At 44.2% G+C, this 288,358-nt stretch overlaps 1 protein-coding gene across 3 annotated transcripts; it reads left to right on the top strand.

The window, feature by feature from the left end:
* The first annotated feature begins 125,434 nt into the window (after positions 1 to 125,434).
* LOC115076385 (ephrin type-A receptor 6-like) lies at positions 125,435 to 274,087 on the top strand. 3 transcript variants are annotated; one of them, XM_029577737.1, is made up of 3 exons: positions 125,435 to 126,298; positions 181,653 to 181,717; positions 273,249 to 274,069. In XM_029577737.1, exons 1-3 carry the CDS (start codon positions 126,196 to 126,198, stop codon positions 273,930 to 273,932), a joined length of 852 nt encoding a protein of 283 aa, XP_029433597.1. In that variant the 5' UTR covers positions 125,435 to 126,195; the 3' UTR covers positions 273,933 to 274,069. The 3 variants fall into 3 exon arrangements, 2 of the variants coding, with proteins under 2 accessions (XP_029433597.1, XP_029433598.1); XR_003852742.1 differs by lacking the exons at positions 181,653 to 181,717; positions 273,249 to 274,069 and adding an exon at positions 150,800 to 151,223 and having other exon boundaries at positions 126,167 to 126,298; XM_029577738.1 differs by lacking the exons at positions 125,435 to 126,298; positions 181,653 to 181,717 and adding an exon at positions 224,664 to 224,761 and having other exon boundaries at positions 273,249 to 274,087.
* The last annotated feature ends 14,271 nt before the right edge of the window (positions 274,088 to 288,358 follow it).

Here is a 288,358-nt window from a genome sequence, read left to right as displayed (position 1 = left end):
TAGGATTGTCAACTCTCATCGTATGGTGATAGATTATTGTGATTTTAGTTTGAATGTGTTTGGTATGAGTGATGTGAATTGGGATGTTTGTTAAAAAGTGAATTTTAAAAGTCCGATGCATGCCAAAACCAGGAGATAATCGAATATGTCAGGCCAGCGCGCACTGAGTGGATTTTAATAGGCACCCAGTACACGCGTATCTCCTGCTACATGCACAAAAGAAAAATTTTAAAAAGGGGCATGGGTGTGGTCTGGGCATTCCAGGATTACAACTTAAAATCTGTGCATAAATACTTACGTACATGTGCACACTTCAGGGTACCCAGCCACATAACTTTACTTCTACTGTGGAGGACGTGTAAGTAATAAAATAAAGAAAAACAGATCGGTGGGGTTTTAAAGGTAGGGACTAACAGGAAAAACGGGAGGCTGTTAAAGTAGGGGGGATTTGGAAGTCTTATTGTTTACCTCGATGAACTGGGAAAACTGGAAATGGCGTTGGCGCGAGTGTGTACTGAAATCCCCCCACTTACGTGGTAGAAGTGACATTCGCGTGCATAGGCAAGCGCCCACTTAAAATTGTGCGCACATATACATGAGGTCGGTCTGTTTTATAACATGTGTGCATCTATGTGTGTATGTTATAAAATAACCCCGTACCTGGATGTGGGCGATGAACGCAAGCATATGTGCACATGCACACATGTTTAAAAGTTACCATCTAAGCGTATATCTGAGGATGAATACATGTTGATATTTATTGGGGTTGTAGTATGTTATATAAATAAATATTGGTTCTTTTGTCCTCATTTGGAAACAGGATGCTGGGCTTAATTTATTTTATTTATTTAAAAACTTTTCTATACCGTCATTGTTAGGTACCATCATAACGGTTTACAAGAAGGCACCAATATTACTATTGGAAAACAGATAAAATCTATCACTAAACAAGTGCCAAGACTTTACGGTAACATAGCTCATTTATAATTACTCATAATTGTGTTATATCATGTTATATCATGTCCATTCTTTATTGTATCCTATTTTAAAATTGAGAGCAAACATATTTAAAAATAAAAGTAGAATATATACCCGTGTAGGTTGGGATAGTGTGCATGAGTGTTCTGTAGATCGGTTTTTTTTTCTTTATCCCTGTATACTACTCTCCTTTCTCATTGTTGTAAGCTTGTTTAAATAACCATGTTTTCAAGTGTTTTCTGAAGGTTTGATGTCTGTTTGTAAGTGGATCTCGACAGGCATGGCATTCCATAGCATAGGACCTGCTAAGGAAAGCGCTCTTTCCCTTACTTGGGTTAGTTTAGCTGTTTTAATTGAGGGGATGGTCAGTAAGGCTTTATTTGCTGATCTCAGGTTTCTGTTAGGGTCATGTAGGCGGAGGGCTGTATTCAGCCAATCGGCTTTTTCATTATGTATTAATTTATGTATGGTACATAGGGTTTTGTAATGTATTCTTTGCTCGATGGGTAACCAGTGTAATTCTATTAGGGTTTCAGTGATGTGGTCTCTCTTATTTTTACCAGTCAGAATTCTGGCAGCCGTGTTCTGCATTATTTGGAGTGGTCTAATCGTTGTGTGTGGTAATCCAAGTAGGAGGGAATTACAGTAGTCAGTGCTAGCGAAAATTAGAGCCTGTAGCACTGATCGGAAGTTATTTGTTGTAAGTAGGGGTTTTAGTCTTCTAAGGGTCATGAGTTTGGCGTATCCTTCCCTTACTTTCAGCGATATGTGTTGTTTTAGGTTAAGTTCAGTGTCAATTATTACTCCGAGGTTTCTCACTTTTTCTGAGAGTTTAATTGTTTGGTTGTTTTTGAGTATGATGGGGTTTTGGATGAATTCAATGTTTTTGCGTTCCAGTAGTAGGAATTCTGTTTTCTCTATGTTAATCACTAATTCCATCTGGTTTAGTAATTGTTTGATATCCAGATACATGTTTGCTATGTTCAGTTAATGAACCCTTGGTCTGAACCAGCATGGCAATTTCTTATGTTCTTATGACCTGTATCATTTGTATATGATATTTGTATATGATGTATGTTTTTAGATATATTTTTGAATAGTATTAAAATTCATATAAGACATTCAGTTTATTCATCTATAAAGATATATTTGTGATTAACTTGTGGGTTCTTGCATTTTTGGTCTTGTAAATTGTTATACATATTGGGCCTGATTTTAAAAAGCATTTACTCACTTAAAACTGGATTTTATTCGAGTAAATGCACTTTACTCGTGTAAGTGGGCTTTTGAAAATTGCTACAATATATGCCATGAATTGTCCATAGGATTTGCTCACGTAAGTGTCCTTTACTCAAGTAAATGGCTTTTGAAAATTGCTACAATAGCAGTTACATTTACACGTGTAAATCCTTATGAAAATTACCCCCATTGAGTAGATTGATTGGCACTTTCTCTGTGCATGCTGAGGCAGGCCACACCTGTGGCAGCAGGGTTCACACCAGCAGAGGCAGGCTGCATCAGTTTTCCTGCTTGTGGTAGTGATGAACTGGGTGCTGTGGTAGCAATGGCATTTTGGTGTCATGGTGGTGGCAGTGATCTGCAATATTGTTCCCACTTGTTACGGGTTCAGACAATGCACACTGGTATCCTGCCCAGGGGCTCTGACCTGGGGGGCTAATCTCATAGAAATACACACAATTATATCTGGGGGCTTGAACCCAGGAGCTTATCCCCTACACAAATAATCACACACAATTACTGGGATTATACCTGGGGGCTTGAACCCAGGAGCTTACCCCCAAAATAAAGAGCCACACACAAACTTTGATTCAGTACATCACGGTTCCAGGTATGAAAGCAGGTTTATTTGAGCAATAGGAGAATAGAACAAATAAAATCAGATCGTATAGAAGAAGTAATGGTAGATAATAACAATTGCTATATAGATATAAAAAGCTTATATTTCCAAAGGATCAGCAGTACCATCACGTCCAAGGCTCTCTCTCCCCTCTCTTTCTTGCTGTCTCCTTATACTCTACAAATGCTTGTGAAAGCAATGGCGTTCCCTCCCCATAAGTTCTTATCAGTTTTCAGACTGTGTGGCCTTGATTCTCTCTCAGGCTTTAGTATAAGTTAATTGCTAGTTTTCTCATAAACAGACTCTTGCCTGTTTGTAAACATTTCACAATGTAAGACAGTAAACAGGAGTTCACTCAGAGGTTAGTCTGTGGCTTTCAAACTAGTTTGTGTCTGGGTGAAAACTCTGAATCCATACGGCCTATCTTCTATATATTTCCTCAGCAAAAGTAACGAAAAATGACTCCAACAACACTGTGCTTCAGGGGCAGTGTAGAGCCACAGCCAGGGTACTGCAGGTATGGTGCCAGGTGTCCTGGGAGCTACATGGACTGCAGATGAAAGGCAGGTGAGAGAAGGGATTGGTAATGGTGGTGGTTGGAGGAGTGTGAGAAGATGCATCAGTTGGCTGGATGTTAGAGATCCAGTGAGGGCTTATAATTGAGTTAGAGGGAATTGACTTGGGTGAGGATTAACTGGGAATCTTAATCTTCAGCATATATATATGTATGTGTGTGAGAGAGAGAGAGGCAGAGGATTAGCGCCAGGGATGGGTGTGTATTTGAGAAGTCAGCAGGGAGGGGAGTTGGAAGGGAGAGAAGGAGGACTGGGCATAGGCAGGGGGCGCAGAACTGGAGCCAAAAGAGGTAGCCTTCCCTCACCAATCCTGATCCTCATTCCCCTCCAAATCTAGATCTTCCTCTGAAGTTTAGATTCTGTTAAAGCCTTCGGTAGAAGAATAACTAGAAATCCTGTATTTACAGAAGTATTACAAAGATACTAATTTGACTGCAAATGTTTTGCGAGTTTCATCTAATTAGTTAAATATTCTTCCTCAATCAAAACATATTTGCTAATGAGGGCAAAAATGTACCTCTGAAAGCAAATACATAAAACTGAATACATTTTTTCTGATGCAAGCTTTGTAGAACATGGCTTCTAGGGCACAGCTTGTGCCAGCAAAGAATTCAGTAGGAAGGAACGAATAGAAATGGTATTGCTTTGGAGACTGAGGGGTCCATATTCAGCCACTGAGTGGCTAGTAAAGTTAACCAGATACACTGGTGCAGCAGCACCGCTGAATATACCCGCATATCTTAAAGCTAGCCGGATATGTGTATCTGGCTAATTTTAGGCCAGCCCTATGGTGTGGCTGGATATTGGAATTATCTGGTTAACCTAACCTGCTAACTCTGCTCCTCCCGGGAATGCCTATTGCCTTCCCTCCCGGAACACCCTCAATTTAACCGGCTATATTCTCTCTATATAACTCTCCAGCTAGAATATAGCCAGTTAAGACATTTAAAATAGCAGCTTAGCTATTTACATGGATAACTTTTTATCCATCTAATTGGCTTTTGGATATCTATCTCTGAATGTCTTCTATTTTCAAAACTGTCCTAACACACCCAGTGAAGAAACGCTGACTTTCCAGACAAGATTTGGAATAATCTTTAGAATTTCTAATATAATCTCCTTCCCTCGTGGCCTTTGCTCTTTCACACATACAGGGGTGCAGGGATGACAAACTACAATCCTTGGGGCAGGGTTGCACAGCGATCAGAATTTCAGGGTATCCCTAATGAATATGCATGAGAGAGATTTCCATGCACTGTCTTATTTGTGCAAATTAGGGATATCTTGAAAATGTGACCCTTGTGGTCCTTGTGAGTCGCAGTTTGACACCCCTGCATTAGTGGATTTTACCTCTGGAATTAATGGCGTGCATGTTTCAGCTGTATTAGAGACAGAGGGAGGAGAATGATGGATTTCCATTAATACTCTGCATCCTTCCAGCAGAACTCTGTCACAGCCTTCAACAATGTCACTATCAGCTTGCCTATTAATAACTTACTTTGTAATTATGATAAAAATAACTGCCACTACTAAATCAGCAAAACGTTAATGACTGTTGCTGATAGAGACAAAAAGTGGAAATGAACAAGAGTCAGGTCACCTCTATGCTTGTCATCCACATCTATCAAGTACTGTGTGTGATCAATGCAAGCAAGAGAGACAGACAGACGAGAAGAAGAAAGAAAAGGGAGAGAAGGGGAAGTAAAAGAGGGAGAGCGGGAGGAAAAGGAGGGGGAGAGAGTGGGAGAGGAATAGGGAGAAAGAGATTGAGTGGGAAAGTGCTGCTGCTGGGGCTGATACAGACGATGCGTTTAGGGTTTGCTTTAACACTGCATTCATAGTGGGAGTAATTTTCAAAAGATATGCACATGTGAAACCCAGATTTCTGAGTGGAAATGGGCTTTTTTGAAAAGTTCCTGGGGTGTCCAACGGGTAAAAGCAGACATGGAAGCAAGCTTGAAAGAGACGCCCCCAGAGGTAGAATTGGGGTAGGGAAACCATTTCTATACATTCTTTAGATTTTACGAAACGTGTGAGTATATAGGCCGGGACTTTAAAACACATTCGAACGCCGGGCCTATTTTAGAAAGGCCCGGCCACTCGCGTAAAGCCCCAGGACGCACGTATGTCCCGGGGCTTCAAAAAAGGGGCGGGGCAGTCTGGGGTAGGGTGGGGTCAGAGGCTCCCGGCACATTTGCCGCTGTGCCGGGGATCACGTGCCGGCAGACTGCTGGCGAGCGGAACAGGTAAGATAAAGGTTGGAGGGGGGGGGGGGTATAGGTGAGGGCTAGGGGGCTGGAGGGTTAGGGGAAGGGGGAGGTTAGGTTAGGGGCTGGGAAGTTCCCTCCCAGGCCGCTCTGAAATCGGAGCGGCCTGGGAGGGAACGGGGGAAGGCCAGAGGTGTCGGCGCGCACAAGTTGCACAATTGTGCACCCGCTTGCATGTGCCGACCCCCGATTTTATAACATGCGCGCAGATTTGTTCGCGCCAAGTTGCGTGAACATTTACCCATTCTCATGATTCTCATGATTTTAATCACCTCTATCATATCCCCCTTTCAGTACTCACACGACCTGGAGTGCGGAAAACATGAGGTCCGTGCAACCTACAAGTTATTTATTTATTTGTTTGTTTTATATATCATCAATCGGTAGACTATCTTGATGGTGTACAATAAATAAATACAAAATCGCGCGCGCAGGTATTAAAATCTACCCCATATTTTGCAGGGTTCCATGTACCCCCGCTAAATTTCAAAGCAGACTACAATCATAAGTGCATGCAGACTTCAGCCCTACCTAGGCAGCTCTTATAAAATTACCTTGTGGCCATCTGGGTTATTTCCACCATTTATAACTGCTCCTCCCTTAGCCCAGCAGCAGCAGTCCTAGCTGAGGACATCTACTATCGATCTCTTTGTGACCTGCTGCAAGTGCACCCTTCAGGGGCCGATGCACTAAGCCACGTTGTAGTGCTCACAAAACCACATTCTATAACAAAGATTTTAGCACTGAAAAAAGTCACAGCAAGATTAGCGTCTCTCAGTGTAATAAGCTTATAAGCTATTACCCTCAATGCAAGGTGGTGCACTAAAGGACAGACATCATAGCACAGATGGTTTTATTATGGGAAATTTAACTCCTGGGTCAGAGCAGTAGTAAAACATTCCACGGTAGAGTAGAAGGTATCAGCTGCCTCACCAGTCAGTGCTGGTCGAATCCACTTTCAAGAGGGCCAAGCACTCTCAGACCCATTCCTCGGTGCCCCCGGGGAAGGACCACAGAGTGATAAGAACACTCAAGAATATGCAATACTGGGTCAGACCAAGGGTCCATCAAGCCCAGCATCCTGTTTCCAACAGTGGCCAATCCAGGCCATAAGAACGTGGCAAGTACCCAAAAACTAAGTCTATCCCATGCTACTGATGATAGTAATAGCAGTGGCTATTTTCTAAGTCAACTTAATTAATAGCAGGTAATGGACTTCTCCTCCAAGAACGTATCCAAACCTTTTTTAAACCCAGCTACACTAACTGCCCTAACCACATCCTCTGGCAACAAATTCCAGAGTTTAATTGTGCGTTGAGTAAAAAAGAACTTCCTCCGATTAGTTTTAAATGTGCCCCATGCTAACTTCATGGAATGCCCCCTAGTCTTTCTATTATCTGAAAGAGTAAATAACCGATTCACATCTACCCATTCTAGACCTCTCATGATTTTAATCACCTCTATCATATCCCCCTTCAGCTGTCTCTTGGGAGAAAGGTATTCCAAAGCGCCATGCTTATTGCTCGCATCTCTGCCTACCAGCTCTACATGAGCCAGTACTCACAGGACATCTGGAAGCAGGTGCAGGAGGTGGCTGAACAGATGCCTCAATAGCAGCAAGACACGTTCATTTCATTGGTGCACACGACCTGGAGTGCGGAAAACATGAGGTCCATGCAACGTACGAGTTATTTATTTATTTTATATATCGTCAATCTGTAGACTATCTTGACGGTGTACAATAAATAAATACAAAAATTTAAAATACATTGTATGTCATATAAAATTAATGTAAAACAGGTACAAAACAATTAAACTAAATTCATTAAAATATAATTAAAATAAAAACTAAAATTGTATATGCTTAAATATAAGAATACAGACAATTTAAAGCTAGCATGTTTTCGAGACAGCATCGAGAGTCTCTGCAGTGGGAATCAGCGCCCACAGAATGGCAGGGCTGCAGGCCTCGAATCTCTGACCAGAGGTACAGGAACAATGTATGGAAAGCTCTTCAGAGATAGGGTGAGGGATGCTGTGGCCCAACTTCAGGACCATCATGAAACACTCTCCTCCATCTGTCCACCAAAGAAAGTACTATCTTCTGCCTCCTCGTTCCTGTCAATACCCTCAGGGATGCAGCAGCTGTCACAGGCAGCAGAGAGCCCCAAGCCCCAGCCAGCTCCTCAGTTACCTCTGGGAATGGAGTTTGGACTGGGCCGCAGTGAGTGTAAGCCAGTCAACCGTACCTGGGATGATGGACACTCTGGTCGGAGGCAGGCTGCGGTTCTTTGCAAACCAGTGGCCCAATGTAACCTTGGACCAATGGGTTCTGTCCAAAGTCCACCAAGGGTACCAATTGAATTGTTCTCCATGCCTGTACTGGGGGCCGGTGATTCCCACAGGCCTGAGACATGAACTAGTCAGACTCCAGCCTTTCTTTATTCACAGCTTCAGTCATATACATCACACCTTTACCTTCAGACAGTGTATTCTCTCCTCACTGTTTGTACTGCTTCACCTCAGCTCAGTGTTTGGACAGTGTTAAATTATGCAAGCTGCCTTCCTCCCAGAGACTTGGGCCTGGTCTGGTTATCCCCACCTGTATCCCAGCTCTTATTCCCCAGTCTCTGATTACACCCTCTGAACCCCACCTGCCCCCTGGATCCCGCCCATAGACCATACTCTCCTTAACCTTCCTGCTTACTTCCCAGTGACTGCTCACCCGATGCAGTGATTCCCCACACGATGTGGGTGTCCATCAGGATGTTCTGGAGTGGCCACAGAGGAAGCCCTCTCATTAGCTCTCCTCTTCTGACCGGTGTGAAGCATATCCAAAGGTAATCAGGAAGATTAAACTGGAATCAAACAGAACCTCTGTAACAGCTAAAATGCCATCTTGAATTCTCAAATGTGATCCTGTCTGCTTTATTTTGTATAATTCTGCTAATGGGTAATGTACATGCAACTGAGTCAGCAAGCTTCAACAGCCAAAATGGTAGCTCAGGCACTGTGTTATTAGTAAAGTATATGTAATTTCAGGTACCGAGATTGCATCTTAATTAATAAAGCAGAGCACTGTATGTAGTGGAAGCAGCTCAGCATGCAGTGTGACTGGTGGTGCTATAATATGAAAAGCCTTTGTGGCCTAGAATCCAGTTACACCATCAGAATTACATCTCTGGATCAGCAGACTGCGCACTTTAATTTGCATAATGTGTAACACTCCCGGACTAACGTATGCAGCACAGCAGTTTATGCCTCTGATTGGTAAACGACTCCATGCAGCTTGATCAGTAAAGTATAAAGATGCAGTTCCTAAAGTACTGAATTTAAGTAAGTGAATCAGGGAGAGTGCGTTGCTTGATTAGTAGAGTATGCAAACATTTCCTAGAGCAGCAGAATATGCTAAACTAGTTACTTTTTCTCTGTAGTAAGCACCAATTGACTGAGTTTCTAGTTTCTCTGCATCTTAAAATGTTCATACTCAGAAAATTGTACCTTTTTAAACATGAGGTTAGTTTGTTTCTGCATCTCTCTCTGAGTCCTAGCTCATTTTACTCAATGGCCTGCATCTGAGCTCTGCCTGGATTCCCTGTCCATTACCCCATGGGATCAAGCACTGTTCATTGCAGCACCGAACTGACATGGGAGCCTCCGGCTTAGTAACTTGGGCTTCATTTGGGTTCTGAGCCCTTACCAAGTGATCCACAAAACCCCTTTTATGACTTGGGATTCATTTTGTGAGGATATTTGCACGGCTAATTAACTGAGCTGCAATCAGGGCCGGCGCGTCCATTAGGCGAACTTCGGCGGTCACCTAGGGCGCCGAGCCATAGGGGGCACCGAAGAGCAGCCATGTGGTGCCGCAAGCGGGGCCTATCCCGCTCACGGCAAACAGAAATAGAGACTGTGTGCTTCTCAGGGCCGCGAGGAGTGCGCTGCTCGCGGTCCTGAGAAGCACCTAATGTCGCACCCCCCCCCCCCCACCTCCTGTTTCAGTGCCGTTTCTCTCTTTGCCGCGAGCAGGATAGGCCCCGCTTGCGGCACCACATGGCTGCTCTTCGGCGCCCCCTATGGCTCGGCGCCCTTAGAAGCACAAAGTCGGCGCCAAAACAGGTGGGGGGGGGGGGGGGGGCGACGTGACCGGTGGAGGGGCGGCAGCGCAAGGGTCGCCTAGGGCGCCCAAAACCCTTGCACCAGCCCTGGCTGCAGTCATTTTTTAATTATTTAAAGCAAATACATGGAGGTCAATATTCGAAGGCTTTGTCCAGCTAAATTTGAAGTTCGCTGGAGAAAAGGCCTAAATATTTTCCCCTGCCGAGCAGATAAGATCTAACATGTACACCTTGGAGGAAAGGCGAGATAGTGGAGATACTGTATGATAGACATTCAAATATCTCAAAGGTGAGCCTTTTTCAACAGAATGGAGGTTCTAGAATGGGGGGGAGGGGTTATGTGATGAGGGTGAAAGGGGGTAGACTCAGGGGTAATCTTAGGAAATATTTCTTTACAGAGAGATGGTGGATGTGTGCAACAGCCTCCAGCAGAAGTGGTAAAGGCAAAAGCAGCATATGAATTCAAGAAAGCATGGGATAAATACAAGGGATCTCTAAGGAAATGATGAGAATTATAATGATAAATTAATAAGACAGCTGGCCAGACTGGATTGACCATACGGTCTTTTTCTGCTGTCATGTTTCTGTACATTTTGTGTGTATAACTCCTTGTTTGAACAGAATGTATCTGCATAAAAGGAGGAAGCACTGGAGTCATTGCAAGGGCAGAGCTAAACTTCAGCGAGTGAGTACAAATATTAAGCAATGTCTGGATAAAGTCTGGTCAGGAAAGTAAGTGTCCTGTAGGGATGTGCAGAGGGACGCCATACGTTGAATTCAGTATTCGTATTCGTCGGAGGGCAGATGCGTTGCATTCGGCAAGGGGGACCCCCGATACATTCATGCGTTAATTCTTATTTGTTTCCCAGCTAAAATTGAATTAACTACAACCCCCCACCCTCCTGACCCCCCCCCAAGACTTACCAAAACTCCCTGGTGGTCCAGTGGGGGGTCCGGGAACCATCTCCTGCATTCATACCTTCGGCTGCCGGTATTCAAAATGGCGCCGATAGCCTTTGACCTTACTATGTCACAGGGGCTACCGGTACCATTGGTCGGCCCCTGTCACATGGTAGGAGCAATGGATAGCCGGCACCATCTTGTGCTCCTACCATGTGACGAGGCTGACCAATGGCACCGGTAGCCCCTGTGACATAGTGAGGGCAAAGGCTATCGGCGCCATTTTGAATACTGGCAGCCAATGGCCTGAGTGCAGGAGGTCACTCCCAGACCCCCGCTGGACCACCAGGGACTTTTGGCAAGTCTTATGTCCGGGGGTGATCTCCTGGACGCGTGACGTCGGGAACCAGGAACCAAAATGGCGCCGGCGCTACCTTTGCCCTGTCACATGATAAGGGCAAAGGGCCACCGGCACCATTTCTCTCAACGCAGCCGTGGCCAGAGAGAGGGAGATCGCGTCGGGACCCCCCCACTGGACCCCAGGTAATTTAAAACATTTTGGGGGGGTTCGGGAGGGTGGGGGATTTGTTTTAAAGGTTCGGGGTGGGTTTTAGGGTTTTTTGGTGTGCCGGTTTTCCCGTGCCCTATTTAACGATACAATACAAATGCCCCTGACGATAAATCGGGGGCATTTGTATTGTATCATGCACTCTAACGATTTTGGACGATTTTAAAATTATCTGACGATAATTTTAATCGTTCAAAAACGATTCACATCCCTAATATGCATAAGAACTAATAAAAGTGATTACCTTGCTTTAGTCTTCCCATGCGTGAGTGAATTTCTAGTTATTTATTTATTAGAACCATAATAAGCTGCATTATCCATGTTACGCTTGGGCTGAGTTCAGGGTTAGTGAACACCACCCAAAAGGGTGGCTCCAGGTGGAGAGAGACAGGGATGGCTGGAAACCGTGTCTGGGTCCCGGCTGGGTCAGGGCAGACAGCAAGTAGCAGTGTCTGGGTCTAGGCTGAGTCAGGGCAGGCGGCAGTTAGCAGGGTCTGGGTCCAGGCTGGGTCAGGGCAGGAGGCAGATAGCAGTGTCTAGGTTCAGGCTGGGTCAGGGCAGGAGGCAGAGCAAGGCAGGTCAGAAGGCCCGTAGGCCACACACACACACAGAAGGCCCGTAGGCCAGACACCGTAAGTGGGGCAAGGCAGGTCAGAAGGCCCGTAGGCCACACACCGTAAGCAGGGCAAGGCAGGTCAGAAGGCCCGTAGGCCACACACACACAGAAGGCCCGTAGGCCACACACCGTAAGCGGGGCAAGGCAGGTCAGAAGGCCCGTAGGCCACACACACACACACACAGAAGGCCCGTAGGCCACACACCGTAAGCGGGGCAAGGCAGGTCAGAAGGCCCGTAGGCCACACACACACAGAAGGCCCGTAGGCCACACACCGTAAGCAGGGCAAGGCAGGTCAGAAGGCCCGTAGGCCACACCCACACAGAAGGCCCGTAGGCCACACACAGTAAGCAGGGCAGAGCCCGTAGGCCAAACACACACAGACAGTAGAGCAGAGGGCCCGTAGGACCGCACGCACAGTAAGCAAGGCAGGGCAGGGCAGAAGGTCCGAAGACCATACACAGCACAAGGTAGAAGGCCCGAAGGCCGCGCAAGGCAAGACAAGGCAAGACAGAAGGCCCGAAGGCCGCGCAAGGCAAGGCAAGGCAAGACAGAAGGCCCGAAGGCCACGCAAGGCAAGGCAAGACAGAAGGCCCGAAGGCCGCGCAAGGCAAGGCAAGACAGAAGGCCCGAAGGCCACGCAAGGCAGGGCAAGGCAAGACAAGGTAGAAGACCCGAAGGCCACGCAAGGCAAGGCAAGACAGAAGGCCCGAAGGCCACACAAGGCAGGGCAAGGCAAGACAAGGTAGAAGGCCCGAAGGCCACGCAAGGCAAGGCAAGACAAGGTAGAAGGCCCGAAGGCAAGGCAAGACAAGGTAGAAGGCCCGAAGGCTAGGCAAAGCAAGGTCAAAGGACCACACGCACAACAAGCAAGGAAGGCTAGAGCAGGGAGCCCAGGCGAGCTCGATGCCGAAGCACTGAGGGAACTGTCAGGCAGGGTTATAAGGGAAAGCCCAGAACATAGAGAGGAGAAGGGAGATAGACTGGGCCTGTCAGGAGAGCCAGCTCCAGAGGGACCCCTGGTGGTGAGGCGGTTGCACAGCAGCCATAGCCGTAACAATCCACAATTCTAAGCAGCTTACAGTAAAGCATCAATAGGTCCAATAAAGAAATAAAGGTCCATGCAACTCAGAAATCTTTCCTCAACTTACTGAATGGCTTGACCAAAGAAGGCTCGTTTTAATATTCTGTTTACAAGTTTTGAAATAAAGCCTCTCTGTGCAAACTCTTAAGGAAATTGTTCCATAGCCTGGGCCCTGAAACGGCGAGCAATTGATGCTTGGACTCTGTCAGCCTCACTCATTGAAGTGCAGGGACATCTGGTAGACGTTGTCCAGAAGCAACATGAAGGAGCCTCACCATTCAAGGTCTTCCACATCAGAATTAATATTTTAAACCTTACTCTCCAAGTGGCACATCCTGCAACTGAACTTTATTATTATTTGTGTCATTTTACTATGCACTAAATAGATTTAACACATACCAAATAGTTTTAGCACACAGTGAAAAATTTAGCGAGCACAGAAAATGATTTAGCATGTGCTAAAATGGCAAACGAAATGACATTTCAACTTTTTGTTTCATTTTGGATAGGAAGCATCACATAATGAAAGAACAACTGTTGTTATTTCCCTGTTTTAAAATGACAGCTTATCCCTAATGAAGTTATACAGTGAAACTTAGGCATGTGAAAGAGATGCCAGAAAAGTGTAATACACTCACCAGAAAAAAACAAAAGAAACAGGAATTCACTCCAGCCTCACCTGGTCTCCAGTCCAAACTCACCCGTCTGCCAGCAGTGATCCCATTGTCTCTGATGCAGTGGACTAGACAGGAATCAGACAGCTCCAGAAAGGCCCGTGCCTGCTCTAGATCCTAGTGCATCTTCACATTATGAACGAGAGCACATCTCAAAATAAACAGCAGGTCTGTGAGCACCATATGCCTAAAATCTGACGTCACACACTCCCTATCTGTTTTAGAGTAATCTATCATCATTGTCAGACTTGCAGGCTCGTCTTTGTGCCCAAATAAGAGGAACAGAGAACCAGGAATCTTTTAATCTATCATCTTGCTTCATTGCTTATGCAAATTAGGTAGGAAACATTTTAAAAGCAATGTGAGAATGGAGAGGTCAGTGCTCTAAATCAGCCCCCTGAGGTACATGTTCTATTTTAGGTATTATAGAGGATTTTCTTCACTTTATGCTAATTCTGAAAGCAAGTGTTTAAAAGAGTTTGAAACTTAAGTGACTTGGCTTATTTTCCTTTCACTGTGGCATCTCTTCCCACAGAGGAGTAAATCGCCCAGCTTCCTGAAGGAGAAGGTTAACAGTTATGAGGGCGGTGCGTCCCTGATAGCTTGTTTGTCTGCTATCCTCTCCATGTCATGCAGGCCCTGAGCGTTCTGACACGGGTGCTTTTATCTCCACATCTACGGATATTTATTTATTTAACACTTTTTTATACCGACCTTCATAGTGATAACCATATCGGATCGGTTTACTTTTAACAAGGATAACTGAAGCAATAAATAAAGTGATTAACAATAGAGGAGAAAAAGGTAAAGTTACATTCAACAAGGTGTAGAAACTTGGAAGCTAAAAATAGCTGGAAAAAATAAAGGCAGGAAGTATTGTAACATAATAGTATAGGATGTGGGTTAAAGCTTAAGGTGCTTTAACCTGGAAGTCCATCTTTCGAGAGGATAGCAAACCATTCGTCTGGGAGGGGATAAATTCATCCAGGAGAGAATAATGGTGACTAGAGATTGTCTGGAGGGTCAGCAAAGGCTTGATTAAATAGCCACGTTTTGAGTTTTTTTCTGAACGTTAAGAGGCAGGGTTCTAATCTGAGGCCTGAGGGAATGTTATTCCAGATAGAAGGTCCTGCTATTGAAAACGCTCGGACTTTGGTCGAGGAAAGGCGTGTGGCTTTAGTTGGGGGAAAATTCAGAGTACCTTTGAGAATATCTCTAATTGGTCTGTTGGAGGAGTGTAATTTGAAAGGGATTTCGAGGTCGAGTTGGAGTTGATGATGAATGAATTTGTGAATTAGGGTGATTGATTTATAAAGTATTCTAAAATTCACTGGTAGCCAATGTAAAGATTTAAGGATGGGAGAAATGTGATCTCCACGGCTGGTGTTGGTCAATAATCTCGCCGCAGCATTTTGAATCATCTGCAGTGGTTAGGTAGTAGATTTGGGGAGGCCAAGGAAAAGGGCACTGCAGTAGTCTATCTTGGCAAATAGCAACGCTTGGAGAACTGTTCTGAAATCTTGGAAAAATAGTAGAGGTTTCAGACATTTTAGAACTTGAAGTCTATAAAAGCAGTCTTTGGAAGTGTTGTTAACCATTTTCTTTAGGTTTAGCCGATTATCCAGAAGAACCCCCAAGTCTCTCACATGCTTATGGATGAAGAATGAGTTGTTAGAGAATAATGGAAGAAAATTTTCCTCGTTTGAAGAGATGAGGAGGAGCTCCGTCTTTGAGGCATTTAGGACAAGGTTTAATCTATTGAGGAGGCTAGTGATAGATAAAAGGCAGCTATTCCAGTGGGAGAGCGCTTTTGAAATAGATTCTGTAATGGGGATTAGGATTTGCACGTCATCTGCGTAAAGATATGCGCAGGTCGTGCATGCACATATGTGTCCCAGAAGGTGGGCTGTTTACTTCTCAGCAGAACTTGTTGCAGCCTGAAATAAAGTTGCCGTGGCCTTGGAATCTCCAGATATTTGATCTTTTGCATGACTCGGGAATTTTGTAGGACAGAAATGATTATTATAACTCATTTGTATTGGTTGTTTTGGAAAATCTAGTTTTATTCTTATTTATCTGTTACACCCATGAAAGTGTTGATTAGCCTTTTATATCTTCCTTTTATTACCTTTAGTGAATATTGTCCTCTGGTTTACTTCCACTGTATTACACTTGACTGGATGATTTGAGTTGTAAAGTCATTGATCTGTTCTCTGTAACCTTATAAATGGGGTCAGCAGAGCAGAGGGTTGGATTACTTCACCATTCACCATTCTCTTTCACACCGTGATGGCTATTGATTATTTTAAAAAATGGCATGTGGGGGTTACTGGGAAGGATTTTAATTTTTCCAATAGTCCATTCCTATATTTGTAGCTCTGCCAGTTTTCCTCTAGTACTGAATCAGAATAGCCATTCTGGGATTTACTGGGAATGAGGCGCCTCCTGTATACCTCTCATAACCCTAACCCAGCTTTGGGTAAAGGTGGTTGGGATATAAGAGAGAATAAAAGCGTCTTAATGTAAGGCAGGGTTATGGCATTAACTTCCCTCAAAATTTCACTTTCAGATGGGCATTTCCTCCATTAATTTATATTTTGTTTTCTTTTCAAGTATGGTTTTAGAGCAGGCATGTTTGGTGAACCCAATACTGTCACCTGAATCTACTATTTACAGATTTGAATTCAGTAGCTAGCCCATTAGGTCAGTGGTGATACAAAGCAAAATACTGTGAAAACTAAATGGTTTCAGCACATTGGTTCTTCAATGTTTTCCATAGTTTACTAGATTGAAATTTCATACACGAAGAATATCTCCAGCAGCTTTGTGACTCCCTAATCCCATGCTTTGGTGATAACTTCCTTTCTCCAGAAAACAAAATGCAAACTTAATTGCTTAAACTCAGAAAAATGCTTTTCTTTGAACTCAATAAAGTGCAAAGATGAATAGGGTATTACTAAAGGGAATTTAACTCTATTTACCATTGCTTGTACTGTGAAATTGGTTGTTTGTGATCTCAGAAGGCTTGCAATATTTTCCGTGCATTTGTAACTCAAAAACAAAAGCTGGGGATAGAAGCCATAAAAAATTTAGTTATGGCTGTAATTTTGTCACAGTAAATTCTGGAATAAACCATGGCAATAATATCAAAAGATATAGAAAGCAGACTAAGATGCCTGAAGTTACAGAAAGTCCTTTTGATAACAAATCTCACTATACTGTTATATCTAACAAACCTATTAGGGATGTGCATTCATTTTCAATGAAATAGACAACAGCAACAAAATTGTCTATTTTGTCTTGTTTCGGGAGCACCACAAAATAAAAAAAAAATTATGAAATTTTGTGAAAATTCATATTTCATGTTAGAGAGCACTAACGGAACTTAGTGCACGCTAACATGTAGTTAACTAGATGTTAGTGCGCATTAAGTCCCTTTAGTGCAGACTACCTAGTTTTCTTAATTTCGGAGTTACTGCGCACTAATAGGACTTAGATACCAGGGGAATTAAAAGTATGCATATCCTAAAATGCCAGGGCCCCTTTCCTAAAATATAAAGGGATTGGCAAATTGTAAATATGCATTTGCATTACAGGTTTTGCTGACTAGAACTTGCTGCAATTATTACATCACTTGTTGTTTACACTTGTTACCAGGCACTGGCCATCCCCCCACAAACACCACCGTGCAACCTTGGCACAAACAAGTAACTAAGGAGACAGCCAATGGGAATGTAGAACCATACCTCTAGGTAACAAACTGCTTCCCAAAATGTTAGCAGTTTTAACATATTGGTAACATCTTGAGTTAGTGCATGCTGATATCCAGTTAGTATACACTAAGTCCCGTAAGTGCGCACTAACTAGATTTCCTACTTTCGGAGTTAGTGCGCATTAATGGGACATTAATGCACACTTCCAGTTAGAGCATGCTAAATCATTTTAGCGTGCACTAAATCCGAAATTATGAAAAACCAGTTAGTGTGCACTAATGGGACTTAGTGCGCACTACTATGTAGTTAGTGCATACTAAGTCCCATTAGTGTTCACTAACTCCGAAATTAGGGAAACCCAAAATAAATACCTCCTGAACCGTATTAAAAATGAAATTTAACAGATAATGACCAGAAACAAAAATGACAAAAAAAGAAATCGGTGCACATCCCTAACTGTTATATCTTAATTCAAAGCATTTTTGTAAAGTTGGAAAAAGTAACATACAAAAAACCCAACATCTTAAAATAAAAAAAACAATCAAATCTATGAAAAAAGTATAAAATGATAAAAAGGTGTGAACAATCAACAATTGCTTCAGTTTTTGAAGAATCATGGTATGGTCCCAAGGACTTTTCTGATTCTCATGACTGGCAGAATCCCTGCATCCGGTCTTTGAGATCAGTTCTTTGGCAGCACGTGAAGTATTTATGAGATTGTCTGAATTTCAGTCAAGTGACATTGGTCTGATGGTCATGCTAACTTTACTCTGAAGCACCAGACAGGCGACAGCAATGCATACAGTATGAATAAAACACAAACCACTACAGAAAGACTTAAAGAGCAGGACTGTTGCTGAACAGAATGGTACTTCGGCCAAGAGTTGTTTTTTGTGGCACCTTCTCTTTTGGTCTTGTGTGCTTACAAAAGAGCAGCATGGTTAGAGCCTTTCCTTCCCCTCCCCATCTTTCTGCCTTGGGTGGTCACCCTTCTTGCCCACCCCTGGTAACAGCTCTGTTCAAGAGAGGAGACCAGAACTCAGATAAACTCAAATATGAATACACCATAAATAGCTGAAAAGAGACCTTTAGGCGGTGAAATATATAGTATTTTGTTCCAAATTAATATAAAAACATATAGGGGTAGATTTTCAAACCGCTCGATTTGGCGTACTTTTGCTGGCGCATCAGGCGCGGGATTTTAGTAGATATGCGCGTAGCCGCTAAAATCCTGGATCGGCGCGCGCAAGGCTATCAATTCCGTATAGCCGGCGCGCGCCGAGCCGCGCAGCCTACCCCCATTCCCTCCGAGGCCGCTCCGAAATCGGAGCGGCCTCGGAGGGAACTTTCTTTTGCCCTCCCCTCACCTTCCCCTCCCTTCCCCTACCTAACCCACCCGCCCGGCCCTGTCTAAACCCCCCCCCTTACCTTTGTCGGGGGATTTACGCCAGTGGGGCGGGTCCGGAGGGCGGGTCCGGAGGGTGCGGCCACGCTCCCGGACCGCCCTGGGCCGTAGCCACGCCCCCGGGCCCGCTCCCGACATGTTCCGATAACGCCGCGCGGTTCGGGCACGCCCCCGACACGCCCCCCTCAGAAAACCCCGGGACTTACGCGAGTCCCGGGGCTCTGCGCGCGCCGGTAGGCCTATGTAAAATAGGCTCACCGGCGCGCATGGCCCTGCTCGCCTAAATCCGCCCGGATTTGGGCGGATTTAGGCGAGCAGGGCTCTTAAAATCCGCCCCATAAGAAATAGAGAAGACAGTTTTGTAAAAGCCCGCATAGGGCTGAATGCATGTGCAGAAAGTAATCACTGACTTAAGCCCTATTTTCAAAGCTCAACTTATGCACATAAATGCTTGTGAAAATTAACCCCAAAATATTTTTGAACAAAAAAGGCTAATAGAATAGGGAATAAAGCTGAATAACAGACCTGTTTGTATGTTGAGTGCTGTATATACAGTATTCCTTCTTTAAATAGTAAAGGAAATATAATAGATGCAAGCTCATTAGTAGGAGCATATAAATATTCCAGTCCTTATATCCACATAGTAAGCTTTTGTTTAGGTCCCTTGAATGTTTCTATAACTTTGCTATAAAAAAAAAATTCTACCTTAATTATTCTGGAGCAAAGTCCGATGAAGAAATTACTTAGCACCTATTCAGAATTAATTGGTATTTAAGTTTATAATTACTGACTCTGTTGAACAGATCTATTCTGATTATTTTCCTTTTATTAGTCCTGCCACTCCTTTTAGATCTCAACACTGTGTTTAAATAAGCTTGTCTTTGCTAATTCCAAAAGTGGTAATTAGAACAGCTAAAACAGCAAACAAAACTGGTAGGAGAAAAGGAAGCGGGTCCTAGGCACTCTGACAGTGTGACCAGCGAATTCACGGTATTTAGAAATGAGATGCCAGATTCGTAAATACCCTGCAGTGTATTTTTCTTGTACAACATCTCGTTAGCACAGACTGGTGTAAGGTTTTGGATGAAAAATTATCAAGTTAACTCATGCAACTGAAATTCCAGTGTGCTAAAGATGTTTTGCATTTTATACATACAGCAACTGTATTCAGTCATGTGTGTACAACACACTGTCTGCTTTTCTAATATTCTGTTAGTGTAATGTATTAGTTTGTATGTGAGATCCCGTGATTTATAATAGACATGAGAAATATACAGGGCTGTTTGACAGCTTTATTAGTCTGGGAATGAGGCATTTTGGTTTGTGCTTGTAATATATTGGTTTGCTTGAATGTTATACTGGTTTTTAATGAGGAGTGTATTGCTTTATTTAAACCACATTGTGAACTGCATTGAATTATGTTCCAGATATATGAGTTGGCGCATGAGCTTATACGATGTATACTGCTGATATCCTCGCTGCATAGTGCTAGCCAGAACATTTTAGTGGTTCAGGGGAAGAACATATTGATTTTTCATATTTGATATATTAGTTGAAGCTCAGAATGCCCTGTAGATCTTATATGAGTGGGGTTTATGTAAATACACGAATTCCATAAAGCAGAGAAATGCCTCGAAAGCAGATTGGTTCTAACTCTTAACTCCATCACTTTGTTCTGTACATTCATATGAAGGGTTATTGGTATCTAATGCAGTGTGCAGGGTTGCATGCACTGAAATAAATATACCATTTCTGCTATAGAATACTAGCAGGATTCTAATAGAAAAAAGATAGAAAGAACATCTTTGCGACCCATTTCAGAATTATTCTTTGGCTGGAAAAATATTCTGTTGCATAGCTTATTTCTCTGAGTGATGAATGTTTGGTTTACAGCTATAGACTGCGTTGGCAAATCACCATCCCAGCGCCCATGCTGAGCAGGAGAAGTTGTTAAGGGTGAATTCTGGATTTTCTTATAACTTTCTCACAGCTTTCAAACCATTGCTAGATGCCTGTTAATGCCTTGACAGCAAGCAAAACTCAAGAAGGGAACTAAGCTATTTCAATAGCAATTTGATGCAGCAGTATAGGAAAAGAATAAACAAAATACAAAATTTAAAAAATATTTTGAGAAGCTCCTGGAGGATATAGTCCAACGAGTTTTAGCCAGGCAGATGTGAGAATTGCCACCTCCTTTGGATGTATGGCCAGCGTTCATTGTTTACATCCTCTACGCAGTGCCAGCAGAAAGTTTGCCTATGGGTCAAATTATTTCTTAGTTTTCTAATGACTTTACTGGATTCTTCCTTCATTCAGATCAAAATTCCCATGCGCGTCACAGTATCCAAGGCTGTCTGTCTATCCTGCTGCTTGTTTTGCACAAATTTAATGTCTGTTTGTAAGATAGCTATTTAACATGAGTTCATGCTTAAAACAACATCATGAGAAATATTCTGCTTAATACTGTATTTATATTGAGGGGTAATTTTGAGTCGCCTTAGCTGAAGCTACTTTTACCATAAGTGCGCTTATTTGCAAAAAGAACCTTCCCAGGTATTTTCTCTGCCAAAATTAGAAATATTAAATATGTGGGCTAAAAGCTTCTGCTTGCTCTGCTCCTGCTGTTTACATGCGTGGCTTACGGAGGTGGGGGAGGGGGTAAGTCAAATAGCATGTGTACTTTTAGAAACACAGATATTTACACACTGGCCTAGATTCATCAAAATGCTTTAAATTTCTCATGATTAACGGGTACCATCAAGCTAGGGCACGAGAACATTGTAGAAATCTCATCTTTGAGAGACTTTCCTCAATCCAAATGATGTCAAATCTTCACTGAGGTGTACTGTGCTGTTAATTCGTCTCACTCTGCATGTCAAACTGACCCCTAAACCCTAAACCACCACCAACACTTCACCTTGAGCTATTAGCTGGCCCTCCTATAGTGATATAAATAGATGAATACTGTAAAGGTCTCCTCAGAGGCGCTCTCTCTGTGCGGTACCGTGATTAGCGCGTACGTTATGGCGTTCACGCATACGTTATGCCCATAATACATTTTGATGAATGACCCTGTTAGCTGGATATGACTAATCTGGCTAAGTTACCATGTGTATTCAGTGGCACGGCAAAGCCATTGAATATATGCGTATATATGCACACTTAGCCAGATAAAGCAACCCAATTAAGTTTAGACCTGCTCTATGGGGCATCTAAATTTAGACGTACACTTATACGGATAACTCCAAATATCAATAGTTAGGCATATAAATTATACATCCAACTCACTCTGCCCAGTATATGCCTACTTTTTATGTGTGTACATGGGCGCATATTCAGTGGCCCCTATTTAGCACCATGTCCCGCTTATCCAGCTAAATAACACTGAACGCACTTTGAATATTGACTTCACTATGTTCCTCCTCCATCCTAAACACACCGGGAACACCTTTCCCTACACCCACTAAAAGTGCACGTATCCTCTAATGTGTTATATTAATCTTTACTTCTGTCATTATAATAACTGATATAATATTGTCCTCATGGCTCCTTTTGTGAAACCTTAATAAGGTTAAATGGCTTTGTCCTAAAAAAAATTAATTGCACTGGATAATAAAATGTCACTAGCTTTTGCTTTTAGATGTAAACAACTTTATAATGAATGAGGAAAGTGAATAAGCGACTGTCTCAGGCAGCACAATAAACAATGCCGCGATCATATTCTCGCCGACCGTGCCGGGATAGAATTCTGAAATGTTTATGTAAATCTATTACTTTCTGCAGCATTTGAGCAATGAGGTATTGAGGTCTCAATCAGTCAGAATATCTAGTCTGCCAGCATCTTTTGATTAATACTGCATATTTCAACTTGCTTTTTGTTGTCATCAGACCAGTACAAGATCTTTCTTCTTCCAAGAAAGGGCATTTTTATTCCAGATACTGTCAAGGTATTTTGGTGCAGTATCTGCTCTTTCTGACAGACTAAAGCAGTAAGAAGCCTTTTCATACTTAGTCATGCAGTATTTAATAATTTTCTCCTTGAATTTACTGTTTCTTAAAATGAGCTAGAATCCAAAAATATTCCTTGCAGAAACAGTTATTTTAGACATCTTAATTATTATGTTTCCCAGGGAATGACAGCTTGTGTAAGGGGAGCTGACATGTCCCTGCAGCTATGTGCTTTTTATATTGGGACTTTAGGCTATTATAAATTACCTAGGACTCAGACTGGCATGAGCACAATACATCAGATTTAAACCAGCTGCCACATAATGAAGGGAGAATGTTAACTCTTTCCTCCTTGTTAAGCCTCAGATTGTGACTCCTTTGGTTGAGATTGCTGTGTCTTTGCTCATCAAGGCCTTATGCATTTGATATTCAAAGAATAGATCCAATGCTTGGTACCCTAGGGGGTTCTTTTTGACACAAACTGTTTGATTTTAGGTTATGTTGTTGAGCTCTCCTAATCTGGAAACCTGGTGTCATTGCCACCTACATACTAGGAAGAAAATAAGGGGGCAGTAATTGAGTAATCACTGTCCGTGAAGCCCAACAAAATTCTAATGACCAGGTCTTTCTACTGTGTACTATTGAATTTAGTAATTCCAGCAGATGATACCCAAATGCTCTATATTTATGCTGGCCTTGATTTCAAGTATGGGTTTTACAAGGTCATAAAGTAATATTTTGGAAAACAAAAGTTAATATAAGACGTTGCAGAAGGTTAAATATTTATTTCATGAAAATTGGGTGAAAAGTGTATATTTTTTTACCCTGTGAAATAGAATAAGAGATCATCTTAGAAGAATAGGCATACCAGTAGTGAGCTGTCATCATGGTTTGAACATTTTATGATTATCTTCAGAAAGAGATTTAAATTCACATTTGTGAAAAATCTGCATCTTATTTTGTTTGTAAAAATTTCAGATGATTGTAACCTTATAAGATTTTATTATGTGGCTATATTTTATAGGGTCATTTGGCAATGTAGGCAAATTTTCATAACTTATCTGCAACATTCAAAATAATTTTGATCAGTGCGGAGAACAATTAACACACATATTCATAAAAATAAACCAACAGTTAAAACATACACAACTTATTTCTTATATGTTTTCCTAAAACCATCTGTCTTTAATTTTTTCCTAAAATATTTATACTCCTCTTCCTTCCTAAGAACAATACTCAGTGCTGTTGAAAGTGCCTTATTCCGTCTATCCTCAGCATGAAAATTCTTATAACTTGGGACATTCAACGACCTTTGGCCTGCGGAAAGGAGCCCACAGTTACAAACACTTGGTTGGAACAACTTGGCCAATGAATGCTCACCCATTATAACAGCTTTTAATATCTTTTAGAAACTGGAAGCGAATACAATGCCTCCAGGACTGAACTAATATATTCATGACATCTAGTTCCAGTTGTAAAACCTGCACAAAATTGAAACATAACTGAGCACATGAGGCCAATCACCTGCTGGAAAATTGATCTTAAAGGAAAGATGAAATTAAGTTTATTCAAATTTGTAGGATAAAATGAACAAAAGAACTAAACAGCAAAGGTATTGCCATATTAGCCTTCAAGTCTCCCAATTTTCATCTGATGATAGATTTTATTAATAACAACAGGGTTTCTCCTCTCGTGCAGGACTTTTATTTGTTTTAGTGTGACGGTTTAAGAAGTTGCTAGTGGAGGAGTAGCCTTTGTCCATGCTTACTTGCAGGCCGATACAGTACAGGGCGCTCTGGTGGAGCGCACTGTTAGCCTGCGTTTGGACGCACATTTTCGACTCGCTAGCTTTACCCCTTATTCAGTAAGGGGTCAAAAACGCACGTCCAACCCCCCCCCCCCCCCCCCCCCCCCCCGAAACTAATAGTGCCCGCAACATGCAAATGCATGCTGATGGCCCTATCAGTTATTCCCGTGCAATTCAGTAAGTAAAATGTGCAGCCAAGCCGCACATTTTACTTTCAGAAATTAGCACCTACCCAAAGATAGGCGTTAATTTCTGCCAGTACTGGGAAAGTGCACAGAAAAGCAGTAAAAACTGCTTTTCTGTACACCCTCCGACTTAATATCATGGCGATATTGTCAGAGGTCCCAAAAGTTAAAAATAATTAAAAATAAAAAAAATAGGAGGGGAAGGAGAGGAAAAGATCTTATTACCTACATGTTATATTGGAACAGCTGAAAATCATTGCAACCGGGGGCAGGGAGGACCTTGCCCCAACGGAGGAATCTCATCCCGGAAGTGACGTCATTTTATGACCCTTTAAAATTTGACTTTTTACGGTGTGCAGTCGACGTCGGCGCATGCATCGCCCAAGCCACACGCGCCTAAGGGGCACGCGGCTTTGACCAAGAACATCTGGATTACTATTTTGCTTCGATAATTCAAGTAAGTTAAGTTAATTTTAAATAAAACCCTCCTTTCCCCTCCAGTTTACAGTATACATTGTAAAGAACAGAATTGAAAGTATTGAGTAGCTCTAAATATTTCTTGTGGATTATATTTCTTCGGCATAAATATGCCACATACAAAAAGGAAGGGGGAATTGAGAGAGGCTGCAATGGCATCCTCTCCAGCTGACCCTTCTCAGGGTAAAATTGAGAGCTTTTTCAGTCCCACACGTGAAAAATCTCCTGAGGGAGGCGCTATGATTCCGGAAATTGAGCTAAGTATGAAATTATCAGCCTCACCAGTGTCACTTAGCCTGGGAGCATCAGCAACCCCTTCTCCCCCTCTCCAAACATTAACACAAGGAATAAATCTTGTTGAAGGAAAAATAACTGATTTAAGTAAAAAAAATCCTCCTTGATGGTTGAGAAAGATGATGAAAAAAAACATTCTAAGATACAAACGGAGTTGATGGATAAGGAGGGGAAAGAATTGGCAATTATTCCCCCAATGAAGAAATTCGAGAAGCCATCTAAAATAACTCTGGACTCTGGTCTAACTTTAGAGAAAGCTATTTCTAAATCGACTAATGTTACATTGGAAATGAACAACAGAGTGCTTAAAACAGAAGAAAATTTGGATAAACAAAAATTACAGTTGGTAGAATTGGAAAATAAAATTTTTCAAGTACAGAAAGTACAATCAAATATGATACAAGGGGAGTTGATACATGTTAGAAATCTAGAAAGATTAGAGAATGAAAATAGATATCTAAATTTAAGGGTAATTAATTTTCCTTTGTTAAAATTCTCTAATTTACAAGATCATTTTAAGAGATATTTAAAGGAAATATTAAAGATTCCTACAGAAGCCCTTCCTGTTATTGCTAAGATTTACTATATAGTATCTACCTCGGTAAATGAGGAACAAACCTCTGCTCTGAACTTCTCAGAACTATTAGTCTTCTACCGATATTAATATTGTTGAAAAGAAAGGAACTGTCTTAGTTAAATTAGTTTTTCCAACAGATAGGGATACAGTTCTGAGATTATTCTTACGTAATAGGTCAGCAAAATTCTGTGCTTATCAAATTTGGATTTATCCAGATATTGCAAAAACAACTCAGCGTAAAAGAAAAGAATTTCTAACCTTGAGAAATTTAGCAGAGCAAGTAGGTGCACAAATGCTTGTACGTTATCCAGCTAAATGTATAATGCGGTTTGAAAATCAGAGATATATTTACTACAAGCCAGGAGACTTAAAGAAATTTTTAGAATCTAAAAGATTAATTGGAGGAAATATAAACCAACCAAATACTGGTTAGAATAGAATATACGTGTGTGAAACTTTCATATGTTATTTGACTTATTTCTTATTAATGCTCATTTAATTCAGATGTATACTGTAAAATTTCATGGTAACATGATTTTCATTATTTAAAGTGAATAAGGTATTAATTACCTTTATGTTTTCTTGAAAAATATTTTCTTTATTGATGTATTGTTAATGATGGAAAATCACATTGGTATTGACAGTTTTTTTGTCATAATTATTTAAAAAAACTAAAAGAAAAAAAAGAAAAAATTTAAAATCAGCCTGTGGCCCGCGGGTTGGAAGACGGACGTCCAGTTTCCGAACCCATGGCTGTCAGCGGGTTTGAGAACCGACGCCGGCAAAATTGAGTGTTGGTTGTCAAACTCGCTGACAGCCGCCGCTCTTGTCAAAAAAGAGGCACTCGGGCCGCGCTAGTGTCCCTAGCACCTCTTTTTACCGCGTGCCCTCATTTAAATACTGAATCGCACGCACAGGAGAGTGGCCTTTGTGTGTGCCGGGAGAGCAGGCGCTCGCCCGCTCTCCCGTGACTTTTCACTGAATCGGCCTGAAGGTTATGGGAGTATTTCATGAGGCTTGGAAATAAATATAAATCTTTTACCAGTCAAGGTGATCAACAAAATGGTGAACCTATAAACAGAATTAACCTTTAGAGTAGACAATAACATATAACTTAACCTTATTTTGGAGAGAGGGTTTAACAAAAAGGGATTTAGTGACTGATGCCAGGAAGGGAAGAGGTGAATAGGAAATGGGGATGGGCCATGGAAGATTGTGAAAAAGAGGGGATCTCAGAGAAGGATTTTCAGGAGAACGGAAAAAGTAAAAGGAGAGGAGGAAGACTCTTGGGGATTGAGAAGGGGATCTAAACACTGAAGCGGGAGGAACGGGAGAATGAGGTAGCAGAGGGAGAGAAAATCATGAGGAGAGGGATGGGAGATTGGGAGGAAGAAAGAGGGAGGATCCTGACCTGGATTGGTCAGAGGGAGAGGCAGGATAAAGAGAGGAGGGGAAGGAAGAGGATCCACTCTTACACATCTCCTGATGCCAGTTCCTTGCATCCTTCATTCATTCACTCCCACACCCCTCAAATCCCCTCTCTCTCCCCCCCCCCCCCCCCCCCCCCCCCATTCCCTTTATCACTTCCCCCTCCCACACCCTCTCTGGGCCTTCACTCATCCCTTCACCCTGGCCTGGGGCTAGGAGGAGGATATTGGTGCAGTGCCTCAGGCAACTCATCCCTCTTCTGCTACTCAGGGCCAAAGTATGGTGTCCTGTCCCCAGCGTGGGGCAGTGCTCCACCATTATCCTCCTCCTTGCACCAAGCTGACATTGGCTTGTGACAGAAGGGGAGAAATGGATTGCTCCTTTTTTACTTTCATTCTGTGGGAACCAGCTAATTTTGCAGCAAGGGCTGAACTATGCAGCCCTTACTGCACCCATGGGAGACTGGGGACCCTGTGGACTTACAAAGATGATCAAAGCAGTTCATGTTAAAGCTGCCTACTCTCCTCATGTAGTTTTACATTGTCTTACTCCTTCTCCTCCCCCTCCTCAGCTTCATCATGCAGGCCCAAAAGAGGAAGGTTTTTGGTATGAAAACTAAAATCTGACCTTTATTGTGTTTTGAATCTTAATGTAAATCTGTGAGATGCAACCAATTTTGAGATTTGTATGTTGTCATTGTTTCCCCTAGGTATGATCACTGACCTGGCCTCTTTTCATGGAGAGACTGCAGATTACATAGAATGATAGTAGGAAAGGACCAAATGATCCATCCAGTCTGCCCAGCAAGTTTATGGTAATATCTGCCATGCCGTGCAGGTTACCCCCATATTTATCAGCTTCCCAGACCATAAAAGTCAGGGCATCATTGATTGCTGTTTGAATCCAATTTCCCTTTACTCCTTGCCATGGAGGCAGTCAGCAATGTTGGTTGCTTCAAAAGTTTCAGGCTTACTGGTTAAGGGCAGTAAAACCACATCAGCAAGTTACTCCTATGCATATTTGTTCTCCAGACCATAAAAGTGGGGGCCCTTGTTGGTCGCTGTCAATCCAATTCCCCTTTTCCCCTGCTGTTGAAGCAGAGCAGAGCAATAATGGAGTTGCATCAACAATATCAAGGCTTATTGGTTAAGGGTCATAACAGTGCAAATTATGAATAGCGCAGATTCTCTGGGGATATGTCAGCAGCTTGCAGCCCTGCAGTAAGATGTCAGCCTACCTGAGATTCAAGGACAGGAGTCTAACACAGCTTATGTAAGCCAGTACGCTCAATTACATGTCTGGAAACGACCAATAATTGCTAACAATTCATTAATGGTACTATAATTAACTCACAAAAGTTACTTTAAAAAATTGTTTCCTCTAGTCAACATAGCCACATAAATTTCCATGCATTATCTAAAAGAGTGTTCACTTAATAGACAGTAAAAGTCTACCTTATCCTTTCATCAGAGCAATGGGTGGTCTATTAGTGTGAAGGCTTTATAATAGAGAAATGGCCACACTTTTTATTTCATAGCATCTCATTTGCACTTGTAATTTATTGCAACAGTTGCAAATAGATCCACATGAACACTCACAAGGGAAACATTATGCAGGTAATTTTAGGATCGTCCCTAAGTGTAAAGTCCACAGGTACTTTTTACCTATGGACCTTGCATTTATATTTAAAAGGAAAGTATGCACATACTTTAACTCTGAAAATTAATCCCAGGAATCTCCCTGCACACACTTGCACCTGCTAATTTGTATGGGATGCTTTTCATGCCAACTAATTATGTGCATGCTTCTGAAAATGTAAAAGCAGCATCGAGTTCCAAGGAATGAACGCCTCTCCCTGCTGCGGAGGAAAAGTATGTGCATGGAGGCTCTAGCCATATATAAGGAGAAAGGTCTTCAAAAAGCCCATTTCATCACTTTTTTACACATGCAAAATGGCTTTCAACATTGCCCTGCCACCCCCCCCCCCCCCCCCCCGGTGTTTATTTATTTATTTAGTTTATTTATGCAATTTCAAATAACTTTACAAGAATAATTTTGACACAACGTGGTTAAGAGGGAGTAAGAAAACCACATAAGCAAAATTAACAGGGTAAGTATATAACTCCTTCTCCCCCCCAGGCCACTATACCAGATCCACATCACAACCCCTATAATTTTATTTATTTTATTTATTTAAAAATGTTTATATACCGCCTTTACAATTCAAAGAATTAATCAAAACGGTTTACAACCAAATATACATAATGGGTAAAAATAAAGATAAAAAGCGGTATCCAACCGAACATACATAATAAACCAAAATAAAAACAAATTAAAAATTATCATTAAAATAAATAATTCAATGGACATTTGTGCCCTACATCATTAGACAGTAAGTGGATTGAATCTGTGGTATTATATCTTATGAGTGTAGCTATTTAAATAAAATAATGTGTGTAGGAGATGTAAATGAATGTTAATTTTGCAAGTTGGAGAGTAAACTGTAAGCTTTCTGAAATAAGTAAGTTTTTAATGATTTTTTAAATTGTTGTGTTGAGGAAATGAGGCGGAGAGAATCTGGGAGTGAATTCCATAAAACAGGGCCGGCTACAGAAAAAGCCCTTTTTCTAGTTAATTCGTGTTTGGCCAGTTTAACTGTGGGTACATCTAAAAGAATTTTGGAGAGAGATCTGAGTTGTCTGGGAGGTTTGTATATGCGAAGATTAGTGCATAGCCAGGTAGATGAAGTATTATAGATAAGCGAGTGAATAATTGATAACACTTTGAACTGAATTCGGTATTTAATTGGCAGCCAATAAAGCCAATAGGGATGTGAATCGTTTTTTGACGATTTAAAATATCGTCCGATATATTTTAAATCGTCAAAAATCGTTAGAGCCGCGATACAATAACAATTCCCCCGATTTATCGTCAAAAAATCGTAAATCAGGGGAAGGGGGAGGGGAAGGGGGAGGGGAAGGGGAAGGGGGAGGGTGGGAAAACCGGCACACTAAAACAACCCTAAAACCCACCCCGACCCTTTAAAATAAATCCCCCACCCTCCCGAACCCCCCCCAAATGCCTTAAATTACCTGGGGTCCAGTGGGGGGGGAGGGCGGGAAAACTGGCACACTAAAACAACCCTAAAACCCACCCCGACCCTTTAAAATAAATCCCCCACCCTCCCGAACCCCCCCAAAATGCCTTAAATTACCTGGGGTCCAGAGGAAGGGTCCTGGTGTGATCTTTTTTTTTTTTTTTTTTTTTTGAATAAACAATTTTATTGAGTTTTCAGTAGATAACAACAATTAAAGCCAAAAAGAACTTCCCAATACAGACAGGTTTTGCCTTAACAATAAAACCCCCGACCCTTCCCTGACCCCCTCTGCCCCCCCCCCTCTCCAATGTCTCTTTGCCATCCGGAAACCAGGTCTTTATTCAGGTCGTTGATGTTAAGTGTGGGAATCACCGAAGTTCAGTCACCAATTTACAATTAAGCTACGCACTCGGTGTGGAAGTCTTTGTAAGTATGGCTCCCATATTTCCAAGAAGTGTTTCCTCCGCCGTAGATCTAGGCGTGTTATAGAGGATTCCATCTGCATCATATGATGTAAATTATTGCGCCACGCCCAATAAGATGGCCTCGCAGGCTCCCTCCAATATAGAAGGATCGTCTTCTTGGCTACTAGGCACGCTTTTTGTATAAACAGACGGGCTCCCAGAGCTTTCACCTTCAAATGCGAAATGCAGCCAAAAAGTAGCCAATAATAGGAGAAATGAATATGGAACCCCAGTACTGACTCCAAGTACTGCACCACCTTCTGCCAAAATTGTTGGACCTGCGGGCAAGCCCAAAATGCATGGGATAACGAGCCCCGCGCTGAGCCACAACGCAGACATTGAGACGAAGGCGCTATTTTACAATAAAATGCCTCTTGGGCAGCCACATAGCTGCGGCGGAGAAATTTGTACTGCATTTCGCGGTAGTACATGTTAGTGGAGAGCTGCGGGATTCGTCTAAAACACATTTCAAGAATAGCAGCATTTAACACAAATACCCCATCCCTATTCTATCTTTCCACCAATATGGCCCTGTTATCTTTTAGCTGTAATTGCTTAAGCAATCGATAATGCTGAGACAATGACGACGGCTTTTCCTGCTCTAATAGCAAGTGGGTTTTAATCTTCTCAAGGGATGTCACCTGTTCCCCTCCCAATGACAGAGACGCAATATAATGTTTAAGCTGCAAATATGGGAATACCTCCTTAGTGGAAACTCCATATGTGTCCTGCAATTCTTTCAAAGAAAAGAATGTGCCCTCCGGCTTTACCACGTGTCCCACATAGGTTATTCCCAGCTTGCCCCACCTTTGAAATGGAGCCGTATGTAATCCCGGAAGAAATTCTGGATTCCCTTGAACAGGTAACAGCAAGGGGTTCACCTTGTCCACCTTTAGCAAGCGCATAAATTTAACCCAGGTTTGACGAAGAGGCTTAACCAGCACACTAGAAACTAAGTAAGTATTTAAGCTTGCAGGAGAGGCTTGTAACACAGCTAGTAGCCCATACGGGTGAGCCCAGGCCTGATCCACCCGCAGCGGGGAATATGTGGATGTGCCCATGATCCAGTCTTTAACTAAGCGGAGATTCCCGGCCAAATTATATGATGCCAGATCTGGAACTCCCAGTCCTCCCTTCCCCCAGGGGCTGCGCATCCACTCCAGCGGGATGCGCGCTTTCCCCCCCTTCCAGTAAAACCGCCTCTGTAACTTGTCCAACTGGGCCAGGTCTGCCCGACGCAAGATAAGAGGCAGATTTTGGAACAGATAAAGCCATTTAGGCAAAATCACCATCTTAAACAACTGCACTCTGCCTCCTAAGGAAAGGGGTAGGTCCATCCAGGCTTTCAATCGTTCACTGGTGTGTTGCATCAATGGAGGCACATTTAAATTATACAACTTTGTGAGATCCCTGGGAATATGTATTCCGAGGTATTTAAAAGAGTCCAATGCCCATTGCAGAGGAAAGTCTCCCATCCACTGTTGTTGCAACGAAACTTCGCCGGCCAAGGCCTTAGATTTACTCATATTCAGCCGCAACCCGGAAAATGCCCCAAAAGTCTGAATAAGTTGTAAGAGCCTCCGCAAGGACTCACGCGGTTCCGTTAAAAAAACCAGCATATCATCAGCAAACGCTGCATACTTAAAAAGGGACGAGTTAAACCGCACCCCTCTTATCTCCTTTGTGAGCTGTATTGCTAACAATAACGGCTCTAATTGCAATATGAATAATAACGGGGACAGCGGACATCCCTGTCGTGTGCCTCGAGAGACGGAAAATACTTCCGATTGTGACCCATTCGCCAAAATGATCGCCTCCGGACTGTTATATAATAACTGTATCGCCTGGACAAAGAAACCTTCAAATCCCATCAACTCCAGTACATGAAATAAATAAGGCCACTCCACCCTATCAAAGGCTTTCTCTGCGTCAAAGCTTATTGCCAAAAAGGGTGTGCCCGAGCATTGACACATGGACATAGCTGCTAGGATTTTTCGAATATTAGCAAGCGCATAACGTCGCCGCACAAAACCTACTTGATCTTCCCCAATCAAAAAAGGAATCACGGTTGCCAACCTATCTGCCATGACCTTGGCAAATATCTTTTGATCGAAATTTAACAAGGAGATCGGCCGATAAGATTCAGGATCGAATGGGTCTTTCCCCTGTTTGGGAATAAGCGTGATATGCGCGCGATTTTCATTTTTTGGAAAAGAACTCGTTGCCAACATGGCTTCATAAGCACGTGTCAGCGGTCCAGTTACCTGTTCTATTAAACATTTATAAAATTCCGCCCCATAGCCATCTGGCCCCGGTGCCTTGAGCTTTTTCGCGAACCGAATGGCCCCTCGTACTTCGTCCTCTGAAACAGGCCTGTTTAAAAAAATTTTTTGTTCCACTGTTAACCGCGGGAACTGAAATTGAGAGCAAAATTTTTCACACGCCTCTCCACTCCAGCTCTCGGCTGTATACAAGTCCCTAAAAAAATCCCGAAAACGTTGCAGTATGTCTTTACGCTCTGTGAGCAAGAGCCCCGTCCGTGATCGTATAGCAGGTATATGTCGCGAGCCCCGTGCCGACTTTACTAGATTAGCCATTAACCGCCCAGCTTTATTGCTGTGCTGATACAGCTTATGTTGATAGAACAGAATGCTTTTACGTGCTTTTTGATGTAATAAGGTATTTAGTTCTCCCTGAGTTGTGTGATAGTACGCTCTGTTTTCTGCAGTATTATAGCGAAGTAAACGAATGCGTGCCCGCTTAAGCTGTGCGGTCAAAGACAGGAGTTGATGTGCCATGACTTTTTTCCTGTGCGACATATAGGAGATGATATTCCCTCTTAATACTGCCTTAGCCGTATACCAGTAGAGAGCCGGGGAGGTAGTCTGTTCCTCATTAAATTCCGCATAATCTGCCCAACTATTTAGCAAAAGCTCTCGGAACTTCTCATCGGCCTCCAAAAAAAAGGGAAACTTCCAGTGAGTAGAATTTGGCACAAAAGGATTTAATTCGACCTCTAACTTCACCAGGGCATGGTCCGAAATCACAATATCAGCTATTTCAATACCCCGAATCTTCGCACAGCCATGCACACTTGTCAGAAAATAGTCAATCCTGGTTAGAGTCCCGTGCGCTCTCGATATGTGGGTGAAGTCTTTTTCGCCCGGGTGAAAGACTCTCCATGTATCCATCAATTGTAAAGAGGATTCTAAAAATGATGGGCCTCTGCCTGGATCCAGGCGTTGTTTTAGTGGCGGGGACCTATCCAAGATGGGGTCCCGGATTGCATTAAAATCTCCGCCTACTATCAGAAAATCCCCCAAATAGGGGATCATGTGCTTATGCAACTCTTTGTAAAAGCTGGGCTTATAATTATTGTGCGCATACACATTACAAAAAATTACTTTTGTATTCGCAATTTCCACTACCAAAATGAGGTACCGTCCCAACGGATCTTTAATTTCATTACATAAAGTATATGCTAGCGAGCGCTGAATAAGAATGGCCACCCCCGCCGATTTCGTGGAAGCGGATGCATAATAAATGTCTCCCCCCCATAAACGCCCCAATTTAGCATGCTCCAGATCAGTCAGGTGTGTCTCTTGCAGGAAAGCCACTTGAGCCCTCCTTCTTTTCAACAATGATAAAATCTTCCTCCTCTTAACCGGTGAATTAATACCACAGACATTCCAGGTTATCACATTAGTGGCTGAATTAGAGATTTACTAAAAGTTTAAACACAGTGAAAAACCAGCATTTTAATAGACCACAGTGGAGACCCTCCCAGCCAAAATCTCCAACTGTTTGCCAAAGGATTCCCAAATCCCTCATCCCCCTGGCCTCTTTTAACAAAACCAAACTACCAAAGATGGCAAAGAGAACAGTCCCCTTAAAGCCCCTTCTCCTCCCCTCTCCCACCCCCCCATTCCCGTTAACACCAGCTCCTTGCATATCCTACTGATCTTAACACAGATCAAGATCACTGACCTCTAAACAACCCCAACCCCACCTCTGGACCCCATCCAGCCCTCCTTAAACTACTGAATATGTCCCTCCAGCACCCTTTTAACACTTATTCAACTTAGCTGCGACTACTATTCCAGCCCAGCCTAGGCAGGATACACAGCTCTCTGCTATAAACCACTCATAACACCCTACCCTTCCCCCCCCCCCCCCTTCCATTCCCGCTGCGTTACGAAGTATAAAACAAATAGCTTGTATCCCAGTACACCTTACATTCTAAACCAGCCCTGCTCCCCCGCCCCCGCACGGCTCCCCACAGTGAATTAGCGCTCTAGAAGTCCCTAAATCCATAACCCTAGTTCCTAAAAAACTGCACCATCGGACCCCAAATACTATTAAACTAGGGAAATTGCGGTTCTGACGAATCCGTGTTCATTTCAATGCAAAGGGGTTACCTCTTATTTTCCAGCTCCCCACTGCCTCGCTTTACATCAAATGCATGCAATCAAAATCCATGTACAGTAGGGGAACCATAGCAAAAAATATGCATCAGCAATGTGGTACAATAACATAGCCCCACCAGTCATTATAAGAAAATCCCAACCCTGAAACATCAATCTGTTTAATTTATATTCGTCACAACCTCCCCCATGCTAACCACTTCCCTACTTCCCCACCCCCCTCCCTCTGCTTAACTCGAAGCTTAGCCGCTACACCCACTATCAACAATTAAACGATTATAATGTTTTTCTACTCAACTTCCCCCAGTCCGGGTACACTACCAGCTGTGTATAGCTACCAAGTCCTCCTCCAGGCTTGTAACGGAGTAAATCTCTAGTCCCGTGCAGTGCTGCTTTAAGGGTGTCGGCCATAAACCACGTGATCAATTAACTTTAATTGAAGCTCCGTCCAATTAATCTGCTGTCGCCGGCCCTTCCTTCTCCACTAGCAACCGGCGTGCCTCCTCAGCAGTATCGCACCACTTCACCCCCGAATTCAGGACTGCTCTCAATCGTGCCGGGTATACCAAAGTTGCTCGAATTCCCTGCGAGATAAGCTGTGTGCAAACCGGCGCCATTAGCCTTCGCTGTGCAGACACCGCTGCAGAAAAATCTTGAAACACCATAATCTTTGAATCGTCGAAGGTAAGCTCTTTCTTTCCCCGCGCTGCCTGCAGTATTTCTTGCTTATGAGCATAATTTAATATTTTTGCTATCACAACCCGGGGCCTTGTTGTATTTGCATTCTTCTGGCCCAGCCGGTGGGCCCTCTCAATATGGAGCCTGCCATGCGTTGTCGAAATCCCCAAGTCTTTTTCTAGCCATGCCTCCAACCTCGGGGCCAGCGCTCTTTCCTCAATAGACTCTGGTATTCCAATAAACCGCAGGTTCGATCTTCTCGATCTATTTTCCAGGTCTTCCAGCCGTGCTGCCTGAGTTGTCACAAGTTTTTTCAGGTCACCAAGTTCAGATTGGGCCACGTGGAGGCCATCTTGTGTTTCCGAAACGCGAGCCTCAATCTCCTCAAATCTGGCTTCAAATTTCCCCAGATTAGCAGACAACTCTGTAATTTTGGAAGAGAGATTTTGCAACTCTGGACCCAAAGCTTCCAGCACTGCACATTTTATATCTGCAATGGGTGCCACCGGGGGTGCTGAGTTCTCACCAGCTGAGGCCATGGCAGGAGAGAAAGCAGGCTTCAGTTTTTCTTTTCCCTTGTCTTTATCCTTACGGATCACTCGACTTGACATACCAGCAAAGATTCTCTCAGCGTTAGCAAACTGATTCTGTATAGTTGGGACTTATTTTTCCGCCAATCCGAGGTTGGATGGGGTCCGATTTAGAGGCCTGGCGCGGAGAGAGAAGGAATCACATCTTCTCCCTACAATGCCCCCTAGTGATCTCTGGTGTGATCTTTTACTCTCGGACCTCCGTGCGTTGTAGAAATGGCGCCGGCGCTACCTTTGACCTGTCATGACAGGTCAAAGGTAGCGCCGGCGCCATTTTGTTTTTTTGTCCCCCCGACGTCAGGAGCGTAGGAGATCGCTCCCGGACCCCCGCTGGACCCCCAGGGACTTTTGGCCAGCTTGGGGGGGCCTCCTGACCCCCACAAGACTTGCCAAAAGTCCAGCGGGGGTCCGGGAGCAATCTCCTGCAGTCGAATCGTTTTTCCATACGGACAATGGCGCCGGCCATACGGCATATGACAGGTCAAAGGTAGCGCCGGCGCCATTTCTACAACGCACGGAGGTCCGAGAGTAAAAGATCACACCGGGACCCTTCCTCTGGACCCCAGGTAATTTAAGGCATTTTGGGGGGGTTCGGGAGGGTGGGGGATTTATTTTAAAGGGTCGGGGTGGGTTTTAGGGTTGTTTTAGCCAGTTTTCCCACCCTCCCCCCCCACTGGACCCCAGGTAATTTAAGGCATTGGGGGGGGGGTTCGGGAGGGTGGGGGATTTATTTTAAAGGGTCGGGGTGGGTTTTAGGGATGTTTTAGTGTGCCGGTTTTCGATTTACACGATTTACACGATATTTAAAAAACCCAAACTGCGACGATCCGATTCCCTCCCCCTCCCAGCCGAAATCGATCGTTAAGACGATCGATCACACGATTCACATCTCTAAAAGCCAATTGGCAGCAGCAAATAAAGCACAAAAAGCATAGGAATCTTTACATAAAGATCTGACAGCATCCATTATGGAATCAAGCAGAATCAGGAGTCACAACTGGGGCACTTTGGACCACCTTGTCATTCAGAAACATAGATAATTGAGAAGGTATAAAGAAAATATAGGACAGACCCTTATACTTGCATTGAAACTTTAAAGAAAAAAAAAGCCTCAATCTGGAGTACTCTGGGTCCTAGAAGCAGGAATTATTTTCTCTTCTTTTAAGTCTGTCTCGATACACCTGGAAAGACCTGGACATTCAAATATTAAAAAGTATCAGAACGATGCCTTGAAAACCAAACCGAAAATCCAATTACGGTCAGGTCCCACCAAGTCAGTATCTGAAGTCTCCAGAACTTTGGAAATGTTCAGCCTAGATGGTTCCAACAATTCCAGTTTGGAGCTCCAACCCCCTTCTTGTATGGGGATAGATAAAGAATGATTTAGACAATGGAGGAGCTGCTTAATCCAACGTTTTAAGAACCTCAACTAAATACCTTTTAAACATTTCTTTAACTGAAATGTGAGGTACTTTAGGAAAATGTTATAAAGCGCAGGTTTCTACCCCAAATAGAATTTTCCAGGTTCTCCAATTTAATATTTATAGCCGGATTTTTTTTTTATTAAGAATTCTTGGGAGTTTTTAATATGTCCAATTTCTTTTTTAATCCCGTCAATCTGTTATAACATAGTAGCATTGGAATTTTCTAAGACTTGTATCCTGCTTTCATTTTCATTAGTTTTAGACTGAATAGAATTTACCTGCATAAAAATCGAGGCTTAAGACCTTCTATTGCTTCGGAAATTGAATCCAGGGTTATCCAAGGGGGCCTTGCCAGCATGAATTGTCTTACAGTGGTCAAGGCATCCACAGCCATTGAAAAATGTGGAAATCTTCCCAACTTTGAAACGACTTCCCATAGGCAATAAACCAGCCAACTCACTGGAGAAGAGAAGAGTCCCGCCTCTTGCCTCCGAATTGCATTCCCTGCAAGGGACTCACCAGCAGCCTGTACCTGGTCCAATGATATTCGGGGTCTTGGGTAGCCGTGAGGTTAGCTGGAGCAGACCTTTCAATCAGAAAAAGTGAAATGGAAGAGCCTAGGAGAAAGGCCTCTACAACTTCCTCGGTTTCAACCCCCAACAGCTCAATTCCTGATCGCTCTCCTACACACACAATGTGGGCATCCATGGGGCCAACAGACGAGTGCTCTAAAGTGACTGCAGGGCTTGCCTTCTCTTTTGCCCTTCGTTTGTGGCCAGTATGAGGTATATTGAATAAAAAAGGGTTAGGAAGAAAAGCCTATGTTCATCCTGCAAGTGCAGTGGCAGCCATCTTGGATCTGGACTCCTCCCCCCTGGTTTATTCTTTCCTGGCCTAGAACTCAACAGTGATCGGAAATTTTTTTATTTTGATTTAAGGCTCTGACCTACTTCTTTTCATAATGATGCAGCCTGCTCTGAACTTATTCAGTATTCAAAAAGCATAGAAGGAGATGTGACTTTTCATGTCGCCTCTCCATGTAGTGCCTGAAATTCCTGCACAAGATCCAAGAAAAGGCCAAGTTTACAACTCTTCAATAACAAAGACGTACCGCACTTCTCCAAGTTACGCCTTACCATGCATATATTTAGTTTTTCCTTTTTTTAAATCTTTTTATTTGCAAATGAAATTAGAACTGAGAATGTACCTATAGGCTTCAAAGAAATATGTAGAAAAAGCAGATTATTAAAGTAAGCACAGATTCATCCAGGTAGAAAATTAAATCCTGACAGACTGAACTCAAATGACATTAGAAAGGCGATAAACTAAGATGCTTACACAGTAATTTTGTTTCTTAAAGGAATAGTCTTTATTTAAAGTCTACAGAAGAAATATTTCTGGCATTGTCTTTATGGGAACCATCTTTACAAGAAGTCTGATTCTTTCAGTTAATTGATTTATATTATCTGTTATAGCAAAATGAGTTCTGCTATAGTAAAGTGGCTTGAGAAGAAAGTGGTCTGGAGGCTGTCTGCTTCTTTGCTCTAGAATGGGATTCTTGCATCACATTTAGAGATAGTTGTTCCCATAGAGAAAGTGATTAATTGAATCAATAAGCACTTTATTGCCCACGACGCATTTATCATGTGCTTGATTCTCTAAACTTTTTTTCCCATAGACACTAGTGATGTGCAAGCGTTTTTTGGGGTTGGTTTTTTTTCATTTTGTCTCGCTAATTCGGGGATTTTATTTTTTTTTCTGCTTTTTTCCAATAATCTTGGAACCAGAAACAAGTGATCAGGTGCAGACATAATAAACCGCAACCACATCACAATAGAAACGGAATGTGGACAAAGGTCAATCGAGTCTACAAACATAGGGAAGGCCCAAAACCGAGCAACAGGAAGATATTTATCAACACATGAACCGTGAACGGCAATTGTAACCTGCTTAACCACTTCAAAGCTGAGGATATTATTAGCAAGGCTTGAACAGGGACAAAACATTAAGCAGCTGCTCAGAAACAGAAAATAAGTGTGTAAGGCACTGATATGGACATACATGGGAGGGATATATTAGGGTGATAGTTACTTTTCCACTGGGTTTTGATTGTAGAACGGTGTTACTATTTGGCATATATTTTATCCTACGTAGACATATATATGCAGTGAGTTATTGGGCTTATTAGTAGATTTAAACTTTTGACATTTAAGGATAGACCAGAGCTACTAGTGTTTCCCTTGGAGAGGAGCTGATCAATAAGTGATAGGACTGTTATTGGTCGGATGATTGTATATGTGAAAGATCAAGATGGATTGATTAGAAAATATGCAGATGAGCAATATGTACAGTGGGTAATATGGAAAATGTCATGTTAACAAAGGAGAAATATTATTTGGCTCATGGCTGTATTTAAGATTATGGTGCCAGCCCATAGGAAGAAAGGTGAGGGTGCGTGATTTTTGCCCCAGAAATCAGAGAGCAGCAGGGCGAATCCCAGTTTTTAGGCACCTCAGAATTTGGCACCCTAGCACATGTCCCTGTTGCCTATGCCTAAATCTGAACCAGACTTGGTGTAAAGGTGCAGTTTTATGGCTGACCCACTTGGATTGGAGGGTAGCATTCAAAAAGAGATGGAACATAATTACCCAGTCCTGTCCAAGGCATGTTAGGTAGTCAACAGTGTGGAGAATCTGATTTGTAATTTAGTTGTTTGATAAAACTTTGGAGGGAAAGGGGGTCTGTGCAACTCATTGGCAAACCAGCTGAAAATGAATCAATGACAGCCACAGAACTGCCTCACATCCTAGAAATCAAGCCGGAAATAAAAGCTAAATCCCTAGAATATGAGATCTGCAATACATTGTATATTCAGGTACTATTGCCTTTTGCTTTCATCTGATGAAGGGAATGTAACTCCTGAAAGTCAAGAAATTGATTGCTGGTCCAGTAAAAAGCAATCCCCTTAATTCTTTTTTGGTTGTTAACTTTTTAGTCTTTGACAGAGCACCCACATTCGGCTGATTGTAGTTGTGACGCGTTTCCTGTACATTGCTCTGTCAGGGACTCTGCCTGAATCTAACTTCTTAGACCTCTTGAATTATCTTAGTGTTAGCTGCACTCTGCTGTAACACAAACAGAATTTGGGTAATAAGCTTCATAATTTGAATCTTATAATGTATTAAGGAATCGTTACTTAGTATAAAGGTTGATTTCTTTTATCGTAAATGATTTTCTTTCTATTTGTGCTTAGCAGACCCCATATTTGTGTAACTTAATTATTTCTCATGCTCCATCACACTTCTCAATTTCTGCCTCTATTCTTTCATATCACATGATGTTCTGGTTGTTTTGTCACTAGGTTTCCCCAGAGTACTTGGTAAGGATTGATGAGACAGACCCAGGCACACTATGCTGTCTGTAGTGTTGGGTGAGATGTGTTAGTTCCTATACTGGAAGATCCAGCTAAGAATAAAGATAACTTTTCATGTGTGTAACAGTTTCTCTCTATTTCTGCATGCATTATTGGATAGTTACAATGAGTGACTCTAAGAAACAAATTCTATTCAATTAAATCTTCATATAATTTTGACTAGGGCCCAGTATGCATGTGTACATTGTGGTGTACATCCCCTGAGCCTTAGCTCTATGGAATCAGGAAACTAAAAATCTTCTGTTCTTATCCCAGGCTTTCTTGAATTCTAATACTGTATTTTTCTCCACCATATCCTCCAGAAGGCTCTTCCATGTATCCACCACTATGTCTGTGAATAAATACATTCTAATGTAATTTCTGTGTTTACCCTACTTTGATCCTTGTATCATAACCTCTAGCACAAAGGTAGACCCCACTTCTCTCTGGTTCAGCTCAGCCGGGTAGACTTGGGCCTCTGCAGCTTACTTTGGAAGGCAGTAGGGACATTGGAGGGCCTTGGAAAGGCTCCATTTTGATTTTTTTGTTTTTGCAATTTTTTTCCTATTTTTTTTTTTTGGTTTAGGAAATGAGCTGATGCTAAATAAATATTAATAAAACTGAGAAACAAAAAAAACAAAAATGAATTGCTTTGGCTGTACATCCCTATATTAATTTCTAGGGATGTACAGCCAAAGCAATTCATTTTGGTTTGGTTTTTTTGTTTCTCAGTTTTATTAATATTTATTTAGGATCAGCTCATTTCCTAAACAAAAAAAAACATTTAAAAAAAAGTAAGCTGCAGAGGCCCAAGTCTACCCGACTGAGCTGAACCAGAGAGAAGTGGGGTCTACCTTTGCGCTCCGGACGTAGCAGAGGTGCAACCCACCTCCTCCAACTCGGTTTTTATGGAAAATTTTTGTTTTTTGGAAATAAAAATTGAATACTGGGAAAACATCGATACTCCTCCTCATATGACCTACAAGAAATGGGCTATAGCTGGCCCTCAGACCGGCACCATTTAGATGTCACACAGCGGCAGTCTGAGGGCTGCCTGGCAGCATTTTTACAAGGATTTGCAGCAGGCAGGAGCAAATGGACATTACTCCTGCCCCTTTCTTTAGCATTGACCACTATAGAAATGCTAAATGGGAGCTGTTCCAATTTGGATCCTGAAGTTAAATTTTAAAGTACAGTTCTTTTGGATGGGCAACTTTTGTTATGTAATAATGGCTCAGTGGCAGGTGAATGCTAATTTAGATTTGTTGCTAATTTCCGCTCTACCTTTCTTCCTGGCTACTTTAGCCTCCAAGTTCTATGCCCTTGTTTTATGTAACTTTGCTTGATTCAGCCTTCTTGTTTTTTGGTTACTCTTGTTTTTTTCCCCTAAGTTCCATGTAAACCGGCCTGATGTGAATTCTATTCGTGAAGTCCGGTATAGAAATATATATTAAATAAATAAATAAATAAATAAATGCACGGCCCTGCTTTTTACTTTGACTTTCACTGCTTTCCTCTTACACCTCAGTTTCTCTGTGTTTCTGAGCACGTAATTCAGTCTCTGCATGTTGTTAAGAACATAAGAAAATGCCATACTGGGTCAGACCAAGGGTCCATCAAGCCCAGCATCCTGTTTCCAACAGTGGCCAATCCAGGCAATAAGAAACTGGCAAGTACCCAAAAACTAAGTCTATTCCATGTTCATGCACAGCATCGTTACAATGATGGCTGAAGCAACATACCACATTGTGCTACTTCCTGCCCAATTGCTTTGGTTATATTTAGAAGCTGCTTTCTTATGTCAGTGTTGATTTTGTAGGTTAGGCTTCTTGGGCTGCCCTTACATTATTGATTGTAGCCAGAGAAGAGCCTCTGGCATGCCGGGTCTGCTATTTCTTCTGCCAAGTTGTTATTGCTTTAAAAACTGTTGTACTATTTAACTTCATCAAAGTATCAAATTCCTTGTTCCTTTCTCTCTTGGTGCTCTTCCAAAGTTACCTTTCTTTTTATCCCATCCTGTTATTCCTTATGAGGTCCATATTCAGCCGCCATGTGGCATTGCTAGTTAGCCAGCTCTACATGACCAACTAACTTGCACTGTATATTCAGTGGCACAGCCACACCATTGAATATATTACCCAGCTATCTTAGCCAGTTATGTATATCCAGCTAACTTTAGGACAGCCCTTTGGCCCAACCAGAGTTGGCCGAGTAAATCAGCTGGCTAACTCTGAATATCAAGTTAACCGGTTAATTTGTCAAATCTTCCCCAGTCTACCCATTCATTACCTTAGTGGTGCCCACTGACCATAGCCAGATATTCAGCAGTGCCACTTAGGCCTGGATTTTCTAAGGTCACAGACCTTAGAAAATCTAGCGGTAACGGGGGGCGGGCCTGAAAAAGCCGGCAGCGATTGCACCTCCGCAGTGCAATAGCTGCTGGCTTTCGCACCCAGTAGCGCCATCGTAAAAGATGGCGCTATTGGGTGCGAAACTGGCGGCGAAAAGGGCACTTACCTTTTCGCCGTCAGTGACGTCTTTGCGGTATCCACCCCGGTGCCGCCCCAACTCCTCCCCTTCTGGTGTGGATGCCACCCAGAACCTATGATCCCTTTTGAAAATCACCCCATTAGCTGGCTAAGTGCTGCTTTGAATATTGGGCTCTATATTTTTATATTCTGTTATAACCACAGCTCTTGTTCCTTATTGCCAAACTCCAGTCTGTAAGTCTCTGCCCCGCTTTGTAGGTCATAGTGTAATGCCTGCCTGCATGGGATTCTGTCACGGATCAGCACAGCAGAGTCCCGATTTATTTAAATTCATAAAGGCAAGAGTAGACTAAGTGGAAAGAGCTTGAAAAAAAAAAAACCCCACTGATAACTCCTTAATGACAGAATAAAAAAAAAACAGACGAATAAAGGAAAATGGGGCTTAATGATTTTAATGACCAACTGAATTATCTTTAAAACATTTGCTACAGTATTACTGCTGTTTTATGTTTGCTTGTCTTTGCTGGTTCATTTTCTTGCACTAATGATATTGATTCAGGAGAACAGCCATAATAGGCCTTCTAATTTGGCCAAAATCATGATTAGATTTTATTTCCGCCTACAGAAGTCCAAGAGGAATCTCTACAATAGGAGCTCTAAGTGTGGTGCTTTATTGTGTAAGGTTGCTGTGCCTGTATGTCATGGTGGTTGCTATGTTAGTCCACTTGCATATGTGGAAATAAACATCAATACCACACATTAAGTGAGATCTTTTTATTGGACTAGCTTGCTTATAGAGTTTGGCACCTATACTCCAGAGTGTAACTCCTAAAAGCTAGAAATATGTGGTTAATCCAATAAAAAGGTATCTCCTAATTTTTTGCTGCTGCTGATTTTATCCCCATGCATGGTAGCTTTGGGAAAGATGCAAAGGGAAGCATGCACCATGGAAGGAGTGCGAGAGTCCTATTAAATAGGAAAAATAGGATTTGGCTATGTAAATTGCAATAACTCGTGATAATTCTTTGGTTTTATTTTTGAAAGGGATGATAATGTGACCTTTTAAAAGAAGATTTTTACAACTCAGTGAATCTAAGATATTCCTCAGGTTGGCTCAGTTTAATGTCAGTGACTACAGAAATGATCCCAGCTATTGGTGGTTGGCTAAAATTCTGCACCTTTGACGTGTACACAGAAGATCTTTGAAGGCTGAGCTGGTGACATGATTAAAAAGAGTGCTCCCAGGAATGGGCCAAGCAGCCAACTAGGGTGCTTCATTAAGTCTCACCACCCTTCAAGCTCTATTTAGTCTTTCATTTGCACAAGATAAAGGAGGAAACAGCTTTCTAAGTGTAACTAATACATTCTCTCCTGGTCTATTCTATTTCTGAAGCATGACTTTGTGAACATCATTGAAGAAAAGTATTTAAAATGTTTTTCCTCATTGCATTTTTTAAAAATTATTTTATCTCAGAGTGTAAACCTTAGTGAGATCAAACGTAAGGTTTCTGTAGTATTTTTTGTTCATATTCTGGTTATTTGAAGTAAAATCTGTTTTTTTGAGCATACTTTTCAAAATCCATTCATCCTGAAGCAATCTCTCTCTCACGCAAGCCTTGTCCTTATTAATAATCATGATAAACCATTAGTAGATTGCCATGAAGCCCCCTGATCATTTTGGAAGTCTGCTGAGTATGTCTTTGACCCAGGAGGCTTGTGAGACATCCCAGATTGTCATAAGATTGTCTATGAAACATCAGAACAGCATGGTATTGATTGCTACTATAGTGACATAATGATGTTGGTTCACATTTTGCAATAGTTTCTCCTAAGGAAGCTGTACATGATGAACAATTATTGAGTTATGCATCTGAATATATTATAATCATGTAGTGTAGGAGCAGGTATGCAGGATAAACGCATGGGAAGAGCACAAAAGCATGAAAATAGGAAAATGCATTTTCCTCTATTTATAAACAAGAATTATATGAGTCTCATAGTCTCAAAATCTATTACAGAACAGAAGGTACCAATTAGAGTGTTTTCATAATTTAGAACCGGGATATTATGAGGCATACTCTGATGTTCAGTGGTACCCATACGCATTGCCCTCTTACGTGGTTGCTATTTATATGAACAGGGAGATGTAAGCATGACAGCTCAGCCATGCCAGAAGCCTTCTTGATGGCTCCAAGATGTGCTGCATATGATAAAGAGTTTCTAGTGTAATCTGAGCTGGTGCCATTTGTGGGCAGTGAGCTTAATATTCTGCTTTTGAGCTGAATTCAATCCTGCTTTTGGAGCCACGCTTTTCTTTTGTGGCTAACGGATGCGTTCCAATGTTTCCTGCTGTGGGGGCCACATTACAGATGGGTTAAGGAAGTGCAATGAGCCATGACAAACGTGAGACATTAAAAAGGGATGAACTTATTTTCTTCTGAATAAATTGTTCACAAAAGGCCAGATTTAAAAAACCCAGTGTGTGCCAAAATGGGCAGATACACACGTGGATGGGACAGCGTACACACCGGGGATTTAAAAATGCCTGCAGTCACGTGTGTATCTGCCCATATGCACAGAAGAAAGGATTTATCAAAAAGGGGCGGGCTGGAGGTGGGGTCTGGGCGGGGCATGGGTAGGACATGGGCAGGTCGAGACAGCGCCATTAGGCACTGTCCCGCTGAAGCGCACACCGGGAGATAACTGGCCCACGCAAGTTACTGCTGCTCTAGAGAGCAGGTAAGTTTTAAAACAGAAAACAGTAGGCTAGTTTACAGGATTTTAGGGGTCGGAGCAGATAGGGTAAAAGGGAGGAAGGTTAGGTGGAGGTTTAGAAAGTTCCCTCCCAGTCTGTTCCCTCCCTCCCAGCACGTACATGCGTGCGCCGATATAAAATCGTGTGTGCATGTACGTATAGCTAGTGGATTTTGTAACACACGTGCATCAATGTGCATGTTAGAAAATTGGCGCGTTCATGTGTGCGCTTTGGGAACTGCGCATACATGGATGCTAATGCATAGGTCTCAAAATTTACCTTTAAGTTTTGAAGAAAATGTGATTTACAGATATAAGAAATATTGAAGATTTTATTCTATGGTGTAGATTTTATTTCAAAATAAAAATGAATCATTTTGTTCCAGTATAGGTGTTAGAAGCTGATGTCTTAGTTTATATTTGTTACTGCTTTGAGAGGACAGAATCCTACCTCTAAAACGGGCTGATACAGTAAAGTCCGCGGGAGAGCGGGTGAATGCCCGCTTTCCCGGCGCGTGCACAGGCCACTCGCCTGTGCGTGCGATTCACTATGCAAATTAGGCCCGGCGGTAAAAACAGGCAAAAGGAGGCGCTAGGGACACTAGCGCGTCCCTAGCGCCTCCTTTTGGACCGGAGCGGTGGCTGTCAGCGGGTTTGACAGCCGACGCTCAATTTTTCCGGCATCAGTTCTCGAGCCCGCTGACAGCCAAGGGTTCGGAAACCGGACGCCGGCAAAATTGAGCATCCGGTTTTCGACCCTCGAGCTGTGGGCCGACTTCAAATTTTTTTTATTTTTTTTTTACTTTTGGTAACTTTCGGGACCTTCAACTTAATAGCGCCATGATATTAAGTCGGAGGGTGCACAGAAAAGTAGTTTTTACTGCTTTTCTGTGCACTATCCCGGTGCCCGAAGAAATTAGCGCCTACCTTGGGGTAGGTGCTAATTTCTGAAAGTAAAATGTGTGGCTTGGCTGTACATTTTGTTTTCTGAATCACACGGAAATACCTAATAGGGCCATCAACATGCATTTGCATGTTTTTTTGTTTTTTTTTTTATTTAAGAGTTTTTATATACCGTCATTAAGTTATTCACCATCATAACGGTTTACAGATGGGCAACTATAACAAAGTAAAATATAGTTCATAAATAACATGGGTGGTGCCATTAAAATTCGGTAACATATAAGAGTTTATTTCAAGAGACATTAATTGTGGTTGGGTGTTTAATAGAAATTTGTCTCGCTGGTTGACTACAGTTAAAAATAAGTTGAACTAATTCCATTGAGCGCTGGAATTAGGGCGCTGGGTGCTTTAAGCCACTTAACCTTAATTAATTTGTTCTCTTTAATTGCCTGAGTCGCTCTCCTTCTTGAAGGCTTGTTTGAAGAGCCAGGTTTTGAGTTGTGTTTTGAAAAATTAATGATTGCTCTGAAGTCTGAGGTCAAGGGGCGCTATTAGTTTCGGGGGGTTGGACGCGCGTTTTTGGCCCCTTACTGAATAAGGGGTAACGCTAGCGCTTCGAAAACACGCGTCCAATAGAGGGTTAACAGTGCGCTCCGTTGGAGCACACTGTACTCTATCGGCCCGAAAGTGATTAGCTTTTTCATTTTAGTGATCAGCAGTTATGTCACTTTCTCTGACCTGCAGACAGAGTTTTCCTGGCCAAACATCGATCCAACCCATGCAGTAACATGCAATGTCCTGATCAGATGTGACAAGTGTTTCATCGGAGACTGAAGAAGGAGCCCAGGGCTGTCCCTGCAAAGACTGGTAAAGTGCCATTCGGAAGGTGCTCCACTGCCTGAGTCAGCAGGGGATGCAGGGGCTGTGCTCACGGGAGTGAGTTACCGGGATTCAGGTTCTAGAAGTTGCCCTGGTGCACGACTCCTGGTCCAGGGCTGTCCCTGCAATGACTGGACTGTAACGAGTGGTGGAAAGGGATCTAAGAGAGGGGGGAAAGATCCCCAGGACATTGAGATTAAAAGCTCTTGGAGCTGGGTTCCAGCCCTGGTTCCACTTAACCTGGAAATGCAAAGGAGCAGCAGGAAATGGCCAAAACTAGCAACCAAATCCATTTTAACTTGGTGACCCCACAGCCAGTTGTAGTTTTAGACACCCATTGAATATGCAAGAGATGAATTTGCATATTCATGGTGGATATCCTGTCCCTAGGACAGATTTGGAAAGCTCTGCTTCGCTCATTTCAAGCATGCGATTCTCTGAACACCTTCCCTTCATCCACTGAAGTTTCCAAAGCACAAAATCCTGGCACCAGCCATTGCCGTCATTAAGGGTTATCAAATCCGAGAAATAGAAAACCAAAGCTTTCCAGACCTGGTCCTGCTTGCTGAGAATATTCTGATCCTCTGGTTTCTTGTTTATTACATCTTTCAACCACATCAGCCCAGCTGCTTTTTTCTTAAATTGAGAAAATGGAACTACTTCCTATACTATCCCACAAATCATCAAGAAAAAAGTTGAGAGAGATTTTGGCTGGGTGAGTTAATCTAATGCGATGGCAAATGCTCCTTTGCTGCCTGAGACAGCAGCTTGTGTCACTACCTTGGTCTACCTCAATCAACAATTCATCCACTTCAACTAATTCAAAATGCGACTGCTCGTATGTTATACAATATCCGTCGAAGCGAACATATTTCTCCGATTTTACAACAATTACATTGGCTTCCAATATATCGCATAACATATAAAATCTTATCCACTATACACAATCTGATCTATAACAATGATTCAATCTGGTTATGTTCATTGCTACGAATTTATAAGCCTTCCAGACAATTACGCTCCTTTGATAAATGTTTATTAGAAATTCCCAATGTAAAATCTGTAAGCTTATCTCTGATCCGTAAACGCGCCTTTTCAGTTGCAGGTCCAACATTATGGAACGCTTTACCAGACTATATCCAATTAACTTCTAACCGTAGAGATTTTAAAAAAATCTCTGAAAACTCATTTATTTACCCAAGCTTTTCACCTGCAATAATTTGTATGATTCCATGTACTTTATTTAACTTTTTAACATCTGTTTGTTTCTTTTAAACAAGCCGTAAAGCCCGTTAAAACGGGCTACATCCCTCTGTCTCTCACCTCCCCCTCATTCTCTCTCCCCTCACTCTTCACCACCCCCCTCCCCCACCCACTCCTCCCCCCCCTCCCTCTCCTCTCACTCAGTCCCCCCTCTCCCTCCCTCCCACTCACTCAGTCCCCCTCTCCCTCCCTCCCACTCAGTCCCTCCCTTCACCCACCTCCATTTCCTCCCGGCGCTGTAAGCGCGACTTCCCGCAACCCTCACCCGGCTCCATTAACTCCTCCCGCTCCGGCCGGCAGATCTCGGGGGGGGGGGGGGGGGTGGCACTCCCGCGCGCGCGGCAGTGACCCCCCCGAGATCTGCCGGCAGATCTGGGGAGGAGAAGCAGCGGCGCCGCGCGCGCGCGGTGCCGCTGCTTCTCCTCCCGCTCCTGCCGGCAGATCTGGGGAGGAGAAGCAGCGGCACCGCGCGCGCGGCGCCGCTGCTTCTCCTCCCGCTCCTGCGGCCCCACCGCTATTTTTTTTTTCTGACCGACGTCCTTGCCCGCACATGCGCAGTAGAGCTGCGCTCTACTGCGCATTTGCGGGCCGTCGGTCACAGGCCATTTATAAGGTAGATTATGTATGTTTCTGACCACGTGTAAACCGCCTAGACGGATATATATTTATCCATTGTGTGGTATATAAAAACTTTTAAATAAATAAATAAATAAATAAATAAATAAATAAAATAAGAAATCACAGGAGTTTTAACGTGGCCAGGTAGGCTCCCAGTGCTGTGGTGATATCTCTTCGGATTTTATAATATGATGCTTCTTCTGTTGTGTCTCCTTCTCTGGACACTGTGGTTCTCACTCTTCACTCTTTCTTCATTACAAATTTTGAAGCATGGACCAGAACTGTCTTGCTGGTTCTAGCTCCAATTGCTTTAAATGAGTTGTTCTCAAGCGTACCCTGGAGGGACCTCCAGCCAGTCAGGTTTTCAGGATATCCACAGTGAATATGCAGGAGATAACATTTGCATGTTATGGAGGCTGGGGGTTCCCCAGGACAGGCTTGGGAACTTCTGCTTTAAATGTTTTCATGCCAAGGGATATTTTTTATTTACTGTGTTTTTTCTCTTCCCCATTCCTATTCATAAGATCACTTTCAACAAACCTGAGAAATGTTTCTCCATAGGAAACTGAGCAGCTCTGGTTGTAGGAGATTTTCTGTAGATTTCAAAGTACAATTCTCTGGTACTGCTTTTAAATATTAAAAATAGGGAATCCACAAAATAAATAAATGTTATAAAATAACTCCTGAAATGCACTTCAATAACAATCGCATGTAAAGATCCCGGAAAGATAACGTCCGTTAACCTGATGCTTTTTGCTATCACCTAGTTATTTCTACAAGAGAGAGAAATAGCGTATATCACAAATAATAGTGATGCTCTGGAAAGCTACACAAGAAACGTATTAAGTATTTTTGTGCATTCACGTGGACTCTTACACAGTGAAAATATGAAATGTTCAAAGCTCTGGTGTTGCGCACATCATGATCTGCCCCTTGGTGGAGCAGCAATGTTATGCAAACAGAAGCGGGGTAGGAGATTCGGCAGCAGCTCATCAGGAAGGAGCAGGCTCCCTGGTGCGGACCATGCCGCACACTGCTTGTAAACACATGCCTACCGTGTTTAGGTTTCTGTATTTACAAAATCTGGCAGATTTCCTGCAGAAAAGAAACTGCAACTAAATTTGACCCAAATATGTCCATTTAAAAAGCCCCTTAATTATATAGCCACACTTTTACTAATCTATCCTATGTTACAGACGATATTATATAAAGACTTTATTTACAGAATTTCAAAAGCTTTTACAACCAATAAGGGAACGCATGCACTGATTCAGACTCGAGGATCCCACAGTATGCTCAGTCAGACCCAGGTAGGGCATTTTCTATCATTTCTCTTGGAATAATTTGTATTATGTGCTACTCATGGGACCGACAGTGAGTGACAGCTAGGATCCTTCATTTTCAGCTTTGATTTTCCCTGGGAATTTCTCAGTATTTATTAAAACGAACAAAAAATTGGAGAAAATAAGTGGAAAAAAGATGACTCATTTTCCACAGATTTTCTCCCATTATAAACATTGAGAAATGCCCCCCAAAAAATAAAATAAAAATAAGGGCTGGATTTTAAAATAGTTACGCGCATAAGTTATGCGCGTAACCCTAAAAAAAAAAACCCTGCGCACGCTGAGCCTATTTTGCATAGGCTCGGCGGCGCACGCAAGCCCCGGGACGCGCATAAGTCCCGGGGCTTGCAAAAAGGGGCGGTCAGGGGTGTGGCCAGGGGGTGTGGTGTCGGCTTGGGGACGTGTTCAGGGGCGTGGGGGCGGTCCGAGGCGTGGCCAAATGCCCCAACACAGCGGCCTGTGTCGGGGCCTGCCCGGAGGCAGGCGTAACTTCGCGGATAAAGGTTAGTAGGGGGATTTAGGTAGGGCTGGGGGGTGGGTTAGATAGGGGAAGGGAGGGGGAGGCGGAGGGAATGGGCAGCACGCGCAGGGCTCAGCACGCGCAAGTTGCACAAATGTGCACCCCCTTGCGCTCGCTGACCCCGGATTTTATAAGATACACGTGGCTACGTGCATATCTTATAAAATCCGGCGTACTTTTGTTTGCGCCTGGTGCGTGAACAAAAGTACGCGCGCGCTGTTTTTTAAAATGTACCCCTAACAGTACAGCATCTTAATTGCAAGAAGTAATGCAAGGAAAAAAAAACCCCTAGATGTAGCCCGAGGACTATGTGCCTGATTTTAAAAAGCATTTACTCGATTACAATTCTGTTTTACTTGAGTAAATGCACTTTATTCGAGTAAGCGGGCTTTTGAAACTTGCATTGAAGTCTCCATAGGATGCACTTTACTCAGGTACATGGCTTTTGGAAATTGCTACATTAGCCTGGTACATTTAAGCACATAACACTTTTGAAAATTACCCCTTTAGGGGTACATTTTTAAAGGCCCCCACGGGCGTCCATGTGCATGTGGCTCCCGGCGCGCGCGCACACGGATGCACCAGATTTATAAAATGAGCGCGTCGCCACGCGCTTGTTATAAAACCTGATACCTGTGCGCACATGCGCACCTGATTTTGTATCTGCGCACGCATCTGCGCGCAGGTGCTCAATCGCGGGGGTGGGGGGGGAATTTTCTTACGTGCAGCGATGTGATCGGGATTTCCTATCCCCCTAACTGACCTTCCTCCCTTTTCCCCTCTCCTCCGCTACCCCGAAACCTACCGTATTTTTTTTTTGTTTTTCAACTTACCTGCTCCTTTGAGCAGAAGTAAGTTGCGCGCGCAAAATGGCGCTGTCCCGACGGCCCCCTGCCCCCACCCCACCCATATCCTACCCCTTTTAAACACCCGTGCTTACCGGGAGATATGCGCCTGGCCTGGCCGTTTTGAAAATGCACCCGGCACGGCCATCCACATATCTCCCGGTGTTTGCGCGTGCCGGGCTTTAAAAATGTAGCCGTTGGAGAGGGGGCAGTAGATCTTTGGGCCACACTGAGGCGCCACAACACAATAGAGCTGGTTGCAATCCTTTGGACTCAGAATGTAGAAAAGTGGAGAAAAGGGATGGCTTTTGGAGATAACATCACTTGGTGAAGGTTGGGCTGGCTTTTAAAGATGTTATTATTTTGCACATTTTTCAGATTTCTTTTTTGGAGGGATTTAAGGGGTTCCCTGCTTTAGGTGCTCTTGAATAGCATGCAGGAAGGCAGTTTATAAAGGAGTGTGGTTGTCCTGCTAGTGCACTGGAATATGCAGAAGGAACGGTCAAGAAACAATAATAAAAGTATATGAGGTGAGAGCTTTATATAGCACAGATTTAAGGGCATTTCTTCACAAGCTTTGGGGATTAACCCTCCCTTCCTCAGGTCCTGTTACCTTTCATACAGAAAAGTTACCAGCAGTTACCTCAATGCTTTATTTTAACTTTAAGCTTCTTCCTTCTGAATGTCCCTTTGCACATCCTGCTCCTAAGGTCATTGATGCAGTGCTCTGGGCCCAGTTTCAGTTTTAAAAAGAAAGTAATAAATCTAACAAGTAAGTCATCTTATTTGATAAAAGAAAAATAGGCAAGGATTTTACAATCATTTCAATAAACAGGAGCTAAGCTTCTGAACATTTGCTGTACAATATTTTGTGAATTATTTAGAGGCTGCTGGAAAAATAATTCTTATTTCACAAGAAATCTGATAGAAGTGCTAAGCACAAGTGATTCCAGCAGCTAGAAGCCCAAGCGCCAGATAACAATACGTGGCCCTGAGTGATCTGTTCTGTTTTATTGTTAATGGCTATCTTTCAGAGTCAGGCCTTTGACTGTTTATCGCACAACAAAACCCCTTTGATTTTCCCAGAATATAAATCCGCCTTTAATCTGTTTCCCTTCTGATCAGACATCTGCAAACTCTCTGCAACATGGCTGACTGTGTTCCCCTAGAGAGCTCAGGTGCTGATAAATTTCCATCACTTAGATCTCTGTTGTTAGTGTCCTGAGGCTTTTCTCAGATGATTGCATTGTGATCCTCTGCCCAACTGTTACATTAGGAGGGTACATTTCAAAGGTGTTTCTGTGGTTAGAGCACTTGCCTAACTTAAGCAAGTAGAGCCTATATGCACATAAATTTACCCACAGTGAGCAGAGCTGCTCCCAGGGCAGGACTGGGGAAGGGTTTCCACTCAAGCACATAGTTTTGCTGTTTCAAAAGTATGCCTGTAAATTTTCCGGAAAAATCTCTGCACGTACATTAACAGCTGTAAATGTGTAAGGGTAATTTTGCTGGGATAATCTTCAAAGGGAAAGTGTGTGTGTGTGTGTGTGTGTGAGAGAGAGAGAGTGTGTGTGCATTCCCTTTGAAAATTGGTGTAATTATATGCATATTTGATTTTAAATATATGCAGGATCTTAGAAAAATACCCCCTCTATATATTGGGTAGTTTAATGATGGAAATAAACATGCTTTAGAAAAGCATGTACAGAGAATATCAGCTAATGCTTAGTAATCAGGATTTATCTGCAACCTTTTGGTGACAGGAACACAGAATGAGTAGCTACTGCAAAAGATGCTTACATAGTAATTGAAATATTCATATCTATCCTACTTTTATTAGAGAAAGGGTGGATAGAATTCCTGGAATTGTGCAGCATTTCATGACAGATACTAATGCACACCCCAGTACCTTTACTATATTGGCCCAAAAATAAAATGGCCTAAAACATAAGCTTAATCCCCCTTATGTTCAAGGCCATATAGCAAAAGCATCTCAGAGGAGCCAATAGATGGGGACAGACATACATTCACAGTGATGGGGGAGATAAAGACAGTATGACACGCAGGCAAGGTGGAGAGAGACACGGAAATAAACCTGCCAGAGTTGGGCTAATATAGGGGGCGCCATTTCCTCTTCCCCTGCTACCTCCTTCTCTGCTGAGGTAATGCTGAACTGCAGCAATCTCCCAGCCTTCGGTGGGGTGACTTGCTTTATTCCCTATTCAGAAAAGAACAAAATAGGTCAGTAATATTTATGTTTCTTGAAGATATCCACTAATCAAATGCTGGACCCAACCTTTTCCTGCAAGCAGACCCCCAGCTCCATGCCCTGCTGTGCAATGTGTGTACTGCGGCTCTACTATTCCCATGAGACCATGCAGGGAAGTTCATTCTTCCTGGACACTTTTTTCTCCTTTAAAGAGGGTCTTTTTTCCAGCTCTATTACTATTCTGTAATTTTTTTAAATGAATATATCTGTAAGGAGCCTATTCACAAATAACTAAAATAATGTCCAGCTGGGGAAACAGCAAATTACAATGGAGCCTTTAAGAGAAGGAAAATACGAGCCAAAAGAATAGTGTTTCTGAAAAAATCAAGGGAACAAATTAGAACATAAAGGGGCAGATTTTCAAAAAGTTACACAAGCTGGGCCTATTTTCAAAAGGCTTGGCAATGAACGTAAAGCCCCGAGAAGGGTGTAAGTCCCGGGGCTTGCAAAAAGGGGCGGGGAGGGGCAGTCTGGTGGGGGTGGTGCGGGGCAGGGCCAGAGGCTTCCAGCACAGCAGCCATTTGTTGCTGTGCCAGGGATTGCGTGCCGGCAGTTAGCAGGCACGAGCAACTTACTTCAGCCCCAGGGCTGAAGTAAGTTTTGAAAAAGTAGGGGGGAAAGGGCAGGGGAGGTAGGGGAAGGGAAGAGAAGTTGGGGTGGGGGGTAGGGAATGGGGGAAGGCAGTGCGGCTCGACCCCCGATTTTATAACATGTGCTGGATACATTTTTGTATCCATACGCTTGCCAGATGAAGTTCAATGTCCAAGATACCACCCAGCTACTCCAGGAGTTGCATGATTTACCCCACCTGATTCTCTGTTGGTTCACCAGATCTGCTCTACTCTCACTGATTTCAAATCACAGGCATATTTGTTAGCTATGTGATTTTTTGAAAGAGGGTATCCTTTCACTATTGTAAAAAATGCATATTGTAGGGGTCTGTATTCAGATCGGGGTTTCCTTTTACAAATCAATGAAAAACACAAGGACAGTCCCATTGTATGTGCTATGCTTTTTCCTAATAAAGCGTTGTGTTTTGAGGATTGCATTAAACGACATTGGCATGTTCTTTCTTTTCACCATATTTTTCAAGATCCTCCTCTTATACCCATGGGACTAATATCAAGAACTCTTGTCTGTGCTGCTCTTTCTGATGTTAAGAATCCCTCAATGGAAATTTTGAACTTTGGACATTATCGTTGTAGACACAGTGATTTATGTATATCATCGATTTCGGGTAACACTTGGATACATCCTTCTTCAAAAATTGTTATTCATCTGATATTTCACTATACATGTGAATCTAGTAATGTCATCTACATTATCCAGTGTCGGGGTCTTCTTGCCTATGTTGGAAGAACCAAGCGCTTAATTCAAACTCACATCCATGAACACTGTAGTTGTCTTAAGACCAAGAAACTACAGGCACCTATTGTATCTCTTTGTATTGCTCAGAATCATGCTTTTGAAGATCTGCAGTGGGGAATCATTGATATGGTTCATCCTTTTAAGCATTGTGGGGATACTTCCTATTTGCTTAATCATAAAGAACAGCATTGGATTTTTTTTCTTGAATACTGTTTCTCCATTTGGGCTGAATAAATTGGTTGGCTTTCCCTTTTTTAACCCTCCTTTTTATGAATGTTTTTTTTTATTTATGACTATTATTTATGGATGCATTTGATCCATGATGTATTTTGATCATGGGATTCAGCTGAAGGATTTTTAAACTGACGTGTGTGTGTGTTTTGCGTCATTAATGAGGCATGAGATGACGCTTTGATTAAGATGTGAGCAGTTGGTTTTAAGGTAATCTGTGTGCAAGCATGTTTTAAGTTTTTTATAAAAATGTTATGTCTGATTTGCTCTGGATTTTTTCAGAAACACTATTCTTTTGGCTCATATTTTCCTGGCCCTCGAAAAAGCACACGAGACACGAGCTGCATCGAGCTGGATTATTTCTTTAATTTTGGATATAGCGTTTTAAACAAATCTCCAAGTTAAGATAAGTTATCACATTTTTATATTCACTGATTGGATGTTGTGACTTGCACTTGCATATAAAAATTTTCAAAAAAAATGGTTACATTTTCTTTTGAGACCTATGATTAAAGTTATCATAGCATTTGAGCACCAACAGTGACTTTCCATGTGAAAGTTTATGCCATTTTGGGTATTCTCAGCTATGACTTTATGAAGGTCTTGTTACACGTGCCGGCCGCGGCAGACTCGCGGCTGGGCCCACTCACCTTTTCTTAAGGACTCCAGCCTCTGGTTCCTCCTTGCTGGTGGTGGTGGGCCACCAGCTCCGTCCTTGGGCATCCCCTGGTGCCTCCGCCCCGCTGTAGCTTCCAGCGTTCTCGGACCTGATGCCACTACTCATTGAGCCTCTCCACGTGGCCCGTGGAGAGCGCCACCACTCGTGCCGTGCCCCTCCCTAGGCGAGTGCATGCGCATCGCTGATCCTTATGAAGGGACCGCGGCGGGAACCTGGCCGCGGCCCCAGATAATGTCAACCTCCGCATAGTACTTAAGCTCAGGCCCTACTCCATAGCTTTGCCTTTGCAACAGGTCTCCTCACTACTCGAGTAATCGTTGCTGCTAGAGATTCATCTCTATTCCTCATCATTCCTGGTTCCTGTTCTCCTTGTTCCTGTCCTGCTTAAGCTTCGGATTGATTACACGGACTTTGACTTCGTTTTGTCTGACTATGCTACTGCCTATCTCCAGACCCAGACCTCCGCTTTGCCTGATTATGCTACTGCCTATCTCCAGACCCAGACCTCCGCTTCGTCCGAGTACACTATTGTCTTCTCCATGATTTGACTACAGCCTTGATTGACTACGCTACTATCTCTGTGATCAGACCTCAGCATTGCTTGCCACAGCCCCTGGATTGCTGCCGGCCCTGACTCAAGTCTACCATTGGACGCCTCTTCTACCTACTGCCTGGACGTGGAACTACTTGGCTTCAGCCTATCTTTGCTTGAGCGCCCCCAGTCTGCCTTTGTCTCATTGGCGCCCGAGTTTCCAGAACCTTACCCAGTCCAGAGTAGGATTACTCCATCCCTCGCCTGCTGTCTGTGGGCTGAACCAGCTTCTCTTACTATCCTACCTCGAGGCCCACCTAAGTCCTGCCAGCCCCGGCACCCAAAGGTTCTACCCGCGGGGAAAGGGTTGGTATAGGTGAAGCTCCAGTGGCCTCTGGCTATCAGCCCACTCCACCTGCCAACAGTGGGGACCCATAGGCCCTTGCCTACGAGTTGCGTCAACCCCACCTCGGTCCAAGGGTCCACCTCTGATGCAACAGGTCTCTAGTTATCTCAATTGATAATTAGCTCTTGGTGATTTATTTTTGGTTAGTATGTTAAGCTATAATTATAAGTTGCATAGTGACTATTTATCCATGCCCTGCAATGTATCCATTTATGTGTTTTATATACCGTCATTCCGTGTGAAAATCACTAGTTCATAACAATGTACAGGTTTGACACTCATAAATAAATAATGAAAGCAGAGGTAGACAGATAGTGAACTAGGTAAACATTTAGAGACAAAGGGTGCATTTCAGATAGGAATGGGAATGTCCAGATATTTTATTTTACAAATCTGACTGAGTTTTGGGGGGGGGTTTTTAGCATTCACTCAGTCCTGAAGACTGCAAATCTTTTTCAGTATGCTGAAATTGAAACCAGTTGTTCTTATGCTGGGGTAAATTGAGTATAGATTTGGAAAATTATTTCAACAAAATTTTGTGTCCAAGGAGATCACATCTTACAACTAACCTGGCAGGGAAATGGCTCGCAACATGCCAATCGTTCATCCACTTTAGTAACGCATTGCTATTTCCTTTATTCTAAAGTCTAAATGCATTTATTTTCCTTCTGCAACCACTGTGTAGCCAGTATCCATAATTTGTAGCAATTACACATTGCACGAGCTATCACAACCACAGGGACTCTGAGCTGTCTTGTTCAGGCCTTCAAAAGCATTTGACCGGTGAAAGCATTTTTGCTCTTGGTGGAACCTGTGACTATCCCACTACCTCAGTCCCTGAGGACAAGGACTTGACCTTTGTGAGAATCATATCATCGCAAGAATTAAAAAAAAATAGTCTTTTATAAGATGTGTCATTGCACACCCAGCCTTCTCTACCTGCAACTGAGCATGAGACCCACAAGAATACAGTATTACTGAATAGAAAAGTACAGTATTAACCCTGTGAAATGTCAGCATGATGAAATATGATTGGAAATTCTGTAGTGGAAAATTACTCTTCATTTGTGATTCTACCGATGACTAGATTTTTCAATCAAATACCAGGAGAAGGATAATAAAGTCAATTTTATCTTTGACGCCTGCAACATTTTCACACGCCTAATATTCTTGATCACTGCCTACCTGGCAATTTACTATGGCAGAAGCAATAATAGGCCATTTGGTTCACAGAAATCCAGTGCCTTTCCATAGCAGATGCGAAATAGGACAGAGAGCTCTAGACACTCCTAAAGCCCAATTACAATCATTGAAGGAAACAAGAACCAGACAAAATTGCCCTATTCTGTTTTTCCATATGACAGACTGAAAGCTGCCAAAAGAATTCATAATCCCAAATTATTCCATTTGGTTGAAATGTAAGCAGTTCATAATTGATAGACTGATATATGTATTTCTGACTGGCCCAGTGATATATTCAGTTGAGGAACAGAAAAAGAATGGGAAGAAAAAATAGCAGAAAAGAGATAGAAAGATGAAATATGGAAAAGAGAATAATTTAAAAAAAGAATGAACCAGGGAGGATGCACAGCAGAGTTGGAGCATATATTTTATTTTCAAAATGGAAATATTTAATTGAAAATTTGCCAGTGAAAAACAACTCTCTCTGCATATTAAGTAGAAAGAAGATATATTTTATTTATTTATTTAGTGTTTTTCTATACCGGCATTCGCCATCATGCTGGTTTACATTTAACAGGGGGTGTAAAGTGAAGATACAATAAAAACTTTAACAGGTGAGGAGAAACACTGAAGTTACAATAAAACAGGGATGTTCAAAACTGGGAGCAGAAGGAAAGGCGAGAGGAATTTAACGGAAAGAGCAATTGTTTACAGAGTTCTAGTAATGTCTGACTATGGTTGTCTGTGAATTAAGGATCAGTTGGGGTCTGGAAAGGCTTGATTAAACAACCACGTCTTGAGCCTTTTTCTGAATGTTGGAAGGCACGGTTCCTGTCGAAGATCCAGTGGGATGGAGTTCCATAGCGGTGGTCCTGCTGTAGAGAAGGCCCGGTCTCTAAAGGTTATATGTTGAGAGGTGTTGGCTTGTGGTACATGTAGAGATTCTCTGTCTGCCTCTCTGATGGGTCTGGAGGAGGAATGTTTTCTGAGTGGGATTTGTAGGTTGAGTGGAGCCTGGTGATGGATGGCTAAAAACGATGATAATGAATCACAGAATCGCCCCAGCATCATGAAAATTGCCAAAGAATTTTCCAACTCTTGTCCCAGAATCTGCCTTTGAGCTGCCGAAAGTAATGTGAGTGCCAGGATCATGAGGTTTTTCAACAGCACTAAATTTTCACCACTATGTTTGCTCTCCTGCAGCACAGCTGGACCAGTGCATTGCATTAGACCGTGATTATCACAGGCCAGGCCTTAGGTTTTAGTGTGTATGAAGTACTTGCCATGACTTCTTACAGACGCTAAGAATAAGAAGGGAGACAATCCTAGCAGTAACACAGACTCTGATTAGAGCCAGAATCTGGGTATACAGTGCTCCATGCAGCACAGGGCCCTTCACACCAGCTCTGTACCCCAGTATAACAGATTTGTCTTCTCCGAATAATACCATCCACATACTCCAAGGAAACCAGGCCAGAGTTCTTTGAATTGGCATCATAGTGAAGTGACATTTATGCAGCCGTGCCAGTCATGCTGCTCACTAACACAGTAAAAATTTCAGTGAGCTACTTGATGTGGATGCAAAGCAGCTCATTTAAATGTAGCATGGACCATGTTAACTCGCGCATCCCTTTGAACCGCACATTAACGGCGCTGCTGTAACCCGTGTTAAAAATTAGCATTATTACACTTTAGTAAATAGGCCTTTAAATCAAGGTGCATGTCACATGCCATCCATTGCCCAGCACACCATAGTTGGTGTGATTATCCAAACCGTCTTAGCTAGACGTATACAGCTGGTAACGGTTTCCACTGCCGTGATCCAGTGTAAAAGTCGCTGGTGTTTACTGTTTTCAGACCCCAGATAAGATGTTTACATCATTGCTCAGGAAAAATGACCTAGTTTGAATGCTTTGGACATCAGTTTTATGCAAAAGGTAATTTAAGAGCTGCAGTCAGTGAGAAAATTACTCTGACAGTGTGCCAAAAATATCAGGGAAAGTAATGCGTACATATTTTTCATGTCGCTCTTCCTTGAGACGACATACCCAGCCTGGGTTGTCTGTTCTTGTATTGCCAGATGTAGACTCAACATAGCCAGACAGTGCAGAAAATTAATGTTAATCTGGAGTGAAAACATTATCTTTCAAAATAATAATAGTGTGCAATTAGACTGTGTTATGATAAACTGCTGGCTTCCTTTGGTTTATGAGGCGCTTTGACCTTTCACATTCAATGAAGAAATGACAAAGGTACAGTTCATGCAAGAGGATATTAATACATAAGAATTAACCAGTCGCCAGCTGCTCCAACATCATTAATATTAAAGTGAAATTCATACTGCTCATCTGGTAAAATGAGATTATACTCCTGAGGGCATGTTTAATCTCAGTAGGACACGGTGACATAATTATGGCAATGAAGTGAAAAATGAGTGTAAAACCAAGAATGGTACCAAGGGATGAGCAAAGCCCATGCCCAGAATCCCTGGGTCCCCGTCTGTCTTGGCACCTTCTTGTTTTATAAGCGAATGCTCAGCTACAGTCAGATCGCTATACACCTTTCTCCCACAGAAAAAACATTGGAAAAGTAAGACAGGGCAGAGCTGGGGATGGATGTAGCTCCAAGAGACTGGGGAAACTTGCAAAAGGCAAGCTGCAGCTTTGTTTAAAGAAGAGCTAGCCTATTGCCATCTCATATCAGAATCGGTATTTTGTCATCTGAGAACATGGATTCCTTTGTGTTGCTCTATTTTATTATTGAAAATATGTGAAAGTCTTTGTAAATAATGAGATGGTAACTTTCAAACTGGTGTGCGGGCACGCGTGTGCATGTTCATCGACTGGCACCCAGGGACACGGCTATTTATAACTTGCATGCATTTGTATGTGCATGATATAAAATCGCCTGGTCGCACACATGTGTGCCGAATCTTAAGTGAGCACATGCAAGTGCACACAAATGCTGCTTCTACTGCATAAATCGGGAGATTTTAAAAGAGACGTGCGTCATCGCCATTCCCAGTTTTAACCAGTTCATCCCACAGTTCACCCAGTAAAGAGCTAGGTCTTCCAAACCCCCCCTAGTTAATAGCCTTCACTCCCACCAGTTAGCCCCATCCCCTTAAAACCCTGCAGATCTGCCTAGTTTTGTTTATTTTTTAACTTGCACGATATCCATAGTAGAAGTAAAGTTACACGGCAGGGGGTCTCGGTAAGCACCACATCGCGTGAGTATTTGCACACATCGAAATGCCCATGCCCTGCCCAAACCACATCCCACCCCTTTTGGAAAACGTCCGGGACGTGCGTGCCCCGGAAATTCATGTGTATGCAGGCGGCTTTTAAAATCCAGTCGGCGCGCGCAAAGCCGATATATGAAGCATGTATTGGGTTTTTAAAATCCACCTGTGAGTGAAATCATTTTATTGTGTGCTTGAAGACTTCCGTCCCTTGTGATCCATGTAGCTGCTTCTGAACATTCATGATTTGGACATGATAAAACGGTGCTGCTTTACATTTCTGATGACACAGAAAACAGTGGCACCATCATTAACGCGTTGTACTCCCTCATGGTAGAAAATAAAGAGAAAATGCTCTGAAACCAGGAATATGCAACCTGCGTAGGGGATAGAGTGTAAAACCGAAATAGAGAGGGGCAGAGGAGCATCTTGGTTTCCACAGTAACATAAGAGGTGCCATGCTGGGTTAGACCATTGGTCCATCGAGCCCAGCAGTGGCCAAGCCGGCTCGTAATGGGGAGATCCCTTCCTTGATGTTCACTCTCCCAGGTATGTGGTGATGACCTCCATCATTCTTAATGGCCCTATTCTCCGGAAACCGGTCCAAATCATTTTAAGAGCTAAAAAAGCAAAAATTATCAAATCTTTTTAAGCCTTGACCTCAGCCTTCAGCAACAAATTCCACAGCTGAATTGTGCATTGACTGAAACAGAAAGAGCCCTCTCTTCAATTTGTTTAAACCTGCCAGCGGATCATTTCATGGACTGCGTCCTATTTCTGATACTGAGTGACAGAGTAAATAGCTGTTCCCTATTAACCTGTTCTCCCCTGCTCATGATTTTCTGAGCCTCGGTGCTGGTACTTTAAGGAAAGCAAATGGGACGACGTTGTGGCTTCATGCTAAGTGCAAAAGTTTTTAAAAAGCACAAGAGCAGTCAAGCTCTATATCTCGTATTATAAAATTTTAATGAGGAATTTCCGCTAGCAGAACTGATAGATCTCAGCAATTGGCATGGTTCAGCACTGCTGTATTTTAATTGTTAAACTTTTTTTTTTGTTATATTCCATGTTGGAAATGCTGAGCTTTGCCAATGTTTTTATTTTTTTGTTTTGTTTTGGTTTAAATCCTTCTCCAAGGGCGAGCAGCAGAATAACCTCTGAAGTTTGATCCAGTATGTTAGGATTGATGTCTTCAGCTGCAACAGCAGCAGCAAGCGAAAGCAGAGAGCAGGGTATTCTGTGTCTCATCAGCCCCATGTGTCAGGGCAGCACACCCGGCACCCTCCTGAGAAGCAGAGGCAAATAATGACAGTGAAATACAATGAGTGGCCCATTTCAGAAGGGATGCAAATTCTAAAACACTGTCAGTCTCGCTGCCTTCCACATTCTCCATCTTACCATGCCAATGAATGTAGAACATAAGAAAATGCCATACTGGGTCAGACCAAGGGTCCATCAAGCCCAGCATCCTGTTTCCAACAGAGGCCAAACCAGGCCACAAGAACCTGGCAATTACCCAAACACTAAGTCTATTCCATGTTACCATTGCTAATGGCAGTGGCTATTCTCTAGGTGAACTAAATAGCAGGTAATGGACTTCTCCTCCAAGAACTTATCCAATCCTTTTTTAAACACAGCTATACTAACTGCACCAACCACATCCTCTGGCAACAAATTCCAGAGTTTAATTGTGCGTTGAGTAAAAAAGAACTTTCTCCGATTAGTTTTAAATGTGCCCCATGCTAACTTCATGGAGTGCCCCCTAGTCTTTCTACTATCCGAAAGAGTAAATAACCGATTCACATCTACCCGTTCTAGACCTCTCGTGATTTTAAACACCTCTATCATATCCCCCCTCAGCCGTTTCTTCTCCAAGCTGAAAAGTCCTAACCTCTTTAGTCTTTCCTCATAGGGGAGTTGTTCCATTCCCCTTATCATTTTGGTAGCCCTTCTCTGTACCTTCTCCATCGCAATTATATCTTTTTTGAGATGCTGCGCCCAGAATTGTACAAGGTGCGGTCTCACCATGGAGCGATACAGAGGCATTATGACATTTTCCGTTTTATTCACCATTCCCTTTCTAATAATTCCCAACATTCTGTTTGCTTTTTTGACTGCCGCAGCACACTGAACCAACGATTTCAATGTGTTATCCACTATGACACCTAGATCTCTTTCTTGGGTTGTAGCACCTAGTATGGGTTATTTTTCTCTATATGCATCACCTTGCACTTATCCACATTAAATTTCATCTGCCATTTGGATGCCCAATTTTCCAGTCTCACAAGGTCTTCCTGCAATTTATCACAATCTGCTTGTGATTTAACTACTCTGAACAATTTTGTGTCATCTGCAAATTTGATTATCTCACTCGTCTTATTTCTTTCCAGATCATTTATAAATATATTGAAAAGTAAGGGTCCCAATACAGATCCCTGAGGCAATCCACTGTCAACCCCCTTCCACTGAGAAAACCATCCATTTAATCCTACTCTCTGTTTCCTGTCTTTTAGCCAGTTTGTAATCCATGAAAGGACATCGCCACCTATCCCATGACTTTTTACTTTTCCTAGAAGCCTCTCATGAGGAACTTTGTCAAACGCCTTCTGAAAATCCAAGTATACTATATCTACTGGTTCACCTTTATCCACATGTTTATTAACTCCTTCAAAAAAGTGAAGCAGATTTGTGAGGCAAGACTTGCCCTGGGTAAAGCCATGCTGACTTTGTTCCATTAAACCATGTCTTTCTATATGTTCTGTGATTTTGATGTTTAGAACACTTTCCACTATTTTTCCTGGCACTGAAGTCAAGCTAACCGGTCTGTAGTTTCCCGGATCGCCCCTGGAGCCCTTTTTAAATATTGGGGTTACATTTGCTATCCTCCAGTCTTCAGGTACAATGGTTGATTTTAATGATAAGTTACAAATTTTTACTAATAGGTCTGAAATTTCATTTTTTAGTTCCTTCAGGACTCTGGGGTGTATACCATCCGGTCCGGGTGATTTACTACTCTTCAGTTTGTCAATCAGGCCTACCACATCTTCTAGGTTCACCATGATTTGATTCAGATCGGCTGGGATTCAACCTCTTGGCATCTTCAAACTTGGGTTTCCTGCTTTTTCCAGGCTGCATTCACATAACTAATAAAAAGGGGCTTATTCACAATTTTGAATCTCTGGGATGACAAAAAGCTTTAATATTTATTTATTTATTTTTTATTTATTTAAAATTTTTATATACCGACATTCATCAGGGATATCACATCGGAAATATGAATTTTCAAAACATTACCGCCCAAATTTTCAAAACCCTATGCGTGTAAAAATCGATAAATACTTGCATGGCCGGGCAAGCACACCGAGTACATTTTTAAAATGGCCTGGCCACACGCGGGGTTCACAAAAGGGGCAGGCTGGGCTGGCTGCTGTCCTGGTGACTAGCACACCGGCAGCCAGCTGGTGCTCGCAACTTACTTCTACTCGGAGGAGGAAGTAAGTTATAAAAAAACACCAAATGGATAGCTAGGATAGATTTAGGAGTCGGGGTGGAGAGGGGAAAAGGGAGGGAGGGTAGGTAGGGGTAGAGAACTGGGGAAGGTCCTGTAGCTTCGCCACACATTGTTTTCTAAAACCTACTCCTATTGCAGGTGGAAGAGGTCACCCACTCGCACATGCATGCACAGACATTAAAATCTGTCTTGCATGTGCCCACAGTAATCGTATTTTATAACATGCGTGCACCAACGTGTGCATGTTATAAAATAGCTGCATCCATGTGCGTGCGTCGGAAACTGTGCGCACATGGACACACACGCGGGTTTTAAAATCGATCCTTATATGTATAAAACAGCATATGTGAGCACAGGTAGCCTCTACTCTTGTACTTTGTATTTTATAAACATCAAAAATACATGCAAATGTTCACTTTTGGGCACACATTCACATAAAGGGGTGATCTAGAGGCAGGGCTGAAACTTATGAGTGTAAGTTGCTATTTTAAAAGACTTACATACATCTTCCAACTTACTCGCATATTTTCACACCTGCTAATTACCTGGCATAAGTGACATTAAACATGTTTAGTGCATAATGCTGACTGGGTGAACTGGGGACAGTTCAAGCTGAAGAACTAGGAAGTTCTTGATGACCTAGAGAAGGACTGAGTAAACTGTTAATTTCCTCAAAACCCACAGGTTTTAAAATGTAAATTGGGACCTATATGAATAAGTCCTAGTTTCCTTTTATGCATAAAATACATACACATTTTTAAAATAGTTTTCGTAAAATATGCACATTCAATGCATTCCATGTATTTGCGTATTGGCCCACATCCACATATTTTATAATATGCGCATAAGTTAATGTAAATCAGTTATTTACTCTCTCAAATGATAGAAGGATTAGGGGGCACTCTATGAAGTATACAAGTAGCTCATTTAAAACAAATCAAAGAAATTCTTTTTCACTAAGGGCCAAATTTTAATACCTATGCGTGGGCGTAGATTTGTGCGCGCACAAATCTATGCCTGATTTTATAACATGCGTGTGCAGCTGCGCGCATGTTATAAAATCCAGGGTCAGGGCGCGCAAGGGGGTGCATACTTGTGCACCTTGTGCTTCGAGCCCTAGGGGAGCCCCAGTGGCTTTGCCTGTTCCCTCCGAGGCCGCTCCGAAATCGGACATAGGCTCAGTGTGCATAACCCCCCTGCACATGTAAATCTAGCTGGATTTACGTGGGTAGGGCTTTTAAAATCTGCCCCTAAGTGTATAGTTAAGCACTGGAATTCATTGCCAGAGGATGTGGTTACAGCAGTTAGTATAACTGGGTTTAAAAAAGCTTTGGATAAGTTTCTAGAAGAAAAATGTACAGACTGCTATTAATAAGCAATAGTAGCTTGAGATTTATTTAATGTTTGGATACTTGCCAGGTACTTATGGCCTGGATTGGCCACTGTTGGAAACAGGATGCTGGGCTTGATGGACCCTTGGTCTGACTCAGTATGGCAACTTATTATGTTCTTATATGTGACATGCACATTGTATAAAATACTGTAGTAAAACTACATATAGCCACAAACATGTGACTATGCCACACACACACTTGTTTGAAAGTTATCCTCCATGTGACTCAGGCCAAGACTGACACTTCTATAGCAAAATATATTGTTCCTCGTGGGATGTGGCAAGTCCCAGAGAAATCTGCCCTTTAGATTTTGCTCAAGGCAAGATCCTGTGGACTGATCTGACTTCAGTACAAGGCAGCATTATTGCCAGCAGCAGCTTTATGCTCAGTCTATCTGCCATGTTGCATGCACATTCTCTTCCCTAACGTTATTGAAGACTAGTAAGAAATATTAGCTCTTGAGAAGGGAGGAAGCATAAACATGCAAAATGCTATACTGAGCATTTTTCCCATAGTCAGAGAATGGGAAAGCTCTAGTATATTGCACCCACATGTAAATTTGCGAGACTAACTAGAATAAGAACATGCACATACTTACAGAAAATGCTATCGTTTTACACTTTCACAAATAAAAAAAGGTAAACAAATGCTATGACTTTACAGTGCAGATTACTATTTCCCTTAACATTTTCTCTCTAGTTAAAAATGAGGTAGAGAACATTACTTTCTACAAAGGATTAGAGCAGCGCAGCTCTTTATTTACATTCAGGCCGATTCAGTAAAAGTTGTGGGAGAGCCGGCAAGCGCCCGCTCTCCCGACACGTGCATAGGCCACTCTCCTGTGTGCACGATTCAGGAGGAAACAACATGCAAATGAGGGCCCACGGTAAAGGAGGCGCTAGGGACCCTAGCGCGTCCCTGGCGCCTCCTTTTTGACAGAAGCGGCGGCTGTCAGTGGGTTTGACAGCTGACGCTCAATTTTACCGGCGTCGGTTCTCAAACCCGCTGACAGCTACGGGTTCGTAAAACGGACGCCGGCAAAATTGAGTGTTTGTCTTCTGACCCGCGGGCCGCGGGCAGATTTTTAATTTATTTTTTTACTTTTTTTTTACTTTTGGGGCCTTCGACTTAATATCGCTATGATATTAAGTTGGAGGGTAAATAGAAAAGCAGTTTTTACTGCTTTTCTGTGCACTTTCCTGGTGCCGGCCGATTTAACGCCATCCTTTGTGCAGGCATTAATTTCTGAAAGTAAAATTTGCGGCGTGGCTGCACATTTTACTTTCTGTATCGCGCGGGAATAACTAATAGTTATGTTCATTGTATCAGACAACGGAATTATATTTCCTGCTTTTACTGTTTTATGTAAACCGGTTTGATTTACATTGAATGTAAGAATATCGGTATATAAAAATTAAAAATAAATAAATAATAAATAATAGGGCCATCAACATGCATTTACATGTTGCGGGCGGTATTAGTTTTGGGGGGGGGGGGGGGGGGGTTGGCCTTCTGTTTTCGACGCGCTATTACCCCTTACTGTACAAGGGGTAAAAATAGCGCAGCCAAACGCAGGCTAACAGTGCACTCCGCCAAAAATCTCCTTCCTCTGTTCCAGTAAAAGTGCATACCGATTTTCACAGCCAAGTTCAAAAGAGGAGTTACCAGGAGAGGCATGCTTAGGTGGGGGAGGTAACCAGCACACCTACATTCAGTTTTCCAAGGCGTGCCTGCACAAATTGGAGGTGCAACGTACATAGACAATTTTAGGATGTGATTTTCCTTTGAGAATGAGATGCAGTGGACCCTGTATGAAAGTGTACATTGCAGCCACCACCAGACATTCAAAATTGCCCCCATAATGTGTACAATTGGTCAGCGAGGTTAAACTGTTCTCTGACACTTACATAAGAACATAAAAGATGCCATACTGGTTCAGACTAAGAGTCCATTAAGCCCAACATCCTGTGTCCAACAGTGGCCAATCCAAGTACCTGGCAAGTACCCAAACATTAAATAACTCTCAAGCTACTATTCCTTATTGATTAATAGCAGTTTATGAACTTCTGCTCTGGAACTTATCCAAACCTTTTCTTAAACCCAGTTGCACTAACTGCTGTAACTACATCCTCTGTGTTGGGTTTGTGACATATTGTGGACTCTTGGTCGAAGTGGCGATGACTCCTCCCACGGGGAGGGGCCCCGTGGGGAACCACAACGATAGGCTAGACCAGGGGTCAGGAACCTTTTTGGCTGAGAGAGCCATAAACGCCACATATTTTAAAATGTAATTCCATGAGAGCCATACAATATGTTTAAAACTAAATACAAGTAAATGTGTGCATTTTATGTAAGATCACACTTTTAAAGTACAATAAGTCTCTGAAAATATTACACCAGGCCTTAAGACACCAATACATCTCCTATTAGGAAAACGGACCAAGTCAGGCTGCTATAGAGTCCTACACAGAAACTACACGCCAGCAGAAAACCTCACCTGAATCACGTGCTGTCCCTCACCTAACATAGAATAAAGAGACCAAAACGCATAACAAGAAGCATGCAGACAAAAACTGAATTGGAACTGCAACAAGCCAGAGTCTCTGTATGCAGTGTAACAAAGGAAAAAAGAAACATCACACATCCTTATAAAACAAATCAAGAAATATAAAATCATCAGCAGTAAAACTGTACTAACAAAAAGAACATATTTCGAAACAGCTGATGAGTGGAATATCCAATAATTAAAAACTCATATAAAACATTTCCAGATACCAACAAAATATTTCAAAATAGCAGACACAAAGATCCAGTAATGAAAAATAATAAGGATACAAAAATTTTTTTGCTCTGCATACCTGGGAACGTTTGATATCCAGGTGTCCTGAGATTGTTCTGAATTAGCAGGAGGTGGGGTGGTTTGCTTGGAACTTTCTCCTCTCTCAGTCACATACCAGCGCTCTCTCTCACACTGGCTCTCAATGACACACCTATACACACATGCTCTCAGTCACTCACATATACAAATGTTTTTTCTCTCTCACTTATATAGGCTCTTAATTACACATTTACACACATGCTGTCTATCTTTTCACGCTTACACACACACAGGCTTTCAATCACATAAATACATGCTGTCTTTTTCTCTCACACACAGACTCTCATTCACATGCTTACAAACATGTCCTCTCTTTCTCTCATTTACACACAGGCTCTCAATCACATACTCACATGCTCCCTCACCTAAATCAGCTCTCAATCACACACATACACACATGGTCTCTCTCTCTCATTTAAACACAGGCTCTCAATCACATACTCACATGCTCCATCACCTAAACCAGCTGTCAATCAGACACAGACACACATGATCTCTCTCTTACTTATACACACAGGCTCTTAATCATACATACACATGATCTCTCTCACACACAAAGGATCTCAATCATACACACATACTCTTTCAAACAAACAGGTTTTCAATTACAAACTTACACATACAGGTTCCCAATGGTAAACTTACATTCATGCTCTCTCTCTCACAGGCAGGATCTCAATCACAGACATACTCCTCTTTCACATATACAGGCTCTCAATCATTCACATACATGCAATCTCTCACTCACACACACAGGATCTCAAACACACATGCTTGCTCGCTCATTCATTCACTCTCTCTCTCCCCCTTCCCCCCCCCCCCCCCCGGGAACTCGCGGCAGCAGCAGCCACCTCCCAACGCTAACCTCCTTCATTTTCAGCCCTCGCGGAGGCGAAGGCGGAGTCCCATCGGCCGCGGTTGAAGATTTTCATTTTCCTCCGAGCCGCGCTGCAGTCTTCTTCCCGTCGGACACTAGCGTGCCTGCGCGGGTCTTCCCGCGCAGGCACCCGATGCTCTCCACTTCCTCTTCCAGGCCGCGGGAAGAAGAGAGCACCGGCGTGCTCTCTTCTTCTTCCCGCGGCCCGGAAGAGGAAGTGGAGAGCATCGGGTGCCTGCGGGGGAAGACCCGCGCAGGCACCCGATGACTCCAGCGCTGGCACCCGGCTGACACCCGATGACTCCCGCGCAGGCACCCGGATGACTCCAGTCGGCGTGCTCTCTTCTCCTCCCCCCCGCGGCCCGGAAGAGGAAGTGGTGAGCATCGGGTGTCTGCGCGGAAGAAGAGACCACGCTAGTGTGGTCTCTTCTTCCCGCGCAGGCACCCGATGCTCTCCACTTCCTCTTCCGGGCCGCGGGGGGGGGGGGGGGAGAAGAGAGCACGCCGGTGCCGCTGACTCCAGCTGTCCTGCCGCGTTCCGCCCGGGCTGACAGCATTTTAAGCCCGGGCGGCGGAGGACAGGGGAGCAGCTGGGTCAGCGGGGAACCGCGAAGTATGGCGACACTTGTCTGCGAGCCAGATGCAGCCCTCAAAAGAGCCATATCTGGCTCGCGAGCCATGGGTTCCCGACCCCTGGGCTAGACTCTATTAAGCAGACACTGAGGAAAGAAAGCTTTATTGTACTGCTGATGTAATCTTGCTTCAAGGAAGGGATAGCACTCTAGACCAGCGATATCACCGTAAGCTTCGACAGTCTCTATAGATAATGGTCTCACTAGGATGTAACAAGATTAGGTAGTGTTCCGCAGCGCGGGATAAGCCGAACCTGAAGGGTGGAAAGAGGAGAGCTGGAGCGTAGCGATACTCACAGAGGCAGGGCTGGTAACTTCCTTGGTAGAAGAATGGAGAGAGGGACCCGAGGTCCGAGGTGCAGGATACCCTGAGCAGGATAGGCCCTCGAGGAGCGAGTACCTAGAAGCGCCGAAGGATCCTGGAAGAAAATAGATAGAACCCCTGATGAGCGGGTGTCCTTAGGTTAGGTAGTTGAACCCCGAAGGGCAGGTAGAAGTGAGAGGCCCCCAAGGAGCAGGTACCCAGAGCTTCAGCAGGAGCGAGTTACCCCAGAGAGTAGAGAGGAATCCAAGCCAGCAGCATAGAAGTGGTCAGAGTAGCAAAACCGAAGTCCTTGCTAACTCATTGGGCTATAGCGGAGCGGAGGTTTAAATACCCGGAGGTACTGACAGCATGCAGTGGGGACGCCCCCGAGGTTCCCGCCATGATGTATTCAAAAGCGTAGGTGGCATGGGCACACGTACCTAGGAGACCTCAGGAAGAAGCATGGCGGACGGGGATGCCCATGCTGTGTCGGAGACACAGAGGGTTTCAGCAGTTAGCACCAGAGGCAGCCATCCTTCCCAAGGAGGAGGAAAAGGGTAGAAGAGAGGTGTGGCAGAGTGGTCGCAGCCGTCTGCGACAGACGGACTCAACAGTACCCCCCTTCAAAGGGCCCCCTCCAGGACCTCTTCCTGGTGGTCTGGATTTTTGAGGATGTGCGAGATGAAATTGATGTACCATGTCTTTATCCATGATGTTGGCCAGAGGTTCCCATGAGTTTTCTTCTGGTCCATAGCCCTCCCAAGAGATGAGGTATTCCCATGTCTTGCCTCTTTATGGATATCCAAGATGTCATCTACGGCATATTCAATGTCGTCCTCTGTGTCCAGATTTGTGGGTTCTGGGGTCTTCTTGGAGAATTCTGAGAGCATCAAGGATTTTAACAGAGAGACATGAAAGGCGTTGTGTATTCTCATAGTGCCGAAGGATTGCAAAAGGTCCTACATAGTGAGGCGCAAAGCACACTGAATGTAGTTTAAGATGGAGGAACTTGATACTCAGTCAGACTTTGTCTCCAGGCTGAAACTGAGGTGCCTCTCAATGGTGAGCATCGTAGATCTTTTTTGCTTTCTGTCATGCTTTGAGGAGCAGGTCCTTTGTTTGCTTCCAAAGCTGAGATAGCTCTGCTGCAGTAGCCTGTGCGGCAGGAGAAGCCACTGATAAGGGAATTGGCAGAAGAGGAAGCAGTTGTCGACCATAGATAAGTTGGAAGGGAGAAGACCCTGTAGATGTAGCAGGATGCGAATTGATAGCAAATTCTGCCCAAGGCAGCAGTTCTGCCCAGTCACTCTGTCTTAAGTTAACGTAGGACCGTAGAAACTGTTTAAGTGTTCTGTTCATTCTTTCAGTCTGACCATTAGACTGAGGGTGGTAAGCGGAGGTCAAGTCCAAGGAGATGTCAAATTTTTGACATAAGGCTCTCTATAATTTGGCAGTGAATTGTACTCCTCTGTCGGACAGAATATGCCTAGGCATTCCATGAAGGCGAAAGATATGTTTGATGATGAGTTTCGCTAACTCCACAGCAGAAGGTAAGCCTTTCAAATTTTCCATCTTGGAGAAGCGGTCAACGGTGACCCAAATGCCATTGTTTCAGTTGGAGAGTGGTAAGTCTACCACAAAATCGGTTGCTATATGTGTCCAGGGTTCATCCGGCGCTGGCAGGGGTTGTAGCAGACCCCACAGACGTCTGGCTGGCGGCTTTTGCTTGTCGCAGACAGCGCAGGAACCCACATAAGCTTGTACATCCTTTTTCATGGTTGGCCACTAGTAATACCGCTGTAACCTAGCCAAAGTGTGACTCTGTCCAGGATGGCCGGCTAGGCGGGAATCATGTGCTCATTTTAACAGTTTGTTCCTTTGATTTCTAGCCACAACCATCTTCTCGGCAGGTACGACAGGAATGGCTGCAAGAATCACTCTCCCGGAGTCAATGATATGACGGGGTTCGTCAGGCACATCCTGAGGTGAGAAGGATCATGACAGAGCATCAGCCCGAATGTTCTTGTCTCCCAGACAGTATTTCAAGAGGAAATAGAATCTGTTAAAGAAGAGTGACCATCTTCCTTGACGGTGATTGAGTCGTTGAGCATTAAGATACTCCAAGTTCTTGTGAGTGGTGTACACTACTATCTGGTGTTGTGCGCCTTCCAGCCAAGGACGCCACTCCTCAAAGGCCAGCTTGATTGTGAGTAACTCTTTGTCTCTGATTCCGTACTTTCTTTTGGTAGGCGCCTTGAGAAGAAGGAGCAGGAATGGAGCATATTGGATTCACTATACTGGCTCAAAACCGCTCCTACGCCAACGTCCGATGAATGGGCGATACGGGTCTGCATGACGGAGGCATGGCTTCTTTTGAAAAGCCTCTTTGAGAGTCAGAAAGGCTGATATGGCTTCAGGCGACCAGTTGGCGGGATTGGCTTCCTTTCTGGTCATAGCAGTGAGAGGAACTGTCAATGATGAGTAGTTCTTAATAAAGGAACAGGAGTAGTTCGTGAAGCCCAAGAAGTGGCGCAGTGCCTTCAGGCTTGTAGGTTGGGACCAATCCCAGATGCTTTCTAATTTCTTAGGGTCCATCTGAAACCCGTTTTTCGAAACAATGTAGCCCAGGAAGGGTTCAGACTCCTTGTGGAACTCGCACTTCTCTAGTTTTGCATATAAGTGGTATTCCCGCAGGCGTCTTAGAACCTTCATGACATCCTCTTGATGTGTTTGTAGATCTTGTGAGATCTACAAACACTGCTTGTTAGATTCCACTTGCTTCAATAAAATCATGGAGGAGTAGCCTAGTGCTTAGTGTACCAGACTATGAACCAAGGAGACCAGCATTCAAACACCTGCCACTCCTTGTGACCTTGGGAACTTTTCACCTCTGGCACAGAAAGTGGCAGCAAGATGTGCTCTGACCTGTCACTTGCAGCCCAGAAAGTGATGACCAAGATTTCGGCTCTCAGTCCCAGCCATTATGAGCTAAAGACTGTTGATTAAAAAGAGTGTTTTGTCTCTGGGGACTGCTGGTGCTAATGTGTTTTTTTTTCTCTCAGCACCACCCACCAGCAGGGGGGGAAGAGGAAAAGGGGAATTAGATTCAAACAGCAACCCGCTACCAGCCGCCGGACCCCTTCGAACACCATCGGAAGCCGCGGCCAGCCAACCCCTGCAGGCCCAGAGCCGCCTCCACCACATTAGGCACTGGACAGCCAAACCGGCCCACCAGCTACCTCCTCAACACTGCGCCACTCACCTGCCATCGCCGCCTGACTGCACCAGCCTCATCGAGGCCGCGATCCCCCCGCAGGCCCAATCGGAAGCCGCCGCTGAGCCCTCCCAGCACCGGCCCTCCTATGACTCCGCCCACCCATGCTCCCGAGTTGGCGATGTGGGACATCAGGACCCCTTAAAAGAGGTGACCGAGCGCCTCCGGACCCCCTTTTGGACGCTGCTACCAGTCGCCGGACCCCTTCGGACACCATCGGAAGCTGCGGCCAGCCAACCCCTGCAGGTCCGGAGCCGCCTCCACCACGGTAGGCACTGGACAGCCAAACCGGCCCACCGGCTACCTCAACACCACGCCACTCAGCTGCCATCGCCGCCCAACCGCACCAGCCTGATCGAGGCTGAGGTCCCCCTGCAGGCCCAACCGGAAGCTGCCGCCGAGCCCTCCCAGTGCCAGCCCTCCTACGACTCCGCCCACTCACGCTCCCGAGGAGGAGACGTGGGACATCAGGACCCCTTAAAAGAGGCGACCGAGCGCCTCTGGTGCCGCGAGCCTGCATCGCGTGCCTAAGGAGTGCAACAAAGGGGCCCGCCCCTTTGTGTGCCCCTTCGTGCAGCCACTGAAGGGCACCATGACCCCCCCCCCCCATACCTCTCTTACCACTCCCATCCTATTTTGTTCCCCCCTATCTCTATACCAACCCACCCCCAACCTACAGAAACAGATTAAAAGGGTGGACTACCTCCCCTTCCTCGAGGGCCTCAGGGCGCACCGCACCACCACCCCCCTCCGATGCGCCAACCTACTTCAATGTGCATTTTATAATTGACACAATTCAATATATAAACAGCCTTCATCCCACTGAACCCTTCCCCAATCCAGCCCCCCACTCCTTCCTCTCCCCCACACCTACCGCCCCTCCATCGCCACTCCAAAACCACAGCCGCAGTCGCCAAACCGTTCAGCTCGGACCTTTCTGAACCAGCAGCATCCAACCCACTCAGAACACCCCACCTCGTTCCCACCATCCACCTACACCATGGACAGGAGAGACACCCACCCCTTTCTAGGCCTCAACATCCCCCGCCAACACTACCCACACAAAACCTCTCCAGGAAGCATCCACAGAAGACTCCTCCAGATCACCCTATTCCATGCCCCTCATATGGCCGCCCTATCAGTCCTTACCCTCTTCTACTAAACGCACAATCCATTACAAAAATCCCCATCCTAAACAACCTCCTCTTCGATCTAAGGCCAGACCTATTATGTATCACCGAATCATGGCTCAAGAACTCGGATACCCCACTCATCAATCAACTACCAACAAGCTATTACATTTTCTCCATACCAAGACCTGGCAGCCAAAAAACTTAAATTCAGCACTCTTCCCATCAACTCCCCAATACCCATTGAAACCAGTCTCTTCAAGTCCAAAACTCTGCAAATTCTGCTGATCTAAGCCCCCCCACCCCCCCCCCCCCCCCCCAGGCGCTCTCAACAAAGATCCTTGCTTGCTCATCAAATCCATCTCATCTAGCATTAACACCAATCACCCCACCATCATCCTAGGAGACTTCAACCTCCACCTCGACAAATCATAGAAATGACGGCAGAAGAAGACCAAACGGCCCATCCAGTCTGCCCAGCAAGCTACGCACTTTATCCTTTTTTTTTTTCTTTTTCTCTCTCCCGCCTGTTACTATTGGCTTCCAGTACCCTCCAGCCCTAATTCCCCTCCACTCCACCACCAATGTAGAGAGCAGCGCCGGATCTGCATCCAAGTGAACATCCAGCTCAATTAGGGGTAGCAACCGCTGCAAATAAGCAGGCCACACCCCTTCCCCATACTCTTACCCACCCCTGTTTTGTTTTGTTTTTTTGGAGATGGCAGCCCTCCATCCTTCCGCTCCGTGAAGGTGGAACACCAACCACTGGCATCCCGCTCCGTGAATGCCTCTGTGGCTACTGCCGCTCCGTGCAGTGTTTTGCTGCCTCCTCTTTATTCACGTCCTCTAGACTTGATGGATCCACAGTGTTTATCCCACGCCCCTTTGAAGTCCTTCACAGTTTTAGATTTCACCACTTCCTCCGGAAGGGCATTCCAGGCATCCACCACCCTTTCCATGAAGAAATACTTCCTGACATTGGTTCTTAGTCTTCCTCCTTGGAGCCTCAGCTCGTGACCTCTGGTTCTGCTGATTTTTTTCTGACGGAAAAGGTTTGTCGTCTTTGGATCATTAAAGTTTTTCAAGTATCTGAAAGTCTGAATCATATCACCCCTGCTCCTCCTTTCCTCCAGGGAGTACATATTTAGATTCTTCAATCTCTCCTCGTATGTCATCCGATGAAGACCCTCCACCTTCCTGGTCGCCCTTCTCTGTACCGCTTCCATCTTGTCTTTGTCTCTTTGTAGATACGGTCTCCAGAACTGAACACAGTACTCCAGGTGAGGCCTCACCAAGGACCTGTACAAGGGGATAATCACTTCCCTTTTCTTACTCAATATTCCTCTCTCTATGCAGCCCAGCATTCTTCTGGCTTTTGCTATCGCCTTGTCGCATTGTTTTGCAGACTTCATATCATTAGACATTATCACCCCAAGTCTCTCTCCTGCTCCGTACACATCAGCCTTCCCCTCTGCCCCCCCCCCCCCCCATTGAATACAGTTCATTCGAATTTCCACTCCCCATATGCATGACTTGCACTTCTTGGCATTGAATCTCAGCTGCCATATCTTCGACCACTCTTCCAGTTTCCTTAAATCCCGTCTCATTCCCTCCACTCCTTCCGGCGTGTCCACGCTGTTGCAGATCTTAGTGTCATCTGCAAAAAGACAAACCTTACCTTCTATCCCGTCCGCAATGTCGCTCACAAAGATATTGAACAGGACCGGTCCCAACACAGATCCTTGCGGTACACCACTTAAAACCGCTCTCTCTTCAGAGAAAGTTCCATTTACCATCACACATTGTCTTCTGTCCGTCAACCAGTTTGCAATCCAGGTCACCACCTCGGCACTCACTCCTAAGCTTCTCGTTTTATTAACCAGTCTCCTGTGCGGAACCGTATCAAAAGCTTTGCTGAAATCCAAGTAGATGACATCAAGCGCTCTTCCTCGATCCAATTCCTTGGTTACCCAGTCAAAAAAGTCAATCAGATTTGTCTGACAGGATCTTCCCTGGTGATTCCATGCTGCCTCAGGTCCAGTAATTGTCCGGACTGTAGATAGTTCACTATTCCCTCTTTCAACAGTGACTCCATTACTTTTCCCACCACCGAAGTGAGGCTAACCGGTCTGTAGTTACAAGCCTCCTCTCTGTTCCCACTCTTGTGAAGCGGGACCACCACCGCTCTTCTCCAATCACTCGGCACCACTCCCGTTTCTAGGGATCTATTGAATAGGTCACACAGCGGGCCCGCCAGCACATCTCTGAGCTCCCTCAGTATCCTTGGATGAATCCCATCAGGCCCCATGGCTTTGTCCACTTTCAGATTATTTAGCTCTTCCCATACATTTTCTACTGTAAAAGGATTTTCATCTATTCCACTTCCCTCCAGTTTCTTGTTGTGTAGAGATGGTCCTTCTCCAGGGTCTTCTTTAGTGAACACAGAGCTGATGTATTCATTTAATATTTCTTCCATTTCTTTGTCTCTCTCCACACATTGATCATTTCCACCTTTCAATTTCACTATACCACTTTGGACTTTTCTCTTTTCGCTGATGTATCTGAAAAATGTTTTGTCACCATTTTTTATCTCCTTGGCAATCCTCTCTTCTGCTTGACTTTTTGCCGACTTGATTAATTTCTTTGTCTCCCTCAGTTGAATCAAATATTCTTCTTTGTGCTCCTCCCTTTGGGTTCTTTTATATTTCTTGAATGCTGTTCTTTTAGCATTAATTTTGTCAGCCACCTCCTTTGAGAACCAGATTTCAATTTTCTTTTGCTTTTCTTTACATTTCTAACATATACAGGTAGATTTTCAAAGGGGTACGCGCGTAGGATATGCGTGTACCCCCCGAAAACCTACCCCAAACCCCCCCTGCACGCGCCGAGCCTATTTTGCATAGGCTCGGCGGCGCGCGCAAGCGCCAGGACGCAAGTAAATCCTGGGGCTTGCATGGAGGGGCGTGTCGGCAGTGACGCGGCGTTTTTAGGGCGGCACCGTGGGCTTGGTTTCGGCCCGGGGGCATTCCGAGGGCGAGGCCGCGCCTCTGGACCAGTCTTCGGGACCGGAGCGGGGCAGCCGGCCGGCGCGTGCAAAGGTAGGGGGGGGGTTAGATAGGGCTGGGGGGGTGGGTTAGGTAGGGGAAGGGAAGGGAAGGTGCGGGGGGGTGGAAGGAAAGTTCTGGTGCGCGAACAAAAGTACGCGATCGCCCTAATGTATAAAATCCGGCCCATAGCGTAGTTGCCTTGGTGATTGCTCCTTTTAGATTGGTCCACTGCTGATCCACATCTGTCTCGTACTCCCATCCTTTTAGTTCTTCCTTTAGGTACTTCCCCATTTCCTCAAAGTCCGTGTTTTTGAACTGTAAAACTTGGGTCTTTGTGCTTCTTTTCCATATTCTTTTAGTGATATTAAACTATACCGTTTGATGATCACTGATGATAATCTCCCGACTCCCCATCATGTGAGCTCCTCCTGAACTCACTAACTGCCATGGGCTTCAAACAAATAATAAACTCCCCCACACAAAAATCAGGTCACATACTGGATCTGATTTTCATCAACAACAAAGTAATGCCCAACTCCCCCCATACCACTACCACTGTATCCTGGTCAGACCACATGTTAATAAAATCCAAACTCCAAGTGGACCATACACACATCCACACTCTCAAAGACAAAAAACGCATAGGAGCGGATTTTCAGAGCCCTGCTCGCCTAAATCCGCCCAAATCCGGGCGGATTTAGGCGAGCAGGGCCCTGCGCGCCGGTGAGCCTATTTTACGCGGGGATTTACGCCTCCCTCTGGGAGGCGTAAATCCCCCGACAAAGGTAAGGGGGGGGGCTTAGACAGGGCCAGGTGGGTGGGTTAGGTAGGGGAAGGGAGGGGAAGGTGAGGGGAGGGCAAAAGGAAGTTCCCTCCGAGGCCGCTCCGAAATCGGAGCGGCCTTGGAGGGAACGGGGGTAGGCTGCACGGCTCGGCGCGCGCCGGCTATACAGAATTGATAGCCTTGCGCGCGCCGATCCAGGATTTTAGTGGATACGCGCGGCTCCGCGCGTATCTACTAAAATCCAGCGTACTTTTGCTTGCGCCTGATGCGCCAGAAAAAGTAGGCCTATTCACATAGTTGAAAATCTACCCCATAGTGTTCACCAAACCAAGCGAGACCCTAGAAAAAACCTTACCTGATGCCCTAAAGCAACTGGACACATGAAGCACCATAAATGCAGTCAACTCATGGACCACAATCAACACGGAGACGGCGAAAAAGATATGTCCAATCATCAAAAAATAAATTGGAGCCACATCAAGACAGAAAGCACCCTGGTATAATCAGGAGTTAAAAAACATAAAATGCCGGTTAAGGCAAGCAGAAAAAGCCCGTATGACATAGTGAGGGCAAAGGTAGTGCTGGCGCCATTTTGAAGATTGGCAATACGGCCCGCGTGCAGGAGGTCGCTCCCGGACCCCCGCTGGACTTTTGGCAAGTCTTGTGGGGGTCAGGAGGCTCCCCCAAGCTGGCCAAAAGTCCCTGGGGGTCCAGCGGGGGTCCGGGGGCGATCTCCAGCAGGCGTGACGTCAGGAGCCAGGAAACAAAATGGCACCGGCGCTACCTTTGCCCTGTCACATGATAAGGGCAAAGGGCCACCGGCGCTTTTTCTCAACGCAGTCGTGGCTAGAGAGAGAGGGAGATCGCATTGGAACCCCCCCACTGAACCCCAGGTAATTTAAAACATTTTAGGTGGGTTCGGGAGGGTGGGGGATTTCTTTTAAAGGTTCGGGGTGGGTTTTAGGGTTTTTTTGGTGTGCCGGTTTTTCCGCCCTCCCCCGATTTACGATTTTTAACGATATTTTTTAAAAAGCAAGGTTGAGGGAGAGATTAATATTTGTAACCACTGTTTTATAGCTGACAAACAAATTCCAATACTGCTTGCCATCTCAGAGCAGATGGAACTCATTTTGACAAAAAATTGTTATATCGTCAGCGTAGATTCTATATCCGTCACATAAACTCGATTTTGCAGGATTGTGCATTTAGGGGTAAATTTTAAAAAGCTATGCCCCCCCCTCCTCCCCACCCCTTTTTTGAAGCCCCGGGACATATGCGCATCCAAGGGCTTTACGCGCATTGCCGGGCCTTTCTAAAATAGGCCCGGCGCGCATAACCCCACCTACAAGCGTAAATCTGCCCCTTAGTCTCTTGCAGGATCTTTATCCTGTTGGATTCTATGCCATCCTGGACATAAAGCACAACCCTGCCAAAAAGTTGCTTCTTTCTATTAATGCAAAATAATTTGTACCCTAGTATAGTACTATCCCATTGGTTATCCTCTTTTCAACAGGTCCCTGAGATACCAATTAAGTCTATGTCATTATTCAGTGTTGTACACTAACTCTCCCATCTTCCTTCTTAGACTTCTGGCATTAGCAAACATTTCAAAGTGTGTTTTTTGTTTGTATTAACATTCTGCTTTTTAATTGATAGGGATAAATTTGAATCTTTTAGCTCAGGTGACTTTTTAATTATAGGCACTTGGACAACTTTTCTTATTATTGGAATCTCTCTGTTGGGATGTCCTAACCCCATGCTTCATTAATATCCTTCGAAGATACCTCCCTCAGAACCATGCGCTGCTGAGTGACTGTCAGCTTCCCCCTTTGATTTAGTTTAAAAGCTGCTCTAGCTCCTTTTTAAAGGTTAGTGCCAGCAGCCTGGTTCTACCCTGGTTAAGGAGGAGCCCATCCCTTAGGAAAAGACTCCCCCTTCCCCAAAAGGTTCACCAGATCCTTACAAAACTGAATCCCTCGTCCTTGCACCATTGTCTCATCCACACATTGGAGCTCTGCCTGCCTCTGGGCACCTGCACATGATACAGAGAGTATTTCAGATAATTGTACCCTGGAGGTTCTGGATTTCAGCTTTCTACGTAAGAGCCTAAATTTGGCTTCCAGAACTTTCCTCTCACATCTTCTTATGGTGGTGCCCACATGTACCATGTCAGCTAGCTCCTCCCCAACAATGTCTAAAATCCTATCTAGGTGATGCCTAAGGTCTGCCAACTTTGCACCAGGTAGACATGTTATTAGGTTATCCTCACACCCACTAGCCACCCAGCTGTCTACATTCCTAATAATCAAATCACCAACAATGGCAGCTGACCTAACCCTTCCCTCCTGGCAAACACATCTTCAGAGCAAGATGACAGTGCATCACCTGGAGAGTAGGTCCTTGCTGCAAGATCATTTTTTGCTACACCAGGTTGATGCTCTCCAACCAGGAGACCTTCTTCCTACAAGGCAGCACCAGGGCTGCCAGACTGGAGTTGGGACTTGGCTACTGTGTTCCTCTGCCACTCTAGCCTCCAGAGATGGAATTCATTCTCTGAGAGACAGGAGCTCTTTGCATTGAGTGCACACATTCAACCTCTCACTGGCAGGTTAAAAATATCATATATCTGACATTCAATGCAAAAGACTGGAAGGCCCTCCTCTTGCCGTTGGACAGCTGCCTTTATCTTAATTTGTTCAGTTCCTAGTTAAGTTTGTTTTGCTCTGGAAGTAAAAATGTGTACAATTAGGGTCCTTTAAATTTATTTGAGTATGATTAAACTCTTGCTAAGGCTTGGGGCAATCCTGAGATTAAGTTAAAAGGCTGTTTATTTTTTCTTTTTATTATTATTTGAAAGTGTCACCTGCCTATAAATCATAGGGGTGGGAAGGAGGGAAAGACAAACATGCAAACTCCTGGCTATTGCGTGCCTTCTGACTAGCTATTTAAGACCAACACACAAATTCCTGGTTTTTGCTTACCTTCTGATGAGCTATTTAATACAAACACATAAACTCCTGCCTTTTGCCTGCCCTTTGTCTAGCTATTGATACAAACACACAAGCTCCTGTTTTGTTTTCCTGCCTTCTGACTAGCTATTTAAGGCAAACACACAAATTCCTGTTTTTTGCTTACCTTCTAACTAGCTATTTAATACAAACACAAAAATTCCAGGGTTTTTTTTTGCCTGCCCTCTGACTAGCTATTTAATATAGACACACAAACACACTAAATAATATACCCCAATAGTTTACTTCTCCCCAAAATGTTTTAAGTTCTAAAATTTTCCCAAGCACTACTTGATTCTCTTCAATCACCAGCAAGGTGATCCTCTCCTCAGTGCTACTACTCCCATGCATTCTTTTCTCAGTCTCTGGGAGCCTACGGTACACTGCATGTAGTAAAATTGTTCAGCTTAGTTCTACCAATTACTTTGTTGCTTGTAATATTTATTCTAATTTGAAATTTGAGTTACTAACAATATTAACATGTTCCACTTGCTCACTCTGTATGCACACTGCTTTGTGACAGATTTTCTTTATAATAGCTGTTCTTGTCTTTCTCATGAAGAATTCAAAAAAGAACAAAGTAATTTTTCCATTTATGGTGCCGTATCTAAATGTGACAGTTATGTGCACCAGAAAAGTAGTTTTCAGATAGCAAAAGCATTTCTCAGTGCTGAGATCACTCAGTACTAGAGTGGACTTTTACCAGGGAGTAGCACACCTGGCTTCAGAGGCCTGTTACGTCTGGAGATGACCTTTACAGTCTGCCAGGTAAGAAGGCATGCTGGCAAGTTAATGGATTGTGTAATGATTTGGTCTCCCAGGTTGAAACTGAAAGCAAAATAGCTATGCAAAACCTGCTTATAGGAGTCATGTATCACTTTTAAAACAATTCTATTTTTGGTTCTAAAATAAAAACTGATTAGAAAATTGTTTATATATAAAAATACAATTATTAAATATGAGATTTTATTTTAAAAAGCTATTTGGTCCAGAGTTAATGAATACATTAGATGCAGAGTCAATAGCAGTATTTACAGGCTTTATCTATAAATTCTTGCAAAGTTATCCATAAGGAAAGAAAATAGTTTTTTTCCTTTCTTTGCCTCTTGGGGATTTTTAGCCTTTTTAAAAATGTTAAATATTCAAGAACTCAAAATGCAGCTCTGAATCACATTTGAAAGAGAGAGAATTTGCAGGAGGTTTTAGCATACCAAGAGGATGATAAGTGGAGAGTCTTACTAAATACATTATTGATCCTGGGGGAATATTAGCAGGGTGTGCGTTTTCACTGGACCAGCAAAGTGGTGAAAGTAAATGAGCTTTTCAGATGTCCAGATTCCTTCTGAGGTCTATGAAGCTCAGGTCCTATGGTCTGCACTGATATACTAGTTGGGGCGAGCTGTGCTTCATTGTTAATTCCTCATGAATTTAGAGTGAGTGGGTTGTCATGATGCTTGACCTTTATTGTAGTATGACTTTTTTTGTAACCCACCAGGAACAAGGCGTTTAGACTGAAGGGATATAAATTGTCAAAATTCAGACCCCATGATAAATGACTAAAATAGAAGAAGTATGCAATGGGAAGTTATTGGCTTAGGTGCGGCCCTTCAGATGGGACCTGAGGAAATTAATTAATCTCAAATCAGTTTTTGAGTTTCTCTTTTTTTATTATTAATTTTGTCAACATGAAAAACAATCAATATGTGCAACATTGTCTTCATATTTGTCTCCCACTACACTCCAGGGACTTAATTTACAACATCATAATCATTTATTACATGCTTTTCCAACAAAAGAGCCCAAAGCAACTTACAGCAGCCGTACAAAGAAAAGCAGGAGTAATTCAAGACAATAAGTTAAGAAGTACTTCTGTGCATTACCTCAATACAATGGCAAGCATAAGAGATGAGAATCGGAACCGGAATCGGTTCGGATTCCGGTTCCGATTCACATGTGGGGTTTTTTCAATCGGGCCTGATCGCGGTTTTGTTTATCGGCTGCGCCCGAGCTGATAAACAAAAAACCCACCCCGACCCTTTAAAAGTAACCCCTTAGCTTCCCCCACCCTCCCGACCCCCCAAAAAACTTTTTACAGGTACCTGGTGGTCCAGTGGGGGTCCCGGGAGTGATCTCCCGTGATCTCCTGCTCCAGGCCATCCTCCCGCTCCCGGGCCGTCGGCTGCCACTAATCAAAATGGCGCCGATGGCCCTTTGCCCTTACCATGTGACAGGGTATCCATGCCATTGGCCAGATCCTGTCACATGGTAGGAGCACTGGATGGCCGGCGCCATCTTGTGCTCCTACCATGTGACAGGGGCTGACCAATGGCACCGGTAGCCCCTGTGACATAGTAAGGGCAAAGGCTACCAGCGCCATTTTGAATACTGGCAGCCGACGGTCCGAGTGCAGGAGGTCGCTCCCGGACCCCCGCTGGACTTTTTGGCAAGTCTTGTGGGGGTCAGGAGGGTCCCCCAAGACTTGCCAAAAGCCCTGGTGGTCCAGCGGGGGTCCAGGAGCGATCTCCTGCACTCGGGCCATCGGCTGCCAGTAATCAAAATGGCGCCGATAGCCTTTGCCCTTACTATGTCACAGGGACTACCGGTGCCATTGGTCAGCCCCTGTCACATGGTAGGAGCACAAGATGGCGCCGGCCATCCAGTGCTCCTACCATGTGACAGGATCCGGCCAATGGCACGGATACCCTCTCACATGGTAGGAGGAGGAGGAGGAGGACGGCCCAGAGCGGGAGATCGCGGGAGATCGCTCCCGGGACCCCCACTGGACCACCAGGTACCTGTAAAATATTTTTGGGGGGTCGGAAGGGTAGGGGAAGTTTTTTGGGGGGTTGGGAGGGTGGGGGAAGCTAAGGGGTTACTTTTAAAGGGTCAGGGTGGGTTTAGGGGTTATTTTTGTGTGCCGTTTTTCCCGCCCTCCCCCAAAACGATAAGGGAACCCCCACGATCAATATCGTGGGGTTTTCCTATCGTTTTTGGGAGCCCCTGATTTCTGACAATTTTGAAAATATCGACAATATTTTCAATCGTCCGAAGCCCGATTCACATCCTTAAGCATGTGTAAGCCTATAACATCCTAAAGCAAATCTAGTTGTTGGGTATTAAATCAAATACGTACTCGGTGAGAAAGTGAATATATATATATATATAGCTAGCCCTCATTTTAAGCAATTTTGCGTATTCCAATTTATCTAATAGTTTCATAGATCCAACCACTTTTAATCCATTTAATATCACCTTTGCAGGTTTCAAGTCTGAGAACCTTTATTTTAGGTCATCAGATATCTACTAACACCCCCTTAATATGACTCTGAATGCATTTTTATCCAATACTCTTCAATGTAGTCATGTTGATATATTTTATACATAGAATGGCAGCTTATAAATATATTTTGTATAGAGAACAAGAATCATCTTTCTGGCTCTGGTTTCTTCATTATAGTTTCCAAAAAAATGAGATGTGCATTTGTGATTCCTGATTGACCCCCAACTAATATATGAAGGAGAAATTAAGTGCAAAAAAAAAAGGCTTGGCTCCTTGACAGTTTTCAAATGCATTAACATTACATTAACACTTTACTCTAGTTTGGGGAAACTGAAAAATTAAAGGCCTCCTTTGCTTTGACTGCTTTCTTTAAAATTCTGTTAAGATTCATGGCTGGATAAATGCAGAGGAGATGAGCCCATAACATGCAGGCAACCTAACATCACATTTAACGCTTAGATTAAGTGATGGCATGCTGATTGGTCCCTAGAGTAATTATACTCATGGATTAAGTGTCAAGACTGAGAAACGGCACTTTAAATCAAGCCAGAACCCTGGAGAGAAGGTATAACCCACAGTTTAGCTTTTGCATTATCAACTTTAACACCATATAGAGGCAGCAAGGATGGCAGCAAAGGTGAAGGTTGAATACAGGATTCTTCTTCTCATGTGAGCTTCATTCTATATTATTTAGCATTTCTAGAGAGCTACAAGATGTATTTAGAAATGTTAAAATGAAGCAGAATTGGTCTGGTAAATTCTAAAAAAAAAATAGCTTAGCTTTTCATTTAGCAAGATGAAGGGGGTTATTTTCTAAAGCTATCGCACGCTTGCGCTACCAGCACAAACGTGCAATAGGTAGAAAGCTTATCGCACGCGTTCGAAAGCAACATCGGGGCGGAGTTGGCCCCGGAAGAGAAGGAGTCGGGGCGGCACCGGGGCTGACTCTGTGAACACAGCGCAGACAGCGAAACGGTAAGCTTCCATATCGCTGCCTATTGCGCACCGAATAACTACACCCTGCTTCTCCCCGCTCCCCGTTACTGCCGGGATTCACTATACCTTGCGGCATTAGTGAATCCAGGCCGAAGTTTAATATAATTAGCACATTTTTAAACTGGCATAGTTCTACTCCTGTCCAGAGCGGAAGGTCTGATTAGCACCAGTTTGCTTTTTTGATCACAAGTCCTGCTGCCTGCAGACAATTCATGGTGGGAATATTGGATTGAGATAGACCTCTGTTGCATTCTTGAACTTGGAATGTTTCTTATTCTCCTGATTCTATACAACCCCATGGTGGCTATCATTTATTTAGAAATCTTTTAGGTTGCAAACTTCCATACAAAATAGTGTTTAGAGAGGTTTAAATTAGTCACATGCATAAAATTATAAAACAGTACTAAAAAACCATAAAATCACAGATTTAAAAGCATATAACTAAAACAGCAAAAAAATGCAACTCATGCCAGAGCAGGCTGCATGAAGACACCACATTGAAGGCCTACTTGGCAATCTCCAAGAAATGGTAGCAGTCCTTGCCAGAACATTTCCTTATTCAATCAATATTGTATTATGCTACTGTGGCATAAAGTACATGTGCAGAAACTGTCTACTAGAAGATTAGGCAGTCCTGGGCTGCTAGTATGTCTGTAAATATGAATATTAAGTATTAAGAGGTAGATTTAAAAAAAATATATATATATATATTAGGGATGTGAATCGTTTTAGGACGATTAAAATTATCGTCCGATAATTTTAATATCGTCTTAAACCGTTATGGAACACAATACAATAGAGATTCTAACGATTTATCGTTATAAATCGTTAGAATCGTGAGCCGGCACACTAAAACCCCCTAAAACCCACCCCCGACCCTTTAAATTAAATCCCCCCCCCTCCCGACCCCCCCCCCCCAAATGAGTTAAATAACCTGCGGGTCCAGCGGCGGTCCGGAACGGCAGCGGTCCGGAACGGGCTCCTGCTCCTGAATCTTGTTGTCTTCAGCCGGCGCCATTTTCCAAAATGGCGCCGAAAAATGGCGGCGGCCATAGACGAACACGATTGGACGGCAGGAGGTCCTTCCGGACCCCCGCTGGACTTTTGGCAAGTCTCGTGGGGGTCAGGAGGCCTCCCACAAGCTGGCCAAAAGTTCCTGGAGGTCCAGCGGGGGTCAGGGAGCGATTTCCCGCCGCGAATCGTTTTCGTACGGAAAATGGCGCCGGCAGGAGATCGACTGCAGGAGGTCGTTCAGCGAGGCGCCGGAACCCTCGCTGAACGACCTCCTGCAGTCGATCTCCTGCCGGCGCCATTTTCCGTACGAAAACGATTCGCGGCGGGAAATCGCTCCCTGACCCCCGCTGGACCTCCAGGAACTTTGGGCAGCTTGTGGGAGGCCTCCTGACCCCCACGAGACTTGCCAAAAGTCCAGCGGGGGTCCGGAAGGACCTCCTGCCGTCCAATCGTGTTCGTCTATGGCCGCCGCCATTTTTCGGCGCCATTTTGGAAAATGGCGCCGGCTGAAGACAACAAGATTCAGGAGCAGGAGCCCGTTCCGGACCGCTGCCGTTCCGGACCGCCGCTGGACCCGCAGGTTATTTAACTCATTTGGGGGGGGTTCGGGTGGGTGGGGGATTTAATTTAAAGGGTCGGGGGTGGGTTTTAGGGGGTTTTAATGTGCCGGTTTTGCGATTTTTAGATTTTTAGATTTTTCACGATTTTTCACGATATTTTACCCCCCCAAACGGCAACAATACGATTCCCTCCCCCTCCCAGCCGAAATCGATCGTTAAGACGATCGAGGACACGATTCACATCCCTAATATATATGCGCGCGTGTCCATGTGCGCGCATGTTATAAAATCGGCAGTGATGCATCGGGGCCTACCCCGGTTCTCTCCCAGTCTGCTCTAATTAAGGAGCAGACTGGGAGGGAACTTTCCTACCCCCTATCCTATCCTCCCTTCCCTTTCCCCCTCTCCTCCCCACCCTCTAAAAATCATTTTTAAATTTATTTACCTTTTATTTTTCAAGTTACTTCAGGGCCCGCCCCGCTCCTCCCCTCCCAAAACACGCCCTCTGGGACGCCCCTTCCAAGAGGCCCAGCAGTTGAGCATGTCCCTGCCTTTAAGCGTGGCTGGGCTTCTTCGAAGATTTGCCCGGCGTGCATAAGGCCCGCCAACGCATGTAAAGGCCAGGATTTACGCACTCCGGGCATTTAAAATCTGCCCTTAAGTATGCAATTTCCAACATATTCCTTCCTGTGGCCATGCATATTAATTGCTATAGGTATGTACTTTGAAATTTAGTATATGGCCACACAGAGATCTACTACAGTATAATCTGCGTATGTCAGGTATGTGTACATTTAAAAATTCACGTCTGCTTATACGTAAATATTTGCAATACATTGAAAGCATGTACTTTTCCTGCCGATTTTAAATACATACATATGTATGTTTTATATGCAAAAAAAAATGGGGCTTATGTATATTTTAACACATAATAATAGAAGGACTAGGGGGCATTCCATGAAGTTAGCAAGTAGCACATTTAAGACTAATCGGAGAAAATTCTTTTTCACACAAGGCACAATAAAGCTCTGGAATTTGTTGCCAGAGGATGAGGTTAGTGCAGTTAGGGGCGGATTTTAAAAGGCCCGCACGTGCGCCGGCGCGCCTATTTTGCATAGGCCGCCGGCGCGCGTAAAGCCCCGGGACACGCGTAAGTCCCGGGGCTTTCGAAATGGGGCGGGAGGGGACGTGTCCGGGGGCGTGCCCTGGCGTTTCGGGGGCAGGCCCGGGGGCGTGGCGCCAGCCCAGGGGCGTGGTCGAGGCCTCCGGACCAGCCCCCGGGACCGGAGGACGGAGCAGGGCTGCCGGCGACGCGCGCAAAGTTACGTAACTTTGCCGACAAAGGTAAGGGGGGGTTTTAGATAGGGCCGGGGGGGTGGGTTAGGTAGGGGAAGGCAGGGGAAGGTGAGGGGAGGGCGAAGAAAAGTTCCCTCCGAGGCCGCTCCGAAATCGGAGCGGCCTCGGAGGGAACATGCAGCTCGCACTGGGCTCGGCGTGCGCAGGTTGCACAAATGTGCACCCCCTTGTGCGCGCCGACCCCAGATTTTATAAGATACGCGCGGCTACGCGCGTATCTTATAAAATTCAGCGTACTTTTGTTCGTGCCTGGTGCGCGAACAAAAGTACACGCTCGCGTATTTTTTAAAAATCTGCCCCTTAGTGTAGCTGGGTTCAAAAAAGGTTTGGATAAGTTCTTGGAGGAGAAGTCCATTAATGGCTATTAATCAAGTTTACTTAGGGAATAGCCACTGCTATTAATTGCATCAGTAGCATGGGATCTTCTTAGTGTTTGGGTAATTGCCAGGTTCTTGTGGCCTGATTTGGTCTCTGTTGGAAACAGGATGCTGGGCTTGATGGAGCCTTGATCTGACCCAGCATGGCAATTTCTTATGTTCTTATGCTCTTAATTAAAATCAGTTTGCCAAACCCTCCACCACTTTACCCAGTCCTCTCCAGGTCATCAAGAGCTTAGTTCTTCACTTAGACCACCTACCCACCCAACAGTAAATAGATATCAACTGTGTAGGATAATTAGCAGGTGTAAAGTCACACACACATAAGTTGACAAATGGCATACATTAAAGGGCAGATTTTAAAAGCCCTACGCATGCAAATTCCAGCATTTACGCGCATGGTTGGGCTTTGCTGCGCCAGGCGAATTTTCAAAGAGGCCCAGCCACGAGCGTAAACTCTGGTATGCGAATAAGTGTTGGGCCTCTGAAGGGCTGGCCGGGGGGCATTCTGGGTGGGGAGGGGTGGGAGCGGGCCAGGACAGCGCCATTCATTGCTGACCCAAAGACTCAGCTGCCGGCACGTTTAATTTACTTCAGTTCAGGCCCTGAAGAAGTAAGAAAATAAACAAAAACAAGAACAGGTAGGGTTTGGGGGTGGGGAGGAGAAGGAAGGGGAAGGGGATGGGAGGTTAGGTAGGGGGAGTAGGGAAGTTCCCTCCCAGTCCGCTCCTTAATTGGAGCGAACTGGGAGGGAACTGGGGAAGGCCGGAATGCATCGCCGCACGGAAATTGCAGAAGTTCCCCCCTTGCACGCGCATCCATGTGTACACGCGCACAGTGGAAAATCTACCCCTATGTCTTTTATAAAATAGCAACATGCACGTATACTTCTTAGGGCCCACCCTGGAACACTCCTAGACCATCCTTTTTCATGCATGACCAAGGTGTCCCTCAAGGATTCTCACTTTCACCAACCCTCTTCAATATCTTCCTCCTCCCCCTCTGCCACCTACTCACAAACCTTAAGCTTACCCATTACCTCTATGCAGATGACTTACAAATCCTTATCCCGATTACAGAATCCCTTCAAAAAACTATTTCATATTGGAATGACTGCCTTCAGCCAATTAAAGACCTACTCTCTAGCCTCAACTTAGTTTTGAACACCAATAAAACGGAAATTCTCATTATCTCCCATGACCCCACCATCATCTCATCAAGCTCCTCTCAACCAACAAGCTCAAACATCAATTTCTCACCTGACGTCAGGAATCTAGGAGCCTGGCTAGACACCAATCTAAACCTAAAAACGTTTATAAACATTACCACAAAGGACTTCTTTTACAAACTGCAAGTCCTCAGAAAGCTAAAATCCCTCCTTCACTTCAATGATTTCCGGCTAGTACTTCAATCCATCATATTATCGAAGATCGATTATTGCAACTCTCTTTTACTCGGACTCCCCTCTAACTCTATCAAACCCTTACAGATGGTTCAGAACGCTGCCGCCAGAATTCTCACAAACTCCAACAAAAGAGAACATATCACTCCAATCCTCCGTGACCTTCACTGGCTTCCTATCAAACACAGAATCCTCTAAAGTTCTTTCAATCATCCGCAAAGCGACACAAAACCTCGCCCCCATCATGTTAAGCACACAACTTCAACTTCATACATCCTCCAGACCCATAAGAAGCGCATACAAAGGCACACTGTATGCCCCGCCTGCTAATACATCACTAAGGAAACGAGCACTATCCTCAGCAGGCCCCCACCAATGGAACGCGCTCCCCCCAGATCTGCGACTGGAATCAAGTCATCAGGAATTCAAAAAAAAGCTAAAAACCTGGCTCTTCCGTCAAGCTTTCCCAGACACTTAATACCGCCCAGATGCCTTGATAAACTCAATCATGAACTTCCTCGTTGAGTTATCTTATTCGGGCTCTCTCTATCGTTCGCTGCTCTGGCCAGTCCTCCACTTAATCCATCGATTTATTCTCTTTCATGTTACAAGACTACATTGCATCACTTTTATAACTTGAAAACTCTTTTAGGCATTTTCCCGGACCTAATGCCCACAACAAATTTCAGCACAGAGCGATTTACTCAAGTGCTAGTACTCGCAATCCCTATATTCCATAGTACCTCTTGTTTTCATTTCCCTTGTCCCCTTTTTAAGCTACTTTACTCAATTGTTTTTTGTTATCTGTACCATTGTCCCGACCTCAAATCTGTACCATTATCCCAAGTTCAAATGTCCTTTGCAACCTTTAATACTACACCGAGTTCAAATGTTCCCTATAACTATGCTATGTTCAATTTTGTACTTTGTTATAGTGTTCAATATAAAGCCCCCCCCCCCCTCCTTTTCTCCTTTGGTGTTCTCATTCTGAGTCTGTAACTGTACCATTATACCTAGTTCAAATGTTCCCTGTAACTATACTACGTTCAACTTGTACTTTATTCTACTGTTCTATGTTCTATTGTTCTCTGTAAAGCTTCTATCCCTGTTTTAAGTAAACCGGAGTGATTTGTATTTCATACAAGAACCTCGGTATATAAAAATTAAAAATAAATAAATGTGCACACAAGACCAATATGTGTGTACTTTCAATATTTATGCACAGAAGTAGCATGTACTCATGTACACTATTTTATAAATGTTTTGAAAATTCACTGCATACTGCATATCTGGTTTTATGCTCACCCTTTAATATGCATGTTGCACTTCTAATAGATATTGGTAGTGCTGTAATATTCATGCTACAGATGGACAATCCCATTTATAAAGTTAAATGGGATTTTCATCAAAACATTACCACTGGTGGATACTGTAGTTCTGTGAGTTTATAGCACTGATCTAGCAGCAAAATGGAAAGAGATTTCTGTTTGCTTGTGGGAAGCTTCTGAACAGATCAGTGATGTAACTCTTGATGGTTAGTATAGCACCTGCTACTATTTTTGCCCTGGTTTTTCCAGCATTAGAGTTCATGATGCTTGAGGTCTTCCCTTTCCTTTACCCCACCTTTTTGTGGGTTGGGTCTCAGGGATGTAAATTTTCCCCCTGAGCGTGTAGAGGTCTTTCCTCTGTCTGCTCAGAGAACTGATTAGGGTCTTTCTGCTTCCCTCATCTGACCCAGGCTTTGAAGAACTGAAGAGTATTAGGAGTAGTGAGGACATCTGAGAAGGGAAGAGTTATGTTGCTATCTAATGTGGACCAGTTCCTGATAGGACAACCCCCCCCCCCCCCCTAATCACTGGAAGTTCTTGGGGTTCTTCCCCTTTTGTGCCCAATTAAACAGAAGTCCTTGAGGATTTCTGTTTGTGAAAAAAAATTTTAAGGAAACATTTTTGAACCAGCAGAGTGTTGCACTACAATGGAAGGGAGCACTAGGGGGCGCTCCCCATTGCGGGTCGAGGTGTATGTGCCCTTGTGGTGAGATGGGCCTCATCTGGGAATGGAGCAAGACCGAGCCACTGCCGATCTGCACAGCCTCAGTGAGACCAACCATGCAAGGTTGGCCTCTGAGTAGTCCCCCGACCACTCCAAGCTCTTTCAGACCTGCCACTGGGTAATGGCAATGGCGGCAGGCCAGACAGGAGGCAAGGGTGGACTGGAACTGAAGTTGAAGATTCTGATGCTGATGAAGACGGACTCAGACGAAGATCAGACTCAGATGAAGTGAGGATGAGACAAGTTAAAATCAGGATAAAACTCAAGATGGAGAAGACTCCAGATAAGACTCTAACACCCACAGCCAGGGAGGGGTCTGCAGTGGCCAGAATGGCCCTCAGACTATCCACTGGAGCACTGCCCGCTGGAGGCTAGGTGTAGCTGGAGTCCAGAGCATCGGAGGAATGAATAAGAGACAAGCCTCCAAGGCGAGGATCCAGGACATCAGAGACGGTCTCTCCGGACACTCAGTGAATGGCAGCCGGGATGGACAAAGCAGACATCCAGAAGACTCCAGACCCAGGAGGTGTCGGAACGGAACAAGGAGATCCTCAGCTCCAAAGATGGAGATGACTCACCAGTGCCCTACACAGCCCAGTGGGGGTGGTCGCAGACCACTGGGAAGCAGCGCGCCCTACCAACGCAGCCGAGCTGGTCATGGACCACGCTAGGATGGATCAAGCGAAGCCTTGGACACCTGGACAGGACAAACATCAGGACATCAAGACTAGACCAAGGTACATCAGGACTGGGACAATGGAGACATCAGGATAGACGAGACGAGACATCAGCAGAGACCAGGATAGACGACGACGAGGGATCCCACGAAACCGAGCAGGAACACAGAGAAGTCCAAAAATGAACTAGCTCCTTGCGAAGGCGACACTGGGATGCCAAGCAGGAGCAGAAGACTAGGAGTCCTGGAGAGAACTTGCTCCTTGTGAAGGCAAAGCATGAATGACTGCAGGACCCTTTTATAGGGCTGAAGAAGGAAGATGCCCAGGGAGGAGTTCCAGGAGGGACCAGAGGGATCACTCCCTTGCTGGCCCTTTAAAATAAGCAGAGAGGCATGGCCCCACGCCTAAGGGAGCAGGAACAGGAAGTGCAGGACCCTGGACAGTGGCCATGCTGCCGCTGAGACACTGAAGCAGGAAGAACGGGCCACCGGTAGGCCCCGATGAGGGAGGCGGCTTCCTGCAATGAAGAGGAGGTCTGGGGATGGCTCCAGCCACCAGGAAACACTGGTGGTGGCCTCGGGACATGAAGAGGAGGCATGTGACGTCAGCGGCTCCATGCCGCGGAAAGCAGGACACTTCGAAACGGCCTCCAGGCCGAGGAGGGGTGGAGTCAGCGGATGCTCCAGGCCGTGGCAGTGGCAGCAAGATGGCGGCCTCTGGCTGCAAAGAAAGCTGAGGCATCTGGCTGGCCGTTGGAGCGGTGAAGACGGCAGTCTCTGGGCCGCGGGGAAGAGCTCAAGCAGCACTCGGCCACGGCGCAGCCTCCGAGCTGTGTGAGAAGTCCGGGGCCGGCACCAGCCGTATGGAGCAACGTCAGAGACAAGCAGGCAGGAGGTAAGGGGCTGCTAGCGGCTAGGCCCATGAGCAGAACAGCAACACAGAGTAAGTGTGTTTAGTCCTTGTATTCTGACTGTTGATGAGGACAAATAGGGAAGGGATAGTGGAGACCGTGGTTTGGAAGAAGGAGAGTAGCTAGAAGATGAATCATGGATAAGGAAACCACTGCTTTTCTGGTGAGGATTTATTTTACTATGTATGAATCTTGCCATATTAGCTTGAATTATCTTGTTTAAGTTGAAGCCCTGCAACAGGACTAGAAGAAAAACTTTTTTCTTCTAGTCCTGTTGCAGGGGCCCAGGCGTTGTGAGCCTCTGCACCCCTGGAGGAACCCCAGCATCCCAGGGCTTTGAAATTTAATTTGGGAGAGAAAAAGATAGGCCCTGAGAACTACGTAGCACCATGGAATCCAACCTCTCCCCAGTGAGCTGGGAATCCCCCACCTATTAGTAAGAAAATGCTGACCACTTGCTAGTCAGAGAAAATTGCCCTGGCCACTTAGTACAGTAGTCAATGTCCGCCACTTCTACCTGACTCTGTTATTTTCATTGGAAATTGGGTTTATTTAATGCTTATCTTTCTATACTGTGTGCGCACATCTGTAGCTTTCTGGGTACACAGAAGGTGCTTTATAAATAAGCCAGATGCCAAAAGTGTTCTTCCTGTATGTTGAGCATTCGGTTCCAAGAGGTTAGGAAGATGATTGTTGTCAGCCATTTGGCAATGGCAGCTTGGCTCTGGCACAATAAGGACTCCCATTTTCTCTGTCAAAAAAAAAAAAGTATAATAAAATTCAGGCTCTGCTCTTTATCATCACCTCAGCTGCTAAGAGGTTTACCAGACTTCATGACTCAATCTCTGTATCAATCATGCAGAATGAAAACTGATAGGCACTTGGGGAGACACTAATGAAAAGGTAAGTGAAACTTTTTTTTGCCATGCAATGGGCAAAATGCAGCCATAGATCATGACAGAGGCAGAGGCTGCATACAAATGCCAAAATGCAGCTCCTCTGAAAAACATGCCAAGTCTGTAAAGTGAATTATTTTGATCTAAGCTGCATTTGTTTCCCAGATGCTTTCTCTTCTGTATCTGTGTGCAATCACAGAACTATATTTTCCAGAAAAGGCTTATTTTTTGCATTGGAAAACTCATAACTTAAGAGACTCCAGCACCGTTCTCACTAATGTTTGATAGGCTGGATGCACAAAATTCTTTTGTATGACTTTCTATAAGCTGAATTCATATCTTTGCACTATAATCCAGTATAATGCAAGTATCAGGATTTCTTGTGTGCATTACGATGGTAACTTTCAAACCGGCGTGTGAGCACATGTGTCTGCTATTTTATAGCATATGCATATATGCGCTCATAGAAACATAGAAATGACGGCAGAAGAAGACCAAATGGCCCATCCAGTCTGCCCAGCAAGCTTCACACATTTTTTCTCATACTTATCTGTTTCTCTTAGCTCTTGGTTCTATTTCCCTTCCTCCCCCACCATTAATGTAGAGAGCAGTGATGGAGCTGCATCCAAGTGAAATATCAAGCTTGATTAGTTAGGGGTAATAGGGGTAGTAACCGCCGCAATAAGCAAGCTACACCCATGCTTATTTGTTTTACCCAGACTATGTTATTCAGCCCTTATTGGTTGTTTTTCTTCTCCCCTGCCGTTGAAGCAGGGAGCTATGCTGGATATGCGTGAAGTATCAGTTTTTCTTCTCCCCCGCCATTGAAGCAGAGAGCTATGCTGGATATGCGTGAAGTATCAGTTTTTCTTCTCCCCTGCCGTTAAAGCAGGGGAGAAGAAATGTTATAAAATAGCCTGGCTGTGCGCACATGTGCAGGAAAATGCCATTCCTACCATGTAAACTGGGAGATTTTAAAAGGGGTGCATGCCAACAATAGCTGTCACTGCCTTAGTTGACCCTGCTTCTTAAAACCCACATATCTACCTATTTCTTTATTTTTTAGCATGCCTCATCCATAGCAGAAGGCCTCAGCCCATACCAGACTGTGCAAGTATTTATGTGCCATCTCAGGTTCACACCCCTGCCCTGCCCACACCCCACTTTGAAAACTTGAGATGTGCCCCCCTCCGGGCGATACTTGCATCTCTCAGCAGCTTTGAAAATCCACTCTCCGCACGCCCGGCATTCATGCATCCCCAGGGGGCTTTTAAAATTCACCTTTATGTTTGCTGTGCGCAGAGTTCACTACCTGTGTGCATGCACATGGCTTACAGGGTCATTCCCTGGGTCATTCTGCTCCCTTCAGGATCAGGGCTCTTGAACTGCTCAAGTCTGATTCTGCACCTGAGACAAAGCATAAAAATGATTTGCGAGGTGTTTGTTTAAAGGTAATGTCATACCAGAACCCACTGGCAGAACTCAAACTGCCTTATACCATCAATTTTCATACAGCAAAATACACAAAGTGCAATCAGCAAGGAATGGCTTCCTTTTGACTGAGACTTAAAGGTGGAACTCCAGTGCTGCTTTCTGCTTACCTAACCCAATACCTCATTTACTAAGCATTTGCCCGTAGACACAGGATGATGGAAATCAGGCCCCCGAGGAGGGAAGTAGTTAAGACATACAGATTCTATGTTATACTACACTTAAATGATGCCTTCCTTAACAAATATTTTACCTAAAGTGATTTACCTTAAAACAAAATGCACTAATACAGCAACATAATCCATAAATTACATCCCAAAACCAAATCATGAATACATACAATCCATCAGCAATTTAAAACTGCCTCAGACCACCCTACTCATTAGGTAGGGATGAACCACAAAGCATCTAGTAAAATAATTCATCAAACTAACAGCCCAACATAGCAAACCTTTATACAGCCCAAGCCTGCCCAACATCCCCAGATAACCAGAAAAAAGGCACATTTTATATTCCTCCAGCATTATTGGATAGAGGGTGCCAAGAAGCATGCACAGCACTTCCCATGCAAATAGAAAATCCTATTAGAGCCTTCTTACCTGTACATATTTCAAACCAAAGCAAAACAGGGGAAATATTTATGCTTTATTTGAATGACATGTCTTTTGTTCAAATAAAAGCTTTAACTTTGACAGTGATAAAATAAGAATTGGAAATATAGTTTTATAATAGGCAGAAAGTTAATGTACAAAACGTTTTTACAATAGGCACAAAATGAGGAAAACCTTTTAGTATATCAGGCCATGATCTGGCACACTAATTATTCAAAGTTTATATTTTTATAATATTTCCCTGATGCACTAAAACTCACTCTAATGTCTGTAATGTACATATTGCTAAAAACATAAAATGCACACTAACACATTTAACAGATAATATACTAAATTTTAGCATGGATGCACAAAAACTAGCCATCATGGAGATGGTAAAGAGCTTGTGAATGGCCCTTGTGAATAAATCAGCAAAAATAATCCCAAAAAAATAAGAGTGGGAATTAAATCAAAAACAGACAAAACTCAAACTCTTAAAATGTTATGAACTGAGAGAAGCACAAAACTAAATACAACCAGAAATGATTCATTAAAGGACCATCATAGCACTGGAGCTTTATTTGATTGTGATTTTTGAGCATAAGTAATGCACTTTATTCTTTGGACTGTTCAAAAACGTTTTGATAACTTGTCGTTCTTTATAAATTGCACAAGCACGTTTAATAAGCAAAAAATAAGTAAAAAAAAAAAAAAAGACCTTCGGAGGGATGATGATATATGACCGTTCTTGCGGAGAAAGGTTTTTTACCAAGTAACTGCTCTGGTGTTATGATGGTCCTTTCATGAATCATTTTTGGTTGTATTTAGTTTTGCACTTTGATCAGTTCATAAAATTTTAAGAGTTTGAGTTTTATCTGTCCTTGTGAAATTATAGCTTTGTACCTTACACATTGTTAAATAGAGAAACCATTGGCCTCTTACTCTATTGCTTGGAAAGACATTTGTGTTCTGTAAAAAAAAAAAAAAATTAAAATATTAGAAATGCGTTTGACGCACGTCTATCAAAACCACACCCCCCCCCCCTCCCGAAACCTAATAGCAGGTGTCACATGCAAATGCATGTTGATGAAGCTATTAGTTAATCCCCGGGATACTGAAAGTAAGGGGGCAGATTTTCAAAGCCCTACGCACGCCGGGCCTATTTTCAAAAGACCCGGCGGCACGCATAAAGCCCCTGGATGCGCATATGTCCCGGGGCTTTACTGAATGGGCAGGCAGAAGGCAGTTCGGGGCAGGGCAGACGGTCTGGGGGCGTGGCGGGGTGGTCCGGAGGCAGACAGGAGGCATGGCTAAGGACTCCAGCACAGCAGCCCTTTTGCTGCTGTGCTGGGGGATCGCGCACCAGCACTTGGCCGGCGCAACTTCAACAACAAAAATAGAGGGGGGGGGTCAGGCTGGGGGGTGGGACAGGTAGGGGAAGGGAGGGGGAAGTTAGGGGGGAAAGGAACGGGGAAAGCCAGCTGGTCTCCCTGAGGAGTCAGCACGCGCAAGGTGCACTAGTGCGCGCGCATGTTATAAAATCGGGCGTACATGTGTGCGCGCCGGGTAGCGTGCACAAATGTACGCCGCACGCGTAACTTTTAAAGTCTACCCCAAAATGTGCAGCCAACCCAGTACAGTGTAGAGAAAAGCAGAAAATACTGTGCACCCTCTGACTTATTATCCCAGCGATATTGTCGGAGGAACCAAAGCTTAAAAAAATACATTAAAAAAGTTTTAAGAAATCTGCCCGCCAGTCAGTGGGTTAGAAAACCGGATGCTCAATTTTACTGGCGTCTGTTTTCCTAACCGGTGGCTTCAGCGAGTTTGATAACTGACGCCGGTAAAATAGTGTCAATTGTCGGACCTGCTGACAGCTACCTCTACCACTTATAAGGAGGCACTAGGGATGCACTATTGTCCCTAGCGCCTCCTTATTAGTGCACCATCTCATTTAAATATAGAATCACACATTGGGAATGCGGGCACTGAACAAGGAGCTCTCCCGCATTTTTTACTGTATCAGTCCGTGTGTGTGAGAGACCCTGTGTGCCTGTGAATGTGCCCTTGAGAGCCTATGTGCTTGTGTATGTTTGTGTGCCTGGGAGAGCCTATGTGTCACATATAGGCTCTCCCAGGCACACACACACACTTTCAGGCCGATACTGTAAGGTGCGCTCAGCCAAGCGCACTGTTTAACACGCATCCATTACCCCTTATACTTAGGGGTTTAGTGTGTCAAAAACGCACGTCCAGCTCTTATTGTATTGGCCTGAATGTGTGTGTGAGGGAGAAGAAGAGCGTGTGGGAGAATGAATGTGTTATTATGCGTGTATGTGAGAGGGAAGATAACATTTGTATGGGCCCTTCTTCCCCTATTCCATGATTATCTCAGGGTAACTGGAAATCAAAAGATCCCAGGTATGGAGAGCAGGAAATGTTTAAATCCTTATTAGTTTTAATTATTGGGTGTAATTTGATGATTCTGCTCTTTTGAAATATTTAATTTTTTGGGGCGGAATAGAACATTTTTTAATTATTGGACTTTTTATTCATCAGATGTTTTGAAATATTTCATTGGTGTTTGGGAAATTATGGATATTCTTATTCATTAACTGGTATGAAATATTAATTCTTTTTATGATTATGATTTTACTATTATGATTGATGTTTTATATTTCTTGATTTTATTATTTAATGTTTTATGAAGAATGGTAATGCTCCTGTTTTTCCATTGTTGCTCTGCATATTAGAGGCTGCTTGTTGTGGGTTCCAGTTCAGATCTTCTCAGCTCGTTTCTGTTTATACTTTCTGATCTCTTCATTCTATATTTGGTGAGGGTCTCTCTGTGTTCTGCGTATGTGATGGAGGTGAGGGGGCAAGGGCAGGGCAGTTTTTGAAAAATTGCAGGCGGGAGCTTGGTTTTATTTGATGGGCCAGGACAGAGACTGAATAAATCATGGGGGGGGGGGGGGGGGGGGTAATTGTTCACACAGGACACCAAAAAACCTAGCACCAGCCCCTTGCTAATATAACACAATATAGCATGCATGGTAAGCTTTGAGTGTGCACAACACACATTAATGTGACTGTTAGGGCTCCTCAGCAAATATGGATGTGCATTCTGAATGCCCTGGCACCTTCATCCCTGACATGAGAACATCCATCAAGAAGTCACGAAAGCCTTTTTCAACAGGCTGCTGGAGCATAAAACCCCTTCATATTCCATTTAATCCAAAGACAAAACACTCACCAATAGATGTCAGAAAGGTGGCCTACCTGAATACTCCAGCAATCCATCAGTGCTTTCAGGAGTGATGCAGAGGATGAAGAACAGACCTCTCGCTGGTGTCTGCAGACAGAGGAACACGTTTCAGGAAGTTTGCTGGATGATTTGCACTTTTGACATGCAAACTTGCTTCTAGCAAAAGATTTGCTTGTTCATGCAGTTCTGGATTTCAGGCTTCTGTTTGAACGATGCCTTTCTATCATCCAGGATATTAAGGCACCTTTCCTGGCACTCAAAATGGTGAAAGGTAAAACCTTCAAATGTGTTGCTGTTCAAAAGAAAAAAATTTGCAGGGAATTATAGTTCTGGCTGAGACTGGCAGGAAGAGAATATCAAACATGCAATGGCATTCACAGGCTGAAATATTCCCTTGGCATGTTTCAAACGGAATAGCTGTAAAGTAGGACAATAGATTATTGACTGTTACATTAAAGGATGAAGTTCCCCATAAATTCTCTTCTACTCAAATAATTGATTTTAGCTGCACATCAATGGAGGAACGTCCAGGTGCTTTGGGATTGTGTTTAGACACATTGTATTAGCGTCTGCTGCGTTGCACTGCTGAGAGAGGGATCTTCTTCCAACCAGCTTACAGCCTTGCTAACCCACCAGAAACAGAGCTTCTCATTTCTACCCAACTACTTTGTTAGTTTTCTTATGAGGAATTTTGTTTCTGGTGGATTAGCAACAAAAATGACAGCAGAAAAGGACCAAATGGTCCATCCAGTCTCCCCAGCAAGTTTCTTATGGTAGTATCTGCCGCACCGTGCGGGTTACCCCAAGTTTATCTTAAGGGTAGCAACTTCCACTCCATGCAGTTATTCAATGAGCCTTCTTGAAAATTCAGACAGTGCTGACGTATTTTGCTTAAGCGCTTGGCCTTAGAAGCAGTCCTGTTTTGTTTCACATGTCTGATATCAGTACCTTAGACCATAAAAGTCAGGGCCTGTGTTTTCTGAATCCAATTCCTGTTCTCTGCCCCCGCCATCGAAGCGGAGCATGATGGAGTTGCATCAAAAGCATCAAGGCTTACTGGTTAAGAGTAGTAATCCCTTGCCTTCTGTTAAGGGGAGTAATTGCTGCTCCATGCAGGTTACCCCCATACTTAGTTCCCCAGACCATAAAGTCAGGGCCCTCATTAGTTTTCTCTGAATCCAACTCCCCGTTTCCCCCTTCATGGTACTTACACAACCTTTTGCCTAATGGAATCACAAGAAAAGTGTGTGCACCTCCATTTACTATAAGTGTAAATGTCTCAGACGAACTGAATGATGCATATTGCTTCACGTACCAAGTTATGTTATATTTATATACCACCTTCCTTAGAGTCCATCCTAAAGCACTTCACAAAGCATGGAAATATGTAACTTCCAAGTGGAAATTGAAAACTCTAGCATTCAAGCCTATCCCTCTGTCTTGATCCTCTCTCTGGTTTCACATAGAAGTACTAGGCCCTTGCAATCTCTGAAGATTGAAGTGGTTTTATCATCTCATCCAGTATTCAGAATTAGACCCTACTTTAGGATGTTTTACGTGGAAGAATAAAATTTAACGTTTCATGGGCAAACATATTATGCATTGCCACATGTTCAGACCTGGCTCTGAATTCTCAGCTTAGGAGAAGAGATGGCTGAGGGGGATATGATAGAGGTGTTTAAAATCATGAGAGGTCTAGAATGGGTAAATGTAAATCAGTTATTTACTCTTTCAGATAATAGAAGGACTAGGGGGCACTTCATGAAGTTAGCAAGTAGCACATTTAAAACTAATCGGAGAAAGTTCTTTTTCACTCTGTACACAATTAAACTCTGGAATTTGTTGCCAGAGGATGTGATTAGTGCAGTTAGTATAGCTTAGATAAGATAAGTTCTTGGAGGAGACGTCATTACCTGCTATTAATTAAGTTGACTTAGAAAATAGCCACTGCTATTACTAGCAACAGTATCATGGAATAGACTTAGTTTTTGGATACTTGCCAGGTTCTTGTGGCCTGGATTGGCCACTGTTGGAAACAGGATGCTGGGCTTGATGGACCCTTGGTCTGACCCAGTATGGCATGTTCTTATGTCCTGGGCAAACCAGGGCTGGGAATGCTGCAGAGGAAGTGTTCAGTCCCTGAGGAGGGGGGGGGGGCGAGGGGGTGTCCCACCTTGTCAGCAGGGTCCATGATTGCAGGGTTCCTTAAGGGAGCTTGGGCCACCTCCTTCTCCCCCAATCAAGAATACTCACTGATGACTGGGCGAGGTGAGATATAGAATAGGGAAAGTTACAGGATAGTTGGAAGGTTCACTGCACCAGGTCCCAAATCTGGTTCCAAGCAGACTTAAAGCCTAAAGGAACAAGAGAAAACTGCTGCGTCCCAAGAAATTAATTTGAGCTTTCACACCTGCAGCATCTCTGGTAACTGCTGCATGACTGAGACGTGGCAAACAGATATCAAAGCAGAAGTCTTAAGTGGCTAAAGAAAGCTTCTCTGCCTCTTATTTCATCACAGTTAAGTGAGCAGTACATGACATTTTTCATAAATGTATTCTTTAACTTTTTATGACAGGAATAGAAAGTAAAAATTCTTGAACAATGCTGATGGCATGGACAATCCATCCTGTAGTCAATAGCCGGATATGTGGCTGCATTTTTCGGAAACTATAAAACTCAAAAGGTTTTGTCAGAGCCCCTTCTGATCCCTGTTGGCTGGCTGGCTCCTCTCAGGAAATCATCGCAGGGAAACCTTCTTGTGCATTTTCTTTGCCTAAGCCTCAGGAAATTCCATATTCAAACCGTGCAGCTCATTAAGAGCAGAGGGAGGAGCGGCATGCCTGGGAAATCTTGCAGCCTGTCAGGATTGCTTTGTCCCAGAGTAAAACCTGCAGACAGTTACTTTTTAATGATTTCACATTGCCTCATTAGCAGAGTTCTAAGTGTAATCATGCAGATGTACCCCGATACAGGGTGGGTTTATCTTGCAGAGGCAAACCTATTTTCTGGCCTTGCATGCGGTATTATAGAAGGTGGAAAGGAAAACAAAACCTGTAGTCCTAATTGGGTTTTGCATAATATCTATAGCTTGCAGGAAAATGGTAAAATATCCGACTGGGTGGCCAAACTGATGACCAGTTTCTTAGTATGTGCGCCTAATAGTGACAGGAAATGATGGCAGACAGCAACCCAAATGCTCCCTCCAGGCTGCTCAGCAATTTGCTTAGGGTAGTAACTTCCATTCTGTGCAGGTTACCCCCAGTGCAGCTAATGTCCAAAATAACCAGCCACACACACACAAAGGATTTACCCTGCTACAGTCCTGTCCAGGCCGCTCATCACCCAGACATGTCTTCACACTCCGGTTTAACATTTAGGGTCAGCATAAAGATATTTAATTTAGATGTTTTCCCTTACGGTACTTACTGTGCATCTTCCTGTTGTAACATTCCTACTCCGGAGTTTGCAGGTGAGAGACCATGGGCTTGACCACTAAATTGTTTTCCCCCATTTTGTCTCTGGGGAAATGCTTAGTACATGGGGCCCAGTCTTTCAATGTTTAATCACACAACACTCAATGGGAGTATCCATGCTGACTGAGATTCCCAATGTACCCGGATTTTGGAATGAGGTTTGTTCCTATCGTGGCAGGCACAAAAGCCCTTCTGGACATGCTATGGGGAGATAATGGGTGCCCTAATGGTTAGAATCATGGAACTGGAAGATCTAGGTTCAAATCTTCCTTCTGCCACTGAGACCTTAGGACCATGGGCATTCCACTTTGGGCCCAATTTTCTAAGCTTCCCCCCCCCCCCCCCCATAAACATAGAACGGAAGGAACATTATCAAATCTGACTGTCTCCCATTGTCTTAGTAACCCACTTGTATGTTAAGCTCTGAGGGAGGCACTCATTGTATTTGCCTGCAATGTGGAAACCTTAATGTCAGATTAAATTTAAAAACACACTGAGGGCTCTGCATTATGATGACAGTCAAATTCCATATTCTTGGTGACTGCAGTAAAGGATGTAACCCTCCTCACCTACAATACAGCCCACAGACAGATGGTGGCAGGAAGAGGATCCCATGACCAGCCCCAGTGAAACGGGTCCATGACCAGCTGCTGGACTGGACATGCAGATCCACCATAGATCCCTAACTTGTGGGCAGGTTGGGGTCAAATGTTTAATAAAATGGGAATTTCCATACCATCTCAGGTTACATAAAGGAGGTATTTGAAACAACTATACTTTCTGATCTAAATGGTTTTTGTGTACTTCATGGGAAAATGTTGCAAATATGACAACATGTAACCAATCTCAATTCTAACACATTTGATTTTATAAAACAAACTGTAGATTTTGACAGGATAGCATAATTTATAGTTTTGTGGTAAATAAATTATTCAGAACTCAATGTTCAACTGGCTTAAATAATTCAGTCTGGAAATGGTGCAATAAGCAAGTTCATAATAGAAACTATAAAATAGCAGGGTGCAACGTACACCGAATACTAAATCACCCAGCCTTTAAGAGCATCAAAGCCACTGTTACATTCTCCTCCTACATTTGTTTTACAGAGAATGCTATCCGCGCTGCAAAGTGAAGGCTCTCCTTATGCTATGAGCACTCCTTGTGGGGGTGGAGAGAGAAGTGTTAACACACCCAGAGTCCAGTACTGTACTTTGCTCTGCAATGTGAGTTACATATTTATTCCAGTCTCAGTTTGAGTAAAGCAAGGCAGTAGGATAGATCAGCCCACATCCAGTATTAAAGCTGAGTAACCAGGGCTGGATTTAACATCGTCACCCATAGGCAGAGAGTCACAGGCTGTGTCCCTTTGAAGCTGTGCCGCACATGAGCCCCCAAAGCAAGTACAGGCAGGTTCCTCTTAGGCCTGCATATTTGACATCCTAGTCAGTTGCTAAGGTCTAAATCTGGGCCTAACAGTGGTTGAATGTACAAAGGTACAAACTCAGCAGATAGAGGAACTAAGTTATTCTATCATTTGGCCCAGAGGAAGATTATAAGGTGCAGTGTCTTAATCTGGCAAAGAATTATGATTAAGGAAGGACACTATGAACTGCAACAAATGGTTGGTTATGCAATAGGATTTTATACTAATTTCACCTTCCTGCTTTCTAGCTCCTCCCCCTCCCCTCCCCATCCAGCCCAGCCTCCATTCCACAAAGCAGCTCCGACTACTGGAGGCCTCCCTTCTCCATCCTTTGCTGTTCCCTCCCTCTTCCCTAAACTCTCTCCCTTCCCTCCACTCTTTCATAAATACCTCCTTTGCTGATCTTCCATCTTCTCCTCTTTCTCTCCTCTGCTGCTGTCCCCCTCCTCTTCCCACTTTCCTAAATACCTTCTCTGCTGCTCTCTGCTCCTCACCTGTTGCTCCCCTTCTCTTTCCCTGCTCTCCTCCTTCCTTGCTGCTGTGCTACTTCCCCCCTTTCTGTTATTCTCCCTCCCGTCTATTTCCTTTACTGCACTCCCCTCTTCTCTGCCAGCCTCAGGAGCAGTAACCACCAGTATATGGCTGCCAGCTGCCTCAGCTGTGGGAGGTACATAGCGACCTGCTCTGCCAGCTGCAGAAAGGACCTCCCGGGCTCCACCCATTTCTATCACCACAACTTGCTGTCCTGTACAAATCTCAAAGCTTTCAACACCCCCCCCCAGATCATATGGGACCTGAGCACTACATACACAAGTGCTGACATTAATTCTTCCTTTCCCCAAACCTCTTCCTCAAGTTGTGGTGATACATTCAGCTGCAATCCCCTCCATCCAGCGCATGGTACTCCCCTACAGCTTGTAGTCTGCCTTCCTCTCCTGCTTCATACGTCTCCACTGGCATCTGTCTCACTCACCCCTTCACTGGGTTGGTAGAAGGCTCATTTTCCCCTTCTTTCATCACTTTTATCTCATGCTCTTACGGATGGGGGGAGAGAGAATAAGTCTGCTTTCTTGTCGGAGAATTCCTACAATAAAGCATTTCAGTGTTTGCCTGGATATAGGAATAGCTTCATTTAAAATTAATATTTCATCAATGCTTATTAGTATTCTGAGAGCACACACACATATGGAATTAGTGACCCGATATTTTGAACATTACTATGACTTAGTACCTTCCGATCAAAATGTGAAAGTTGAAAACAGTCTATCAAAAACTTTTTCAGCAGCAGAAAGAAATTCAGATGCTTAGAATAAAAGAAAATCTGTATATACAGTACAGTAGAGACAGGTCAAGGTCCAGAATATTGCTTAATTTAAAAACATTCTAGGCAAACATGATAAAACAGAACAGCTTTATACTGAAGACAGACACATACAGCATAGCATAATAAAAAAAATCAATCAGTAAAATAAGAAAAAAGCTTGCAGAAAATAAAGTTTTCAACTGTTTTCTGAATTTAAGAGTAATCTCACCCATCTCTTGTAGTACAAGATTCCACTTTCCAGGGCCCTTTACAGAAAAAGCACACCACCAGGTAGTCAGCAAATGAGCCTTACAGAGGATCACAAAGAACCTGATGGAACAGGGTTTTAAGCAACAAGCGCCTTTACCCCATGCAATACCATGCACTCAGGCTAGAGCACAGGTTAACCTGCGGCTGGACGCACGTCCATAACCCCTGATGCAATACCATGCACTCAGGCTAGAGCACAGGTTAACCTGCGGCTGGACGCACGTCCATAACCCCTGATGCAATACCATGCACTCAGGCTAGAGCACAGGTTAACCTGCGGCTGGACGCACGTCCATAACCCCTGATGCAATACCATGCACTCAGGCTAGAGCACAGGTTAACCTGCGGCTGGACGCACGTCCATAACCCCTGATGCAATACCATGCACTCAGGCTAGAGCACAGGTTAACCTGCGGCTGGACGCACGTCCATAACCCCTGATGCAATAAGGGGATCAGTGCTTCCAAAACATGTCCAGACCAGGGCGGAGCTAACAGTGCTCATCACATGTAAATGCCATTATGATGACGCTATTAGCTAACACCGCTCCCATGTGCTTGACATGCACATTTTAACACAATTTAACACCAGCCCCAGAGCTGGCATTACGTTTTGAGGAGCCCCAAAAGTTGATTAGAAAAGCAAAAATACTGCTTTCCTGTGGTTCTTCTCTCAAGATCATGGCAGAAAGCAGCAGCCTGAAAAGAAATGTCTTGATGAAGGTCAGGTTAGGAAAACAGATGCTCAGTTTACATGCGTCCATTTTCCTAACCCATGCACAGTCACTTCTCCTGAGTGCCTGATGCTGATAGGGAAACACAAGTTCCCCTTTTTAACGCAGCAGCGCATTTACCTATTGCATCGCCTGCCCGGGAGAGGTGGATGGGCGCCTGTTTTTCCCGTGCAGATATTGCATCGGCTTGTAAGAGCTTTGTAAAGAAGCATTGCCACTTTGAAGTTGATCCTTGGGCAACAGTTAACCAGTACAACTCACACAGCCAAAGCATAATATTCTCTTAGCATGCTGCCAGTAATTAGCCATGCAGCAGAAGTTTTGCTGCATCTGAAAGTCAATTTTTTGGGAAGCCCACATAACAATAGTCAATGGCACTAAAAGCAATGACTGTAATAGTGTGCAGAAAGCATTAATAGAAAGGATTTATTTCAATCTGGATCAAGCCCCTCACCCCTGACTTTGAGCCATTCAATGTCAGATTCTTATTCCAATATATGTAAAACCTAATGCAGTTGGTAAATTGTTCTGTACATGATTTTGTTCTTTGTATTGTAACCAGAGACAATGAAAATGAAATAAAATAATCCACTTACATTTAGCTGTAATAGCTGTAATGATGCCCTGTTGTGTCTCTTCAGCCTCACTTATTGCCCAGTTATCATTTTATATATGAAACTTCTGTGCCATTTTTGGCCAAGCTGGTTATTTCTTCCTAGCACTTCTTTTGGTGTTCCAGCTGAATCAGAATCTGCCCCTAACTCAACCTATGGCTTCATGAACATCTGATGAATAAAAAACTCCAATTATTAAAAAATGTTCTATCCCCCCCCCCCCCCCCAAAATGAAATATTTCAAAAGAGCAGAAACATCAAATTACACCCAATAATTAAAACTAATAAGAATTTAAAAATCTCCTGCTCTCCATACTTGGGATCTTTTGATTTTCAATCATCCTGAGATCATTGGGGGAGGTAGGGCCATACAAATTTTATCTTCCCTCTCACTCACAATAACACATTCTTTCTCTCATACATTCTCTTTCACACATACACAGGCTCCTTCTCCCTCACAGATACAGAATGTATGTGTGTGTGTGTGTACCTGTGAGAGCCTATATGTGACACATAGGCTCTCACAGACGCACAAACACACCACAAGCACATAGGCTCTCACAGACACATTCACAGTCACATAGGCTCTCACACAGGCACACATACACATAGGATCTCATATAGATACACATACACATAGGCTCTCATATAGATACACACATATATGTGCTCATACACATAGGTTGTTACCCAGGCACACACACACACAAAAGCTTTAACATAGACACACACAAATACACACATAGGTTCACATAAACACACACACTCACACTTATTTATTTAGATTTGTGCTCATACAGACACATAGGCTGTCACACAGACACAAACACATAAGCTCTTATACAGACACACACACACACACACACAGGATTTCACTCACACACACACATACAAGTTCGCACATATACGTACAGGGCCTCCTATTGACATCAGGCCGTGGCGGGATGCATCCCAATGGCCTTCCTGCTTGGATGGAGGAATGGAAGTTGTGAGCTTGTGCGCACACACAAAAACACGGGCCTCTCCTTCAACCGCCAGCGGCCTCCTCCTTCAGGGGCCTCGGTGGCCTGTGGCCTCTTCTGCTGCCACCAGCCCTCCGCCCCCCCAGGTAAATGCACGGTATGCACACCTGGTTGCGTCAGGCCTGGGAGGCACCTAGCCCCACAATCAGTATTTATCTAAATCATGTCTTAGCCTCCTGTATGTGAGGATCAGAGGAAAGGTGTGATGGTTAAACAAAGAATATCTTGAGAGTCGAGGTGATCTGGAGCTGCCATCTTCTGTGTAGGGAAGGACTTTCACTTGAGAGCAGGAATCTGAATGGGCTGAAGACCAGGACAGGAGCAAGAACCAACAGACAAACCAATAGCACTTCCACAGTGCAGATAGCAAGTGAGCTGTTGGACCAGGAAAGGCATGGTAGGCTGCAGCTCCTTATATATAGCTGTCTGTTTGGGTCACACCTAATGCTGGTCCAATAGAGAATGGGGCGGCCTAATTTTGTTTTGCTTGATATTTGCTAAAGGATTAGCACTGACTCACAGTCCCCCTGGCTCTGCTGCAAGATCCCGTTGGGGGTTGGGGGTTTCAGGTTTAATCCTTGTTTCTTTTGACATGATAGGAGCCCTGCCATACAAAGCAGAGTAAAATGAAACATAATATAATAAAAACAATCAATCAATCAATCCCTTCTATTAGCACTAAGTCTGAATTTAGAAATTGTGCACATAAGAAAAAATAAGTGTGCAATAGGACCAAAAGATTAAACTATTTGTTTTGCTCCCTTCCAAAAAGAAATCTTATTCCTATCAGAACCAGGAATTCTAGCCAACAAGGGTTTGGTAATATTTCATCCCAGGTGATAGCTTGAACTGGCTCAGTTGAAATCTGCACTTGCTCACTTATTCTTCAAGCCATTGCACATTTTCTTTACAATTCCTCTTAATGTGTGAGCAAGACAGAGCATCTCCGATTGCAGAAGTCCCTCTAGTGGTATCTTTGCAATGTATACTCAATCTCATCATCCTGGTCTCTCTTTAACTCACGTTGACACACAAACCCGTTTTTCCAGCCTAGAAACACAGAATGCATGCTTCCTTTCTAGACTGTTTTCTTTTCCATCCTTGGACACTGTAACAGGAAGCAAGTGCTCTCCTGTAATCCAGGCCAGATTTTACTACCTTCAAGCTGCAGCTAACTCAGACAAGAAAATGAGTTCAGTCCACATTCCTAGCAGGCTAAGGCTCTCTCTCATATGGGCCGATACAGTAAAGTCCGCAGGAGAGCGCACAGGCCACTCTCCTGTGTGCGTGATTCTGTATTTAAATGAGGCCCGGTGGTAAAAAACAGGCAAAAGGAGGCGCTAGGGACACTAGTGCGTCCCTAGTGCCTCATTTTGGACCGGAGCAGCGGCTGTCAGCGGGTTTGACAGCCGATGCTCAATTTTGCCATCGTCGGTTCTCGAGCCCGCTGACAGCCACCGGCAAAATTGAGTGTCCGGTTTTCGACCCGACAGCCGCGGGCCGACTTCAAATTTTTTTTTTACTTTTTTTTACCCTTCGGGACCTCCGACTTAATATCACCATGATATTAAGTCGGAGGGTGCACAGAAAAGCAGTTTTTACTGCTTTTCTGTGCACTTTCCCGGTGCCTGAAGAAATTAGCACCTACCTTTGGGTAGGCGCTAATTTCTGAAAGCAAAATGTGCGACTTGGCTGCACATTTTGTTTTCTGAATCGCGCGGGAATACCTAATAGGGCCATCAACATGCATTTGCATGTTGTGGGCGCTATTAGGTTCAGGGGATTGGACGCGCGTTTTCGGCCCCTTACTGAATAAGGGGTAACGCTAACGCGTCGAAAACGCACGTCCAATTGCAGGTTAACAGTGTGCTCCATCGGAGCGCACTGTACTGTATTGGCCCGATAATTAGGGAGCAGCTGGGCAGGTCTTGCTGTCTGCTGAGAGAGGCTGAAGGTGCAACACCCTCTGCAAAGGACCAGCTAGAGAAGCCAGGGCTGCTTGCCTACACGTACAGGCCTAGAAAACCTCTCCTCAGAAAATACATGCCAGGGGGTCTGTAGGTAGAGAACTGGACTAAAGGATTGCCAGATGAGCACAGCTCATTATCCTGATAGAGCTATGGACTGCGGCTGAAAGCTAAATCCTGCTAAATCTCTTTATCAAAAGCCAGCCTGCTGTGGGTGTGAGCTCCAGAAGAACATTTTCCGGAGTATTTGAGGGTCTATTAATGTAGGTATGCAAGTTGTATGCTCCTCAGTGAAGAACAGAAGGATGCTCCCATTTTCTGTTGCCTTGAAGCTGCTTTCTTTTGCTTTTGGACTCTTCCCTAGTATGGATGAGCCATCCTGCTAGTTCAGGCTCCCACAGACACGTTGATAATTATTTGGTGTTTGTTACAAAAAGAGATTTCTTGTGGCATTGACTTAATGCTGATACATATTTCAGGCAAGTATCCATGTAAAATATTAAGAGAACATCAGAACATAAGAACATGCCATACTGGGTCAGACCAAGGGTACATCAAGCCCAGCATCCTGTTTCCAACAGTGGCCAATCCAAGTCACAAGTACCTGGCAAGTACCCATTGCTTATTAAGTACCATCATAGCAATTTATGGATTTATCCTCTAGGAACTTATCCAAACCTTTTTTTAAACCCAGTTACACTAACTGCTTTAACCACATTCTCTGGCAATGAAGTTCAGAGCTTGACTAGTCTGCTTGCAGTGCAACAATGGAAAACAGAAACATCACCAAAATCAGGAAATAAAAAATATCTAGTAAACTAGTAAAACCATACTAATAGAATGAATAAATATTTCAAAACAACTGATCAACAGAAATTAAAAACTCATACATATTTTTATATATTTCCCAAACACCAAGAAAATATTTCAAAACAGCAGATCAAATAACACCCAGTAATTAGAGCTAAGGATTAAATAATCTCCATACCTGGGAAGTTCTGATTTCCAGTCACCATGCTATTGTAGTGGGTTACTGGGTGGGGGGAGGCCACATACATTTTCTCTTCTCTCTCATATACACACATGTTCAGTTTCTCTCACACAGATGGACACACACTCGCACATCCTCCCTCTCTCACATATGCTCTCTCACTCACACACTCACTCACTCTGCACCAAGCAGACTCTGGCTTCTTGCAGTTTCCAGTTCACTTTTTGTTTGTTTGTATTTCTACTTTCTGATCTCTTTATTCTGTATTTGGTGAGGGTCTGTCTGGGTTCTGATGTATGACTGAGGTGAGGTTTTCTGCATATTTCTGTGTAGGGATCTATAACAGCCTGACTCATTCTGTTTTCCTAATAGGAGGTGTATTGGTGTTTTAGGGCCTGATGGGTAGGGTTGTTGCCGTTTGAGTCTGGCAGTTAGGGTGTTATGGTATGGCAGGTTTCTTATAGGTTCTGAGTACATGTATGCCCAGCACCTTACAACAGTGGTGCAAAATGTTTTTAGTGGTGCCTCTTGCTTTATGAGCAGGGGTGTTCTGTCTATGCGTGCATGGAATTTGGTAAGAGGCAGGTATGGAGAGGGCCACTGGATCCCCATCAAGATCAACCTGACAGGGTGGTTTCCCTATCACAGATGATTTTCTTAAAAAACAAACAAACAAAAACATTGGGTGAAGGGAAAAATGTCCACCAAACCTCACTCCACCTCTCCCTGTTACTGATGTGAGCTGTCTCCCTCCTCCCCCCTTTCCCACTGTTCTCTCATTCTCCCTCTCTGCTCTGCAGTCTATCCCTACCAGTCTCTCTCTCCCTCCCTCCCTCCTCACCCCCTCTCTCTTTCTACCAGTCTTTATCTCTCCCCACAAGTACATTTCCACCAGTCAGTCTGTCTCTCTATCTGCACCAGCCCATATCACCAGTCTCTCAACCTCTCTTCCTCCATCAGTTCATTTCCCATATTTTCTCTCTCTCTCCCTCCACCTTTCCATCTCTCCCTCTCTCTCTCTCCAGATGTCCATCCTTGCCAGTCCTTCTCCCACCCTGCCAGTCTCTGTCTCTCTCTCTCCCCTTCACTAGCTGTATGGCCTCCTGTGGTTACACTATGTATGTTACTGAATATGAGTACATTCTTACACATTTACTGCTGTGCTTTGCAATTATATGTATTCAGTTTATATCAATAACATTATTTAATACGTTTTACATATTATGAATGAGTCTGGTGTGCATATAATTATTTCTTTGTTATTAACCTTGACCCGAACGACCTCAACAATTACCGCCCCATTTCAAATCTGTCATTTGTAGCAAAGATCATGGAGAAAATCATAAATAAGCAACTTTCAAATTACCTAGAAGACCATAACATTCTACACCAGTCACAATACGGTTTCCGTAAAGAACACAATACCGAAACCCTCCTCATCTCACTCCTTGATCAAATATACATTGGCTTTGATAAAGGACAATCGTTCCTCCTAGCCCTTCTCGACATCTCTGCAGCTTTCGATACTGTAAGTCATAATACCCTTCTAAACCGGCTATCAGACATAGGAATTACAGGATCAGCTCTTAGATGGTTCGACTCCTTCCTTAGCAATAGAGGTTATAAGGTTAAAATCAATAAGGAATCCTCCCACACTAACGCCCCATTCGGAGTCCCACAGGGCTCCTCTTTATCGCCCACCCTGTTCAACATCTACATACTCCCTCTCTGCCACGTACGCTCAAATCTAAAACTTAAGTTCTATAAATACGCAGACGATGTCCAAATTTTAATCCCCATATCCAAGTCACTGGACTCAACACTCAAATTATGGAACTCTCACCTGCAAACGATCAACCATCACCTTTCAAGCCTCAACCTGGTTCTCAACACTTCTAAGACAGAACTATTGCTAATTACCCCAGAAGGCAGTCCCTTCCATCACCAACTGCAATCTAACATACAAATATCCCACGCTAGAGATCTTGGAGTCATAATTGACAGTCACTTGAACCTAAAGCAATTTATAAAACACACCACAAAGGAGTGCTTCCACAAACTACAAGTACTTAAAAAACTCAAACCGCTCCTTTTCCATCACGATTTCAGATCTGTCCTTCAAGCCATTCTGTTCGCCAAGATTGACTACTGCAATTCCATCTTGCAAGGTCTCCCAGCTTCTACTACAAAACCTCTCCAGCTCCTCCAAAATGCAGCGGTGAGAATTTTGACGAATACTAATCGGAGAGCGCATATCTCTCCCATTCTAAAAGATCTTCACTGGCTCCCAGTTAACTTCAGGATTCTCCAGAAATCACTGACAATTATCCACAAAAATATTCACCATCAGACCCCACTCGATCTTCTACACCCTCTCAAATTGCACTCGATGACCAGACCCTTAAGGGATGCCTACAAGGGATCCTTACATGTTCCTCCAATCAAAATTGTACACCACTCAAATATCAGAGACAGAACATTCTCTATCACAGGTCCCTCCATCTGGAACGCCATGCCTCCGGACCTCAGGCAGGAAACTTGTCTTCCAACTTTCAAAAAGAAACTAAAGACATGGCTGTTCTGCCGTGCATTCCCCACCACTAGCCCAACAGTCTGACCTAGATCTGTTTCATCACTTATGTAAATAAATAAATAAACGACCTAGAACTATTTCATCACTTATGTAAATAAACAATCGCTAATCACGCTCACAAGTCATCTTGAGGTTGGCCCCTTGCCTCCCTCCCATACTCTATTGTATATAGTACTTTATCTTGTTCCCCCTCTTTTTTTTTCCTACTCCCAGTTAAGACTTCCTTGTTATAATGTAACTTTATGCTCCTTTTAATATATCTTTTGTTGATTGGTTGGTTATAGTTACTGCTTTGTTCAATGTAAACCGAGTTGATTTGATTTGTATCAAGAAAGTAGGTATATAAAAGCCTTTATTAATAATAATAATAATAATAATCATAATTACATTAATAACTTCTATACATGGCACATAACTGCAGGTAAAAATTGTAGAAAAGCATGTAGGGGTCTGTGAAAATTTTGGAGGTTGAAAAGGGGTCCATACTCCCCAAAAGGTTGGGAACCCCTGCTCTGGCACGTAACCCATGTGTCTGGCTAAGCTTTATATGGAGATGGAGCCAAACTCTGTTTAAGAACATAAGAAAATGCCATACTGGGTCAGACCAAGGGTCCATCAAGCCCAGCATCCTGTTTCCAACAGTGGCCAATCCAGGCCATAAGAACCTAGCAAGTACCCAAAAACTAAGTCTATTCCATGTTACCATTGCTAATGGCAGTGGCTATTCTCTAAGTGAACTTAATAGCAGGTAATGGACTTCTCCTCCAAGAACGTATCCAATTCTTTTTTAAACACAGCTATACTAACTGCACTAACCACATCCTCTGGCAACAAATTCCAGAGTTTAATTGTGCATTGAGTAAAAAAGAACTTTCTCCGATTAGTTGTAAATATGCCCCATGCTAACTTCATGGAGTGCCCCCTAGTCTTTCTATTATCCAAAAGAGTAAATAACCGATTCACATCTACCCGTTCTAGACCTCTCATAATTTTAAACATCTCTATCATATCCCCCCTCAGCCGTCTCTTCTCCAAGCTGAAAAGTCCTAACCTCTTTAGTCTTTCCTCATAGGGGAGCTGTTCCATTCCCCTTATCATTTTGGTAGCCCTTCTCTGTACCTTCTCCATCGCAATTATATCTTTTTTGAGATGCGGCGACCAGAATTGTACACAGTATTCAAGGTACGGTCTCACCATGGAGCGATACAGAGGCATTATGACATTTTCCATTTTATTCACCATTCCCTTTCTAATAATTCCCAACATTCTGTTTGCTTTTTTGACTGCCACAGCACACTGAACTGACGATTTCAATGTGTTATCCACTATGACACCTAGATCTCTTTCTTGGGTTGTAGCACCTAATATGGAAACCAACATTGTGTAATTATAGAATGGGTTATTTTTCCCTATATACATCACCTTGCACTTATCCACATTAAATTTCATCTGCCATTTGGATGCCCAATTTTCCAGTCTCACAAGGTCTTCCTGCAATTTATCACAATCTGCTTGTGATTTAACTACTCTGAACAATTTTGTGTCATCTGCAAATATGATTATCTTACTCGTCGTATTTCTTTCCAGATCATTTATAAATATATTGAAAAGTAAGGGTCCCAATACAGATCCCTGAGGCACTCCCTTCCACTGAGAAAATGTTCCATTTAATCCTACTCTCTGTTTCCTGTCTTTTAGCCAGTTTGCAATCACGAAAGGACATTGCCACCTATCCCATGACTTTTTACTTTTCCTAGAAGCCTCTCATGAGGAACTTTGTCAAACACCTTCTGAAAATCCAAGTATACTACATCTACCGGTTCACCTTTATCCACATGTTTATTAACTCCTTCAAAAAAGTGAAGCAGATTTGTGAGGCAAGACTTGCCCTGGGTAAAGCCATGCTGACTTTGTTCCATTAAACCATGTCTTTCTTTATGTTCTGTGATTTTGATGTTTAGAACACTTTCCACTATTTTTCCTGGCACTGAAGTCAGGCTAACCAGTCTGTAGTTTCCCGGATCACCCCTGGAGCCCTTTTTAAATATTGGGGTTACATTTGCTATCCTCCAGTCTTCACGTATAATTGATGATTTTAATGATAGGTTACAAATTTTTACTAATAGGTCTGAAATTTCATTTTTTAGTTCCTTCAGAACTCTGGGGTGTATACCATCCGGTCCAGGTGATTTACTACTCTTCAGTTTGTCAATCAGGCCTACCACTTCTTCAAGGTTCTCCGTGATTTGATTCAGTCCATCTGAATCATTACCCATGAAAACCTTCTCCATTATGGGTACCTCCCCAACATCCTCTTCAGTAAACACCGAAGCAAAATAATCATTTAATCTTTCCGCGATGGCCTTATCTTCTCTAAGTGCCCTTTTAAACCCTCGATCATCTAACGGTCCAACTGACTCCCTCACAGGCTTTCTGCTTTGGATATATTTAAAAAAGTTTTTACTGTGAGTTTTTGCCTCTACGGCCAAATTCTTTTCAAATTCTCTCTTAGCCTGTCTTATCAATGTCTTACATTTAACTTGCCAACGTTTATGCTTTATCCTATTTTCTTCTGTTGGTTCCTTCTTCCAATTTTTGAATGATGATCTTTTGGCTCAAATAGCTTCTTTCACCTCCCCTTTTAACCATGCCGGTAATCGTTTTGCCTTCTTTCCACCTTTCTTAATGTGTGGAATACATCTGGACTGTGCTTCTAGAATGGTATTTTTTAACAATGACCACGCCTCTTGGACATTTTTTACTTTTGTAGCTGCTCCTGTCAGTTTTTTTCTAACAATTTTTCTCATTTTGGTGCTTGGGCGACTAGAACATGTGCACCCTAGGTTTTTTGGGTTTTGCGTGAATGCTAGTGGGCATGTGCAAGCTATTGACATCCTAAAAATGTAGTGCATTCTCTTTTAAGTGACATTTCAGCATACTCATAAACATTTCTTGTCAGTGCACACTAACACACTTAGAGGTAGATTTTTTTTAAGGTGCGCACGCACATGGAGATGCTGATTTTATAACGCGCGCACCAGTGAGTGCATGTTATAAAATCCAGGGGCTGGACGCAAATGCAACCCCGGATTTTATAATCTGCGCATGCATGTGTGGGTGGCGTGCATAAGAGGGGGAGACTTCCGCAGTTTTCACGTGGCGACACATTCCCGCCTTCCGCAGTTCCCTCCCAGTCCGCTCCAATTAAGGAGCGGACTGGGAGGGAACCTCTCTTCCCCCCTACCTAACCTCCCTTCCCCTTCCCCTCTCCTCCCCATCCCCTAATCCCTTTCTCCAACTTTTTTTTTTTTTTTATTTTGTTGCTTAATGCTCCGTTGGAGCCGTAGCAACTTGTGCACGCCGGCAGTCCCTTCCCTGGCACAGCGGCAAATGGCCACTGTACAGGTTGCCTCCGGACCGCCCCTTTACATTGGCCTGGCACTTCTGTGCGTAACTCCCGTTATGCGCATGGCTGGGACGCTCTGAAAATGTGCGCAGCGCACGCAAGGCTCGGCCACACACGTAACGCCCGTTTTTTACGCGCATGGCCGAATAAAAATTCAGCTGTTAGCCCCTTAGTTGCAGGCTTTCCCCCCAGCTGGGGAAAATCTTTCAAGTGTTCCTTAGTCAGGAAGACCCTTTTCTGCCATTTCATTTTATTATTCATCACTACAAATTGGTCATCAATTGATTTTCAATAACAAATTTCACAAAAAAACAAAAACAACTGCATTAATTGTACTAATTAAAGAAGTCACCTTTTCCATGTTTTACCCACTGCCATAATTATAACCACCAATTGATTGCTCACAGGACAAAAACAATCTGTAATATTCCCAGATTTGACATTTTGGTTAATTTGGTTAATTTTTTGGCAGCAATGATGGGGTTAAATGTTGCAGAGAAGCCCTTGCACAAAGGTTTGCAGCAAGCACCTAAGACACATTCATGCTTTGCTTCTTTTTCTTTTAAGATATTTGAAAGTGCATCTTCTGGCAACTCTGAGAAAATATGCTTTTTGACTTCTCTTTAGATGTCAAAAGTAACTAAACCAAAGTTTAAAAATGTGCTTATGCTGTCATTTCTGTAACTGCTCCTGTTCTCTTATCTCGATTGTACGCTCAGTACAGTGAACAAAAGAAGTTGTCTGTCAAGGATACATCACTCTTAAATATCTCTTTTCAGTTTAAACTTATTCATCCTAGCATGTTATTTTTTCTTCCAAAGGATCTATTTCAGGTTTACACAGTTGTCTGCAAATTGGGCAATTCTTTAATCTTTTTTTTGCTTAAGATGCTAGTGGTCTCTCCTATTTCTGCACCTCGTCACTCCTAAAGTAAGGGGGTCTTCCATTTTCTCTAAGGAATCTGGTGCACCATAAGCCAGACAGTGAGACCTAGGATGAAAGTCCATAAATTGTACATCTAGGCTGGAAAGCCAAGAAGCACGCACGCAAAGTTACTGTGACTGATCATTGCATTTCTGCCAAGAATGTGTCATGGCCATCCCACCTTAACAAGCCAACACTATTACTGTTGGGTGTTGTTTAACAAAAGCATCAAATATTAAAAATAATTGAAAACTAGGTTGTGATATAGTTTCTTTTTCTTAGTTGTTCAGCAAAGCGAGGAGGTAATATTCAACACCTTGGAAGAGAAATTGTACACATCTGTCTTTTCCACGATTATTTACAGAGTGCTACAAGCTGCACACGGTACTGGACTGACAGATGCAAGAGACAGTCTCTGCTCCAAGAGGCTGACATTCTAGTCAAAACGCACAGATAATCAACAAGGCAGTTATTAGAAAGCACCAGAACAAGGTGGATTATTGGGAGCAAAGGAGACTACCTGAGTAAAGCTACAAGACACTAGACCCCCACCTTCTCCAAGCCGATATGAGGAAAGCAGGAGATGATGTTGATGAGAAATATTTCTCCTTTAAGAACAATGAAGGAACTTCAGAGAAACATCTTCTCTCTGAATAATGCTAGGTACTTACACGAACATGTACCTAAGCAAGTTCTTGCCACTAACCTGATAGATAAAGAAATGTCCATTTAGTCACCTCTGAGCCTTTGTTCTTTTTGCAGTACTGAGCTGAAATTTAAAATAGGAAGCATGACCTCCATTAGAAACTCTTAGGAAGCCAAACTTTCCTGTTGGAGAAAACACAAGTTAAATGCAACAGTAATAGGTGCCAATTTGTTTATCACCTTATTAATGTACTAAACTGACTCCATTTTGTATGTGGAAACTGCACAAGGAATGCTCTTCCTGCAGCACCTGTCAAGGTAACCTTGTTAGTTATTAAAGGATAAGGTTTGAACCCAGGCCCTTTAAACCACATGAGAAAACTGTTCCAGACAAGAGCCAGTTACAATTATTTATTTATTATTTATTTATTTGCTTTTTTATACCGACATTCAATTCAAAATATCACACCGGTTTACATTGAAACAAATTGTCAACAAATATTATTGAAGACCTAATACAATATAACAGTTGAAAAACAGCGTGTGGAATAAGGAAAAAAAAACAAAACAAAAAAACCAACTAATAATTATCAATAAATTAAACATAGAACTATATAAGATAATAAGCTAACATTATGAAACCAAAATTCAGTATCTCATCGATAATAAAAGGAACAAAACCATGTATAAGGGGAAGAAATCTATCGAGTTTATTGGGGGAAAGCTTTGATAAAAAGCCATGTTTTAAGGTTTTTTCTAAAGGTGGATGTGGAGGGTTCAGTCCTTAGTGGTGGTGGAAGTGAGTTCCATAGAGTAGGACCAATTATAAGTTCCATGTATTTAATTGTATGCATGATCGTAGTGACCATTCTCCTGGTGCATCCTTCTTCCTTGGACTCTCTGGCTGAAAATTATCAGCCTTAGTACAATCCAAACCTCACAAGGTCAGTGAAAAATAGGAAACTGTTAAATATTGACTGAATACTGGATTCTGTAAAAGCATGTAATTATTGTAAGATGTAGTTAAATTGGTCACCTAAAATAGAATGTCAAATTAAACAGATATTACATAACAAGAAATGGAATTAAAGACAAAAACTGAGTGAACAATTTTTATTTTGTCATGATTTATAGAATTTGTTCTTTATCAAAATTATATATTTTGTGTAACCCAATAAAATCCTTATAAAAATGAGATGTCTTCTATTCCTCTTGAATAGGTAAATCATCAAGTTTTCTGAACTCCAGATAAATTCTGAAGGATGCAGCTCACCCTGTAGCTGATTCCTCCAAGCTCTAAAAACTATGTAAACCTGGAATAAAACACAAACAAGAGAGCAAATGACAGCTTGTAGCAAGGCAGTCCTTGGGCTCCTTGATTCTGACATCCTTTCTTAAAAAAAAAAAAAAAAGATGCAAGCTCTACCAGTCATGGCTAGGATGGTAGTCTTCTGGCTTGGGCTCCAGCCAGGATCTCAGAAGCTGAAACAGCCTGAGTTTAGGAATTAAATTCTACCAAGAAGGTTCTGCGTTCATCAAGCAGCACTAAAGAAGTGATGACAAATTTGTGTTTTCCTTGGCTTGCTGGAATGGCAGCCATCTTGAAGGTGCATGGGATGAAGTGTCCTGCTAGTTGCACATAACATTTTTGGAAATAGAAAAGCTATTCATTTTAATGATGAGCCTCTTTGCATGAGGCATGTCTTTCACACTGTTTTAGCTGGATATGAAAAAAAATGATAATGAAAGTCTTATCTTGTATTCCATAAAAGCTGCATTGAATGATTTTTTTTTTTACCTTTTGTGTGTTTTATTTTCATCTGCAAAGTTTAAAAAGTTGAAAGCAAAATGCAGCCAGAAAGATTCAAAACTTGCAGAGCAGATGCTCCTTGCAGAGTAAGCCCTGACTTAGTGGCAGCACTGTCTCCCAAAGAAGATGAAAGCTGTTCTCATCTCTTACGCCTCCTAAAGCCATCCCCCGAATGTATTAAACTATCTTGCCACACCCCCAGAGGACGCTTTCAGTATTTCTTCAGAATCTGTTTTTATTCCTAGTGTTTGGAACATTTATCTTCCTGTAATTTCTATGCAGGAAACCTGAGGCCCTGCAAACTCGCACCTCATCCTTTCACTAAAGGAGGCATCCACCAAAATTATTGTCATTCAAAATATGAACAAAATTGAGGGAACAGACTAGTATAAAGTTTGTCATCTTAGCAGATATATGGGCTCCAAAAATTTGCATATAGCAACTGCTTTGGCTAAGTCATAATGTTGGGCTGGTAAAAGTTGTCAGCACCTACACAGAACCCAAGTAACATAGCAATGACAGCAAAAAAAAAGACCAAATGGTCCATTCAGTCAGCTTCGCAAATGTCTTATGGTAGTAACTGCTGCTCTGTGCAGGTTACCCCAATGTTTCTCTTAAGGATGCCAATTACCCCAAGCCTTATGTTAAGGGTAATAATATTTACAATCAAAACCAAACTGTCAAACCCCTAAGAAAAGTATTGCTAGCAGCATTTGTATGGGATGAGCAGCCTTCAGGCTACTTGAAGTGCTTTGCTTTTGGACTTGCCCCTCTTGTCTGCTGTCAAAGTCAGTGCCCAGCCTTGGCTGTCATTCACTCACTTACTGCCAATTTATTTCTTATTTTTATATACCCACATTCAGTCTCAATGAGATATCACACCAGTTTACATTCAGGTACTGTAGGTATTTCTCTATCCCCAGAGGGCTTACAGTCTAAGTTTTGTCCATGAGGCAATGGAGGGTAAAGTGACTTGCCCAAGGTCACAAGGAGTGACAGCAGGACTTGAACCCTGGTCTCCTGGTTTCTCCTCCCTGCTCTAACCCCTAGGCTATTCCTCCTCCCGATGTGGCTTGAGACCTGCAGGCCCCTTCTTAGGGCATGGGGCAGGCTGCGGATGAGGCAGGGCAGGGGTCTGGCTTGGCACCACCCCCCTCTAGTGCCGGGGAATCACGGGCTTCCTGGAGCCCTGACTGAATGGGGACCCTGCCTCAGAGGCTTCCACGCCTGAGGGAAAAATGAACGGGCAATGACAAGTCTTAAAGATAAAATATGCAAGAAGAGGAATTGCCGTAAGGGGGAAAGTGTAATTGCAATAGCAAGGTTGCTGCATCCTGGCATTCCTCCGAGAATTAGCTGCATATTAAATGCTCGCAAAAGGAGAGAAAAATATTCTCTCTATTTAAACAGTTTCCTTAACAAAAAGATGCGAGAACTGTGTTCTATCACTTAACTTCAAGAATTGTACAAATTACCCCATGGGTAGGAAATGGTCCTGGGAAACCCTGGCTCGCACCGGGGCTCAGAGAGGGCTGAGGAGAAGCTGCGTCCTCCTTACAAACCTGAAACTGATGCAGCCCGGAGCTGAAACGGAGCTTTTTCTCGGCAGGATTTCTCCAGCCCTCCCCCCTCCAGAGCAGAAATGAGGGGGGATCCCCTGCTCTCCTGCTGAGAGCCCCCTCCCCACCTCCTCGGAGGAGGGCAGCCGGCAGCCCCTCCCTGAAAGGGGAGGGTCCCTGCGCCGGAGCCGCTTCCAGGCTGCAGCGCTGTGAGCAGGGAGGGATGCAGGAGCCGCTGCTGAGCTCCCGAGCCAGGACCGGGGGCTGAGGGGGCTGCACGCGCCCCCTCCCCGGACGTCCAGCTCTCCGCACCGCTGCGCGCCCTGCAGCGGCTGAGGATGCCCAGGATGAACGCGGGGGCGCCGGCAGGGAGCGAGCCACGGCCCCGGGAGCCCAGCAGCGCACCTTCCAGCTCGGGCTCATTCCTTCGCGGCTGCTGCTGCTGCCGCCTTCCTGCTTCCTGCCTTCCGGACACTGCTGCCCAATGCATGCGGGGCTGGCCTCGTGCTGACCCCCTGGGGTGACCCGCACTCTCCCCACCCTCCTTCTTTCTAAGATCCCCCCCAGGGAGCTTTCCACCGCCCCCCCCCCCCGGGACTGCCCCCTCCTCTGCCAGGACTGCCCTCCCCGGGCGAGGAGGACCAGAAGCCCCCTGCCTGCTGCTGGGGCCAGCCATGGGGTGTGAGGATGCAAGGAGGCTGCAGGGCACGTTGGGGCGGCTTTTCCCTCTGTTGGTGGCATTTCTGGTCCAAAGCAGTCACGGCTCCAGCAACCAAGGTAAGGGACTAGGGATATTGTTTTATTTCACTGTTAACCTGTCTTGTATAACGCAGGCTGCACTTTACAGGGAGCCAAACAGAAACATTTTGAATGAGGTGTTTTAAAAGCAAGGCCTGGGAGAAGTGTGAGCAAGAATCCCAACTTTAACTTGCCCATTGCTGCTAAAGCCTTGCCATCGGCTTTCAAAGCACAGCTGGTCAAGGTTCCTCTCACGTCGCTTGCCGAAGCTGCGAGCTCGCGCAGGAATGCGAGTTTAAAGTTCAGCAGATTTTCAGAGGCTTAGCCTTGCACACACATGGTTCTTCGTGTCTGACTTTACGGGACGTGCCTGTAATGCTCTGACCAGTTCCCACAAGATTACGCTTAATACAGTTAAAGCAAAAGGTGGCAGGGATGGTATCTGGGGATATTTACCTAGTGGCAGCAGGTAGGGAGCCAGCGCTGTCTGTCCATCTGCCTGCCCCTGCTGGGGGCTGCTGCTGGAGAAAACGAGCTCTCTAAAAGGAAAGTTGTGCTTATTATTTTAAACTGGACTGGAGAATGCTAGAAAGTTCCCAATCGTTTACCTCTATTAGGGTAGAATCTACAAGGTCCTTAAACCATGTACCCTTCCCAGGCAGCTTGGGCTAGCATACGAACCCTTCCCGGATCGCTCCTTCCGGGAAGGGTTCGCAGAATGAGACAGGGTTCGCAGAATGAGACAGGCTTGATTGATGGGAGCACCCGAAGGGTCTTCTGAGCAAGATGGGAGTATTAATTCCCGAAAGCGAGTCCGGAAATATATACAATCCAGCCAATAAAAAAAACCGGTTCCCTTTTCTCTGTTAACCTTTATTTTGGTGCATTCATGGTGGAAGAGATATAATTGCCTCCCTAACCTGAGCAGCAGATTTGCCTACCCCATGCAAAGACCTCTTTCCCTTCCAGAACAGATCCAGCGGCCTTTGGAAGACTCCTTAGCCAGCGCTGCTTTCCCCTTCAAGATCCCTATTTGGGGGATGGGGGTGCAACATGGTTAATTTTTATAAGTCCTAGACTGAGATAAGCTCAGGACTGAAGGCAGCAGAAGCTGTGTTAAGAGAAATCCTATAAATATGGGGAAGCTAGCAGAGAGAGAAAGCTTGAAGAGCCCCCTTTAGGGGGGTTTGGGAATTTGGATTCATTTTACAAGCCCAGCACTGAGCACCATTTCTGATCGGAATCGAGACTCACATAACCTTAGACTAATTAAGTCTTTTGTTGGATTACAGTTTTTTAACATTAGCATAGATTTTTCCTCTTTATTTACTGTTCATACACTAATATAAAAATATTTTAAATCTTTCTTTGGTATTGATTTAGAATTAACTTACAGTTTTTAGCTTTAATTTGATATATGTATATTCTACTTTTTGTGACTGCAAAGCAGATTACCTTCTGCTCCTGTCGGTATTTGCCTGCTCTATTCTAATAATGGCCCTATTTACTTTTTCTCATGGACACAGTAAATCAAGCCCTAACTTCTTACCCCAGGCAATGGAGGGTGACATTGCCTTGCCCAAGCTCACAAGGGGCAGAGGTGGGATTTGAATCCTGGCTTCTCTGGTTCTCAGCCTAGGTTACTCTTCTGTATACAGGAGTCTTAAATCACTTTAAAGGGGGGGGGGGAGAGTTATTTTAATTCAATTTTTCAGCAACAAAGAAAGACTGGGTTTATATTTTGCTTGATAGTGATTTTTCTTTAGAATATGGTCATTCAACTGATGTCAAGAATTTTGTTTAAAGTAAACGTATTCAAATTATTTTGCTGAAAAAGTTAGGAATTCATCGTTATAGGTCAAACATTTTAATATCTGAAGAGGCTTCTTTCTTATTCTACAGTATGACAGGCTAAAGTATAAATATAGTACTTTTGGGGCAATGGACAGATCAGAATGGTCTATGTGGGAAGAGTGAGAAGTTCCTACCCTCTCTTAATATTAAGATTACATCTTGATCAAGTGTGAGTAACTCCTTAACCTGCCAAAGACTTCATATTAACTTATTTCTCATCCATCTTCCATTGGTGTATGCCTTTTTGATATTACATTGTACAGTTACTGGGCAGGACATCATATAAACACTCATTGGTGAGAGCTCCTTCTCTACAATACTGCTAGCCTCAATTCATTTCTACAATATTTGTTCTCAGTACTGGATTCTTTGTAGGTTGTGGTACAATGTATTGAACCCAAATAAAACTAATCTAAATAAATTGTAGAACATGAAGTTTCAGGGCCATTTAGGGGGGAGGACCTATGTGGTCTCTAAAGCTGATGTAATTACTTTATATTGGAATTATTTTCTTGTTTTTTCAGTTATAAAGGTATTATGGGCCAACACAAAAAAAATCCAATTTTCTCCATGGCCAATATAACCTTCAGAGCTCTGTAATACCAAGTAAAATAGTGGTAATCATGTGTATTCCGTTCCAAGCAAACGTTTATATTGTAGCCTAGTCTTGAAAGCAACTAAAAACCAGTATGTTTTGTTTTAAAGAGAATCTTCTAAAATTTTAATAATTTCACTGAGGAAGCAAGAAACAGATACAGAACCCGCAATATTGTTATCTAAAAAATGAAGGAAACTTACACCTTCTCATGAATGGTTGTTCTATTAGAGGGCTCTATCAAGGCAGAAATGTCCCACCCACTGAAGTAGTCATTGGTCAAAAAGAAAATACCCCAAGATTAGGTCAAGGCAACTTAGATATGATTCTTCTGGTTGTTGTACTGGCTATAATAGTGGGGTCTGCTTTACATTAGTGAGCACTGCTGCGCCATGGTGGTAACCAATGGGATGATTCACTTTTTCTTATGGGGATATGCATGTGTGTGTTGGCAGTAGAGATGGAAGGAGGCAGTGATCATTGCCTTTTGTGTTTGTTGAACAGCACCTAATTTACATAGACAAGAACTAACCTAAGTAATGATTGTATGCCTATGAGCAATTCAATTATTTTATATTTGGCATTTTGAAATTTGGCAGCATTGCCAAGTTGTTTAAGCCTAATGGTTTATGAAACAAACTTTGCAAATAGAGCTTAATAAGGGGAAATATAATCTTTGGGTGCTTCTTCAGATTTCTAATTTTGCTACCACATTGACATGAAAAGCTGCAGGAAGTGTCACTGCATTGTGTTGTGTTGGCCTTTGCTATTTTCAAGTTATCAGCTTCGATGGCACGTGTCGGTAGTATAGCATATTTTCAAGCAGTGAAGGCAGAGATGGATACGTTCTGTAAGAACCACGTGGAAATATGGTTGGGGTTAATTTAGAAACAGATCTGTATCAGCAGGAGGTAATAGCCAAGTTTGCAATATCACCTGTTTGCTATGACTGTTGCAGACAGAGGCATTGACTGCCCTCTATGATACTTTGCAATTAACAGTTTTGTTTTTAGTATATGTTATTTGTATTACTCTTGTGCTGTCTGTACTGATTTTAATTATGCATGTATCCTCTGTTACCCACTCACATTTGCAGATCAGTGGACAGGAAATTGTTTAAATAAATAAACAAATCGTCCCTATTCATAGGAGTTCTTGAAACCAGCATCTATATTCCTAAGTCTGTAGAATAATATTCAAAATGAATCACACCAAGGTGCTCGCAGAGTGTCTGGATGTTGTGTGTTTGTAAAACTGCTCTCCCTGTGTTGGTTGGTTTTCATTCTTTCCCTCCTGTCTGAAGTAGGAAGTGATGACACTGCATGGATGACCAATCTTCACAGAAGTTACTCCTTTTGCTACAGGGCACACCATTAAAATACTAAAGATTCCCCAGGGCACAGGAGCTTCTGCAGCTTTTTAGTGCTTTCCACTCTGGCACTTGTGATCTGAACACCAAGTTTCAGATGAGAACCTGTCAGACATTCTGACCTAATTTCTGAATATTGGCCAAAGGAACAAAATGAAAAGGAGAATGACTTGGACAATAGGACCCTTAATTCTTTACATCTCACTGTGATATATATAGTGCTTTCATCTGAATGTCATCCCAATGCACTTTGCAGTTCAGTATTTTAGAAATATTCGTGCTGCCATTTCTGGGATGCGTGGTTGGCTGGCAGGCAGCACAATCCTGGTATCTGCACTGTTTCAATAAATATCAGAAAATGTTTTAATTTGTTTCCTCTATCCATATGGGAAATCTTTCTGAAGATTTAGCATTGCTCATCTTATCAAATAAAATAGGGAAAACCCTTTTAAGAACATAAGAAGTTGCCATGCTGGGTCAGACCAAGGGTCCATCAAGCCCAGCATCCTGTTTCCAACAGTAGCCAATCCAGGCAATAACAACCTGGCAAGTACCCAAACATTAAATGAAACACATGCTGTACTAATGCCAGTAATAAGCAGTGGCTATTCCCTAAGTCAGCTTGGTTAAAAGCAGTTTATGGGCTTCTCCTCCAAGAACTTATCCAAAGCTTTTTAAACCCAGCTACGCTAACTGCACTAACCACATCCTTTGACAGTGATTTCCAGAGCTTAATTGTGCATTGAGTGAAAAAGAATTTTGCTACTTGCAAATTTCTTGGAGTGCCTCCTAGTCCTAATATTATCTGAAAGAGAAAATAACTGATTCATATTTATCTGCTCTAGTTCTCTCATGATTTTAAAGACTTCTGTTATATCCCCTCAGCTGTCTCTTTTCCAAGCTGAACAGCCTTAAATTCTTTAGCTTTTCCTCATAGAGGAGCCAATCCATCCCCTTTATCATTTTGTTCATCCTTCTATACCTTCTCCAGTGGAACTACATTTTTTAATAACAATGACCCCTCTCAGAAGCGCTTTGCATTGTCATATACCAAAGAACAATGTGCCGAGTACTGATTCGTGCTGAAATATGTGCAGAGGTGGATTTTCAGAAAACAGGATAAAAAAATGAATAAAATAGATTAGATGCTGACATTTGGCACTGAACATCTGTAATGCCAAAGTGTACAGGAAACACATCTAGTAATCTCTTACCCAAGATCTAATGTTATTTATATCCTCAGGTCAAATATTTGGCAGCACACATTTTCTAAAGGTCATCAAACTATTCCATTTTTAATCATATTGACAGTAAACTTTAGAACATGAAATGGCAATAGTGTAGCTCCTGGTTCGGAGTATCAGAAACTCTGAAGAGACAAAGTAACTACACTTATCTTTAAATCTTTAATTGAGCTTTTCCCTTCTAGGGGCTGAGGGCCAGAAGCATCTAGGTTCCCTCCTTGCCTGTGCATCAAGAACCAGTACCAACAGCATATAGGTCCGCTTGTTTAGCGGGCACTGTTACAGTTTTACCATGGATGTCCCTCTGCTAAAGTCTTTTATAGTTAGTTCTCTGACATGCTAGGTTTTGCCTGATGTCGTGCCCTTCCAATGCATCTTAACAGAGAAAATACCCAACAAAACTCTCTTATTTTTGATGTGAATATTTTCAGGGTACAAAAATTTATTCAAAGAGAAATATTGTTATATACGAACTTTCATGTTGTACTCTTCCAGATAAAAACTAAGTCATAAAAAGTGAAATATAGGCAAATGTGTTTCAGTGACCATGAAAGTCATAGTGATGGTATTTTAACATGACCTCTGCCTCTTTTCTTGTTGGAGTAGCTGTTTTTAGCCTTTGGGCTGGGCATGGCACTGCTTGCCTAAAATTGATCCTCTCCTGGTTGCTCATTCTGTGTTTCTGGTTGATTCGGAACACTAGCTAGTTTGAAGGTCAAGAACCTATAGACTGGATTGATATAATCACAGTCCCTAGTTTCTAAATGATGCAAAACCAGCAGTTGATGCTTGCTGAAAGCCAGAGCATCAGCTTTGAATGCAGCAAGAATATCTATCAAATCTCCAGTTCAGATTCCTTTAAACACATTTCACAAATATATAGAAGGTGTTCCCTAGTTCTCTGAGCCAGAAAAGTGCCTCTTGAGATAGTGCAGGTGGTTGGTTTCTTCATTTGGTGCAATAGTCTATACTCAAATATCCGACTTTACTACTGCTGTTAGTAATTTGTAAACTTTCATTAAAATCAGCTACAGTACCTGAAAATTGGAGGGTGTCCAACGTAACACTAATTTTTAAAAAGAGTTCCAGGGTTGATCCAGCAAACATGTCTGACATAAGTGCCGGGCAAAGTAGTTGAAACTATTATAAAGAACAAAATTACTGAAGATTTAGATAGCCATAGTTTAGTTTAATTGGACAAAGCCAACATGAATTTAACCAAGGGAAGTCTTGCCTCACCAATCTGCTACATTTTTGAGGATGTAAATAAACACGTGGATAAAGGTAAGCCAGTTGATACAATGTATCTGGATTTCCAAGAAGCATTTGACAAAGTCCCTCATGAGAGACTTCTTAGGAGATTAAAAAGTCATGGCATAGGGGGCAGTGCCCTATTGTGGATTGCCAACTGGTTAAAAGATAGAAAACAGAGAGTGGAGCTAGATGGCCAGTTTTCCCAATGGATAAAGGTGAACAGTGGAGTGCCCCAGGGATCTGTTCAGGGATCACTGCTTTTTAACATATTTATAAATGACCTATGAAATACTGATGATAAAAAATTATTTAAAGTAGTTAAATCACAAAAGGATTATGATAAATTGCAAGATAACCTTGTGAGACTGGGCATCCAAATAGCAGATGAAATTTTATGGACAAGTGCAAAGTGATGCACTTAGGGAAGGGAAACCCAAATCATAGCTACAGAATGCAAGGTTCCACATTAGGAGTCACCATTCAGGAAAAGGATCCAGGTGTCGTTATTAAAAACACTTTGAAATCTGCTCAGTGTGCAGTATCAGCAGCCAAGAAACCATATAGAATGCTAAAGATTATTAGGAAAGGAATGGAGAATAAAACTGAGAATATCATAATGTCTCTGTATCGCTCCATGGTGCAACATCATCTTGTGTATAGTTTTGGTCACCACATCTCAAAAAAGATATAGCAGAATTAGAAAAGGTACAGAGAAGGGCGACCAAGATGATAAAGGGGATGGAACAAGTCTCCTATGAAGAAAGGCTAAAGAGGATAGGACTCTTCAGCTTCCAGAAGAGATATGATAGAGGTCTATAAAATGATGAGTGGAATGGAAAGAGTAAACATTAATCAGTTGTTTACTCTTTTGAAAAATACAGGGGACACACAATGAAGTAACTAAGGGGCCGATGCAATATTTGTGCGCAGAAAACGGGCTCTGAACAGTCAATGCCTGCTTTCTTAACGCGCCCCCCCGGGGGGCACCATGCAGTATTTAAATTAAGGGTCCCTAGTGCCTCCTTGCTAACGAGAACCTGAGAGCATTGGCCATCCGCCAGTTAGGAAAACCGATGCCAAGTTTAAATGCCGCACTGCCAGGGGTTCAGGAAATGGACGCTTGTCAATTGAGTGTCCGTTTCCTGCACCCGGCTGCTGGCACTTTTTTTTATTTTCCTTTAGTTTTTCCTCCTTCTTAATATCTGTAAAATAGTTTGCAGAAACCTCCTTGACTTTAGAATTCACAGAACACATTCCTATTGCTGACTGCCAGACCCAGATCTGGCAGATCCTCCTTCACTGGTTGGACCTTCCTTCTCCAATGTGCAACTTTTCTCCTAAATTCTCCCATAGGAGAAGACACCAGTTTTTCATTATTTTCTTTTCCATAAGATACACCATACTGGGTCAGACCAAGGGTCCATCAAGCTCAGGATCCTGTGTCCAACAACGGCCAACCAAGTCACAAGTACCCGACAAGTACCCAAACATTAAAGGGTAGATTTAAAAAAAATACGTGCGCACCTCCATATGTGTGCGCGCTACCCAGCACATGCACACGGATGCGGGATTTTATAACATGCATGTGCCAGTGCATGCAGGGGGGGTGAAGATTTGGCCAGATTACGTGCTGCAATGAGATCGGATCTCCACCAGTTCCCTCCCCCCACCACCTTCCTCTTCCCCTCTCCTCCCCAACTCCTTTGAAGGCCCTACCTTCAGTAGACATCTTTATTTCTGAACTTACGCCAGCAGGCGATCCCCCGGCACAGCAGCAAATGGCCGCTGTACTTGCGGCCTCCAGCTCTGCCCCTCCCTGCCTCCCGCACCTCCCCTTGATAGAGGCCTGGCTCTTGTGCGCATAACAGGGGTTATGCACATGGCTGGGCCTCTTCTAAAATGCGTGCAGTGCGCACAAGGCCCAACCACACATGTAACCCCCGTTTTTTACGTGTGGGGGGTTTAAAAATCAGGCCTTAAATGAATAGATCCCAAGCTACTAATCCTAATTGATTAATAGCAATTTATGGACTTCTGCTCTAGGAGCTTTTCCAAACCTTTTCTAAACCCAGTTACACTAATTGCCATAACCACACCCTCTGGCAATGAATTTCAGAGCTTAGTTATGCGTTGAGTGAAAAAGAATTTTCTCCAATTTGTTTTAAATGCTAACTTCATGGAGTGCCCCCTAGTGCTTGTATTATTCGAAAGAATAAATAATACATTTACATGTGATTCACATTTACCCACTTAACTCCTTTCATGATTTTGTAGACTCTATCAAAGCCCCTTCAGCCGTCTCTTCTCCAAGCTGAACAACCCTAACTTCTTTAGCCTTTCTATCCCCTTTATCATTTTGGTTGCCCTTCTCTGTACCTTCTCCATCGCATTTATATCTTTTTTGAGATTCGGCGACCAGAATTGTACACAGTATTCAAGGTGTGGTCTCACCATGGAGCGATACAGAGGCATTATGACTTTTTCCGCTTTATTCACCATTCCCTTTCTAATAATTCCCAACATTCTGTTTGCTTTTTTGACTGCCGCAGCACACTGCACCGACGATTTCAATGTGTTATCCACTATGACACCTAGATCTCTTTCTTGGGTTGTAGCACCTAATATGGAACCTAACATTGTGTAACTACAGCAAGGGTTATTTTTCCCTATATGCAACACCTTGCACTTGTCCACATTAAATTTCATCCACAATTTGGAAGCTGATCTTCCAGTCTTACAAGGTCCTCCTGCAGTTTATCACAATGCGCTTGAGATTTAACTACTCTGCATAATTTTGTGACATCCACAAATTTAAGGACCTCACTTGATGTGCCCCTTTCCAGATCATTTATATATATATTGAAAAGCACTGGTCCAAGTACAGATCCCTGAGGCACTCCACTGTTTACCCTTTTCCACTGAGAAAATTGACCATTTAATCCTACTCTCTGTTTCCTGTCTTTTAAGCAGTTTGTAATCCATAAAAGGATTTCGCCTACTATCCCATGACTTTTTAGTTTTCTTAGAAGCCTCTTGTGAGGGACTTTGTACGTTAAATTGATACAGAATATTTTGGTATGCTTTCAATAGCAGCAGCAGCAGTCACAAACCATTTTCTCAATAAGAGCATTGGAATCTATGAAATTATTTATTTGGCCAATCCAGAATTATGATTCATTGCAAATATCACATGCAGTGCTAGCTCCTTGATTTAGGCTGCAGTGTTGTTTGCTTTGCCACTGTGGTGGAGGGGGCCAGGGACTATCCAGGTTCACAGATCTGGCACCACTGGGGCTGGTGAAGACTAGGAAACAGCCATGTTGCACTTAGACCCTGGAAGAGAAGGAAAGCAGCTGCTGCCATGCGGGTCTGCCCCATGCTGGCCAGCAAGAAGCCAGGGGTGCTCCTCCAGCCCTCGGGTCAGAAAGGGCTGTTTGGGAATTGGAGGCAAAATGGGGAAAAAGCAATTTAAAAAACCTAATAGCCGAAGATGTACTTCCTCTGTCATTGTACTTTAAAGATATATTTTGTATTCATAAGATGAGCATCAGATATGTAAACACTCTAATTTATTAATCTGTTCCTGTGGGATAAAGCATTTTATCTTTTCAGGATTGCCTTGTGAAGCTGGAAAGTCGATGCAATTATGGCTGGAACATAGGAGCCATGGCCTAATAAATAGTGCAGAAGTAAATGTGGGCAAAGCCCAGCATTAGTGTGCACACTGATGGCACAACTCGGCAGGATCATTCCACTTTACAGTACTTTAAGCTATTGTGCTCCGTGGAAATGGCTACCTTTCCATGAATATTGATTATCAATCCTTTTATATCTGCAGTATGAAGCCCTTCCCCACACCACTGGGAATATTGGGGGAATTCTGCTGCTGTTTTGGAAGCAGCGATTGAATATGTGCCATGGGGCTGTTGAGGACAAGAGTTTCTTGTAATTAATTATAGGTTTCCCACAACTAATTTAATTCATAAAAAAGACATTTAGGGAAATGAAAAATGTTTATTTGCTACAGAAGAAATGTATTAAGGGAAATCTCCCTAGTTTATGTAAATAGAATTCACTAGCACCAAATAAAAAATTACTATTAATCATAATACAATTAACTTTTTTTTTTTTTTTGGCATGGCAGCTTCTTCCTGCTGTTTAGGCTTCCAGCATAATCAGACCCAGAACTGAGATCTGGTCCCAGGGGCCTTCATTCACAACCAGGTGTGGTTTTTCCACTCCTTTTTCTATACCCTACCCTCTTAATTCAGCCCAAGCCAGCACAACGACAATCTTCAGATGGGGCCCAAAGCTGGGATTTGCTTCAGACATGTTAAGGTGAATCTGGAGTTAGAACCACTAGGTGTCGCTGTTGTGTGAGAGTCCCTCCTCATCCCTGGGTCTGTGACCCAAGCTGCACTAGCTCCAGCTTTGCATATCCCAAGGAGCCTTGGACTGGGACCTGAAATCAAGAGGTTGGACCACAATAAACAGGGCATTGGAGTGCATTTATTATCGAGCAGCAGTGCCCATTGAAGAATTTAAAACTAATATAAGCAATTAAGTTAGCCCTATTACTGTACCTTTTTTCTAGCATGGTACAGAAAGCTCTGGATGGTGGTCAGCTGGATGAGATGAAACATTTTGGGAGTTCCAAACATGAATGCTTTCAACATGGTCCTCCTTAGATCCTCAAATGGCTGCTTTAGATGATGTAAACGCCCAGGGTTTACATTTCCTTTTATTGCCCATTTGGAATAAGCAGGCATGCCACAAGGCCCCAGATTAAAAAAGCCCGATGACACCACTAGCGACCAGACTGGGAGGGGGAAGGAACTCCTGGCAATGTTCCATGCCAGTGGCGACCCCACACAATCTTCCTCTTGGGTCTCCCTCCTCTGTTTCTGCTCTAGAAGATCAAGAGTCCAAACTTGCATTTGCAGGAATCTGTCTTTGTACTTGTACCTCAGGTTATGGCTCTGCAGACCTCTTCTTTCTTCCAAATTAAGGATAGCCTTGTTCCTCATAATCAGTTGGAAACTTTGGAGAACTCTTTCAGAGTTAAGAATCTTCATGTTGTGAATTTTCCCAAGTCAAGGCTTTTGTCAGCCACAGAATTATTTAAGAAACATTTGTCTGAGATATTATTTATTTCAAACATGCATGATTTATTTTCCAATGATTCTTATAGCATTTAAAAAATGATTAATAAACCCTGCTGGCTAGGTCAGATCTCAGTTCTGTGTATTTAAACTGAGGTTTATAAAATCATGTGTGGGGTGGAATGGGTAAATAAAGGATGGTTATTTATCCTTTCAGATACTAAAGCAAGGGGCACTCCATGAAGCTAACAACTCGCAGACTGTGGCATTTGTTATCAGAGGATGTGATCAAGACAACTAACATAGGCCTAGATTCATCATTTTTCTATGTGTGAGTGAAAGAGAGAGAGAGAGAGAGAGAGAGAGAGAAAGAGACTCTTCATAAGGCTCTCATATAAGTAAACTATTTATACCACTGTAAGAAGGGCAGCTAGTAACGTGGGGTGAGGTTTTGGTGATGGCCTAGGTTTTGGGGGGCAATTTTTGTACATTGTACTTTCGACCTAGCTTGATGCACTCTCTGCCTAACTGCTATATACAAATCTCATTTTTCTGTACCTTTCCTCACTCCAAATCACATCAAATCTTCACCGATGTCTACTGTGCTGTTCATACCTCTGACTGTGCATGGAAAACTGCCCCCCAAAACCTAGGCCACCACCAAAACCCAAAACCTCACTCCGAGTTCAGAATGGCCCCCTTCTTACAGTGGTATTAAAAGTTGACTAATATGTGTGCTCCCTCTCCCTCTCCCTGTCTCCCCCTCCCTCCCTCACCCTACGGGATTTGCAGTACTGTTTCAGGCATATCACAAGGCTTAATGCCAGGAAAAAAGGTGTAGTTAAATCATGTGTTACGCTATCCCACGCAACGTTAAACTCCCCTCATTTTCATAAACTCTGCGCAAACTCCTCCCTTTTGTCTAAATTTTGAAAATTTGCATACGCATCTCGTGATGCACGGGTGTTAGGGTTCTAACCCCCATGATAAGGCCCTAACCACGATTTGCTGAATGACCCCCATAGTGAAATTTAAAAGAGGTTTGGACAAAATCCTGAATGAAAAGTCCATCACATTAGGCAAGTAAACTAAAGAAAGCTATTGCTCTCCCTGGACATGAATAACAGGAATTAAATCTACATTATGGGATCTGATGCATCCTTGCAACTTGGATTGGCCACCGCCTGATGCTGGGGCTTGATGAACCTTGGTCTGATCCAGGATAGTAATTCTTATGTTCTTTCAGTTTTCTCATGTTTCAAAAAGCCAAAATAATAATAATCTATTTATTTACAGCCCCTTTCTCTCCTCAGTGTGGGTGGAGGGGCTGATGCAGTCGGAAGGGGGAAACATTCATGGGGCAGGGGGCCATGGTGCATAGGGACTGGGAGCATGTGCAGTGCTGACGTTCCCTGCCTCCCTCTACTCCCACGCTTTCCGTTTCAAAGCAGAAGGCACATGGCTAGAAGAAGGGAGTCCGGAAGCAGTACGGCATACGCAGGAGGGGGAGAGGAGAGTGATGGACAAATGGAAAGGGGCAGCAGGGAAAGAGTGTGAATTTGGAGGGGAAAAGTAGAGAACAGGAGTAAGGGAGAAGGGAGAGTGACATGAATGGAGGGAAGGGGAAGGAGAGAGATGGGGAAACGAGGTCAGCGAGTAGGGTAAGGACAGTGATCGGGGGAGGGTGGATGAGTGATGAGCGGGCAGGGAAGGGAGATGTGTAGGAATGGGTGGGAGGCGATGAGCAGAAGGAGAGCAGTATGTGAGAGATGAGAAAGGGTGAATGTATGTGGGGAGAAGACGTGAGAGGTTAGAATGGGAAAGAAGGAAATCAGAAGGGGAGATTAGAAAAGCTCAAGAAAAAAATAAAGAAAAGAAGATAAAGCTGAAGAAAGAAGCAGAAAGTAAGAAGATGAAACTATACAAAGGTTTTGACTTGCCCCACCACAGCCACGACTGAATTGAAGCTGGAGAGCCAGGCCTGGGGAGAAAGAGGGGGGCAGAAACATTAAATCTCTTCTGCCTCTCACCTCCCTTCCTGCTATTTCATGCCAAGGGATGAGAAAGTTCCCCGTGCCCGCCAACTAAGCAGGGAATACTGATACCTGATACCTGTGCCGTTCTTGTCTTGGAAAGGAAAGGCTTGATGGAGTTTGTCTGATTCCTGATACCTGTGCCGTCCTTGTCTTGGAAAGAAAAGGCTTGATGGAGTTTGTCTGATACCTGATATCTGTGCCGTCCTTGTCTTGGAAAGGAAAGGCATGATGGAGTTTGTCGGAGACAAGATGATGCTTTTTACGTGGACAGTGAGCTAGCCTGGAAAAGGCCCTGAGCAGATGCCATTCTGAAAGAGGCCATGAATTTGCTTCCTTTCGGGCGGATTTTAAAACAATACGCGCGCCGGTACTTTTGTTCGCGCCACCGGCGCAAACAAAAGTACACCAGATTTTATAAGATGCGTGTATCTTATAAAATCCGGGGTCGGCGCGCGCAAGGGGGTGCACATTTGTGCAACCTGCGCGCGCTGAGCCCAGCGCGGCCTGCCTGTTCCCTCCGAGGCCGCTCCGATTTCAGAGCGGCCTCGGAGGGAACTTTTCTTCACCCTCCCCCCCACCTCCCCCCACCTTCCCCTACCTAACCCACCCCCCCGGCCCTATCTAAACCCCCCCCCTTACCTTTGTCAGCAAAGTTACGCCTGTCGCCGGCAGCCCCGCTCCGTCCTCCAGTCCCGGGGGCGTGGTCCGGAGGCCTCGACCACGCCCCCGGGCCGGCGTCACGCCCCCAAAACGCCCCCGAAACACCGCGGCACGCCCCGGACACATCCCCTCCCTCCCCGTTTCGAAAGCCCCGGGACTTACGCGCGTCCCAGGGCTTTACGCGCGCCGGCGGCCTATGCAAAATAGGCGCGCCAGCGCGCAAGGGCCCTGCACGCATAAATCCTGCTGGATTTACGCGCGCAGGGGTTTTAAAATCCGCCCCTTTGGTTTTACAACATCAGAAGGGAGAAGTGAAGGGGAAAGAAACTTGTTTTTGTAAGATGAGAGATCCAGTAATCTATCTGAAATCAGAAGGCATTTGACAAAGTTCCTCATGAGAGGCTTCTAGGAAAAGTAAAAAGTCATGGGATAGGAGGCGATGTCCTTTCGTGGATTGCAAACTGGCTAAAAGACAGGAAACAGAGTAGGATTAAATGGGCAATTTTCTCAGTGGAAGGGAGTGGACAGTGGAGTGCCTCAGAGATCTGTATTGGGACCCTTACTTTTCAATATATTTATAAATGGTCTGGAAAGAAATACGACGAGTGAGATAATCAAATTTGCAGATGATACAAAATTGTTCAGAGTAGTTAAATCACAAGAGGATTGTGATAAATTGCAGGAAGACCTTGTGAGGCTGGAAAATTGTGCATTAAAATGGCAGATGAAATTTAATGTGGATAAGTGCAAGGTGATGCATATAGGGAAAATTAACCCATGCTACAGTTATACAATGTTAGGTTTCATATTAGGTGCTACTACCCAAGAAAGAGATCTAGGCGTCATAGTGGATAACACATTGAAATCATCAGTTCAGTGTGCTGCGGCAGTCAAAAAAGCAAACAGAATGTTGGGAATTATTAGAAAGGGAATGGTGAATAAAACAGAAAATATCATAATGTCTCTGTATCGCTCCATGGTGAGACCACACCTTGAATACTGTTTACAATTCTAGTCGCCGCATCTCAGAAAAGATATAATTGCGATGGAGAAGGTACAGAGAAGGGCTACCAAAATGATAAAGGGGATGGAACAGCTCCCCTATGAGGAAAGACTAAAGAGATTAGGACTTTTCAGCTTGGAGAAGACACGGCTGAGGGGGGATATGATAGAGGTGTTTAAAATCATGAGAGGTCTAGAACGGGTAGATGTGAATCGGTTATTTACTCTTTCGGATAATAGAAAGACTAGGGGGCACTCCATGAAGTTAGCATGTGGCACATTTAAAACTAATCGGAGAAAGTTCTTTTTTACTCAACGCACAATTAAACTCTGGAATTTGTTGCCAGAGGATGTGGTTAGTGCAGTTAGTATAGCTGTGTTTAAAAAAGGATTGGATAAGTTCTTGGAGGAGAAGTCCATTACCTGCTATTAAGTTCACTTAGAAAATAGTCACTGCTATTACTAGCAATGGTAACATGGAATAGACTTAGTTTTTGGGTACTTGCCAGGTTCTTATGGCCTGGATTGGCCACTGTTGGAGACAGGATGCTGGGCTTGATGGACCCTTGGTCTGACCCAGTATGACATGTTCTTATGTTCTTATGGGCACCGGAGAGAGAAAGAAAGTGTTCAAACAAGTCACATCTCTTAGCAAAGAAAAACTGCTTTAATGTCAATTAAAAAAGAAAGTGAAGCTCATTTTCTTGGCTGGGTTATAGGGGAAAGGCTGAAATAAGGTCAGTATACAAAATGAGGCTTTTTTTAAATATGGAAATGGAAACCTAAGTCTAAGAACTTTTATCAATGCATCAGTCTTAAGTTTTTTTTTATTTACAACATTCTTTGCCCTTTCTCTTGTCAGGTGCAGGCTTTGCAATTCCCTACGTTGCAGCCTGTCTTGTTTGTTAACCCTCGGGTCCGGAGTTCCCCAGCAGAGCGCAATTGCAGGAAATAATTTGTGTAGAAAGTAAAACGCTCACCTTGCTGCACTGGTCCCTTTCTTATGAGCTGCTGTGATTGCAAAAACATGGCTTGAGCCAAGGGTAAAGCAGAGCATTTCACTTTTCATTGCTTGTGGAATTAAGGACGATAATACCTCAGGAGGTCTATCATCATGATTTCTATGTCGCATTGCGTGCTTTGACGTGGGAGTGAAGGGGTTTGCTGTAAAAACTGTGCAGATGAGAATATTTAGCAAAGGCAGCACACGAGGGTTAGGCGAGGACTTTCACTTCTCCGGGTCAGTAGCAGACATCCAGCTTGGGTTTCAGTGTGGCAGTGACCCAGCCAGCACCTGCCGTGAATGCCTTTGACCTGAATCCTGCTGGAAAAAGGTGACAGATTTGCAAAATATTAAAACTGACAAATTAAGTTGGCATTTTATGAAAACCGATATGAGTTACTGTCAGATGTAAGAAGAAGTCCAAAAGCCTGTCAGCCAGTCTGCACACTTTTACACAGCAAACTGCAGGTGCATCTTTCACACAAGGAGGCTGAAATGGTACAAGTTTGAAATTTGCGAGCAGTAGTGCCAAGCATCTATGTTTCAACCTTGGCTACTATTCATTCATGCAGCTATCATAAACATTCATAATGCAATTACTTTAAAGTGCCACAATATCTATCAGGATTATAAGTGAATCTTTTATTCACTTATCCCGTGCTTGGATGAGAAGCTTGGTTTCTGTCTTTTCAATCCACACATGGGGTGAGTAAATAAAAGGTTTACTCTTGCTAGATATTTTTTGGTACTTTAAGATAACTGGATTATGAATGCACATGAAAGATACAGCGATAGGCAGTAACCAGGGTTAAAGCCTTGATCGTTGCTGCTCCTGCTCCCAGGTTTCAAGCACATGGCTTAATTCAACCTCATTGCACAATATTGAAATCCTCCTTGGCTTTAATTTCATGAAACTTCTGGAAGGGAAAAAAATTCCTCAGAAAACAAATTATTCAGCAAGCAATGCAAGAGATTAGTTCCAAAGGGTTAAATTTCAGATTTGGAAACAATCTGGCAGCTCTTTGTGCTGCATACATGATTTTTTTCTTTTTTTTCCCCCTGCTTCTAGAAGTTTCAGGAAATTAAAAGCTTTTGCACTGCTAAGTGCTATGCTGTTTTTTTTTTTAAGTAGTCTTTGAGTGCAGAAAACAGGAATGAAAGCCTTTCATGGCAGCTCTTGTTAAGGATGTGCTGTAGAGTGGAACATTCTCTTGGGGAACAACACCTCCTTATGACATGAATTTGACACTCTCAGGAGAGAGCAGTGCCCCTCTTCTGGGTCAGAAACACAACTCTCTCATACCCTCACTTTCATCTCCTTGCCTTCAAATGTTAGGGACTCAAGTTTCTTGCATTTCTACTTTGGAGTATTGGACAAAAAAAGACTTTAAAGTTTCACCATTCAGCTAAAAATATAAAAAGTGGTCCATGCATAGAGTTCTAAAAATTACAGGTGGACAATTATTTGTTTCTGGTGATTCATGGGAAAACTGAAAGTTTCCATAACCTGTGACTTTTAACTACTGGAGAACACACTTATAATTGAAATGCTTGGCAAGGACAGAGGACCTTGGGTCACATTCATTAAATTGGAAAATCTACTGCAGCAGATATTTCCCAGAAACAAGCCATCGCATTACAGAGGAGTAAAACATTGCTTGCTTAATATACCAGATCATGGCAATGTTCTTATCATCACTTACCTGTCTCACAGAGACTTTCTGACAATAAACAAACTATTCTCAAATGGTAGCTGAGAAGAGAGAATGGAAACAAATCCGACATTAGAACAATTTTTCATCATTTCAAATCACTTAGCATTAAAGGCGATGATAATGGAAGTGTAGTGCAGGAAGACTGAGGCTTGGCAAAGATATAGAGAGAGAGTCGGTGGTAACAAGCCGTCATAGGCATAAATACATTCTAAATATATTCTACATCTCTAATATATAGATAGATAGATAGATACAGATAATATGTAATGATTTAAAGGTGCTCGACAAACAAACCCAAATATACTCCAAAGTACTATTATCGATGGATATGGTAACAATTTAAAAAATATATCTTTATTGACATTACTACAAATCATATAAAATATTAGAACACCTGAACCTTTCCAGACATGTTACATCAAATACCCATGCGCAAATCCTTATGTGGTTGAGTAAGTTTGACCACAAAATGAAATATAAATGTCCCCCTATTATAACCAAATCATATCAAAGACATACATTACAATGCTATTATAGTATGAATGGACACGTCACCATGTTAATACAATGTAATGATCATCAACACACATACAAACCACACAGGTATTAATTGTATTCGAAAGTAGTAACTTGTTTCAGATATTTATCTGAAAGGTGCTGATTTCAGGTCAAGTACAACAAAAAATCTAATATTTATTTATTTATTACATTTCTATACCGTTTCACCATTACATGAATGACCGAAGCGGTTTACAAAATTATTATCTAAAAAAATAAACTAACTAAAAAACTAAATAGATAAAAGAAAAATATAAAGTAAATGATAAAAAGCTAAAAAAAAATACAATAACATTTTGATCAATATAAACAAAATATACTAAAATAGAAAACTTTAACCGCTATTTTAAAAATAAGAGAAGAAACATGTAAAATTAAAATAAAAACCTAGCTTAGTGTGGTTAAGAATGGCAGACCTTCATATCTAGGCCTGTCTGATTTTAAGTTTAAAATCAGAGCTCCCGAAAAGCTTCCTTAAAAAAGTGAGTTTTTAGGGCTTTTTAAAATTCTTTCCTGTTATGTATTTGTCTTATGGCATCGGGCAAACTACATTCGTAGATGTGAACAATGGTACATTGATTAAATAATCAGCAAGAGAGTATCACGTAAGTGTGGTGTTCCTGTTTTAATGCGTGCCTTATTGCATCGACCCGTTAGGATGGGCAAGTCAGTTGTGACCTGAATTAGCTCTGTTGGGTCACTGGTAGATCACACCCAGGAAGAACACCAGGTTTACGTGATACTCTCTTGCTGATTATTTAATAAATGCACCATTGTTCACATTTACGAATGTATTAGGTTTTTTGTTGTACTTGACCTGGAGTCAGTGCCTTTCAGATAGTATCTGTGACAAGTTACTACTTTGGAATACAATTAACACTTGTGTGGTTTGTATGTGAGTTGATGTTCATTACATTGTATTAATAACATGGTGATGTGTCCATTCATAAGGTAATAGCATTGTAATGTATGACTTTGATCTGATTTGGTTGTACTAAGGAGACATTTATATTTCATTTTGTGGTCAAACTTACTCATCCACATAAAGATTTGTGCATGGGTATTTGATGTAATATATTTGGGAAGGTTCAGATCTTCTAATATTTTATCTGATTTGTACTAATGTCAATAAATATGTATTTTTTTAATTGTTACCATTTCCATCCATAATAGTGCTTTTTCTCACTCCTTTGGAGTGTATTTGGGTTTATATAAATATATATTAACCATATTGCCTACAAACTAAGGGGTCGATGTAATAAAGTGCACCCAGCCTAGTGTTGCAACTGTCCCTGTCCAACGGCTTCACTCCGCCTACCTCTCTTTGTTTGCTCCTCCTCATGCTGCGGATGGAAGCTGCGTCTGCCTGCTGTCTTCTCCGGCGTCCCCGGACCGGCTTGGGTGCTGCCTCCCGCCATGCTCCACTTGTACCATAGGGCACGTGCGCCGCAAGGGCCTTCTTCTTATTTCCTACTTGGCGCGAACCTCCGGGTCGTCCCCCCCGTGATGACATCATGATGCCTGGATATTTAAGGCCTACAATGTTTGCTAGCCTTTGAGTTAGCAAGGGGGTTATCCTACAGGAATCCTACGGATGGGATTCGCTCTCCGTACCCAGCTACTCTGCCTCTCCAATCTCTATCGGACTCTCTAACGCTAACGGGGTACCCGCTCCTCGGGGACCTCACTTGGTTTCCACGTCGCTATCAGGAAACCGGTACTCACTCCTCGAGGGGCCCATGTTCCATGACTCGCTGCCTACTCCTACCTTCTAACTCTTCTGCCTGGAAGAATTCGCTAATCTTCTACATCAGTGAGTACTACCATCTTCACCTCCGAGCTGTTCCCTGGAACCAGGCACTCGCTCCTCGAGGGCCTGCCTCCATTCCAGCCCCAGTGCCATCTCCGTGGAACCGCTGCATGAGTACATCATCTGCAAGCCTCCCAGCTCTCAGGGTTCAGATACTCGCTCCTCGAGGGTCTGCTCTCCCTACCCTGGGGATTTCCATACTGGGGTCTTGTATATTCTCCACTGTGCTCATTCTCTCAGTTCTTTCCACTACAGCACTGCTACCGGAGGAGCTGCTGTTCCAGCGCCTGAGGGATACCAGCCCTGCCGGGCTATTCCAGCTGCTCACTACTGCCACCTCTGGTGGCTTCCTTACACAGTCTAATAAAAGATCAAACTCTTGTGTTTGTGTGTCCTGAGCTAAGCCTGACTTGTGGCCCCTCATGGGACTTCCCCCCATGGGCGTGGTCAGCTGCCACAGTGTCCAAGGGTCCACCAAACCTCACAGTTTACAACAGCTAGGGGCGGATTTTAAATGCCCTGCGCGCCGGCGCGCCTATTTTGCATAGGCCGCCGGCGCGCACAGAGCCCCGGGACGCGCGTAAGTCCCGGGGTTTTTTAAAAGGGGCGGGAGGGGGCGTGTCAGGGGCGTGGCTGAATGACGCGGCATGTCGGGGGCGTGATGTGGCGTTTTGGGGGCTGCGACGCGGGCGTGGTTTCGGCCCGGGGGCGTTCCGGGGGCGTGGCCGCGGCCTCCGGACCAGCCCTCCGGACCGGAACACGGACGGGGCAGCCGGCCGCGCGCAGATTTACGTCTGCTTTTCGCAGGCGTAAATCATGCGATAAAGGTAAGGGGGGGGTTTAGATAGGGCCGGGGGGGGGGTGGGTTAGGTAGGGGAAGGTGGGGGAGGGCGGAGGGAACAGGCAGCGCGCTGGGCTCGGCGCGCGCAGGTTGCACAAATGTGCACCCCCTTGCGCGCGCCAACCCCGGATTTTATAAGATACGCGCGGCTACGCGCGTATCTTATAAAATCCAGCGTACTTTTGTTTGCGCCTGGTGCGCAAACAAAAGTACGCGATCGAGCAATTTTTAAAAATCTATCCTCTAGTGCACAGATTTACGTGTTTTTTTGGACGCACTAAATTAGCACCTGATGCAATAAGGAGATAAGCGTGTCTAAAATGTGTGTCTATGCATAGTTGATAGTACACATCACATGTAAATTCCATGTAGATAAGGCTATTAGCTATTACCCCCAATGCAGAAAATCACTAGGCTCCCAACACACAATTTCTTTTTTAATTGAATGTTTATTAAAGTTTGATCAACAGCCATAAGCAATCCTGCACATGAGTATGAAATGAATCAACATGCATAATAATGACCAAACACATTTTCCTTTATCCATATTCCCTTTTCCCTCCCTACCTATCCCTCCTCTCTTTTGATTATTCAACACCTTATAAAAAAATAGAAGTGATTAACTGACCTAATTGATAGTGAAAAAGAGAAAAGTTCACCATCATATGTGTCGTCTACCATTGCCCACAGGTCCATGTATCAATCAGCATTTTTCAATACCCATTCTTCTTAGGGGTGCCAGATTTTGTTAAATTTGTCTGTGGTGTCCAATTTGATCTCTGTCAGTTTATTTAAATAGTAAACAGAGGACAGACTCCATTGGACCTCTATTATTCCTGGGCACGACTCCTATTTCCAGGCTGCTGCAATCACCAAACAAGTTGCTAAAATTATTTGAGTCACTAATATCTGTTGATATTTATTAAAACTCGAAACAGGGTATGTCAGTAGACAGCATTTAAGATCTTTGATTACCTGCTGACCAACCATTTCAGAAAATATTCGAAAAACTGTGTCCCAAAGACTGGAGACGTCCAAACAAGATCATCATATATGAAGCATTGTTCCTTCAGCCAACATTTTCTCCAACGGTATAACAACTGGTAACCATTTTCCATGAGTGCTGAAGATATGGAGCTGTGTTTAATAAAAGCATAACATAAATCCCAGTCCTCTTCCTCCAGCGTTTCACCCATTTCTGTCTCCCAAGCTTTGATGTGAGTTGGTCGAGCATCCTCCTTACCCAGTAGATACGAATAAAGCTTAAAAATCAATTTTTGGCGGATATTTGCCGAGAAGCATAATTCCTCATACAAGGATTTCTCTGCTTGTAATTGTTGCTGGGGAAGTCATGTAATGGGTTAGCTGTATATATGCAAAATTATCTATCTGTGGTAAATTGAATCTATCTTGGAGCTTTTTGAAATGCACTATTGAACCCTGCTCCCACAGCTGTCCCATTACCTGTAATCCCAATTCATACCATTGAGAGAAGGTGCCTAATGTTAAGACTGACTTGAACCCTTGGTTATGGCAAATCGGTGTCCCAGCTGAGTAAATTCATGAACCTATGTCATTTTTTACCCTTATACCAGAGCTTAATGGTAAGTTTAGAGTATGGCGATATATCACCTGTAATGGTTCTGAGGTGACGAGGAAGCCATATCTGGCCACCTATTGAAACATTTGCTATTCTCTGTTCAACTGCCACCCATGGTTTAACATCCTCTATTACATGCCAATCAATTATGGCTTTTAATTGAGCCGCTAGATATTTTCTGATGTCTGGGACTCCCAAACCTTCTTGTGCTTTTGATTGATACAAGATCCACTTTGAAATCCACTGAAGATCCACAGGGGCCTCCTTTTTCCATATGAAATAAAAAATATGTTTTTGGAGTTTTTTCAAGAAATTATCAGATAATTCTATAGGCAGGGTCTGGAAAAGGTATAGCAACTAGATAGAATATTCATGTTTATGGTTGCTATCTTTCCCAACCTTGTGAGATTATGATTCTGCCATATATCTAAATCCAAAGTAATCCTGATTACTAAAGGTTTATAATTTAACTGAAACAGATCAGCCCCAGTCCTACTCAAATTTACTCCCAAGTAATGGATAGCTCTACTTACCCACTTAAAGGGAAATTTATCTTACATTTGTTTTTGAGTTCTATTATGAAGCCATATTGGCATTATCTCTGATTTATCAATATTAATTTTAAAGCCAGAGACCCCACCAAAGGCTTTTAATTCTTCCATTATGAAGGGCAGAGATTGCTGAGACTCACTTAAGGTGAATAAAATATCGTCCGCAAACATGGATATTTTATAAGCAAGTTGTCCCACTTTTATCCCTTTAATCTCCTGGATTGCTCGTACTCTGGTAGCGAATGGTTCCAAGACCAGTGCGAATAATAATGGAGAGAGGGAGCAGCCTGCCTTCTTCCTCTTCTACCCTAAATGTATGGGAATATCCTCCATTAACTTTGATAGTCACCTCTGGGTTGGTGTAGAGTTGCTGAATCCAGCAAATAAAATTAAAGCCTAATTGATATTTTCCAAAACTCGAAATAAAAAATCCCAATGGACCCAGTCGAATGCCTTTTCAGAATCAACCGACATAAGGAGGGAAGATATTTTACGTGCCCCTGTGTACTATATTAAGTTAAAAACCCTGTGCACATTATCCACCCTGTGGCCTGGAATAAATCCAGACTGATCCGCATGTAGTAATTTAGGTAATAAAACACCCAGGCGTCTAGCCAAGATCTTGGCCAGAATCTTGAGATCTATATTTAAAAGAGATATAAGTCGGTACAACCAACACTGGGTGGGGTCTGCCAGGCTTTGGTAAGACAGTGATACCCGCAAAATTTGTATGGGGAGCCAATGGATCTCTTTGCAAAGCATTAAATGCTTTAGTTAATAATGAGGCAATTTGACTAGCAAACAATTTGTAAAATTTACTTGTGACCCCGTCAAGCCCTGGGGCTTTGCCCAGTTTTAGTTCTTTAATGGCCTGTAGTACCTCAGAAAGTGTAATATCTTTATTGAGAGCATCCTTCTGTCCCTCAGCCAGGGCAGGCATCGACATTGTGGTTAAATAATTCTCTACATCTGATAAAGATATTTGAGAATCTGTTTTATTCAATGCTGTGTAGAACTGTAAGAATTGTTCCCTAATCGGATTGGGTTGATATAAGAGGTTCCCAGAGTCCTTCCGGAGTTTTAATATTTGGGCAGATGGCTTCTGTTTTTTAAAGATTGTGCCAGAAGCTTCCCAGCTTCATTTCCCCTCTCAAAGAAGCTTTACTTTACTAGATCTAATTGATAAGAGATTTCATAAAGATTCAAACTCTGTAGTTCCTGCCTAGCTGTGTACAATTGTTGCAGAACTGCTAAATTGTTAGAATTTTTATGTTGGTTTTCCAATTTACTAATTTTCCCTTCGAGTTCTTTTCTTTTTTGACTGTTGATTTTTTTCTTATATGCAGCCCGTGCTGTCAAGTGGCCCCGAATTACCGCCTTAAAGCCCTCCCAGATGAAGATTGCTGACACTTCTCCCGTATCATTCATCTGGATGTAATTGCTCATTTCTGATTGGATCTGATCAATAAATGTTTTATCCTGAAATAAAGACTCATTACAGCGCCAGAAATGTTTACCCATTTCATCTGATAATACCTTTTCACATATTATAGGGGCATGATCAGACATGATATAATTCCTATAGATGCATCCACTACTTGTAAACCATTTTGACTATGAGTATGTATAAAAACAGTATATAAATAATTTAAAATAAATAAATAAATACTTTAGATACCAATGAAGTATCTATAAGGATCATATCAATTCTAGAGTATGATTTGTGTGGTGGTAAAAAATATGTATAATCTCTTGTATTGGTGTGTAAAAAATGCCATATATCCACAAGTCTTAGGTGCTGCATTAAATATTTTAGCCCCTTACGCTGAATTTTAGATATGGAGCTTTTTCCCTGAGGTGTATCTAAATTGGGATTCAGCATTACATTAAAGTCACCCCCTAAAATATAGTAGTCCCATTCCACTGTATCTAATTTCTTCTGTAACCTCTGATAGAATTCAATATGGTTGCTGTTAGGCCCATATATGTTCAATAAGATATATTTTCCTTGGGGAATACTCATTTGTACTATCAAATAATGCCCACCATCATCTTGACATAATATTTGAAAGTTTGCACAGACATGATGGGACACCAATATACCCACTCCTCCATATTAACTAGCTTGAGAGTTAGGGGCTAAGAAAATCCTTGTGTATTGACGATTACCCCTCAACTGACCCCCATCATGATGTCTCAAGTGTGTTTCGTGCACAAACAGTATATCAGCCTTGAGGCACCCTGCTTCCTTAAAAAATAAGCTACGCTTTCTGGGGGAGTTCAACCTTTTAGCATTAATAGAAACTAATCTAAGGGTCCCCATGAGTCATCAATTGTTCCGGGACCGGACCGGGACCCGGTCCCTCCACTCACCTCGGGGCCGGCCCGGCCCGCGCAATGCTCTCTTCGGCCTCCTGGGCCTGTTCTGCTGCCTGCCATGGCGCCTCCAGCGCGAGGGAGACGCCGCCGACTCCTGTTGCTGGCCCCACCCCCTAGGTGGTCACGTGCGTGGGGACTCCCCTCTTAAAGGGGCAGCGCGGGAGACCGAAGACAGCCCAGAAGATGATGTCAAACGCTGCAGGGTATATTACCCTGCAGCTGAAAGAAGATCGTCGCCTTGCAACGAGGTTCCTCAGGTTTCCTGACTGCTAGTTGCTGCGTTCCTTGGATTGCTCTTCATCTTCGACCTGGCTTGACTCCTGACTTGTCCTCCGTCTTGTCCTTCTGATCTCTGGTTCTGACCCGGCTCCGTCCACGACTCTGTCTCCTGTCTCACCCCTGGCTTGGTTTCTCCTCCGACTCCCGGCTTCCGACTCTTGTTCCTGGACCCCGTCTTTGGCCTTCGTTGTGCCTCTGGTTCCTTGTGTTCGCCGGCCCAGAAGATTCAGCCGGGCCCCTACGGGCTCCTCCTGGGGGGGCTCTGGCTTCCAGGGTGAATCTCCAAACGTCCCAGCGGCTGGACTCCTACGGGCTCCTCCCGGGGGAGTACCGGTCTCCAGGGTGAAGACTCTTCAGTCACCAGGGCCCAACGTCGTCCGTCCTCCCTCTTGCTGCCGAGTCCTTGGTCGCATAGGACTCCGCCTTATTCCAGTGCCAAAGCCTTCTCCGAGTCCTCCGAGCCGCCTCCCGGTTGGGATGCTTGCTGTGGTCCTCCTCAGCGCTCCATCCCCTGTCCCAACTGGCCCAAGGGTCCACAACCATAACAGTTTGCAAGGCCATGGACCCGGCGGACCTTGCAGGCTTGAAGGCCATTCCAGGTATAGCCCAGAAGCTACAACAACAGCAAGCGTGCCTCGATACCCTGACGGCAACGGTACAAGCCTTAGCCGACCGCGTTGGTGGAGCCACGGCTGCCAGTTCCACAGCAGCCGGAGCTGGGGCCTCCCCTGCAGCTACAGTTCCTATCCAGATGCCGGCACCTTCACGGTTCTCAGGAGACGCGGGGCGCTGCCGAGGATTCCTGAACCAGTGCTATATTCGGTTCGACCTTCTCCCACTTCAGTTTCCAACCGACCGGGTAAAGACCAGTTTTATTATTTCCCTGCTGGATGGAAAACCTTTGGCCTGGGCCTCCAATCTTCTGGAGCTCCAGGATCCCCGCCTGAACAATCTGGTCCACTTCGTTTCCGCGTTTAGGCAGGTCTTTGACGAGGCCGCTCGCAAACCCACTGCCGCCTCCGAGTTGCTCCAGCTGTGGCAGGGCAACCGGTCCCTAGCGGAACATGCCATGGACTTTCAGACCCTCGCTGCTGAGTTAAACTGGGGAAGTGACAGCTTACATGGTATCTTCCTGGAGAGTCTCTCCCCCGAGATTGCAAGATGAATTGGCAGTCCGAGACCTCCCTGATGATCTGAATGATTTTATTGATTTGGCCGGCAGGGTGGACCGCCGCATCCAGCGTCTCTTCCGAGAGAGGAGGGCGGCTCATAGGCCTGCTACCTCTGGATCCGCTCCGTCCCACCGTGGGAGTTCCCCGCCAGCCTCTTCTGGGACCCAAGATGTTGAACCCATGCAGGTGGGTCGAGGACCCCTCTCCCAAGAGGAAAGAAGGAGACGTCGCTTGCTGGGCCTTTGCCTGTACTGCGGTGGAAGAGGTCACTTCCTTGCCCGTTGTAGTGAGCACCCGGGAAACGCTCAGACCTAGAGATAGTTGGGGAGCTCACCCTAGGTCACACCACTACAGACTCTCCATGCTTTGTTCCAGTAACCTTACTTCTCCCAGAGGGAGAGTTTGAGACCCAGGCCCTGATCAACGCTGGGGCTGGAGAGAACTTCATCCTTCAGGAGCTAGCTCTGCAACTCCGGATTGGGGTGCAACCCCTAAATCCTCCACTCCGCATTTCCTCCATCCAGGGGAGACTTCTTCCAGGCACCATTGCTACACGCACCCAACCGCTCACCTTACGTATTGGCGTTCTGCACCAGGAGGAGATTTCCTTTCTCATTTTAGAGAGATCTATGCATCCAGTCATTTTAGGGCTGCCCTGGCTCCGGAAACACTCGCCTGTCATTGCATGGGATTCCCTCCAGGTGGCTTCCTGGGGGCCTGCCTGCTTTAGCTCCTGCCTGGCTAAGGTGCTTCGAGCCCCGGTGCTGCTCCTGACGACTCCCTTGGCGTTACCTCCACATTATCAGGAGTTCCACGATGTCTTCTCCAAGGAGAAAGCCGAGATTCTCCCCGAACATCACCCATTCGATTGTGTGATTAATCTTCTGTCCGGTACCACACCCCCACGAGGTCGGGTATATCCCTTGTCTCTTCCTGAGACCCAAGCCATGTCTGCATACATCCGGGAGAACCTGGATCGAGGGTTCATTCGGCCATCTAAGTCCCCGGCAGGAGCAGGCTTCTTCTTCGTGGCCAAGAAAGATGGGTCACTCCGCCCCTGATTAGACTACCGTGGCTTGAACAGCATTACCCGCCGTGATCAGTACCCTCTGCCTCTGATACCGGAGCTCCTGGACAGGTTACAAGGGGCCAAGATATTTACTAAATTGGATCTCCAAGGAGCCTACAAACTGGTGCGGATTCGTCCCAGGGATGAATGGAAAACTGCATTCAACACAAGGGACGGTCATTATGAATACTTGGTTATGCCCTTCGGCCTCTGTAACACCCCGGCGGTTTTTCAAAACCTCATGAAAGAGGTCCTCAGAGACATGCTACACTCTTCGGTCATAGTCTACCTAGACTATGTCCTTATCTATTCCAAAGACTTGGAAACGCACTGTCAAGATGTCCAGCGAGACACGTCCTGTGAGAAAATCGGCTTTACGCCAAATTGGAAAAGTGCATCTTCGAACGGAATTCCTTACCCTTCCTGGGGTACATTGTCTCTGCTACTGGCTTCTTGATGGATCCTGAAAAGGTGGCTGCAATTCGAGACTGGCCACAACCCCAGGGGGTGAAGGCACTAATGATTCCTGGGGTTCGCCAATTTTTATCGGCAATTCATTCCCCACTACTCTCAGATGGTGGCTCCTCTGACAGCTCTCACCAAGAAAGGGGCCGATGCCAAGAATTGGCCGACGGCGACCATATGGGCCTTCCAAGACTTAAAAGAGGCGTTCCTTCAGGACACCTGCCTGCGCCATCCTGACCCCCAACGCCAGTTCTTCATGGAAGTAGATGCTTTGGACATAGCCATAGGGGCAGTGCTAAGCCAGTTGTCTGCCGGAAACAAGCTCCTGCCCTGTTCATTCTACTCTCATAAATTCACCCCGGCGGAGAGGAATTATGGTATCGGTGATAAGGAGCCACTGGCTATCAAGCTAGCGTTCGAAGAATGGCGCCAATGCATTGAAGGCACGCTGCACCCGATCGTCGTTTACACCGATCACAAGAACCTTGAGTACTTGTGCCGCGGTCAACGCCTTAACCCCCGGCAGGCTTGCTGGTCACTCTTCTTTAGTCGGTTCGACTTCTCCCTCTGTTATCAACCGGTGGCAAGGAATACCCGAGCAGATGCACTCTCCCGTACATCAGAGCCTGAGGATGCGCTCAACCCACCTCAGTACATCTTGGATCCAGCCAAGGTCCTGCTAGCAGCTTCCGAGGTGGCTCCGGCAGGCAAGACGGTGGTGCCGACCTGTTCCCGCAAGAAAGTTTTAGCCTAGGCCCACGACTCGCTGACAGCCGGGCATCCAGGGTTTGCTAGGACTCTGGAACTCCTGACCGAGTTCTATTGGTGGCCGCGGGTCAAGGAGTACGTACGCCATTATGTCCAATCATGCCCTACTTGTGCCTGACAAAAATCTCTGCATGGATGTCCCTGGGGGCTCCTACAGCCACTGCCCACTCCCACGGAGCCCTGGACTCACCTGGCCATGGATTTTATTGTGGATCTACCAGTTTCCGAAGGAAAAACCGTGATCTGGGTCACAGTCGACCGCTTTTCAAAGATGGCCCATTTTGTGCCTCTCGCCAAGTTACCCTCAGCGCTGGAACTGGCCAACCTTTTCATTCAACATGTATTCCGTCTACATGGCCTGCCTTCGCACATTACCTCAGACCGTGGGCTGCAGTTTACGGCGAAGTACTGGAGGGCCCTCTGCCGGATGTTCGGGGTGCGCCTGGATCTCACTACGGCCTTCCATCCCCAGGCCAACAGCCAGGCCGAACGGACTAATCGTACACTGAAGGCCTTTCTTCGAGCTTTTGTTGGGGATCTGCAGGATGACTGGGTCACCCTTCTACCCTGGGCTGAGTTCTCTTATAATTGACACAAGCACTCCGCTACTGATCAGTCCCCGTTTCAACTCGTCTACGGGAAGAGTCCTAGGCCTCCATTGCCTTTGCCCCTGACAGTCTCCTCTCCGGCGGTTCAGCTTACTGCCCAGCAGCTGCGCTCCCTATGGACGTCTACCCAAGAGAAGCTCCAAGCTGCTTCTGCCAAGGCAAAGAAATTCGCCGACAGGCTACGGCGGCCGGCTCCGGTCTTCCTCCCAGGAAGTAAAGACTAGTTGAGTACCAAAAATATTTGCCTACGGGTTCCGTCTATGCGCCTGGCTCCCAAATATATTGGCCCATTTTCGATAGTGGACCGTGTTGGGGCGGTGTCCTACTGCCTGCGATTACCTTCAACTTAACGGATTCACAATGTATTCCACGTGTCCTTGCTCAAGCCAGTGGTACTCTCCTCCTTTCATGACAAACCTCCAGAACCCACTACTACTGGAGTGGAGGCCCGCGGCACCTATACAGTAAAGGAGGTACTGGACGTCCGGTCCCATCGTCGCAGGTGGGAGTACCTTCTCTCGTGGGAGGGGTACAGCACAGAGGAAAACTCCTGGGAATCCTCTTCCAATATTTTAGATAAGAACCTCCTCCGCCAGTTCCATCTTGACCACCCAGGTAAACCCAGGCCTCCAGGGGGGGTACTGTTACGGGACAGGGCCGGGCCCCGGTCCCTCCACTCACCTCAGGGCCAGCCCGGCCCGCGCAACGCTCTCTTCGGCCTCCTGGGCCTGTTCTGCTGCCTGTCACGGCGTCTCTACCGCGAGGGAGACGCCGCCGACTCCCGTCGCTGGCCCTGCCCCCTAGGCGCGTGCGCGGGGACTCCCCTCTTAAAGGGGCCAGCGCGGGAGACCGAGGACAGCCCAGAAGATGACGTCAGACGCTGCAGGGTATATTACCCTGCAGCTGAGAGAAGATCTTCGCCTTGCAACGAGGTTCCTCAGGTTTCCTGACTGCTAGTTGCTGCGTTCCTTGGATTGCTCTTCGTCTTCGACCTGGCTTGACTCCTGTCTTGTCCTCCGTCTTGTCCTTTGGTTCTGGTATCTGCTTCTGATCTCTGGTTCCAACCCGGCTTCGTCCACGACTTCATCTTCAGCTTCTGTCCCTGGCTTGTCTTCCTCTGACCTCTGGTTCTGACCCGGCTCCGTCCACGACTCTGTCTGCTGTCTCACCCCTGGCTTGGTTTCTCCTCCGATTCCTGGCTTCTGACTCAGCTTCGTTCCTGGACCCCGTCTTTGGCCTTCATTGCTCCTCTGGTTCCAGGTGTTCGCCGGCCCAGAAGATTCACCTAAGTCCCAGCGGCCGGGCCCCTACGGGCTCCTCCTGGGGGGGCTCCAGCTTCCAGGGTGAATCTCCAAAAGTCCCAGCAGCTGGACTCCTACGGGCTCCTCCCGGGGGAGTACCGGTCTCCAGGGTGAAGACTCTTCAGTCACCAGGGCCCAACGTCATCCGTCCTCCCTCCTGCTGCCAAGTCCTTGGTCGCATAGGACTCCGCCTTATTCCAGTGCCAAAGCCTTCTCCGAGTCCTCCGAGCCGCCTCCTGGTTGGGACGCTTTCTGTGGTCCTCCATAGCGCTCCATCCCCTGTCCCAACCGGCCCAAGGGTCCACAACCGTAACATCAATCATGGGGGTGGACATATTTAACCCTAATAAAAATCCCCAGACTTCCTTGCAGGGTAATCTCAAGTTCCAAAAAACCAATGTATCCTTCCATCTGTGCATACTCTTCTCTATCCATACACATAAACCATAAAGGAAGAAACCTATAGGTGTGAATGATCAAAAGTTCCCTTTTAACCCCCCTCCCTCCCTTCCCCTTCCTTACCATGTTTCCAGTTAAACTCTACAGGCTTAAGGCGAGTGATAGAAGCGACATCACCCACCCGGTCCCGCCACACCGCCATCGTGAACTATAGTCTGTAATTATAGCGACATGAACTGTACATTCAGAAAACTCTTCATACAGTTGAATTGCCACAAAATCGTCACATACTGTAGCAATACTTCCATATATAGTCATTAACTTCAACCTTGCTGGCCAAATTAAATTGAGCACCAAAAACAGTAGAACTGAAATCAAATGTTCCTGAGACCAGAGTCACCTCTAGAGCTCATCCCAGAAAGTAAGAGCTTCTGCCTTGTTGTTTAAATCAACACCCTCATATACCACTGAGCACCATCTAAACCGCCATGGAGCCATCAAGTTTTTGGTTATAATCAAGTTTCTGAGGCTTTTGAGGACACAGAGCCACCAGAACTTCTGCGTAATCGCCGTCGTCCTGCTGTTACTCTTTGCCATCTTGGTATATCCTTCATGGGTTCATATGTCGAAGTTTGAGATTCAGTCGGTAGAAATATTTGTAATCCGGCTGCCCTGAGTATTTATTCAGCTTCAGTGGGTGTCTTGACTCATGAGGAAACCCCATGGATAGTAAAAGTTAATCCAAAGGGGAAAAGCCATTTATATTTTATGCTCCCTTTCCATAGTGTTTCAGTTGTCATTTGAAAACGTTTCCTCTTCTGCAGCATTGAGGGGGCCGAGTCTGCACAAATCAGGACTTTATTGCCCTGCCATTGTAGCATGTTCTCTTTCCTTGCAATTTGCAGAATTCTCTCCTTCAGAGAAAAGCTTTGATAACAAGCTATAAAGTTTCTAGGCAGATTATTCCGCTTTGGTCCTAAAGCTCTGTGAGCCCTCTCAATTTGTATATCCTTCATCCTGATATCCTCTTTGTCTTTCAGTAAAATATATTTACCAATTTGCTGAACAACCTGTACCGCATTTCGATAATCTTCTTGTTCAGGGATCCCCCAAAATCTCAAATTATACCGGTGAGATCTATTTGCCAAATCCTCTACTTTATCTTGTAAAGTGGTTTGTGCTGACTCCATATATGAGATTTTTTTCGTTTGTTTATCGCAAGTCACCATTTGCTCCAGCAAATTCTCCATTTCATCCACTCTATGTCCAATTTCCCCGAAGTCCCGCCACAATTAAGCCACTATTTGGGATAGTTCAGCTTTGAGCCCTCCTATGTTATCTTTAACGTCCTCAAACCATTTAATGAAGTCTGTCTTGGAGATAACTTTGTAGACAATTGTCTTCAGGTCGTCAGGCCATTTATCTCCCATTGCTGCTCTCTGTTCCTCCTCGTGGGAATTGGCCATTTTGGTTCCTCCTTCTCCACTAACCTCCGACGCGGTGGTGTCAAAACTGGCTTAGGTCCATGGCTTTCTTTTTAGACATCTCCCGAGATGTTATTGGGTACCTGTTTGAGGGGTTGAGCTGATTTCGGGTGTTTATTTCTCAAAATAGGCGGCGGTAAAGCGGGAGCTCCGTGTTTATGCTCCCATTCGGAATGGTGACATCACTTCCCCCCCCAACATACACTTTTTAATGCAGCAAATTTAACTCCAGCCCTGGACCAGACATTGTCAATCCATGAGTCAAGGGCTCTGGAGAAATTAAAAAATACTGTCCTCTGTGGTTCCTCCTACTTAATTTCATTATGATATTTAAATCTACTACTTATGCTATTTAAGAATCCAGGTATAATCTAATAGTTTGCTGTAAAAAATATTGTGAGAAATTGACCTGAAGCAGGATAAAAACAGATGCTCGTATTGAGCGTCTGTTGCGTCTGTTGCAATTGTGGGCACCTGATGCATTTGAGCACTAGGGATGCGCAATTCTTCCCTAGCGTGTCCTTTTTACCGCAGCAGTTCATTTAAATATTGCATTGGAGACCCAGGAGACATGGTTGTGCATGCTTTAGTAAAACGGTGCTCAATATGAGTGCCAGTTTTAATGCGTGCCTTATTGCATCGACCCGTTAGGATGGGCAAGTCAGCTGTGCCCTGAATTAGTGCTGTTGGACCACTGGTTGAACCAGCTTACTGTATCTGGCTGGAATCTACATTTAACCAGGAAAGAAGTAGGTGTAATGACTCTTTGATAGCTTTTCAGGAGCAAAAGGTCAAATGGCCTTTCCATTTGGAAACACTGCATGTCACAAGCCCTCTGTTCTATTTATGCACTGTAATGATGAGAAGGAAATTCAAGGCTTTTACCTCAACTGTGAAAATCTTGTCTTCACAACACTAGGTGTGAATGCGCATCAGGGTGAGCTAGTGGTAATGTTCATTAAAGAAAAGGGGGTATAATCATGTTTGGGCTCGTGATGGCTACCTTCTATTTCAGCTGCCTTTACAGTTTAGGAACCTTTTTAGGGCAAAACTAAAAGAGAGATTCCCCCATGGCTACCACACAAAAGTTTTCAGAAATCGTTCTGCTACACCAATAATAATTGTATGGTTTTGAGTGAAGGAGAAAAGAATCTTAAAAAAAATTACAACTCCTATTCATGCATTCAGTCCTTCATAAATAGTCAAAAACTATTTCACAGAAAAATATAATTTTGGGACATTACAGTGCTGTCTGAATATTTCAAACAAAAAGCTATAACTCAAAATCCATTTCCAAGTAAAATGTATCCTCACTGAAAACATCCAAAGAGAACCTACTGCAATATAAACAAGGAAAACAGTAGAGCAGGTCCCCCTTACAGTAATGTATGACCCAGAGCTCGAAAACTAAGAAAAATCTCAAAATGCCAACAGGTACTGCTACTGGAAGATGAATCACTGAAAGAAAGATTCCCTGATGCTCCAGTTCCAGCTTTCCACCTGAGGATAAGCAAGCTTGGAAGAAAAGGACAGACAACCCTGCAAGGAAGCAAGGCACAAGATGTGCCAGCACATAGAACGGGACTCTAAAGTTAGCACAGAGGGATCATAATGTGAAGGGAGGTGCTGCCTTGATGGAACGCATCAGTTTACAGACACAAGATAGAACGCAACAGAGAAGAACAAGGCAACACTTTCTAGGCCAGACCATTCTGGCAAAAGCCTTATGCGCTGGAGGATACCCAGTCATGCTAGGCATGTGAAATTTAAATGACAGAGTTTGAAGCAAATACCAAGAGACAATTACCAATCATCCTACAGCTTCAAACTCTGTTTTTTTCTCCCTCACCTTTCTTACCCTCTGTAAATCCTGGACAGACCTTACAGAAACCAAGTAACTTTCAAACATGCAGTGGCTGCAGGGAATGCACAGGCTCATCAATCCCATCATTCTTTTCTTTACCAGTTTGAAAGGTACATGGATATAATATTCTATACTTGTATGGTCAGGAAACATTATCCCTCGCACATTTTCAGCTGATCTGATGAAGGGTGTGTAGCTCTCGAAAGCTCATCACAAGTGTATTTACAGTAGTCCAATAAAAGGTTTCAACTTCAACTTGTGTGATCTATATTTCTATCTAAATGGACTAACAGCAATCACACTGGGTTCTAGCAACATCTAAGGAGTTCAAACTTTTATAGAATTTATAGTGTAAAAAGTGAGAAAAAAACCCTTAAGCATCACCTTGAGATAGTGAATTTTGTATGGCATTCTATGATTTTGTCATGGCTTTTAAGCGGCTCAAAACAGTAGAATGTGTGCCATAAATTCCACCGGCTCTAGCAGCCCTCCTTACTTTAGCATAAGGCACCATACTGGATCCTTGCTGCAGCACAGCCTACCCGTGGTGAGAGTCAGATGAACCTTGACACCTGTGTAATATGTACAGAATATCATTCAGAGTTCCCCTCCTTCCCTTTCTCAAAGCAGTGTATATAGAAAAATGGGTAACCCGCAGACTCATTAAAATCATCCATTGTACCTGAAGACTGGAGGATAGCAAATGTAACCCCAATATTTAAAAAGGGCTCCAGGGGCGATCCGGGAAACTACAGACCGGTTAGCCTGACTTCAGTGCTAGGAAAATAGTGGAAAGTGTTCTAAACATCAAAATCACAGAACATATAGAAAGACATGGTTTAATGGAACAAAGTCAGCATGGCTTTACCCAGGGCAAGCCTTGCCTCACAAATCTGCTTCACTTTTTTGAAGGAGTTAATAAACATGTAGATAAAGGTGAACCGGAAGATGTAGTATACTTGGATTTTCAGAAAGCGTTTGACAAAGTTCCTCATGAGAGGCTTCTAGGAAAAGTAAAAAGTCATGGGGATAGGTGGCGATGTCCTTTCGTGGATTGCAAACTGGCTAAAAGACAGGAAACAGAGAGTAGGATTAAATGGACAATTTTCTCAGTGGAAGTGAGTGGGCAGTGGAGGGCCTCAGGGATCTGTATTGGGACCCTTACTTTTCAATATATTTATAAATGATCTGGAAAGAAATACGACGAGTGAGATAATCAAATTTGCAGATGACACAAAATTGTTCAGAGTAGTTAAATCACAAGCAGAGTGTGATAAATTGCAGGAAGACCTTGTGAGACTGGAAAATTGGGCATCCAAATGGCAGATGAAATTTAATGTGGATAAGTGCAAGGTGATGCATATAGGGAAAAATAACCCATGCTATAATTACACGATGTTGGGTTCCATATTAGGTGCTACAACCCAAGAAAGAGATCTAGGCGTCATAGTGGATAACACATTGAAATCGTCGGTTCAGTGTGCTGCGGCAGTCACAAAAGCAAACAGAATGTTGGGAATTATTAGAAAGGGAATGGTGAATAAAACGGAAAATGTCATAATGCCTCTGTATCGCTCCATGGTGAGACCGCACCTTGAATACTGTGTACAATTCTGGTCGCCACATCTCAAAAAAGATATAATTGCGATGGAGAAGGTACAGAGAAGGGCTACCAAAATTATAAGGGGAATGGAACAGCTCCCCTAGGAGGAAAAACTAAAGAGGTTAGGACTTTTCAGCTTGGAGAAGAGACGGCTGAGGGGGGATATGATAGAGGTGTTTAAAATCATGAAAGGTCTAGAACGGGTAGATGTGAATCGGTTATTTACTCTTTCGGATAGTAGAAAGACTAGGGGGCACTCCATGAAGTTAGCATGGGGCACACTTAAAACTAATCGAAGAAAGTTCTTTTTTACTCAACGCACAATTAAACTCTGGAATTTGTTGCCAGAGGATGTGGTTAGTGCAGTTAGTATAGCTGTGTTTAAAAAAGGATTGGATAAGTTCTTGGAGGAGAAGTCCATTACCTGCTATTAAGTTCACTTAGAGAATAGCCACTGCCGTTAGCAATGGTAACATGGAATAGACTTAGTTTTTGGGTACTTGCCAGGTTCTTATGGCCTGGATTGGCCACTGTTGGAAACAGGATGCTGGGCTTGATGGACCCTTGGTCTGACCCAGTATGGCATGTTCTTATGTTCTTATGTTCTGCTGATACAGTACAATACAGAATGTATTGTACTGTATCAGCAGTACTGTACTGTATCTTGTATAATTACAAGAAAGTAATTGTAGCGTAATACTCATTAAAAGGTAGATTTTAAGAGTTGCGCGTGGATGCACATGTGCACACGTTTGCCGGCGCATGCACATGGATGTGCCGATTTTATAACGTGCACGGCTGTGCACGCATGTTATGAAATCCGCTACCCACGCACATGATTTTATATCGACGTGTGCATGTGCGTTCGAATGCTGTCTCACACGTGTAAGTGGGGGGATTTTAGTAGATGTGCACAGTGATACATTGGGGCCTATTTCCCTGTTCCCTCCCAGTTCGCCCCTGTAAAGGAGAGGACTTCCTAAACCCCCTACCTATCCTACCTCCCTTTTACCCTACTAGCCCCGACCCCTAAAACCACGCTGACTACCCTAGATTTTTTTAGCTTACTACTTACCCACAGTCCACAGCAGCAGCAACTTACACGGTAGTCGGATCCCAGACTTAATGGTGCAGCCCCAGCCCACCCATGCCCTTCCCAGACTCCACCCTTTTTTGTGAAATCCTTTACAATGCACGTACCAGGAGATACACTCGTGGCTGCAGTGTGCGGCCCACACTCGTCCCAGTCACACACATCTCTCCAGGATTTGCTGCTCGTAAGGCTTTTCAAATCCGCCCTTACAAAGAATGACATAATATTATTCAGGTGAGGTGCAGCACAGTCCAGGTGTATCTGTAATGCCTGGAGCAATATACTGTGGGGTCCATATTCAGCTTCTGTGTGGCTGTGCTAGTTATGTATAACTGGTTAACTTTAGGACAGCTCAATGGCCCAACAAGAGGTAAACGGCTCACTCCAAATCTTGAAGTTAGCTGGCTAATTTAGGCAGCTACCTCCACACCTCCTCAGAACGCCTCCTGCCCGCCCTGGAAGCTTTCATCTTATCTAGCTAAATTCTAGCTGCTTAACTAGTTTCTAGTTACCTGGCTAGAATTTAACTGGATAAGGTGTGAATGCAACCGGGTAAGCCACTTAGACAGACAATTATTATGTCATCCATCTAAATGGCTTTTGAATATGGACCTCAGACTTTTTAATGGGGTTTATGTCATCATATAAATAGTGTAAAGCAGTCCAGGTTATAGGTAGTCTTGCATACAAGGTATAAATATTCTCACAGCTGTAGTCAGCAACACCTTGTATAACAAAATGTACAGTTAACAGCTATATATAAAAACACTTGTACAGCATGCAGAAACAGTTTTCTGTCTCTTGCTAAATTGGCTTTCTCTCAGGCGGCTCTACCAATGCTTTTATTTCATCAAAGGACTGCTTACAGTTTGTTTTGATCTTCTCTCAGCAGAGGCACTGGGGCATGATTGGACTGGGGTAACATGGCCCTTGGGGTCAAAGTGTCAACCAAATTGTGGGATAGCGCATCATTCTGTGGTGCCAATGAGCTGTAGCAGATCTTAACTAGATGGGCTTGGTCTTTTTTAATTTTATATCTTTTGAGAGAAATAAAATATGAATATGAATTATCAAGGGGATTTTCCTCACTCTGTATTTGAAAGAAAATTTGAGGTGCAGGTGTCTTAGCAAAGGGCACCTATTCCCAGGCCCAGCACAACCAGGTGTGTAAACCATGGAATTGCATGGGGCAGTACACCTGGCAGGCGGTGGCTGTGATGGAAGAGGGGTCCAGGAAAGGGATCAGTGAAAGGCCTATGTAGCCGCTGGTGGACCTAGTCCCACTGGCAGCTGAAGAATACAGAGGCCCATGCAATTACTGGAGGCAGTAGCAGCAGAAAACAGGAAGCTCGTTCTGCGATTCCTCCTCCCCGCGTACTGAATACTCATGGTGCTACTACTTCCGGTATCGTCATCTCACGATGCACGCGATGAGCACACAGGAAGTGCTAGTACTGCCAGTGCTGAGTACCCGCAGCCCAGCCTGCAGACATAGAAGAGCAGCAGGAAGGACGCTTACAGCTCTGTGACATGATGAATCCTCCCAAGGAATGAGGCATCGGCCGGCAGCAGCGGCAAGAAAGACTGCATAGAGATTGTGTGTGTGAATAGGAACCTGCCCTGGGGAGATGAGTGTGTGTGTATAAATGGGAACCTGCCTCTGAGGATGGGTGTGTGTGTGTATGTGTGTGTGAATGGGAACCTGCCTGGAGGGATGGGTGTGTGTATGTGTATGTGTGTGAATGGGAACCTGCCTGGAGGGATGGGTGTGTGTATGTGTAGGTGTGTGAATGGGAACCTGCCTGGAGGGATGGGTGTGTGTATGTGTATGTGTGTGAATGGGAACCTGCCTGGAGGGATGGGTGTGTGTATGTGTAGGTGTGTGAATGGGAACCTGCCTGGAGGGATGGGTGTGTGTATGTGTAGGTGTGTGAATGGGAACCTGCCTGGAGGGATGGGTGTGTGTATGTGTATGTGTGTGAATGGGAGCCTGCCTGGGATGGGGGAGGGGTAGGGGCTGGTCATGAATGGGAGCCTGCCTGGGATGGATGGGTGGGTGGGTAGCTTAGTTGGTTGGCTGTGAATGGGAGCCTGCCTGAGGTGGGAGGCTGGTTAGGTGTGAATGGGAGCCCATCTGGGATGCTTGGATGTGAATGGGAGTCTGCCTGGGGGGGAGGGGTGACAAAGTTTTGTCAGCTCCACTGATCCACAACAAGTTCAAGGTGACTGAAAATCAAAAGTTTTCTGGTACAGGAAGTGAGGTATTTTTCCCTTCTTGTTTTAGTTATTAGGTGTTTGATGTGTCTGCTATTTTGAAATATTTTATTGCTGTTTGGAAATTTTTAAAACTTTTATATGGGTTCTTAATTATTGGTTGCTATTCTATTTGTTAGTATGGCTTATTATGATTGATTTATATTTCTTGATTTTATTGTTTGATTTATGAGGATTGGTGATGTTTCTGTTTTTCCATTGCTTCGTATTTACAGAGTCTAGCTTGGAGTTTCCAGTCTACTTTCTGTCCTCACACTTCTATTTATATTTATGGTCTCTTTATTCTCTATTTGGTCAGGTTAAGTCTGTATGTGTAAGCGAGGTGAGGTATTTTGCTTGTATGTATAGTTTCTGTGTAGGAATTTAGAGCAGACTGGTTTGATCTGCTTTCTTAATAGGAGGTGTTAAGGCCTGGTGTAATATTTGCCTTTTCATAGAGTTGTTCCTGTTTGAGTGTTTGCAGTTAGTACTGTTTTGGTGTAGGATTTTTACTATATTGTTGGCTGTCCAAGGTGCCAAATCCACACCTATGATGCATTACAATAGGCCTAGTTCTATATGGGCCTATTGTAATGCATCATAGGTGTGGATTTGGCACAGAGGCCCGTGCCAAATCCACACCTTTTTTGCAGGGTTTTCTGGTTGGCACCACATCAGTGCATGCTTTTCTGTACAACAAACTGGTGCCGGCTGCAGGGCCCAGCTGGCATCAATTTTATGTGCGATTTTATGTGCGATTATTAGGAATGTAGACAGCTGGGTGGCTAGTGGGCAAGAGGATCGCCTGGTAACATGCTTACCTGGTGCGAAGGTGGCGGACCTCACACGTCACCTAGATAAGATTTTAGACAGTGTTGGGGAGGAGCCGGCTGTCGTGGTACATGTGGGTACCAACGACATAGGAAAATGTGGGAGGGAGGTTCTGGAAGCCAAATTTAAGCTCTTAGGTAGAAAGCTTAAATCCAGAACCCCCAGGGTGCATTCTCTGAAATGCTCCCTGTTCCACGCGCAGGTCACCAGAGGCAGGCAGAGCTCCGGAATCTCAATGCGTGGATGAGACGATGGTGCAAGGAAGAGGGATTCAGTTTTGATAGGAACTGGGAAACCTTTTGGGGAAGGGGGAGTCTCTTCCGAAGGGATGGGCTCCACCTTAACCAGGGTGGAACCAGACTGCTGGCGCTAACCTTTAAAAAGGAGACAGAGCAGCTTTTAAACTAGAACAAAGGGGAAAGCCGACAGTCGCTCAGCAGCGCATGGTTCGGAGAGAGGTATCCTTAAAGGATACTAATGATGCATTAGAATTAGGGCATCCCGACAGTGAGGTTCCAATAATTAGAAAAATAGTCCAAGTGCCTGTAACTAAAAACTCAGCTGAGCTAAAAAAATTCTAACTTATCCCTATCAATTAAAAAGCAGAATGAAAATACAAACAAAAAACAAACTTTGAAATGTTTGTATGCTAATGCCAGAAGTCTAAGAAGTAAGATGGAAGAATTATAATGTATAGCAGTGAATGATGACATAGACTTAATTGGCATCTCAGAGACATGGTGGAAGGAGGACAACCAATGGGACACTGCTATACCGGGATACAAACTATATTGCAATGACACTGGAAGGCGATGTGGCGCTTTATGTCCAGGATGGCATAGAGTCCAACAGGATAAACATCCTGCATGAGACTAAATGTACAATTGAATCTTTATGGGTAGAAATCCCTTCTGTGTCAGGGAAGACTATAGTGATAGGAGTATACTACCGTCCACCTGGTCAAGATGGTGAGACTGATAGTGAAATGCTAAGAGAAATTAGGGAAGCTAACCAAATTGGTTGTGCGGTAATAATGGGAGACTTCAATTACCCCAATATTGACTGGGTAAATGTATCATCGGTACATACTAGAGATATAACGTTCCTGGATCGAATAAATGACATTTTTATGGAGCAATTGGTCCAGGAACTGACAAGAGAGGGAGCAATTTTAGATCTAATTATCAGTGGAGGACAGGATTTGGTGAGAGAGGTAACGGTGGTGTGGCCGCTTGGCAATAGTAATCATAATATGATCAAATTTGAATTAATGACTGGAAGGGGGGCAGTAAGCAAATCCACGGCTCTCATGATAAACTTTCTAAAGGGAAACTTTGATAAAATGAGAAAATTGTAAGAAAAAACTGAAGGAGCAGCTACAAAGGTAAAAAGTGTGCAAGAGGCATGGTCATTGTTAAAAAATACCATTCTAGAAGCACAGTCCAGATGTATTCCACACATTAAAAAAGGTGGAAAGAAGGCAAAACGATTAGTGGCATGGTTAAAAGGGAAGGTGAAAGAAGCTATTTTAGCCAAAAGATCTTCATTCAAAAATTGGAAGAAGGATCCAACAGAAGAAAATAGGATAATGCATAAGCATTGGCAAGTTAAATATAAGACAGTGATAAGACAGGCTAAGAGAGAATTTGAAAAGAAGTTGGCCATAGAGGCAAAAACTCACAGTAAAAACTTTTAAAAATATATCTGAAGCAGAAAGCCTGTGAGGGAGTCAGTTGGACCGTTAGATGATCGAGGGGTTAAAGGGGCACTTAGCGAAGATAAGGCCATCACGGAAATATTAAATGATTTCTTTGCTTCAGTGTTTCCTAAAGAGTATGTTGGGGAGAAGGTTTTCATGGGTAATGATTCAGATGGACTGAACCAAATCACAGTGAACCTAGAAGATGTGGTAAGCCTGATTGATAAACTGAAAAGTAGTAAATCACCTGGACCGGATGGTATACACCCCAGGGTTCTGAAGGAACTCAAAAATGAAATTTCAGACCTATTAGTAAAAATTTGTAACCTATCATTAAAATCATCCATTGTACCTGAAGACTGGAGGATAGCAAATGTAACCCCAATATTTAAAAAGGGCTCCAGGGGCGATCCAGGAAACTACAGACCGGTTAACCTGACTTCAGTGCCAGGAAAAATAGTGGAAAGTGTTCTAAACATCAAAATCATAGAACATATAGAAAGACATGGTTTAATGGAACAAAGTCAGCATGGCTTTACCCAAGGCAAGTTTTGCCTCACAAATCTGCTTCACTTTTTTGAAGGAGTTAATAAACATGTGGATAAAGGTGAACCGGTAGATGGCGCATAAGCCTTTGAAAATCTACCCCATAGGGAATAATAAGCCATGCTATAGTTACACAATGTTAGGTTCCATATTAGGTGCTATAACCCAAGAAAGAGATCTAGGCATCATAGTGGATAACACATTGAAATCGTCTGTTCAGTGTGCGGCGGCAGTCAAAAAAGCAAACAGAATGTTGGGAATTAATAGAAAGGGAATGGTGAATAAAACGGAAAATGTCATAATGCCTCTGTTTCACTCCATGGTGAGACCCCACCTTGAATACTGTATACAATTCTGGTCACCGCATCTCAAAAAAGATATAATTGCGATGGAGAAGGTACAGAGAAGGGCGACCAAAATGATAAGGGGAATGGAACATCTCCCTGTGAGGAAATACTAAAGAGGTTAGGACTTTTCAGCTTGGAGAAGAGACAGCTGAGGGGGGATATGATAGAGGTGTTTAAAATCATGAGAAGTCTAGAACGAGTAGATGTGAATCGGTTATTTACTCTTTCGGATAATAGAAGGACTAGGGGGCACTCCATGAAGTTAGCATGTGGTACATTTAAAACTAATTGGAGAAAGTTCTTCATTCAACGCACAAACTCTGGAATATGTTGCCAGTGGATGTGGTTAGTGCAGTTAGTATAGCTATGTTTAAAAAAGGATTGGATAAGTTCTTGGAGGAGAAGTCCATTACCTGCTATTAATTAAGTTGACTTAGAAAATAGCCACTGCTATTACCAGCAACGGTAGCATGGAATAGACTTAGATTTTGAGTACTTGCCAGGTCCTTGTAGCCTGGTTTGGCCACTGTTGGAAACAGGATGCTGGGCTTGATGGACCCTTGGTCTGACCCAGTATAGCATGTTCTTATGTTCTTATGTTGGTGGGGAAGGAGCACCTGGGGATCATTCCTTCACAATTTAGAAATTTTGGACCTGTGGATGGGGTAAAATAGGTTCAGATTGCCAGAGGGAGCAGGGACAGAGAGTAAGACTGACAGTTTCTATTGTGTGCTGAAATGACAGGAATCGGATGGCACCTTATAGACTAATCAATTTATTAAAGTAGGAGCTTCAAGGATAGTTCACTTCGTCAGACGCATTGTGTGTTGGTTATTGGGCAAAATAACAAAACCTTTGTGTTAAATAAAAGGAACGGGATGGGGGGAGGGCAGTCCAGCAATTTTTTGCCCAGGGTAACAAAAATGCTAGCCCTAGCCCTACCTACCTATTCCGATAAGTCCAAAGGAGTGTGCGACTGCTCTGCCACGTGCAAGATGAGGCCTGGGTGTGCAGATGGATGGAGCTGTCTGTTTTTATTAGTTCACACACATATGTTTTTTTTTAATGTTTAGAAAGTATGGGGTAGATTTTATAAATGTACGCACGGGCTTACTTTTGTTCGTGCACCAGGCACGAGCAAAAGTACGCTGGATTTTATAAGATAAGCGCGTAGCCGCGCGTATCTTATAAAATCTGGGGTCGGCGCACGCAAGGGGGTGCACATTTGTGCAACCTGCGCGCGCCGAGCCCAGTGCACGCTGCCTGTTCCCTCTGAGGCCGCTCCGAAATCAGAGCGGCCTCGGAGGGAACTTTCCTTCCGCCTCCCCTCACCTTCCCCTCCCTTCCCCTACCTAACCCACCCCCCCCCCCCCCGGCCCTATCTAAACCCCCCTTACCTTTGTTGGCAGATTTACGCCTACGGAAAGCAGGCGTAAATCTGCGCGCGCCAGCGGGCTCCTGGCGCGTCATCACCCGACCCGGGGGCTGGTCCGGAGGCCTCGACCACGCCCCCGGGCCCGCCCCCGAAACGCCGCTTCACTCACGGCACGCCCCCCGACACGCCCTTCCATGCAAGCCCCGGGACTTGTGCATCCCGGGGCTTGCGCGCGCTGCCGAGCCTATGCAAAATAGGCTCGGCGCGCTCAGGGGGGGTTTGGGGTAGGTTTTCAGGGGGTATGCGCGTATCGTACGTGCGTATCCCTTTGAAAATCTACCCCTTTATGTTTCGAATATTAAATGTGTTTATAGAAAACAGAAGACACACACATCCCAATAACATATAAGAGATCTGCCTAACATTGAAAAAGAATGAAATATTTTTCAATGGAATGTTAAAATAGATTAGAATTACCCTATGGAAAAAAATTAAGGCCTGAAACTGTAAATCATAAGTGCTACATAATGTTTTGCTTCATGAAGCATTGCTTTTGGTGCCCAAACTGTAACCTTTATTTTAGTCTTACAGCTGCCATTTTAGGCCTTTGTCTAAGTCTTGTTACTTTACTTAAGAAACGTAAAACATGTGCAGTAGGATGCGGCTTCCAGACACACGCAGTACTGCAGGGGTTGGAACCAACAGGTTTTCTGCACTATTTCATGGCGATAAAGGTCAATGTATGGTGAGACCTTTTTTTGGACTAACAATAGCTTCATGTCTTGATAAGCTTTCAGGAACTGCTCTCCCTTCATCAGGTCAAAATAAAATGGAACTGGACATTTTCCAAATTATTATGGTTACCATTGCTTTGGATTTTGCCCACAAAAAGCACACAATGTTGGCATCTTTGGTAGTGGAGCCCTTTGTGTTGGTGGGAAAACACCTTGGACAAAAGCCAAAGTGGATTAATGTATAGGTCAAAATAGGACCTCATTCTGAGCAGTGCATGAGGATCTTCAACTACAAATGCCGTATTCAAGAGCTCCTGGGGTTTTGTGAAGAACGACTTGGTATATGCTGGTATTTAATGCTGGCACTTGGGTTTGTCATGTAGTTACTTTAATCTCTCTCCAGAAGCTCTTGCAGAAAGAGGGCAACACTTCCACTATCATGTGGGCACCTGCATAAACTCATCATTTGGGCAAATTGCCATGAAAGCAGATGGCCATGTGTGCAGTCAGCCTGCAGACCATCATCTATCAACACCAAGGTGCAGTTATTGGGGTTACTGATGACTCCTGCAGATTTTGCAGAGGTTAGGCCCATTTCCAGTGCTAATCGAGCGCTTGGTAAGAGGACCAATCAGCTGTGCAAATTGTTGTTTTTTCCAATGCAGAACTTGGAGTAGTGCTAGGTAGGGTTTGGAAGAGACTTGCTGGCATCCCCATCTCCTTTGAGCTGTACTGTACGCTGGTCTTCATATTCAGTGACAGACCGAATACAGTGCCTGCATAAGAATCCATCAGCTCTTAAATGAGGAGAAGGCAGACTGGGGTTCTTCAGACTTGTGCAGAATGAAGCAAGTCCTTGTGCATCTAAGAGTATTCCTGCTGAAGAAAGCCCACAATGGCTTTGATCACTCAAATCAAATGATTTGGTTCTGAAAACACAGGGAAGGCATAAAATGAGGCCATGTGAAGGGTTTGTTAAATATTATTACTCCTTGAAAAAGTCTGCTCCAAAAATGTTAACATTTCTAAATTCTGCAAAATTCTGCTCATTTATTTGTCAACGGTATAGTAACACAACGGGTCAAAGTAACGACCTCTTCTTTATCATAATACATATTTGTCAAAGCAGCACAATATTTTTTTCCAAATTATCATTCTGCCTATTCAGTGCAATCCAGTATTTTCATTTAAATAATTGTACAGAAAACAAAGATCCTTCACATTTTTCTCCCTTAGCAAGGGTCTGTTGTGCCTAGGGTGGCCAACTTGTTGCGCTGGAGGTGGACCCTTGGCCTGGTGCAGGATTGGTACGGCCCTCTGGTTGGAGCCAGAGAGTGCCTGCCACCAGGAGACGGAGCACATGAGGAGACAGAGGCTAGCTGGAGCTTCACCAATAACAGTCCGGGGTTTCCGCAGGTTGAGCCCTTGGGTACCCGGACTGCCTAGACTTAGGTGGGCCTCGGATGGTCTCCTGGAGAGGTAGCGGAGGGACGTACCCACCACGAGCAAGGGTGAACGGCTGATGTGGAGGTGATGGACCAGACCTGAACTGGAAGCTCAGAGAGACCTCAGGGAGGTAACAGTTCAGGAAGGTTCTCCGGGCGAGGCAGGCAGCGCCTGCGGGTCTGGTCAGGTGAAGGCCACAGGTGGATTCCAAGCAGGTTGGTCTGGTAGCCTCAGTAGGCCTGAAGAGAGTGTCCGAGTGAAGCACAGGGGTCAGAGCCAGAGTGTCAGTCTAGAAGTGGTCAGCCAAAGCAGGGGTCAATACCAAGGTCAGTCCGAGCATAGTCAAGGCAAGCGAAGGTCAATTCCAGGTGGCAGACAAGAGAATGGTCAGGCAGGCAGAGGTCAGTTCCAGGCAGCAGACAAGAGAATGGTCAGGCAGGCAGAGGTCAATACCAGAGGTCAGTCCAAGGAGGTACTACCTGAGTACAGATACAGGAACACAAGGAGACGCTGGAACAAGGAAACGCTGGCACATAGTGTTAGGCAAACTCAGAACACCATGGTGTCGACCCAATTGCCAAGGTGAGGTCCTGGGGGACAGGGCCTCGCTTATATACTGGAGTTAGGTGACGTCATTGGGCTGCACCGTGGAACTGATTCCTGCCCTTGGCCCTTTAAAGGGCTGAGCAGTCTGCGCGCGCGTGCCTAGAGGCATGGCTAGTGCCGGAGAGGGAGCTGCGCCCCAGCTTGGAGCTAGGCCCGAGGTGGAAGGCCTAGGGGACACCGCTGCAGGACACCATGGACGGGTGGTGCTGGAAGCAGCAGCGGGAGAGGACGACCCGAGACCCTTTAGCGCAGGAGCAAGGTGAGCAGGCCCAGGCGCAGGCCTAGCACAGACGGGACGCGCAACACAACTAACCAGTTTTGAACCGGACAGCCCGATTTTAAAGCTTGCTGTACAGTGTCCGGTTACAATGGTAACAGGGCACTGTAAAGCATGGTCAAGCTAGCCTTGTGCTATCGAGGGAGAGGGCTGGGCATCTTAGGCCCCAGGCATAGCGCCAGTCAGCTGGCTTAAACAAGGCCTGGCGACACAGCTGCAGAATTGAAAATAAAGAAGCATGCTTTGCCTGCCCTGACCGCGTGCTTCTCCTGCCGACTCTCTGCTCTGTACTCCAGCTCCTGCAGTGTCCCTCTCCCTCCCAGTCCATTCCTCTGCTCCTGGCTCTTCCCTTGCTGCAGTTTAGCAGGACTGCTGCAGCCTGTGACTGTTTCTGTCCACTGCTGATGATGACAGAGAGATGCAGAACTGCTTCACTGCCTGCCCTGAGTCCTGACTAAAGGTACACACGCTGCCGCCGAGTCCTCCAAGACCATCTCCGGCCTCTGGCAGTGGTTGTCACTGCGCTCCCTGCTGCTCTGCCGTGTGCTAGCCCTTGGCACTGTTCTGGATTGCCTTCCCGTGCCTCAGCTTGCCACTGTCATCCTTTCCAGCTCCATCCTCTTCCTAGCGAGTAAAATGTTCCCTGCAGACTGTGGTTGCCTGCTATTGTTGCCTGTTATTGTTTTATTTTTTGGAGTGAGGGGGTGTAATATTTCTACAGGGTCTGCAGACTTAGTGTTGCCCTGCAGGCTGATTCAGTCTTGGTTCTGCCCACTGCATGCATAGATTTCTACTTGTTATGGAACTCGATGACACAATCATTGCATGTAATGGGACAAAACCAGAACTGGATCAGCCTGTTGGTCAACCCTGGGTCAGTTGGCAATCCTAGAGCTGCTGCATCCTATGCTTCTCGCCTCCCCAGAATCTCCCATTTCAGGTTTTGGGATGGAGCCCTGAAAATCTGGAGGGTTTGGCTGGCATTGGAGAGTAGGGATGGGGATGGGGCTGGGGCAAAGCCTTGCCTGACATAAGTGGGCCAGAGCCCATGGCCGCATAGGATTTCAGGGGTCCTAGTGCCAATCCCCTTGACAGGCAGGTTGGTACCCTCCCTCCTCTGGACCCTGTGCATCCTGGACAGTTGTCTGCCCCTTCCAACAGCTCTGGCTCCTCTCTGTTCACCCCTCTCTGCCCAGCATCCCTCTGGTCCCCTCCCCTACATCTCCCTCCCAGAATTTACTTCATCCCCTCTTCCTGCCAAAGGGAAATATTATACCGCCCCAGTTATTCCAGAAACACCCCCCCCCCCCCCAATCTGAATGAACACACATGCACACACTCTTGAGCAACTGATGTCTCCCATCCCTCTCTCTCCCCCACACAATTCATACTTGTTCAGACTAGAAACAACCTATCCTTCACCCTCCCCAACTGGAACAATTCATCCCCCCCAGGCTGAGTATGTCAGTCAGTCAGCATAGAATTGTGTGTGTGTGTGTGTGTGTGTGTGTCAGCATGCATGTGCATGAGAGAACATGTGAGAGTCAGTGATAATGTGTCAGTATGCATGTGAATGAGAGTATGTGTGTGTCAGCATGCATGTACATGAGAGAGCATGTGAGAGTCAGTGAGCATGTGTCAGTATGCATGTGAATGAGAGAATGTGTGAGGGTCAGTGTGTGTGAGCATTCCCACTCCTTAATCCAGCCTTGAGTTAGCATGCCTGTGAGAATGATTGTGTGTGTTAGTGTGGGTGCGTGTATATGAGAACGAGAAGAGTGTTTGTGCATACCCTCCACCCCCGACTAATGTAGTTAACTTATTTATTTGATTTGATTTTATATTCCCCCTTTCAGCCATTTCAAAGTGGATTTCATTCTCAGGATGACTGGAAAAAAGTTCCCAGGTATGGGGAGTGGGGGATTATTTTTAATCATTATTAGTTTTAATTATGAGGTATTAATTGATATGACTGTTGTTTTGAAGTACGTAATTGGTGTTTAGGATTTTTTAAGAAATGAGTTGTTAATTATTGGAAGTTCTATTTGTCAGTTGTTTTGAAATATTATTTTTATTAGTATGATTTTACTATTTTGATTGATTTATTTTTCTTGATTTTATGGTTTGATGTTTTTTGAGGAATGGTGATATTTTCATTTTTCCATTGTTGCACCTCATACAGAGTCCGGCTTTTTGTAGTTTCCAGTTCAGTTTTGTCAGTGCAATATCTATTTATACTTCATGGTCTCTTTGATTCTGGTGAAGGTCTGTCTGTGTTGTGCATGTGTGATCAAGGTGATGTATTCTAGTTTAGTTTATTTACTTTTTAAATTGCTTTTCTGATGTAGGACTGTAGTTGCCTAGCTTAGTCAGTTTTCCATATAGGAGGTGTATTGCTGTCTTAGGGTCTGGTTGCAGTGTTGCTTTTTCATAAGTAGGATTGTTAGTACCATTTGAATGCTAGAAGTTAGTCTGGTTTTGGTATGGTAATTCAGTTTACTCATGAATTTCTGAGGGCCAAGTCCACACCCAGTGCATATTACAATAGGCCTAATAGCATATGTGCTGCAAGTTGCATGATATGAATTATATACAAATTTATGCAAAAGAGGAGGAGGGAATAAACACTGCCCTTGGTCCTTAAATATCCAGTCATGGTCTATGGAAAAGTTGGCAACCCTAGTTGCGCCCTAGGCAGACCAATGTAACACCGCCCTCCCCTGAATTGAAAGTGCCCATCTTACAGTGGTAGATATATAGAGAGTCATATTCTCTCTCTCTCTCCCCTCCCCCCCCCCCCCGCTGACAGCTCTCATACACCTTCAGAGGTTCTCCCTGCCTGTCCCAGGGATGGTCTTCAGGCCTATGAGCCTGACCTGTGCTGTGCTGTCTTCCACGTGCTTCCATGATCATGCTCTTCCAGCAAGGCTTGTGGAGCAAGTATTAATTATTGTCACAATCCTGCCTGCAATAGCGCTCAGAGCGGTGGTATGGCCTGGATTCTGCAAGTGAAGGGGAAATTTGCGGGAAAGGGGAATTCTGCATTCCGCAATAGTGCAGAATTCCCCCAGGACTAAAATATGAGGAAGCATCCAAGTGTTCAGGTATGTCCTGCATTGTGTTATCTTATATAATGCAATGTAAACACTGCTAGTTCTAGTGAGCAGGTCATTATGGTTAGGACAGGATATAATATAATTGCTGTAGCGAGTCCAGAATGACTGACTAACTGAGGTGATAACTCTGGTCTTTTAAACTGTGGCCATTGTAATTCACTTACAGAATGCTAGGTATTTTGCCCACATTAGCAAAGACTACATTATCTAAACAATTTTTTCTGTGCTCTATTTTAAAAGTAAATAATCTTTTCCCCCCTTTGAGTGTGCATTATCTATGCTACAGATTTATATCTACTTTATATCTGTAAATAAGACTAGAAAGAATAAAAGTGTTGCGTCCATCGGACTCAGGCTTCGTCCCACATACCTCACCTCAATATTCGCTTGCTCCACCAGCCTCGGGAAAATGGCGACCGCCGCGTCTGCTTGCCACACTCCCCGGCGTCCCCGGAACGACTATGGCAAGACATTCCGCCATGATTCACCTGAGGGCCTCCTAGGGTGCGCGCGCGTGCTACCCACGTCTTTATTCCAGCGTTGGCGCGAACTTCGGGGGCGTCCCCCTCAAGTGACGTCACTGCATCCGGGTATATAGCCTGCCCATTTGCTGACTGACTGAGTTAGCAAGGATTGGATTCATCCGGTCTAAGCTGCTCTGCTGCTTCTTGCTGCTGCTGGAAGCTCTTTCCACCCTCCACGGTTCTACTAACTTGGGTACCCTATGCTTCTTTCCAGGTGCCTATCCAGTATCCAGGTACTCGCTCCTCGAGGGCCTGAGTTGTCTACCTTTGTGACTGCTACCATTACTTCTACCTGCTGGGAACTCGATCATTACAGCTACAAGAGTTGTGAGTAATCTAACATCTCCCAGTCTGTCTCACTTTCAGCTCCTCTTTGGAAACCTGCATCGGAGCTCCCTACACCACCATTGTGGGACGGGTCTCCTCAGCCGAGGACCCAAGACTGCTGCTGCAGGAATCTACTCACTACTGCCACCTCTGGTGAACTCTACCAGCTGTATAATAAAACTATCTCTGTGCTTGTGCATCTGAGTCTAGCCTGGTACTACAGTTCCCCATGGGGCTCTTCCCCGTGGGAGTGGCCATCACTGCAGCACCTAAGAATCCACCAAACACCTCAAAACCATAACAAAAAGCACCAGTCAGTGGCAGTAATTGTTGCATAGGAAATGAAGGAATTGTTTTGTGTATATTCTACCTGTTATAATTACTGTAGCATTTGGATTTTATCAGTTAACAAATTCTTCTCAGGCCCTCAAACTCCTGCCAAACTTGTGCATGCAAGGATCCCGTGAGGATTGCGGGCAGAATGTTCCTCTGCATGCAGCTGACAACTTAGAAGATGTTGCATGGCTTGTGGTCCATTGTCTTGTGCAGTAGATGCAGTGTTGAAACCCAACTCAGCATTGCACATCACTAGCCAACCAATCCCCATGTAAGGTCAATGGTAAATGAAGAAGGCCTCAATAACGCAATGGGCTGCTGGATTGTAGTTCCACGCTTTGGTGAAAACTTTAGAACATGATAAGAAATTCTGTTTCTGTGCTTTGGGTTTTTAGAATTTGTTTTGTGATAGGTATTTCATGTATCAGCTGTACTTTCACTAACACTTCAGGTTATCTTTTTCTGTGACCTACTTATTTGTTTTGATGTCATGAAGGAGTACTAGCTCCCAAAAGCTTCTCAATAAGACAGTCCAATAGAAAGACTTTTATTTCCATGCACCTAACTGGATTAACAAGGGGACAGCCTTCTGCAACCTATCAGATGAAAGTTTCTTCTGAGACGGTTTGGTGCTTCCTAGACTCACAGAAAACAAAAGGAGAAAATGAATTCAATTTATTCTTTCAATTATCACAGTCTTTAGAATCTTAAATAAACTTTCATGTTTATGGCTCGCGGTTGGAATTTTATTGCCCTAAGCCCTGTAGTCACTAATTATCTGGAAGATGCATGTGTATAGCTCTACAATCCACCAATACATGCACCAGTGAGTGCCAGTTACCAATGGGTTTGCTAATTCATACTGAATAAATGGCTTTTATGAAAACTCTGGAATAAAAACGTCCTTGTAGGAGAAAATTTATCATCGAGGTGTTCATTACATTTCTTTCATTGGTAAGCAACATTTTAATTATTCACTTTTCTCTGTGGCAGCCTTGAGTTATAGGTCTTTCAGCATCCATGAAAGATATATAATAGTCATTCTTCATAAACAAGCAATTCTCGTACAGTGTCTTTCTCCTTTGTATAAAATACCTTTGTGAAATATTTCACATTTACTTTATAACACCTTAGCATAAATGTCATGTGAAGCTGTAAAGCCCAGTATGTTTCATGTCTGTTTCATTTGCTGTGTATGCCTGAGCATTATAGCACCTTGGGGCATGACCCCCCATGAACTCCCTGAAGCATAATAACTTTGGGGTACTGCAATTAGTCACTGCCTTACTTCCTATCAGTGCAAGCACAGGCCAAACAGCAGAAGCAAATGATGGCACGGCACCAACTGAATGTTAATGTCTGCATCTATAGGGGGATGATTTTCATTCAGTCAAAGACCAGGGGGCCTGGCACCAATTCCCAAAGGGAAAGTCTGCATGTTCTACTTCTTCTTAATGTGCCTCAGATAGAAAATATTGTTCTTGCTTTTCCTATGGGAATAACTAGGCCGGAAAAGTCTGCATGAAGATTTGAAAATGTAACATGCACCCAAGCTAAGCACTCCCCAGGAGCCCTTCCTTTCACCCTAGCTAAAAGTGTTTATGTTAGGGAAGAGCACGAGAACTTTTAGCCACTTTGAGGGAAGGTCATTTTCAGAGAGTCTATTAATGTGGGAAAAATGCTTTGAAAATGGCCCTCATAAAGTATACACTGGCGCTCATACATGAGCAAATGGAATATTAGCTTCAGACATCCAATGTATCCCCAGCCTTTTGCCTGTCCCCTCACTCATATGTTAAATAAAGCTCTATAATCTTCAATTAACAATCAATAATTAATTAATAATGTTACAAAATGCTGCCGCTAGATTCCTCGCAGAAAATATCATATCACGCCTATCCTTAAAGACCTCCACTGGCTCCCTATCTCTTTCAGAATTCTCTATAAGAGTCTTACAATCATTGACAAGACCCTACACAACCAAAACGTTCACTGGCTAAATGACCCTACAATTCCATACCTTGAATAGACCCACCAGATCTGCCTACAAAGGAACCTTACCACACCGTCGCCTAAACTTACCCACCTTATCTCTATGAAAGAGCATGCACTATCTATTGCATGACCTTCAATCTAGAACTCCTTGCCCCCTGACCTCCGTCAGGAACACTGCACCCAGAAATTTAAAAAAACAAACTAAAAACCTGGCTTTTCAAACAGGTCTTTGCATAATCCCCTCCCCCTTCAATTGTCCTTTCTGTAGTACCTTTTACTTTCCTCCTGCTTAAATCTTTTTCATCACTCATTCCTTCATGTTACATATATCTTTATCCTCTCCCCATTGCATTTACACTCTATATTTATTATCATCCTTGTTTTTAATTGTTGTAATTGACTTGAGATGTTACTCTTTCCTTCTTTCCATGCATTACTTATGTTATTTTACCACCTGTTCCATGTAAACCTTTACGTTATTTTTACCTGTTCCATGTAAACCGATGTGATGTGCAAACGAATGTCGGTATAAAAAAGCTTCAAATAAATAAAATAAATAAATATTTTTCTTCATGGCCAAGGTCAAATGCAAGGTCTAAGGATGGCCCCTTGGCTTTTTGGCCAAGACTGAGAAAGGGAATACTATGGGGAGGAAAGCAGGAGTGGTTAATGCGCTGCCACCCAATCTCATTGGGGATACAGAACTGTTTGCACCCAAACTAGGAATATTAAACCTCCCAAAAATAACATAGATTAATTTTACCATCTTTTCAAACTAAAAATTAAAATATAACCCCAGTACATTCTGCATTAAACAATTTTTGCTGTTGGCTAATCTTGGCTCCTGCACCTGGGTGCTCATGGTCAGAGCCTCACACATCTTCCTGCCATGCTTGGTAAGCGTAAGAGTTCCAATTTCAGATCATCTGAATTAATGAGGACAGTAATTTATTCTCTTTTAATAAGTGCTAGGTCACAAAATGTACAACTTTCTGTACAGAAACAACAATTATTCAAGTATATCATGGCCTGTGCTATATACCAGCTGTTTGCCATGACACAGTGCTGTCGAATTAGAGTTTAATTTGTAAAAGATTAAGTCTGATTCACACACAAGGAGAAACCCCCTTCTGATTAACCAGGCTCTTTGTGATGTTCTTAGCAAGGAACAAGGTATATAGCCTAATTGTATTTGTTCCCTTGAAGAAATGCTGCAAACTCTAGCATGGTATTTTAAGTACTTACAATATTGATTTAACAGATAAACCAAGGCGCTTATGCCATCCATTTTCTTAATTTGCAGTTGTGCTACTCGATACCACAGCTGTACTTGGAGAACTTGGGTGGAAAACCTATCCATTAAATGGGGTAAGTCAGCATAACTTTTTCTCAATTGTTCTTGTATGTTTTGTGAGGCTTGGAGTACGACTGGAGGAAACACTGTTGGGTTAATACTTATTGCAAGAGATGTTGTGCCTCTAAATACTTTGCAGAAGTACATTTTATTTTGCAGCAACAATGCAATGCAATGCAGCAACTTGCGGTGTCAATACAGGCAAACACCAACTTATACTGTCCTTTGGGAGAGTTTCTACTTCGATATCTTTATACACACACACACACACACACATATATATATATATATATATGTGTGTGTGTGTGTGTGTGTGTGAATGTACAGAGCCCTGTGAAAGAGCTTTGAGAAAACGTGCATTTGTGAAAAACATCGGGGTGTGAATTAAGAAATTTACATTTGTGGAAACATTATGAGAAATTTACATTTGTAAAAACATTGGGGTGTGAATCTATGGAACTACATATATGAACGGGAACATCATATGTATCAAAGAACTTATTTTTGGGAAAACATCTGTGAAAAAACGAGTTTTTTCACAGATGGGCTCTTAAAAGAATAGTGCACTGAATGATTTTAGAAGAATATTTGTATGGTGCAGCAAGAAATTGTTCTGCTATTTGGATGTGTGTTTTAGAAAAATGTATGTGGAAAATATGGAGAAATAAAATAAATAAAAAGTTGATAATAAAATTCTATGTATCCTCATATGTGATTATATATATTTGTTCCGTTATTAGTTGGAATTTCACATATGTTCATTTTTAATTGTTTTTTTTATTTTATATGGTGTATGTACCATTGTCCAATTGTTCTCTGTTTGATATAGGCTTTCTGTTTATAATTAGCTTGTAATGTTTATATTTTGCTTGAGACATTATTAATTGCACAGCTACTTGGTTGTCTTTATACAGGGGAGGATTTTATGTTCTAATAAATAAAATATATTTTAGCACCAAAATATTGTAATAAGAACATAAGTACATAAGAAAATGCCATACTGGGACAGATCAAGGGTCCATCAAGCCCAGCATCCTGTTTCTAACAGTGGCCAATCCAAGCCACAAGTACTTGGTAAGTACCCAAACATTAAATAGATCTCAAGCTACTATTTCTTGTTGATTAATAGCAGTTTATGGATTTTTTCTCTAGGGACCTATCCGTAACCACATCCTCTGCAATGAATTCCAGAATTTAACTGCACTGAGTGAAAAAGAGTTTTCTTCGATTTGTTTTAAATAAGCTACTTGCTAACTTAATGGAGTGCCTCCTAGTTTTTCTATTATCTGAGAGAGTAAATAGACTATTTACATTAACCTTTTCAAGACTTTCGTGATTTTGTAGACCTTTATCATATCCCCCCTCAGTCATCTCCTCTCCAAAGTGAATAGGCCTTTAGCCTTTCCTCATAGGGAGCTACCCCTTATTTTGGTCGCCCTTCTGTGCACTTTCTCCAGTTTAACTATATCTTTTTTGAGATGTAGCGACCAGAATTGCACACAGTATTCAAGGTGAGGTCTCACCATGGAATGATACAGAGGCATTATGACATCCTCCATTTCATTTTCCATTCCCTTCCTAATAATTCCTAACATTCTGTTTGCTTTTTTCACTGCCACAGCACACTGAGCCAACAATTTCAATGTCTTATCCACTGTGACATCTAGATCTCTTTCCTGGGTGGTAACTCCTAAGAGAGAACCTAACATTGTGTAACTACAGCAAGGGTTCTTTTTCCCTATATGCATCACTTTGCACTTGTCCACATTAAATTTCATCTGCCATTTGGAAGCCCATTCTTGCAAGGTCCTCCTGTAATTTATCACAATCTACTTGAGATTTAACTACTCTGCATAATTTTGTGTCATCCGCAAATTTGATCACCTCACTTGTTGTACCCCTTTCCAGATCATTTATAAATATATTAAAAAGCACAGGTCCAAGTACAGATCCCTGAGGCACTCCACTGTTTACCTTTTTCCACTGTGAAAACAGACCATTTAATCTTACTCTCTGTTTCCTGTCTTTTAACCAGTTTGTAATCCACAAAAGGACATCGCCTCCTATCCCATGACTTTAGTTTTCTTAGAAGCCTCTCATGAGGAACTTTGTTGAATGTCTTCTGAAAATCCAAATACTCTACATCTACCGGTTCACCTTTGTCTATCTACCCCTTCAAAAACATGTAGATTTGTGAGGCAAGACTTCTCTTGGGTAAATCCATGCTGGCTCTGTCCCATTAAACCATGTCTATCTAAATGTTTTGTGGTTTTATTCCGAAAGGATGGGCTCCACCTTAACCAGAGTGGAACCAAGATGCTGGCACTAACTTTCAAAAAGGAGATAGAGCAACTTTTAAACTAGAACAAGGGGGAAAGCAGACAGTCACTCAGCAGTGCATGGTTCAGAGAAATGTATCCTTGAAGGATACTAATGAAACAGGAGAGTTAGGGCATCCCAATAGAGAGGTTCCATTAAATGCAAATATAGTTCATATGCCTATATGTATAAAACCACCAAAGCTAATGAGTTCCGAATTATCCCAAACAACTGAAAAGCAGGTTGTTAAAACAAGCAAAAACCACACTTTGAAATGTCTGCATGCCAATGCCAAAAGTCTAAGAAGTAAGATGGGAGAGTTAGAGTGTATAGCAGCAAATGATGAGATTGACATAATTGGCATCACAGAGACTTGGTGGAAGGAGGATAACCAATGGGACAATGCTATATCAGGGTACAAATTACATCGCAATGATAGGGAGGATCAACTTGGTGGGGGTGTGGCACTTTATGTCCGGGAGGGTATAGAGTCCAACAGGATAAAAAATCATACAAGAGACTAAATGCTAGGTAGAATCTATATGGGTAGAAATCCCATGTGTGTTGGGTAAGAGTATAGTGATAGGAGTATACTACCGTCCACCTGGACAAAATGGACAGACAGATGATGAAATGCTAAGAGAAATCAGGGAAGCAAACCAATTTGGCAGTGCAATAATAATGGGAGATTTCAATTACCCCAATACTGACTGGGTAAATGTAACATCAGGACTTGCTAGAGACATAAAGTTCCTGGATGTAATAAATGATTGCTTCATGGAGCAATTGGTTCAGGAACCAACAAGAGAGGGAGCTATTTTAGATTTAATTCTTAGTGGAATGCAAGATTTGGTGAGAGAAGTAACGGTGGGGCCACTTGGCAACAGTGATCATAACATGATCAAATTTAAACTAATAACTGGAAGGGGGACAATAAGTAAATCTGCAGCTCTAACACTAAATTTTAAAAAGGGAAACTTTGATAAAATGAGGAAAATAGTTAGAAAAAACTGAAAGGTGCAGCTGCAAAGGTTAAAAGTGTTCAACAGGCATGGACATTGTTTAAAAATACAATCCTAGAGGCGCAGTCCATATGTATTCTACGCATTAAGGAAGGTGGAAGGAAGGCAAAACGATTACGATTAAAAGGTGAGGTGAAAGAGGCTATTTTAGCCAAAAAAAACATCCTTCAAAAATTGGAAGAAGGATCCATCTCAAGGAAAAAAGGATAAAACATAAGCATTGTCAAGCTAAGTGTAAAACATTGATAAGACAGGCGAAGAGAGAATTTGAAATGAAGTTGGCCATAGAGGCAAAAACTCATAATAAAAACTTTTTAAAATATATCCAAAGCAAGAAACCTGTGAGGGAGTCGGTTGGACCATTAGATGACAGAGGGGTTAAAGGGGCTCTTAGGGAAGATAAGGCCATTGCAGAAAGACTAAATGAATTCTTTGCCTCTGTGATAGCTAATGAGGATGTTGGGGAGATACCAGTTCTGGAGATGGTTTTCAGGGGTGATGAGTCAGACAAACTGAACGAAATCACTGTGAACCTGGAAGATATAGTATGGCAGATTGACAAACTAAAGAGTAGCAAATCACCTGGACCGGATGGTATGCATCCTAGGGTTCTGAAGGAACTAAAAAATGAAATTTCTGATCTATTAGTTAACATTTGTAACCTATGATTAAAATCATCCATTGTACCTGAAGACTGGAGGGTGGCCAATGTAACCCCAATATTTAAAAAAGGCTCCAGGGGTGATCCAGGTAACTATAGACCAGTGAGCCTGACTTCAGTGCCAGGAAAAATAGTGGAAACTATTCTCGAGATCAAAATCGTAGAGCATATAGAAAGACATGATTTAATGGAATATAGTCAACATGGATTTACCCAAGGGAAGTCTTGCCTAACAAATCTGCTTTATTTTTTTGAAGGGGTTAATAAACATGTGGATAAAGGTGAACCAGTAGATGGTAGTGTATTTGGATTTTCAGAAGGCGTTTGACAAAGTCCCTCATGAAAGGCTTCTACGAAAACTATAAAGTCATGGGATAGGAGGCGATGTCCTTTTGTGAATTACAAGCTGGTTAAAAGACAGGAAACAGAGAGTAGGATTAAATGGTCAATTTTCTCAATGGAAAAGGGTAAACAGTGGAGTGCCTCAGGGATCTGTACTTGGACCGGTGCTTTTCAATATATATATATAAATGATCTGGAAAGGAATACGACGAGTGAGATAATCAAATTTGCAGATCACACAAAATTGTTCAGAGTAGTTAAATCACAAGCAGATTGTGATAAATTGCAGGAAGACCTTGTGAGACTGGAAAATTGAGCATCCAAATGGCAGATGAAATTTAATGTGGATAAGTGCAAGGTGATGCATATAGGGAAAAATAACCCATGCTATAATTATACAATGTTGGGTTTCATATTAGGTGCTACAACCCAAAAAAGAGATCTAGGTGTCAGAGTGGATAACACATTGAAATCGTCAGTTCAAAATGTTGAGTGTGCTGCGGCAGTCAAAAAAAGCAAACAGAATGTTGGGAATTATTAGAAAGGGAATGGTGAATAAAACGGAAAATGTCATAATGCCTCTGTATCGCTCCATGGTGAGACCGCACCTTGAATACTGTGTACAATTCTGGTCACTGCATCTCAAAAAAGATATAATTGCGATGGAGAAGGTACAGAGAAGGGCTACCAAAATGATAAGGGGAATGGAACAACTCCCCTATGAGGAAAGACTAAAGAGGAAAGGACTTTTCAGCTTGGAGAAGAGACGGCTGAGGGGGGATATGATAGAGATGTTTAAAATCATGAGAGGTCTAGAACAGGTAGATGTGAATCGGTTATTTACTCTTTCGGATAGTAGAAAGACTAGGGGGCATGCCATGAAGTTAGCATTGGGCACATTTAAAACTAATCGGAGAAAGTTCTTTTTTACTCAACGCACAATTAAACTCTGGAATTTGTTGCCAGAGGATGTGGTTAGTGCAGTTAGTATAGCTGTGTTTAAAAAAGGATTGGATACGTTCTTGGAGGAGAAGTCCATTACCTGCTATTAAGTTCACTTAGAGAATAGCCACTGCCGTTAGCAATGGTAACATGGAATAGACTTAGTTTTTGGGTACTTGCCAGGTTCTTATGGCTTGGATTGGCCACTGTTGGAAACAGGATGCTGGGCTTGATGGACCCTTGGTCTGACCCAGTATGGCATTTTCTTATGTTCTTATGTATTCTTTACAACAGTTTCCATGATTTTTCCCAGTGCTGAAGTCAGGCTCACCAATCTATAATTTCCCAGATCTCCTCTGGAGCTCTTTTTAAATATTGGGGTTACATTGGTCATCCTTCAGTCTTCAAGTACAATGGACAATTTTATGATAGGTTACAAATGTTTACCAATAGGTCTGAAATTTCATTTTTGAGTTCTTTCAGAACCCTAGGGTGTATACTATCCAGTCCAGATGATTTACTACTCTTCAGTTTGTCAATCTGGCCTACTAAATCTTCCAGGTTCACCATAATTTGGTTCATTTCATCTGAAACATTACCCTTGAAAGCCGTCTCTGGAACAGATATCTCCCTACATCTTCTTCAGTAAACACCGAAGCAAAGATTTTGTTTAGTCTTTCTGCAATGGCCTTATCTTCTCTGTGCCCCTTTAACTCCTTGACCAACTAACTGTCCAGTCGACTCCCTCTCAGGCTTTCTGCTTTGAATATATTTTTTAAAGTTTTTATTATGAGTTTTTGCCTCTATGGCCAACTTCTTTTCAAATTCTCTCTTAGCCTGTCTTATCAATGTTTTACATTTAACTTGCCAGTGCTTAAGCTTTATCCTATTTTCTTCTGACCTTCTTCCAATTTTTGAATGAAGATCTTTTGGGTAACAATAACCTCTTTCACCTCACTTTTTAGCCATGCTGGCAATCATTTGACCTTCCTTCCACCTTTCTTAATGTGTGGAATACATCTGGACTGCATTTCTGAGATGGTATTTTTTAACAATGTCTACACCTGTTGCACACTCAACCTTTGTAGCTGCACCTTTCACTTTTTTCTTTAACTATTTTTCTCATTTTCTCAAAGTTTCCCTTTTGAATGTTTAGTGCTGGAGTCATGGATTTACTTACTGTCTTGCTTCCAGTCACTAATTCAAATTTGAATATATTATGATCACTATTGCCAGGCAGCCCCACCACCTTTACCTCTCTCACCAAATCTTGTGCTCCACTGAGAATTAGATCTAAAATTGCTCCCTCTCTTGTTGATTTCTGAACTAATTGCTCCATAAAACTTTCATTTATTCTATCCAGAAATTTTATCTTTCTAACATGTCCTGATGTTACACTTACCCAGTCAATATTGGGGTAATTGAAATCGCCCATTATTACTGCACTACCAATTTGTTTAGTTTCCATAATTTCTCAGCCTCAACATTTTGGCCAGGTGGATGCATTAAGGGGTGTTTCCCATGCAAATGAGGCTTTTTACGTGCAGTGGGGAAACATCGCGTGCGGCGACGTTTTCGCATATCGCGGAAACATCTTCGTGGTGCACGATAAACAACCAAAGAATTATCACACTGCTTCCTGAAAGGTTTATTGCAGTGCATGATATGTCCAGACAGCCTGTTTCAGTATCCTGCAGGCTTATGGAGAGGGAGAGGGAGAGGGAGAGTGAGAGTGAGTGAGAGAGAGAGAGAGAGAGAGAGAACCTTGCTATTATGTCTACTCCCTAGACAGGTATTTGTATCCCTATGAGAGGCTCACCTAGTAACTCGAGGTGGGGATTAGGTATGAGTGTAGGGGGTTGGGGGCCACTTTCACATTCAACATGAGACGTACGAACAGAACAGTGGTCACTTGTGAAGATTTGATGGCCTTCGGAGTGAGGAAACTCACTCCAAGATGAGATTTGGCCAACGTTCTCTCAAACTAGCTTGATGGACACTCTACCTGGGCAACAACAAGCTAGGTTGAGAGAACGTTGCCCAAATCTCATCTTGGAGTGAGTTTCCTCACTCCGAAGGCCATCAAATCTTCACAAGTGACCACTGTTCTGTTCGTATGTCTCATGTTGAATGTGAAAGTGGCCCCCAACCCCCTACACTCATACCTAATCCCCACCTCGAGTTACTAGGTGAGCCTCTCATAGGGATACAAATACCTGTCTAGGGAGTAGACATAATAGCAAGGTTCTCTCTCTCTCTCTCTCTCTCTCTCTCTCTCTCTCTCTCTCTCTCTCTCTCCTCTCTCCTCTCTCTCTCTCTCTCTCTCTCAAGCCTGCAGGATACTGAAACAGGCTGTCTGGACATATTGTGCACTGTGATAAACCTTTCAGGAAGCAGTGTGATAATTCTTTGGTTGTTTATCGTGCACCGCGAAGATGTTTCCGTGATATGCAAAAACGTCGCCGCACGCAATGTTTCCCCACTGCACGTAAAAAGCCTCATTTGCATGGGAAACACCCCTTAATGCGTTACCAATGCGATATTGGAAAATGAGGCCCTTAGTCTCTTACAAGATTGTTATCCTGTTGGACTCTATGCCATTCCAGACATAAAGCACCACCCTGCCACTAAGTTGCTCCTCTCTATCATTGTGATATAATGTGTACTCTGGTATAGAACTATCTCATTGATTATCCTCTTTCCACCAAGTCTCTGAGATGCCAATTAAGTCTATGTCATCATTCTCTGCTAAACACTCTCCCATCTGACTTCTGGCATCAGCATACAATCATTTCAAAGTATGTTTTTTGTTTGTATTAACATTCTTCTTTTCAGTTGACAGGGATACATTGGAATCTTTTAGCTCAGGTGAGTCTTTAATTATAGGCACTTGGACAACCTTTCTTATTAATATCCTTTGAATATACCTCCTTCCGAACCATGTGCTGCTGAGCGACTGTCAGCTTTTCCCTTTGATTTAGTTTAAAAGCTGCTCTATCTCCTTTTTAAAGGTTAGCGCCAGCAGTCTGGTTCCACCTTGGTTAAGGTGGAGCCCATCCCTTCGGAAGAGACTCCCCCCTTCCTTAAAAGGTTCCCCAGTTCCTTACAAAACTGAATCCCTCTTCCCTGCACCATCGTCTCATCCATGCATTGAGACTCCGGAGCTCTGCCTGCCTCTGGGGACCTGCGTGTGGAACAGGGAGCATTTCAGAGGTTCTGGACTTCAGCTTTCTATCTAAGAGCCTAAATTTGGCTTTCAGAACCTCCCTCCCACATTTTCCTATATGTAATACATTCAAATCTGCAGCGTGTATAAGAAATCCTTTTAGAAAGCATGTGCTGCAATATACTGATCTCAACCTGTCTCTTGTACGGTCCATTTGGGTCAGATTCACATGAAGGTAGAATTTGTATGCATTTAATTAATGTTTTCTGGGGCATGTCCATGGCGGCGGCATGAGTACACGCTCTTCTCTCAAGCTCCCTAGGGCCCTGCCCGGTTTCCCCATCTAAGCATACCTGCAATTCCCTCCTTTGTTGCTAGGGGGTGCCGACAGACATAGGTTCTTCCTCCACTCGATTCCTTCTTCCTGCTCCGGGATGAGGAGCCGCGCAAAGAGAGCCGGATTTGAGCGAGGTGGCAGCAGGGATGACAAGATGGCATCGGAGGGCACCGGTGCAGAGGGCCTCTCCATAACTGCAATCAAAGAACTGACCCGCGCAGTTTCTGCTGACCTCTCTGATCAGCTCCAGCGGATTCAATCATCTGTAGACGAAATCTGTGAGAAACTGGAAACTATTGGCTCGGCTCTGTCTGCAGTACAGACAATGCTGGACGATCATGAGGTGCGACTAACAAGCCTGGAATTCTATGTGGGTGAGCTGGGAAAGCACTACATGCTGCTAGAGGATAAGATTGATGACCTAGAAAACCAGAGCAGACGAAATAACCTGCGCATTGTTGGAGACCCTGAGGAGATCTATGGTATGGAGCTGACGCAGCTTTACGAGACAACCATTCCAGAACTTCTGCAGCTTGACCTTCGCCCTATTTTAATTGAAAGGGCGCAATGTCTCGGGCCTGGGGGTTAGAATTTGAAACAGCCCTGGCAGGTGAACTACGCTGACAAAGCCAGGGTCCTGCAGGCATACCGCACTACCAAGGAGCTGATGTTCCGAGAAGCGAAGCTGCTTATCTTTCTCGACTTCTCTAGCATGGCGCAAATTCTTACCATATTGCACGCAGCTACATCAGAAAGGCATTTGGTTTTCTCTTCAATACCCAGCTCACTTACCAGTATTCCACCAGGGCACCTCTAAAGTTCTTTCATCAGTCCAGGAAGCTAAGGAATATTTAGATCAGCTCCTGGCTTAAAACGCCCTACCTTCGATTTTGTGCTGGACATTCGGATTACAGTTATTTGCTGGTTTTGGATGCTCCCATAGCCAGGCAGCACCTCCCCTACAATCACTGGTTTGCATATCGCAGAGGTCGTCTTATTTTGATTTGATGATTCTGCTACTATGGTCATTTGGATCCTAAGTTCTTGCAGAACAATGGGTGCTGTTACATCAGTGTACTGTTCCCTTAATATTCGTTGTGCTGCATGTGGCTGTTTTTTGTGGCCTTCCTCCTGCTGCCTTCTTCAAGCGCCTTACATTGTTGCTCTGGACATTTGTTCTACATCCTCTAGCAAGGCCAAGAGTGCTGCTATTGCAATGTACTGACCTCACTTTACCTACTGGCCTGTATGCCCTTGGATCCGATTATCTTTGCTTTGATGGCTTTCCCCTTTCTCCCCCTTCTTTTTTCTCCTTTATTAATTATCGCTAGGTCTCCAGTGCATTATCTGGTTGTGGGGGGTGGGGGGGAGGGGGAGCTTGTTGGGCCTGGAACACCCTATCAGGCGTGGACATCCCCGGCTGGTAAGGGTGGAAGTGACCACTCCTTTGTTGGTGTAGTAGGGGGATGTCCCCACCTGGGTAAGAGAGTATTATGGGTTTTTCATGTTGGGGGTTTTCTGGTTTGCTACATGTTTGTGTGAGTGTGATTGGGGAAGTGTGGTTGTAAGCCTGCTAGAAGATAGCACCACTGTTTTCTCTGCGTGCCTGTAGAGCATGACAGGGGAAGTGGATCTAGGCTGGGGGATCCCACCTTCCAGGTTTTATCATTTATTGTCCTGGTTGTATCTCATAGCAGACTTTTATGTCTAATCTCATATTTTCTTCCATTAATATCTCTGGGCTCCACTCTCCGATAAAATGGGAAAAGCTCCTCACTGACCTTCGCAAGCGGGGAACCCATGTGGCATTTCTTTAGGAGACACATCTGGATGACACAGAGCATAAGAAGTTATAGCTCAAGTGGGTTGGTCACTGTTTTCTCCTCCTTCTCATCACAATAACGAGTGTAACGATCCTCATCCACAAATGTCTTTCCTTCCAGAAAGAGAAATGTTATTCCGACCCTAATGGCCATTTTATTATTGTGCTAGGAGTACTTCAAGGCCTTAAAACAGCTTTGGTAAATCTCTATGTCCCCAGTGTTTACTCTCAAAATTTTCTTTCTATTCTCCTTGCTAAACTCATAGCATGGGATGGTTACTATTTGATTGTGGGTGAGGATTTTCCGGCTTGCAATCGACAACCCTCTTGTCGATTGCAAGCTGGAAAAAACTCCAAGAAAAATCAAGCTGATTTGGGAGTGGGCTTCCTATCCCAGGAATTGCGGCTCATTGATACGTGGCACACGTTACACTTTGAGGATAGGGAGTACACCTTTTACTCTCTTGTGCATAATGTATACTCTTGCTTAGATTATATTCTCATTTCTGAAACTCTTTTTAACAGGTTATTAGCTAGTGAGATTCATGATATTCCCTTTTCAGATCATGCCATAGTTTGTGTCATGCTTGAGTTGGCTTCCCCTTCCTCTGGCACATTGAGCTGATCTATGCACCCCTATCTTTATTGAGATAAGCGCCTTGCTGCTTGTTTGCATGACAAATGGAAGGAAAATATGGAATTTAACTCGACTCCTGGAATTGATCCCATTTTTTTTATGGAATGCAACCAAGGCAGTTATGAGGGGACATATCTTAGCCCACCACACTCACCTCAGGCATGACAGGTTTAACCATTTTAACACACGAAAAAAATCATGGCGCTGCACCGGGCTCACGTTCAAGATCTTGGTCAAATGACTAGAGTTCAATTGGAAGCAGCCCAGAGAGAGCTAAACACTCACTTTGACGCCAAAGCTCGCTAAAATATACAGTTCCTCAAGTACAAATTATACCAATGGGGTGGTAAGTCTGGTAGACTATTGGCTAAGCTGGTGACAGCCACTGGTCACTCTAGAGGTATCATCTCCCGAATTCACTATGACTCCCTGAATCTCACTACTACTCCTACTATTTCAGATGCTTTTATTTATTTCTACAAATCACTTTACAGGACTGCACCCGTGAACAAACAAGCGTATCACTCCTTTTTTCGGGGGTTGCATCTGCTGGAGCTGAGTGAAAAGGTGCAGGAGTTACTTGAGAGGCCTATAACAGTGTGAAATTTGCGATGTTATCCGCAATCTACAACTCTTAAAAATGCCTGGGCCATATGGTCTTGGACCAGAGTTTTATAATTATTAGGCGATCTTACTCTCATTCCCTGAGGGACATGTTTCATGTGGTGTGGGCCCAGGGCGAATTTGAGAAGGGGCAAAACCTTGCCACAATTGTACTACTTCCTAAACCTGGGAAGGATCCCACCGTTGTTTCATCCTACTGACCCATTTCTCTCCTTAATCAGGATCTAAAACTTTTAGCAGCAATTTTAGCACAGCGTGTTAACTCTTGCATCCAGGAAATTGTTGTGTCAGACCAAACCAGGTTCATTAAGGGAAGACTTTCCAATTCCAATCTTCTAAACTCCCTGCTGGCAACCCTTTTTCCCATTACTGTAGACAGCAATAGCCTCTTGGTCAGCTCAGAAACCGAAAAGCATTTAATCGTGTAGAATGGCCCTACTTGTCTCAGGTCATAGAGGGCTTTAATCTTGGGGCTTCATTTTTATCTTGGGTTAAATTGCTGTATAATCAGCCACAAGCGCAACTCTTGGTAAATGGGACTCTCTCAGAAATCTTTGTCCTGGGATGGGGCATGTGCCAGGGGTGCCATTTTTCTCCCCTGTTATTTGTCATGGCCCTGGAGCCTCTTGCCATTAAACTGCAGGCCCTCCAGTCTTTTTCTGGCATCAAATTTCACAGGAAGCAGGTCAAACTGAGTCTCTTTACTGATGATAAGCTACTGTACCTGGGAAACCCTGACCAGTACTTAAATGATATCATTGCCACAATTAATCACTTTGGGGTCTTTTCTGGTCTTTCAATAAATTATGAGGTCAGAGGCATTTCCTATTTCTCCTTCCTTACCAAATGGATTGGTCCATTTCCATTAGCTTGGGCTGGCCCCTCTTTCCACTACTTGGGGATTCAGATTGTGCAATCGGTTGATGAACTTTCTGCCTTAAATTTTGACTCCACTTTGAATAATCTTAAAGCTCTCTTACAGAAATGGAAAGCCCTCCCTCTCTGTTTTTGATCACTGTGCCCTAGTTAAAATGGTTATTCACCCCAAGCTATTATCTCCACTGCAAATTATACCACTTTGGCTCAAGCCCTCCACCATCCATGCCTTCCGATCCATGGTGGGGTCCTTTGTGTGGCGCAACCACCCAGCCCAAGTGAGTTTTGGCATTGTTCAGTTAACACGTGCCCGGGATGGGGTCACTCTCCCTGACTTGCGAATTTACAATGTAGCGTGCCCTCTCTGTTATGTACAAGAATGGGTGTCCCATCGCCCTATCTAGAAGGCCTGCTGGCGGATTGGACTGCACCTTATTCTCTGCTCAACTTGGTTCACCTCAGCTCTGGCAGACTGTGCTCCTTGGGGGTTTCTGGGTTCCAGCTCAGCGCAATGCGCAAGGCTTGGAGGTGGTGGAGAGGGCTGCTGGGCAGAAGTGGAGCTGTCTCCCCCTTTTTGCAATTTGTAGGTAACTCACATTTTTTACCTGGTTTGAACTCCTCTGTGGAGTGGGCGCGCAGGGGGATATATTGTTTGGCTGACCCAGAGTCTAACTGTCTTTATTCCTTCAATCAATTAAGGGAGGAGTGGGAGATACCGAGGCCTCACTTTTTCACCTACCTCCAAGCTCGTCATTACTGCCATTCTTTAAGCCAAAATGACATTTCCCTTGTAATCCCCACAGAGGATGATTTTCTAGATAAATAAAATTGCTATCTGGGGTAAGCAGATTTTCTCCGATCTGCCCGCCCCACATTTGTCCCGCCTGGCTGCTAAGTGGAGTGCGGATCTGAATACTAGGGGTGTGCATTCGGATTGACCGCATTAGTAAAACGCTACTCATATTTTTTTTTAACTTAAAAAATTGATTCGACATAAACGATCGGATTTCCCACATATCCAACATAGATATGTTGGATATGTGGGAAATCGCGATTGTTGAGCCAAAATAAAAATATAAACCCCCTCACCCTCCTTAATCCCCCCCCCCCCCCCCGACTTACCACAACTCCCTGGTGATCGAGCGAGGAGTGAGGACGTCATTTCTGCAATCCTTGGCGAGAAGCATGTGACGTCGGCGGCACGTCGAGTGACGCCGGCGCCACGTGATTCCCGGCGAGTTCGCGCCGGACGGCTCGTTCGGCCCAAAAAGAACTTTTGGCCAGCTTGGGGCCCCCCTCCTGACCCCCCCAAGCTGGCCAAAAGTTCTTTTTGGGCCGAACGAGCCGTCCGGCGCGAACGAGCCGGGAATCACGTGGCGCCGGCGTCACTCGACATGCCGCCGACGTCACATGCTTCTCGCCAAGGATTGCAGAAATGGCGTCCTCACTCCTCGCTCGATCACCAGGGAGTTGTGGTAAGTCTGGGGGGGGGATTAAGGAGGGTGAGGGGGTTTAAATTTTTTTTTTGCACATATGTACATATACCCAACTCATTGGATTTTTTTTATGTCCATATTGGCCGCAAGTGGGACCCCCTTTCGGACATAAGAAATATGAACATAAAATTTTGCTCTGCACATCCCTGCTGAATACTGAGATTTCCTCGCAATTGATGTCTTGTGCTTTCAAATTAATATATCAATATTATCTTGCAGCGTCTATGCGGGAAATCCAATTTAAACTTTTACACAGAACCTATATTACCAGGGTCCGGGGTGCCCTCATGAAGCTCTGGGATTCCGACCTTTGCTTAAAATGCCAAATGTTCCCAGGGCATCTGTGTCATATGTTCACTAGTTTCTCTAAATTACAGCCTTTTTGGCTCCTTGTCACCACCTATCTGGACAGATTACTTGGGTGTTCTACTTTTATGGTTTGTAGGAATTTGTGAACCCTGGACCTAGATAAGAGATGTCTCCGCCTACAGGGAGAAGCCCTGTGTGCCTCACCGTTGGTGGGCATGGTCTCAGCGATGTAGGACACAGCTGTGAGAGAGACTTTATTAAGGAGAAAAGATAATGCAGGACCCGAGGAGCGGGAGATGCAAAACACAGTTCTAAGCAATATGTTAGGGTGATACTGCAGATGAGAATATCTGGTAGTGGTCTGCAGTGCGGGGTACACCAGGAGACTCCTGTAGGCAGATGAAGATACCACTGAGTGCAGATCCGGTAGTGTCCCGCAGTGTGGGGTATGCCGAGGATAGGTGTACTGTACTGTGGATGGTATAGTAGCAGAGAATGGAGATACAGGAACCAAGCGGAGGATCATACGTAGGTGCAGCAATACCCTGTACCTCAGGATAGGTAGAGGTTGTGCACTGAAGAACGATAGTGGCCCGAGGCATGGGGTAAACCGTGGAGGCTTCAATGGAGTAAAAATGTAGAAGTTGCAGAAGGTACTCACACAAGGAAGTTCCAGAGCAGGTACCCAAGGAATGGGAATAGAGAAGTCCAAGGCAGAAAGGCCCTCCGAGGAGTGGATAGCCAAGACGGAGAAGGGCCCCCAAGGAACGGGTATCCAGAGCGTCCGAATGCCACGAGGAGCTGCTGGAACTGAAGATCCCAAAGTGGAGCGGAATTACACAACGAGAAAACTCCTTGCTAACTCGTCTTAGCAGTGGGCCGGTCGGCTTAAGTATACCAGTAGGCTGACGTCATCGGGAGGGGATGCCCCTGAGGTTCCCACCATGACGTACACAAAAGGAGGCCCTGTGCATGCCCCTAGGTGATTCCACAAGTAAGATGGTGGTCGGCAGTGCCCACGCCATCCTGGGGACACCGGGGACACCTGGGGATGCTAGGGACGCCTGGGGACATCGGGGAGGTCGGCATTGGTTGGTGGAGGCTGCCATTCTCCCAATGATTGATGGTGCAGGGAAAAAAAAGAGGTGAGCATGAGAGGTTGCAGCCGTCTGCGACCAATGGGCGCAACATCTATAAGTTGGTCAGGGAAGTCCTGGGAAGTCATGGGATAGGAGACAATGTCCTTTCGTAGATTACAAACTGGTTAAAAGACAGGAAACAGAGAGTAGGATTAAATGGTCAATTTTCTCAGTGGAAAAGGATAAACAGTGGAGTGCCTCATGGATCTGTACTTGGACCGGTGCTTTTCAATAAATATATAAATGTTCTGGAAAGGAATACGACAAGTGAGGTTATCAAATTTGCGGATGATACAAAATTATTCAGAGTAGTTAAATCACAAGCGGACTGTGATACATTACAGGAGGACCTTGCAAGACCAGAAGACTGGGCATCCAAATGGCAGATGAAATTTAAATGTGGACAAGTGCAAGGTGTTGTATATAGGGAAAAAATAACCCTTGCTGTAGTTACACGATGTTAGGTTACATATTAGGAGCTACCCAGGAAAAAGATCTAGGCATCATAGTGGATAATACTTTAAAATCATCGGCTCAGTGTGCTGCAGCAGTCAAAAAAGCAAACAGAATGTTAGGAATTATTAGGAAGGGAATGGTTAATAAAACGGAAAATGTCATAATGCCTCTATATTGCAACTTGAATACTGTGTACAATTCTGGTCCCCGCATCTCAAAAAAGATATAGTTGTGATGGAGAAGGTACAGAGAAGGGCAACCAAAATGATAAAGGGGATGGAACAGCTCCCCTATGAGGAAAGGCTGAAGAGGTTAGGGCTGTTCAGCTTGGAGAAGAGACAGCTGAGGGGGGATATGATAGAGGTCTTTAAGATCATGAGAGGTCTTGACCGAGTAGATGTGAATTGGTTATTTACATTTTCGAATAATAGAAGGACTAGGGGGCATTCCATGAAATTAGCAAGTAGCACATTTAAGACTAATCGGAGAAAATTCTTTTACATTCAACACACAATAAAGCTCTGGAATTTGTTTCCAGAGGATGTGGTTAGTGCAGTTAATGTAGCTGGGTTCAAAAAAGGTTTGGATAAGTTCTTGGAGGAGAAGTCCATTAACGGCTATTAATCAAGTTTACTTAGGGAATAGCCACTGCTATTAATTGCATCAGTAGCATGGGATCTTCTTAGTGTTTGGGTAATTGTCAGGTTCTTGTGGCCTAGTTTGGCCTCTGTTGGAAACAGGATGTTGGGCTTGATGGACCCTTGGTCTGACCCAGCATGGCAATTTCTTATGTTCTTATGTGCTTCAATTTATGGAAGAATCAGGACCTCATCCCACAGAGGGGCAGAAAGTTTCTTGCAGTAGCTATCCTCTTGGCCAAAAAGGTCATCCTTGCCAATTGGAAGTCGGATGAGGCACCCTCTTTCACACAATGGAAAGTATTAATGTCCCACACTGCACGCATGGAAGTATTTCAGAGAAGGGAGCTGACCTCTCATAAAACATTTAGAGCGTTAAAAGGTTATTTTCTCTGTTGGCACAAGGTGCTTCAAGACTACATAATTCTCTACTTGTTCTTTTTATTTTCATTGTACTCGCTTGCTCAGCTTGGTTGCTGGTGAATGCTGTCTTCGACGGGCATGTGACTGAGTGAGAATGCAAGAGTGGATATAGCGTGAATGTTTTTGTTCTCATAGGTTGACCCCGTGTTTTTGGGAGGGGTTATTTTGAAAACTTGGGTCCTTGTGATTTGTTTGCAATCAGTATAATGATATTTTTCTTGTATTTATCTCATGTTTATTACTAGTTCGCTTGTATGTCTCTCTTGTTCTTTTGACCCAATAAAGATGAAGGAAAAAAAAATGTATGTCTTCCAAGGCATTGCTCAGATTTGTGCATTAACAATCAGACTTCTCTCCCCTGCATTAAGGAATGTGAATGTTAGGGTCTGATTCACTAAATACTTTTCCCCATTCTGTGTCTATTGGAAAAGACTGTAATGAATTGGGCCCTTTGCCAAACAACAGAGAGAGGGAGAGACTTGTAGGGATCCTGCATATGTCCTGAGCAGAGAGATAAAGAAGCAAGGCACCCTTGAACATAGTGCAGATGATTCTCAGATCTACCTCTTTACATCAGAAATTTCATCATGTATCCAGTCCCAGATCTCAGCCTGCTTGTCTGACATCTCTGTCTGGATGTCCCATCTCCACCTTGCACTCTCAGTATGGTCTTATCTTTACCCCAAATCCACTTTTCCCCTTTCCCCTTTCTATTTATGGATAACACAGTCATCCTCCTAGTCACCTCAGCCTGTAACTCTGGGGCTATCTTTGACGCCTCTCGCGCCTTTTCTACACATATCTACAACACTGCTAAAATAAAATATACCATTTATTTTCTTTATAACATCAGCAAAATCCATCACTTCCTTTCTAAACCATTATCTTTTATCACCTTCCACTTGGACTACTGCAAGCTGCTTCTCACAGATCTCCCAGCCAACCCTCTTTCTCTACTGCAATCTATCCAAAATTCAGCTGCGTAACTTATCTTTTACCATAGTCAATATACCCATATGACCCTCCCTTCTCAGTTCACTTCATTGTCTCCCTACCACTCCTGCATTCAGTTCAAGCTAATCTTACCTATAATTGCCTTCACTCTGCAGCTCCTCACTACCTCTCCTCTCTTATCTCTCTCTACCCCTCCTTGTGCACTCCACTCATCAGGCAAGTCACTCCTATCTAATATCTATGCCCTTCTCCCATGCTTACTCCTGACTCTATGCTTTCCACCTGGCTGCTCCGTAAGCTTGGAATAGACTTCCTGAGCTGGTGCGTCTTGTTTTATTCAAATCCTGTCTACAAATCCACCTTTCGAGGCCGCCTTTATCCTGTTCACTGCCTCATTGATTTTAACCACTTTTTACTAAATTGAATTTCCAACTTTGCCCTGTATATTTGTCTTGATTAGATTGTAAGCTATACCCAGCAGAAACTGTCTCAAATGATTTTGTACAGTGCTGTGTATGTCAAGTAGCACTTGTAGTGGATCTGGTGATGGTAGACCCTTGGTGCCGAGGAATGGTTGGCACAGCCTAGCAGGCAAACCTGCTAGGCCCCCTCTATCAGCTTGCAGACATGCCCTGTGGCAGGACTGACTGAAGCTTCACCTATCCCAGCCACCTCTCTCCTTTGGATTCTGGCAGCCAGCAAGTCTTAGGTGGATCCTTAGGGCGGCAGCAAGAACAAGAGTCCAAGGCCAGGCAAAAGTGGGCTGTGAGAACCACTAGGTAGGCCAGCAGACAACGAGAACCAGTAGATGGGCCAGAGGTCGGGTCCAAAGCAAAGGTCAGGTCCAGGCAGTAAATAAGAATGGTCAAGGTCTAGAGTCGAAGTCAGTAGCCAGGAAATCAGCCAGAGGGAAGACAAGACAGAGCAAGGGCAGTGGCAGGACCAGGCAGGGCGGGGAGGACAAAGATTGGGCAAGGTGAGGGCATGGCAAGGCAGGGACTCGGGGTCACGGCAGTAACACTGAAGGCGTACAGAAACGAGAATGCAGGAACAAGGCATCATAGGGCTGTTCTGGGGTCACTTAAGTAGAGAGGACTAGTGATGTCATCATAGGGCACTATGGCGCTTTTCCCACTGCGGGTCCTTTAAGAAGCTAGCAATCTGGCACACACGCACCTAGGGGGAACCAAAACCGAGTGCCACATGATGGAGCCGGTGGCATTGGGGTGAGTAATGCCAGTCGCAAGTGGGTCCCACAACTGGCAAGCGTAACAGCACTATAGAAGTGATTAGTACCAGTAGTAAGAAAACTACTTTAAAATGTTGAAAAATGCTAAGGAATTACATGTTGTTTTTTTTCCTTTGGGTGAGAAAAGACATTTTAAAAAGCTGTTGGTGTTTTTGGTTGGTCTCTGAGCCTTGAATCCACTTCAGTTCAGACTTCCTGGAAGCTTGTGATTTGCACAGTCACCAGAAACCCAGAGACTGGAATTCCATTTCTGTGATGGTTCAGACTGTGCAGGCTGTTTTGCTTTCAAATTTGGGCTTATTAATTAATGAGCTCTGTCTTTTGTAGCTCTGTCATTTCCCATAGCCGCATCGTCTTTTGCAACATAAGCAGCTTTGGAAGCCTAATGGGGCTTCTTTCTGTATCCCTTCTCCTTTTAAAATAAAGCTAGTCGCCATATGTCAAGCTTTCTTGCATTGCTTCCTTTATATTTAAAAACAAAAGCAAGACGACTTTAAAGACTGCACCAGTCGTAGCTGGCAGTGAGACAACAGAATGAAGGTTTGGGGTGTGACTTAGGTCTTCATGGTAACTCACTCTAGAAGATCTTTCTGTGACAACTTTTTCCTTCGGTTTCAACTTCTTCCCACCCTACTTCGGGCCCCCCGTGCACAGTATTTTGTTCTCACATCCCATGACCATAAACCCTCTTCTGTTTCTATCCCTTACTATTTAGATGGCATCATATCTATAATGAGCACTGAAAGAGGCAGTTCTTGTATCCTGGCATTGGGAACTAAAGCAGCCACAGCATTCATAAAAAGAGCATCACTGACTCAGAAATCAGAATTGCACATCGAGACAAAAAACAATATTGCAGGTTGCTCAGAGGAAGAAGTGTTGCCAGTTACTAGACATGTCAAGTAGGTTTACCATCTACACTCTCCCACGGATTACATATATTGCAAAATGTAACAGCCAGAGTGGCATTCAGCAGTGTAAGAACGCATCATGCTGTCCTTCTCTAGCAGCTACATTGGCTGCCAGTGGCTGAGGGGTAAATGTAAGCTCTTGATGCTTGTTTTTAGGATATTGCATAATAAGGAACTCCATTGTGACCAGACTGGCATGCTGTACTCCCACAAGAGAAGCCTGAGAACGCCCCCACTGAAACACATGAGTGTCCCCTTACAGAGCCATGGCATTCTCAGTGTGGTGGGGGCTGCTTCTTTGGAGCAATCTGCTTATAGAAATTTATCAGAAGCCATATGTTCTTACGTTTTGTAAAAGGGTTAAGCATTTCTTTTTCCATCCTAAAGTATAGCAGGGTAATTAAATTGGTGACTTGCTGGGTTGTTAGAGATTGCAGTCTGGATTTGTGTTTTGAAAGTTTTTTTATTGTGTTTTATTGATTTTGATTGTATTTTATTGTTGTACACGTCAGTTTGGATTGTGGAGGTGGTATAGAAATTTGTTGAAATAAATATATAGATTTATTTCTACATTGTAGTAATGAGGTTAATCAGAGCAATAATGAACTTCTTGGCACAACAGTAAGTGCAAATAATACTCATCCAGAATCTTGTTCTATAATTTAAATTGGATACAAGGCATGAGAAAAATTGACACATTTATTTTGTGTTTAGCTGTTAAAAGCAGTGATCATTTCTGGAGCTGTGTGTAGAGGAGAAGGAGGAGGAGATTAAACTATCTTGAAGTTATTTTGAAACATTTTGACATTACAATTACTTCTAGTCATTAGGGAAAAGAGGATGCTATAGAAAAAAATGAATTATTTTACAATGACAGCAATAAATCATCACCAACTACCCTCCTATTTCATTGTAAGGAGAGACAAGGTCAAACCCCAAAATACATAGAAAAAAAAAGTACTTAGTAAATATTAGGAGGTACAGAGCATATTCAAAATGGCTTTACCATAAAGCAGAAAGTCAACCGGATCCATTAAATAGCACTGAGGTTAGCGGTGCTTAAATTTATGGACAAATCTGTTTTCACCTTACTTGTCTTTCATTTAAGAAATATCAGTAGCTGATCAGGATCAGGGAAAGCACAATTCATGTCTTTATATCTAATTTTACACTTACAGGGATACTGAGAGAGAAAGACCAAGCAATTCCACCACTTTCTACCTAAAATACAAACATTTTCTTTGCCTATAATGATACGAATGAGAAATGTCTTGGTACAGAATAATCTTTTCCAAGAGGACTGACATTGAAAAAACAGTTTTCAAGATGCAGTTTGTTAGGTTCCTAAAGAAAATGTATAAATAGTGTACCTTTTTCTGGTTCAGAATCAATAGATGTTTCAAATTCCTTAGTTAAATTTAAATTTGAAGCAATCTCAGTTTTTCCTCCTTGTAACAGAGAGTGATTGGTAAGCTTTTGATAATGGTGGTAGGGTCACTTTGGTGATTACTGGTGTTTTCATCATATAGTATTTAAATACAATTCAGAAATATTAGATTATTTAAGGACGTTCACACCTCTTATTCTCGGCAATCTTCAATCTCTACTTTTCTCCTCAGATAGACTGTCCCAAATGGAAGAATCACTATTACTTTGCAACAACCACTTTGCACACCAGGTTCTCCGGGTTACCAGCATTCTCCTGGTCTAGCAGGTCCTATGCTGTGACTTAAGTCCAGGTTTGTGTCTAGAAGCCTTAAAGGGTTGAACTGAAAAATAGTGCATGTTCCAGCCTGGGCAACTATTGTTAGACCAGGTGTAAAGGTATTTCTTTAGAATAAGCTTAAGTGAGTCAAGAATTCTGTAATCCCCTGACTGATCATCAAGTCTAAAGCAGAAACTGCTCGAATAGTGAGCTTCCCAGCAGAAACAGCAGCCTTCCATTAGTTGGTATTAGTGGGGAATCAGTTGAAGTTTTGGTGATCTTGACATCCCCTATATTGCTTGTCTTTCAGTAATTCAGCAAAAAAAAAAAAAAAAAGGAACAAGGACATGGAGCTCAAACTGATCCCAGTATTTTCTGTTTCATCTGGAACTCAACATATTGCTCCTTATGTTTCACAAGGAAGTCACAATGAATCACAGAAGCACTTCGCTTGGCGGATAACTCAGTTTATTTATACACTGTATCTGCTACTCTGTTCCATTTTTAAAATCACTTTTATCTCTCGTGACTATAGTACTAAGCTTTTTCCTTGTACCAAATATTTCATGTAATTTTGATTTATTCACATGCTGCTCAAATTATTCCATCCGTTTACTCACCTGTACCGCAGTAGCCCCAGGAAGCAGAAAAGATCAACTTAAATGGATGATAAAAAAAAAAAAAGGTTTAATGAGTGCTCACAGTCAGCGAAAAGTGAAAAGGCTTTTACAGTCCTAGAAGTGTTGATTAACTTAGCCTGATTAATCTTCTGAAGGAAGACAATTAGCCATAAGCAAGCTAAAGCAGTTTGCAGCAGAAGGAAGATTATAGTATAAGGGGTTATGGTTATAGTATAAGGGAGAAACTCGGCAGGAACTTAGATCCTTGGCTTCCTTGCTGACTGGCAGGTCCTGTTTTTATAGATTTTATCATTGGAAAAACAATTGTTTTGAAAACAGGTCTTCAAGATCTCTAGCAAAGGGATTTTGTACTGTGCTTGCTTCAGTGTTTGGGTTGTAATGTGTGATGAATTCAATGTTGTTTTTCCAAATTTTTGCACATATTGTACTGCACGAGCCATATTCTAAGGCTATTTCTCAGTCCCACAATGCAGTGTTCACTTAAAACATGTCTCACTGCATGACCTATCCTAAAATTATTGAATAGTTGTGAATATAGTTTTTCCAAGGACATAGAAGAGTGAATCAAGCTGTAGTGCTTCTCTGACCAAACACAACTGTTTAGAGGTTAATGGCCATGGATGATGGCCATTTGAGGCAACCTTGCAAAGCACTGATGCGGGAGGATTGGATGTCCTCATCCCATCCTCTTAGAGCAGCATTTCATGTCTATGAATTAGGGAACCTTGGATTAGAAACAAGAGGGGAAGGGTTTGTTTGGGTTTCCTCCTGCTCTTTGAGGTTGCCAGCTCAATCGGATTCGGTTGCTTTTGGGGAATGGTGCCACAAGCCTTTACTTACAACTGCCAGGTGTTTATCACCTTTCTCATATTTCTCCTTCCAACAGTTCAACCATCACAGTTGCAGTCTTCAGCCAGGGGCAACAAATCACAGCTTCTGGTAAATATGGATCCTAAGTCTGGCCACTAGGTGTCATTACGCAATGACAGAAACTCCTCCCCACCCCCATGAAGAGGTTGTGAGTGCTGCCTCTGCAGCATTCCCAGCCAGCCCAGAGAGCAGAAGATCTGATTCAAGAATTGACCCGGGTCCTGCCACTGAGCCAGTGGAATGACCCTGTATTCAGATTTTAAATTATAGGATAATCTGTGGCCCTCTGAGAAGGTAACAGACTACCTTGTAGTCAATGGTTACCTGGCAATATAAAAAAAATATATGTTTTGTTTGGAAGCTTCTTAAAACAAATATTGACCAACACATGTGTGGCTTGGGAGCCACGTGCAGCTCTTGCCCTCATGTCTTCATGGTGTCTGAGCACCACTGCAGAAGAAAGAGCTGGAACTGGAAGTGCACACAGCAAAACAAAGCAGAGACAAGCTCGTCTGCCCCCTGCTCCAATCCCTTCCCTCCTGTCCTTCCAGTGCTGCTTACTGCAGTGGAAATAGGAGGGAGGGAGGGCTGCAGCAGGGGGCAGAGGCTCTGCTATTCCCCCTCTGTCTGCAACCAGCAGCACTGGAGGGTGGAGGAGAGGGGGAGAGATAGGACAGTCATCCTGTGACATGCTCCCCTCCCCCCCCCCCTGCATTAGAGGGCTCGTCTAGAGGCATGAGGCTGGAGTGAAAACTGCCCCAGGCAGATCACTGTGCTCAGCTAACAGCAATGGGGGGAGGGAGGGAGAAAAGGGGGCATCACTTTCAGCTCCAGTCACACCAAAGTGATTTGTGGTGGTGGAAAAGGGGTGAATGCTTGGGTGAGATATGAGATGTGGTGAACGCTAATCAGCTGAGGAAGGGATGAATGCTGGGAGAGACTGGTGGGAACAGGATTGGGGGGGAAGAGAGACTGGTAGGGATAAGGGGTCCTCGCCGCCCAATCCCCCACCCCCCAAAAAAAAAAAATTAAAAATAAAACCGTGAGACTCTTTGCTACTGTGCAATCTGATTCCATGGCTCTTGGTGCATGAAAGGTTGATCACCCCTCGATTAACATATTTGCTTTGTGATGGAAAATATTGTCCCCTTTCTGGAAATATCAGTCTCCATCTGTTACCGTGTTTTTCCCAAGGGTCAGCATTTTTTCCACTATAAGCCTTTGTTAGGTGGGGAGAGACAGAAGCATAAATAGATTAATATTTATGCAGGATACTAAATAGCCGTACTGCAAACATGCAACTTCTCTGTGTGTTAGTCCTGCTTCTATCACATATTCAGGCCGCTGCAATACTGTGCGCTCAGGCTAGTGCACAGGTTAAACCACGATTGGACGTGTGTTTTGGACACACATCCATAACCCCTGGTGCAATAAGGGAATTAGCGCATCCAAAACGTGCATCTAAACCAGCACGTAGCTAATAGCATTTATCACATGTAAATGCCATGTTGATGAAGCTATTAGCTAGTATTCCCTTATGTAAAAAATAAATGCGCACCTGACGCACACATTTTTACCCTCAAAAATTAATGCCAGCCCCAGAGCTGGTGTTAAGTCTCGAGGAGCCTCAAAAGTTTACAGTGAAGCAGAAAATACTGCTTTTCTGTGCTTCCTCCAACTTAATATTGTGGCAATATTAAGTTGGAGGAAGCACAGAAAGCAGAAATGTGAAAAAAAAAAGGTCTTGCGACAGTCAGGTTAGGAAAACGACGCACATCCATTTCTCCTGGGCACCCAATGCCATGGATGTGCTAGGGGCACAATTTTTCCTTAGCACATCCATTATAGCACAGTGGCTCACTTGCCTATTTGCATGGAGTGCCCAGGAGAGGTAATTGTGTGTGTGTGTGTTAAAAAAAAAAAAAAAAAAAAAAAGTATGTCCAGTTTGAATGCACCTTTTTAACGTGACAGTATTGCATTAGCCTGATTGAGTGAATTTTCTCATGTGATAGAAGTTAATTAGTTGTAGTCACCACTAACAGGTTCACAACTTCCTTATTTATTTGTGTCCTATTTTATCCTTTCATTGGTCATATGTGTCAAAACTAAATTCATCTAATAGGAATTTTAGTTCAGCAGTTTGAATGTGAGCACGCTGAGTCCAGAATCACATGCTGTCTGCCTCTTATTAACGATACTTTGATATTCTTGACATGGTTCCAGCCATAAACACAGTGACCTTCCCATAAAGCATGTTCCTGGTGAGGCTGTGCTCTCTTGCAGGTCTTTAAGAAGAGCATACTTACAGTTCAAATATTTTGTCTGTAGTTTCACTGCACTAGATGTTAATTATCTGCTGTAAATAACCAGCAATATGACATGGGGCTTGTATAAAGGTAGTTAGATACATGCATTTAACAAGGGACAGCAGTCCCACTCAGCTAATTCTGTGTGCGCTGTGGTATATCTCTTAAGCCAAACCATTTTTCTTGCTGATTTTCCAGCAGCATGACCTCTAACGAGGACATCACGCTGGGAGGCTGTCATCTCCGTTTCATCCCCCATGCCTGCTCAAGAGCTTCATGCAAAGCCTTCCAAAGGAGGTGGAATTGAAACTGAAACTGTCCTCTGATTGTAGTGCATCTCTTTAATGGGACAGTGCTACTTAATGAGGTCATTTCTTTTACCTTCTGCAAGGACCACATATGAATTAGTTACTTATAGACTAATTTTGCTTTCATCAAACTGAAAGCCTGAGGTAAACTGCCTCTGTCCCTACAGGTCAGATGCTAGTAAACAGTTTTCTGGTGTCAGTTCAGAAATCCATTTTTGTATGACTTTATTATACTGCAAAATCTGATCTTGCTTTTCCTGTGGCCTCGGTATCTCTGTTCTGTCATCATTACTCTTCCTTCTGTGGGATTTCAGGATGAAATGATGTGAAAACAGCTCTAAGCAATCAGAGACTAATCTGTTCTGTATTAGTTGGCGATGGTTTTTTTGTGATACTCTTACTCTACAACCTCCAGTCCTCCCCTGAATTAGCAAATGGAAAAAAATAGTCCTTTGTTTTTTGTGTTTTATTGACTTTATTAAGTTGAATGGTTTTTGAATCTCTACTGTAGTAGAATATTGACCTGAATCCCAGTGTTACGATTCTGAAAGGTGGATCCCTTGTCCGAGGTGGAGTTGGCGCCACCTGTGGAGGGACCCCCCACAGATCCCCACCATCGGAAGGCGAGGCTGGGATGAAGCAGAGACCCAGTACCAGCCATGTTCCCCTTGGGTTGAGCCCTTGGGTGCCGGTGCTGGCTGGACTTATGTGGTCTCTGAATGCGGATGAAGAGCTCGAAGGAATTCCCCAGTCTGGGACCAGAAGCGGGCGACAGTCTGAAGTGAAGAGCGAGGGCCGCAGCGGACCTGGACCCGACAGCGGAGGACCCAACAAGGGTCAGGACCCGAGGGCAGACTCCCCGGCATTGGGTTGGACCATGTGGCAGAAAGCAGAGTTGAGATCCAGGCGAAAGGTCGGGACAGGTGGCAATCTTTGAAGTCGAGTTCCAGACGAAGGATCAACAGCCAGAAGAGTCAAGGAATGCGTGGAATCCAGGAGTGATCCTCCAAGGAGGAACAGGAAGCACGGACCAGGAGCCAAGAAACCAAGGCAAGGTCTGAGGGGCAGACCTTGCCTTAAATAGAACCAAGCCAGGAGGGGCCGCGACAATTTCCTGTCATGGTCCCTTTAAATGAGAAAGAGAGACCTTGCGTGCGGCTCTAGGGAGGCCCGGCAAGGGAGGAGCTATCATCAGGAAGAGAAGGCAGGCCAGAATGCGGTCTAGCCCGGCGGCGGCCAGAATGGCTGAGCGGAGCGACGCCGGGAACAGCTACCCATCGCAGCCAGTGCCCCCGGAGCGACAAGCCCGCGCCATTAAGTGGCAGGCACCATTCGCGGACCACCGCAGTCAGCAGCCATAACAGTACCCCCTTCTTTAGGCCTCCCCCTAGAAGGCTTGGGTTTTCCTGGGTGATTAGTGTGGAATCTCTTGATAAGGTCCTTGTCTAGGATGTTAGTAGCAGGTTCCCAAGAGTTCTCTTCAGGCCCGAATCCCTTCTAGGCTAGGAGGTACTCCCACTGGCAGCCTTGCCTCTGGACATCGAGGATCTCATGGACTTGGTATATGGTTTCCTCCTCCACCCTGGGCTGTGGAACTTCAGGGGCCTTCCGAGTAGGCCAGGTGAGGACTAGAGGTTTCAAGAGAATTATGGATCTTTAGTGTGGCTGGCAGATGAAGTTGATAGGTCACGGGACCTAGTTGCCGAATCACCGGGACGGGACCAATGTACCGGGGGGCCAGTCACATCGATGGGACCCTTAGATGGATATGCCTGGTACTAAGCCACACCTTTTCTCCAGGACGGAATTGGGGATCCGGTCTTCAATGCTGATCAGAAACGTTTTTTGCCATGCCTTTAGAAGCATCTGCTGAGTGTAAACCCAGAGTCTCTTTATTTGTTTAGCTTTTGATTGGGCTGCCGGAGAGGGGACGGGCAGTGTCAGAGGCAAGAGCGGCTTGGGTTGTCATCCAAAAGCAATTTGAAAGGGTGAGGTCCCAGTGAAGGTACAGGGATGCGAGTTGTGGGAGAACTCGGCCCAGGGAAGAAGTGCTGCCCAGTCGTCCTGGTGGGTGTTCACATACAATCGTAGAAATTGTTTTAAAATACGATTAGTTCGTTCCGCCTGGCCCTTGGCTTGGGGGTAAAATCCAGGGAAACGTGGAACTTTTTGCAGAGGTTGAGCCAGTATCTGGCCGTGAATTGAGGACTGTGATCGGATGTGATGTATTCCGTGGAGGCGGAAGATATGAAGCATAAACAGTTGGGCCAGATGGAGAGCAGAAGGGAGGGTGGGTAGAGGTGTAAAGTGGGCCATTTTTGAAAAATCGGTCCACTACTACCTATATCACCGTGTTGCCCGCAGAGGGTGGGAAGTCCACGATGAAGTCCGTGGAGATGTGTATCCATGGCTTCGTGGGGATCAGAAAAGGTTGTAATAGCCCCCAAGTTTTTCCTGCTGAGATCTTGTGCTGAGCACAGACTGGGCATGAGTCGACATATGCCCGAATATCCTTGCGCATCTTGGGCCACCAGTAATACTGCTGGAGAAGGGTTTGTGTCCGAGCTCATCCTGGATGTCCGGCTAGCTGAGTGTCGTGTGCCCAGGCTAGGACTTTACTACGAAGCCTCTTCGGGACCACAGTTTTACCAGGCGGGACTGTTAGCATGGCGGAGAGGACTGGTATGATGATGTGTTGGATAGGCTCTTCCGTGCCCTCAGCAGAGAAAGAATGGAACAAGGCGTATGCCTTAATGTTTTTACTAACTGGTCGGTAGCGGAGTTCAAAGTTAAAATGTGTGAAGAAGAGCACCCAGCAGGCTTGGCGCAGGTTCAGACGCTGGGCTTGTTGGAGATAAACCAAGTTCTTATGGTCTGTGTAGACCAAAATATGGTGTTATGCCCCCTCCAGCCATTGTCGCCACTCTTCGAACGCGAGCTTAATGGCTAGGAGCTCCTTGTCGCCAATGGAATAATTACGCTCTGCCAGAGTGAATGTCTTCGAGAAGTAGGAGCAGGAATGAGAGGTTCCCAAGGTGTCGTTCTGGCTCCTACTCCCTCAGCGGAGGTGTCCACCTCCACCATAAACGGGCGTCTGGGGTCTGGGTGCCGGAGGCAAGGCTTCTGCAGGAAGGACCACTGAGAGCCCGGAAGGCCTTGATATTTGCCCCACTTGTGAGTTAGGGCCATGAGAGGAGTGGTCAGTTTAGAGAAGTTCCAAATAAAACTACGATAGTAGTTAGCGAAACCGAGGAAGCCCCGGAGAGCTCATAATCCACTAGGTTGGGGCCACTCTTGGATACATCTCAGCTTGGTAGGGTCCATCTGGAAGCTCCGATTCGAGACAATGTACCCCACGAAGGGTAGGGACTCTTTTTCAAAAATACACTTCTCAAATTTGGCATAAAGTTGATTCTCTCTCAGACATTGCAGAACTTGGACGACATGCTGTTGATGGGTCTGTAGATCATGGGAAAATATCAAGATGTCATCTAAGTAAACCACTACGCATTCATAGAGCAGGTCTCGGAATATTTCATTTATAAGGTGTTGGAAGACGGCAGGAGCGTTGGTAAGTCCGAACGGCATGATGAGGTACTCATAATGGCCGTCCCAGGTATTAAAGGCCATTTTCCATTCATCACCCTCTCGTATCCAGATCAGGTTGTAGGCCCCTTGAAGATCCAATTTTGAGAAGACCCTCACTCCTTGCAGACGGTCAAAGAGCGCGGCTATCAACAGCAATGGGTACCAGTCCTTGATGGTAATAGCGGTTAGACCATGAAAGTCGATGCAAGTGTACAGGGTCCCGTTTTTCTTGCCGACGAAGAAGAAGCCGGCCCCGGATGGGGACGTCGACCGTCAGATAAACCTCTTCTGAAGGTTATCCTGAATATATTAGGACATGGCACGAGTCTCCAGAATGGACAGTGGGTAGACCCTCCCGTGAGGCGTGGTGGCTCCGGGAACCAGATTAATAGCACAATTGAAGTCTCAATGTGGGGGCAAGGTGTCTGCGGCCTTCTTGGAGAACACATCAGTGAACTGGTTGTATTGCATTGGCAGGACCTCCAAGAGCGATGTGCAGTGACAACTGGAGGAGAGGGGTAACCTCTTAAGGCAGGTTTCATGGCATGAGGAACCCCAGCAGATTAGTTGTAAAGATGTCCAATCAAACTGCGGGTTATGACATTGCAACCAAGGTATGCCAAGTACAACAGGGTGGATGGTTTTCGGGATGACATATAGGGTATTGTGTTCCGTATGGCCCGGTGCAATACGCATTGCAATGCGCCAGGGGAACCGTGCGGTGCGTTATTCTCCCCGGAAGGGGGTCTCCACGGATGGAAGAGAGAGTTAAGGGTCTCGGGCACGGACGGATAGGGATAAGCAGTTGTTCTATGTCCCGCAGGATAAAGTTTCCTCTGGCCCCAGAATCCACCAGGGCCAGTGTGGGGGAATTTGTGACCTCCCAGGAAGAGGGTCACAGGCAAGGTAAGTGGGGGAACAGGTGAGGCTATGCCTAGGGTCACTCCCCCAGTGTATTCTATGCCTTGGAGTTTCCCAGACGAATTGGGCAGAAAGCAATGAGGTGGCCGGATCCTCCACAGTAGAGACAGAAACCCACCTTACAGCGCCTTTGCCATTCCTCCGGGGAGAGAGGTCCTCGTCCTAACTGCATCAGTTCTTCGACTATCCCCTCGGTGGCTGGAGAAAGCTGGGAGGTGAGGGAAGATGACTGTGGAGGAATAGAAACTGCTGTGTGTCTTCTCGAGCCCTGAAATTCACGAGCCCTTTCCTGCTGGTGGCGGTCAATCCTGGTTGCCAGCTTGATGAGGGAGTCAAGCAAGAGTGGGAGCACCCAGGCCACCAGCTCATCCTTGATCTTGGCAGACAGTCCATCGAGGAATATGGTCTGAAAACAGCTCTCCTCCCAATGGAGTTCTGAAGCTAGGGTTCTGAACTCTTATCGTGTTGTCAGCAAGAGAACGTCCTCCTAGGCGGATATGCAGAAGGTCGGAACCGTCGGCTACCTGTTTTCCTGGGTCCTCAAACATCATCCAGAATAGCTCTAAAAAGCGAGGTAGATCTTGCAGTACCAGATCAGAACGCTCCCATAGCGGGGAGGCCCAGGCCAGGGCCTTACCTTCCAGCAAGGATAGGATGTACGTGGTTTTAGTCATGCTGTCTGGAAATAGGGAGGATTGAAGGTGAAAGGAACCCCCAGCACAGGCGGGGTTCGCCAGCATAGCGTGGAGGGGCTGGCAGCAGGATTGCCTTGCAAGTGGGTTCCTGCATCATGGGAGGATTCGGTGCTGGTGGAGGGATTGTGCGAGCTGAGACCGCCGAATCCAAATGGGCATTGAGCCGCTCCATGGGCGACACCAAGGACTCTAATACTCGCTGTTGCTCCAGAATCTTCTCGGCCAAGCCTGGAATGGCTTGCAGAGCTGACATCTCTGCCGGATCCATGGCCTTGGTTTACCGTTACGATTCTGAAAGGTGGATCCCTTGATGAGGTGGAGTTGGCGCCACCTGTGGAGGGACCCCCACAGGTCCCCACCGTCAGAAGGCGAGGCTGGGATGAAGCAGAGACTCTGCAGGAGCTTCGCCACTACCAGCCACATTCCCCTTGGGTTGAGCTCTTGGGTGCCGGTACCAGCTGGACTTACATGGGGGTCTCTGAATGCGGATGAAGAGCTCGAAGGAATTCCCCGATCTGGGACCAGAAGCAGGTGACAGTCTGAAGTGAAGAGCGAGGGCCACAGCGGACCTGGACCCAACAGCAGAGGACCTGACAAGGGTCAGGAACTGAGGGTGGACTCCCAGGAGTTGGGTCAGACCAGGCAGCAGAAAGCAGAGTCAAGATCCAGGCGGAAGGTCGGGACAGGCGGCAATCTTTGAAGTCCGAGTTCCAGGCGGAAGGTCAGGGCAGGCGGAGATACTCGGAGTCGGTTCCAGGCGGAAGGTCGGGACAGGTGGCAGTCCTCGGAGTCGAGTTCCAGGCGGAAGGTTGATACAGGCGGCAATCTTCAAAGTCTAGTTCCAGGCGAAAGGGAAGGGCAGCGGCGATACTCAGAGTCAGTTCCAGGCGGAAGATCGGGACAGGCGGCAATCTATGAAGTCAAGTTCTAGGTGAAGGGTCAACAGCCAGAAGAGTCAAGGAATGCGTGGAATCCAGGAGTGATCCTCCGAGGAGGAACAGGAAACATGGATCAGAAGCCAAGAAACCAAGGCAAGGTCTGAGGGGCAGACCTTGCCTTTAATGGAACCAAGCCAGGAGGGGCCCGAGGGAGGGACCGTGATTCTAGGGAGGCCCAGCGAGGGAGGAGCCATTATCAGGAAGAGAAGGCAGGCCAGGACATGGCCTAGCCTGGCGGTGGCCTGAACGGCCGAGAGGAGCAACGCCAGGGACAGCTGCCTGTTGCAACCAGTGCCCCCGAAGCGGCAAGCCCGCACCGGTAAGTGGCAGGTGCCGGTCGCAGACTGCCGCGGCTGGTGGCCATAACACCCAGTGTAAAATGGTATAGAAGAGGGAGCTATGGTGGAGGGGTGAGAGCAAGCCCGGCCAAAGAAGAAATAAACTAGATGAGCAAGCAATTGGTGGGAAACTGTTTTCTGTGTAACAGCTTCACTAATATTAGATCTCCACATCGGGAGTGAGTGTACTGAGCTGCAGAGCCAGCTGTGGACCAGAGCTGATTCTCTTACTCTTCACCCACTTTGATTTTTCGTTAGAGAAAAGAGACCCACTAAATTTTTGGGTTTGTAAAGGTTCTGCATCTTTCCTTCCTGCAGGTAAGAAAAAGCTGTTCAGACTTCAGCTGAAGTTTGGTTTCAGTTCCACTAAAACTACTCAAAGCAGTTGTTATTCATATTAAGAAAAAATAAATATTTCAGTTTTTAAAACATTGCCTGATTGAAGCGTATGGAATAGGATGACAGATAAGGAGCTTTAGGCCTCTCTAGTCTGCCCAAATTACAATGGAATAGATCTTCTATGTTGACCTGGAAAACCAAATGTATTCATTAAAAAATGTACACTGACATGCTAAAAACATATAATTATTCCGCAAAGTACTCCCACCAAATATTTACCTCAAATAAGTTTTCTGTCCCAAATATTTACTTTCTGAGATCTAATTGTACAGAGTCCGACATTTTAAAAGGTGACAAATAACAAATACTTTGAAAGCAGAGCCCAATAAAACAAAAATAATCTTTTATAAATCAATTTGCTTTATAAAGAGGTCCAAGTGAATTCAAAATTTGGTATCTCTTGTACCTTGATACATTTTTTTGCAAATAGTCATCAGTTTCAGGAAAAAGAACTTTCTGCAGATGCACGATTTCATTAGCTTAGAAAGCATCTGAATGTCTTTCCAGATTGCTGAATACTAGTAGACGTATGATTCAGGGACCAACAGGCCTGTGCATGCCGCAAAGGTGATGCACTCAGATCCTGGGAGATATGTGGAGGGGGGGGGGGGGGGGGGGGGGGGGGGGGGAGAGGTGTCACGACTGTGGCAGTACCCAGGCTGTGAGAGAAGAGACTACGAGTGGAAATGAAGGCAAGGCATTACTTTCTATAATTACATATTTACATGAATCACACTGTATGTTTGAGAAGAGTTCCCCTGTGTTTCTTGCTTTAAAGGGGAGTATCCCAGTAATCTGGCTCTCATAGCACTATGAGAAAATGAAACGCAATCTTATCTATTCTTATAAAGGCAGGTCCAGCTTCATCAAATGTTTCCTCCTCCTCTTCTTTTTGCCAGTGGAAAACTGTTTTCCTGGGAGAGATCCGTGATGCCATTTTATAATATTTCTGATAGTCATTTCTTTCTCCTGCCATTTTTATTTTTTTCTACCAGTTACAATCATGAAAATCAGTATTTATGGAAATGTAGGTCACAGGCAAAGCATTTCTAGAGAAGGCTTTCTGTGGTTGACTTCACGAGTAATTCACTGCAGTGCAGAGGGGTTCTCTGTGTACGTGGGAAATGCGAGAAAGCAACTGGCCCTCCATGGGAAGCAGCCCAGCCATGAGTCACAGAAGTGGCTAAGTGCAGCATTTGCTCTGTATTTTCATAAGCGCAGTCCTCCCACAGACCCAGAAGTATTGTATTCTCACCATGAAAAGGATAACCTGCCAGAGAACTACTTCACTTCGCTCCCATTCTGCCCTCTTTCACTAATCTCAGTTGAAATGAAAGGAAAAGCAGGAAATGAAAAATCGTAATGCTTTTTACTGTGGCCCTTACTTAAAAGACTTATTCACATTTAGTGCCTATGGAAATATCTATAGTGAACAAATATATGGTCCTGATTTTCAAAAGCATGTACAAGCTTAAAACAAGGTTTTACATGTGTAAATGCACTTTACCCATGTAAATGGGCTTTTGAAAATTTCTACAATATATGCCATTGAATTATCAATAGGTTTACCCGTGCACTTTACACAGCTTTACAAAACTGCTACAATAGTAGTTACATGTACAGTTGTAAATCCTTTTCAAAATTATCCCCTTAGTGCAATATCAGCAGACCAATACAACGTATCTGTAATAGACTCTAAAAAGCTCAGCCCTGTTCCACATATAAGATTCTCATTTCTTTTTGCACGAAGAGATATGGAGAAAGCCTTAATTTTGTGCATTTTAAATATGGGATGTAGAAAATGGGCTTCTGTATCTTCTTGGCTCTATACAAATGCACACTTAGACTCATTAAGCAGGCTTAATCTTATTTGAAATGATTAAGAACAAAAAGTTATGCGTTAGCTTTAGAGTGGAGCTGTAAGTGACTTAGAGGGTTCTGAGGTCAATTAAGAACATACAGTTTTTCATAAAAATGTTTGTACTATTCCTGATCATCTCAGCTACCGGAAAGCTTTGCATTTTGTTAAGCCTGCCCCAAAATAAGAGCAGAGTCAACTATATCCATTTATATTAAAGAACATATTGTACAACACCAATCAGTAGAGCCAGATATAAACTTCACCACTGGATCTCAGGCTGTAATGTATCTGTGCTGCCAGAGGTACAGAAAGAGAGGCTGTATTTATGCAATATGTATCCTGTGAAATACTATAAGGAAGACTCCAAACTTATTTCTGAACCAACGAAAATCACAACAAATAATAGATTATATGTCAGTTTCTCTTGAAATTATTTCTAATAGTAAGATAGTCGGTACCGAGTTCAAACTATACAATATTCATACAAGTGATTTATTGACCCTCTTAACATCCCACGGTCTCTTCGGGCATCTCTGCTCTTTGTCAAGCCGCAGTTGGGATCATCTTTAATCATAGGTCATAGATTCACTTGTGTGTAAGACACTTTTTGTTCATTTTTTGTTTTGCCGATTTTTCTTATTTTTCATTTAAATAAAATATTCCTTGAATGAATTAGCTCAAGAATACTTCCCTTTCGGGGATGAACAGAGCACAGTCCATGGAGGGCGTTACCCTTCCAATGAGATCAGAGTGCAGTTCGAAGGGTTGGAAGGGTAGCGCCCTCCATGGACTGTTCTCTGTTCAACCCCAAAAGGGAAGTATTCTTGAGCTAATTCACTCAGGGGCAGATTTTAAAAGCCCTGCTCGCGTGAATCCGCCCGGATTTACGTGAGCAGGGCCTTGTGCGCCGGCGCACCTATTTTCCATAGGCCTGCCGGCGCACGCAGAGCCCCGGGACTCGTGTAAGTCCCGGGGTTTTTTGTCGGGGGCGTGTCGGGGCAGGGCCGATCGATGCAGCGTTTTGGGGGCGGGATGCGGCGTTTCGGGGGCGGGCCCGGGGGCGTGGTTTCGGCCCGGGGCGGTCCGGGGGCGTGGCCGCGCCCTCCGGAACCGCCCCCGGGTCGCGTCTCGCCAGCGGTGCTCTGGCGCGCGTGGATTTACTTCTCCCTCCGGGAGGCGTAAATCCGTGGACAAAGGTAGGGGGGGGTTTAGATAGGGCCGGGGGGTGGGAGAAGGGCGAAAGAGAGTTCCCTCCGAGGCCGCTCTGATTTCGGAGCAGCTCGGAGGGAATGGAGGCAGGCTGCGCGGCTCGGCGCGCGCCGGCTGCCCAAAATCGGCAGCCTTGCGCGCGCCGATCCTGGATTTTAGAGGCTACACGCGTATCTACTAAAATCCAGCATACTTTTGTTTGCGACTGGTGCACCAACAAAAGTACGCAAACGCGCATTTTTTTAAAATCTACCCCTCAAGGAATATTTTATTTAAATGAAAAATAAGAAAAATCGGCAAAACAAAAAATGAACAAAAAGTGTCTTACACACAAGTGAATCTATGACCTATGATTAAAGATGATCCCAATTGCGGCTTGACAAAGAGCAGAGATGCCCGAAGAGACCGCAGGATGTTATGAGGGTCAATAAATGAACTCTGTACCGACTATCTTACTATTAGAAATAATTTCAAGAGAAACTGACGTATAATCTATTATTTCCTGTGAAATACTGCCATATCCAGTGACGGATGCAGAAAGTTGCTCTACTCCTCCTACTTCTTATCATTTCCATAACACTACAAGAGGTATGTAGCAGTGAACGCTCCAATAGCACAGGAACACACCCTTTCTGTGCTGGACCAACAACGCTATTTTGTTTTCCTTGAGAGAAGAAACCACGGTGCCCACAAATCTTTCTTCACGCGTCCCTTCATGTAATGCATTTTGAAATTCAGTGCAGGATTAATGGCTCTTGGCAGAGTCCCTAAAGAGTGGGATATTAAAATATTTTTGTAATGTACAACCTCACTTTACCTATCCTAATACCATCACTAATGCTGGCAGTAATCCCCATCTTATTTTAATCCTCTTAATCTTTGAAATATAATTTTTTACCGTCTTAAAAATGAAGCGATAGGGTAAAGTGTCAGTGTTCCTTTATCTCTATCCTCCTTACTTATTAAATGAAATTAATATTTATTGTAAAGGGAAAGGCTGAGGAAAGCACTGTTGAAAGGTTTTTTGTTTAGGGTGTATTTTGCATTAAAATGCTGGGCCTTCACCATTTCTCCAAAAGAATAATGGAGTATTTCTTTTAAATGCTGCATCCTGGCAAACATGGAGCATATACTTGTCCGAGGGAATCGAAACTAGCATGTGAATTTAGCATGCCTGCCAATGCTTGAGATTATAGAGATTGCTGGGTCATCATTCAGACACAATTTCCATTACGATCTAGTTCTGTGAAAGGTGCAAGAATGGTTTACTATCAGGATGAACTCTGAAGTTGCTTTTTTTGGGGGCCAAACATAGGTTGTTTTTGAAGCAATGAAGAAGCCATTTAATTATACAGATGTTAGATATAGCCCGACTCTTCCCTATTGAGAAGACATGCAGTACTGTTCTACGGAGCTTCTGATGTGCTTTAACAACCTAAGCAAAGGGACGTAACAGAGCCAGGGCTACAAAGGAAACCTGTTCCTAACTATATCCCCCTCCACGTTTCACTAAAGAACAAAAACCCAGCCAGAGAGTGAGGTAAATGATGCCCAGCCGTTACAATGAACACTGACAATGAGAATGACCAAAGGAACACCAGCAAAGATTCAGTCTTATTCAAAGAGAACTTGTTTCATTCTGTGGTGATGGTAAAATCTATTCATTGATTAAGACCCAAGGTCCCCAGAAACTATAGGATACCCTTCTAGCCTATTCTAGCATAATATTTTAGATGCAGATATGAATAGCTTTAATTTTTGCAGTGATCCAGGAAACAAGCACCACACTTCAGTGGTACATCTGTCCATTTCAGGCCTTCTTTTAGCTTGAATCTTGTGCTTTAATACAGTAAAGATATTCAGTTGGAATGTAGTAAGCTGTACAATCCCTTTTTCCTCTTTCTTCATGTAGAGTAGTCTCCTGAATATTTTAGTTAACAAAAAAAATTGTGGACCCTTAGGCTGAGGGGGAGTTGGCGCAACTCACAGGAAAGAACCCTGTAAGCCCCCACCATTGGCAGGCGGAGCCGGCTGAAGCAGAAACCCAACTGGAGGTTTGTGAATACAGCCCATGTTCCCCTTAGGTTGAGCTCTCGCGTACTGGGGGCCGGTTGGTCTTAGGTACAGGCCTCTGCGGAGATGGAGATCCATTGAAATGAAGTCATTGTAGGCCAGCACAAAGAAGGAAGCAAAGTCGGACATACAGTGGTCAGGGCAGGTAGCAAGCGCCAGGGTCAGGTTCAGGCTGTGGTCAGAGGCAGCAGCATTCGAGCAGTGTTGTAGTCCAGGCAATAGTCGGGGCAGGCAGAGATAATTAGAAGCAGTCAAAAAAGCAAACAGAATGTTGAGAATTATTAGAAAGGGAATGGTGAATAAAACGGAAAATGTCATAGTGCCTCTGTATCGCTCCGTGGTGAGACCGCACCTTGAATACTGTGTACAATTCTGGTCGCCGCATCTCAAAAAAGATATAATTGCGATGGAGAAGGTACAGAGAAGGGCTACCAAAATGATAAGGGGAATGGAACAACTCCCCTATGAGGAAAGACTAAAGAGGTTAGGACTTTTCAGCTTGGAGAAGAGACGAATGAGGGGGGATATGATAGAGGTGTTTAAAATCATGAGAGGTCTAGAACGGGTAGATGTGAATCGGTTATTTACTCTTTCGGATAGTTGAAAGACTAGGGGGCACTCCATGAAGTTAGCATGGGGCACATTTAAAACTAATCGGAGAAAGTTCTTTTTTACTCAATGCACAATTAAACTCTGGAATTTGTTGCCAGAGGATGTGGTTAGTGCAGTTAGTATAGCTGTGTTTAAAAAAGGATTGGATAAGTTCTTGGAGGAGAAGTCCATTACCTGCTATTAAGTTCACTTAGAGAATAGCCACTGCCATTAGCAATGGTAACATGGAATAGACTTAGTTTTGGGGTAATTGCCAGGTTCTTATGGCCTGGATTGGCCACTGTTGGAAACAGGATGCTGGGCTTGATGGACCCTTGGTCTGACCCAGTATGGCATTTTCTTATGTTCTTATGGAAGCAGACAATGGTAAGAGGCAGGCAGAGGTCAAGCAGCATAGAGGTCTAAACCAAAGTCAAAAGCGAGGAGTCCAATCTGAAGGAGACGAAGAAAGGCGGATGAGGAGCCACAGGAGCAGGACAAGATACTGGAGACAGGGAAAGAGGGGACTGACCATGAAGACAGGAAGACTGAAGACAAATCAGACTGCCAGGGACCAGGACAGGACCAGGACACAGGAGCACAGGAATACACACAGCAGAGACCAGAACCAGGAAGTGAGGATCAGGAACCAGAAACGCAGGCAAGCACTACTCCAAACGGAGTTGACCTATTGCAAACGCAAGGAAGCATTGCTGTGGAAAGCCTTTATGTGCTGCTGGTCCTGATGTTGTCGAGAGGTGCCACAGCTGATTTCCTGCCGTGTCCCTTTAAATCAGTGCAGGTCAGGCATGCGCACACTTAGGGGCAGCCTTGCTGAAGCTGGTGGCTTCTTCCTCCAGCGTGGTATCAAGCCTGGTCAGGCACAGCAGTCGGCAATATTGTCGTCCTGGGGGTCTGCCTGGACGAGAAGGACTCCTGGCATCGGGTCGGGGCTGGAGGTAAGAACGATGATCCATGGGACAGGACCACAGGCCGCTGAGCGCAACAAAAATAGAGAATGTCCCACTTTTCCTCCCAAATACCTTTTATATTCAGTAATAGCTATTTTTGAGAAACACTCTGGACCAGTGGTGATTGATGGGTGAAAAAGTAGGGGCTGAAACCATTACTCCTTCCTTTCCCTCCCTCCAGCACCCAGTACCCCTCTGCACTCTTTCCCTTGCATTGTCTTCTCCTTCCCCTAAGTCTGGTCCCTAGATGTCCCACAACATTGACAACCTGTGGCCAGACTTGGAGGGTAAAATTCTGGTGTGTAGCTCCCGGTTGAAGGCTCAGTGACAAGGCTTAAGGAAAATTTGGGAGGGGAATAAAATAGGGGGAAATTCCCTAAGATGAAAATTTTCAAACCAGTGCATGGGCGCACATTTACATAGAAATGATGGCAGAAGAAGACCAAATGGCCCATCCAGTCTGCCCAGCAAGCTTTCGTACTTATTTTTCTCATAATTATCTGTTACTCTGACCTCTGAGGTCAGGGCCCTTATTGGTAACTTTTTGGTTCTAATTTTTTTCCACCCCCGCCATTGATGTAGAGAGCGGTGCTGGAGCTGCATCAGTGTGAAGTATCAAGCCTAAATGGTTAGGGTAGTAACCGCCGCAGTAAGCAAGCTACTCCCACGCTTATTTGTTTTCTCAGCCTGTGCAATTCAGTCCTTGTTGGTTTTTGTCTGAATATAAATCCTCTTTTCTTTATTTCCTCCTGCCATTGAAGCAGTGAGCTGCGCTGTATATGTATTCAAAGTGTGCACAATAGTCAGCCCATGCCCAGGGATGTGGCCATTTTATACCATATGTGCGCATGTTATAAAATAGCCTGGCCATGCGCACATGTGTGCCAAATTTTAAGAGGGCCTGTGTGCAAATGCCACTTCTACTGCGTAAATCAGAGGATTTACAAAGGGGCATGCTACAACACCATTCCCAGCTTTAGCAGTTCATCCTCAATTCGACCAGCTAAGAGAGAGAGATCCTCCAGCCTTCACGCCCCCCCCAGTTAGTCCAGACCCTTGAAACCTCACATATCTGCCCAGTTTTCTTTACATTTTAACTTACACGGCATCCATAGCAGAAGTAAAGTTGTGCAGCAGAGGGCCTCAGCACACGCCAAGGTGTGTAAGTATTTACGTGCACATCTTTGGTTCAGGCCCCAAAACACCCCTGCCCTGCCCAGACCACGTCCCTTTTTGAGATGTGTGCACTGCAGCATTTACGAGCATATCTGGGCGTTCACAAGCCCAACCTCTTCGCACATCCCCCCCGAGTGATGCGTGCGTCAGCTTTTAAAATTCACCTCTAAGTAGTTGCAAATAAAGGCACACAGTGGACTGGATCCCGGCCCTCTTTCTAATTGAATTAGAAGCTCATCAGAGTAGTTCCATTTGTAGGTCATTACATACACAGCTTTCTTGGGCTCTGTCACCAAAAGAAGATTATAGGTTTGAGCTAAAAAAAAAACCCCAACAAAAACAAAAGTGAATTGTATCTTAAATGCATATCCGATGGCAAAACTTGAAGCAGCCAGAAGCACAACAAAGTGAAGGACTGAAATAAACTGATGAATCTGGACCGTTTCCTGCTGGAGCACTCGGGGAACAGGAGGCGGGAATGAACGCAGAACCAGAGGTGTGCTGGCTGGCAGACATCCAGCACTATATGGCAGAGAGCCTGGGAAGCCTGGTCATGCCAAGCTGAGCCCTGCGAGTTCCAGAACTGAAGAAGGAACATTGAGTCTCCCAGGCATGCATCGCAACTTTACTAGGCTACCAAATGTTTTAGCATCTCCCCCCAGTTTATTACTTTTATTTTAAGAATCTCCTTTCCACTGCAAGCTAATTTTACTGTCCCAGTCTCTGGAATGAGAACACTCTTTTAGACATTTCCTTTTCTTTCTCATCTTTCGATGAGCTGTCCTTGACAGCAGAAAGCTTGGCACACCCTTTCTGATGGCCGTTGGTGAACATGTCTCCATATCAGCTGTGCAAGATGAGAAGCAGAAAGGGGTGCAAGTGGACACGGGACGCACCCGTTGCCATGGCTCTAGGAATTAGCCTTCCAATGCTGGATATCTGGCATGAATGTTGGAAATTGCCAGTGTTTTGCATCAGAACAGCTGCTCTTTTAGTTTCTGCCGAGCCACAGTGAGCAGCAGCCAAATGTGCGCGTGCTGACAAAAGAACAGATATTGCAAATGAAAGGCAGCGAAGTGGTTTTGAATTCATTTAGATAAAGCTTGCCCTTCTCCTTCTGAAATGAGGTGTCCTAGCAACTCCACACATATTGAATACAAGAGCAGGAATAAGATGCAATGGCTTTTCTGGGGCTCTCTTCTAAACAAATGTTTCAGGTAAATATTTCTGACAGAAAGAACATGTGAAAATTGTTTGGCCTATATTTTCATCTTTTCATGTTCTGGGCTGCTCTTATGAAATAGTAACAAAATGGAAGCAAAGGGAGCAGCAGACTACTTCCAAATTGTTTTGCTGGGACAAGCGGCTTAGCAGTGCTGGTTCAAATGCCATGTTCTGTCACAGTGCGGAGGATCGGCTTCAGTTTGTAAGACAGAACCTGTTAGAAGCAGCATTTAAACCTCTGTGGGGAGGGAGTCTTGGCCATCACACAACAGTGACACCTAGAGGCCAGGCTTAAGGGAAGGCGTTCTGGTGCATGGCTCTCAGCTGAAGATTGTTACTGCAATGACTGGGCTGAGTGACTTGGGAGGGAATGTAAAATGGTGAGAAAATCCCCAAGCAGTCACACATGAAGGTTCCTGCTGCAGGATCCCGCCCCTGTTTCTGACTGAGGTAGAAGTATAGCGCCCCCTATCTGCAACTGGTGGAAATTGTGACTCTTCCGCTATGGTGGTTCAAGTTTCCAAGTGGTGATGAGGTAACTAAAGGGGTTCCACATGTTGCCCTCTTCCCGACCTGGTAATTTAGAAGAAATGGGAAATCCCACCCAGCCAATGGAGCTCCCAGAGGTTGGGAGGGGAAGCAGGGAGTAAGAAAGATATTATGTAGGAAAGAATCATTTAAAATTAACAAATATTTTATTGTGGTAACAATTATGAAAAGCAAATAATAAAAAAAATGTAACCAACTGGCAATGATTTTAAAACCAGGTCCAACAGCTATTGTGTACCAACAGTAAATGCAATTCACTTTAAATCTTTTGCAGTTGAACAGTTATCAGAACAATCTTTACCAACTAAGTCACTAAGGTAATTAGCATTTCCTAAGTTTCTCTCAAAAGAAGCAAGATGCATTCAAAACAGGTAATTCAGGCAAGTCACAATATTATTCTTTATACTGCATTTTATTTAGCACCAATGCATTCTCTGAACTTGATGCTTTGGACTGCTCTCTAGCTTGTAGTATCTTTGAACTTTTTTTAATGTAAGTATAATTTTCTTCTGTTATGTATTTCTTTTGTTTTTGAGCGAATGTCACTAGGGTCAGGCCAGACTTAAGATGTTGTAAGAGTGCACACTTAGCTGAAGGTTGCAGGGTGTATTGTCTCTGATCCTCCAAATAGGTGCTTGTGGCACTGATTGAGAGCGAAGCACTCCTGGTTTTGGGGCTCTGGTCCTCTTCTCTTTGGTCACCTTCCAGGAACTGCAGGAATAAGCTATTGGCCTAACTTTAAGAAAATCAAAAGCTTCTGGCAATCTAACAATGTGGCCCTATTATGTGTGCAACAGGAACCTACCATGTACTGAAATTTTAACTAATAAAATAAAAGATAAGCAGTTATCCTTAACTACTGGTCCTTTCTCTTCCTATGGGAACAGAAAATATTTTAATTCTTTTTCCAGTCATTCTTTCAAAATGTCCCACTCCTTGCATATGATTTTTTACGTCTCCACCAATAAAAATTGAGAAAAGACTTCTTGTGGCATCCACTACTTTGTTATTTCCTTACGCCACTCCTTCCTTCTACAGGGAGGAGTTTGTCTAAATTTGGAATCTAAAGACATCTGGCTTTATGCCTGGATTGGTTGAAAAAAACCAGTTTAATTGTCCCGCTTAATGTCTTTTGAATGTTCACCAAACAGTAACACTGGCTCAAAACATTGATTTTTCTTCAGTGTAATTACATCTCAGTATATAGAAGACAAAATGGGGTAAAGTCACTTCTCACTGGTCTAGTCCAGCTTTTTCCCCTGTGTCCCCTCTGGCAGAAATGTTTCACACTGGGAAACAACTGGCTTCAGTGCTGTGCCACACTTATGCACTTAACTCTCCCCTTCTGCTTGCAATCTTGACTTTACAGTTTTCCCAGTCAAATTTTAAATTGTAAATCACTCCTGAATAGAACAGGTAAATTCCATGTTCTGTTCATTTAATTATTTTTAACTTTGTCTGTACGTCTTCCTTACCTTGACAATGGATTTTCTTATTTTTACAGTCTCCTCCACTCTTTGACTTGCTCAGGCTTTAACAATGATATATTTTCTCTCTCTGTTCCCACTATTTCTTCTAAAACAGTGTTCTCCTTTCCCCCTGATTCTAAGGCAGAGCTCCAGCTGTAAGCTCTTGCTCTGCACAAGACCAGTCTCTTTCTGCACATGGCTTTTTTTCCACAAGGAGGATTACTGCCCTGGATGAGGTCACAAAACATTAAATAGTTCTTCACATAGTGCTAATATATCCTTAAACACTTCTTACAGGACTCCTTTTGTAACCTCCTTAAGAAGGCAGAAGTCTGACAATTAATATCATCCAGTTAGAGCTTTTGTTAAACACAGTACTAAACGTTTATGAAACACAGTCAACTCACAGCTCCTTGATTCTTCCACAGCCTTTTTACAAAAAAAACTAAGCATGAGGCTTTCTTGCAGCTAACATCAGCATCCATGCAAATTAGCCTTTCACAGGGGAACTATTGACACGGGGAACCTTGTGGTGCCAGCTGAATGGTGCAGCTCCTTGACCTCCCATAGATTTGTATTGGCTCCAACTGCTTCCTGTGAAACACCATCCAACTTTATCTTCTAAAACTTTTTTAAAGCTTCATTTTGAAATAAAAATTATATGAAGGGATTGCTCAGTACTTGCTCACATCTAGGCTGGCACTGGTTTCAATACATTTGTTCTGGTTTTCTCAGAGTGATTTACATTACTGGAGATCTGAGCAGATGTCACTTCCTTTTTCCCTTCCCTGCAGACCTGGAGATTCAAAAGGTACAACTGCAACTTTCTCAGCACTCTCTTTGTGGTGATTTGTTTTATTTTCTATGAGTCCTGCTTCCTCTGTAATAACAGGAGCTGAATCCTTTCAGTTCTGCTTAAGAACAGCCTGCTTTTTGCTGTTCTTAAGCAGTAAGGCCCTAACACGCACAATAAATAGCATAATGTGTGTTAGTATGCAAATGTCATATTTGCTATGCAAGTGGGAGGAGTTTGGGTGAAGTTAAGGGTAATGAGCAGCTCCTAAAGGGATGGGGAGAGAGAGAGGCCAATATGTAAATTTATTATTTATACCATTGTAATAGGAGGCACTATTAACTCGGGGTTAGACATTAAGCGGGACAATTAAACTGTTTTTTTTTTTACCAATCCAAGCAAAAAGCCAGACTTCTAAAGGAGATTCCAAATTCAGACAAACTCCTCCCTGTACAAGGAAGGAGTGGGATATTTTGAAAGAGTAACTGGAAAAAGAATTAAAATATTTTCTGTTCCCATAGGAAGAGAAAGGACCAGTAGGTCGTGGGTAGGGGTAGGTTTTGGGGGGCAGGTCGTAGGGCAGGGTAGGTTTTGGGGGGGTAGTTTTACATACATAGTCAGATGTATGAACAGCAAAGTTGATATCAGTGAGGATTTTCTGTCTTTTGGAGTGATGAAAAGTAAAAGAAGAGTTGATTTGTACAATGTACTCTCTACGTAGCATCAACCTCACCACAAGTTAATAGTGCCTCCTCTTACAGTTGTATAAATAGTAACATATTGGCCTCTCTCTCTCCTATATCTATAGCATTTTGATGAATCTAGGGCTAAGTTTGTTGCTCATCTCAAAGTAAAAAGTGGGAAGGATGCTCCATGAAACATGTTCTGCTATAGAATCAGACAAAACTCCCAAGGTGAACTTATTAACACCACTTCACTCAGATTTGCTGAACAAACAAACAAATGTTCATTACAAAAGAAAGATGAATGGAAGACATTTGCTAAGAAAAGATGACCTATTAAAGCATTACTCCGAGATACGCTGTATTATTGAGCTCTCAGCAGGTAGTGAAATCTAGTTACTGTATCTGTGAATTATAGATCTTGCTTATTCTGAAAAGTGGCACAATTAAATTGCCTGACAGCACATCACAAGGACTGAGTGAGTTGACTGATACTGTAAGATCCTGAGGATCACTGCTTGAGCCCAACAGGTCAGTGGCTGGTGGATAGGGTCAGAGGAGACTTACATGTGTGGAAGGAGCACACTTTCTGATAGGGATGTGCATTCTGATAGGGATGTGCATTCGTTTCATCCATTTCCTATAATGAAACGAATGCACATCCCTACTTTCTGAAAGAAATAAACCTAAGGCAATGGGTGAAGCAGTAAATTGTATTGCCCAGCCCTGTGCTCTTACCACCACATCTCACTGCCTAATAGTAATAGTAGTTATTATTTCTTCAACATTATGAATACATAGAGTGTTTGGATGATGTGGTATGCATTTAATTGCTTTCTGAAATCTATACGGTAGAATTTTATGATGATCACTTATTTAAATTTCAGATTACCTTGTTTATTGAGGACTTGAATAATTACATTTATCTCATGATTTTTATTTTGTAATTTGAGAATAACTTTCAAGCAAATACACAGGGCAACATATACGCATGTATATAGCAGTGAATTGATCTATGCTAGTAGTTTATAACCCAAGCTTATGATATATATATGAGGTATATAAAATACCTGTGTCTCTGCCCTGCAACATATCCTCATATGTAGGCTTATGTGTGAATACATGCAGTGCATTGAAAAAGTGTATATCAATGTATTAAATGCATGTACTTTTCCTACCTATTTAAAAAATATACGCACAGAGACGATAACTTACACCAGGCATGCAGGCATACTTTGGTGCATGTGCGTCTGCATACACCCAGATATGCAGCCATGTTAGACTTAATGCACACATTATAAAATAGCCTGGCCATGTGCATGGGTGCTCCCAATTTTAAGTGGGCGAGCGCCTATACGTGCAAATCCTGATTTTACCACATAAGTCAGGGTATTTTATAATGAGCACGTATCCACACCATTGCCAGTTTCACCAGTTGATCCAAATGTCACCCAGTTAACAGCTAGATCGTCCAAGCACCCCAGTTACCCCAGGCCCTCTAAATCTGGCACAAATAGCTTATTTCCTAGCGTGTAGCCAGATGGACTCAGAACGAATGGGTATAGTATGCTCATGCTAGCAGTTGGAGACGGATCTGACGTCAGCACAGGTATATATACCCCCACAGGAAGCGTAGCAACTCAGTAATTTCCGTCTCCAAAGCAGTTTGGAGAGCCTGCACGCTTGCTGAGCGTGTTTCCAATCTACTTTCTACTTTCTATATTCTTCTTACTAAATTTCTACAGGAACATCGAGCCCCGCACTCCTGCGGTGATACCCTTGGGGTCCCTCCCCCAGTTGAGTTTCCCGGGGTGATTTCCGAGATCCCCTGGAGGTCTAGGCCTCGGTCCGGTGGCCGAATCGCGGCAGGGACTAGCCCCTGGGAGAGAAGGGCTCGGGCGTGGCGGAAGAGGCACCTCGGTCCCGGAGTGGGCCTAGAGGTAGCGGGTGCATTTCCTCAAAGCGCGGCGGTGAAGGTACTTCCCCTCTCCCCCCGCAGCCGGAGACCGCCCGGGTTCCAACCGGGAAGCGCCGAGGATCAGGTAAGGCGTACATCTCTTGCTTTTTGGGTCTCCGAGGAATGAGGATCGGCGGCGTTGCCTGCATGTGGCACGCCGTGGAGGTCGCCATTTTGTCTGCCTTGTTCAGGTATTGAGCGCCCATGATAGGCGCCTGTCTATGACTAAACATTGAGCGTATATGGCTGACCGCATATTAAGGAGCACATATTGTATATCATTGTGCGTATATTGCTGACTGCAGACTAATGAGCGCATATTGGATATCATTGAGTGTATGTTGCTAACCGCATACTAATGAGCGCATATTGAATATCATTGAGTGTATATTGCTAATCGCATACTCATGAGCGCATATTGAATATCATTGAGCGTATATTACTGCCGCATATTATTGAGCGCCTGTTGTAGTAAGCGTATATTGCTGCCGCATATTACTGAGCGCTTGTTGTATTAAGCGCCTGTTGTATTAAGCGTATATTGCTGCCACATATTATTGAGCGCCTGTTGTATTAAGCGCATATTGCTGCCGCATATTATTAAGCGCATATTCTTCAATGGAACAGAACACTTCAGCGGCGGCGCCTCCTGATTCTGGCATTAAAGCCCTCGGCCTCTGCTCAGCATGCCAGCTTAGGGCCACGCAAAGCGAGGAGCCAGACTCCCTTTGTGCCCAATGTGAGGAGGCAGTGGGAGCCTCGGGCCAGGACCAGTCTCAACCGAGGTTTGCTGACAGTTCCCCAGGGGCCACCCCGGATCTAGCGGGCAGTCTCGAACAACCTGGAATCCCGGGGGACCTAGTACCCCGACGACTAGAGACCGCTTCCATTTCCTGGGTGGATCTCTTTAAGGGGATCCATGCCTTTGTACAGATGCAGTCAGCTTCCCGTCCAGGCCCTGCTGCTGCTGCTGCGGCCGCTGCTGTGGTTACTCCAGCTGATCCTGCCCCTGGACCTTCGCGCCCTTCTCATGAGCACCCGCCTCCGAGCAGTCCGGTTCAGGCGGACTCTGATGTCTCGGGGGATGAGTCCGAACCCCTGGAGGAGGGGGAACTTCCCTCAGGGATTGAGCCATATCGAACCATGAGGAGGTTCTTTCCCAAGGAAGATCTCTCCGACCTGGTATCTCAGTGCCTGGCGGAGTTGGATATTACAGGTCCCAGCACTACGGCGCCCTCTACGCAGAACCCTCTGCTGGAAGGTCTTCATCCTCCAGCCCGCCATTTTCCCTTCTTACAAGCAGCACAGCAACTGATAGATTTAGAATGGGCTGCACCAGCAGCCTCATTCAAAGGGGGTCGGGCCCTGACGGGCATGTACCCCCTGGAACCGGCAATCAAGGAGATGCTGGCGTGCCCTCAGGTGGACGCCTTGGTCAGCGCTGTGGTCAAGCGCACTACCATTCCAGTTGAAGGGGGGGCGGCCCTCAAGGAGCCTCATGACCGGCGATTGGACGCCATCCTGAAACAGACCTTTGACGTGGCAGCTCTATCTTTGCGGATCGCAACCTGCTGCACAGTGGTGACGCGTTCCTGTTTGTCACAGGTCAGGAACAATGCTCCGGCAACAGACCTAGTCCGTACAACAGCCAAGGGGGTCTCATCCTCCGTAGCCGCCAGGAGGCAGCTCTGGATACGGAATTGGTCAGCCGATGCGCCTTCGAAGACACGCCTCACCAGAATGCCCTTTAGGGGTTCTTTCCCATTTGGCAGCGACCTTGATAAACTGGCCAGCACATGGGGCACCTCTCCAGTACCTCGACTGCCGGAAGATTGGTTCAGAAGGAACCAGCGCGCCTTTCCAAGGCCCTCCAGAGGTAGAAGCTCCCAGCGCTTCACTCCCTATAGGAGTCGCTACCAGGCGCCTCATCCTCAGGCCAGGAACCAGTCCTTTCGGAACAAGCAGCGCAAGAGGGGAGCCGGCTCGGGTTCAGGTCCCGGCCGTGCCTCCCAATGAGAATCAGCCGATCCATCTGGGGGACGGAGCCATAGGGGGCAGGTTAACCCTCTTCTACCCTAGATGGGTCGAGATTACGTCGGACCAGTGGGTCCTCGCCATCATCCGAGAGGGGTATTATCTGGACTTTCATCACCTCCTTCCGGACAGGTTTGTGGAATCTTCGTGTCCCATACACAAGAAGGCAGCCTTGGAAGCTACCCTGGCAAGGCTCCTGTCCTTGAAAGCCATCATCCCAGTACCTGCATGGGAAATGAATTCTGGACACTATTCCATTTATTTCATGGTACCCAAGAAAGAGGGCACTTTCCGGCCCGTATTGGACCTCAAGTCAGTCAATCAATACTTAAGGGTCCCGAGGTTTCGCATGGAAACTCTGCACTCAGTCAAGACCGCAGTATAGCCAGGAGAATTCCTCATGGCCTTAGACTTGTCAGAAGCCTACCTGCATATCCCGATCCATCCGGATCATCAGCGCTACCTACGCTTCAAGGTTCTGGGTCGCCACTTCCAATTCCGGGCTCTGCCCTTCGGGTTAGCCACGTCGCCGTGGACCTTCACCAAGGTGGTTGTAGTGGTAGCAGCGGCGCTCAGACGAGAAGGAATCCTCATCCATCCCTACCTGGACGATTGGCTGATCAGGGCGAAATCACGGGAGGAGAGCCATCGGGCAACCGACAGAGTGATCGCCCTTCTGGAGAGCCTGGGATGGGTAGTCAACCTCAACAAGAGTTGCCTACAGCCTTCCCAATCACTGGAATACCTGGGAGTACAGTTCGACACCCAGGCAGACAAAGTTAGTCTCACTACCAAGAGAAGGTTAAAACTTCAGACGCGTCTCCGGTCCTTGATGGGGGCCAGCCGGCCCATAGCTTGGGATTATCTGCAGGTTCTCGGCCTCATGGCCTCCACCCTGGAAGTGGTCCCCTGGGCAAGGGCCCATATGAGACCTCTACAACACTCCCTGCTCTCTCGCTGGAGCCCCCGCTTCCGGAATTATTCCGTGCATCTACCTCTACCAGCCAGAGTGCAGACCCAGTTACGGTGGTGGTTGCAGTCCAACCACACGAGCAGGGGATCGAAGATGTCCTCCCCCACGTGGACTCTGCTTACCACAGATGCCAGCCTGAGCAGCTGGGGAGCACACTGCGAAGAACTCACCGCACAAGGGCGATGGAACAGAGAAAGGTCAGGGTGGAACATCAACCGTCTAGAGGCACGAGCAGTCCGGTTAGCCTGCCTACAGTTTGCTAACAGACTTCGGAACCGAGCAGTCAGAGTGATGTCCGACAACGCCACCACGGTGGCATACATCAACCATCAGGGCAGAACCAGAAGCCGACAGGTCTCTCTAGAGATAGCCCTGCTGATGGCTTGGGCAGAGGTGAATCTTCAGGACATCTCCGCAGTCCACATTGCCGGGAAGGACAACACCACGGCAGACTTCCTCAGCAGAGGAATCCTAAATCCGGGGGAATGGCAGCTGTCACCCACAGCCTTCCAGATGATTGTGGACCACTGGGGGATTCCGGACATGGACTTACTAGCGGACAGGTCCAATGCGCAAGTACCCAGATACTTCAGCCGCAAGCGAGATCTGTTCTCACAAGGGATCGACGCCCTGGTTCAGCCGTGGCCTCCAGGGACTCTGCTATATGCCTTTCCTCCGTGGCCTCTGCTGGGTGCCATCATCCACAAGATTCAGAAGCACCGGGGCCTAGTTCTTCTAGTGGCACCAGATTGGCCAAGAAGACCCTGGTACGCGGACATGAGAAGACTACTGGCAGGGGAGCCCCTTCCCCTGCCTCCTCTCAGGGACCTGCTTCGTCAAGGTCCCATCCTCCATGAGGATCCGGCTCAATTCTCTCTTACGGTCTGGCCATTGAGAGGGCTAGACTGAAGAAAAGAAGTTACTCGGAGCCAGTGATAGATACACTCCACCGATCTCGCAAGTTTTCCACATCCCTCACCTATATAAGTATCTGGAGAGTATTTGAAGCCTGGTGCGACACTCATGGCACCAATCCACACGCAACCACAATTCCTATTGTTCTGGATTTTCTACAGGATGGGCTTCAGAAGGGTCTCTCCCTCAGTTCCATCAAGGTTCAGGTGGCTGCGCTGTCTTGCTACGGTCCCAGGAGGGATGGCAAGACCATTGCCACGCATCCAGATGTTTCTCGCTTCCTAAAAGGAGTCAAGCACATTCGTCCGCCACTGAAGTGGCCTGTGCCCCTGTGGAACCTTAACCTAGTTTTGGATTTCCTCACGGGATCCATCTTCAGACCCCTTCGGGGCCTGTCTCTACGTTCTTTAACTTTGAAGATGGTGTTTCTGCTGGCAGTGTGTTCCGCACGCCGCATCTCGGAGCTACAAGCGCTGTCCTGCCGTGATCCCTTTCTCAGAATCACTCCAGAGGCTATCCATCTTCGCACGGTTCCCTCCTTTCTACCTAAAGTGGTCTCACAATTTCACCTCAACCAAACCATATCCTTGCCTACTACGGCGGGTTTGAAGAAATCAGAAGAAGGGCGTTTACTACGCCATCTCGACATCGGCAGATTGCTGCCCAGATATCTGGAATTGACACAAGAAGTACGAAAGACAGACCATCTGTTCGTCCTACACAGCGGAAAGAAACAAGGTGAAGCGGCCTCTCGGCCCACCATCGCCCGCTGGATTAAAGAAGTTATCAGAGCAGCTTACGTAGAGGCCGAGAAGTCACCGCCTCTACAAGTCAAGGCTCATTCTACCAGAGCCCAAGCAGCATCTTGGGCAGAATCCAGGTTGCTGTCGCCTGCAGAAATATGTAAAGCGGCGACATGGTCCTCTCTCCATACCTTCTCCAGGTTCTACCGTCTGGATGTCCAGGCCAGGGAGGACACAGCATTTGCGAGGGCAGTCCTACGCGGTCCTCAGGCAGCCTCCCACCCGGGCTGGGAGTAAAGCTTTTGTACATCCCATTCGTTCTGAGTCCATCTGGCTACACGCTAGGAAATGTTGAGATTACTTACCTGATAATCTCCTTTTCCTTAGTGTAGACAGATGGACTCAGCATCCCGCCCAGGCTGCCGGTATACATGGGTTCCACCGATTCAAGGTAGGCCATGTAATTTTCTTACATAAGAGCGTCCACTTTGCCAGGTGTCGACGCCTTCCGGTTGTGAATGCTGGTGGTCTCCAGCTCCTATCAATCGGTCAGGGGAATCCTGTTTCACTAATTTCATTGATCGTCAGTACATCCATAACAGCTTTTGCAAGGAAGATTACTGAGTTGCTACGCTTCCTGTGGGGGTATATATACCCGTGCTGACATCAGATCCATCTCCAACTGCTAGCACGAGCATACTATACCCATTCGTTCTGAGTCCATCTGTCTACACTAAGGAAAAGGAGATTATCAGGTAAGTAATCTCAACATTTCTTTTATTTGTTACACCTCCTCCCTAGCAGAAGTACACTTACGTAGCAGTGGACCTACGCACATGCCAGGGCATATTATTTACATGCACATATCTTGGCCATGCCCCAAAACACCCACGCCTAAACCAAGCCTCTTTTTGAAATCAAGTGAGATGTACGCGCAGCAGGAGATATGCGTGCATCTGGATGGCTTTTCAAATTTGAAGGGCACATATGAGCCCAACTTGTACGCACATCTCCTGATTTTGGTGCACACCGAGCTTTTAAAATTCACCTTGTATATTTTACATGCAAAAATTAAGTAGGACTTGTGTAATTTGGTGTATTTTAAAACATGCACGTATTAATGGCATTTCCAGTTTAAGCAATGAGTTTGCCCAGAGTTCCAGATGAAGACCTTCCTGATTTTCAGCCTGAACACTCCCCAGTTCACCCAGACCTCCTACCCAGCCAGTACTACACAATAAAAACGTTTAATATCACCAGATAATTGGCAGGTGTAAAATTTTGCAAGTAAGTTGGCAAATCTATGTGTGTCTTTTAAATTAGCTACTTACGTGTATAAATGTTGGCCCTGCCCCTGAGTGCCTTAGCCCACCCCTTTTTATGTGCACGCACAAGTAAAAATGCGACTTTTATAAAATATGGAATGTGCGAGCAGAGGCTACTTACCCACATAGGGGTAGATTTTAAAACCCCAGCGCATGTAAATCCTCCTGGATTTACGCGCACAGGGCACTCGCGTGCCGGCGCGCCTATTTTGCATAGGCCGCCGGTGCGCGCAAAGCCCCGGGACTCTCGTAAGTCCCGGGGCTTCGTAAAAGGGGCGGGAGGGGGCGTGCCCGAGGGGCACGTCCGGGGGCAGAGGGCGGTCTGGGGCGGGTCCGGGGGCATGGCGACGGTTCGGGGGCGGGCTGTGAGGGCGGTCCCGAGTCCCCCGGCACTGCTTTGTTGGGCAAGTTAGCAGGCGTAACTTGCCCAACAAAGGTAGGGGGGGGGATTTAGATAGGGCTGGGGGTTGGGGTAGATAGGGGAAGGGAGGGGAAGGTGGGGGGACGTGGGAGGGAACGGAGGCAGGCTGCGCGGCTCGGCGTATCTTATAAAATCTGGTGTACTTTTGTTCGCGTCGACGTAAACAAAAGTACGCGTGCGCGTATGTTTTGAAGATCTACCTCATAATGTTTTGAAAATTGACCCCTTAGTCTATTTACTGTTTCATGATATATTTTCTTATGGTTGCTTTATTGAATATTGTCTTGAGCTCCTTGGAAAGGTGGCAATCTAAATAAATGAATAAATATTCAGTGTACACGGCACTGTACAAGAGAGACTCAAATGGCTGCACTGCTAAAAGCCAAAGGTACTTAGAGTCTCAGAACCTGATTTATTCCTTTCTGTGATAGTGGGAAGAATAACTTTTATGCTCTTTCTCTGTGTTCTTTCCTCCTGGGATAAAACCAATCTCTTTCCTTGACAAAGTCAATATACTTAGCAATATTTTATGCTCCTCTTAAGATCTCCCTTGTTGGTCTTATAAAGGCTAAACATTTTTTTACCTGTTCTCATTAATGTTAGTTTTTTTTATTTTAGGGGGGAGCGCAGTTTCCTCCTGCTCCTTTGGGTTTTCGCTTAATTGGAACTGGGGCCAGTATTTGGCACCACAAGCCTTTATTTGGAGCTTCCGGTGGAGGGGGGATTCCCCTATTTTATAATCTCTTCCTGACTTACTTTAGTCCCGTCATTGCAGTGACCATCCTTGGCTAGGGCCATATACCAGGGCACATTCTAAAATTATGCAATCATGGACCCGAAATCCAACCATTAGGTGTTGCTGTGTTCAATGACTGGAGATCCCCTTCCCCACAGAAGCATCTCCAGCCCTGGCAAAGCCAAGAATGACCCCCAAATCCCTGCATATGGCACTGGCACAAGGCCTCTTCACCTCTAAATAATGGCAAAATATTAAATATACAATGATTTAATAAATTTATAGACCATCATACTAGGTGTCATCGAAAAGATGTTCACATTATTATACTCTCCGCCATATATAATATATCGGTCTGATGCCTTATAACTATTTTTTTTTTTTTTGCAAATAAAATATCATATTGAAAATAGTTTCCAAAAGAATAACTTATCTTGTTCACACTTGATATAATAGTGACCACTAAAATAATATTCAATATATTCAGTATGATCAAAGAACGCCCGTCTTATGTGATCTGTGATGCAGTACGACCTGGCCAGGGGCAGAAACAGCCGGGACACAGAAAAGCAGAAGCTGGCAGTACCAAATCTAGCCACCGGAAGGCGCTGAGGAAGGTAGCAAAGACTACACTTCCCAGGTTCCCTGAACCGACACCTGACCCTTGGCTGGAGAGTGAGCAGGAACAGGTGGAGGAAATTGGGATTGATCCCTATGACTCAGCAGAGTCTATGGAAGCTGAGGAAGAGGGCGTGCCATCGTGGTGGAGCTGGCCACAAAAGCCCGGCTCCTCAGAGTCTCTGGAGGAGGAGATGGAGGTAAGCTGGGGAGAGGAAAGCTCCAGCTGTTCCTCTATGGAGGTGAAATAACCAGGAGGTTGGGGGATGGTAAATCCGGGGTTTATAAAAGGATGTTTGAGAAAGGTTGGAAAGGAATTGTGGTTTAAATGCTGTTTAAATCTGAGCTTGCTAAGGAGAACCTAAGCAGTTAGGCTTGGGGGCTTGTGAGGACAACCAGGCCTTATTACAAGGCTGTAGCCGGTGAGGCTACAGGACTACATTAAAACCCTTTTTGTAACAAAGACCTTTTTCTGTATACTGTTTGGGAGTGCCAGGACTAGAGGCCGGGAGGACTCCCTAGCAGCGCTGTGCCTGAGCTATGCAAGCGGACAGGACGGGGTATATGAGCGGAGCCGGAGGCCTGAAGCCCAGCAAAGCCCCACAGCGTGCTGAGCGGAGGAGCGTGATCATGACAAATGGTGTTAGCAGTGGGATCCTTGGAACTCGCTGACCGGAGAGCGGACCCAGCGGTCAACTACCTGTGCTTCTACTGATATAGTGAAGGAGGGCGTCGGGGCAGGATTGCTCACTGAAGCCAGGGAGAAAACAGCGGAAAAAAAAATCTTGCCACTTTAGTTTCTGGTAAGCGGCCAGAGCTAAGGGGGGAAGTGAGGAGAAGTACGACTCCACGGGAGCCGAAGGGGCTGGTGTTGTACGGCCACACTTGGTGTTTTCTCATTGTTTCCAGGCATGGCGTCCGAGGATGTACTGAAATGGATGGCAACGCAGATGCAGCAGCAGCAAGAGGCCATGCAGCAGCTGATTCAGCGCATGATGGAACACCAGCAGCAACAACAGCTCCCGTTGATCCAGATGTTGGAGGAGCAGCGCAAGGTCACCCAGCTCTGGGCAGCCCAGCAGGCTACTGGAATAGCAGGTACCCCACACCCGATGACAGGGGCTGGCGGAGTAGGCCGGATGGACCTCATGCACGGTATCCACCTGGAGAAGATGGGACCGGGAGATGACCCTGAGGCCTTCCTGGTCACATTTGAACGGGTGGCTAGTGTGGCGGGTTGGCCCAGAGAACAATGGTCTGCCCGGTTAGCCCCTTGTTTAACAGGCGAGGTCCAAGCCGCCTATAGGGCTTTGGCCCCGGAGCAGGCCATGAACTATACCTTGCTGAAGACAGCCATCTTGGACAGACTGGGCATAACCCAGGATTGGTATCAGCGCCAATTCAGGGAAACCTGTTTACAGCTGAAGGACAGACCTCTGGCCCTGGCCCAGCATTTGAAGGACCTTGCATATAGATGGCTAGAGCCCGAAGGGAAAACTGTGACTAAGCTCATGGAGCTGATAGTGGTAGAACAGTATATAAGAGCACTACCACCTCCAATGAGGAGCTGGGTGATTCGCCAAGGAGCAAGTGGGCTTGAGAGGGCGGTAGTAAATACAGAGAGGTACTTGGAGGCAGAAGCCGCTATGGGAGGCGGCGCATCCTCCAACAAGGAGAAAGGGTCTAAAGGACCAGGCCTGAGTAAGGAAGATAGTCACGGGGTTGCAAGGAATCAGAAAGGTCCCCTACAGGTGCCCGGTAGAAGGGGTGGACTGCAGGAAGAGAAAGGCCCAGGACGGGAGGTGGGTGTAAAGCCGGCCCCAGGGCGATGTTTCAATTGTGGTGAAGCGGGGCACTTCAAAAGGGAGTGTCCATGCTTAGCGGCCGCCTATGCCCATCCCCCGGAGCGAAGGGAGGGAGCAGTATCCCGGGACCCGAATCCGTACTTTCAGCAGGTTCAGGTCAACGGACAGCCAGTGCAGGCCTTAATAGACACAGGCACTAATCAGGCGCTGCTCTCCAAGAAAATGGCTGTAGCTTTGGGGATCAAGATGCCCCAAGCCCAAAGAGGGGAGGTAGTGATACGGTGTGTACACGGTATGGCCATTAGGTACCCGGTACATGAGGTACTGGTTCGTTGGAGAACCCATGAGGACATCGTGGAGGTAGCTATAGTAGAAGGATTGCCTGTGCCCCTCATTTTAGGGAGAGAGTGGAGGCACCTCGCGGAGGTGTTGGCGGGCAGGCAAACATTTGTAACTACAAGAGCCCAAGCCCAGACACAAGAGGTACATGAGCATGAACCCCCTCTAGGAGAGATTTTTCCCTTTGAGGAGGGGGAGGTGGTAGAAACTCCAGGGGTTACTCGTAAGCCCCGAGCAGAGCGAAAGAGGGAGAAGAGGGGACAGGCTGGCCCAGAGGAAGGTGGGGATGGGGTGTCCACTAAAGAAATGGTAGGCACCTTGCTAGCCCAGTTCCCAGAATTTAGAGATGAGCAGGTTAAGGACCCGGCCTTGAAGGTAGCCTGGGAAAAGGCTAAAGTATCTATACAACAGCTCGCTAATAAAGAGGCTATGATATACCCCTACTTTATGGTCCAGGGGGGATTACTTTACAGGGTGGAGGAAGGACTGCAGGGACAGGGCCCGCATAAACAACTGTTAGTGCCCCTACGGTTTCAGCCAGAAGTCATGTCACTGGCGTATGACCATCCCCTGGCCGGGCACTTAGGCCTACATAGCACCTTAGCCCGTGACAAGCGGCGATTCTTCTGGCCGGGTATTTACAGCACAGTTAAGAAGTTTTGCAGATCGTGCCCCAACTGTCACTTGGTTGCCTCAAGGGCCCCCCCTAAAGCACCCCTGGTACCAGTGCCGGTAGTACATGAGCCGATGGACCGGGTAGCGGTAGATATCATTGGAGCGATAGAAAAAAGTAAAAGGGGTCATCGGTATATTCTTGTGGTATTAGACTACGCGACCCGATTTCCGTGGGCCGTCCCTTTGAGGTCTACAGATGCAAGGGTGGTAGCCCCTGAGTTGATAAGGATATTTTGCCAGTTCAGCTTTCCCGGTGAACTACTGACAGACAGGGGTACCAATTTTATGTCCCGGGAATTGGCAGGCCTATGGGCCCAGTTCGGCATTAAACATGTACGAACATCAGCGTACCACCCCCAGACTGACGGGTTAGTGGAGCGCTACAATCAAACCCTGAAGTCCATGATGCGCAGTTGTCTAGAAAGAGATGCTAGTAATTGGGATCGCCTCATCCCATTCTTGTTGTTTGCCTCCCGGGAGGTGCCTCAAGCTTCCACCGGGTTTTCACCTTTTGAACTTATTTTTGGGAGGCAACCCCAGGGTCTGCTGGATGTCATCCATGAACAGTGGACGGGGGCAGAGGCGGAACCCCAGGACATCATAATTACATTGGGGGCATTAGGCAGCATGCTGAGACTGCCCTGGGTTTGGCCAGGGAAAATCTCGAACAGGCTCAAGAAAGGCAGAAGACCTATTACGACCGAGGGGCTAGGGACCGGGAATTTCAAGAGGGCGATCAGGTCTTAATATTGGTGCCTACGTCCCCTAACAAGCTTTTGGCCAAGTGGAAGGGCCCAGGGACCATTTTAAGGCGCCTGGGGCCCCTAAATTATCAAGTCAAGGTAGGACCTAGGCAACCCCAGGTGTACCACGTCAATTTGCTGAAACCCTGGGTAGAGAGGCAAAGTATGGCCGCGGATACGATATCCAAGGAAGAGGTGGATTTAGGTCCACAAGTAAGGGAACTTAGTCAAAAAGACGAGGTCCAGATAGGAGAGGAGCTAACTCCCAGACAAAGAGCCCAAATACAGGAGATAGTTACACAGGCCAAAGACGTGTTCTCCCCGTTGCCAGGGCAAACCACGCTAATTACGCATGAGATAATAACACCGCCGGGGCAGGTGGTTAGGAGGAGGCCCTATCGCCTCCCCGAAGCCATGCAGGATGAGGTTAGGAGGCAGGTTGAGGAGATGTTGCAACTGGGGGTCATCGAAGAATCCAGTAGCACCTGGTGTAGCCCCATTGTCCTGGTGCCTAAGCCAGACAGAACTTTACGTTTCTGTATAGATTTCCGGTTGGTTAACGCTATCCCCACTTTTGATGCCTACCCCATGCCACGGGTCGACGAACTAGTAGAGAGGCTGGGGAGAGCCCAGTATTTAACCACCCTGGACCTGACCAAGGGATATTGGCAGATTCCCTTGGCCAAGTCATCACGAGAGAAAACAGCGTTTGCCACTCCAGCTGGGTTGTTTCAGTTCGTGCGTATGCCGTTTGGGCTACAAGGAGCGGCGGCTACTTGTCAGCACCTCCTGAACCTGGTGTTACGCCCCCATATAGCGTGTACAGCGGCCTACATGGACGACGTCATTATATACTCCACGGAATGGGAATCGCATCTAAAAAGAGTTAGAGCGGTACTGAAGTCACTAAGGGATGCAGGGTTGACGGCCAACCCAGCTAAATGTAGGATTGCCCAACGGGAGGTTAAATACCTAGGACATCTGGTGGGGAGAGGGGTGGTGAAACCGTTGCTTGATAAGGTTAAGTGCATTAGAGATTACCCGCTGCCCGAGACCCAGAAGCAGCTCCGAGCCTTTTTAGGGCTAATTGGATACTATCGACAATTCATACCACACTTTGCAGATCTGGCCACCCCTTTAAATGATATGTTAAGGAAAGGGACCCCAAACAAGTTGCGGTGGGGCCCACTGGAGGTAGGGAGGTTGGAGAGGCTTAAACAGGCCTTGTGCCAAGATCCTATGTTGAAGGCGGTTGACTTCACGTTGCCTTTCCTGTTACAGACAGATGCCTCGGGATGTGGGTTGGGGGCAGTTCTCTCCCAAGTGGACAAGGGGGAGGAACATCCGGTCTTGTACCTTAGCAGGAGACTTCACCCCCACGAAGAAAAATATGCAACTATCGAGAGAGAATGTTTAGCCATTAAGTGGGCTATAGAAACGCTAAAATATTACCTGGCGGGGCACCCCTTTGTGTTGGTGACAGACCATGCACCCTTAAAATGGTTGCACGTTATGAAAGAGTCCAATGCCCGCTTAACCAGGTGGTATCTTACCCTCCAAACCTATCGCTTTGAGGTTAGACACAGGGCCGGTAGGGATCATGTTAACGCTGACTTCCTTTCCCGGTTGGGGGAGAAGACTGGAACTCGGGTGAGGAGTTCCAGGGTTTTTAAAAGGGGGGGGGGGGTGTGATGCAGTACAACCTGGCCAGGGGCAGAAACAGCCAGGACACAGAAAAGCAGAAGCTGGCAGTACCAAATCTAGCCACCGGAAGGCGCTGAGGAAGGTAGCAAAGACTACACTTCCCAGGTTCCCTGAACCGACACCTGACCCTTGGCTGGAGAGTGAGCAGGAACAGGTGGAGGAAATTGGGATTGATCCCTATGACTCAGCAGAGTCTATGGAAGCTGAGGAAGAGGGCGTGCCGCCGTGGTGGAGCTGGCCACAAAAGCCCGGCTCCTCAGAGTCTCTGGAGGAGGAGATGGAGGTAAGCTGGGGAGAGGAAAGCTCCAGCTGTTCCTCTATGGAGGTGGAATAACCAGGAGGTTGGGGGATGGTAAATCCGGGGTTTATAAAAGGATGTTTGAGAAAGGTTGGAAAGGAATTGTGGTTTAAATGCTGTTTAAATCTGAGCTTGCTAAGGAGAACCTAAGCAGTTAGGCTTGGGGGCTTGTGAGGACAACCAGACCTTATTACAAGGCTGTAGCCGGTGAGGCTACAGGACTACATTAAAACCCTTTTTGTAACAAAGACCTTTTTCTGTGTACTGTTTGGGAGTGCCAGGACTAGGCCTGGCACTCTTAGAGGCCGGGAGGACTCCCTATCAGCGCTGTGCCTGAGCTGTGCAAGCGGAGCCGGAGGCCTGAAGCCCAGCAAAGCCCCACAGCGTGCTGAGCAGAGGGGCGTGATCGTGACAGATCATACTGAAAATATTGGGCTGATACAATATGGGCGTTCTTTGATTATAATTTTGACATTCACTTTATTATATCAAGAGTGAACAAGATAAGTTATCCTTTTGAACACTTTTCACTGTGATATTTTATTTGGAAAAAAAAGAAAAAAGTTATAAGGTATCAAACCGATGATTCTATATAAGGCAGTGAGTACAATAATGTGAACTACAGCTCTTTAATGACGCCTCGTATGATGGTCTATTAATTTATTTAATAATTTTCCATTATTTAGAGGTGAGGAGGTCTGTTGTTGCGTTGCATAAACCGATGTCCACTTACCTTGAAAATTAACGTTAGGAAGACCCATATTTATTACCTGCCAAAGGACCTCCAGACCAGCTCCATTAATACTATTTCTAATCCTGCAATATTCTCATTTTCTATAAATATTGATGCATTTTTCATACATAGGGACCTTTATTTTCATTTTTAAATTTTATTTTTTCTTGGATTTTTAATGTTATAACAAAAAATCAGTGGAAAAAAACTTTGTTATATCCCACAGGAGAAAAGTTAGTGAAGTCATTTTTGCACTGATTATTTTTTTGTTCTAACATAGAAATTCCCAGGAAAAATAAAATAAAAACTGACTAGAAAGGTTCTTTATTCATTTAGAATCCCTCTTTGTTCAAATACTGTTTTATCATAGCAGTTTTCAGTTCTAGTGCAGTTTCAGCATGCTGAGCTGCAGCCATGCTGCTTTAAGGGAAGCAACACATTCTCAAACTTCTTCCAAAAGCTTTCTACGGATCAGGACAATGGGGCCTAGTAACTAAAATGCACGATCATTCAATGCTTTCAACACGCTATTCATTAAAGTACATTAAACCTTTCGCACATAAAGCAAGTTTACTGTGGACTGTAATGTGAATGCATCTGCATTCCTTTCACCAGTAAAACACCAGCCCTGGCTCCCTCCTATCCTCCTCAGGCATTGTTAATTTTCTGGGCTTAACGTAAATCATGTGTTTAAACAATTTGTAATAATCCATTTCAATATTAATGAGCTACTTCACATGCATTGCAGGTCTTTTAAATATTTTTGTATGTTACCATAAACCCGCATTAAAGCACTAACAAAACCATCTATTGCATGTTAATGTGTTAACTTGCTTTAGTAAATAGGCTCCCAGATTGCCCCCTAGATTCATTAAAATGCTATTAATATTGCAGAGAGAGAGAGAGATAAGATAGTAAGCCAGACCTTTAATAGGGTGAATAGGACTCTCTATATATACGGTAAGTACCATTGTAGATGGGCACATTCAACTCAGGGTGGGTTGGGGGTTACGTACACAGAGGAATTAACAACAAATTTGATATCACTGCATAATTTCTATCATTTGAATCGATGAAAGGTACAACAAGAGGAGTTGATTTGTACAATGCAGTCTCTCTCTCCCCCCCATGACCCCCTGGGTTCTGTACTTTGCCATTACCTTATTTTTGCTGTAAGTGTCCCCGTTTTCTGATTCCCTTTGCTCCAGTTCTTCCTTCCTTCCCTCCAGGGCTCCCTTGGTCCCCTTGCACAAACACATACGAACCCTACACACAGGATGGTGGAAGGTGAGAGAGGAGGTTGGGGGAGAGCAGGAGAAATGATTAATGCGTAATACCACAGACTGAACACAGGCCAGGCTGGGGAAACGTGCCATAAAGACCACTAATGGCTGATCTATTAATTTGATTTACTGAGTTTTCCTTGGTGTGGATAAAAAATGTTAATGTCCATTAATCCACATTTTTAATTGCTGCATCAAGCATTCCCAAGTAACTGGCTTGATTGAAATCACATTCTGCTCTTACATGCTTGTATAATAAAATAGTTTGAATGGAAATAACCCACAGGACAAGAAAATTTGCCATAAATGACTTTTAGACATAGGAAGTTGAAATCTAATGCACAGAAGCACGGTTCGGTCTGACCTTTCCTATTAAAAATATGATTGAACAGCGCAGCCCTTCCAAGAAATGATAGGTAATGTAGATCTGATTATGTAATATTAAAATGAGAGCGGATTGTGCATTAGTTAAGCAGCACTTAGCACTGTGGATATCATAATGGCTGACAGCATGGTTCTCACAGATAGGGCTTCAGATAAGGCTCCCCCAGTGTGGGAGGGAGTCTGCAGACCGCCAGCTATCTTAATGTTAATTGAAAATGTCTCCGCCTCTTGCATCAGCAGACGTGAATGTGAGCTGTGCTCTAGGCAGCAGCAGCCTCTATATTTGTAATTCTACCTTTACAAGCAAAGTAGGATTCAGTGCCAATACAGAGGAAAGATATGCAGACGGGGGGGTTATTTCAGGGTTTGGTTTTTTTATATTTATATTTCTGGACTTTAATGTTTATTTTGGTTTGGTTCATTTGCCAAGCCAAAATAAATATTAAATGAAAAAAAAAATACCAAAATGAAACTCCACCTTCACACTGCCAGCCCTTTGTTTTACAGCCATCCTTGCCGGCTCTGAGACCGGTGCCATTTTTAAAGCACAGTCAACGGGGCGAGGCAGGGTCATGCATCCGTGGATGGATACAGTTTGGCTTTTGCTCCAGTCCAGGAGTTATCAGACTGTTTTATGCCAATAATGCACTGCATATGGGAGAAAGAAATACACTTTACCCACAGTGTTCTAGTATGCAGGCTGTCAGTTAAGGACTCAAGTCGCAATGTTTAATAATTTTATGATTGCATCTTAAATTGCATAATCATAATAATTTTATGATTGCATCTTAAATAAGGCCTATTAAATTTCACTTACCCCAGTCGTCGCCGCCGACCGCAAGGCAGCCCTTGCCATCTGCCCAGGGTCTACCCTCTGACCCGGGCCTCCGCCTCCGAGCCGAGAAGGCCAATCAGTGGAATCAAGGCAGGGCAGGACAGCCAATCGGGGGACAGCCCCGATTGGGATTTAAATCTTCAGCGCAGCTAGGCGCCGCATGCCGAGCGTCGCGCGCCGAAGGAGCGGGACAAAGGGGCAGGCCCCTTTGTGCGCCCCTTCATGCAGCCCCCCAGGGCAGCCCCATCCTCTCACCTGGAGCGGTGTTAGAAGGCATTCTCCCCAGCTCTCCTCAGACTAACTACTATCCCTCCAGTGCCAGTGCGGCCGTTGCCAGCAATCTTTTTTGCCATCGTCTGCCCTGCGCTGTCAGCGCTGACCTGCCGGGGTCCTGGGCCCCCACACTCATCTTATCAGCCTCCAGCACTCATCCTACTTGTCTCCAGCATGCATCTAACTTCATCCAGCATTCATCAGACCAGCCTTCTTCACTCATCCTTCCAGTCTCCTACACTCATCTTACCAGTCTCCAGCACTCATCCTACTTGTCTCCAGCATGCATCTAACATCATCCAGCATTCATCAGACCAGCCTCCAGCATTCAACTAACTTCACCCAGCACTCATCCTCCAGCCTCCTGCACTCTTCCAACCAGCCTCCATCAATCATCCTTCCAGTCTCCAGCACTCATCTAACTCCATCCAGCATTCATCAGACCAGCCTCCTGCATTCATCTAACTTCATCCAACACGCATCCTACCAGCCTCCTGCACTCATTCAACCAGGCTCCACCACTCATCTAACTTTCATCCAGCATTCACCCCCAAGAAATCAAGACTTATCTTTCTAACAACCAGTTCTCCGGTTACATTAAGCCATAATGCTTCTTACTCTCCCATTACCAATCCTCCAGCATAGGACCATCTTCACAGGAAATCCTTCCATGATCTCACGTCCACACACCTACAAATCCCTCATTCCCATCATGATTTCCCCTATCACACAAATTCTAGGCCTAGCTCTATTTTCCCTGATTCTATTCAACGCCCAATCTCTCACCAAGAAAAAGCTAATACTCAATGACCTTCTGCTGGACGCAAATCCGGACTTTTGCCGCCATAACAGAAACATGGCTTAAACATACGGACACTGCACTAATAAATCAACTTCCAGCACAAACCTATGATTTTTTCTCCATTCCCCGACAGAAAAAAAGGGGCGGGGGTATTCTCCTAGCAGCCAAAAAAGATCTGAGACTCTCACAACCAGTTAAATCACCCGCTAAAATTGAAACAGGCCTTTTCAAATCAGACCATCTGCAAATCCTTCTAGTCTATGCCCCCCCCAGGCCTTCTAGAATCTGACGCCTCACCCATTCTGGAATTAACAGCATCACACCTAAATCTGGAGTCCCCAGCCATAATCCTTGGAGATTTTAACTTACATGTCGATGACCCCATTCTCTCAACCAACTGCGAAACATTATTAACTGCCATGTCTGCCATGGGATTCAAGGAGATAATCAACAAACCCACCCATAGAGCAGGTCACACCTTGGAGCTCATTTTTGTGAATTCAGGTATCTCACACTCAGCACAACCTGTCTGCAAACCAGTCCCGTGGTCAGACCATGCATTAATCTCCATCACCATGTCACTAGCACAAATGAGCAAAAAACACTTCCCTCAACCACAATTTACTTACAGGAAATCTTGCTCCTCCGATGACCTCCACAAATACCTAGTCTCAGAACTCCCTCTCACAGACATCTCCATTCCTAATTCAGCCATTCATTCCTGGTCCAATATAACAGAAACGGCAGCTAACAAACTCTGTCCACTGGCTACAAAAAAAATCAAACACAACTTGTCCAAAAAACAACCATGGTTTAACGAAGAACTTCAAAAACTTAAACATTCCCTTCGACAGAAAGAAAGCAAATGGCGTAAAGCACCATCTTCGACCACCCTCTCCGCATACAAAATCGCCCTCCACTGATACAAGAGCTACACATTAAAAACAAAAAGGGATTTCTATGCTCCTAAGATCCATCACCTTATTTTTTTATTTTTATTTATTTAGAGATTTTTTTATATACCGCGGCACGTTAAAAACATCACCTCGGTTTACAATGAACAATAAATCAGCAACAGGCTTTACAATCTTATCTTATCTTCGACTCAAAAGCCCTATTGCTTACGTATCCAATTTAACACAAATCAATGCACCTGACATTCCACTCAACCAAGCTCAAGAAAAAGCAGATGAGTTGGCCCTCTTCTTCAGCAATAAAATCTCTAACCTTCTTACTCAGCTGAAGACTAATACCTCTGCGCCATCCAGCACATATTTCCACCCCAACAAAGACATTTTTCTCCAAGCATTCGAACCCACCACAATCTCAGAGATCCAATCAGTACTGAAGAAAATGAAACCCTCGTCACATCCATTTGACCATATCCCGACCATACTGCTTCTTCTAATCCCAGACACCATCGCCAAAGCTTTGGCAGACATTATCAACTGTTCTTTATCCCAAGGGATCTATCCAGAAGACCTTAAAATAGCATCCATCAAACCGCTCCTAAAAAAACAAACTTAGATCCTAAAGATCCTACCAACTTTCGTCCAATCTCCAATCTCCCTTTCATAACCAAGGTAATGGAAAAATTAGTTAACACCAAATTATCGGACTACCTCAAAGACCACAAAATCCTGTTCCCTATTCAATATGGCTTCCGAAAATCATTAAGTACTGAATCACTTCTCATATCCCTGACAGATTACCTCATCATGGGCCTCGATAAAGGTCATGCCTACTTACTGATCCTCCTGGACATCTCGGCAGCTTTTGATACGGTTAACCACTCCATCCTCTTAAATCAGTTAGCTAACATCGGCATAACAGGCACGGCACTGGCCTGGTTCAAAACATTCCTTAGGAACAGAGGCTACAAGGTCAAAATACACAACAAAGAATCTCAGCATTATCCTTCATCTCTAGGAGTTCCGCAGGGCTCCTCCCTCTCATCCACACTCTTTAACATTTACCTTCTCCCTCTCTGCCAGTTGTTGACCAAACTGAACCTAAAACACTTTCTATATGCTGATGATGTCCAGATCGTCATTCCCCTTAAAGAATCCTTCACAAAAACTCTAGAATTCTGGGAAAGGTGCCTTCTAGAAATCAACGGCCTCCTCTCCAGACTTAACTTAATCCTAAACTCTTCAAAGAGTGAGCTCCTTCTCATATCCCCGGAAAACAGTAACATCACTACAAATCTACAAATCTACAAATCACTACAAATCTACAAATCTACAAATCTACAAATCTACAAATCGATTTGTAGGTGCGTGGTACTACCGACCACGCACCTACAAATCACTCATCCCAATCATGATTTCCCCCACTACACAGTTACTAGGCCTCACCCTATTCACCATAATCCTATTCAACGCCCAATCTCTCACCAACAAAACTCTTATACTCAACGACATACTGCAGGACACAACCCCAGACGTTTGCGCCATAACAGAAACATGGCTCAAATCCACGGACATCACACTCATTAACCAATTACCAACGCAGACTTACGATTTCTTCTCCATCCCAAGACAAAAAAAAGAGGAGGGGGTATCTTCCTAGCTGCAAAAAAATCCTTAAGGTTCTCACACCACCCCATCAGTACAGTAACTAACTAGAACTAGGATTGTTCAATCAGAACAACTCCAAATCCTGCTAGTCTACGCCCCGCCAGGCTTACTAGAGTCAGACTCCTCTCCTATCATCGAAACCATAACTCTGCATCTCAATCTTGACTCCCCTGCTATAATCCTGGGTGACTTCAATTTACATGTTGACAAAGTTACCCTCTCTACAAACTGTGAAGCCCTCCTCACCGCACTGTCAGCGATGGGATTCAGACAACAAATCAATAAACCCACCCACAAAGCAGGCCACACGCTCGATCTACTCTTTACAAACACTGGTATTTCTCTTACAAAACACCAAATTGCAAAAAAGTCCCATGGTCAGATCATTCTCTAATCTCCACCAGTTTTTCCTTACCTCGATCAGACTCCAAACTCAACTCAAGACCCTCTTTCCTATACAGAAAACCTTGCAACTCGGAACATCTAAGTAAAGCTCTAACCTCGGATCTACCACTCATTGAAGTATCTACCCCTAACGCTGCCCTCCAATCCTGGTCCAAAATAACAAAATCTATAGCAAACACTCTCTGCCCACTGACAACCAAAACAAGGTCTGCTAATACATCCAAACGTCAACCCTGGGTATAATGATGAACTACGAAAACTCAAACAATTACTTCGGCAAAAAGAAAGAAAATGGCGCAAAGCCCCTTCACCAGCCTCACTCTCTGATTACAAACGATCACTCCATCTTTACAAAAGTACCACGTTGAAAATCAAAAGAGACTACTATGCCCGAAAGGTTCATCATCTCAGCTTTGACTCAAAAGCTCTATTCGCCTTCGTTTCCAGCCTCACTAAACCTATCACTCCAGATATACCACCCGAACAAGCCCAGACTAAAGCAGACAAATTGGCTCTTCATTTTAACAAAAAAATATCGGATCTCCTTAATCAGCTGATTCCAAACACTACGTCTCCAGATAACACATATCTTCCCCAAAATAAAGACATCCAGCTTAATGCCTTTGAACCCATCACAATCACAGAGATACAAAATGTATTAAAAAGAATGAAACCGTCATCACACCCATTTGATCAAATCCCTACCAAAATGCTTCTTCTTATCCCGGACACAATAGCAAAAACCCTAGCAGATATTATAAACTGCTCCTTATCACATGGCATCTACCCAGATGACCTAAAAACTGCCTCAATCAAGCCACTGCTAAAAAAACCAAATCTAAATGCATGTGATCCCAACAACTTCCGCCCTATTTCCAACCTACCATTTATAGCTAAAATCATGGAAAAAACTGGTAAAACACCCAACTATCCAACTACCTAGAGGACCACAGTATTCTGTCCCCAAACCAATATGGTTTTCGCAAAGCCGCAAGCACCGAAACGCTACTAATTTCACTCATGGACTACCTACTTTCTGGTATTGATAAAGGCCAAGCATATTTTCTAATCCTCCTTGACTTCTCGGCGGCCCTTTGACACCGTCAACCACGCCCTTCTTCTAAAACAGCTGGCAAACATTGGTTTAACAGGTGCCACACTAAACTGGGTTCAAAACATTTCTAGAAAACAGAGGATACAGAGTCAAAATTCATAATAAAGAATCCCAATACCACCCTTCTAATAGAGGAGTGCCGCAAGGATCATCACTTTCACCCACCCTTTTCAATGTCTACCTGCTACCACTCTGCCAACTACTAACAAAATTAAGCCTGAAACATTTCCTTTTTGCAGACGACGTACAGATCGTAATCCCTATAAAAGAATCAATCTCAAAAACAATGGAATACTGGGACAGTTGCCTATTAGAAATTAAACTTCTCCTCAACAGTCTAAACCTTGTACTCAATGCTTCGAAAACAGAATTCCTGCTCATATCACCGGAAAACAATAACACACACTCCTTCAAACAACCCACGTAAGAGACTTAGGAGCCATCCTAGACAATCGTCTCAACCTCAAAACATTCATTAACCAAACCACCAAAGATTGCTTCTACAAATTACATATCCTGAAAAGAATAAAACCGCTGTTTCACACTCAGGACTTCAGAACAATCTTGCAAGCAATAATCTTTTCCAAACTAGATTATTGCAACTCATTACTATTAGGCCTCCCAGCTTCTTACACCAAACCTTTACAAATGGTTCAGAACTCTGCAGCCAGAGTCCTTACAAATTCCAGGAAAATTGACCACATTTCACCTATTCTCAAAAACCTCCATTGGCTTCCGATCCACTATAGAATCATGTACAAAACCATTAACATCATATACAAAACTATCAACCAACACACGCAACTTGACCTACAAATACCACTTAAAAAATTCACCTCCGCCAGGCCTATCAGGGAACACTACAAAGAGTCACTCCAAATTCCAAAGGCCAAAACCTACCAACATAAATCCTTGAGTCTTAGAGCCTTCTCATCAGCAGGTCCAGCTCTCTGGAACTCGATCCCACCTGATTTGAGACAAGAGCCATGCTCTTTAACATTTAGGAAAAGACTAAAAACTTGGCTTTTCAAAAAAGCATTTCCAAGCCTTGAATAAAACCTCCTCTCACTAGCACTAACTCGTATGCAATAATGGAATGTAAACACGAATCAACCAACCTCAAACCCTCTCTCACTAATTCCTGCTGAATATTTATCATACTATTACCATTCACAACTGTCATATTTATTCATTTGATTACCTATGTACCGTTTCATAGTCTTATTTTTTCACTTGCTATTCTAATGTATCAATAGGCTGAAATATAAATATTGTGCTGTTCAATTTCTCCCCTTCCATCCCAAGTTTATTTTCCTTGTTTTTTGTAACTTTCCCTCTCCCTTTTTCTGATTCACTGTATTTAAAGTTCAAGGTTCTTATTGAAAATATTGTTTTTTACGTTACGTTATGCTTTACACTCCTTGTTATTTGTAAACCGGGTTGATGTGATGCCTATCATGAAACTCGGTATAACAAAAACAATAAATAAATAAATAAATAAATCCACAAGCCAACTTACAAACATCTCAAGTAAGAGACCTAGGAGCTATCATTGATAATCGGCTAAACCTAAAATCATTTATTAACCAAACTACCAAGGACTGCTTTCATAAACTTCATGTCCTAAAAAGAATAAAACCACTTTTCCACTCGCACGACTTCAGAACAGTCCTGCAAGCAATAATCTTTGTTAGATTATTGCAACTCTGTATTAGGTCTACCCTCATCTCACACTAAACCTCTTCAGACGGTTCAAAACACGGCAGCCAGAATATTGACAAACACAAGGAGAAGAGATCACATATCTCCAATTCTCAAAGACCTACATTGGTTGCCAATTCACTATAGAATCATATATAAGTCCATTACCTCTATCTACAAAGCTATCCATCAACACTCTCCGCTTAACCTGCAAATCCCATTCAGAAAACATACCTCCTCCAGACCCATCAGAGAGTCCTATAGAGAATCTCTACAGGTACCACACCCCATAACCTCTCAGCATATAACTTTCAGAGACAGGGCATTCTCCACAGCAGGACCACCTCTATGGAACTCCATTCCACCAGATCTGCAACAGGAACCCTGCCTTCCAACTTTCAGGAAAAGACTCAAAACGTGGTTATTTAAGAAAGCCTTTCCAGACCCCATCTGAACCTTAACTCACTTTCAGACCTTACCTTAACATGATAATCTATATCATTGCGAAACTCCATTACTTAGTAAATACCATAAATCTGTAAATTTGTTCTTTCTGTTAACTTCCTATCGACTTTTCACTGCTCTCAGTTGTGTATTTCCCTGTTTTATTGTAACTGCAACGTTTTCGATCCGCACCTGTTAATGTTCTTATTGTATCTTACACCCCTTGTTATTTGTAAACCGGCATGATGTGATACCTTTCGAGAATGCCGGTATAGAAAAACACAAAATAAATAAATAAATACATCTTGTAAACTGCCGAGAACTGTACATTGAGCAGGGACAAATTTTATAAATAAATAGAGTCAACCAACCAATCAACTAATGGTGTATAAGTCTGAGACTGTACATTGAAATGCAACAGTAAATCAAGAAAAGCTTGTACTGATCAAAAGTATCCGTTCTAAACACGTTTATTTCACCATAAAGCATAGCAACTGACCCATATGGTCCTTGGTTTGCAGTCAGTATCTTTTGTTCTCTTGCATTTGGCACTGCCGGAGCTGTATAGCAAGTTTCTTGACATGTATGGTGAAATATCAGGGCCATGCCAAGTGATAGGATGAAGGGATTTTGGTGTCCTCTATGAAACTACAAGTTTACTTGCAATGCACTGCTTGATAAAGGGATCTTTGCAGTCATTTTAAAACCAAATAAAGGTTCTGTCTATACCCTCATGAGAGGCTTCTAGGAAAAGTAAAAAGTCAAGGGATAGGTGGCGATGTCCTTTCGTGGATTGCAAACTGGCTAAAAGACAGGAAACAGAGAGTAGGATTAAATAGGCTTCTCAGTGGAAGGGAGTGGACAGTGGAGTGCCTCAGGGATCTGTATTGGGACCCTTACTGTTCAATATATTTATAAATGATCTGGAAAGAAATACGACGAGTGAGATAATCAAATTTGCAGATGACACGAAATTGTTCAGAGTAGTTAAATCACAAGCAGATTGTGATAAATTGCAGGAAGACCTTATGAGACTGGAAAATTGGGCATCCAAATGGCAGATGAAATTTAATGTGGATAAGTGCAAGGTGATGCATATAGGGGAAAAATAACCCATGCTATAATTACACGATGTTGGGTTCCATATTAGGTGCTACAACCCAAGAAAGAGATCTAGGTGTCATAGTGGATAACACATTGAAATCGTCGGTTCAGTGTGCTGCGGAAGTCAAAAAGCAAACAGAATGTTGGGAATATTAGAAAAGGAATGATGAATAAAACGGAAAATGTCATAATGCCTCTGTATCGCTCCATGGTGAGACCGCACCTTGAATACTGTGTACAATTCTGGTCGCCGCATCTCAAAAAAGATATAATTGCGATGGAGAAGGTACAGAGAAGGGCTACCAAAATGATAAGGGGAATGGAACAACTCCCCTATGAGGAAAGACTAAAGAGGTTAGGACTTTTCAGCTTGGAGAAGAGACGACTGAGGGGGGATATGATAGAGGTGTTTAAAATCATGAGAGGTCTAGAACGGGTAGATGTGAATCGGTTATTTACTCTTTCGGATAGTAGAAAGACTAGGGGACACTCCATGAAGTTAGCATGGGGCACATTTAAAACTAATCGGAGAAAGTTCTTTTTTACTCAACGCACAATTAAACTCTGGAATTTGTTGCCAGATAATGTGGTTCGTGCAGTTAGTATAGCTGTGTTTAAAAAAGGATTGGATAAGTTCTTGGAGGAGAAGTCCATTACCTGCTATTAAGTTCACTTAGAGAATAGCCACTGCCATTAGCAATGGTTACATGGAATAGACTTAGTGTTTGGGTACTTGCCAGGTTCTTATGGCCTGGATTGGCCACTGTTGGAAACAGGATGCTGGGCTCGATGGACCCTTGGTCTGACCCAGTATGGCATTTTCTTATGTTTTTATGTTCTTAACTCTATTGTTGTTTTTCTTGTAATAAGCTTTCATTTGTGGTGGCATTCCTGGTCTACTTTCTGCCTCTACCCTAGCACTGATTATTCAGCTATCTATCACCCACTGGTGAATGGAGCCAGGAAATGAATGATTTGCCTTTCCGTAGGCTCTACTCATGAATTTTAATCTTTTAATTATTTTATTTTGATATTTCTTTTGCACGAAAAAGAATAAGCTCTTCAGTAAAGCATGGAACATCTTTTTGATAGTTTGATGTATGGATGGATGAAACCACCTAATGTATTTTACATGTGTGTTTGGTAAATGGTATTGGTTTGTGCATTGCTTGGTGTAAATTTCATATACGTTGAGCTTTTAGATGTTTTCTGATTTAGAAATGCAAGCCAAAAGCAGAATGTACTTGCTAAACAGATGTAGTTTAGGGTGTCGATGAAAATTAGACTGATTCCTCTGGACAAAGAATTAGTTTGGAATGGCCCAGTTGACGAAGAATCTGTAGCTTTCCTTATACTCTGTTATCTTTGGCTTGATCCCTACTGCTATGAGATTGCAAGGCTTTAAGAATGTATTATGGATTTCAAATGAAATTTTTATTTGTTATACAAGTTATGAATTTTTTTTCTCCAGTGCAGGTTTTTAGAAAGTTACCGTTCCTCTGCCTGATGGCTCCATTCATGACTGTATAGGTTTCTTGCCTTCCCTCTATTGATACACCTTATTGTACATTTGATATTGAAATCATCAATCCTCAAATAGAAAACTTACATTTTTAATTATCATTCAAGAAAAGAATGATGGAGGTACAGCATAAAGCTGCCTAGCTTCTCTCTTCCTAGTTGCATACAAGACGTGAGTAATACCTTCTGGAAGTTGAGCAATCTAAGAGGAATATTACCATCAAAAGCTACTTTGTAGTTTAGTATACTTATTGTAATTCATGATAAATTGTTTTTGTTTCTTTCTTTGTCTATGTGTTAGGACAGATTCACTAAGGGGACAATTTTCAAAAGGATTTGTGTGCTTAAAACTGCACTTTAAGTGCATAAATGAGCTTTTGAAAATTCCTTCAATATATGCTACTTTTACCTAGGTGAATCCTTTTGAAAAATTACCCTTAAGACTTTTGTATTCAATGTCTACAGGAAAAGACCTTATTAAATCAGGCCTTTAATCTAGCTGTAACACATGAGGGCTTTGGGAATTGAATAGGTCTATGGATGAGCTGTTCTTGGTACTTGAATGAACTTTGTCAGCAGTATAGTTTATAAACTCGGAAAGCGACTGAAGCCATTTCAGGTTTGGAGGCATTCTGAGTTTTCTTCTGCTACCTAATTTTGCAGTCTGTTGTCTGTGACTTCAGACACTTCAAGCCCTATTGATTTCCACAGAAATACAGGGAATGCTTATGTCCTGGTGTAAGTGTGCTAAAACCTAACCCTCAGCATTTGAAGTATGACACTATATCAGTAATATATAAAATATTTATCAGGAGCTGATGAAAAAAGAGCTCATCTTTGAACCCTTTTGTATAGAACAATGAAATTTGCAGTTTATCTTATTAGATATAGTTGCTTTGGAGAAGGTACAGAGAAGGGCAACCAAATGCTAAAGGGGATGGAACAGCTCCCCTTTGAGGAAAGGCTGAAGAGGTTAGGGCTGTTCAGCTTAGAGAAGAGATGGCAGAGGGGGGATATGATAGAGGTCTATAAAATCATGAGTGGACTGGAATGGGTAAATGTTAATCGGTTATTAATCTTTCAGATAATGGAAGGACTAGGGGGGCACTCCATGGAGTTAGCAAGTAACTTATTTTAAACAAATTGGAGAGAATTCTTTTTCATTCAGCACAATTAAACTCTGAAATTCATTGCTAGAGGCAGTTAGTGTAGCTGGATTTAAAAGAAATTTGGATAAGTTCCTGGAGGAGAAGTCCATAAACTGTATTAATTGTTGGCTTAAGGAATAACCACTGCTTATTACCGGCTTTAGTAGCATGGGATCTACTTAGTGTTTGGTTACTTGCCAGGTGCTTGTGGCCTGGATTGACCACTGTTGGAAACAGGATGCTGGGCTTGATGATCCCTTACTCTGACCCATTACGGCAACTTCTTATGTTCTTAATCAAATTCGACCTTCTCTGTATTCAGCATTTATTTGCACTACTCTGAGGACTTTTACTATTCATTAGAATACTTGGTTTAGTTACAAAATACAGAAGCTAAGGTGCAATAACTTTTTCCCAATTCCCAATTTCAAAATTTTAAACTAAAATATTGTGTAGGAAGCCTGGCAGATTTGATTATCTTTTCATTCAGAATTAAACCTGATGGTACAAGTTGCTCTGGAAAGAATTTCAATTTGTTCTCTTTTTCCTGCATAAGCCTCTTTGGGCTGCTTTTCTCCTCGGTAACCAATACTCTTCCACACAAATACATTTCTCAAATAGTCTACTGAGTCTATATTATCCGACCTGCTGGAGAAGTGGCTGGAGCTGTCTCTTATTCATGGACTTAAAATTTCCAAAGTTGAGAGAAGTTGTGATTGTTTTGGCTAATAAGCGTGCATGATTTGCATGGTGGTACCTGGAATGATCAGATGCCTCTACAGTGCTTCATTAATGCTGCATCCAACTTTCATTTGCATGGTGGTACCTGGAATGATCAGATTCCCTTTACAGTGCTTCATTAATGCTGCATCCAACTTTCATTTGCATGGTGGTACCTGGAATGATCAGATTCCTTTACAGTGCTTCATAATGCTGCATCCAACTTTCAGGAAGAGTTAGTGTGTTACGATTCCTGCCCGTGGAGCTTCCCTCCGCGAGCAGGCCTCTTACCTTTTCAGCCATTCGGCTCCTCCCGACATTGCCGTGAGGCCGTCATTGCTGCCACGCCACGCGGCCAGAGCACCACACTGCTGACCTCCCAAGTGGCTTGGAGGCCGCTGCTTCTGCCGCACATCCTGCGGCCTGGTGCCGCTGACGCCATCTTCTTAGGGCCTGGAGGCCGCACCTACCAGCTCCTCTTGCGGCAGGGAGCCGCCGCCGGGGTCTTCCTGAACGACAGTGGGAGGAAGGACCCCCGCTCTGATGTCATCCCATGGCCTGGAGGCTGCCCTGAAGCCTGCCTGTTCATTCTGCGTCAAATTGCAGGAGAGCGCCGCTGTCCGTGGTGCTCCTTCTGCTCTCCTCCTTGCCTCTAGGCACTGGCGTGCACCTCTTCACTACATTTAAAGGGCCCGTGGCTGGATATGCCCTGGGCCCCACCTAATGGTTACTTCCTGCTTCAGCCCTATAAAAACGGCCCTGCCTGCCTTCAGTCAGGGCCTTCAGATCGAGTCTCACAGTCGGCTGTGTCATTTCTTCAGTCCAGGTCCTCCGTGGTCTTCTCCTGCTTTGACAGTTTCGTCTTCATGTTCCTGATGTCCTTCGTCCGTGCCTCCAGATGTCTTTGTGTTCCTGATGTCCTTCATCCATACCTTCTTGATGTCCGATGTTCCTTCCTGATGCCCTTGGTCTTCAACCTCTGCCTCCAGTTCCTTGGTTCCTGGATTTCCACTTTCCCGGCGTGCCATTGTTCGTGGTCCATGACCAGTCCATGGGCGGGCTGTGTAGGGCACCTCATGGCACATTGCCATCTTCATCTCCGCAGTGCTACTCTCCGGAAGACTTCTGGCTTGTCCCCTGTCTCTTGAATCCCGAGTTGTCGGAGAATCCTGTATCTTGTATCCTGAGCGTTGTGTCCTCTCCTCGTCTTCGGAGCTCCTTGCATTGCGGCGGGTCCATGCCATAAGACTCTGTTGAACCTGCTCTGCTCAGCGTGGTCCGTGACCAGCCATGGGCCAGCTGTGTAGGGCACGCCCTCCGGTTGGCAGGGCCTCTTCAGGATCTTCTCCATTTTCCAGTCCTCATCTACTCCACACCATCGTTCTAGAGCCCTGCTTCGAGCCCAGCCATGGTCCGCAATCAGCCCCACACGGTGGGCTGTGTAGGGCGTGCTGCATTGTAGTCTCAACCCAGTACTTGATCTTGTTCCTGTATACTTTTGCCTGCAGTACCTTGCTCCTGATCACTCATCCAAAAGTCTTTGCCTGAGTCTTCGCCTGTCTTTGTCCAAGATTCTTCCATGTTCAAAGCCTCCGTTGGCCCTCGTCCTCTGTCCGGCCCTGCTGCCTATTGCTGTTACACAGTGGCAGATCCAAAGGGCTTGGAAAGGTCGGAGGACTTTCATTGACCAACATTGCGTTGCTGGTCTTCTTGGGGCGTGCAGGTCTGGTAGATTGTCATACCTTCAGTCTTCTTGTCTTTGCTCCAGCCTTGTTCTTGTCCCTTGTCTGCCTGTGCTTGCATCGGCTCACCTCTCGCTGTGCTCTCGGGCTCCTCCCTGAGTGGCGTGGCGATCCAAGGGCTCACATCTCCCGTCAGAGAAGCTACCGCGCCTCCGCACTTGCAAATAGTGATCTTATTGGCAATCTATAGTCATGCTGTAATAAACTCTACCTATAGGGCAATCCTTGAGTTAAGACAAGGTGTATGATTTGAAACCAAGGTTACCAGTCTTTCAGACCATCTTCTGTTTACTTGTTATATTGAGGGGTTTGTTTGTAGCAGCAGTTGATAACTAAGCAAAAATCTGAAATTATTAGTATTATTATTGTCTGTCAAAAGGTTTCTTTCAAAGAGGAACCAGTGGGCTGGCCCAGTGACGTTTGCTGCTTATTGCCATGAGTAAGGAACCTGGGTTGATTTCTGGTTCAGATAGTCCACTTTTTGAGGGTGGCTGGGATTAGGAATGCTGTGGGGAAAACATTCACAGCATCTAGGAGAAGGGATTCCTCATTATTGCCAAGATGATGGATTTTAGGTCCTTGATTGTAGGGTTCTGGAAGGAATCTCTCATGCATGGCCCCCAGCTGAGGACTTGTCGCTGCACTGATGACTAAGAAAGATGAGAGGGAGACATCCCCCGATAGTTTGTGAAAGAAGGAGATCTCAGCCCTGGTTCTGATTGAGTTGTGGAAACCCAAAACAGCAGGAAGAAAACTGCCAGACTGAAAATGAAGATTGGACCAGTGAAATGTCCCAAAATGAGAATAAGCATACTTATCAGTCTTGCTCAGAGCTTGTGAGTAAGCAGGCAATCATTTAAAAAAAACAAAAAAACACCTGAAGCAGAACTCAGCACCAAGCTTTGAAAAATAGATTTGTTTTATAGAGGTTAGCTGGTAGTTTTTGCTTTTCCTGGCACTTGAAAATGAAGAATTCACTGAAGACATTGGGCACATAAGGATAGATTTTAATAGCTGGTGCACACCTCATATGGTGATGCATTTTGACTTTCAAAGAGAGAGAGAGAGACTAGCTATAATACCCCAACACTAGATAGGTATTTATATCTCTATGGGAGGCCCACCTAGTAACTCGAGGAGGTTTAGGTATTAGTGTAGGGGTTAGGGGCCACTTTGACATTCAAAGAGAGACATACGAATAGAACAGTGCTCTGTTGTGAAGATTTGATGACCCTCGGAGTGAGGAAACTCACTCTAAGATGAGATTTGTGCAGTGTTCTCTCAACCTAGCTTGATGGACTCTCTACCTGGGTAACATCAAGCTAGGTTGAGAGAACATTGCAACAAATCTCATCTTTGGGTGAGTTTCCTCACTCCGAGGGTCATCAAATCTTCACAAGAGAGCAGTGTTCTGTTCTTACGTCTCACTTTGAATGTCAAAGTGGCCCCTAACCCCTACACTAATACCTAAACCTCATCTTGAGTTACTAGGTGGCCTCCCATAGAGATATAAATACCTATCTAGTGTTGGGGCATTACGGCTAGGCTCACTCTCATTCATTTTTTCTCTTCCCCCCCCCCCCCCCCCTTCTGTGGCTCTGATAGTAAACATGGTCCCCCTCAGTGGTTTGTATGTAGGAAATACTACACTTCTGGCACTTATTTCAAAGTGCAAAAAAGTTTATCGCAATTTTGCAGTAACTTAGCTCTTCCACATAGTATTAGCACAAATTGCAATAAACTGCCTATTACCCCATAAAAATATACCCCTTTTTCTATCGCATAGCGTAGTTTAGTACATTTTGATAAATCCAGGCCTAGATCTTTGTGGTGATAAAAATTTATGATCCCATTCATAAAAAAATATTCACAGATAATATGTAGAAAGGCAATTCTTATGGTATTTGTCCTCAATATATCACTGGAAGTGCTGCTTGCAAAATCAGTATGCCTAATTAAATAACATCTTAATGCAAATTTGACATTAAACTCTATTTATGTACTTTGCAAGGTAAAACTACATTTAAAAATGCCAGCTAGGTAATTTTGAAAAATAAACTGCATGTATGTAAAAAAGTAAAATATCATGCAAGTTTTTGGATTAAAAAATGATAATGATTAGAAATTGTCTATTCAAAATATTTTCATGCATGGATATATGAGACAGTATATGTTCGAATAAATCTACAGTATGTAATAGAAGTCTGGTAGTCGATAGGAGTATGCTAAGTTTTGGCATTTGTAACTACATTTATAAACAGATGTTCAGCTCATGAGTATATCAGTGCACATCAGTAGTGCACATTCAGGGAAGTTATATATTTCTCACTGTGTACAAGAGCACATTCTTGTATATGAGGGGCCTGTACTACAACCATATACAGAGTGAAGGAGCTAAAGATGTACTCTCAAGAAAAAAGAAGGGAAAGGTAGATGTGATACAAACATTCAACTATCCAGCAAGTTTCAATACAGTACTAGAAGGAAGCATTTTCCACTGAAAATTAAAGAAAGGGGTCATCATATGAAGCTGAAGGCAGGGAAGCTCAAAAGGAATGCGAGAGAATATGTTTTCACTGAGAGGGAGGTGGACCTTAGAACATACAGGGCAGAATTCAAGCTGCATGTATAGACCTAAAGGAACCTTAATGATGGGAAGGAAGGAGAAGGGCCACAGATCAAGAAAGACCTGTGACAGCACAGTAGGCAGGGACAAATAGGTGGACCAAGTAAATCTTTTCTGCCACCAACTTTTCTGTTTCTGAGATGTATGATAGCCCAGATTCCTTTGAAGACATCTACATTTTACCACCAAAATATATATCTAGAACTTAAAATGGCCCCCCTTGTGAATGTCAGGGGCACTGGAGATGAAACCTACAGCCCCAGGTGTTAAAGGCCAGGGATTCTGGTTCGTCGAGCATCATGTCGTAACTGTTAATAAAGCAGTTAGGAAGCCCCTCCTCCAGAGGGCACCTCTCTTGGCCAGTATTAGGTGTGTCCTATATGAGGAGCCCTAGCCTGATGCCCCTTTGCTTGTGCAACAGTCTTCGTGGATTTCAGTCTGAGATAACACTGTAACACTGGCCAAGCCTGGTTCCCGCTCTGTTCCTGGTTCCTGCTTTATTCCTGGTTTCTTTTCTCCTGCCTGTTTGCTTGCTTCCTGCTTGGTAAACCCCTGGTGGCTGTCTGCATGCAAGGGCCCAACCTATAGGAAGAGCAGCTGCTTCCGGCAGAAGATCACCTGCTCTAGACTGCTTGGCCCCTGCCTAGGTGCAATGCCATGATAATGAGACCCTGTCTCTTAATTGCAGTAATACCAAACCTTGGGAAAGAGTTTTCTTCAAGAAAGCATACATTCTTTTTGGTGGTTATTGCAGCTTAATCTATAAACTCCTGCTGCTGCCCCAAAAGCAAAAACAACAGTAACAATACAAGCTTTGTTTCGTGCCTGCAGTGAAACATAACATTTGTTCTCAATGACGGATTTAGGATTTTGCCTGCCCTGAGGCACTAGTGGTGCTGTCGCCCTGGATAAGGCACAGCCTTCTTTATTCTGCTTTACCATGCTCATCTCCTCCCTCATGTCTCTGAATGACAGGGAAGGGGGGGGGGGGGGGACTGGATTAGGGGGCAGGGTGGCTTTTTTTAGACTCCCCGGATTGAGGGGGGCAGTGGAATCTGGAATAGAGTGGGAGCAGTTTTTCTTTGCTCTGTCCCCTTCCAGCCTCACTCCTTCCCTCCTCTTCTCTGCTGAGAGATCAGCACAGCTGGGGGGCAGTAAATCTTCCGCTGGCCTGTTGCCCCCCCCCCCCCTGAATTTTGACACCCTAGACACAGTCCTAGTGTGCCTATTGACAAAGCCAGGTCTGCTTGTTTTGTCAAGTATTTTGTGTTTACCCTAACTGCTTTGAAAGGATTTTTCTGGAGGACCTCACTTGCATAGCATTTTGATGAAGAAAATACTGATGGTCCCAAGCTGGAAATAGACATCCTGCACAAACCAAAATTCAAGTGCTTATGAAGAGAAATGGCCATAAAAAAAAACCTGGCAGAATAAGGAATGGCTGGATAGCAATATGATTCAGCAAGCAAAACATATTCAAAAAGGAAAAACCTTACTTTGAGACCATTTAACAGAGGGTTAAAAATGGAAAAAAGGTTGCCTTTTCCTAATGCAAGCCTCCTATGCAGTGTCCTTTTGTAATGGGCTTGGCCGAAATGTAGCCACCGTGAGCTTCCCACCATCTGAACGGAATCATCTTGACAGCTGAAGGAAAGGTCATCACAAGATTCCGTGTGGGGTAAGGTCTCCAAATGCGTTTTCTTTTGTGCCTACCTTAACAGGAATGAACCTCACTAAACCAGGCTAGACTGGTGTGATCTCAGGTTCTCAGATAATACTCAGTCTTCATACTTTTCATGGTGCCAAAGACAGCTTCCTTCTGGAGACTATAGGTTTAGGTAACATAGCAAGATGCACCTGATGGCATTTAATCAGGCCAATGGCGCTCCATTCAGTTGGGAGTATTTCTATATCTTTCTGCCACCGTTTTCATGATCTCTGCCTAATTACTTAAAGGACTTCTCTCTTTCCAAAACGTTCCACAGAATAAAGGATTGGTACTGAAAATTTCTATCAGCAATGACGTTCATGAGTTTTCCTCCTTTACTACAATGTCCCGTTTTCTAGCATCGAGCTTTGTATTAGTGCGGAATGGGAATGTCTCCGGTGGTCAGAGCTTTTTAATTCTCTACAGTTTCTGTTGGGGTTGTGACCCCAGTGTTTTTTTTGGTGCAGCAATGTTATAGTGTTTACACATTTTTCCAGTGGAGAGCCATGTCACCTTATTGTGCCCTTCTATAAGCAGGGTTTCTAACATCAGCACATCACACCCAGCAATGAGAGATGTAACCAGTTCCTGTTGTGTTTTATAGAATTTTAATGTTGGCTGTGAACCATCTTGTCCATGGTCCATTCTGATGTGCTACAATTATCAATCCCTGATTTTAGGTTTAAGTTCATGCATCCTTAGCCATTCCTGTGTCCGGTTTTGATTTATTGACACATGCTTCTTGACTCTTATGAGTGTAAATAGAAGAAAATGTTCTTGTTGGCATTACATTAGTGTAAACATTTCAGCAGGAGATAATGTAGCATCAACAACGTTCTCCATATTGTGCTTTAATCTAATTTGGACAGCTATTGTGATGGCAAAACATCCTTAGCTTTGTTTCAAGCCCTCTACTACCCAATCACTCCTTATTAGACAAATAAATGGCTTTTATAATGGTGCTTAATGTTTCACCAGTTTCCTTTCTTGGCTTTGTAGCATTTATCTTGTTGCCGCAGAATTGAGCTCTCTAACACAGAACTGGATTACATTAGAACATATTCCTAGAACAGCCAATAAACTCATTCATGTGGCTGACAAAATTAAAGCTAAAAGAACTGCATACAAGAAATACAAAAGATCCCAAAGGGAGGAGCACAAAGAAGAATATCTGATTCAACTGAGGGAGACTAAGAAATTAATCAAGTTGGCAAAAAGTCAAGCGGAAGAGAGGATTGCCAAGGAGATAAAATATGGTGACAAAACATTTTTCAGATACATCAGCGAAAAGAGAAAAGTCCAAAGTGGTATAGTGAAATTGAAAGGTGGAAATGATCAATGATGTGGAGAGAGACGAAGAAATGGCAGAAATATTAAACGAATACTTCAGCTCTGTGTTCACTAAAGAAGACCCTGGTGAAGGACCATCTCTACACAACAAGAAACTGGAGGGAAGCGAAACAGAGGAAAATCCATTACAGTAGATAATGTATGGGAAGAGCTAAAGAATCTGAAAGTGGACAAAGCCATGGGGCCTGATGGGATTCATCCAAGGATACTGAGGGAGCTCAGAGATGTGCTGGCGGGACCGCTGTGCGACCTGTTCAATAGATCCCTAGAAACGGGAGTGGTGCCGAGTGATTGGAGAAGAGCGGTGGTGGTCCCTCTTCACAAGAGTTGGGAACAGAGAGGAGGCTGGTAACTACAGACCGGTTAGCCTCACTTCGGTGGTGGGAAAAGTAATGGAGTCACTGTTGAAAGAGAGAATAGTGAACTATCTACAGTCGGGAGAATTGATGGACCAGAGGCAGCATGGATTCACCAGAGGAAGATCCTGTCAGACAAATCTGATTGACTTTTTTGACTGGGTAACCAAGGAATTGGATCGAGGAAGAGCACTCGATATCATATACTTGGATTTCAGCAAGCTTTTGATACGGTTCCGCACAGGAGACTGGTGAATAAAACGAGAAGCTTAGGAGTGAGTGCCGAGGTGGTGACCTGGATTGCAAATTGGTTGACGGACAGAAGACAATGTGTGATGGTAAATGGAACCTTCTCTGAAGAGAGAGCGGTTTTAAGTGGTGTACCGCAAGGATCGGTGTTGGGACCGGTCCTGTTCAATATCTTTGTGAGCGACATTTCGGACGGGATAGAAGGTAAGGTTTGTCTTTTTGCGGATGACACTAAGATCTGCAACAGAGTGGACACGCCGGAAGGAGTGGAGAGAATGAGACGGGATCTAAGGAAACTGGAAGAGTGGTCGAAGATATGGCAGCTGAGATTCAATGCCAAGAAGTGCAAAGTCATGCATATGGGGAGTGGAAATCCGAATGAACTGTATTCGATGGGGGGGGGGAAAGACTGATGTGCACGGAGCAGGAGAGGGACCTTGGGGTGATAGTGTCTAATGATCTGAAGTCGGCGAAACAATGTGACAAGGCGATAGCTAAAGCCAGAAGAATGCTGGGCTGCATAGAGAGAGGAATATCAAGTAAGAAAAGGGAAGTGGTTATCTTGGTTATCTGGAAACCGATGTGATATCTCGATTGAATGTCGGTATATAAAAGAAATAAATAATAATAATAATAATAAGTGATTATTCCCTTGTACAGGTCCTTGGTGAGGCCTCACCTGGAGTACTGTGTTCAGTTCTGGAGACCGTATCTTCAAAAAGACAAAGACAAGATGGAGGCGGTACAGAGAAGGGCGACCAGGAAGGTGGAGGATCTTCATCGGATGACGTACGAGGAGAGATTGAAGAATCTAAATATGTACACCCTGGAGGAAAGGAGGAGCAGAGGTGATATGATACAGACTTTCAGATACTTGAAAGGTGTTAATGATCCAAAGACGACAAACCTTTTCCATAGGAAAAAAATCAGCAGAACCAGGGGTCACGATTTGAAGCTCCAGGGAGGAAGATTCAGAACCAATGTCAGGAAGTATTTCTTCACGGAGAGGGTGGTGGATGCCTGGAATGCCCTTCCGGAGGATGTGGTGAAGACCAGAACTGTGAAGGACTTCAAAGGGGCGTGGGATAAACACTGTGGATCCATAAAGTCAAAAGGCCGCCAATGAAGAGTGGGTGACTCGCCAGAATGATGGCTACTGCCTGGAGACAATACCCTTATTAAATAAACATACACATGCTTACTGTGACTCCAACATCGCTCTAAGCTTCAGCAGGAAGAGGAAATGTGGAAAAAAGGATTCACACTCACAAAGAGGGGAGTAGCTGGCTTGTTACGGCGGTTACTACCCCAAATCAAATAAGCCTGATACTTCACTTTCAATGCATATACAGCATAGTTCTCTGCTTCAACGGCAGGGGAGAAGAAAAGAGGGTTCGCACTCACAAAGCGGGGAGTAGCTGGCTTGTTACGGCGGTTACTACCCCAAACCAAATGTGCCTGATACTTCACTTTCGATGCATATCCAGCATGGCTCTCTGCTTCAACAGCATGGAGAAGACTGATACTTCACGCATATCCAGCATAGCTCCCTGCTTCAACGGCAGGGGAGAAGAAAAACAACCAATAAGGGCTGTATAACATAGTCTGGGTAAAACAAATAAGCATGGGTGTAGCTTGCTTATTGGCAGGGGAGAAGCTTGCCTATTGGCAGGGGAGAAGAAAAACAACCGATAAGGGCTGTACAACATAGTCTGGGTAAAACAAATAAGCATGGGTGTAGCTTGCTTATTGCGGCGGCTACTACCCCTAACTAATCAAGCTAGATATTTCACTTGGATGCAGCTCCATCACTGCTCTCTACATTAAAGGTGGGGGTGGAAGGGAAATAGAACCAAGTGCTAAGAGAAACAGATAAGTATGAGAGAAAACATGTGTGAAGCTTGCTGGGCAGACTGGATGGGCCATTTGGTCTTCTTCTGCCGTCATTTCTATGTTTCTATGTTTCTATATAAGTGAGTGGAAGGTGTGTTAAAGTGGGCACTGAGCATGCAAACATCAACATTCACCTGCTTCCTTCCCTTCGCTTTCTATGCTTTTATTTATTTATTTATTTGTTTGTGTTTTATATACCATCATTCCATGTGAGAATCAGTGGTTCATAACAGTGTACAGGTTTGATGAGATACGGCAGAAGGCCTACATACAGACATGAAGTAAACGAGGTAAGTATTTAGAGGCCAGGGTGCATTACAATGACAGATACAATATAGGAGAACAAATCAGGGGTTATAGGGGGCTAGGATTAAGGGGGGTATTGTTCAAGACATAACTTGGATTTCTGGTTTATGGTGAACTGTCAGTTTCTGTCAAACAGAAGGCATTTTTTAATGTCCAAGTTTTATTTATTTATTTATTTATGTATTGAAGGCTTTATATACCGACTTTCTTGATACAAATCAAATCAACTCGGTTTACATCGAACTAAGCAGTAACTATAAATAACCAATAAACAAGAGACAATTTAGGGAGCATAAAAGTTACATTATAACAAGGAAGCCTTAACTGGGAGTAGGAAATAAAGAGGGTGAACGAAGATAAGTACTATATACAAGGGAGGGAGGCAAGAAGCCAACCTCTTAATAGCTAGTAAGCGTGATTTGGTGATTGTTTATTTACATAAGTGAAGGAACAGTTCTAAATCAGGCTGTGGAGCTTGTAGTGGGGAATGCTTGGCAGAACAGCCATGTTTTTAGTTTCTTTTTAAAAGTTAGTAGGCAGGTTTCTTGTCTGAAGTCCGGAGGCATGGCATTCCAGATGGATGGGCCTGCAGTAGAGAATGACCGGTCTCTGATGTTTGAGTGGTGCACTGCTTTGATTGGAGGGACATGTAAGGATCCCTTATAGGCATCCCTTAAGGGTCTGGCCGTCGAGTGTAATTTGTTAAATCTTTTATTGTCTGTTATTGGTCACAGGTCCTCTGGCATAGAAATCCATAATTTTGGCCTGTGACTGATATCGCTCTTTCTCTTGTTTGTGTTAAATGAGAGTTTCTTATGTTCGGGATTTCTAGGAGGCCTTTGTTTTGCGATCTGAGCTTTCGTGGGAGAATATGTGGTTTAAATGTCATTCCAGGCCAGGTTCTTGTGACCTGGATTGACCACTGTTGGAAACAGGATGCTGGGCTTGATGGACCCTTGGTCTGACCCAGCATGGCAATTTCTTATGTTCTTATATCCTTATGTTCCCATTAGATCGTTGTTCAAGTTAATGTTATTGAGTATTATTGTAAGTACGTTCGGCCGAATTTTTATTCCCCTGCGTGTATAAAAAACGAAGGTTACATATATGGCTAGGCCTTGCGCACACTGCGCACATTTTCACTGAGGCCCAGCCGCGCACGTAACCCCGTTACTTGCCGAAGTGCCAGACCCAGATAAAGGGGCAGTCAGGGGGGGGGCTGGAGGCGCTGGTACAGCGACCATTTGCCACTGTGCCAGGGAAGTGCACACCAGCAGGCTGCCAGCACATACAAGTTACTACTGCTCCAGAGCAGCAGCAACTTGACAAATAGAAAAAAAAGGTAAGGTAGGGGAAGTTTAGGGGGTGGGAAGGAAGGTTAGATAGAGGGTTAAGGAAGTTCCCTCCCAGTCCGCTCCTTAACTGGAGCGGACTGCGATGCGTCGCCGCGTGGGAATTGCCTAAATCTTCCCCTACTTGTGCACGTAGATTACAAAATCTGGCACGCATGTGCGAACAGCTCAATGATTTTATAACATGTGAGTGCCAGCGCGCACATGTTATAAAATTGGTGCACATATATGCACGTTATAAAATTGGTGCACATATATGCACCTTAGAATTATTCTTGATTGTACAGGCAGCTAATGCAAGACAATCTGAGTTGGGGTGATGTGGTCGTACTTCCTTGTTCCAGACAATAGTCTAGCCGCAGCATTTTGCAGTAGCTGCAGAGGTTTTAAGTGACTGTCGGGAGTCCCAGTAGTAGGGAATTACAATAGTCAAGGTTTGAGAATATGAGAGATTGTAATGCCGATCTGAAATCTGTTGTGTTTAGAAGAGGTTTCAGTCTGCTCAGGATTCGCAACTTGTAGAAACCGGATTACACCAATTGGCTGATATGAGCTTTCCTTATTAAATTTTCATCAATTTGAACGCCCAGATCTCATGAGCACTGTCACTGGCTGGTCCTGTACTCTGGAATACCATGCCACGCGAAATCAGACTACAGACAAATCTGAAATTATTCAAAACTAATCTGAAAACCTGGCTTTTTAAACAAGCATTTTATAAAGATAAAGAAAAGGAGAAAAATAGTTGAGCGATAAGGATGCACCAAGCTAGAAGTTTTTAGTAACCTACATAAGCATATTAATGTTAAAATCAAACTGCCTAATTTGTTCCTAACAATCAGGTTTAATTTACACACCTAGTTTATTATTTTACATTGTTACCATGCTATGATGGCACACGAGTAATTTGTAATCTATACCAACCATATTTCTCTTTATCGTGCCCTTCTGTAAACCGTTGTGATGGTATTTAACTTAATGACGGTATAGAAAAATTTTTAAATAAATAAATAAATTATGAGTTGTGGGGATTAGCTGCCAATTTCCGAGGTCAATAGCTGGAGAAATAGATTTTGGTGGGCTTCAGCTCAGCCAAATTAATTCAGTTTTTTTGTGGTTCATCAATTTCATTTGTGCAAGTTTTTCTTTATTGTGATCATATATTCAGAGAAGTGGTGCTATTTTTTCAAATGATTTTGATAATGGGATATAGATTTGCAGATTGACAGCATATAGAAAGAATTTTATTCCTAGGTCTGTTAGTAGTTTACATAAGGGCAGCATGTAGATATTAAATAGAGTTGCAAATAGCGCTGAACCCTGCAAAACTCCTGTTGAGCATTGGAATGTATCGGAAACGTGGTTGTTGAGTTTTACTTGGTAAGATCTGTTTATGAGGAATGAGGTGAACCATTTAAGTACATTTCCTTTGATCCTTATGTTTCTCTTCTGTTGGCAAAGTAGATTATGGTCAATAATGGCAAAGGCTGCTGTTAAGTCAATCAGTACAAGGCAGTGAGATTCATTAGTGTCAAATCTTCATAAGACAGGGTCAGTTAAGGATTGTAGAAGAGTTTCCATTGAGCAATTTTTCTGAAAACCAAATTGGTTGGGATATAGTGCTTACCCAATTAGAGATGAGTCTCTAATTGGGTAAGCACTGCTTTTTCAATAAATTTTGCAAGGAAGGTTAAGCTGGAGATTGGTCAGTAGTTGTCCCAGTTGTCAGATCTTCCCAATTTATTCTTTAGTATTGGTTTTATAACTGCTTGTTTTAGACCATGGGGCATATGTCCCTCTGCAAGGGCAAGGTTTACCTGAGTTGTGATAGTAGGGGTTATGGTTTGGTTTACTAGTTTGAGCAAAGAGGTATCAGGTCAAATGGATGGGTAGCTGGTTTTAGTTTAGTTATGGTTTTGCTTATCTCCAGCTTCAATACTGTGTCAAATGATGTGCATTAAAGTTTTCCGTTGCTTAATAGGGTTGGTATGGGTGATTTATTGTTTCAACCTCTGGATTTTCTTCAGTTCATGCTGTAGCGTAATCATTACATTAATTTCTTGAGAAATTATTGTTCATTGTTTGGAGAGCAGAAGGTTCTTTTATTAGGCTCTTGACTATTTCGAACAGAAGTTTTGAGTTGAAAACCACTCTGTGTATTTGTTTTGCATAATAGCCTTTTTTAGATTTATTTGTATCTTCTTAGTGGTATCTGTAGGGTTTTTTTTGCCAAAGTTTTTCAAGCTTTCTAAGGTGTCTTTTTTATTCTTTCAGTTCTTCGTTATACCAAGGATTCAATTTTTTAAGATTGTCATGGTTTTTGTTCGGATTGGGCTGTATTTGTCTGCTATTTCCTTGGTCATTTTTTCCCACGAATCAAGTGCTTCATCGCAGCTGTTTAGATTTAGATTGATTTTGTTCCCATTGCCTTCGCTTTGATTGAGATCAATCTTAGTACTCTCTTCCACAATACTTTTAAATTCTTTCGTGGGTGCTATTTTAAAATATAACATTTCAGCTTGCATTTTTCTCACATAACTAGAATTGCTGTCTTTTCAATATAGGATTTTCTACCAATACAACAAAGGATATCATCACTTCTACATGGAATTGTGTTGTGAGTAGTAATACCCAAGCCAACCATGGAAGTCTCAGGAGCATTTGCTTAAAATCCACATTGTAACAGAAAAAAAGAAAAATCAAAACAAGAACAAAACTAACACAGACCAGAAACATAACATTTATGGCTATCATCTATAATTAGGAAAATAATTAGAACGCTATTGCTCATAATCCTTATTTTTCTTTTTCAATTATACCCCCTCCAAATTTACTTTGGTTCTTGCCATGCAGAAAGGCACGTTCTGGAAACCCTGCAGTCATAGACCCTAAATCCAGTTACTAGTTGTTCATCACTGGGCAGTGACCATGGTTTTCTTCCTCCCAGGAGCTGCATCCACAACCTCCCCAATTCTGGCTGACCTGTGGGGTAGAAGATCGAGGTCCATCTAGGCTGGTTCTTTGCATCCTTATTAATTGTCTGGGTAAAAAGCTTTTTTGAGTTAAAATTTAATTGTTAAATGTAACAAAGTATTACTTGATAAGATGTGGGGTGTGGCTTCTAGGAAGAGAGAGATCTAATAATGTAAACACCAACAAAGCTAATCGCTGTCAATCTGCTATTCAGTAACAGGTGATTAATATTAATTGCAATTAGAAATATGGGTCCACGACATATTTTCTGACTTATGCCAGCTGCCTAGAATATAGTGGAGATGAAAATACTGATGGCAAAAATTAAAGATTTTAACAATGAATTTTCTGATATTTAGGATTTTTTAAAAATAAAATTATAAGCTAACAGTCCATAATAACCAGTGTTTCATTTCATACACGACAGAAGGGAAGACAGAATATATAAATGTACTGAAGTCTCTCTGTGGCATAAATTTATTCTAATGTCACATTACTCATATTTTCCTTGTTATTTTCTATTTTTAATTATTGTATGCGTTATTCTTTTCCTTGGGTAAGTCCTTTGTCAATATAGCTCTATTTCTTTCTATGTTCTTTGAATGTGCTAAGGGCATATTGTACCTGGTCACGTACTGACACTGGGTAATCTTTTGGTGAATACCGTTTACTGTGTGCAATTATCTTTCTGATGTATTTTCTCATTGTATACGTGATATGCCTATTACCTACAAAAAGTAGAAAAATCCTCTACTAAAAATGCATGTTGAAGAAGTAATTATTCTAGTAATTGTATTCTACCCTACTTCCCCATTTGCAAACTTTACATTTGATTTAAATAGTTTTATTTTATTTTTGTTTTTATAAAACCTACAAAATTCTTAGCTATCCCTTATTAATCTAAGCAGTTTCCTTATTTTCTACCCATGGTAAATTTATCGCCAACAAGAGGGAATCAAATGTTGCAAGGAATTTGCTTCTCCGATGAATGAAATAAAATGCTTTACAATCTTTTCTTGTTTGCAGTGGGATGCCATCACTGAAATGGATGAGCACAATCGGCCCATTCACACCTATCAGGTCTGCAACGTGATGGAGGCGAACCAAAACAACTGGCTACGTACCAACTGGATCTCCCGTGATGCAGCGCAGAAAATATTTGTGGAGATGAAGTTTACTCTGAGGGACTGTAACAGCATCCCATGGGTTTTGGGGACCTGCAAGGAAACTTTTAATCTCTACTACATGGAGTCAGATGAGTCCCATGGGGTAAAGTTTAAGCCAAGCCAATACAGTAAAATTGATACTATTGCAGCTGATGAGAGTTTTACACAGATGGATCTAGGTGATCGCATTCTTAAACTGAACACAGAGGTTCGTGAAGTGGGGCCAATCAACAGAAAAGGGTTTTATCTCGCTTTCCAGGACATTGGGGCATGCATTGCTCTTGTGTCTGTCCGAGTCTACTACAAAAAGTGTCCATTTACTGTCCGTAACTTGGCCATGTTTCCTGACACCGTTCCCAGAGTGGATTCCTCCTCTTTGGTGGAAGTACGTGGGTCTTGCATGAAATATGCAGAGGAGCGTGACACTCCTAAGCTATACTGTGGAGCTGATGGGGACTGGCTCGTGCCTCTCGGACGTTGTGTCTGCAGTATTGGATATGAGGAGGTGGATGGCTCCTGTCATGGTAAGCACCTGATACTTTAACAAAAATCATCCTGAAATAGCTTCTATTCAGTATGTAGGAGTTTGTAATATATCATGCAATGGTTTTATTTAGATTCTCTTTCTAGCCTGGGTGGTGTATGATAAAATTGAGTCATTTAAAATGATACAGTATATAATTAATTGTATGTGGTAACTTACCAGGGTAAGTTTGGATTCCTTGACCCCTGCAATAAGTCGATAGTTAAATTATCACAATGATCTCATTTCTTATAAACATGAAATGAAATGCACAGTCCTAATATTATATTTGACAGGAGAACTGTTGTTTTGAGTCTTTGCTTTTATAAGGTTGAAATTTTACAATAATAGTGATTGTCTCAAAAGAATAAAGCATGTGGTTATTTATTCAAACTAATAAGTCTACAGAAGTACAAGGTTGCATTCAAATATTGGAAGCCTGAACTGAGCAATCACGTTAAGCTTGTCCATTCATATGTAGCCAAGTAAAAGGTCTGACATGAACTGAAGAGAATTTGAAAAGACTAACAGGGGAACTGAGCTAGGAGACATTTTACATGGAGTTCTTTTGCATGTACAGCCTTCATTTTCAGATTAACTCTTTTATAAGAAAGCTTGGATAAGTGGATTGAACTCTTGAAATCAGACATTGTAATGAAGGATTGGTTTTGGTGCACCAGTAGACTTTAAACTTTGAGCTGCCAAGACACGCAATGGATATTGCATACAATGGCCCTAATATGACCTGGTGTTTTCTTCTGTAACATTATCTTAGCGCTATGTCTGTAATATCTATAAAAATGTGAAGCAGGATGGAAAGAGTGCTGGCAGTGACACTGTTAAGAACAATATTATTCAGCATCAACCTTTTGAACTTTCAAACATAACAATTCTGTTAAATTTCTAAAGCTGACTGACAGCTGTATTGATTAGAAATTCCTTCCACTCATCTGTGACTGCTTACAGTTAGACCTCGATAAAAATCTTATAGGTCACAGAGGTTTTACTTTAACATTACATTTTTTATCTCAGCTTGCATGGCACAGGCAAATGTGCTTTCATTTATCGATAATCTCATTTAGGGACCTTATGTTATTTCTGCAAAGATAAGATTTAAGAGTAGGAAAAGTTTAGGGAATTAATCAAGACTTGGCTTTTTAATCAAGCTTTAGTTAAAAAGTTGTAGCTGATTTCTTCTTCTTTTACTATATGTCACTAGCCAGACTTTTGGGTTTGGTTGGGAAGGAAATATGGGGGTTTCTGTTTGGGGGAGGGCTTGCTTTGATTTTACATGTCATTACTTGTTTTATGTTGAAGGGTTGGGATGGTTGTTATGTTTTATTGTAAACGATCATCCAGATGCTATAGATGTTTGTCGCTATATCAAATATTAAACATTGGGAGCCATTCAAATATATGGGGCTCCTGAGTCACTAGACACCAATGATCTGATTCCATGGTTAAGTAAGAGGACAGGATTTAGAGTATTCATTAGAGGTAGCATAGTAAATCCATTTACTACATTCAGATAGAACTGTAGAAGGAGCAGAGTGATTGGTTTAGAATACATTTCTGAATAATAGCATCTAACCTCAGCTCTCTCTGGGGTCTAATAAGCACTAATGTACCCTTTAAATTACTAGTGAACATGGGAGCACCATGTGCTAATAAACTGTTATTGAACGTTATGATAAGGGTCAAAGCAATATGATGCATTTTGACTGACTCAGAAGGGTTTGTTTCCACTAAATTGATCTCAGTAACACCCTAAGCATGCTCCATGTTTGCCTTTAAAACATGACTTGATACTAGCACGTATAAGCTTTACTAGTAAAAACTAGGGAGTCTACTTACTAAAGTGTGTTTACATTAACATAGTTGTTAACATGTGTTAAACACATAGGGGCAGATTTTTATTCTTACATGTGCGGGGTACATTTGTGCGCGCTATAAAATCCAGGGTCAGCACGCGCAAGGGGGTGCACATTAGTGCACCTTGCGGGCGCCGAGCCCTAGGGGAGCCCCAATGGCTTTCCCCGTTCCCTCCAAGGCTGCTCCGAAATCGGTAGCTACCTCGAAATCGGAGCGGCCTCGGAGGGAACTTTTTTTCAGCTCCCCCCCACCTTCCCCTAACTAACCCTCCCCCAGCCCTACCTAAATCTCCCCCCCTACCTTTTGTGGTCAGTTACGCCTGCCTGAGGCAGGCGTAACTTGAGTGCGCTGGCCAGCTGCTGGCGCGCGAACCTCCAGCACGGCTGCTGTGCCGAAGGACTCGGGACCGCCCTCGGACTGCCCATTTTTGAAAGCCCCAGGACATACGCAAAATAGGCTCGGCGTGCGCAGGGGTAGGTTTTAGGGGGTTATGACCCTTTGAAAATCTACCCCTTAATTTATCTTATTGCGCTATAATGCACTGTAGTAGGTTAGTGAGGAATATTGCAAAAACATGTTAATGGGTTGTTTTGCATACAAGAAGATTACCACAAATCTTGTTAAGCAATGTAGTTTGTGATAACCCACCTGCTAGTGCTAAAACTGAATTACCTCCTGCACCTAACATAGGGTGCAGTTGCCACCCCCTTGACACCAAATTAGAAGTCCCTATGGTAATCCTGTCCACTCCCTCTGATCCTTCCAGCATCTAAAATGATGCTCCCTGAGGTGCCCCTTCCTCATTCTCCTGGCATCCAGTTTCCTTCCACCCCACTTCCAAAATCCAGATTAAAGGTTCCATCATCAGCTTCTAAACCCCCTCCCAACATTTTGATCAAGGGGCTCCAATGCCCTGAGTTCCCCTGTTTCTCTATCTCCCTGAGTGCTGCAAACAAGGGGTTTGGAACTGTGGGGCAAAGGAGGGCATGAAATCATCCAGCCCCATGTTCAAATTTGGCATCCGAAAGGAAGCAGGGAGGAATATTCCTTCCTGTTCCCATCTTCCCTTTTGAAGGTCATGGAAGTGGTAGGTGGCTGAGGGGGAGGTTGGACTGACGTGCTAGAGGCCCTTATTTGCAGCAGTCAGGGGAAGAGGGCCAGAAAAAGGGCATCAGGTCCTCTTGATAAGGATACAGGGAGGGAGCAGGGGAGAAAGGGTGGGGTGATGCTGGGAAGTTTGTTGGTGGGCGAAATATATGGAGGACATTAATTTTAGATGCCAGAAGGGTGAGAGGGTGTGGGGGGCAGGAGGGTTAGGGATTATTGCGGCCTACTTTGGGACAATGTTAACTGCCAGAGGCTAACACAGTTATGTTATCAGTAGTACCACATCTGCAATAACAAAAGCAAAAAATCTGTTTTAACCGGACTTATTAAAGGCTTAATGATCTTTAGTAAATCAGGAATTAAATAGCCAACTAAAGCCTCCATTAAAATTGGCCATTAATACATTTTAACGGCCAGTTTTAATGCACTTTAGTAAACAGGCTTCTAATGAAGGCTCTGTAAGTAAGCTTTGGTAGTGTTTGTTTTAATGCTACAGGCAGACATCCAATAAGGACTGTAACCTAGAAACATAATATGATGGCAGAGAGAGACCTCAGGGCCCATTTAGTCTGCTCATTTTCCCTTCTTCCTGTACACCACAGACCACTTAATGTTTGGTTGCCCACCACCAAGGATCATTCCCTACTCTTCACATTCTTACTGTCTATGTCTCCATTGCCTGCCATTCTATGCGTCGCCTTTCTATAAATTGTTTACTCCTGTATTCCTGCTTTCTGCTTCATATTATGACTTCTTATTCTTGAACTTAATTCAGGTATTTGAATGACTCTATGATATACCCATCTCTTGCCTGTATGTATATCCTCAAGGGACTTATGGTCCAAGTTCTGCAGCCTTCTACTCTGACCTCCAAAATTAGACACTCTAGATGAGGTTATACTGTTTATGTGTAAAATAATTATCACCTTCCTTTCTATCTTGGCCTTTGCCTCTGGCTGTAGCCTTGTCACACTATTTTGCAACCTTGAGATCCTCGGATATGATCACCCCGCAATGTCTTTTATTTTGTGCACATCAATACTGGTCCCTCTGTCATGTACTGCCACCTTGGAGTTGTACATCCCAAATGTCTGGCTCTGCTTGCTTTTTTTTTTGTTTAAATGCTGTTGACCACTCCTCAAGCTTCTGCTGTATTTGTGATGGAAAGGCTTAACCCAATAAGGGGAAGAGCAAGGACTATGGGAAAAGGGAGGATCTACAAAGATGCAAACATGGCTGCCTCTCATTTCCTTTTTGGTTTTTGTGGGGGCAGGGGGTTGGTGAAAGTGAGTGCTCAGCCACCAGGTCATCGTATACAATCCAACAGCTATGAAGATTAGTTGATGTGGAATGAGTCCAAAATTAAGGCTCTCTGTGCAATGTTCAAACAGTAATTTCTCCTTCGTTCTTGTACTTTCCGTATTGTATCTGTAGCGAATACAAAGCGTCGCTGTTTCCTATCTTTATATAGCAAAATTGAAAAACATGGTTAGCAGTGGGTATTGTTAACATTTAAATAGCAGAAATTAAATGCAATTTTGTTCAGCTCTCTAAGCTTTGAAGTCATTTGAATAGGAAAAAGATCCCTGCTGATGTATTTTTCCCCCAAGTAAATCACATTGAGACCTTGGCAGGTTACTTTATTGTAACCTTCAGTACATGGCGACAAGCTCAGCTGGGAGGCAGGAAGTGACACGAGGCTTAAAACCCTTGACAGTTCCTAGCTGCCTTTGCTTTTGTGTTAATGAAGGAAGTCACATTTGCTGTAACAAAGGTGGAGGCTGACAACAGAACTATTCTAAAGTCTAATGGGCTGAGTTTACATGTTAACCTAGATGCTAAAATAGTGTCGTACATCAAACCAGATATCGATCACGAGAAATACTTCAAAAACAAGGTTTCGAAATTTGAGAATGCATGGGCAAAGCCCAGAGGAGAAGCGGGAGGCAAGAAAGTGGAATGACAGAATATATCCTGCAGTCCTTGTTGCATTTCTAGTAGGTAAAGTTCCCCCTGATTCTAAATCTCTTGATATGAACCTGTAAAATACGAAACAGGTTTATTCATTTGGAATTATGCTTCAGGCACAGGGTTAAGGTTTGGCGCTCATAAACTAAAGATTTGGCTGATTAAAACAAATTATGATTCAAGTACTATTAATATGGTCAAATTTACAGTACCCCAAAAGGCAAAGGTGCGTCAAATAAAGTAGGACATGTGTAGGGCCGTGTGGAAGTAGAAAAAGGTTTTATTCAGTCAACACAATAAGCAGGGAGACAAATCTTGCATATTAAAGCAGTGAGGCAGATAAGAACATAAGAACTTGCCATGCTGGGTCAGACCAAGGGTCCATAAAGCCCAGCATCCTGTTTCCAACAGTGGCCAAACCAGGCCACAAGAACCTGGCAATTACCCAAACACTAAGAAGATCCCATGCTACTGATGCAATTAATAGCAGTGGCTATTCCCTAAGTAAACTTGATTAATAACAGTTTATTTAACTTCTCCTGCAAGAACTTATCCAAACCTTTTTTGAACCCAGCTACACTAACTGCACTAACCACATCCTCTGGCAACAAATTCCAGAGCTTTATTGTGCGTTGAGTGAAAAATAATTTTCTCTGATTAGTCTTAAATGTGTTACTTATTATTGTAATAAGGTTGTGGGTCCTCCAACATGGGCCGTTTTTCTTACTGGCTGCATCAGGAGGGATGGAGCAGGAGATCAGATCTTCAACAAAGTGAAAAACAGACAAATCTCTGTTTGCATAGGAAACTAAGGGGGTCATTTTCTATGCTAAATCGGGGCGGGTTCTGGGCGGCATCCGTACCGTCGCAGACGCCGCGAAGACACCGCTGACAGCGAAAAGGTAAAGACCCTTTTCGCTGCCAGTAGCACGCTCAATAGCACCACCTTTTACGATGGCGCTATTGGGTGCGAAAGTCGGCAGCAATCGCACCGCGGAGGTGCGATTGCTGCCGGATTTCGCAGGCCCACCCCCCCGCCCCCATTATCGCCGGGAACTTAGAAAATCTAGGCCTAAGATACATATGATGCTGTATCTACGGTCAAGGATGCAGAGTGCAAAAAATCTTTACAAACTTGCTCAAAATTGGCATGTCAGTCTGCCGACCATACACATTTACTGTTTACTATATATGGCAAAGAATTATCTGACTATACCTGAAAAAGTGATCTTTAGTAGAGTAAGTCTTAAGCATCAGATTTAAATGGCTCCAGCAAGCAGAGCTAACTGCACTTGTTAGCGTGAACGGCACTCCTTTTACTGACCTAGCAATATATTGCTATTCACTATGATTTTATTTCAGGGTCTTTCTCCCAGGACAAGCAGAATGGGTGACATCATCAGATGGAGCCTGGCACGGAATACATTTGTCAAAGTTTCTAGAAACTTTTACTGGCACACTGAGCATGCCCAGTATGCCACTAATCCCACAGCCACACAGGGTCACCCTTCAGCCTCCTTTTTTCCATGGTGCTGTTGCCTCGCGGTTTGTGGAGCGCTCATTATTTTTCCCTCACGAAGAAATTCACCATTTTTTCTTTGGTTTTCCCCTGCCTCGGAGCCCCCCATTGCAAATCAATTCCTCCGGCGTTCAGTAGGTACTTTTTCACGTTGTTGTGGTTGGTTCCCGAGCATCTACCTCCCGGTGGCCACCGGCCACCAACCACGCGCCTCCTGTTTTCAATGGTGACCGGTTTTAGGAAGTGCCCCGAGTGTCCACGGACTTTGTCCATCACAGACCCACACGACATTTGCGTCCTGTGCCTGGGGCCTTCCCACAATGTCCATCAGTGTCCCAGCTGTGCTCAGATGACCCCCAAAGGCAGGCGTGCCCACCTGGACAAGATGGAGCACTTGTTTGGTTCCAAGCAATCTGCTCCATTGACTCCAGTACTGGATACATTGAGTCATGGGGCCTTCACCTTCGGCGCCCCGCCGCAATGACCAAGGGGCAGGAGATTGCCCCTCACAGGCATCAGGACATTCGAAGGCTTCTGGATCATCTTCCTTGGTGCCGGAGAAAGACTGGGCAGAGCACCTTAGGAAGCATCGACACCAGAGGGACATTGGCTTTGGTCAAACCCCCTCTGAAGAGGACCTGAGCCCAGGGCATTCCCCACTGATTTCGGTGTCAGGCACCGAGCCCCCATGGAGGTTCCGTTGATGCCCAGCCTGCCTCCTCCTCCTCCCGGGTTGGAGTTAACTGCACCTGCATTTCGAGAGGAGTTGGACCGCGTGGTTCAACAGGCAGTGCTAAATGCCCTCCAGGGTCTCCAGCAGCCACCAACGCCGGCTCCCATATCAGTGCTGGAACCAGCGCCCTCCATGTGGGCACCTCTACTGGAAAGGCTGGACGTGCTGCTCGGTGCCTTACAGATGCAGCCCGAACCGGTGGGCCCTCTGGTGCCCCATACGCCACCACCCCCTCCCCCCCCGACACGATCCCGATTCCGGGTTCTTTGGAGGAGGAAGATGCAGCTCAATGCCTGCCACCACGAGCAGTGCTGCCGGTGCCGGATCTCATTTCCGGGTCCTCAGGGCCCCTGGTGCCCCGCCGTCCATCGCAGGTCCAGGTGCCCTCGATGCTGGCACAACCATCAGTTCCCCCTCACTGACCATTGGTGCTTGCACCCCATGATTTGGGTTTTGGCCTTCCTCCTCAACCCAGACAGTTTAATGGTGAGGAGGATGCCCCTTACGACCCTTGGGGAGATGCCTCCTCTGAGCATTCCCCAGAGGCCTCCGAAGACCTTCTGTTGGAGCATTTTCTACCAGATGAGAGACAGTGCTCGCCTCCTGAGGACATCTTTTGCAAGCTTTGTGCGGGTGATGGCGGAAACCATTCTCTTCCAACTTTTAACGGAAGAGGATGCTCACCACAAGATGTTGGAGGTCCTCCAATTCATGGACGTCCCTAAAGAGGTGGTGGCCATCCCGGTACATGAGGTCCTCCTAGACCTCCTCTAACGACTATGGGAGCATCCGTGTTCCATGGCTCCAGTAAACAGAAAGACACATGCCATATATTTAATGTAACAGGCCCTGGACTTCCAGAAGAGCCAGTTGCCTCACCAGTCAGTGGTAGTAGAATCAGCCCAGAAAAAAGGCCAAGAGAGCCCACCCTCACTCCTCCGCCCCTCCGGGGAAGGACCACAGAGCCTTAGTCACTCTAGGCTGGAAAGTTTTCCAAGGGGCCAAGCTCATCACCCGAATAGCAACATACCAGTTGTACATGAACCAGTACAACCAAAACCTCTGGAAACAGGTCCTCCCGCAACTGTTCCAGGAGGGCCTGGAATCCATTGTCCAAAAATGATTTGAGGCCGGCAAGCATGAAGTGAGGCAGTCTACGATGTATTCGAGACGGCATCAAGGGTCTCAGCGGTGGGCATTAGTGCCTGACGATGGGCCTGGCTGAAAGCCTCCGACCTCCGTCCGAAGTCCAAGACAAACTGGCTGACCTCCCCTGTACAGGAGAGAACCTGTTTGGGGACAAAATCCAGGACGCAGTGGCTCAGCGTAAAGATCACCATGAAACCTTGTGTCAGTTGTCTACTACCACCTTGGACCCTTCGGCGACCCGCAGGGCACCACATTGAGATTCCAGGAAACCATTCTACATGCAATGGAGATATTACCCTCCGGCCTCACACGCTTGACTGGCTTGAGCTGCCCAAAATAGCCACCCCTGCCAGCAGCAGGTACCTCGGGCTCAGCCAGCCCCTCAGCCTAGCCCTGCAGCTGGCTTTTGACTGGCACAGAGAAAGCAGCAGCCTAACCCCAGTGCCCACGCCATCTGACCCACTGGTAGGGGACCGACTGCCTATTCACAAAAAGCTTGTCCCCTATTACCACCGACAGATGGGTGTTATCCATCATAGCATGAGATTACCGCCTGAACCTTCTCAATGTTCCCCCAGACTCCCCTCCCTCTCCGGTGTGGAGCCTTGTGGAACATGCAACGACCCTCATGTTAGACCTCTCGGCCCTGCTACGGTCCAGAGCCATAGAACCAGTCCCCTGTGCTCAGCCATGGGTTTTTACGCCAGGTATTTTTTCATTCCAAAGAGAACTGACGGCCTCTGTCCCATCTTTCACCTCCAGGCTTTAAACTTCCTCCGGAGAAAGCGGTTCCAAATGGTATCCTTGAGCACCTTACTCCCACATCATGAGGTCTATTCATCTAAACTGTGTTAACACCCAGCATTAATGCCCTGTTTTTAACTCCTGTGATATGTGCATACTGCCCTTTGGTGAATACTGTACTGCAGGTGCTTTCTGCAGGTGAGAATCTGCACTCCCAGCCCCACCCCCTCTAAACCCTATAGCACTAACTCGCCTTGAACAAGGACCCAAAAACAAACCCCTCCCCGAAGACCCACTGACCGGAGGATCCCCCAGGTGGTAATGGTGCAGGAGTGACCCCCCCCCCCCCCAATCACTTCTGACCCACCGATGCCAGAATCCAAAGTAGTGTTGGCTGACCCGTGGCTCCCCATTAGACGTCTATCAGACTGGATACAATAAGAAGGTCATGTGAATGATAGAGACACTGGAGCAGGCAGCAGTGCCAAAGTCTCGCTGGATTTATTCTTTCTTCACTTTTCCTGCAGTTTGTTTTTTTTTGTTGTTGCTAAGGAAATAGGAGATCTAGCTGATACCATTTTTTTTTCTCAATGCAATGAAAACCTTTTCTGAGCTATCAGGAATGTAATTGCACACAAGGGCCCCTCCGTGGGAATACACATACAGTTATGGAGAATGTGCGCAAACACCTAGCAGCATCTATTTTTTGTTTTCTCTTCATTTTCTCCCGTCATTACTTAAGAAATTTTTATCAGAGCAAATAAAATAAATGCTGCTTGGGAGAGAGAGAGCTTGAAGCCTAAAATCTGTTTCCTCGTCAGTAGCTAATTTACTGTAACATGAAATTTGCTAGCTTCCCTTCCAATTTATACATCTTTTCTTCTTTATTAAAGGTTAAACAATTCAGATATTCCACGTTCCATAGAACTGCATTTGCTTCCAAGAACAGCAAAGATAAATCTGGTTTCCTTAACTCAAAATCTTTGTTTTCTGGTGGCGCAGTGCTTCTGGAGTCGGACTAGTTGGCAGAATAAGAGACTCCAGGAAGTCCTCATACTAATGCTATATCTTCCAGTGCAGGTTGATTACAATTTTAACTGCTCCATAGAGTTCTTGGATGTCTCCGATATTACATACCACGCTTTTCAGTAAAAGAAAACTTTGCATAATGAGCAGGGTTACCAATGATGGGGGTTTGGCTGACCCTCTGCTGCTAAATCACTGCCTGCCGAGGCCCTTCGGGATTTTCTGCAAGGACAGGAATTTAGTGACCAAGGGCATGGCGTGAACTCACTTTATGCAAACTCAGAAAGGGAAAACAGAATTCTAAGGCAATGCATACTTGGCAAATGTTTCACAGCTGAAACCCCGAATGTTAGTCCCAAAGAAAACCACAGCACCAGAGATGCAGATGAAACATGGTGTAGCGTAACCTTCTTAAAACATTAAGAAGTAATTTATGTATTCAGGAAGAGAAACAGGCTGTATATTACTCCCATGTGCTGCTGAATGCAGATGCTGAAGGCATATTGTTTTTACAGCAAAATATTAGGAGCTGCTTCTAGCAGGTTAATCACTACCATCATTAATTATTGGTATTGTGTGAAAGGTGTGTTGGCGTAATTTTAAATTAAATGGCCTTTTGACAGCATAGTTTAAAATAAATGTATTTATTGAATCTCTTGAAATAGTTTGCATCAAGATAACCAACTTCACTTTTGAACACTAAAAACTTACAGGCTAATTTTAAAACAAATGTGCGTGCAAAGATACGCTGGAATTTTAAATCATGCACGCATGCTTTAGAATACATCAATTGTGCATCAGTATGCTCCTTATTTTAAGAGGTTGCTCGAGCACAGCTAGCGTGCATCTTCCATAGGACTTTGTCGGCTTTTATGTGTGTAGGTAGGCGGAGTTTAAAATATGGTGCTCATGCGAGTTTTTCCAATTGGTCCACCAGTTTGCCCAGTTAATTTCGAGGTCTTCCAGACCCCTGTGGTTCTTCATGCTGCACGCCCCCAAGATGACTCAGACCCCTCACCCTGTCCTGGAAGCCCTAAAGCTCGAGATCTACAGACTTTCTCCTCATCTGGAGCATCAGTAAAGTTGCGCAGATAACAAGCCAGCGTGCACCGCGGTCTCCGGTTTTAAAATATGGAGTTATGCATGTAATTGTCTGCCCCATCCCAGAACACCCATGCCCTGGTCCTCTTCCACCCTTATTTTTGATGCGTGCACCAGTATATGCATGCGTGCTTCATGGCTTTTTAAAACACACATTGTTTGCGCACGGCCCGCATACGCACATATGTGGGCATTTTTGCACGAGTAACGCACCTCTATATATATATATATATAGTGATATGACGTGTATAACTGTTATCCTTACTACAATGTCAGATTTACCTAGTGTCAGATTGTTGGAGAGAGTATGAAGGATGAGGAATTTACCCTGTACAGTTGAAAGGCTTACCTTCAGCATGAGTACCAACAGCAGAAAGATCAAATCAGCGAATATAAGGTCACATTTTCAGCCTGATTTTCCAAGACCGGCGTACATACCTCCCGGTATGCGTGGAAGAGCCAGCTTCGAAAAAAGGGGTGAGCCAGAGAGAGAGCCTGGGGCAGGGTCTGGGGGTGTGGGCAAGCCGGGACAGCTGTCCCAGTGAAGCACACGTCAGCAACCGGCCAGCCCACGCAGCCTACTACTACTCCAGAGAGCAGGTAAGTATTGAAATTAAAAAAAAGAAAACTAGTTAGAGGGGTTTTAGGAGTTGAGGAGGATAAGGGTAAAAGCAGTCGGGGTAGGTAGGGGGGGGGGTGAGGAAAGTTCCCTCCCAGTCTGCAGCCTGGGAGGTAACTGAGGAAAGGTCCTAACACATCACCACGCACGTTTTATAAAATGCCCCCATTACACGTGCGAATTGGCGTACACGGATGCGCCACCTAAAATTGGAATGTCCAGGTCCACGTATCGGGACCCACAAGCACATGGACGCCCGCACGGTTCTTTTAAAATTTACCTTTTACCTTTATATCTGGGGATCTTGAGAAGCTGCAGATGCCTAGACATAAGTCTGCTGGTAACCAGGGCCGGCGCGTCCATTAGGCAAACGTCGGCGGTCGCCTAGGGCACCGAGCCATAGGGGGCGCCAAAGAGCAGCCATGTGGTGCCGCCAGCGGGGCCTATCCCGCTCGCGGCAAAGAGAAATAGAGATTGTGTGCTTCTTAGGACCGCGAGCAGTCCTGAGAAGCACACAGTCGGCGTCGAAACAGGTAGGGTGGGCGTGACCGGGGAGGAGGCGCGACCAGGGGGGGTGCGGCAGCACAAGGGTTGCCTAGGGCGCCCAATACCCTTGCAGCGGCCCTGCCGGTAACAATATAGTTTTAAACCAATCAGAACACAATTCCGTTCTCTAATTAAGGACATTCCACTGTATTGCATATTGGACCTGTCTCAGATTTTACCTTAATTTTCAAGCAAAGCAACAGTGGTTTAAAATTGTTCAAAAATAATGATTTATATGTGAAGTTATGCTTAATTAATCAAGACACCCAGTTACAGTCTCTGAAAACAGTTCTTGTAATTCTGTTACTTTAGTTATTTCTGCCCCAGAAATCCGATGTATGTAGAAAGTCATTTGAATTTGGTATAAAGGGCCTTTTTTAAACCCTCTGTCACTTGCAGTTATAGAAAATGCAGGAACATTTTTGGGAATGTTAAACTTGGCCTATCCAAACAGAGGGTGAGGTCAGTTTTGCTCTGGGTACATTTCCTTCCCCTCTCTTTTTTGCATTGTCATATGAAAGCTGCAATATTTTTATTTATTTATTTTCGCTTTTTGCACTTTTTTTCAGCATTTCAAATCGGATCACATTCAGGTACTGGAGGTATTTCCCTATCCCAGAGGGCTTACAATCTAAGGGCTGGATTTTCAAAAGGTTATACGCGCCCGGCCTATTTTCAAAAGGCCCGGCGGCGCGCATAAAGCCCCGGGATGCATATAGGTCCTGGGGCTTTATAAAAGGGGTAGGGCGGGGCGGGGCCAGAGGCCTGCAACATAGTGGCCATTGCCATGGCCGCTGTGTCCAGGGATCGCGTGTCAGCAGCCTGCTGGTGCACACAACTTGCGCCTGCCCAGAGGCAGGCGCAAAAGGTAGGATAAAACTTTTGGGGGGGTTAGAGTAGGGCTGGGGGGGGGGAAGTTAGGGGAAGGGGTGGGAAGGGAACAGAGGAAGGCAGTGTGACTCGGTGCGCACAAGGTACACAATTGTGCACCCCGCCCCCAGATTTTATGACATGCGTGTGCCTGAGCATGTTATAAAATCGGGCGTACATGTTATGAAATCTACCCCTAAGTTCGTACCTGAGGCAATGGAGGGTAAAGTGACTTGCCCAGGGTCACAAGGAGCGACAGCAGGACTGGAACCCTGGTCACCTGGTTCATAGCCACTGCTCTAACCACTAGACTACTCCTTCAAAGAGTTTAATGGTGTGTTTTGTTTGCTCTTTTACAGACAGGCAAATCTTTTTTTATATAATGCATGAGAAAATCAATATTACATGGTTTTCCAAAAAAAACCATGTATAGTAACATCCCAGCTCGAAGGCTGATCTTGCTTCACATACTAAGGGTCACTTATTCCCTCCTGAATATGTGTATGTATTCATTTACATAACTCACATCTTTCCAAGGATATATGTACATAATTTCTTTCTCATTGGGAAAGGTTATAGAAGGCTGTATGATCAGTTACCATCCACATGTATCTTCTTGTTATGCAATTTCTGCTTGTTATGAATATTGGAGCCTATGTACTCGGCTTTTTTTCCCCCTGAACACAAAACTGGTAAAACATTTTAATGCATCAGGCTCATTGCTGGTTATGAATATTGTTGCGTGTTGTTTTGTGTCATGTTGTTGTTCAGTGTCTCTGTTGTTGTATGAACCTGGGGCAAATTGGATTTTCTGCAAAATGTGACACCATTTACTGGCTCAAAAAGAATTATCCAAAGATCGTTATGTGTGACTTACTCCTAGAATGAGACTCCCTTGGTGGAGAAATGTCCTAGTGGTAAGCACAAGGAGCTGAGGTCCAGGAAAACTAAAGCCCAGATCCTGCTTCTCCCATTGACGCTCCTTTGCCCCAAGTAGCAAGTTAGATTGTAAATCCTCTTTGGGGCAGGGACCTATCTCCTATTCCTGAATTGTAACTTGCCTTGAGCATGGATTTGGAAAGGTGATAAATTTACATCTAAAATCCCAAACCTGAACACTACCCTCCAACACTGCCTGTAACTTACTCTGCCAAAGAATTCATGCAGCCCTAGACATTGCTATCCAGTATTCC

This window comes from Rhinatrema bivittatum, chromosome 15 (assembly GCF_901001135.1).
Source record: "Rhinatrema bivittatum chromosome 15, aRhiBiv1.1, whole genome shotgun sequence".
Taxonomy (NCBI): Eukaryota; Metazoa; Chordata; class Amphibia; order Gymnophiona; family Rhinatrematidae; genus Rhinatrema; species Rhinatrema bivittatum.
This window is presented reverse-complemented; position numbering and strand designations above follow the sequence as displayed.

Excerpts from the sequence above, each read along its gene's own strand:
- LOC115076385 (XM_029577737.1), top strand. The coding sequence starts at position 126,196 with ATGGGGTGTGAGGATGCAAGGAGGCTGCAGGGCACGTTGGGGCGGCTT. Across the intron at positions 126,299-181,652 it reads TCACGGCTCCAGCAACCAAG|TTGTGCTACTCGATACCACA; the intron begins GTAAGGGACTAG and ends CTTAATTTGCAG. Across the intron at positions 181,718-273,248 it reads AAACCTATCCATTAAATGGG|TGGGATGCCATCACTGAAAT; the intron begins GTAAGTCAGCAT and ends TCTTGTTTGCAG.